This window comes from Schistocerca piceifrons, chromosome 1 (genome assembly GCF_021461385.2).
Source record: "Schistocerca piceifrons isolate TAMUIC-IGC-003096 chromosome 1, iqSchPice1.1, whole genome shotgun sequence".
NCBI lineage: Eukaryota > Metazoa > Arthropoda > Insecta > Orthoptera > Acrididae > Schistocerca > Schistocerca piceifrons.
The window spans coordinates 256,344,992-256,633,349 of NC_060138.1; the positions used below are offsets into that span (position 1 = coordinate 256,344,992).

Consider the following 288,358-nt stretch of genomic DNA (forward strand, 5'->3'; position numbering starts at 1 on the left):
AATTACGAATATTCTAAAACTAAATACAAAAACACATATGATACATTGAAAAATATGGAAATTTCCCGAGCAATAACAATTTAAAGTCCAATTTTTCGTATCTGCCATCGTTTTTTCACAAATAACGTTCTTGTGGCGTGATTTTGCTTTTCCCAGATTTTTTATACTAAACATAAATAAACAAATAAAAATACATACTTAATTACTCATCTACCTCTTTAAACTTTAGAATGTTGCCGCTCGCTAGTTTCATCTCTTTATTTATTAACAAAAACACAGTTTCTCTCAGTCGAATCCCGTATTCCGACTTCTCATTCAAAAACGGCACATATTCTGCTAAATCGGCTCTGATTGCCTCTACTAGCCGCATCCGTAAACACATTGGTCATATTAATCAGCCAAAGCATGGCCGAGATATTAGATTTTGAACTTTCATAAAGTTACAATTTCTTAGACACCAATAACTTTTAAACTATTACATATTTTTGACGCGCGTCGTGATAATTTAACTTTACATATTTTTCGGTCCTGAGCAGTCCATTCGGCATGTTGTTGCGCCCATCCGTACAGCGCTGCACGGTGTCGTGTTTGCAAAGATGGACCTCGCCATGGACGTCGGGAGTGAAGTTGCGCATCATGCAGTCTACTGCGCACAGTTTTAGTCGTAACACGACGTCCTGTGGTTGCACGAAAAGCATTATTCAACATGGTGTCGTTGCTGTCAGGATTCCTCCGAGCCGTGATCCGTAGGTACTGGTCATCCACTGCAGTAGTAGCACTATGAGACTTAACATCTGAGGTCATCAGTCCCCTAGACTAACCTAACGTCACCACACACATCCATGCCCGAGGCAGAATTCGAAGCTGCTACCGTAGCAGCAACGTGGTTCCGGACTGAAGCGCCTAGAACCGCTCGGCCACAAGGGCCGGCTCAGTAGTAGCCCTTGGGCGGCCTGAGCGAGGCATGTCATCGACAGTTCCTGTCTCTCTGTATCTCCTCCATGTCCGAACAAGATCGCTTTCGTTCACTCCGAGACGCCTGGACAGCTCCTTTGTTGAGAGCCAAAAATGGTTCAAATGGCTCTGAGCACTATGGGACTCAACTGCTGAGGTCATTAGTCCCCTAGAACTTAGAACTAGTTAAACCTAACTAACCTAAGGACATCACAAACATCCATGCCCGAGGCAGGATTCGAACCTGCGACCGTAGCGGTCTTGCGGTTCCAGACTGCAGCGCCTTTAACCGCACGACCACTGCGACCGGCCTGTTGAGAGCCCTTCCTGGCACAAAGTAACAATGCGGACGGGTTCGAACCGCGGTACTGACCGTCTAGGCATGGTTGAACTACAAACAACACTAGCCGTGTACCTCCTTCGTGGTGGAATGACTGGAGCTGATGGAACTGATCGGCTGTCGGACCGCCTCCGTCTAATAGGCGCTGCTCATGCATGGTTGTTTACATCTTTGGGCGGGTTTAGTGAAATCTCTAAACAGTCAAAGGGACTGAGTCTGTGATACAATATCCACAGTCAGCGTCTATCTTCAGGAGTTCTGGGAACCGGGATAATGCAAAACTTTTTTTGATTTGTGCATATACATAAATGATTTGGCAGACAGGGTGGGCAGCAATCTGCGGTTGTTTGCAGATGATGCTGTGTTGTACGGTAAGGTGTCGAAGTTGAGTGGCTCTAGGACGGTACAAGATGATTGACACAAAATTTCTAGTTGGTGCAATGAATGGCAGCTAGCTCTGATTGTAGAAAAATGTAATTTAATGGAGATGAGCAGAAAAACAATGCCATAACGTTTGAATACAACACTGTTACTTTGCTGCTTGACAGATTCAAGTCGTTTAAATGTCTAGGCGTGACGTTGCAAAGCGATATGAAATGGAACGAGCACGCAACGAGTGTAGTAGGAAAGGCGAATGGTCTTCGGTTTATTGGGAGAATTTTAGGAATGTGTTATTCATCTGTAAAGGAGACCGGATATAGGACACTCGTATGACCCAGTCTTGAGTACTGTTCGAGTGTATGCGATCCCTACACGGCGGAATTAGAGTAAGACATCGAACCAATTCAGAGACAGGCTGCTATGTTTAGTACGATTATGTTCGAACAACACGTAAGTACTGCAGAGAAGCTTTGGGAACTCATATGGGAGGGAAGGTGACGTTGTTTTCGAGGAAATCTATAGAGAATATTTAGAGAACCGGCATCTGCTGACTGCAGATCGATTCTACTGCCATCAACGTACATTCCACGTATGGACCACGAAGATAAGCGAAATTAGGTTTCGTACAGAGAGCAAAGGTAGTGGCTAGTATTAGTACAGGGTACCATCCGCCACTCACCGTACAGTAGCTACCAGCTTATTTATGTAGATGTAGATGAATACGTAGATGTAGATTTACTGTTGCTAAGCGGTCAAAAGATTTATTTCCTGAAATATATCGGACGAATGTGACAATAGATTGCATATACACGGAAGAAAATCACAACACCAAGGACGAGTTGTGCGACAGAAACGAAAGTTGGTTGATATGTTTCCAGATCTAAAAGATGATGTCTGTTCAAGTTTCACGCCAGTCGCATAACAGTGGCACTAGTGGCACCAACATCAGAATGCAAATCAGGTTGCGCCCCCCCCCCCCCCCCCACACCCACCCGCCGGAGGTTCGAGTCCTCCCTTGGGCATGGGTGTGTGTGTTTTTCTTAGCATAAGTTATTTTAAGTAGTATGTCGGTATAGGGACCGATGACCTCAGCAGTTTGGTCCGTTCGGAATTCACGCACATTTGAACGCAAATCAGGTTTGCTTTAAATACACGCTGTAAAGAGGCTGAGTTTTTGTTACTTTTGAGACTATACGTGGTTTGTTGATATTAATTAAGAATGTCTTTAAGGCAGCAAAGACATTATTGTCACCTCACTAAGTTTCAACGAGGTCGTCCAAGAGAACTACAAGAAGGTGGATGTTCCTTCTGCGATACTGCAGAAAGACTTGGCAGGAATGTAGCTACTGTGCATGACTGCTAGCAGCGGTGGCCACGAGAACGTGTGGTCACAAGAAGAGCTCCGTACGGTCTCATGGCAGAGAAAAGACCATCGTGTTCGGCGTATGGCTCTGTCGCATCGTACTCCTTCTGCAGCAGCAGTCTGAGCAGCAGTCGGCACCACACAAGTCAGTTGCTTCAAGGACAGCTCCGAGCCAGACGCCCTGTAGCGTGCATTCCACTCACCCCAAACCACCACCATTTGCGGCTCGAATGGTGTCAAGGGAGAGTTCATTGGATGGCAGGATGGTTACGCCAGTTATTAATGTACCATAATTTCACATTTACAATGGCTTACCTCGCACTTACATTTACCCTGTTGTGTTTTTCGATGGAAGCTGGTTCTGTCTCCGTGCCAGTGGTGGCCGTGTGTTGGTTAGGAGGAGGCTAGTTGAGGACCTGTACCAATCCTGTATGCAAGCTAAACGCAGTGGACCTACACCTGGAGTAATAGTAGTAGGTGCGATTTCGGATGACAGCAGGTCACTGTCACGGTTATCCGATATACTTTGACTGCAAATTCGCACGTCAGTCTGGTAATTCGACCTATTGTGCTCCCGTTAATGAACAGTATTTTATGTGGTGTTTTCCAACAGGATAACGCTCGCCCACATACCACTGTTGTAACCCAACGTCATGCTCTACAAAGTGTCGACATTGTGCCTTGGCCTACTCGATCACCAGATCTGTCTCAATCCAGCACATATGGGACATCTTTGGACGACAACAACAGCGACATCCACAAACAGCTTTAACCATCTCCAGAATTAGATTTTCACTCTGCAGCGGAGTGTGCGCTGATATGAAACTTCCTGGTAGATTAAAACTGTGTTACGGACCGAGACTCGAACTCAGGACCTTTGCCTTTCGCGGGCAGTGCACACAGTTTTAAACTGCCAGGAAGTTTCATATCAGCGCACACTCCAGAGTGAAAATCTCATTCTAGAAACATCCTCGAGGCTGTGGCTAAACCATGTCTCCACAATATCCTTTCTTTCAGGAGTGCTAGTTCTGCAAAGTTCGCAGGAGAGCTTCTGTAAAGTTTGGAAGGTAGGAGACGAGGTACTGGCGGAAGTAAAGCTCTGAGGACGGGGCGTGAGTCGTGCTTGGGGAGCTCAGTTGGTAGAGCACTTGCCCGCGAAAGGCAAAGGTCCCGATTTCGAGTCTCGGCCCGGCACACAGTTTTAATCTGCCAGAAAGTTTCAGTTTTAACCATACTTGTATTGACCGACCAAATCAAGCCATAGAACTCCATCCAACAAACTGACATCCGGCACCCGTACAACACAATGCATGCACGGTTGCATGCTTGCGTTCAACGTTCTGGCGGTCATATCGGTTATTAATGTACCATCATTTCACATTTACAATTGCTTATCTCGCACTTACATTACCCTGTGCTCTTGTATTACCTAGACAAATGTATTCCAATTGTATATTTCATTACTCTACACTAATTTTTTTTTTGGTGTTGCGATTTCTTTCCGTCAGTGTATTTTTGAGTCAATATGTATATGATGTATAAGATCGGGGTGCCTCACCCTAGTCGCATTTTCTCTCTCTCTCTCTCTCTCTCTCTCTCTCTCTCTCTCTCTCTCTGTGTGTGTGTGTGTGTGTGTGTGTGTGTGTGTGTGTGTTTGTGTCTGTGTGTGTGCGTGTGCGTGTGCGTATACTGAACGCTCTCTGAACAGCAACGCCCATCGATGTGCAACGCCAGTGAACAGGAGTTGTACTTCTACCTAAGATGTCATTCTCTCTTAGTAGGTAGAAGAGAAATACGTTTACAAGTCGGAGACTGTTACTGTAGCCGTAACTACAAGCGTACAGCTACATTCGCCGCGGTGTTCTGCCTAAGCGGAGTGCGCACGTAGCGCGGGGAGCCCACAGCTATTCGTGTCGGTGAACTAGCCCAAGCCCCTGTCGCACAGGCTGCAACTTCTATGATTCACAGAGGGCGTCGCCTCTGCGGAACAATCTCCGCGCGGCAACAAGTTTCTCTTTTGTTTCACTGCGAGAAGGTGCGCAATAAATCGATTCTCGTGAGTTCCGGCACGTAAATATAGATCCTCCGCGGTGGAATTAATTACCGCTTCATCTGGCGGAATGCCAGAATCCCAGCAGCACTTCGCCTATGCAATACCTGATATATGAGAAAGACACGATCGCTAATCCCTCTTTTGGTGATACTTTCACGCACGCGGAAACAATATTCTTCGATAAGGTATGTTGCTCTCTCCTTGTCTTCACCTTTCTACGCACCTGCTAGACAATTCCACATCCATCATCATTTTCTGGATGAAAAATTATGTCACGTATATTATCGTCTATTGTACGAAGGTATTTTACTCAAGAATACACACAACCTTCACGCCAAACGTTTAACACGTAAGGCAGATATGCACAAAGAAGTTACAGCATACATGCTCATGAGAAAAACTGCCATGACCATCTGCTCAACAGCCTGTTTGCACACCTTCAGAACGCAATACAATAGCAATTATGTGTGGCATGGATTTGGAAAGTCGCTAGTAGATTTCCAGTAGTATTTCTCCCTAGATTTCTACGCATAGGTCACATGATACCCGTAAACTGCGGGCCGGTGCTTTGTGGATGCGCAGCTGGCGCACTATATCATCCTAGATGGGTCCTGCAGGGTTCAGTTGTTGGATGTCCTTCGGGGGGTTGTTGTTGTTGTTATTTTGGTGGTGGTCTTCAGTCCTGAAACTGGTTTGATGCAGCTCTCCATGCTACTCTATCCTGTGCAAGCTTCTTCATCTCCCAGTACCTACTGCAACCTACATCCTTCTGAATCTGCTTAGTGTATTCATCTCTTGGTCTCCCTCTACGATTTTTACCTTCCACGCTGCCCTCCAATACTAAATTGGTAATCCCTTGATGCCTCAGAACATGTCCTACCAACCGATCCCTTCTTCTAGTCAAGTTGTGCCACAAGCTCCTCTTCTCCCCAATTCTACTCAATACCTCCTCATTAGTTATGTGATCTACCCATCTAATCTTCAGCATTCTTCTGTAGCACCCCATTTCGAAAGCTTCTATTCTCTTCTTGTCCAAACTATTTATCGTCCATGTTTCACTTCCGTACATTCCTACACTCCTTACAAATACTTCCAGAAACGACTTCCTTACACTTAAATCTATACTCGATGTTAACAAATTTCTCTTCTTAAGAAACGTTTTCCTTGCTATTGCCAGTCTACATTTTATATCCTCTCTACTTCGACAATCATCAGTTATTTTGCTCCCCAAATAGCAAAACTCCTTCACTACTGTAGATGTCTCATTTCCTAATCTAATTCCCTCAGCATCACCCGACTTAATTCGACTACATTCCATTATCCTCGTTTTGCTTTTGTTGATGTTCATCTTATATCCTCCTTTCAAGACACTGTACATTCCGATCAACTCCTCTTCCAAGTCCTTTGCTGTCTCTGACAGAATTACAATGTCATCGGCAAACCTCAAAGTTTTTATTTCTTCTCGATGGGTTTAAATATCTACTCTGAATTTTTCTTTTGTTTCCTTTACTGCTTGCTCAATATACAGATTGAATAGCAACGGGGAGAGGCTACAACCCTGTTTCACTCCCTTCCCAACCACTGCTTCCCTTTCGTGCCCCTAGACTCTTATAACTGCCATCTGGTTTCTGTACAAATTGTAAACAGCCTTTCGCTCCCTTTATTTTACGTCTGCCATCATCGGAATTTGAAAGAGAGTATTCCAGTCAACAGTGTCAAAAGCTTTCTCTAAGTCTACAAATGCTAGAAACGTGGGTTTGCCTTTCCTAAATCAATCTTCTAAGATAAGTCGTAGGGTCAGTATTGCCTCACGTGTTCCAATATTTCTACAGAATCCAACTGATCTTACCCGAGGTCGGCTTCTACCAGTTTTTCCATTCGTCTGTAAAGAATTCGCGTTTGTATTTTACAGCCGTGACTTATTAAGCTCATAGTTCGGTAATTTTCACATCTGTCAAAACCTGCTTTCTTTGGGATTGAAATTACTATATTCTTCTTGAAGTCTGAGGGCATTTCACCTGTCTCACACATCTTGCTCACCAGATGGTAGAGTTTTGTCAGGACTGGCTCTCCCAAGGGTGTCAGTAGTTCCAATGGAATGTTGTCTTGTTTCGACTTAGGTCTTCCAGTGCTCTGCCAAACTCTTCACGCAGTATCATATCTCTCATTTCATCTTCATCTACATCCCCTTCCATTTCAATAATATTGTCCTCAAGTACATCGCCCTTGTATAGACCCTCTATATACATCCTTCCACCTCGGGGGGATATCGTGCGATATTTTGTACAATTGGCGTGTTTAATCACCGAAATTCCGAGATGGTTCGAGGGCCCTACCAATAATTCTCGAAAGGTTCTCAACTGGGGAGAGCTCCGGCGACCTTGCAGGCCAAGGCAGGGTTTGGCAAACACGAAGACAAGCACTAGAAATTCTCGCCGTGTTCTGGCGAGCATGATCTTGCTAAAATACAAATCCAGGATGGCCTACCATGAAGGGCAACAAAACGGGGCGTATAATATCGACGACGTTCCTCTGTGCTCTTGATCATCATTTCATCCCCATCCGGCGCGCAGGTCGCCCAGTGTGGCGTCGAATGTAATAATACCTGCACCAAGGCGGCTGGACCTGCCCCACAAGGGGCCTCCCAGCCAATGACGCCAAACGTTCATTTCCGTTTCCATCAACAAAATGCTGGAACTGCATAAGGCGAGTGTAGACTGGTGAGTTGGAAGGGGCCAAGTTCAGTGCAAGCGCCTCAACCAGAGTGAGGACGTAGAGTTAATAACGAGTTAATAACAACGTACTTACCTATAAAGGTTTAATTCAAAAGAGTTGGCTCTCAAAAGAAATTTCAATCGTTGTGCTGTTGATATTTAGCACTGTCGGCTAATGAGTTGGCCGACCACTGCCCCAGGGAGTGTATCTGAAGGCCTAAGATCGCAGTACAGTACGTAGATGAGAGCACGGAAGTATGGTTTGTAAGAGGAAGCTATAAAATGTTTCTCGGTGGATGAAACAGTGACACACGAGCGCAGAGAAGCTGTCCCCTTTCGTTTATAAAGGCGAGCTGTTAGATCAGCGGGCAAGTGCAGCTCCCACACGCCTGGGGGCACAAGCGCGCCTCTGTCGCCGAAATATTATTAGCCGAGCGTAGCGCGGGTTGTTTATCAACAGGAGTGGCCCCGTTCCGGAAATCTGCTGAACATCGATCAAACGCGGCGGTGCAGCACTCGCGCCGGAGGTGCTTGTGTTGGCGGCGGCTGCGGTCTGGGTGGCCCGTAGTTTATTTGGCCGCACCTCTGACTCACCCGCCAGCCAGGGGCATCCTTTGTCAGCGGGGCCACCACCACCGCCGGCAAGAGCACGCGAAAACAAGCCGCCATGATTTGGCAACACTGACACACATCTGATTCCCACGTTGCGAAACGGTCGCAGGTCAAACGGCGCAGTCCGTTCCTTTGGGACAAGTCGCGCTTACGAAACAGCCAGTCGTCCTCCTGTCGATGAAAATACCAGGAGTTGGATTCCTCGGTTCAAGATTACAGCTTCTGCCTCGTATAGCAGACTTTCCGATTCGATAGCTTCGTGCTGACAGCGAGATAGCCCCTTGCCAAGGGCTTAGGCACAGAGGGTACACAAAAACTGGCCGAGAAAAAGAAAGGAAGACGATTTAAGAATTAAGTGGTAGCGGTACGCGAGCTTTCCAAACACTCGAGTTCCTGTCGTCCGCAGACTTCCTCTCGGCGTGCGACTGCTGACGCACCCTGTCGTCATAGTGTCATTTCGTCTAAGCAGAATCATAAAAGATCGATTACTGTCGAACAGACATTTAACATTAACATGATTTATGTGGTAACACTGAGCATGGTTCATACAGCTGCCCCCTACACAACTCGCTCATATTCAAGGAAGGTGTTCTTGGTTTACATGTCTACCATATTTTAGGGTGACAAATGTAGGCGAGCCGATGCCGAAGAAAATATGCTATTTATACGAAAGTCCCCGATTTCTGTCGACTGAGGACTGAAGAGAGATGTGACTGTAGAGGTTCTAATGGTTCAAATGGTTCTGAGCACTATGGGACTTAACATCTGAGGTCATCAGTCCCCTAGACTTAGAACTACTTAAACATAGCTAACCTAAGGACATCACACACATCCATGCCCAAGGCAGGATTCGAACCTGCGACCGTAGCAGCAGCACGGTTCCGGACTGAAGCGCCTAGAACCGCTCGGCCGCAATGGCCGGCTGACAGTGGAGGAAGCAAGCGAAAAAAGTGGAGGGGATATATAATTTTCTTGCACCACTACCCATTTTTTTTCTATCCAAAGTTTCAGGTGGTACGAGTTGCTGTGAAAGTTAAAAATAATTCAAGAATAAGCCCTCTGTGGCTGGTTAATAGTATCACTGGAATTGTTAATCGTTGCGCTCGTAGACAGCTACGCTGTTTTCGTAGAGGTTTGTCACTGGTCATCGGCTGCATTGTTCAAACATCATGTGTCGTAATATCAAGGCAAAAAATGCCTTTCTTATGTATAAGGTATTTTGTTGTTATTCTGGCGCGAACGAAACTCTAACACACACCAAAACATCGAAAGTTATAAGTTTCTTTCCTTATCACTGTACTAAACCCACGTATTTCCTTTATAAAATATCGCTGGAAAATTGCTTTCGCTGTCTCTGCCAGTCATACGCCTATGGACGTGTCATACGTAGGCGTGTAAAATACTAAACTGCTATTTGAAGGAGTGCATAAATACCCAAACCCAAATATGTTTGTGATTCTGTACCTATACAAAACTGTTTCGCCGTTAAATGTTGAGCTAGGTGCAGAGGATGATTGGACAATGACTGAATGCGAGGCATACATGCTCTCTGTTGTGAAGCTGTTTCAGTTAGAGTGTTTGAAACAACTCGATTTGATAATAAGTAAAATGGAAAAAAAGGTCATCATGACACCCTTTCATGTAACATCAACTTCATTCCAGGATTCACCTAAAAAAAACCTCTGTATCTTATTCCATTGCCAGATATAGCAAATATACTCGTCTAACGAAACAGGTGCTTTCAAGTTCCGGATAGAAGAGCTGATGAAGAGCTTCCCATTTGGATACTTTTCAGGTTTTTATTTTATTTGCGGTTCAGGAGGTGCTTGCACAGATGTGGAAATAGCTTTTATGTTATTTGTGATAAAGCCAGTTGTCGCAGCACCTTTTGTATGCAGTTTCAGTAAATTAAAGATGATAAAAAGCCCTTGAAGGACGAGTATGGATGAAAGCGGACTGTCAAATTTAGCTACCTTGCCTATAGAGTACAACGCATCTCCTAAACTTGATCTGATTTGCCTCGCTCAGAGCAAGGAAATGCAAGGTAAAATTACAACAAAAAAAGTCCCTACAAGGGGATATTTCTCAATTCTTAATTATAGCTCTTTTATTTTATCTCCAATTGATAATTTGTGCACTAGTAATAATTTATGACTAGCAAACAAAATCCTTTCTTTATTGTAAATCACGCTAAAACCAATGTATGTTATTAAAATTAGTTACTGGTTTCGGCTTTACAGCCATCAGCAGATCCAAAAGTGATAAAATATAAACAAGAATATTTTAATAGATTTATACAACAAGAAAAGTGGACAGTAAATGTGTGAATAAGAGTAATAAATTACCGAAAAACTGCAGCACCCAAGGAGTGGAAATTCATAGAATAAGGAAGTAAAGTTTACTGTAATAGTCGCTAGTGGTGCTAATAAAATAACAGTCACAGACAACTGAAGATATATGTAAATAAAAACATAGAAAACAGAAAAATAAAATTTGTACTGGAAGATGTAGAATGAGATGCATTTTAAAAATCTCTAAAGTATGCCATGAGCTGTATGTTTAGGAAAAGATACTAAATTTAATATCGTTAAAACCTACAGATTAGATCGTTTCTCATGTGTTTAAAAAGCCTAATAGAGGATGTAAGATAAAAGTTAAAAGAATTTAAAACGCGCTTGCAGGCTGTACATGTACAGCTGTATAACAAAGACATTACACGAAAAACGGTACATCACATCGCAGAGGCCACACAACTTTATACATGGTACAGTAGAGCGTACGACACTACACCGAAAGTAAAGAAGATTCAAAATAACCTCGAAAATAGAAGATATATATTTAAGGTGACTCGGATAAAAACGTAAGAAAGTAAAAAGAGGGGATTATAAATCGACCACTTTGAATTTCAGAGATTGTGTTTTCACTTTCAATTTCTTTTAGAAACTTCATACAGTTCGTAATTCACTTACTAAAATGATACATTTAATGTTTTGTGTGTAACACTTTCATCATAGTAATTCATTTAAAAAGTATTTTTTTATTTAAATAGCATTTTTATTACCAAACCTATGTTTAAAAATAAAATGTTCTCTAGACCTGCGTAAAAGAATACAGAAAGACGGGTAGTTAGTTGTACGATGGGTGCAGCAGTTGCAGTTCTGCCAGGGACTCAGGATCACCCCTTCACGGCACTGCATCTTGCCCAAAGGTGTGCATTTTCATCGTGGTGTAGAATGGAGCACGGAGACTATTTTGCTCCTTTCTTCCTCTGACAAATACATTTCATCACCTGCATTTAAATTTGGGAATGTTATTCTCTCTCTCTGTCTGCTCTATGAAGTGCTATGTTACTGTCGACTCTTGTCAAGTAACTATCTTTGGTTTACCGATGCCACTGTGTAAAATAGTCATCTCTAGGCCGCTTCCGTGAGTAAATGCCGACTCACATTAGACATCAACGGAATGGAACAAAATGAGACCGTCAAATTGTGCGGTATGTTCACAGTGGAAGCACCGTCAACATAAGGTCTGTCCTTCAGCCCAGCACTAAACGGTGAAATTAAGATTATCTACATCTACGTTATTACTCTGCTATTCACAATAAAGCGTCTGTCAGAGTGTTCAATGAATCACCTTCAAGCTGTCTCTCTACCCTTCCACTCTCGAACGGCACACGGGAAAAACGAGCACTTAAATTTTTCTGTGCGACCCCTGATTTCCGTTATTTTATCGTGATGATCATTTCTTCCTATGTAGGTGGGTGCCAACAGACTTTCTTCGCAATCGGAGGGGAAAACTGGTAATGGAAATTTCTTGAGAAGATACCGTAGCAAGGAAAACGCCTTTATTTTTATGATTGCCACTCCAATTGAGGTATTATGTCCGTGGCACTATCTCCCCTATTTCGCGATAATACAAAGCGAGCTGCCCCTCTTTGTACTTTTTCGGTGTCATCCGTCAGTCCCACCAGATGCGGATCCCACACCGCACAGCAATACTCCAGAATAGGGCGGACAAGCGTGGTGTAAGCAGTCTCTTTACTAGACCTGTTGCACCTTCTAAGTTTTCTGCCAATGAATTGCAGTCTTTGGTTTGCTCTACCCACAATATTATCTATGAGATGGTTCCAATTTAGGTTATTTGTAAGTGTAATCACTAAGTATTTAGTTGAATTTACAGCCTTTGGATTTGTGTGACTTACCGCATAATCGAAATTTAGCGAATTTCTTTCAGTGCCATGTGAATAACTTCACACTTTTCTTTATTCAGAGTCAGTTGCCACTTGTCGCACCATACAGACATCTTATCTAAATCATTTTTCAATTCGTTTTGGTCATCTGATGACTTTACAAGACGGTAAATGACAGACGGCTACTCAGATTGTCTCCTATTTCGTTAATATGGGTCAGGAACAAAAGAAGGCCTATAGCACTTCCTTGGGGAACGCCGGATATTACTTCTATTTCACTTGATAATTTTCCGTCTATTGCTACGAACTGTGACCTTTCTGAGAGGAAATCACGAACCCTGTCGCACAACTGAGGTGATATTCCATGGGCACGCAGTTTGGTTAGAAGACGCTTGTGAGGAACCGTGTCGAAAGCCTTCTGGAAATCTAAAAATATGGAATAAATTTAACACCCCCTGTCTATAGCACTCATTACTTCAGGAGTATAAAGAACTAGTTGTGTTTCACAAGAACGATATTTTCTGAATCCGTGTAGTGTGTCAATAAATCGTTTTCTTCGAGGTACTTCGTAATGTTCGAATACAGTATATGTTCCAAAACCCTACTGCTAATCGATGTAAGTGATATGGGCTTGTAATTCAGCGGATTACTCCTACTTCCCTTTTTGGATATTGGTGTGACGAGCAATTTTCGAGTCTTTAGGTACTGATCTTTCTGTGAGCGAACGCTTGTATATACACTCCTGGAAATTGAAATAAGAACACCGTGAATTCATTGTCCCAGGAAGGGGAAACTTTATTGACACATTCCTGGGGTCAGATACATCACATGATCACACTGACAGAACCACAGGCACATAGACACAGGCAACAGAGCATGCACAATGTCGGCACTAGTACAGTGTATATCCACCTTTCGCAGCAATGCAGGCTGCTATTCTCCCATGGAGACGATCGTAGAGATGCTGGATGTAGTCCTGTGGAACGGCTTGCCATGCCATTTCCACCTGGCGCCTCAGTTGGACCAGCGTTCGTGCTGGACGTGCAGACCGCGTGAGACGACGCTTAATCCAGTCCCAAACATGCTCAATGGGGGACAGATCCGGAGATCTTGCTGGCCAGGGTAGTTGACTTACACCTTCTAGAGCACGTTGGGTGGCACGGGATACATGCGGACGTGCATTGTCCTGTTGGAACAGCAAGTTCCCTTGCCGGTCTAGGAATGGTAGAACGATGGGTTCGATGACGGTTTGGATGTACCGTGCACTATTCAGTGTCCCCTCGACGATCACCAGTGGTGTACGGCCAGTGTAGGAGATCGCTCCCCACACCATGATGCCGGGTGTTGGCCCTGTGTGCCTCGGTCGTATGCAGTCCTGATTGTGGCGCTCACCTGCACGGCGCCAAACACGCATACGACCATCATTGGCACCAAGGCAGAAGCGACTCTCATCGCTGAAGACGACACGTCTCCATTCGTCCCTCCATTCAAGCCTGTCGCGACACCACTGGAGGCGGGCTGCACGATGTTGGGGCGTGAGCGGAAGACGGCCTAACGGGACCGTAGCCCAGCTTCATGTAGACGGTTGCGAATGGTCCTCGCCGATACCCCAGGAGCAACAGTGTCCCTAATTTGCTGGGAAGTGGCGGTGTGGTCCCCTACGGCACTGCGTAGGATCCTACGGTCTTGGCGTACATCCGTGCGTCGCTGCGGTCCGGTCCCAGGTCGACGGGCACGTGCACCTTCCGCCGACCACTGGCGACAACATCGATGTACTGTGGAGACCTCACGCCCCACGTGTTGAGCAATTCGGCGGTACGTCCACCCGGCCTCCCGCATGCCCACTATACGCCCTCGCTCAAAGTCCGTCAACTGCACATACGGTTCACGTCCACGCTGTCGCGGCATGCTACCAGTGTTAAAGACTGCGATGGAGCTCCGTATGCCACGGCAAACTGGCTGACACTGACGGATGCGGTGCACAAATGCTGCGCAGCTAGCGCCATTCGACGGCCAACACCGCGGTTCCTGGTGTGTCCGCTGTGCCGTGCGTGTGATCATTGCTGGTACAGCCCTCTCGCAGTGTCCGGAGCAGGTATGGTGGGTCTGACACACCGGTGTCAATGTGTTCTTTTTTCCATTTCCAGGAGTGTATTTGCTAAATATGGAGCTATTGCATCAGCAAACTCTGAAAGGAACCTGACTGGTATACAATCTGGACCGGAGGCCTTGCCTTTATTAAGTGATTTAAGCTGCCTTGCTTCACCGAAGATATCTACTTCTACGTTCCTCATCTTGACAGTTGTTCTTGATTGGAATTCGGGAATATTTGCTTCGTCTTCTTTGGTAAAGGACTTTCGGAAAACCGTGTTTAATAACTCTGCTTTAGTGTCACTGTCATCAGTGGCTTCACCGTTGTTATTGCGCAATGAAGGTTTTGATTGCGTCTTGCCACTCGTGTGTTTTATGTATGACCAGAATCTCTTTGGGTTTTCTGCCGGATTCCGTGATAGAGTTTCGTTGTGCAAATTATTAAAAGCATCTCACACTGAAGTACGAGCTATATTTCGAACTTCTTCAAAACTTTGCCAATGAGATACTGTTCGTTTTATAAAAAGTCGGTGTGTCGTATCAGCATAAAGGAACTAGCCAGCAGCAGTATAGTTTGTTAATGATCAAGCAAAACTAATTCTGAGTATTCTAAACACAGGTCGTATGTAAATTACACATACTGGTGAAAAACTAAAATAATAGGACAAAGACCGTAAGAATAGAGTTGGCACTACTCCTTGACACATAAGTTACCGAATTTCCGTAAATTCCAGGGAGCGGGCGATGAGTTCTGACGCCACATTCAATGACATGGCAGATGTGTTCGATCGGTTCGAGATATGGGGAGTTGGTGGGCCAGCACATCAACTGGAACTCGCCACTGTGTTCCTCGACCCATTCCATCACACTCCTGACCCTGTGTCATGGCGAATTATCTTGCTGAAAAATTCCACTGCCGTCAGGAAACATGATCATGGTTTACGGTGTCTGCAACCAGTGTACGATACAACTTGGCTGTCACTGTGCCTTTTATGAGCTGCACTGGACCCATGGATGGTTACGTGCATGTTCCCCAGAGCATAATGAGGCCCGCAGTACAGGTGTCAAGGAGCTGTTCCCCTGAAAGACGACGGATTCGCGCCTTCCCATCGGCATGATGAAAAAGGTATCGGAATTCATCAGACCATGCACCGCTCTGACACTGAACCAACGTTCAGTACCTATGGTCATATGCCCATTTCAGTCGTAATTGCCGCTGTGATGCTTTTAACTTTGTCACATGTGTGGGTCGTCAGCTACGGAAGCCCACAGTTAGTAGTGTTCGGTGGCTGTATTCAGACACACTTGTACTCTACCCTGAATTTGAGTCTGTTGTTAGTTCCGCCACAGTTCGCCGCCTGTCCTGTTTTACCAGTCTGCCCAGCCTATGACGTCTGATATCTGTAATGGGGGGTGGCCGCCAAACACCATAATGTGTGGCCGTGGTTTAACCTTGGTTCCTGCACGTGTTGAAGACACTCACCATAGCACTCCTCGAACACCCGACAAGTCGTACATCTTCGAGCCTCCGGGCCATCACTATCTGCCCTCGGTCAAACTCAACTAGACCGCGCGCCTTCCCCATTCTGCACGTAGACAATACACTCACTGATAATACATGCACCGTGCGTGTATCTGACTAGCAGTTATTCCTCGTCAGGTGACGCTGCTATCGCTTAGATGGGTTTATATCATAGTAGGGCGGTGGCCATTATGTTCTGGCTGAGCAGTGCATTTTCATTAAAAAAATATCTGTTTACGATGACACACATTGCCTGAACAAAAAAAAGTGAAGTACGTAGGAGATATGGGCGGATGTCAATTAAATTTCGCACATGTACACTCCGTCGGGGGGTATCTGAAAGATTGGAGCTGAAATACTCCGGGACAGGTAGTACCACCACTGTAGTGTGTTAGTTTTGTTTGTATTTAATGTTGTTACCAGGCATGGTTAGGTGGCGTAAACAGCATCAGATTCTGAACGATGACTGTGAAAGAGATGGAGATGCCAGGTACTCGCGTGAGACACAATTAGCAGCACTCGACAGAGTTTGATACTGGTCTGATGTTTGGTTTCTATTCAGCTGGTTGGTAGAATAGTTCACTATCCAGATCTGTGGGGCGTTCTGGCGTGACAGTCGCCCGATGTTGGACTGCATGGGAACGTGAGGGCGGACATAAAAATGGTTCAAATGAGCACTATGGGACTTAACATCGGAGGTCATCAGTCCCCTAGAACTTAGAACTACTTAAACGTAACTAACCTAAGGACATCACACACATCCATGCCCGAGGCAGGATTCGAACCTGCGACCGTAGCAGTCGTGCGGTTGCGGACTGAAGCGACTAGAACCTCTTGGCCACCGCGGCCGCCTTTTGGAGAGGCGCAGCAGTATTACGCCCGGTGTCACGGTGTGGAGAGCTATCGGCTATGACTTCAGATCACAGTTCCTGGAGACCGAGGAATGTCTGATGGCACAGTGGTACGTCACGGAAATCCTGCGTCCTCGTGTGTTACCTCTCGTGCGACAGTATTGTGGAGCCATTTTCGGTAGTACAATGCTCGTCCACACGTGGCAGGTGTGTCTATGAACTAACTGTGCGATGATGTCGGTTAAGGTATTCCTGTGGCCAGAAAGATCCCAAGAACAGTTGCTGACAGAATATGTGTGGCACCAGCTCGGGTGTCACCAGTCGAGGACCAGCTCCAACAAGTGGGGACCAGCTTGCCTCAGGAGGGGGTACAACGGCTTCGGCTTTATGACACCCTTCCCAACCGAATCAGTGCAGACGCGCGGAGTGGCCCCGCGGATAGAGGCGTCATGTCACTGACTGCGCGGCCCCTCCCGCCGGAGGTTCGAGTCCTACCTCGGTCATGGGTGTGTGTGTTGACGTCTGCAATTTGGTCCCATAAGAATTCACACACATTTGAACATTTTGAATCAGTGCAGGCACTCATGCCATAGTGGTTTCAACGTCGTACTGGTAAATGGTTCATACTGGTAAGCTCTTTGTAAACTGACTTGGTCTTGTAATCACTGAAACAGTCAGGTATCCTCTCAACCGGTGAAACTTCACTTCATATGATGCTCCCCTTCTGCGTGCTTCACTTTTCTTTTGTCAGGCAGTTTTGTGTTTTGTTCAGGTATTGCGAAACTCGGATAGTATTTTGTTTTCAGATATTCGGTCTCTCCTTTAGGAAAACACTCGAAGCAAATTATTAAGTCCTCGTTTGACCTTTTCAATATGTCATAAAAACATAGCGAACATTGAAATAAAGACTAGGAAGATACAAAATCCATTGGTATAATACGAGGGAGCGAGGCGGAAATCGGCTAACTTCCGGTGCTCGCATACGGTGTTAACGTCATAACTTCCTTGCCGAGAATCTTTGACCTCCTGTTCGTTTCGCTCTGTTCTGCTGATCGTCTGTATGAATACCGCCATTTGAAATACATCGTGGAATAACGTTCTGACGCTCCCTTTATTGAGGCCTGCTGTAAATCTACCTTAAGCGTACCAGGTGCTTGCAGCTCCTTCCCCTAGATCCGCAGCCGGCCGCAGTGACCGAGCGGTTCCAGGCGCTTCAGTCTGGAACCGCGCGACCGCCACGGTCGCAGATTCGAATCCTGCCTCGGGCATGGATGTATGTGATGTCCTTAGGTTAGTTAGGTTTAAGTAGTTCTAAGTTCTAGGGGACTGATGACCTCAGATGTTAAGTCCCATAGTGCTCAGAGCCATTTGAACCATTTGAATCTAGATCCGTGCGCAAACGTCTATGCTGTTGATCGAGGCCTGGTGGTGTTCCGAATTCGAAATCATCAACTATAACACTAATTTAGACTGCCCAGTTACGTACTTCTAATATAGTCTGTCCAATTACCTACTTCTGTTGCTTCTTTGTTTTCAAAATTTGTTCAATTTCTTCATCATGTGAATGTGTCGACCAATTGGTAGCAGTTTGCTCTTGACGATGACTGTCATTTGTTATACGGTTCAGAATCCTGTGTGTTGTACCTGAGGATACATCGTGCGAATACCAATTACCTTCAACTACATTCTGGTAAATACGCACATGATTCGTAAACTAAGTACCTCTCGCGAATCATAATTTGTTGTTCCTTTCTATTAGCGATGAACGACGGACCACGTGATCCAGTGTGTGTGTGTGTGTGTGTGTGTGTGTGTGTGTGTGTGTAATGTTGATTGTTCTGATTCACAAAGCAAAAAATATAAAGGTACCATTTTCTTCCGCTGTAAAATCGTATCGAGATTTTTGTTCCTTGGTGCTGATAAATCATATCGTTAGTGATACGAATTGAGCTTCACTCAATTATTGTACCGCATAACTATTCTCTTAATTTTGATTAGCTTTTTTGAAAGCCTTCAGTTTTCACCGACAGACTGCTGTTAATTTAGGAATAATTTTCGATACCATTTGATTCACATTGCGAACACATCACTGCCTAGTATATATGTGTATCAGAAAGTACAGTAAATTGCTATGTGTATCGCGCAGTTAAAGCCGCTCTCTATGAGTCACTTCAGTCCCAATGTCATCACCTTAACTCCACTAGACCCGAGTTCATGTAAAGCGGAAGATAGGGCTATCGTTGCAAAGCAAAGTACGTGAACAACATAAGTATTACAGGGTTACGCTGTGTGTCCTTGAATATACAAAAAACTAAACGACTAAATCAGTATACATATTTGTTGATACCGGAATGAGAAAAATATAGCTTTAAAAGCCCTTAATATATGCGTTGTAAACTATAAGAGGCAATCAAAAGTTTCCGTTCGAGGGTGTTGTTGCTGCGTATATGCAACATACCGCGAATCCGATGCGGATATATAAGCACCGACGCATAGGCAATGGGTTATTGGGGCATTCGTGTGTGCTGCAAATGTGAAAACGTGAACGATAGCAACGTTATTACCAAATGCGTCCAAACAGGACCAGCGAGGTGTTATTCTTTTCGAAGTTGCGGGTGGACAAACACCAGTAGACATCCATCGGAGAGTGAAGAATGTGTCTGGGGACGCATCTCTGTCGAAAACCACCGTTGTGGAATGGTGCTCCAAGTTTCGTTCGCCATACTGCAAATGTCATAACGCAGAAGATACGCCAGTTCAAGTGGCAGACTTTAGAGTACCCGCCTATGGACCTGATCTCCATTCATGCGTTACTGTCTTCTTCACGCAGCAGAACATGGTGTTTTCACAACACGGGTATCTTCAATCTGATGAGTTGCTGGAATGATTGTCTCAATGATCACGGCATTTTTACCTGACTGGTTATCGATTCTGGACTGTATGGCCTTCGAACGGAAGCTTTTTGATCGCCCTTTATAATTTCATCAGACCTCTGCCTTATAATTACGTCAGACCTCTAACTTGCGTGTTGTAATCAGGATAAATAGGAGCTGCCTGAAGGCCAACTAACAAAAGTCGTCTGTGGCTCTTGTCTACGAGATACGAAGGGGGTTTGTTTAGGAACTGTTCTTGCAGAATTATGCCCTATCTCCGCGAAGAGTGAGTGATATCTTACGTTCATCTGTTGAAAGCGGTTGATTGTGTTTACACCGTTCTTGTGATGAGAGGAGAAGGTGAGGTAATACTCTGTGTTGGTACACAGCGCACTTTTCTCAAATAGCACCAGGAGCGGTCATCGACCTTAATGTTACCCATCGACACACGGACCACTATCAACATCTACATCTACCGCTGAGATATTTACCGACTTGTCTGACAGTCTGATGCTACCTAAATTGAAAAAGCTCAAAGGCAAAAAAGTCCTCATACGTGACAATTTGTCTTCTCATATTACAGATGTGGTGTTGACATTATGCAAAGACAATGACATTTATTTTGTCTGTTTACCTCCGAATAGGATGCCTTTGGATGTGGCATTCTTTCGTCCACTGAGAGTTGCTTGGAGGAAAATTTAAGGACGCTACGGAGACAGTGAAGCTGGAATGAAAAGTGCAGTTTAACAAAAGCAACACTTTCCACACCTTATGAAAGAATTAATAGATGAAATATCTGTCAATGCAGCAGGAAATTTGAAATCAGGATTTCGTAAGTGTGGCATTCTTCCATGTGATGTCAGTGAGCTGCTACATCATCTTCCTGGCAGAAATGGGAAGAATGATGTAGAGAATAGTTTCAGAGAGTTTTTGACGGAGAAAAGGAGCAGTATTACATGTGGAAATACATTAAACAAGAGAAGAAAGATTAGTGCACTGGCTGGGAAAAGTGTTGCCCATAAAAGTGAGCATACAGAAACTGATGAGGCAATAAGCTACAATTCTGATGGTCTTGGGAAAGGGAGTGAACTGAGTAAAGCAACATTTAACAATGAAATGACAGACTATCCAACAATTTCGGAAGATAATAGTCAGCAATCGGTTGGAGAGTCAACTGAGTTAGTCGTATATGAGGGTGGGATTTCTGGAAGTCTATTACCCCTGAAGAAGAAATATGGGGAATTTGTGATTTTCACTTATGAAAATGAACTTTTCCCATGAAAAATAATGAAATGCAACAGTGAAGAAGTGGTGATTTCACCCATGCTAAGATCGATGCATCGAAGTGAGTCATTCTCTCACAGCACTAGAAATTGCGGAGAGCTTTGGAAATTAATCCAGAATAATAAAATTGGGTAATTTTCCGTGGACAGCGTAGATTTCAATTAAGCCTAAGTTATGTAGTGCTTGCTGAAGCCACGGCACTTTCCCATTGCGTTTGGGAATGCCAAATCTGCGGTTTAGTAGATTCACAGGCAGCCGTTTCTAGAAACACATGGGAATTCTGTAATGAATACATGTTTACTGCGGCCGGCCGGAGTGGCCGAGCTGTTCTAGGCGCTACAGTCTAGAACCGCGCGACCGCCACGGTCGCAGGTTCGAATCCTGCTCGGGCATGGCTGTGTGTGATGTCCTTAGGTTAGTTAGGTTTAAGTAGTTATAAGTTCTAGGGGACTGATGACCTCAGAAACTAAGTCCTATAGCGCTCAGAGCCATTTGAACCATGTTTACTGCAGGTTCCTGGCAAGTGCCCTCCCCACCCCCACCCCTACCCCCTCCGATTCCAAGTTTTTGAGGACGCCTCTGACTTTAACATGGTTCACCGCTTTACACGTGTCTCATAGTTTCAACACGATCCACTTCGAGCGGAATTGTCTCGCGTCAGCCAGGACACCTCGGCGAACTATGCCTCTCAGAAATCAGTCTGGTGCAAAGAGTGTCAGGAGCCGGACGCAAACAACCTGTCAAGCGATGGAATTGACGCCCGGAAGAGTGAGGAATGCGGCCACCCTCTGGAGTGTCGCATTCGCTACGTGGCCCCCGTCCCTGGCCCCTGGTGTGCGCACCTCACCGACCGCCGTCCTTTGTTTCGGCTGCAACAGCGGGCGCAACTGAAATAAACCACATTTAATTTGGAGAGCAACTAATGGCACTCGTAAAGGCGGCCACCGTCGCGAACGTAAAAACGCCTCGTTTGTTACGGTCGGCGCGACGTGGCATAAAAATACCCGTGCGCCCTGCGTAGCCGGCCCCGCGCTGCACTCTCCCGTTATAAAAATGCAGCGGTCTACTCTCGCAGCGCTCGCGAAATTCTTCGTCTGCTCAAGCAAAATACTAATGTCTAAGACATCCAGTTCCTACCGTCGTCTCGTCAAGATGGTTACTGTCGCCGCATTCAGTACTCGACTACGACAGCGACGCCCACTGGGGGTCGTCATTCACAGATACAGTGGTAATTTTAGGTGGCTGGAGTGTTGCAACATTCGGTTCTGGGTCCGTACTGTACTACTCTGTCTACAGAAAGCTGCATACCAAAGCAGGCAGAAGGGGAAATCGCCCTGCACGCTGATAATACTGCGCCGTTCAAACGCTGCTGTAATATAAGGTAACAGGGGGACTGTAGGAACTTCCCTTCACAGATTTGGTTCAGATTGACATGGCATGTAATACACGACTAGGGTTTAATATATGTAAACAGGACGACGTGACTCTCAGAGGTTTTCGAGAAAATAGAGCTCGAAAATTTTAGACAGGCTTAAATACTTCGTATGGTCGCAAATAAGGGCTATCCAGAAAGGAAGAACAGGTTTCAAACATTGCTTCCCAACTGCAAAGATGGAAACAGAACACCAACGTTCCTAAAAACAGAAAAGTTCAAATTTTTGTGCATTCGATGAGCACCATGTTTTACACGACAAATATGAAGACGGTCGCTGATTTCCTGCCACACACGAAGCAGCTGGTCTCTCGTTACCGAATTTCTCTAAGCTTGTCCGACGCTTCCTGAATGACACCATTCCCGGACATAGGATTGGAAAAGCGTAGGAGAAGATGATATTCATCGCTGGTGGCCTCCCAGGGTTGTAGGCCTCACACCTTGCGAATTTTATCTGTGGGGTGACGTAAAATCTCTCTCTCTCCGTCCGAACAGGCCACGAAGGCCCAACGGTACTGACCGGCCGCCATGTCATCCTCAGTCCACAGGCATCACTGGATGCGGATGTGGAGGGGCACGTGGTCAGCACACCGCTCTCTCGGCCGTTGTCAGTTTTTGTGACCGGAGCCGCTACTTCTCAGTCAAGTAGCTCCTCAGTTTGCCTCACAAGGGCGGAGTGCACCCCGATTGCCAACATCGCAGGACAGACCGGATGGTCACCCATCCTAGTGCTACCCCAGCCCAACAGCGCTTAACTCCGGTGATCTGACGGGAACCGGTGTTACCACGGTTACATAAAATACCGCGTTTTTATTCCACCTATGCATGCCTCTATTAAGTCTCCGACGCCGCACTGTTGTGGCTGTGAATTCGATAACGAGAGACAAGCTGCTTCGTATGCGCCAGGAAATGAGCCACCATTTTGATATTTGACGAACAACACATGGCGCTCACACTGAATGCATACAAATTTGAACTTTTCTCTTTCCAGGAACGTTGGAATTGTGTTCCTATCTTTTGTAGTTTGGAAGCAATAAATGTTTTAAATCTGTTCATTCTTTTTGAATATCCCTGAATTTAAGCAGCTCGCAGCAGAGCGAGTAAGCGCGTAGTTTCATAAGTGCGAGGCCTCAGGATCGAACCTCACTGCTGGTACTTTTTTTCATTCCCACGTAATTCTAACAAAACATTTATTATGATTGTCCAAATTATCTATATTAAATGATTCTTTTATTATGTAATTAATATTTATCGTAAAAAAAGCAGAAAAGCTTTTTTCGTAAGGAATTTGGAAATAAAAAAGGATACTCGAGAACTTCCAATCAAATCACTATAGTCATTTAATTTGTATTATTTTTATCTACATTTGTGGAGGACTACACGAGTCAGGATGGTATTGTCCGTAGAAATATGGAAAAGAATAATTATAGTGTCATACACAACGTGTGATGAGCCCCGCTGATGGAAAAAAAACACCTTGCTTTACGTTCATAAACGTTTCTCCATCATCACGCAGTTTATCGGCGTACCACACAGATCGAACCTATCACCGAATATTGATACAGACGACAGTTGGACTGAATTTTTATACAGTCTTCTCTAAAAGCTATAAGTCGATTGTGTTCGATGACGTACGGTCAATTTTGTAGTCGCTTTTTAAGGTTCTTCAGCTACCTGTAGAAATAAACGTCGCAAGCCTGCACCAGCGCAATACATTTGGGAGGAATTACGTTAACACTGCACATTGGCAGAATAATGTGAGAATGATAAAAAAAAGGGAACCGAAGGCAGATTATTCGATCCAGGGATCTCACGCCTATGGAACTAATCGCTTACTCGCTCAACTGCGGACATCTTTTGGATGCTAGAGAGCACAGGCAGTATGCAAGGGCACCTAAAATTTTCAAACTCTATTATCTCGGAAACGGTTTAGAGTTTCATCTTCGTGTTTACATATGTTAAAGTTCTAGTCGTGCCCTACGCACCCTGTCAGTACAAATCAGATCGGCTGGCGAAAGTTCGTACGCTCTACTTGTAACCCCACGAGTCAAGATTTTAATTACCCTCTTCAGAACAACACCATTCGCTTTAGAGAATGGTACATGGGGTGGAACTGGTTACCAGGCCGTCATCTGCCCTTCCATAGCTAGGGCAAGTGATGGCAGAGGAGTGGTCGGCATGTACCAGACGGTTGTACGGAATCAGCGCAGCAAGGTGGGTCAACGAGCACAAAGTAGCTGTCGTGTTTCGACGGGCCCGTGGCCACACCGCGAATGAAATTTCTTGGTGAATCAATGCGGAGTATCCCACGTGTTTATGAGGAATGTTGTAGTCACCGCACCCATGTAACATGGCGTAAGAACAGTAGTCGAAGAAAGATCCTAACCGATAGGGACTGCAGAGAAGTGTCACGCCTTGTCGACGACAACTGGTTGTAAACTCGGCGGGAATTACTACAGCCAGCGAATGCGGCTCCATCTCAACCAAGTCTCCGAGCGACACTGCGAAGCGAACTGCGTGGATGCACCTTTGGGTATTTCGCAAAACATCATTGCTCACAGCTCCACATAAATCTGTGCGTCTTCAACGGGCCAAACACCACCAAATGGTCACAGGACTGGGTACATTCATTCCTACACTGCGATAGAAAATTAAAGGCTCACTTTCTAGAAATCACGTAGTTGTCTCCCACTGCGACGCAGAAGTTTGAAATTTGCCTCATAGGTGCCTACAACCTCCCTCTGTAACGGTGCAAAAGGTGGCGCGCTGCGACGTCATCGTAGGGCACGGCGACGCTTGGAACAGCAAGGTGTCGACACATGCGAAACGGAGGGCCACAGCTCGGAAGTTGATATGAGCTGTAAGATGGGTTCATTACGTGAAATTTGCACCAGATTGCCCCACGATTCTACCAACGCCACCGTGGGCATGTAATACGATGGGAAGGTCGTCACACCCCGTCTTACCAACGTTGCAACCCTTCTTTTGAGGACTCTGCGTCGGAGGTCAGAACAGCGACGCTCAGCGCTGAAATCACGTGGTAGCTGAGGGAACATCACACCGGCGCTCAGAATCACCTCAAGAAGGCCCCACGATATGGCACAACAGGGTTCCTCTAAGGCAAGCCTCGCCCAAGGTGGGGTTTTCCTAGGTTCAGGCGCCAGAGCAACTGAGAGGTTGAATGTTTTGAAACGTCCCCTTAGAAAAATTTATGAATGACTGTGCTGATAAACCTCTTACATTGTTTGATTTTCAAACAGCTGAACAGAACTGAACGTACTCAGACATTTCGCTCTTTACCTATTCTGATCAACACTAAACTGACACACAATATTTTCAGCGCAACGCAATCTGACTTCCAAAAATCCGTACAAAAGAATGGCCCTGACTAACAATAACCTATACCTTCCATGAATCACTTACCTCACAAAAATCTTCGTTACTCGAACTACTCCAATACAGCGAGCGCCGCTACTGCCAGCTAAATAAAAGATTCTAATTACTGAAGGGAGTAACTACTGATAGGCGAAGTTATCAAATGAAAGATTTTGATAAAGAACAAACAATGTATTTACCTTAATAGTGTTCAAAAGTCATTATATATATATATATATATATATATATATATATATATATATCAGTTCATGACATCCAGTCTTACAAATTTACTGTCTCTGATGGACACACGTTCAGATCATCCGCTCTCAAAACTCCGCCATCTCTCTCCCCACATCCACCGCTGCTGGCGACTCACCTCCAACCGTGCAGCGCTACGCGCTGTTAACATGCAACTGCCCAACACTACAATAGCGAATATTACAACAATGCCAATCAGCCACGGACTGTACACAGCGCAGCCAGTGATTTTCATACAGAGCGCTACGTGGCGTTACCAATATAAAACAGCCTACTTACAGTTTGTCGAAATTCCTTGCTGCGGAACCGGGGGGGAGGGGGGGCGTCCTAGATGGAGGACCCTTTCGCCGTTCGTTTTATTCAGGCTGTTCAGGCACATGACCACCGTCCCGCCCTTTCCAAACCCCCAGCCTCCTCCCCTTCTCCCGTCATCACCATATAGGAGGGCACGAACAAGAGGGCTGAAAAAGCAGAAATGCTGCTTGCTGCTTCGGGTCATGCTCAAATTTCGTCCTATGATTATTAACGATCCATGGTGATTCTATCGTGCACGCCGGGGCAAAAGTTGCGGTTGCGTTACACTCCAAAGCGGTCAGAGAACCTTCGATGGGGTTGAGGCCCCACAATGTAGTTAGAGTTGGGTTGAAACTCCCAGCGGGCTGCAGCAGTGTCGAACGTTATCAAGAACGTTGTTCTGTTGCTCATTGCCCGGTGAACTGTCGTTTTCGACCGCGAAATGTGTGAGAATCCTCAAGGGAAGGGGTAATTTCACTGGCGCCCCTTATGGCACCCTATACTTCCTTTTCGTGTCGATTACGAGCGGTGGTGCTTCTAAAATATTTTCCTCGGCCACCCATAAGAAAACCGCGTGATTTGAACGCTGTGTGTCGCGCGACCGATCTCCATCGGAGAGGCGTCAAAAGAAGGGACGAAATGTAAGTAAGTGGGTCTTTGACGACCTTCCCTTGGTGTGACACATCCAAGCTGGCGTTGCGCAGAATTCTGGTGAAATTTGGTACCAATGCGACATCATTAGACCACATTACAGCTCACACAACCTTCTGAACTGTGGCCCCTTTTTTTAATGTGTCGGCACCCTGCAGTTTGAAGGGCCGCCGGGTCCGTGGGTTGCCACGGGTTTTCACAATTACAGAAGGAGCTTGGGCCACCTTTGAGCCAAATCAGACTTATGTGACTCATTGGGAGGCAATTACGATGTTTCGAAAAAGTGGTTCTTTAATTTGGTATTGTAGTATAGTCTCACGAACACTCGAGCACTCTATCGCACCTCGACTGATCTCTTAAATCACCCGGTCATAATACCACAGGCGTCGTCTATTAGAAACAGCGGGTGAAACGTAGCAATCAACTTGCCCGCAGCTCTACGGCATCTAAGCGTCAGTGAGTTGCTTCAGTTCCATATGGCATACCTGAAGAAACTTGTAGATCTCTTTCTCGCTAAATGAGGTGATTATGATGTTCCTGTATTGGTAGGTACCTTCAGAGACAATTGGACAAAACCATCCAGTGACGCATTACTAAGCCGGCCGTTGTGGTCGAGCGGTTCTAGACGCTTCAGTCCGCAACCGTGCTGCTGCTACTGTCGCAGGTTCGCATCCTGCCTCGGGCATGGATGTGTGTGATGTCCTTAGGTTAGGTTTAAGTAGTTCTAAGTCTAAGGAACTGATGACCTCAGATGTTAAGTCCCATAGTGCTTACAGCCATTTTTTGACACATTACTTTTAATGTCAGCAAACTCTAGACGTAACGTATTCCGAGTTATCAGCAACGTTCTCTGCTATACTGCCAACACTCATATTAGGCAACACTTAAGGCAGTAATCAATCTCCCACATCATCCAACGAAAATCAATAAAGTGTTAAAACTAAAGTAAATCTTCTCCCCACATCTTCAAAGGCTCACAGTAGACGAGAACCCCCATATCCTCTTCTCAAAAGACCCCATGTGCTCACACGACACTTTAGGAGCCGATCCTTATTTATGGACGACAGCTATACTAACACACAGGTCGTAATGAGTTACTTTTCTAATTTTAAGGAGGTGATTCCCCAAAACTCGTAATATTTGAAGAACGTCATGGTTTACCGCCATGGTACTTTTCTGGAGACTAGAAATCTACTCTGTAGGAATCAGCATGGGTTTCGAAAAAGACGATCGTGTGAAACCCAGCTCGCGCTATTCGTCCAAGAGACTCAGAGGGCCACAGACACGGGTTCCCAGCTAGATGCCGTGTTTCTTGACTTCCGCAAGGCGTTCGATACAGTTCCCCACAGTCGTTTAATGAACAAAGTAAGAGCATACGGACTATCAGACCAATTGTGTAATTGGATTGAAGAGTTCCTAGATAACAGAACGCAGCATGTCATTCTCAATGGAGAGAAGTCTTCCAAAGTAAGAGTGATTTCTGGTGTGCCGCAGGGGAGTGTCGTGGGACTGTTGCTATTCACAATATACATAAATGACCTTGTGGATGACGTTGGAAGTTCACTGAGGCTTTTTGCGGATGATGCTGTAGTATATCGAGAGGTTGTAACAATGGAAAATTGTACTGAAATGCAGGAGGATCTGCAGCGAATTGACGCATGGTGCAGGGAATGGCAATTGAATCTCAATGTAGACAAGTGTAATGTGCTGCGAATACATAGAAAGAAAGATCCCTTATCATTTAGCTACAATATAGCAGGTCAGCAACTGGAAGCAGTTAATTCCATAAATTATCTTGGAGTACGCATTAGGAGTGATTTAAAATGGAATGATCATATAAAGTTGATCGTCGGTAAAGCAGATGCCAGACTGAGATTCATTGGAAGAATCCTAAGGAAATGCAATCCGAAAACAAAGGAAGTAGGTTACAGTACGCCTGTTCGCCCACTGCTTGAATACTGCTCAGCAGTGTGGGATCCGTACCAGATAGGGTTGATAGAAGAGATAGAGAAGATCCAACGGAGAGCAGCGCGCTTCGTTACAGGATCATTTAGTAATCGCGAAAGCTTTACGGAGATGATGGATAAACTCCAGTGGAAGACTCTGCAGGAGAGACGCTCAGTAGCTCGGTACGGGCTTTTGTTGAAGTTTCGAGAACATACCTTCACCGAGGAGTCAAGCAGTATATTGCTTCCTACTACGTATATCTCGCGAAGAGACCATGAGGATAAAATCAGAGAGATTAGAGCCCATACAGAGGCATACCGACAATCCTTCTTTCCACGAAAAATACGAGACTGGAATAGAAGGGAGAACCGATAGAGGTACTCAAGGTACCCTCCGTCACACACCGTCACGTAGCTTGCGGAGTATGGATGTAATGTAGATGTAGAGCTGCTGATAAAATTTCTTTATGGAACAACCAGTTCCGATCCATGCCCATCATCAGGTTTCTAAAAATCTTTACTACATCGTCATCGGCGACTGATTTTATTGACGATGTGATATCGGTTGTCAGCTGACGAACTTTATTGGGAGCATTGTCTTCATAGTATTAGAGTAGTAGAAAAAGGTTCCTTATGATCTTCATTGAAATTGGGAGAGCTGACTCCAACAGACCGTCGCTCGCACCTACACTTCTGAGGAAGGTGGCAAAACGTCCGTTGAACACACACTTTTGATTGTCCTACGCAGTGGTCTACGTGTGTGAAAACATTGAAACTGAAGGTCCAGCCTCGACACTGACGACCTCAGTTCTGAATTCCTGTGTAATATCCGGTGCACTATGAGAGGCCTGTCTGGCACTGACTATCACACCCTGCTTAAGATCAGTTAACTTGTGACTTGCTACAATACTCTTTACGGATTTATCCTGTAACACACCTCTCAGAAATCTTGTCTCCACTCACTCCATTCGCTACATCTAGACACAACATTCGGGCGTCAATTATAGCACGTTCATGGCAAATTTTCAAACGGGGTAAGTTTACTGTCCGTTGCACTTCTATCTTCCAAGTCTTCCAATACGTTTACTTCGTTCGTGAAATTTAGCATTAGCTCTGTAGTCCTCGTATTTAGAAACTTCTGTTTTTCATTTCACTTTATTGGTTTCTGTTCTATAGGATATGTGTTAATACGTTTGGCAGTTTGCCTATTGAAGTTGCATTGAACACAGCACTTTCCTTTGGTGATAGTTAAATGGAAACATATTTTTTTTAAATAGTGGGTACTATGATCTGAATCGACCTTGGGGTTAATAGCCGAATGGTATGAGCTAGCGACAGCAGCTGTTAAGGACCAAAGCTAAGCTACAAGGGATGATGGGAAGCGCTATTAAAGTTAGGACGACTCACGTATGCTGAAATGTTTGGCAAACATTGATTCTTATTACGAGGGCGAGCTTAAAAGCAACGCCTCCGAATTTTTTATTCTGTTCTCCTTATCGGTTGGGGTATTACATGCCATGCAATTTACTCGATCGATTTTCCCGCTTCGCTGACGCCAGTTTTAAACCTCTGCCGCTAATGAGCTCTGAATCGTATTGTGAAACACGGTGATGTGTGCGTAATTTCGGTGTTGTAATCGAGTTTCTAACGGCACCTGGCGCACCTTCTCCTTCAGTTTGGCAATGACAGACCACACACGTGCGCTGCGATATCTGCAACAATCCGACGACTTGGATTCTCTGTCATCGATCATCCTCCATACTCCTTCGACTCGCCCATCACATTTCCGTCTTTTCCCAAAACTTGAGGAACATCTTCGAGGACTTCACCTTGACAGTGACGAAGCGGCGCAAGAAGAGGTGAGGTTGTGGCTCTGTCAACGAAGTTAAACATTCCAGCCACGGTATCAACAAACTGGTCTTTCGTTGGGTGAAATGTGGTCGTTACCAGATTGACTCTGTTGCGAAATAAACATGCAGACATGAAGAATAAATGTGCAGAATGTTAACAAACCTTGTTTTACTTAAAGTGCTGTAAGAGTTTTCATGTAAGAAATTCGGAGGCATTAATTTTCAGCGTGCCCTCGTAAATATGAAGTTCTCGAAACAGTCTCTCTTCCTCACTGCTTGAAGTTTGACATTTTTTACAGTAGAATTTGTAAATCGGAGGAAGGAAAACTCAGATTTAACGCCCCGTCGACGACGAAGTCGCTCGGCACAGAACACAGGCCACGATTGTGGAAAGACAGGGAATGAAATTGGCCACGCCCTTTCAAACAAACAATTCCGGTATTTGCTTTAGGCGATGTGGGGAAATCACAGACAACCTAAAATTTGTTGGCAGGACAGCAGTTTGAATCATCGACCACACGAACAGGAGTCCATTGTCTTACTACCACGCCACCTCGCTCGTTTTTTCAAATCAGTAGGAGGCCGTATGTTAACATAACACCTGTGCAAAGTGATTGAATTTCTGGTTTATGAATTAGTTGATTCACAAGTCAGTCATTCACCGAAGCCGCGTGGTTGTTCAGATGTGAAGTTTCCGTGTTAATAGTCCCCTCCACTCATCGCCGATTCTGTGGAACATTCCGAGCTGAGAGCGATTTTTCCACCCGGGCGGCAGTGTCTTCCCGTTTGATTCAGCACTGCCCAAGCGCTACCGTTCACGCGCGTGTAAGCGACGCGCGGGCGGTCGTTGTTCAGGTTTCGCGAGGAACAGTGATATACACTCGAATCGCACTAAAAAATATGAACTGTTTGCAGATGTTGGTGAAATACTTGTTTGGAAGTTTTGTGTTTCACTTGAGAAGCACCAAGAGATAGCGGGTAGGAAGCTATACTTCTTATTGAACAAACTTCTGACTCATATATACTGGATACTTCAAAGTCTTCGAGCGAAACGTCTTGTGGTGATATATCATGTCATGGAACAGCTCTTGTTACGAACAAAATGTTCACTGACGCTTCCCAGTTACGCCAGGCATCATTTAAGACTGATTATGCCCTGAGAGCGACAGTATGTAGGCACATTGCAGTGTTCATATGCAATGGGTGTTGCCTATCATACTGTCATTTTCCCATCATGAAAGGCAGTAGACTCAGCAAAATAAAAGCTCTTGATTCACTTCTATAATATATCACTCCTCTTAGAGACACTCTTTTTATAGTTATCATGTTGAATATTGGTGTATGAATCTACTGGGGTAGGTGGTACGCTGCACACATGGTTTGTAGACCCTAGACCCAAATGGTTCGGTGAAATCTCGTTATCCAGTCGCCGAGAGGCGTCACAGAATTTTTTTTCTAATGAATATTGTTTCTCTTTATGTGATCTACCACCCTAGGGCCTAGACCTTTGTCACAAAGACTTCGAAATATTCTTAATATACGATATATCTCATAAAATGTATCAAATGTTCAAATGTGTGTGAGATCGTATGGGACTTAACTGCTAGGGTCATCAGTCCCTAAGCTTACCCACTACTGAACCTAAATTATGCTAAGGACAAACACACACAACCACGCCCGAGGGAGGACTGTAACCTCCGCCGGGACCTAAAATGTATCCAGACACCTCTAACCACTAGACTGTTTTGAGAAGTGGACCTGCAATTATAAATGAAGGCGGGCAGTATTGTGTTGCCAATAGACAAGCTGTAACAGCAGACTGAGTCGGGCAAGAGAGACCAGAGATTTCGAATGTGGACTAGTCAAAAATGGTTCAAATGGCCCTGAACACTATGGGACTTAACATCTGAGGTCATCAGTCCCCTAGAACTTAGAACTACTTAAACCTAACTAACCTATGGACGACACACACATCCATGCCCGAGGCAGGGTTCGAACGTGCGACCGTAGCGGCCGCGCGGTCTCAGACTGAAGCGCCTACAACCGCTCGTCCACAGCGGCTGGCGTGGACTAGTCACTGGATGCCGAAGTCGACTGATGGTCATGTGATTGTGAAGTCGGAACGCGAAAGAATAACCACAGCTAAACTGACACCAAGCAGACCTCACGTACTGACAGACAGAGACCGTCAAACATTGTGGAGGGTAGTTGTAAAAACTCACATGAAATCAGAGAAAGAAATAATTCGTGAATTCTGAAGTACCAACAGGCCAGCTCGCACTACGACTGTGTGTTTAAAGTTAAAAAGAATGAGATAACAATGTCGAGCAGCTCCTAATAAGCCACAAAATTTTGTCGTCCATGCTGTACTATGCTTGAGGTGATGTAAAGAGCGACGCACCAGACAATGGATGATTGGAAACGAGTGATGTGGAGCGATGAACCACGCTTTACTCTGTGGAAGGGATTGAGTTTGGTGAATGCCTGAAGAATGTTGCCTTCCATAACGTGTAGTGGCAACAGCGAAGCACGGAAATGTTGATGTTTCAGCGTGACAGTGACTTTCGTGACTGGTGTGTAGTCCCCTTATAGCGCTTAAGAAAACGCTGAATGCAGGAAGATATGAACATATATTATAGCATTATATACTGTTGGCCTTAAGAGAAACAGTTCGGAGACGATGATTCATTCTTCATGACAGATTGAAACTGTGTGCCGGACCGAGACTCGAACTCGGGACCTTTGCCTTCCGCGGGCAAGTGCTCTACCATCTGATCTACCCAAGCACGACTCAGGCCACGTCCTCACAGCTTTAATTCCGCCATTACCTCGTCTCCTACCTTCCAAACTTCACAGAAGCTCTCCTGTGAAACTTGCAGAACTAGCACTCCTTGAAGAAAGGATATTGTGGAGATATGGCTTTGCTACGGCTTGGGAGATGTTTCCAGAATGAGATTTTCACTCTGCAGTCTCGGTCCGGCACACAGTTGTAATCTGCCAGGAAATTTCATATCAGCGCACACTCCGCTGCAGAGTGAAAATCTCGTTCTGATGATTGATTGTTTGTATTTGCATGATTAGTGCACCCTGTCAGCTCTGTCAGAGCAGCATCTGAAATGGACTCGCGTGCCCAGAGCCTCGAACTGAGCCAAATGGAACACCTTTGGGATGTCTTACAACGTCCACTTCGCTCCAGACCTGCGTCCAGTATTAATATCCTCCCTTGTTTCGGCTCTTGCGGACATACAAGACACCAACAGAGTTCAAGCCGTTATAAAGGCCAATGGTGGGCGCCGCTCGTATTAATATCCGCTAAGTAGTGTCCGCATACTTTTGATCAGATACCGATCACCTAAATTTTTAAAAGAACTACATTTAATACCGAAATTCCCAGCATCTAAATCATGTTGTTCGTATTCGCCCACTATCATATACCGAGTTTTTTGTGTTTATTTTTAAACCTCGTTTGTCATATGTTCCAAATATTTTCCTTAGTGATAGCTGGAATCATCACAGGCTGTGCCGTTTATCATCTGGACCTCGGGAAGAAGAAAGAAGTGCAGTTTTATAGTCTCCCACCGGTGCTACATTTACTTCCACATGTCTTTAATTATTATTCCACATAAATTTTGAACGTCAGAGGAGCCAGTGAGTGACCATGTCGAAATCCTTTTCTACTTTATCTTTGATAACACGTTGCTTACCATCACTTAGGAGGTGTCTCCAAAATATAAGACTGGAACTGCATTAAAACATCAGTATTCCACAAACTCAGATTCAGCTTGTTTACACGCCTTGTTTAGGTCAACGAATGTTAGTTCAACTGTTCGTCTTCTTTCATCACTTATTGTGTTAGTTAAATATAAAAATATTATCTGTACCTGACCGACCAGCTCTGAACTCGTTTTGGTCTTACATTTCTTTAAAATGTCTCTCAATTCTGTTTCTTAACACTGCCACTGGACACATTACAATTATGCCTCTAAATTTATAAATCCCTTTTGCTTCCTTTTCTAAACAAAGATGATATAGCTGCCTTCTTCCAATCAAGAAGCAGATTGTCTTGATTTAAGCATTCAGTACAAATATTTCCAAGGACTTCTATTAAGATACGTGACGCTGCTTTTAGCCGTTCATTGCTAATATCTCCCAGACAAGGAGATTTACTTATTTTCAGTATGTTAACACATTACCTCACTTTTATTTAGTGTCATCATTTCTACTTTGCCCACTTGGGTTTCAATTTACTCCCTCACACCCTTTACTCACAAGATCTTGGCCGTGTCGATTATTCCCTTTTCCCCTCTTTTGAAGAAACGTTCAAAGTATGACGATTGCTGGTATCAGACACAAAGCAACACTGAACTTAATCATATCCCTTAGGCTGCCTTTGTCGGAAATTCGTAACCATAAGAGGCGGTTTCTCTGAGGAACGATAAGCTGTATTTTTCCATTCACGTACCTTATCATCTATAAATAAATCATTCACCATATTAGTCGACCACAAGTTGTATCCAATGAGTTGCAACAATGGAACCTACTCTATAACTCCCCGCATAACCCACGCAATGCGACGACAGATGATTATAGGGACATGACGAATATTTGTCCACTAAGCCTCGATAGCTGCCATGCGTGCAACAGTTTTTCATTGCAGTTTATATATCAACCGAAATTGGACGAAAATTAGTATACTTACATTCGACGGTACATGGAGCAAGTCTTTCATTCTGTAAGTGGCAGATTTAAGATCTTCGTAAACCTATAACTGAAACCAGATTCATCGGAGTACAAACGTTGTCTGGCGCCCTCTTGTTTATATCCAGTCTGTGTTTTAGCGGAACTTGGTCTCGAAACAAGAGGCCGAGCTAATCCACGTGCAGTATCTCTGGTGATGTACTGCAAGACTGCTAAACACAGTAATTGTTCCGCGCTCTCCGACAAGGCAATCTGCGGGCAGAACAGTTATAACGATTGTAGGGTACCAGCTACAGCACAGCTAAGGAAACGAAAAAAAAAACATATGAGACATCATCTCCAAGTGATTACATCAAGCAGGCGTACCAGACATCTGCGATATGAAGAGACCTAATCCGTATGTCCTCAGTTCATTCAGCTCGGTACAGTACTCCAACCTAAATATGGATATGTTATTTAGCGATGATGAGCGTGTAGGAGGTGCTGGCAGAAACGTTCTTATTCCCTTTGTTTCGTTTCATCAGAGGTTAGCGCACCGTCAGACGGGGAAGAGAAGCGAAGGGGTTGTTACTTCTCGTCGACATTGAGATCATTCAAGACACAACCTAGTTCGGCTCGCTACAAAAGAACGAAGCATCTGCCTGTCCTAGCTGAAGAACCCACCGCAGCGTTCGTCGGAATGATTAACGGGGCACCGCAAAAGATAAATTAGGTTGGTGACCTTGCTCCTCTACGATAAGAGACCAGGACCTAAACCAAGACGTTCCTCACCACATTGCATAGTCTGATCGGTCCTGCCTAGAAAACTGGGATTCTACTGTGTCATCTTTCCTCAGCTAATAGTGCCAGTTACCTGTGGCAATGTTCGTCTTCGCTGTCATGTACTTGTGATTATATACTGCTGCTACAATTGCAGGTAACATTTTACAAATATGGATAACAGTTTGAACAGAGATGTTTGGATACAAAAGTAGCGTTTATTGCTGTAAATAAAATTAAATTCCACGAATCCGTAATGTATTACGAAACAGAAGTAAGAGTGAAATTATTCACAATTTTGTCGACTTGAACATTAATTTATCTCTCTAATTTTGGACAATGTCTGTAAGTCAATTATGGTACAAATTACCATAAAATGTGGTGAACAGAAACAGTTTTCAAATTTAAAAGAAAAACTTGATAATTTTATAAATAAATGTGTGAATGACAACTATGGTATTGTGGGTCTTGCGGCCAACTTTAAACTTACAGTTACTCGTAGTTTTGGGACGTAGCTAATGATTTAAAGACAAAAAACACTTTGAGTTGCAGACAGAGTTGGACGAATAAGGAAAGGTCAGAACCTGTTTTGGCTCTAGGCGAATAAGAAACAAAATTTACCTGGTTCAAAAAATGTTTTATTCAGTACAAAACTAAGAATATTGAGTGAACTGTGATTTTATTAATTCTGTTGTCCAAATTAACAATGTTATATCAATGTTATATAATGTTCATTTGAAAGATTAATACTGGGAGTCGGACTAGGACTCGAACACGCAAGCTGCCTCTGGCGATCAGTGCTTTTTACCGACTGAGCTGTATTTTTTTATATTTCTATTTCTCTTTTAAATGGTGAAATTCCCTTCTTATAAGGATTTTCTTGACTTTTAATATTTGGAAAAACTAATCTCTTCCTGTGGTACAGAAACACCGCGAGAAAAATAGATTTCCTGGAAGTGAGCACCAAATCATGGTGTCAGTTACTGTGGTACCGAAAGAAATGTAGATATGGAGTTCACGACTGATGATAAGAATAACATAGTAACTAACAAATACGGGTGTAATAGGCTTCAACACAACAACCTTTCTGGTATAACTTATCTTTTGCTGAAATAAAAAATTAAACTAACTTCTTGCAAACCTTTATTAATTGGGATACCACCATATTTCGATTAGTGTTGCGACTGCCTTTGACGATGGCGTCCTATGGGTGTCCATTCCCATGTCTCATTCCCATAGCCAGTTTGTCAGGCTATAGTGCTGTATCTACGTATCGTTTGACCTTTCGATTATGAAAACTGCCGTAACGCCAGGAGAATTTGTAGCAATTTCATCTGAGAACGAGTTAGTGTATTTTTATTCTTTATCTTTCTCGCGTTGGTGGTCTACTAGAAATACTCTAGTTGCCAGTTACCACTACCTTTTAGTGTAATTATTTGTTAGCTGTTCTGTGCTCTGTACAGTCTTACACATACATTTTTCCTCATTTGATCAGTCATCTGTTGGCTACATGATTTGTACACTGAACTCCAGTAAACAAAATTAATAATACCATCTAGCATGGCTCAGAATAAGTCTTCTACAGTAACAATGACATTCTACATGAACATTGCCTGACAAAAACTGTGAAGCACCCAGAAGAAGTATCTTCGTATCGTACACACCATCGGCGGGTATATAAATGATTTGAATTGCAATTCAATATGAGAGGTAGGGCGGCCATCGGATTCAGCATCAGAGTGAGCACTTTGAAGGACGCGGAGATGCGACATATTCGTGTGAGGCAACGTTACCAGCACCTGATTCACTGTAGGCCTCCGTTTGGCCACTGCTCGAATAGTGCAGTATTCCAATCTGTGAGACATTCGGATGTGACAATAGCCCGACATTGGACTGCATAGGAAGATGGGGTCAGGCATACACGTCGTCGAGGTTCCAGTCGATCATGTTTGACCACCACAAAAGAAAATCACGGGCAGCCCCTAAGGCGCTAGAGCGGCTGCGAGGCATCATTCAGCTGAATGGGTGTCGAAGATTCTGATAGGTACATTTCTAACGTGGTCAACAAAGGCGCGTGGCTGGCACCGTGGGTGTTACCGAACGATGTCTTAGCATGACTTCTTGCCGCCTTATTCACGCATATGTCAATGTTCCAACCCTCCGTGATCATGCTATAGGAAGACGCGGAACAGGAGGGATTAAAAAGCATAAAGAGCCTCTGCTGTTTCGGATCACGTTCAGATTTCGTCGAATGGTTTTGAACGGTCCCCATTGGTTCCACTTTGTATACAAGAGCAAAAATTGCGGTCGCACTACATTCCAAAGAGATCAGGTCAGGTTCAGGGAGTTGCTGGCCTACTATGCCCTTAGAAAGGGTAGAATCATCCGGGCTGAGGGAGGTAAGCAGTGACAAAGGCTGCCAAGAACGTCGTCCTGTTGCTTCAAATGGTTCAAATGGCTCTGAGCACTATGGGACTTAACATCTGTGGTCATCAGTCCCCTAGAACTTAGAACTACTTAAACCTAACTAACCTAAGGACATCACACACATCCATGCCCGATGCAGGATTCGAACCTGCGACCGTAGTGTCATGTTGCTCAACACAGTGCCAAATGAGTGAGAATCAACGCCCCAAGGAAAGGGATTGGTTCAGTGACGCCGTGTATGCCACCACCGAAAACCTCTTTGCGTCGATTCTTAGCGGCGGAGTGACTCTCAGCGGCGGTGTGCCTAAAACGTTTTTGCTCGACCACCCATAAGAAAACCGCGTGATTTCAACGCTAAAAAGAAGGCGTAAAATGTGGATAAGAGGGGGTGTGACGACCTTCTCATCGAATGACATGCCCACGGTGTTGTTGGGCAGAATTGTGTTGAATTTTTTTGCCGAAGTGACATCATTAACCCAGATCACAGCTCACTTGAACTTCTGAGCTGTCGCCCCTTTTTTTCGACAGTGTCGACACCTTGCAGTTTGAAGGCCGCCGAGTCCTTGGGTGACGTCGAATGGCGCCACGGTTTTGCACCATTACAGAGAAGGCTGTAGCCACCTTTGAACCAAATTTTAAATTGATGCATTGCAATGGGAAGCAATTATTGGGTTTTTGGAAAAGTGATACGTAGAACACAATTTTTAAGAAACGTCATGAATGGCGATAAAATGTGATATTTCCTTTACGATCCTCGCGTCAAATGTTAATTTGCTGAACGGGATACAAAGACATCCCCATCGATTCAAAGATTTTACATAGACAAAGCAAGGAGAAAGTGAATTTACTGAATTGAGTCTGAGCTGTGAGGACCGGCCGTGATTAGTGCGTGGATAGCTGAGTTCCCGAAAACCATGTTACCGACCTACTTTTGCCGGTTATCTCCGCAGCGTCTTCCTTGGCCCGCCTCAAAGTTGGGGTATGCCATGCCCACTCGTCACATAAGACAGAATATGTTATATTTTGTTGTATTTAATGTTTTTCTAATATTTTTGTTTAACTAACAATCATTTGCATATGTTTAAATGTTAACTTGAAAAAAACTGTTGCATTGTGTATATATATGTACTGTTAGTTTGTTCAGTAAAGATAATTACACCAACAATAAAAAAATAAAACAAAAAAAGGAAGAAGACAGAATATGTTATATTTTGTTGTATTTAATGTTTTTCAAATATTTTTGTTTAACTAACAATCATTTGTATATGTTTAAATGGTACCTTGAAGAACTGTTGCATGGTGTATATATATGTCCTGTTAGTTTGTTCAGTAAAGATTATTGAAAAAAAGTCGATAGAATATTTGTTCACGAAAACCAAAGGTCCCGAGTTCGAGTCTCGGTCCGGCACACAGTTTTAATCTGTCAGGAAGTTTCATATCGGCGCACACTCCGCTGCAAAGTGAAAATTTCATTCTGGAAATTTACAAAATGTCTACCGATTGTAGGAACGAAGTTCACTGCTAACATTAAACAGAGTGTCAAGACTGTGACGAAGAAATCTGATGTAAATTTCTTTCACTACTACGAAGAACTAGCGGGATGAAACGTCCGAAAAATGGGAAGGAAAAATGTCAGATTTTCTGTGTGACAAAGCTTCCATATCAGTCATTAAGAAGGACTGCACCAAGGATTGGGTTGCCACATTAGAGCATTCGCTCTTTTTCGGCACTTCGGCACTGTTTATGTCTTCTTGTTACCAAGCTTAAAAATCAAAACAAATGAAGAAAGTTGTACAAAATCGGATAAAGTGATGGAAAATATTATTGACAGCTTAAGCCATTTGCTCATCTAGGGTTTCTTCAGTGTTCTGCCGACCAGAGTGGCCGAGCGGTTCTAGGCGCTACAGTCTGGAACCGCGAGACCGCTACGGTCGCAGGTTCGAATCCTGCCTCGGGCATGGAAGTGTGTGATGTCCTTACGTTAGTTAGGTTTAAGTAGTTCTAAGTTCTAGGGGACTAATGATCTCAGAAGTTAAGTCCCATAGTGCTCAGAGCCATTTGAAGCATTTTCAGTGTTCTGAACAATGATACGAACGCTATCACAAACGTTTGAATTCAGGAGCATCGTACTTCGAAGAAAAGTAACCGCAAATTATGCGTCCGCAATAGACATTTTAACTTCTTATTCCTTGCTAGTCTAAGATGAAACGCCTTTTCCAGCTTCATGATATTCTTGTTATTCGTCACTCCATAGATTCTACTGGCATTCCTGATCTCTGTTTATGGTAGGAACGTTGTTGGAATATCTCCGATCCAACGTTACGTCAATGTGGTGTTTACAATTCTCTCACTACTTCCAGGACTTCTCATTTATGGAAAAGCTGTTCATTATTCTGACGTCATCCGTTCGGACACTCCAAAAACATATTACAGAAATCTCATTCGAATGACTGATCTTTTACTGAGACAGCGTAAATCTCGCTTCCATAGATCAGAACATTGCCATTATATTGTGAAATTTAGTACCGATCTCCCTGCGTGTTTCAATTTTTTAAGTGACGGTGAACTATGCCACGTATATACTGTAACTTACTACATTTTTTATTTAAATTTTCTAACAGTTGTAGATGATATCATATAAAAGATATTTGAAATATATGTGTTGAAGATTCTGAGCCTTTACAACAGTTTTAAATCTGTCTGATACCGTTTTAAGTCAAGACATTTTTTGTCGATTTCCTAATACCGTATTTCCTTCTCATATGTAAAATGACTTTGACAGTTGGAGCTTATCTTTATCTTCTTGGATGATCGTCCTGCCTTCAGAGAAGAGCAATCAATTAGTGTGGCATCGTCGCTCAGGTTCATCCCTCGGAAAATATATTTTGTTGCCACTTACTTATTATTTTATCCGAATATATGTTAAACAATTCTGATGGCAAACTTCAACACTGTTCACTCCCTGTTTGTCTCTGAAGATTATGTAAATCCTCGATTACTATTTTCCAACGTTACTGTGTTGTTGTAGAGACTTTGTGCTGCTCTCGCGAGTTTCTGAGCGTATCCAGACACTTTAAAAGTTGTTCATAGAAACTCACTATCAACCGTTTCAAAATATATTTTTAGAAATTGTGTATAATCCTTTTCCTTTAACTTTTCTATTGCCTTACATGATGCCTCTGACTTGACTTTGCTTTTTTTTTTCTTTGGCCTTATTGGAGTGTTTGTTGACGAAATAATAGTTAACGTACCTATCAATATCCCTGTATTTAAATTCTTTTATATGACTGTGTTTTCGATGAGAGGTGTTGCTTTTGTTTCAGCCGGCACGTGTGTTCGGTGCAGAAGGCGGTGCCGCAGCAAGTGAAGCACGTGGAGTCGTTTAGCAAGCCTACGCAGATCAGCTACCAGCACAAGTGCGACAACGGCAGCGGGCTCTGCAAGGCAGTGAGGTGAGTCCAGCTGCGTCCGGTCACACGGTACGTGTACCCAACCACGTACGTCTCGGAATACATAATATTCATTCATGAAAGCAGAACAGAAAACCTCAAACGTTTCACAGCATTTATTTAGATTACCAGTTTCAGGAAACTAAGTTGCCATCTTTGGATCTGTTAAGCAAAGATCTAAATTTTAAGCAGAAAAGATTCATATATAAAGGGATGTGATTAATTTTTACATAGCAAAGATGTATACGTCATACCTTACGCAACACATCTCAGTGCATCTCGACCCTGTGCACATTATATCGTTTCAAAAAGACATTTCAGAAACATGGAAACCATGGTATATCGATATGCCAAGTATAAAAAAAAAAACGTACATGAAATGCCATGCAATTTTGCCCCAACTATATATGCTCATTTTCGTACGATAACAGAATGGAGACTGAGGTTCTAAAGTCAACAGCACCTAATTCCATAGTAATCTAGATCACCCCCTTCGCTGAAGAATGTTATGCATACTCAGTATTTATTCACCTAAAAGCATCTGAACATACAGGACAGCATTTCTTTCTTTTAGTGGTGGTGGTAGTGGTGGCGGCGGCGGGAGGTGTTTGGCCTTCAGTTTTGTAACTGGTTTGGTATGGTCCATCACGACTCTCTCTGATGTGCCTGCCTCTTCGTCACAGAGCAGCACTTACTCTCAGCGTCCTCAGTTTTTTATTGGATTTATTCCGATTTCTGTCTTCCACCACAGTTTTCATCTCCTACAGCTCCCTCTAGTATGATGGAAGTTATTCCTTGGTGTGTTAACATCAACCTATCATCTCTTCTTCTTGCCAGTGTTCTCCATAGTTTCCTTTACTTGCCCATTTTGGGGACGACGTCCCCTTTCCTTATCTCTTTAGTCCACCTAACCTTAACCCCCCCTCTATAGCACCACATCTCAACAGCTTCGACTCTTTCGTTTTCCCGTTTTCCCGCAGTCGGTGCTTCGCTTCCATACAATTCTGTCCTCCAAAACTACATTCTCATAAATTTCTTACTCAAGTTAAGACATATGTTTGATATCAACAGATTTCTTTTGGAGAGAAATGCCCTTTCGCCTACGGTAACCTACTTCTCTTATCTTCTTTGCTTTGTCTGTCACGCCTAATTTTGTTTCCTAGGTAACCTTCATTTCATCTGTATCGAGGTCACCAATTTAGACGTTAAGTTTATGACTAATCTCATTTCTGCTACTCCTCATTACTTTCGTCTTTCCGCAGCTGAGTCTCATTCCATATTATTTGCTCATTAGCCTGTTCATTCCACTCGACACATCTTGTAATTCTCCTTGACTTTCACTGACGATAGCAATGTCATCAGCGAACTTTATCATTCAGTCTTTCCAACCTGAATTTTATTACCACTGCAGAACCTTTGTTTTATTTCCGTCATTGCCTCTTCGATGTCTTCGTTGGGCAGTAGGGGAGAAATACTGCAACCTTGTCTTGCGCTGTTTTTGACCAGAGAATCTCTTTCTCGATCTTCCATTCTTATTGTTCCTCCATGGTTCTTATACATATTGTATATTACCCGTCATTCCTTACAGCTAGCAGCCATTTTCTGAGAAATTCAAATATCTTTCAAAATTTTACGCTGTCGAATGCTTTTACCAGACTGATAAATCCAGTGAAAATGACTTTATTTTTTATAGCTTGCTCCCAGTAGTAATCGCAAAGTTAGAATTGCTTCTGTGGTTTCTTTACCTTTCCTAAAGCCGAATTGATTGTCATCTAGCAAACGCAGTTTTCTTTTCTGTTCTTCTGTACCTAACTCTTATCAACAACTCTGACACACGAGCTGTCAAGCTGTTCGTGCGACAGTTCTCGCGTTTTTCTTCTCTTCCTATCTTCGGGAGAGTCTCGATGACATTTTTCCGAAAGTATGATGGTATCCCTCCAGTCTCAGATTCTAGAGAGCAGTATTTAGCAACATGATAGCTAGCAAAGAAAAGGCAGAAGAAAAGGCAGGAATGACATTAAGTTCTTTTAGGTCCAGATTCACCATATATAGTGTCCAACTGCTGTTGGTGGATAATACACTCGACAAATAAATTAAGAGAAGAGGGGAGTGAATCCAGCGGTGGCAAATGGTCCACTCCTCTCAAGAAGCTCCAAATTTTATATATTTATCGTCCTCAGTCTGAGAGGCGTGTCACCATAGACAATGTCGCATGCCCCCATTTCGTGAATATTATACAGTTTGTAGCTCGTAGCTATACATCAACATAGCTTTTCGCCATGCCGCCCAAAAGTAACAGACGGAACCTTTCTTCCACCACTATGTTTGTAACTGCTTTCTCTAGACTGATTATATTCGCACTAAGGTGTGTCTGCGATTTCACCTAATGAGGCTGGTGTACACTAGTACACTAGTGCACTAGTATCCACAATTAAACCTAACTTTTACACTAGACATAAAATAACCTTCGATTGTAATTTCTACTTCCGCGACCGTAGCTGAGGTTCAAATCCTGGTGTTGGAAGAAATTTTCACCGCCAATATTCGGCCGACAAAGGCAGGAAAGATGGTGGTGTAAGGTTGCTGATCGCCTCACCTTGCGCCAGCATCCTGTATAAAACTGCAAACCTCTCCGTAGTGTCTCATGAAGTGGGGGCATGTGACACTGTTAACGGTGATCCGTCCGTTGGATGGGAACATTAGGCCCGAGGCAACCCGCTTGGTGCTGTTATAGAGGAGCAAGCTATGTGCTGGCAAAGGGTTTCACCCTCTCCCTTCTCTCATCACACTATTCCCACACCCAGTACAGTCGCCTACGATCAACAGATAACACAATTCTCATATACTGCATGAAGATGGACCATTGCCACGGAGGAAAAGAATCCTTCCAATTAACGTCTTTTTTTCAAATTTCTTCCTACTCGTTTTATGCCTAAAAATTGACAAGTAACCATAACAACTGCTCCATTCATCAACTTTCTTCTCTCATTGCATGAATCATATCGTGTTGCTACGATTCAACAAAACTTGTGATTATTTTATATTTACTTTTCCTTACTATTTTTTTAATACTACTGAAAAGACAATATGTTTGCTTCAATATCGTAGGTAAACGTTTTTAACGCTTCCCTTTATCACGTCCTTGACAGCAGTAGTTTCATAACATAGTCCATTGAACTACAAAACCCTGTTTATGATACGTTCCATTGCTCACACTTCTTATACTTGTGCGGGAAAATGTGAAGTTACAGTTGCGTTATTAATTGCCCATGTGGTTAAAGCTAATAAGTTGTACCGTAGTTAAGCCACAACTTCTAATGAACTGAAAAGCTGTTACGTCAGAGTCTCTTAATATGTTCTTCTTGTTATGATACTTTCATACAAAGAGGTACGTGTTCCTGACAACATGAAGTTTGTGTAACTAACACAAGAGCAAACACTATCACCATAGACAAATACAATGTATTTTTAAACAAAGGTTATTTTTGACGTAAAAAGGTTGTGTTTTCAATTGATACTTACCATAAGTTCATTTTAGCAGACCATACACGCGTTGTTGCACAACTGATCACTCGTTCCATGATCAGACATACGGAGGGCGTATTTCACGTCCAGACGAATTGAAATCTGTTAGCGAATACATCTTTCCAGCGGAGCTGCGAGGGATGATCTTTGATGTGCTTACTTTTCGGATTCCTTTCAGATCGGAGGTATTATTAACAACACGCTGCTTAGTTCGTTTCATGGCAACGGACAAACTACACATGCTCGATTGTTCACGTTGCCAGAGCAATATTTTGGTAAAACTTCCATTTCCTTGACTTTTTTTTCCTTTATTGGATTTCGATTCCCCCTCCCCCGCAGAAGAGGAGTAGGCCGGCAGCAGCGTAATATGCCGCTCTGCAGCCTACAGAAAATTTATAAACAAAATTAGGAGATATTAGAAAAATAAAAACAGGCGATAAAACGGTGACTGATTAAAACCGGGACAAGGCGAAAAATTGCGAAGAGAATATAAAAACAAAGGCTCAGTGATGCTGATTAAAACACATAGTAAATAGACAGGCACAATTAAAAAACACGGCGACATTCTGGTTTCTGTTCGCAACAGTTTAAAAACACACCTAACGACAGTATGTTGTCCGTTCGCAACACTGACAGGGGATGCACAACACCAAACATGTACTTAAAACAGCACTATAGAGGAGACACGGCGGCGGATGCAGGGGGGGGGGGGTACCAATGACGGGGAAACAAAAAAAGGGTGGGAGGAGAGGAAAGGAAAAAAGGGGAGCCGTTGGAGGGAGAGGAGATGGGAAAAAGGGGGACAGGGCAGATGCGAGAAGGAGTGGGGAAGACAGTGGAGGGGAAAGAAAATGGACCCAGGGTGAGAGAAGAGAGGCAAGGAGTGGGTACATGGAGAAAAAACGGAAGGGGGGGAGAGGGAGCACAAGAAAAGGACAGAGGGAGGGAGGGGGAGATGAGGATCATAGTTGATAGGAGGTATAAATGGAGGGAGACAGGGCATCATTTGGGAGGGGGAGTTGATGGAAGCCACCTTGGGAAAGGAGATGAAGAGTGTAGAGGTGGAAGGTAGGGGGGACACAACAGTGAAGGCGCAGCGGAGCAACCAGGGGATGAGGGGGATCAAGTCAGTGGGAGGATAGAGGATGCGGACATGTTTGAGGAAAAGGAACAGATGGGGGAATGGAATCAGCTCATCAGCTCATAGAGGATCCATCTGGGGAACGGGAGATGTATACAGAAGGCGAGACGGAGTGCATGGCGCTCAAGGGTCTGGAGGGACTTACAGAATTTGGGGGGTGGGGGGGTGGCGGATATCCAGGCGGGACTGGCATAACAGAGGATGGAATGGATTAAGGATTTGTAGGTGTGGAGGATGGTAGAGTGGTTCAACCCCCACGTCCGGCCAGGAGGTAAGGAGTCAGAGGTGGTTGTGGGCTTTGGATTGGACAGAGCAGAGATGAGGGATCCAGGTGACGTGATGGTCAACAGTGAGTCCAAGGTAGGTGAGGGCAGGGGAGAGGCGGACAGCACGTGTGCAGATGGTAAGGGAAAAATCAGGGGGCCGGAAGGAGCAAGTGGTATGGTCTGCAATGATTGCGTGGGTCTTTGCCATGTGGCAAAAAGGTCAAGGTGATTCTGGAGAAGGCGTTGGGACCGTTGAAGGGTAGGAGTGAGGGCGAGGAAAGTGGTGTCATTGGCATACTGCAGGAGGTGGACCAGAGGGGGAGGGGGCGAGGATTGGGGCATATCTGCCGTGTACAGGAGGTAGAGGAGAGGGGAGGGAACAGAGCCCTGAGGACACACCTGTGGAAGTGTAGAAGCTGCAGGAATCGGCCTTTTGAATGATAACGTAGGAGGGGCGGTGGGAGAGGAAGGAGGCAGTCAGACAGACATTGCTGATAGGAAGGACGTAGGTCTGAAGTTTAAACAGGAGACTGGGATACCATACATGGTCGTAGGCCTTTTCGAGGTCTAGGGAGACTAAAATGGCGGAACGACGGGCGTTAAGCTTGAGGGAGAGGAGATGAGGGAGATGGAGGAGTTAGTCATCGACAGAGAAGGAAGTCAAAAGCCACAGTGGGTGTTGGGGAGGAGGTGGTTTCGGTGGAGGTATTGATGCATGCGCCAGGTAAGGATGGATTCCAAGATTTCCTTGGCGTCAGATCAGCGTAGTCTCAATAAACGGAATGCTGAATGCGATTGAGAAGTGTCGCAAAGGCTGCATATTGTTCTACAACAATTTTTCCTCGTCTACAGGGTGAATATAATTAAAGTTAAGCTTTAAAACCACTGTAGAAATAACACCACCGGTCAGAATGACGTCAAATTGTAACGGAATACTATCGGAGATGGGGGAAAACGTATGGCAGAAGAAAAATAAATAGATACAAAATATAGCAATAGATGGCGCTGTAAGTATCATAATTTAATAGTGGTCGACTACAAATGACAAATAAATCACACAAAAATGCCTAAGGTGTATGTTTGATGTAAAACAAACTGTAATACTCAGTGTGCATGGGTGTACAGGCGTGGTACTGTTAGCTACACTATCTGTTGGCGGACGACGTGGTGGATTGGCTTACGTAATTACGTTGAAAATACCGACTAACCGTCAGCGTAGTGGCGTAGCTACCAGAGTGCTATCAGAGTCTTCCGTTGAATAGGGAATGCACTCAACCAGAAGGCTCAGTGTGGTGCAAACGTGTGAAGCGAGCAGGTAAACATGCCATAGAGACGCATTCGTGTTTCCTACAGACAACTGACCTAGTTTGATCTTCCGAGTGGCAGAATGGTCCTTTCGGAGGAATGCCACTCAAGTTGGACGTGTAGCGATAGTTGTGCAACGACAGTGGTATCAGTGGTCCTCGCAGCACAGTCACTCTCCAGGATCGTCGTGTTATAATGGCAGCATTGGCAGATCGTACCGCTAGCACAGCACTTATAAGGGGGCTTGTGAGCCCAGACGTGTCAGACTACGGGCAAGCACAGCTCTAGCTGGTCTTCCACTCGTTCCACAGCAGTGACGTGCACGGCTGGATTGATGCTGTCAGACGAACACTTGGAAGATAGAATGGCGTTCGGTGTTCTTCAGCGATTAAAAAGCAGAGTCTGCCTGCATGTAAGTGATGTCCGTTTGCGTGTAAGACCTGGTGAGCACTGTGTCGTAAAGTGCATTCGTCCAAGATACACTGGCCCCCTTCAGGCGTTATGCTCTGGGATGCCATAAGCTACAACTTTCCTTCACTTTTGATGTTTCTGGAGGGGAAGATAACCAGCGCTCGGTACGTGTAGAATGTGTTAGACACCTTCTTTTACCGTTCTAGCAACGGGAAGGTGATGTGTTGTTCCAACACGATAATATTCACCTATGTAGTGCCACTGAAACTCAACGTGCTCTGTAAGACGTGCAGCAACTTCCGTGGCCAGCACGATCTCCGAACTTGTCTCCAGCCGAGCACATGTGGGATATGTGGGATATGATGCGATAAGAAGTGACTCACGCGACTCGTCAATCAGTAACTCTTACAGAGCTACGCGGACAGCCCGATCAGGTGTGGTATAACGTATCCCCGAACAGCATTCACCATCTATACGATCGACTGGGTACCAGAGTCAGGGGCTGTATTGTCGCCCTTGGAGGCTACACCACGTACTAATATGGTGTTTTCAACGTGGGTCGATACCTGATACCTCAAAACAGCTTGAGCTGTTGATCTGTTAATGTAATCATTTCGTGTATCCCGTATGTACTGTTGCAATACTATATCTTGAGTGAACTGGAAACTTCTGGAAGGGGTTGCTAATTTCTTCTGGCGCTGTATGTGCTTAAGACGGAGACAAGCGATGTCGATATTTTTAAGCAAATCATTCTTTTGAGGAATAAATAACCGATAACTGTAGTTCAGCCTGGAAGGTAATGGACTCCCCTAAATTGCTGACTCAGAGGAAAAATATGATAACGTCAGTCTTTCCTCTCGGAAAGTATCTCGGCTAATTTGTCTCGGACACCTCGGTGGATAAAACGGTTCACCTTAAAAGAGGGAGATTAGCTGCACTCTGTAAATGGAGCTTACTTGGATCCGCAGACGCACGAACACTGTACCTGCCAGACTTCGGGGTTATAAGGACTTGGATATATAACAGTGCCAGTCGGAGAAGGAGGTTAATGGCTCTCCTACCGTGCAACTGTCGCGTATCAGGTTACATGGTAATTACACTCGCTAGGTTAGTTAAATTAGCCAGACACTTTTTGTAGCATCCCTGGCCAGCAGAATAAAAGACAATGATTTACATTACATTTTTGCAGCATTCCACTGTCACCGTTCGTCGCTCTTCAGACGGCAATTAGGCTCCTCGACGCGAAGTTTTCGAGGGAGAAAAAAGCAAGTTATGGTAATTCTTTTGACTCGCGTTTTGGTCGAAAGTCAAGTTTTTCTTGTCCGGAACGAGGTAGGCGTGCTACAAGGCGGCCTGTTCTGCGTGTGCACAAGTTCCGGGCACGCAAGCTTTTCAGTTTTATGCTAATCATTTAAGTAGTTCGTAATGACCAAGCTGAAGCGCTATCTTCTTTTGATTATTGTTATAAAGACCATTCATGAATAAATAATATACAAAAATACAAAACCTCGACTAAGTCTGTGCTTCTATGCCAGTTTCGCTACTATCCCAGCACTATTTTCAGATGGAACCGGCACATCTACCTCGCGAGCAGGATGCTAACAAGGGAACCCCACCATCGCACCCCCCTCAGATTTAGTTATAAGTTGGCACAGTGGATAGGGCTTGAAAAACTGAACACGGATCAATCGAGGAAACAGGAAGAAGTTATGTGGTACTATGAAAAAAATTAGTAAAATATACAAACTGAGTAGTCCATGCGCTAGATATGCAACATCAAGGAATATATGAACGCAGGAGCGCCGTGGTCCCGTGGTTAGCGTGAGTAGCTGCGGAATAAGAGGTCCTTGGTTCAAGTCTTCCCTCGACCGAAAATTTTACTTTCTTTATTTTCGTAAAGTTATAATCTGTCCGTTCGTTCATTGACGTCTCTGTTCACTGTAAGACGTTTAGTGTCTGTGTTTTGCGACCGCACCGCAAAACCGTGCGATTAGTAGACGAAAGGACGTGCCTCTTCAATGGGAACCGAAAACATTTGATCACAAGGCCATAGGTCAACCGATTCCTCCACAGGAAAACACGTCTGATGTATTCTATACAACACTGGTGACGGCATGTGTGTCACATGACAGGAATATGTTGTCGACCCACCTAACTTGTACACTTGGCGAATGGGTAAAAAGATTCTTCTACCTTGCCCGATTTAGATTTTCTTGTGGATGTGATAGTCACTCCCAAAGAAGTGATGAAAACATAAGAGTTTGTCACATAAACTGAAAATAAAAAATTAAAATTTTCACCCGAGGGAAGACTTGAACCTCGGACCTCTCGTTCCGTAGCTGCTCTCGCTCACCAGGAGACCACGGCGCTCCTAGACTCCGATTGTCCTTGATGTTACCTATGCACTACTCCGTTTGTATATTTTATTAATTTTTTTCATAGTTTCACACAACTTCTTCCTGTTTTCTCGATTGATCTGTGTTCAGTTTTTCAAGGCCTATCCACTGTGCCAACTTATAACTAAATCTGAGGGGGGTGCGATGGGGAGGTTCCCTTGTAAGTATCACTGAAGCAAGATGGCGGATCCTAGCAGGTTTGCACCAACACGGAGCAGCGGAGTGTCATTAGATATCTATTAGTTGTAGGGTTGAAATTATTCGAAATTTACCGTCGGACGGTTTTGCAATATGGTGAAAGTTGTTTGAATCGAATACAAGTGTACAAGTTGGTAGCTAATTTCAAACGGGGCATGAACTATGTCGAAGATTCGCCACGCCCAGGACACACTGTCCACGGATAGCAACACTGCGATTGTTAATGATTGACATTGGAAAACATGTGTATTACTGTGAACGATACCGAAGCAACGATGAACATTCGAGTCGGATCATCCCACCATATTGTTCATGACATACTGATGTTCAAGAAAGTGTGTGCGAGGTGAGTTCCGAAACATTTGACACCAGAAATGAAAGAAAGGCACATGAATGTGTGCAGGGAGACCTGAAGTTCGTCTGCTTGCCCCAGCACGCCACATTCCATGCACCTGTCACCTTCAGATTATCACATTTTTAACTCACTGAAAGAAGCTCTTAGTGTTTAAAGATTCGGTGATGATGAGGAAGTCCAAGCAGCAATGCATAAATGGTCACGTACACGCCCCCAAGAATTCCTTGCATGTGGAATTGATAAGCTTGTCCAGAATTGGCATGAATGCATAGAACTCGGAAGGGTTGGGGTAAATGGGAGGGGGGGAGTCATTACGTTGAAAAATAGATAAGTGTTGTATTTCGTTCTCATAATAGATTCTTTAAAAAAAAATCCGTTTTTTTATTCAATGGCCCTTGTATCATCGTAATTTTTTATTTTTTTCATCGAATATACCCACGTTATTTCCTGCATTCCCTCCCACATTTGCCTTCAGTGGTCTTTCTTAATTGTGCTGTCCAGAATTTGAACTTGCTTTTATTTTGTTTTACGTGGAATCTCTAGTATCCAGTAAGCTACTCTTTTATGATTTCCGACTGAAGATGTTAGAGTACCAAATCCTTAACTTTTTAAAATCTCTTTCCACTGCTGCAGACAGACTCCTGTGATATGCTTGTTTGCATAGCGATCTTCCGTAGCAGCCGTTACGATCAACTATTACTGGTTTTACCGTCTGGAGCTTACTACACTTCAAGAGTGCTTTTCACCAGACGCTTTTCACTTTTATTTACAAAATCTGTTCTGTTACCATGCCTATGCATTTTGGTATTTACATTTCAAAATCGGTGTTATACTGTTGGCGTACTGTTTACATGCGTTGTAAACAAGGGACAAAAACACCGTATGTACACTACTCAGCACTACTTAAGGACGAATAGGTAAAAGTAACATAACATATCAGCTACTCGGTAGAAATGAATAAAAGATGGGCAGAATGTTGCCAGATGTCTCTCAATCGTGCACAGAAAGTTGAAATTCACATGGCGTGAGGTTAGCGTGACTGTAGCGCCAAAAGAGGTTGGCCGTGCAGCACGAGACAATTGAAGGAACGTAAAGAACGCGTGTGTGTCAATCAGCGAGTAGTTAGGGTGTGCTGTGGTGGCGTTCTTCGTTACAATATACCGAGCGCGATGGCGCAGGGGTTACATACTGGACCCGTATTCGGGAGGATGACGGTTCAAATCCGGGGTACCATCCTGATTTAGGTTTTCCGTGATATCCCTAACTCGCGTCGGGCAAATCCCAGGCTGATTCCTTGGTTCAAATGGTTCGAATTGCTCTGAGCACTATGGGACTTAACATCGGAGGTCATCAGTCCCTAGCACTTAGAACTACTTAAACCTAACTAACCCATGGACATCACTAACATCCATGCCCGAGGCAGAATTCGAACCTGTGGCCGTACCGGTCGCGCGGTTCCGGACTGAAGCGCCTAGAACCGCTCGACCACTGCGCCCGGCTGTGATTCCTTCCCCATCCTTCCCTAATCTGATGAAACCGATGACATCGATGTTTGGTCCCCTCCCCCGAATCAACCAACTAACTATTACAATATAGCCCGGAGACAATATTAGAGTGACTTCACGTGAGAAAAAAAATCGTCGAAAAAACTTTAAGAAGAACGACATGTAACGAATGTAGCTCAGGAGTTTGGTATTGCTCCCAGCATCAGGAGCATTCCTAACTGTCAGTTTTAAGTTTATTTTTTATTTATTAGTAGAACTAACTGGCAATAAGTTCACAATATTTTCGGTGATGAAATCGCATCCGATGTGCCTGAAATACAGATTAATGTCAAAACCGAGAATCCAAATGAGTTTCTAAATCCACTCATATGGAAACGATGCCCTAAAACCACATTTTCATCTGCTACAGTTACCAGAATTGCAACTTTTGATGCAGTCCCTGTATTTAATGATGGGAAAGTAGGGAGGATGAAGGTATTAGAGAATGGCCTTTAAGATAAGAAATTTCTCTCAGGAGATCTTGAGAAAAAAAGAATACAGCGCCTCTCTGAGAAAAATGTTCGCGTATTATTTTTTGAAATTAAAATTTTTTAATTCCATTAAAAAATATATATATATATAATCCAAGGCACTTAACAGTAAATGTATTAATTTCATGTAAAGTGTAGTACAAAATTTCATTGCCACATCTTTAAAAATGAGGATTTTGCTTCTCTCTTAAATAGTGTGTGTTTTTCTTGAACGTTCTGCTTAAGCGATTTTATCGAAAAAGGTGTACCTGACAGAACTTGGACAACACTACTGGAAAACAGCCTCAGAATTTCTATTAAATACTACAATTTCTGTTATGAGTCAGAATTTTGGTTCCAAGGGCTAAAGAACTAATTTTGGTACAAAATGAATTACAAAACAGTAGGTGTGTCGCCAATATTAGATAATAGATTGCAGCAGCTATATGATCAAATTAGGTTCTCATTGGATTTAAAAGAATAGCAAATAGTGCTAATGTTTCTGAGGGTATTTTTGTTAAGTATTTACAATTAAAAGAAAATACGTGTTTTTCTCACCACTCAGGCATTTTCTTGCAGTTGTAACGACGGAAGGAAAATAGCCTCTGGAACTGCAAAAGCAACTATGGACAATGTGGCCACACATATGAAGCATATTATGCTAATTTTGAACATTTCTACAAAAAAAGATGCAAATAACTCGAAAACCAAGCACCCTAATATCACGTCAGAAAATCTGGTGAAATTTTAGTTCCTAGTTCACGCGTAATACTGATATTAGTGATAAGTTAAATGTAATTTTTATTCGTTACGAAGTTTACTCGCAACCAACAGGAGACACTGTTAGATTCACTGATAGAAACACGTCAAAATTCGCATTTTTATCATCTCAAAGGAATCAGTGTGCAAACACGAATCATGTAAAGTGATTATATGCATAGTTTCCATCGTAATATGCATAGTACGTATAATATTGTGGATTTTTGCAACGGCAGATCGAGGATATGAAAGGGCAGCGGACCATTTGTCCTAGGTCAACTGGCTGTGCGAGATCAGTGAATCAAGACACACGATGATGAGCGGCGTCTCAGCAGCCGGGCGACATGTCCAGGGTCTTTTGTAGGTGCTTGGGAACTTGTTTTCAACAGTCGCGTTGTCGTTGTTGTGGTCTTCAGTCCTGAGACTGGTTTGATGCAGCTCTCCATCCTACTCTATCCTGTGCAAGCTTCTTCATCTCCCAGTACCTACTGCAACCTACATCCTTCTGAATCTGCTTAGTGTATTCATCTCTTGGTCTCCCTCTGCGATTTTTACCCTCCACGCTGCCCTCTAATACTAAATTGGTCATCCCTTGATGCCTCAGAACATGTCCTACCAACCGATCCCTTCTTCTGGTCAAGTTGTGCCACAAACTTCTCTTCTCCCCAATCCTATTCAATACTTCCTCATTAGTTATGTGATCTACCCATCTAATCTTCAGCATTCTTCTGTAGCACCACATTTCGAAAGCTTCTATTCTCTTCTTGTCCAAACTATTTATCGTCCATGTTTCACTTCCATACATGGCTACACTCCATACAAATACTTTCAGAAATGACTTCCTGACACTTAAATCTATACTCGATGTTAACAATTTCTCTTCTTCAGAAACGCTTTCCTTGCCATTGCCAGTCTACATTTTATATCCTCTCTACTTCGACCATCATCGGTTATTTTGCTCCCCAAATAGCAAAACTCCTTTACTACTTTAAGTGTCTCATTTCCTAATCTAATTCCCTCAGCATCACCCGACTTAATTCGACTACATTCCATTACTCTCGTTTTGCTTTTGTTAATGTTCATCTTATATCCTCCTTTCAAGACACTGTCCATTCCATTCAACTGCTCTTCCAAGTCCTTTGCTGTCTCTGACAGAATTACAATGTCATCGGCGAACCTCAAAGTTTTTATTTCTTCTCCATGGATTTTAATACCTACTCCGAATTTTTCTTTTGTTTGCTTTACTGCTTGCTCAATATACAGATTGAATAACATCGGGGAGAGGCTACAACCCTGTCTTACTCCCTTCTCAACCACTGCTTCCCTTTCATGTCCCTCGACTCTTATAACTGCCATCTGGTTTCTGTACAAATTGTGGACTCTAACTGTGAACAATAGAGTGGTGTTAAAGTATTGTAAAATTTATGTGTAGGTTCACGGACCTTCAATAGTTACCCACTAACAGTTTCTTGAACTTAAACTTTGTTCGAAAACGTCGTGTGCAAGATTTTATGCATTCGTGATCGATCTCGTGACCCCTCTGTCTCTGCCTTACAGTATTGTACGAATGTTCAACAAACATATTAATTACTAAAAAATATCCCAATTATGTCATGGAGAGTTATTCATTGCTCCAACCAATTTAGTCACGTTATAGTAAGTTCACAGAATAGTAACATGATAATGTGACAGCTATATGGCCACCCCTATACACTTACCAACCCCACAAACCTCAGTAATCGGTTACACACTTAACGTAACCTTTTCACACGAAAATGCTGTGTAAGAAAAGCTATGTCGCAATAGCTAAAGTTTGTTTGTTTTTCTGTATTAGTCTTCATCTTTGATTACCCCAATCCCGTTCCCATAAACTTTTTTTTATTCTACTAGACCGTATGTGTACGTTATGAGATATATTGGTGTCTATGAACCTTTCAGTAGGCTGACTGAATAGTTGATTTCGAGCTTGACAATAATGGTCAACGATTCTTTGTTATGGGTATACTGTAATCGGGTGAGTTGGTACACAGTTTCCATCTTGTTGATCCTTGACTTAGAGGTATCTTTCTCAGAGATGTTTCGTTCCATCCATTCCCCTATGCAATTAAACGTCTGTACCTGATATATTTTCCCTCACATACGAATAGTTCTCTGCGAGTTTGCTTACGTTCGTTACGAAAATTGTTTGCTCAACTGATATCTAAAGTCCCACCTCGCTGCTTCCAACTGAAGTTGATTTGTCAGTTAAGCGATTGCTTCAAGAGTATCTCCTGAAGTTAGACAGTCAGTTGTCAGCCTCTTACAGGCGAAACTGACTCATTTCTTAACACACAACGTACGCATTTTTTCGCGCCACTTTCGGGTAAACTTCTCTAGAACACAACCGAACCACAACGACCGTAAGTTCCCGCCAAATCACCGATGTTAAGCGCTGTCGGGCTGGGCTAGCACTTGGGTGGGTGACTATTCAGTCAGCCGAGCGGTACTGGCAAGCTGGGTGCACTCAACAATTGTGAGGCAAACTGAGGAGCTACTTGATTGAGAAGTAGCGGCTCCTGTCTCGTAAACTGATAGGCCGGGAGAGCGGTGTGCTGTCGGCATGCCCCTCCATATCCGCCGCATCCATTGACGCCTGTGGGCTGAGGATGACACGGCAGCCGGACAGTACCATTGAGGCTTCATGGCCTATTCGGGCGGAGTTCAGTTTAGGTTTGGCAAAGAGGGCTTTCCTCGCTAAAATTAATCTGCTAATATCAAACACAGGCCTCGATTTGAGGAAGAAATTTATGAGAGTATATGTTTGAGACACTGCGTTCATTGTAAGCGAATCATGGACCGTGGGTAAATGGGACAAGAAGAAAATCGAAGCAGTCGACAAGGATTTTGAAAATTATGTGGAGCGTGAATAGTAGAGGCAAGAAATGTACGGAAAGCTCGGACAAGGAGAAGGGACATAACGATCTTAAAACGTCACAGAATAACTTCCATTGTACCAGAGAGAGCTGTAGAGAGTGAAAACTGTAGGGCCTGACAGAGATTGGAATATATTCATGTAATAAGAGAGAACGTCGACTTCGAGTGGTAATCTGAGGTGCAGAGATTGGTACACGAGGGGCAGCTGCATCGGGCCGCACTGAACAGCCACATGCATGAAAAAAGACAAAAGGAAACGCAAATTAAATACTTGAACTCAATAACCGCTAGAGCGGGATAATCATGAGTGTCGTTCGCTAGTGAGGAAAAAATTTGTGCATTTGCACGCCAAACTGGTCAAGGGCTCTGTGTAGCAGCCCTTTTTCTGTTTTCGCTTTTTCGTCTAATAGGTGAAAGTTTGATTTTATTTTTTCCACATTGACTGTCATTGAAGGGTTTTACTTTTATTTAATATTGTCCCGGCTAAGTATCAATTTGATTACTTTTAAAAACCCAATGTTAAACGTGGGTCACTACACGTGTAGTCTTCCCAACTCTGAGAGAAAAAATCTTTAGTAGCTTTACTACCAATGTTTACAGATGACGATACTTTAACCTTTCGTTCAGTTGTTTTAGTTACGAATCGCTAGTTTGTTCTTGGCATAGATCACGTAACCTTAACGTTTATTAATCTAAGTTAAATTAATGTTCAAGACTTGTATTATGTTTCAAATTAACAACGTCAGTTTATTGACAAGAATTATTAATAAATATGTTCACTCATACGATCTCACTCAAAGAAGTTCTTTAATTAGATGTCTAAGTATGAGTACCGCTAGTATCAGAGATGTTAGATAATATCCTGTCACTTTCGGTAAATATTTAATATCCGCAAACTGTCATTAACTATAATCACTAGTCGCGTGAAGTTAAAGTTTCCCACTATCACAATTCAAAGTCCGAATCCGGTTAAAATTCTCAATTCAGTAAAGCGTTTAAATATTGACACGAATTGATATTAAAGCCAAAGAGATTACTATTCACCTTCCCGTTTATCTAATCTGATAAATGTCCAAATTAAAGTCTTGAATTGGCAATCCTCAAAAACAATCTCGTCACGACCTATTCATGATCACCGTTTAATAAAGTCCCAGTTGTTGTTCTCTAAAGCTGTACGTCCTAAATAACTTCCGAACTAGAACACACTAGAGACTGGAGTATCGTAATTACAACGTATGGCTATTTATACTTTAATAAACATTATCTTTGGTGTCCCAGACCTACGTTCTATGACTATAACATTGATTTTCGTACGTATTGGAATAATTAATATTTTAATATTTTCTACTGTTTTTCCCCCTTCCCATGTTTCTCAAATTTATAATTAAATTTTCTTTTTCTTTTCTTTTGCTTTCTATACTAGATATTTCCATCTATTTGTTTTTTATTTATTTTTAGTAATTACTACTTGTGGAGGGACTTGGGTCATTTTGTGAATTGATACTTTAAGGACATAGGAGCTAATTTGGGAGCTTTTTTTTTCAACACCGAGAGACGCTGTAGGTGTTACATCTGCTAGCCTCGCCGTCGTGCACTCGTTCTGTATAAAAGGGTTGTCACAGTTGCCGAGACTGTCTTCGCCGGTTTGCGGACGTTTCCTAGTGCTCTTCACGTTTGCCAGATACAACACTCGGACGCCTTAATGCTCTCCGCGGGTCAGGACGAGATCCCGTCGAGTTACGGTACACAGCATGTCCCACCGGTCCTGCGTTGCTCAACGGGCGCTTCTTGAAGGCAGCGCCGTTCGCGGAGAAAAAACATTAAAAAAAGGAAGGCAACCGCGGAATCGGGCGAGCTGTTTTATGTCGCCGCGCCAGATATCTGCAACACGCCTCTCCCGCTGCTTTAAAAGTCGCCGGCCAAGTCTCGCGCCTTTCGTCTCTGCGGCGCCCCGGCAGATTTCTCCAATTAGCGACGGATTATAACACTGAAACACTCTCAGAAAAGTTGCCCCTTCTATCTCTCTTTCATCGCGTGTTCATTTGCTGGCGCGCCACCAGTAATCAAACTGGTTACATTTATGTACTTCCAGATCTAAAGTCTGAAACTGTTGCATTTTCGTTTCGGTAGTTTGTACCTGTTCTGCTGAGGACCTGTTCTCACCCTTCCATATTCATCGTCAGTCGCTCTCATTTATCTTTATCCCAAAGCACTTAGTTCGAGCTCCGTCTCCACAGCTCAGTGAGCAGCCCTTCTGACTGCCACCTGCGAGAACTGGGTTTAGTCCCTGGTGTCACCAAGCATTCTTATCAACTGAAGACATATAGTTGCTAAATGAGTCCGCCATCATATTGTGGCACTTTTTTGTAAATGTCCGTCTTCATCACACTCATTTTACAGTTCACTATTACCAGTTTTGGCTACTGTCATCTTCATGTCTCTTACCAAAAAAAAAAAAAAAAAAAAAAAATACAGGCAACGTTGTAACCAACTAAGTTCAATTTGCCGAAGCAAAATATATAACAGGTCTGGTGATACATAAGAAAAACAAAAAATATTTACATGATTTACAGTCATGCATACCATAAAATATTCTGGTGGAGGTATCAGCGTCAAAATCTACACATTTACATACATAGTAAGTGCAGGAGGATGCATCCGGTATTTATACGTATAACTGAGGCCAACATAGGACACTATACTTAGAGTACATGAGTAACCAGTATCGTAAATTTAATTGTTACATTGGAGTATGCGTAGACATCAATTAAAATTATTTCACATGGCAAAACGAGCGTCTGACAATAAAACTGACATACAATATGTAGAATTACATCCATACTTGAAATCCACATAAAAGGTGTAAATAGTAATAACGGGAAGGTCCTAGCCTGGCAAAGTAAATAACACACAATTGTGTAAAAGCTAGAATAAAACGTTTAAAAATAACATCACATTTGATTTCATCCACTGTAAATGGTTCTGAAAGCCTACGACTGTGAAAACAATAGGTTTGTTTAAAAATAACTTATCTGCAACCAATCACGATTTTGTTTATTTTATTTTTCGCACAAAGCGTTTCGGGAAATGATTCCCACTTGAAAATGCGAAAGCCGATCGGGGTGGCCGTGCGGTTCTAGCCGCTACAGTATGGAACCGCGCAACCACTACGGTCGCAGGCTCGAATCCTGCCTCGTTCGTGGATGTGTGTAATGTCCTTAGGATAGTTAGGTTTAAGTAGTTCTAAGTTCTCAGGGACTGATGACCTCTGAAGTTAAGTCCCTAGTGCTCAGAGCCATTTGAACCATTTGAAAACGCGAAAAATAAAATAAAGAAAATTGTGACTGGTAGCAGATGAGTTATTTATAAACAAACCTATTAACATCACATCTGTAAATCGAAACCCTCTAGAATGACAAAACGGTTAAACCATAACCGAAAATGTAGGTAATTAACAAAACAGTGGCTGTTAGCCAGAAACTCGATAGTCGATAACACATCCGGAGCAGGATGTCAATGGTGCCGCCTCGTGGCTTCTGTGTATGAAGCTCTTGTTTCCTTGTGGCGGAGCTTTCGGTAAAAGGCCCAATAGCCTCGCCGCTGGTGGTCGGCGCACACGACCACACGCCTAGCTGCTGCAGCGCTCGATGCCGTTCAGACTACACTACTGGCCATTAAAATTGCTACACCACGAACATGACGTGCTACAGACGCGAAATTTAACCGACAGGAAGAAGATGCTGTGATATGCAAATGATTAGCTTTTCAGAGCATTCACACAAGGTTGGTGCCGGTGGCGACACCTACAACGTGCTGACATGAGGAAAGTTTCCAACCGATTTCTCATACACAAATAGCAGTTGACCGGCGTTGCCTGGTGAAAAGTTGTTGTGATGCCTCGTGTAAGAAGGAGAAATACGTACCATCACGTTTCGACTTTGATAAAGGTCGGATTGTAGCCTATCGCGATAGCGGGTTATCGTATCGCGACATTGCTGCTCGCGTTGGTCGAGATCCAATGACTGATAGCAGAATATGGAATCGGTGGTTCAGGAGGGTAATACGGAACGCCGTGCTGGATCCCAACCGCCTCGTCTTCCTAGCAGTCGAGATGACAGTCATCTTATCCGCATGGCTGTAACGGATCGTGCAGACACGTCTCGATCCCTGAGTCAACAGATGGGGGCGTTTGCAAGACAACAACCATCTGCACGAACAGTTCGACGAGGTCTGCAGCAGGATAATGCACGAACGCATGTTGCAGGTCCTGTACGGGCCTTTCTGGATACAGAAAATGTTCGACTGCTGCCCTGGCCAGCACATTCTCCACATCTCTCACCAATTGAAAACGTCTAGTCAATGGTGGCCGAGCAACTGGCCCGTCACAATACGCCAGTCACTACTCTTGATGAACTGTGGTATCGTGTTGAAGCTGCATGGGCAGCTGTACCTGTACACGCCATCCAAGCTCTGTTTGACTCAATGCCCAGACGTATCAAGGTCGTTACTACGGCCAGAGGTGGTTGTTCTGGGTACTGATTTCTCAGGATCTATGCACCCAAATTGCGTGAAAATGTAATCACATGTCAGTTCTAGCATAATATACACTCCTGGAAATTGAAATAAGAACACCGTGAATTCACTGTCCCAGGAAGGGGAAACTTTATTGACACATTCCTGGGGTCAGATACATCACATGATCACACTGACAGAACCACAGGCACATAGACACAGGCAACAGAGCATGCACAATGTCGGCACTAGTACAGTGTATATCCACATTTCGCAGCAATGCAGGCTGCTATTCTCCCATGGAGACGATCGTAGAGATGCTGGATGTAGTCCTGTGGAACGGCTTGCCATGCCATTTCCACCTGGCGCCTCAGTTGGACCAGCGTTCGTGCTGGACGTGCAGACCGCGTGAGACGACGCTTCATCCAGTCCCAAACATGCTCAATGGGGGACAGATCCGGAGATCTTGCTGGCCAGGGTAGTTGACTTACACCATCTAGAGCACGTTGGGTGGCACGGGATACATGCGGACGTGCATTGTCCTGTTGGAACAGCAAGTTCCCTTGCCGGTCTAGGAATGGTAGAACGATGGGTTCGATGGCGGTTTGGATGTACCGTGCACTATTCAGTGTCCCCTCGACGATCACCAGTGGTGTACGGCCAGTGTAGGAGATCGCTCCCCACACCATGATGCCGGGTGTTGGCCCTGTGTGCCTCGGTCGTATGCAGTCCTGATTGTGGCGCTCACCTGCACGGCGCCAAACACGCATACGACCATCATTGGCACCAAGGCAGAAGCGACTCTCATCGCTGAAGACGACACGTCTCCATTCGTCCCTCCATTCACGCCTGTCGCGACACCACTGGAGGCGGGCTGCACGATGTTGGGGCGTGAGCGGAAGACGGCCTAACGGTGTGCGGGACCGTAGCCCAGCTTCATGGAGACGGTTGCGAATGGTCCTCGCCGATACCCCAGGAGCAACAGTGTCCCTAATTTGCTGGGAAGTGGCGGTGCGGTCCCCTACGGCACTGCGTAGGATCCTACGGTCTTGGCGTGCATCCGTGCGTCGCTGCGGTCCGGTCCCAGGTCGACGGGCACGTGCACCTTCCGCCGACCACTGGCGACAACATCGATGTACTGTGGAGACCTCACGCCCCACGTGTTGAGCAATTCGGCGGTACGTCCACCCGGCCTCCCGCATGCCCACTATACGCCCTCGCTCAAAGTCCGTCAACTGCACATACGGTTCACGTCCACGCTGTCGCGGCATGCTACCAGTGTTAAAGACTGCGATGGAGCTCCGTATGCCACGGCAAACTGGCTGACACTGACGGCGGCGGTGCACAAATGCTGCGCAGCTAGCGCCATTCGACGGCCAACACCGCGGTTCCTGGTGTGTCCGCTGTGCCGTGCGTGTGATCATTGCTTGTACAGCCCTCTGGAAGTGTCCGGAGCAAGTATTGTGGGTCTGACATACCGGTGTCAATGTGTTCTTTTTTCCATTTCCAGGAGTGTATTTGGCCTATGAATACCCGTTTCTCATCCGCATTTCTTCTTGGTGTAGCAATTTTAATGGCTAGTAGTTTAGTAGGCTTCTGAATACAACAGAATAAGCATTCAGATTAAACTCATTCTGTTCATTCAACAGTAATTCCCAATGCCGTTTTCCGTTACATAAATTTCTATTCTTTCTAGTAGGTTCAGTAATTGTCCCTTTGATGCCTTGTGGAACACTTCCGTATTATCTTCTGTGTTTCCTGCCACGTGTTTCTCTTTATCGAATTGTGTACCGAAAGCACTCTTATTTTTGCTATATGCATGCTCTCTAAAACGAGTCTTGAATTCTTTCCTGTCCGACCGATATAAAACTCGTAACAGTCTTGGCAGCTGATCTTTCAGACACCAGATTCTAAATGCTTAAAGGTTCATTTCATCACGGTCCCTATACCTGTTTACACTGGCTGCTTGCCTGATCATATTTAATTCTTCCACTTCATCGTTAGGGGTGAGTGGTAGTTTTACCATCCTGTTGATCATGGTTCTCAAGAATTCCATTTATGTTTCTTAGTTTTTAATTAATAGTGAATGTTTGTTAATTACTTTTCACTTACAGTTATGGTTTAATTGTTTTGTCATGCAGGAAGATTTCGATTTATAGATGTGACATTATTTTTAAACTGATTATTTTGGCTTTTACATAATTGTGTGTTATTTACTTTGACAGGCTAGGAGCATCCCATTATTACTATTTACTATTCCACATACAGTATGTCAGTTGATATTTTATTATCAGAGGCCCATTTTATTGTGTCAGGTAATTTTAATTATTGATTACGAACACCGCATTTTAACTATTAAGTTTACGATACTGGTTACTCTTATACCATATCTATAGTGCCCTCTGCTGGCATCAGTTATTTGAAGGGCTTATTTCAATACTGGTACAAGTCCATTTTTGTTCATTCTGAAATACAGAGTCCTAAAGTTAAATGAGCGCTGAAAAATCTGCAGTTGATATACCAGAAATATTCAAGTATATACATAAAATCTGCAGTTGAGATACCAGAAATATATTTCTGGTATCTCAACTGCAGATTTTTCAGCGCTCATTTAACTTTAGGACTCTGTATCTCAGAATGAACAAAAATGGACTTGTACCACTATTGAAATAAGCCCTTCACTTGTATAACTACCAGAGGCGTCCAGACCATCACCAGCGCTTACTATGTACCTACATGTATACATTTTGACGTTGATACCTACATTAGAAAATTTTATAGAATGTATGGCTGGTATGCATAACTATTAAACATGTAATATTTTTTATTTTTCTTACGTATCATTAAGCCTGTTACAGATTTTACGGCAGCTAAATAAACTTAATTGGTTACACCACTGTATTTTTATTTTTAACTATAATAAAGATGGCAGTATCCGAAACCGATAATAGTGAAGTATAAAATTTGTGTAATCAAGACGGACATTTACGAGTACAAATAAAGTAGCAAATATTCTCCCCTTCATAATCGTGACGACGACAGAAAATCTACTGGATGAGGAAGAAGTGCTTCGTGATTCGGAAACAGACAGTTACGATTGGGAAAATAATCATGAAACGTATCTGTAGTCTAGTTGCGGCGTATTTAGAGGTTCTCGGTTGACATCGCACTGCCCTTTGCTCCGTCTCGTAGATGCGGTGATGACTTATTCACAAATAAGTGAGCGCGAAATTCAAAATCAACTCATATGCTACATTTTCTACAGGACTGAAAGAAGACATCTTTAGCAAACTACATGTCCATTGCTACTGAATAGAGCGATTTTAAATGTCAATGCATCAAGAGCACACTGTGCTACATCAATGACTGATAACGAAAATGCGATCGTACGGGGTGCCTTCAAGGATATGCAATTGGCTAGATGAGTCTTTGATTCACAGAATCCAGTTCATTATACCAGATAGCGAACCTTTCAACAGAAACGAAAGCGAAACAGAACGTCCCCCTAGGAAATGTAATACGTCCTCCGAAATTCTCAATGTACATAAAACACTTCATCAGACAACGTTAGCAGTATCATCAGATTATTCGCTGACTGTTCTGTTGTGTAGAATAAATTATCTTCCTTGGACGACCATACAGAAATGCAGGAAACGATGGGCGTGTTTGCCACTTAGTGTAGTAAATCGGAGCTCTCTTTCATTGCTCGTAACAAAGAGAAAGATTCCGAAAGCATTGGATTACAAGATTAGTGGTGTGCATCTGGAGTATGTCACAAGGTACACATTATCTGATCAAAAGTATCCATATGTATAAGGCCCTAGACATAGATTATAAAGAGGGGTAGTTATCTGCGCTAGGAAATTTCTATTAAAAATAGTCGAAGTTTTAGGTGTATTCAGCGCTCAAGAGTTATTGATTATAAAGCTATTGACAATACTGAAATCACTGCCGGGTCCAAGGGGAAGAATAAAGTGAAGTTTATTTCAATAAAACATTGAGTATGACATCTAAAACAAGAAACAAAGAAACTATGAATTATTCAATCTGTATGAAATAATGATTACTGGTTATTTTGGATAACAGAGATACCCCGCTGTCCCCAACATAGCCTCACGAATTCCTCGCAGAAACAGTGACTCGAAGCTGGTGGCAGCTATTGAAAATCATGTTCTCACAAATGTACTCCGATCCTAAGAATGGCAATCGTATGGAACCCTTCAAGTGCGGGACAAACTGACCTATCTCACCAGTGTCGCCCGCAATGCGCCTACTGTCAACGACCGTGTCCCCTCAAAATGTATCTTTTTGTTCTCTGGTCTTCGCTCTATTTTCCGACGAGCAGTTTCTTTTGAAAATTGCAGAACACTGCAACCTAATAGCGAGCTTTCCCTCCAGAATAGAGTTCCTCCAAAAACACCGCGTCGTCTTCAGACGCCCGTCAGATCGACTTAGACACGTGCGCCGTCTCTCTGTGTCCGTGACGCCACATTCAAGCACTCCAGTCATACACCTCTTAAGACTTCCGAAATGACGAAAATGACGCTAGCCTATTGCTTTGTGATCTTCGTGTTTTCGAAAGCGGCCAATGGCTGTCTCCAACGCCGCTCTGCAAAACGCGCGGAAACAGCCCCGACATACGCCCTCAGCGTCCCACACGCAGCCAGAGGTCGTAAACGCGTACAATGGTTAGCTGACTCCTGGGACACTCCTGGTCTCCCAAACAGTGTTAATCTAGGCAACATTTCCTGTTTCCCCGTTCTCAACTCCACTGCTGTATGTCTTCTCACAATGGTAAAAACATTCAGAACGATTGAGTCCTCCTCCCTGTTGCCGGGGATAGAATATTTATATAGGGCAGTTTACTATGAGTCACTGTGGTATATGCCCGTTGATAAAGCATTCATACCAATCCTCGTCGTTCTCCTTCTCTGAATTATGGAATCTATGGCAGAATAAAAATGAAATAGACATGCAAATTTGTATGTCACCTTTCATGCATCACCATTTTGTCTGAATGTCCTTGGAGGAATGGGAGCCATTTATCCCTCAAGATCCGAAATCGGAAAAGGTAGTACAGTTGGAGATTGGAGTCTGGAGAGAAGTCAACACTCTGATTCCAAAAATGTTTCATGGGGGAGTTAATGTAAGCATAGCCTCCTACGTCCATTGTACGCTGAAGTGCCAAAGAAACTAGTATAGGCATCCGTATTCAAATACAGAAATATGTAAACAGACAGAATACGGCACTGCGGTCGGCAACGTGTGTATAAGACAACAAGTGTCTGGCGCAGTTAGATCGGTTACTGCTGCTACAATGGCAGGTTGTCAGGATTTAAGTAAATTTGAACGTGGTGTTATAGTTGGCGCACGAACGATGGGACGCAGCATCACTGAGGTAGCGATGAAGTGGGGATTTTCCCGTACGATCAATTCACGAGAATACCGTGAATATCAGGGATCCTGTAAAACATCAAATCTCCGACATCGCTGCGGCCTGAAAAAGATTCTGCAAGAACGGAACCAATGACGACTGAGGAGATTCGTTCAGCGTAACTGAAGTGCAAACCTTCCGCAAATTGCTGCAGATTTCAATGCTGGGTCATCAACAAGTGTCAGCGTACCAAACATTGAACGAAAAGTCATCGATATGGGCTTTCGGAACCGAAAGCCCACTCTTGGACCCTTAATGACTGCATGACATAAAGCTTGACGCCTCGCCTGGGACCGTCAACATCGACATTGAACTGTTGATGACTGGAAACAGGTTTCCTGGTCAGACAAGTCTCGTTTCAGATTCTGTCGAGCTTATGGACGTGAACTCCATGAATCCATGGGCCCTGCACATCAGTAGAGGCCTGTTCAAGCTGGTGGGGATCTGTTACGGTGTGGGATGCGAGCAGTTGGAGTAATGTGGGTCCCCAGATGTGTCTAGATTCGACTCTGGTCGGTGACACGTACGTAAGCATCCTGTCTGATCACCTGCGTCGATTCATGCCCATTGGGCTTTCCGACGAAATGGGGCAATTCCAGCAAGACAGTGCGACACCCCACATGTCTAGAATTCCTAGACTGGCTCCAGGAACACTCTTCTGAGTTTAAACCCTTCCGCTGGCCACCAAACTCCTCAGACATGAACATTGTTGAGCATATCTGGGATGCCTTGCAACGTGCTGCTTAGCAGAGATCTCCACCCCTCGTACTCTTGACGGATTTATGGACAGCACTGCAGGATTCATTCTGTCAACTCACTCCATCACTATTTCAGACATTAATCGAGTGCATTACACATAGCGTTGCGGCAGTTCTGCGTGCTCGCGGGAGCCCTACACGATATTAGGAAGGTGTACCAGTTTCTTTGGCTCTCCAGTGTAACAGACAATAAAATTCTTCTGGGTATTTGGCTACATTATCAATATTTAAAATTCCCCCTGCATTTTGGCCAATGCTGTAAATCATCTTCCTCAGATGTGTCAGCAAAACACTCTGAGGAAGGCCATTTGCAACAGTGGCCGAAACGTTGGAGGAATTGTAAATGCTGACAATGCAGTCACATACCGAGAGGAATTTTATTGACAATGTTCCCTTGGTTTCAGTACGGTACAGTAGGCCAGGCCAAGTCAGGAATCTTATAGTCCAAAACCATTGCCTCAAAGAGTGCTCCTGGATGATAGGATGCGTCCTCATGCAGATACAAACAGAATTTGTCTTCCAACTGTTCCTGCAGTGTACGGAGCACACAATGGTGTAAAATGTGTTCATTACCCTTCCGCAATTAGTGTTTTTAAGAGCAATAGGGGATCACACCCTAACCATGAAAAACTCCTCCATATTGTAACACCACCACCTCCATACTCAATTGTTGGCACTACGCACCATGGCAGGTAATATTCTCCAGAAATTCGCCATACCCAAACCTTTCCATTCGATTGCCACAGCGCGGTTCATCATTCCAAATCACTCAGTTCCCGTCATCTACTCAATGCCGAGGCGTATCAAGGCCGTTATTCCGGCCAGAGGTGGTTGTTCTGGGTACTGATTGCTCAGGATCTATGCACCCAAATTGCGTGCAAATGTAATCACATGTCAGTTCTAGTATAATATACACTCCTGGAAATGGAAAAAAGAACACATTGACACCGGTGTGTCAGACCCACCATACTTGCTCCGGACACTGCGAGAGGGCTGTACAAGCAATGACCACACGCACGGCACAGCGGACACACCAGGAACCGCGGTGTTGGCCGTCGAATGGCGCTAGCTGCGCAGCATTTGTGCACCGCCGCCGTCAGTGTCAGCCAGTTTGCCGTGGCATACGGAGCTCCATCGCAGTCTTTAACACTGGTAGCATGCCGCGACAGCGTGGACGTGAACCGTATGTGCAGTTGACGGACTTTGAGCGAGGGCGTATAGTGGGCATGCGGGAGGCCGGGTGGACGTACCGCCGAATTGCTCAACACGTGGGGCGTGAGGTGTCCACAGTACATCGATGTTGTCGCCAGTGGTCGGCGGAAGGTGCACGTGCCCGTCGACCTGGGACCGGACCGCAGCGACGCACGGATGCACGCCAAGACTGTAGGATCCTACGCAGTGCCGTAGGGGACCGCACCGCCACTTCCCAGCAAATTAGGGACACTGTTGCTCCTGGGGTATCGGCGAGGACCATTCGCAACCGTCTCCATGAAGCTGGGCTACGGTCCCGCACACCGTTAGGCCGTCTTCCGCTCACGCCCCAACATCGTGCAGCCCGCCTCCAGTGGTGTCGCGACAGGCGTGAATGGAGGGACGAATGGAGACGTGTCGTCTTCAGCGATGAGAGTCGCTTCTGCCTTGGTGCCAATGATGGTCGTATGCGTGTTTGGCGCCGTGCAGGTGAGCGCCACAATCAGGACTGCATACGACCGAGGCACACAGGGCCAACACCCGGCATCATGGTGTGGGGAGCGATCTCCTACACTGGCCGTACACCACTGGTGATCGTCGAGGGGACACTGAATAGTGCACGGTACATCCAAACCGTCATCGAACCCATCGTTCTACCATTCCTAGACCGGCAAGGGACCTTGCAGTTCCAACAGGACAATACACGTCCGCATGTATCCCGTGCCACCCAACGTGCTCTAGAAGGTGTAAGTCAACTACCCTGGCCAGCAAGATCTCCGGATCTGTCCCCCATTGAGCATGTTTGGGACTGGATGAAGCGTCGTCTCACGCGGTCTGCACGTCCAGCACGAACGCTGGTCCAACTGAGGCGCCAGGTGGAAATGGCATGGCAAGCCGTTCCACAGGACTACATCCAGCATCTCTACGATCGTCTCCATGGGAGAATAGCAGCCTGCATTGCTGCGAAAGGTGGATATACACTGTACTAGTGCCGACATTGTGCATGCTCTGTTGCCTGTGTCTATGTGCCTGTGGTTCTGTCAGTGTGATCATGTGATGTATCTGACCCCAGGAATGTGTCAATAAAGTTTCCCCTTCCTGGGACAATGAATTCACGGTGTTCTTATTTCAATTTCCAGGAGTGTATTTGTCCAATGAATACCCGTTTATCATCTGCATTTCTTCTTGGTGTAGCAATTTTAATGGCCAGTAGTGTAGTTTTGTGAGCATGATGATGAATTGCCGCATCTTCCCTGGCCGTCAGAGATACAAGATCTCATACTATTGAGCCATTTTGGTTTACTTTAGAGAGAAGGGTGCATGATGGCTGTCTGCGACCACGGCCATCGTCGTTACCTGAATTTGACACTTTTTTGCCGAAAAATTCCGTATATATCCTTGAAAACAGTGCAGGACTGTTATTTACCCACTCCGAGACGACTACAAGTTGTTTTGAATGCAAACATTTTTTCTGCACCGTACTAGGCACGGTAGTGCATTGTTTGTGGTGTTTCCTTATTTTCGTCCACCCTCTGTATGCTTGTTCGGCTGTGCTGAAGTGCTGATCACTTGCACGTTCAGTCGCGTAACACACTTTATGCCGTTTTGACATTTGTTGGTGGCCATATCAAGTTGTTGCAGTTTTAATGGCCAGCTGTATACGTGTGCGTGTACGTGTTGCCAATGCGTGCGTGTGTGTGTGCGTGTGTGTGTGTGTGTGTGTGTGTGTGTGTGTGTGTGTGTGTGTGTATGTGTATGTGTGTGCGTCTGTGGGAGCTTCCCTGTAGAGCAGGGGTTCCCAACAAAATTTTCTCGCCGCGCGGGATTAGCCAAGCGGTCTTAGGCGCTGCAGTCATGGACTGTGCGGCTGGTCCCGGCGGAGGTTCGAGTCCTCCCTCGGGCATGGGTGTGTGTGTTCGTCTTTAGGATAATTTAGGCTAAGTAGTGTGTAAGCTTAGGGACTGATGACCTTAGCAGTTGAGTCCCATAAAATTTCACACACATTCTTTTTTTTTAATTTTCTCGAGGACCCCCTCATCGAGTATGATTGGTACCTTGTCATATCACAGTATCAAGTACCCAAAAAAAGCCAAATTAATAGTCTTTTTATACGTTTTCTATGTTTGGTACTTAGAAAAAGAACATTGATATATTCATTATTGAAAAAATATTGAGGTTAAAACTTTTTCAATTTAGCCATCATTGTTATTGTTAAATTTTGGATTATTGCTCAAAATCTTTGTCTTCAAATCTGGGTGTTTAGTATAACAAACTCCTTAAAAAATAAAAATTCAGTGGTAACTGAAAATGACAGGAAGAAGTTAAAACAGAGTATTGGTCTTTCAAGTGTACTACACTTGAGATTGCATTTAGTAGACATGTGTGAAAAATAAGAAAACGCTAATTTCATACAAGGTATTACGTACTTGAAAAAATACAGTTACAACAGAGTACATCAGTATACAGTTAGTTTTAATTTTCAGTTCTTAATGAGATGAGTTCAATCTGACCTAAAGCTCTACTCATGCAGGAAGCAGTCAAAACAAAAAATCTGTTATCATACGAAATGTACTTAATATATTTTTTTATTCTAATAGCATCTTGTGGATCCCTCTGGCATAGCTCGCGGACCCCTGGGGTCCGCGGACCACCTGTTGGGAACCATTGCTGTAGAGACAATGGCAGCAGACCGGCGACATTTCACACGCTGTCTCCTCTCAGAGCAGGACGCAAAGAGCAGTCGTAGGGCTGTCACTTTCTAACAGTACGCCACGAACAGGCCGTGGTGCCGCCTACCACGCGTGGTTCCCACATCACACGGGAGTGAAGGTGACGGATCACAGCAAGGTGAGCTGCAACCAGCGGCGACCTCCGTCGCTCGCAGCGCTTTACGAACAGAGCGTGCCGCTAATAAAACGCACCGCGTATGAGTATTCCGGACGTTCACTTGTCGTAAAGCCGCACAGCCGCGGCGCCTCACCGGATTTACGTGGTATTTAAACAGCATTCCGTTTGGGAATTTTACGACTGCTCGAGCGCAGAGACAGCCAACTGACAAGTTGCACGCGCGCTATTAACGGGACGAGGAATGCCGAACATACGGGACGCCAGGGGCAAAGAGACCACACGCGTCGCCAGCCGGTGGTCCTCGGCGCTCTCCGGAATGCAGGAGGCAGCTTTGTGAATTACGGCTCTGGCATGTAGCCTACGTCCGTAATCGTAATGAGCGCGGAAGGGGCTGGTAACACGTTTTTATTATATATATCTGGAGGGATGCGGAGGGTCGGACCAAATACAAGAATTACTTCCACAGTTTCTTCGTATTTTTCGAATTCATTCATTTCACTTTATACACTTTATTTGTGGTGGTAGTTTATGTCGCTTCAGCTCTATAAAACATTAAGAACGTAAATGAATACGTAGCTTTAAATAACACTCGTATGTGTACAGGGTTTTTCAAGAACATTCATTCTATTTCACAAGACTATATCTTCTACATGAATGAAGATAGAAACTTGCGGTGTACTTTAACTTAAGCATAAGGCCGCAAAGTTCTTACTTCCAAACAAATCATCTCACTTTAAAACAGAATACGTGTGTGAGTTGTTTTTTAATTATTTTAGGCTTCTTTTCTGCTGTCGTAGTTATACAAGTAATGTAGTCTATATATCGTCTTTTGCAAGGGTAGTGAAGTCTTATTTAGACCATACACTTCTCGCTTCATTTGAGAGCAACTTCCGTGATCACTGTAGCTATGTGGCTTCTTCTAAAAATCTGTTCCACAAGGTCGTAAATAGTTATGTCTTAAATTATTACTATTATACACCATTATATTACTATTATTACTCATGATTTTTTTTGTTTCCTATTTCATTCCTAACGTTCTACTACATATTACTATTATACACTATTATATTACTGTTATGATTTTTTTGTTTCCTATTTCATTCCTAACGTTCTACTACACATAGGTGTTCGATTTTAGTAGACCACACTTCACTGACACGAAATATACTTTCGTTTTCATATTGTGTAAATCCGCTTACACCTCGTGCACTTTTTTTTTGCTTTGGTCTCCGATTATCTGTAATTTTGTTTTTGTGGTTGTGGAAAGGTCTGCTGTTTGAATTTATATTTTTTGACTGGCATGTGTGTGTGTGTGTGTGTGTGTGTGTGTGTGTGTGTGTGTGTGTGTGTGCGTGCACACATATACACACCACTTTTTTTTAGATAATGGGTAGGGCGTGGGATGATTCGTCCTGACTTCTTTTAGTAAGTGAGTGTGTGAGTCAGACTGTGTTTTATTTAGTTTTATTTATTTGTGTGTGTATGTGTGTGTGTGTGTGTGTGTTTGTGTGTGCGAATGTACATTCGTGCATGCCTGGATGCTTACACAAGAGTGTGGTGCGTAAATGGAAGAGGGGGACGGTGTGATATGTCCTAACTTCTGTGTGAGTGTGTATAAAAGGAGATGGTGTGTCTTAAATTAAGTGCGAGTAGATTATTAGTTTGTTAAATTTGTTAAAGCTACTTTACCATGCTATTGTGGTGTGTGATCATGAGTGGGTATGTAGCCTGGTTTACGCGAAAATCTTTTTGTGGTGGCTAGTCGGGTTGTTACAGATTGGGGTGACAAAAATCATGCGATAGAAACATACACATATACAGATGGCTGTAACAACCCGCACTCAAGATACAGGGTGGCGCAGTTAAAAGTAGGTCTCCTCCCATTTGAATGCAATAATCGACTGTTAGCGTTCTTTTGTCAGTATTTCACTTTATTTCATCAGTGAAGTTAGACGTTCCTCTATGTGGTCTGCAAAATGTATTGAAATTGTGGAATCATATGTGAAAATCGGTTCGACTGACGAAAGTTGCGTAATTTTCGGGGTCAAGCATCCGGATAGAGCACTGTCACCAAAAAGAGCTATACAGACTCTTTATAAAAACTGGTGCACCTACAGATCTCTGCAAAACTTAAAACGAGAAATAATTCATTCATTTCGCGCACCAGAAATTATTGCAGACATTCACCGAAGAATTAATCAGAACCCAAAGAAGTCTATACAGAAACAGGTGCAACAGGTGCACCTCAGTAGGAGTAGTTGCCAGCGGATATTGAAAAGTCTTAATTTTTAAGCCATGTCACGTGTCTGTTGTACAGCAATTACAGGAGAATGGCAATAAGGAACCTCTAGTTTACTGCACCAGACTTTTGAATAACATCAACGATAGTTTGTTAGATGCTTTCCATTACATCATGAGTGATGGTTTCGCCTTCATGTGAATTCACAGAACACGTGGTACTGGGAAACGGAGAACCCTAACATTGTGTGTCAGCAACCACTCCATGATGAACAAATCTGTGCTTTGAGTGGAGTATCAGGAACGTGCATCATTCAAAAAAATGGCTCTGAGCATTATGGGACTTAACATCTGAGGTCATCAGTCCCCTAGAACTTAGAACTACTTAAACCTAACTAACCTAAGAACATCACACACATCCATGCCCGAGGCAGAATTCGAACCTGCGACCGTAGCAGTCGCGCGGTTCCGGACTGAAACGCCTAGAACCGCTCGGCCTGACTTCAGTCTCCGAACGCATCATGGTGTACTGCTCTGACCAGCAGGAGGGTAAGGTATTCGCTACTATGGCGCGGGGCTCCAATACATGTTTCGCAGCACCCTGTTCTTTCGAACCATATTTTTCTTTTATTGGAATAGTAGTTTTTGTGCCATAACCCGGATTCACATGTATGACTTCAGATAGAGCGATTAGTGTTCCAGTTAGTGTCGTGTGTCGATCCCCAGCTGATCACCACGTCCACCACAGACCCCATGTTAGTGAAAGCATTTGTCAAATAAAAATATTTGTGTGACATTTCGTTAGTCATTTTTGTTGTCTTGTGATGTTAAGGACGAATAAATCTATTGTCATTTAGATCACAACTTCTCTCTGAGTTCTGATCAACAGTACCTTCCCATTTTATTATTAAAGTCTAGATTTGAAACGTAAGTAGAAGGCTTTGAAATGTATTGTTTTGTATCGTACAGTAAGTAAAATTACATTATTTATTATCGTTCTCGGTGTTGCAATTTTAGTGGCTAGGAGTGTATATTGCGAATTAACACAAGAAACGCAGCGGTTGTGTACGTGTGTGTGTGTGTGTGTGTGTGTGTGTGTGTGTGTGTGTGTGTGTATGTGTATTTATGTATGCGTGCGCGTTCGTACGGAGGGAAGTAATGTGCCCCGGAGAACTCGCCAGGCTGCCACCTGTTGGCGCGCTTGCAGACTGCGGCTATACATTTTAGGAAGGTTCCACACGCATGTGGCAGCCCCCTCGCGCTGCCCATCTTCACCGCCGTAGTTAATTCCCGCGCCTCCAGCTCCCTTGATTAATAGCGCTGCCCGGGGCAGTTCCCGCGAGACCGGAGCGTGGAAACGTTGCGCGTTATTTATGCCTTGTTGACCGCCACCCGTCATAATGCTCAGACGTGCGGCTAGAGTGCGCATGTCCGCGAGTGTAAACGTTTTAGCGAGCGACACCGTGCCATCCGTCACAGCCGCTTGTGAAGACGTCCGAGGCGGGTTCCAGCCGGGAAGCTGTTAGCCTGTTGGCGCGTCTCTGCTCGCAGCGCTTGCGTGTTTGCGAGCGAGGTCCTGTAGATTTCTCTCGCCCGCCGGATTGCAGACGGTAAATCAGCGCTGACTCGCAACAGCGGGCATTCGACCACTTCTCACCGATTAGACCCCCCCCCTTTTTGTCTTTACTTCTTTCCCTGAGTGTAAAAGGAAAGATGCGTGGGTCGGTAGCGCAGAGGGTGTCGCGTCTCTCTTCGTTACGGAAGACGATCTGTTCCAGAGGCAGCAAGTATTACGGTTTTTCAGCCGCTACTGAAAGTCTTGGTTCAGCTCGTATGCAGGCCATATTATACAGGGTGTAATAAAAAGGTACGGCCAAACTTTCAGGAAACATTCCTCACACACAAAGAAAGAAAATACACTCCTGGAAATTGAAATAAGAACACCGTGAATTCATTGTCCCAGGAAGGGGAAACTTATTGACACATTCCTGGGGTCAGATACATCACATGGTCACACTGACAGAACCACAGGCACATAGACACAGGCAACAGAGCATGCACAATGTCGGCACTAGTACAGTGTATATCCACCTTTCGCAGCAATGCAGGCTGCTATTCTCCCATGGAGACGATCGTAGAGATGCTGGATGTAGTCCTGTGGAACGGCTTGCCATGCCATTTCCACCTGGCGCCTCAGTTGGACCAGCGTTCGTGCTGGACGTGCAGACCGCGTGAGACGACGCTTCATCCAGTCCCAAACATGCTCAATGGGAGACAGATCCGGAGATCTTGCTGGCCAGGGTAGTTGACTTACACCTTCTAGAGCACGTTGGGTGGCACGGGATACATGCGGACGTGCATTGTCCTGTTGGAACAGCAAGTTCCCTTGCCGGTCTAGGAATGGTAGAACGATGGGTTCGATGACGATTTGCATGCACCGTGCGGAAGACGGCCTAACGGTGTGCGGGACCGTAGCCCAGCTTCATGGAGACGGTTGCGAATGGTCCTCGCCGATACCCCAGGAGCAACAGTGTCCCTAATTTGCTGGGAAGTGGCGGTGCGGTCCCCTACGGCACTGCGTAGGATCCTACGGTCTTGGCGTGCATCCATGCGTCGCTGCGGTCCGGTCCCAGGTCGACGGGCACGTGCACCTTCCGCCGACCACTGGCGACAACATCGATGTACTGTGGAGACCTCACGCCCCACGTGTTGAGCAATTCGGCGGTACGTCCACCCGGCCTCCCGCATGCCCACTATACGCCCTCGCTCAAAGTCCGTCAACTGCACATACGGTTCACGTCCACGCTGTCGCGGCATGCTACCAGTGTTAAAGACTGCGATGGAGCTCCGTATGCCACGGCAAACTGGCTGACACTGACGGCGGCGGTGCACAAATGCTGCGCAGCTAGCGCCATTCGACGGCCAACACCGCGGTTCCTGGTGTGTCCGCTGTGCCGTGCGTGTGATCATTGCTTGTACAGCCCTCTCTCAGTGTCCGGAGCAAGTATGGTGGGTCTGACACACCGGTGTCAATGTGTTCTTTTTTCCATTTCCAGGAGTGTATGTTATGTGGACACGTGTCCGGAAACGCTTACTTTCCATGTTAGAGCTCATTTTAGTTTCGTCAGTATGTACTGTACTTCCTCGATTCACCGCCAGTTGGCCCAATTGAAGGAAGGTAATGGTGACTTCGGTGCTTGTGTTGACATGCGACTCATTGCTCTACAGTACTAGCATCAAGCACATCAGTACTTAGCATCAACAGGTTAGTGTTCATCACGAATGTGGTTTTGCAGTCAGTGCAATGATTACAAATGTGGAGTTGGCAGATGCCCATTTGATGTATGGGTTAGCACGGGGCAATAGCCGTGGCGCGGTACGTTTGCATCGAGACAGATTTCCAGAACGAAGGTGTCCCGACAGGAACACGTTCGAAGCAATTGATCGGCGTCTTAGGGAGCACGCAACATTCCAGCCTATGACTCGCAACTGGGGAAGACCTAGAACGACGAGGACACCTGCAATGGACGAGGCAATTCTTCGTGCAGTTGACGATAACCCTAATGTCAGCGTCAGAGAAGTTGCTGCTGTACAAGGTAACGTTGACCATGTCACTGTATGGGGAGTGCGACGGGAGAACCAGTTGTTTCCGTACCATGTACAGCGTGTGCAGGCACTATCAGCAGCTGATTGGCCTCCACGGGTACACTTCTGCGAATGGTTCATCCAACAAGTGTCAATCCTCATTTCAGTGCAAATGTTCTCTTTACGGATGAGGATTCATTCCAACGTGATCAAATTGTAAATTTTCACAATCAACATGTGTGGGCTGGCGAGAATCCGCACGCAATTGTGCAATCACGTCATCAACACAGATTTTCTGTGAACGTTTGGGCAGGCATTGTTGGTGATGTCTTGATTGGGCCCCATGTTCTTCCACTTACGCTCAATGGAACACTTTATCATGATTTCATACGGGATACTCTACCTGTGCTGCTAGAACATGTGCCTTTACAAGTACGACACAACATGCACGATGGAGCTCCTGCACATTTCAGTCGAAGTGTTCGTACGCTTCTCAACAACAGATTCGTTGACCGATGGATTGGTAGAGGCGGACCAGTTCTATGGCCTCCTGACCTCAACCCTATTGACTTTCATTTATGGGGGCATTTGAAAGCTCTTGTCTACGCAACCCCGGTACCAAATGTAGAGACTCTTCGTGCTCGTATTGTGGACGGCTGTGATACAATACGCCATTCCCCAGGGCTGCATCAGCGCATCAGGGATTCCATGCGACGGAGGGTGGATGCATGTACCCTCGCTAACGGAGGACATTTTGAACATTTCCTGTAACAAAGTGTTTGAAGTCACACTGGTACGTTCTGTTGCTGTGTGTTTCCATTCCATGATTAATGTGATTTGAAGAGAAGTAATAAAATGAGCTCTAACATGGAAAGTAAGCGTTTCCGGACACATGTTCACATAACATATTTTCTTTCTTTGTGTGTGAGGAATGTTTCCTGAAAGTTTGGCCGTACCTTTTTGTAACACCCTGTATACTCTTCCTGACAAAAATAGTGGAGCAACCAGAAGACGGTACCTTCGTACAACTAAACACCATCGGCGGGTATGGAAAAGATTACAGTTTCAGTTATCTCTAACGGGTAGAATGACGATCAGAGTGCATTAGTGTTGTTCGTGTTTAGTGTTGTTACTAGCCCTGGTAGGTTATATATGGGGCGTGAAACTCGTCAGACGTTGAGTGATCATAGTGAAGGACGCAGAGGTGCTTTGTACTCGTTTGAGACAGCGTTATCAGCATACGACAGAGTTTGAAAGAGGCCACATCGTCGGTTTCCATTTAGTTGTACGTGTAAATAATGCATTCGGATGTGACAGTGGCTAAGATGTTGGTCTAGTATTGCAGGGGTAGCCAAGATTTCGGCTCATGGCGATGCCCATGCCTGAGTCCGAGCACCAAAGTGCTCAGCCTCGCTCCACATTTCCCCCACGGCCACGCCGCGCCATCTGAGCGCGAAGAGGGGGAAGAGAGGAAAACAGCGAACACGCCGCATTCAAATGGCAGTACAGTCGTACTGCATATGACGTGGTTTTATATTACACATTTCTGAGAAACATATATCTCAAACAAAACAAGTTTTACTATTAATTAACTATTTTATGGAGAACTGAAGACATAATATAATTTTTATCTGTTACAAATTGTCGGCATTTGGACAGACGCAGACAGTCTCACAGAGTATCACACTCAGGTTGCCACATATTTAATTTCATAATAAAAAAAAGAGTCTTTCACATAAATATGTCAATCGACATATTGTAGTACTTTTGCAACTTCATTATGGAGACTTGGAAAATCTAACTGAGAAAAGTAATGTAGGTGTCATGGACAGTTTTAATGTAACAAGATTTGTAATTAAAACTGAATTACCTAGCAGATCAATTAGTTACATCAGTACATGCACAGGGGCACTTTTAACTGAAACGGCAAACGGACTCGCTAACAGCTCAAAAACAGATGTAAAATTGACAGAGTTCTCAAAAACTTCATAAAACTATCCTTCTAATTCTTGCAAGGCCATGATGAACTCTTCAGACTTCGCACCTTCTTTAACGCCAGTGAGCTTAGGGAATTGGATTGTTTTTGTCAGTATATGTCCCTTCAACAACGCGATTTTCTTTTTAAAAGCATCCCCATCAAATCAGAAAGATGTTGCGTGGCAGTGTCGTGCTGTGGGCAGTGTGCATTCAAGTCCAAAAGAAAAAAAATGGTTCAAATGGCTCTGAGCACTATGGGACTTAACATCTTAGGTGATCAGTCCCCTAGAACTTAGAACTACTTAAACCTAACTAACCTAAGGACATCACACACATCCATGCCCGAGGCAGGTTTCGAACCTGCGACCGTAGCAGTCCCGCGGTTCCGGACTGCAGCGCCTAGAACCGCACGGCCACCGCGGCCGGCCAAGTCCAATAAAATGAAAATTCTGTAGTATATTCTGGATTTTCTAATTTTTGTTCCTGCACCCCTATTTCGTTTATAAATTCAACAATAGCGAGATTTAAACCGAAAAATAGTTCCACGTATGTCTCTTGACTTAACCAACATACTTAGCAGTAACATACACAGATGAGCAAAAACATTATAACCACCTGCTTAATAGCTTGTTTGTTCATCTTCGGAAATACAGGACTGTTTCTGCGTATCGCGGATTTGTTGATAGTTTTATGGAGGTATGCGGCATTTGATGTCTACGTACAGATCATGTAATTTTCGTAAAGGGCCGCTGATTTGCGTACGCGGTGATGGCGCCCGATATCGACCCAGAAGGGTTCCATCGGATTTACATCAGGCGAATTTTGTAACCGAGACATCACTATAATGCTCCTCAAGCCATTGTAGCACTGTTCTGGCTCCGAGACACGGACAATTATATTGCTGAATGATGACATCGTCGTCTGGGAAGACATTAAGCATGAAGGGATGCAGGTGTCTACTACCACCACATGCAAACGGAGGAGAATGTCTCCCACGACATAATACTGCTCGCAACAGTCTGCATGCGTGGCGCGCTGCACGTTTCGAGCCGCCGTTCACCTCGATAACGGCGTTCATGGAGACGACTGTCGACCTAGCTTAACAAAAATGTAATCGCCCGAAGAGCCGACATGTTTCTAATGATCGACGGTCGAATCCCGATGGTCACGTGCCCACTGCAGTCGTAACTGACAAAGTAGTTGTGTCAACAATGAATATTTAAGGGTGGTCAAGTGCGAAGTTCCATGATCAACAATGTACGATGAACGGTGTGTTCCGAAACACTTGCATGTGCACCAGCATTATGCTCTTTCGGCAGAGATGCCACAGGTCGCCATCTAGCACACTTTACAGAGCAAACAAGTCTCCGAAACCCACGTTCTGGGAAAAGTAGTGGTCGTTCAACCATTTAGCGCCTAGTGGTAGTTTCACTGCCCTTCTACCTCTTGCTAGCCGGTGTGGCCGAGCGGTTCTAGGCGCTTCAGTCTGGAACCGCACGACCGCTACGGTCGCAGGTTCGAATCCTGCCCCGGGCATGGATGTGTGCGCTGTCCTTAGGTTAGTTAGGTTTAAGTAGTTCTAAGTTATAGGGGACTGATGACCTCAGAAGTCCCGTAGTGCTCAGAGCCATTTGAACCATTTTTCTACCTCTTTCCGTAGATGCTCACGACAGTAATACGCGAACATTCAACCAGCTTCGCAGTTTTCATCTACATCATACTCCACAAGCCACCTAATGGTGTGTGGCGGAGGGTACTTTCGGTATCACTATCTGATCCCTCCAACCCCGTTCCACTCGTGAATAATGCGTGCGAAGAATGGTTGTCGGTAAGCCTCTGTATTGGCTCTAATTTCTCGAATTTTCTAGGTACTCGTTCACGGACTCTCTGTAATAATAATCTGCCCTTGTCAAAGTCGCTTACTTCAGTGGATTTCCCCATTCGCAGCCCACGACTTCGCTAGGGAGATCCCACGTCCTTGCGTCCTTGTTTCCTCCGTTAACATACTTTCGCTATGGCGTCATGTGCCCGTAACGCCACCAAGCGGCACCCAACGTCGTGTTGGGTAGTGGTCGTAATGTTTTGGATTGTCAATGTATGAAGTCTCCATACGTTTCGTTCATTTCCATTGAAAACAGCTGCAGCTGAAAATGGAATAACACGCGCGACTTTAGAATTTTTACTATTTCTACCACCAAATTCAAGTGCTCCATACCTTATGTACAGGACAATGAATCCTGTCTGTCAATCGTAATTATTTTCTCTGTCATTGTCATCTGGAAGTTTAAATTCATTCTGCATGGTACTATACCGTCGTTTCGTAGGTAATAAGCAGTACCAGTCACTTATGCGAACTGAGAATTCTCAACCCTCTCTTCTGTCATTACCTATCATTTTAAATAATTGTGATGACAGATGGTTAGAATGCAGACAGCCACTGGATCTGTGAACGTCCTTCATACTACGAACGAATAGGAAGGATAAACTGAGTTGACACCACGATTCTGCCGAACTCAGAGAGTTGCACCGACCTCTAAGTGCCGCACCACAATGCTAAATGAAATGTGGCGTTGTTCTGGGTTCTTCTGAGAAGGACCAAACAAAACCGAATGACAGGCCGGACCTTGCTCCGCACGTGCCTCGTACACGCTGCATGCGTGAGGTTTGGCACGCCATGGCCGGCCCTGACATACTGTGTACCAAACGCATCGTAACCCCATGAAATCTTCGCCTACCAACAGAGAACAGGTTATGAACTCCCCGCAATATGCTGTATATTTCGTGCCATTGGTCGGAGACTAGCAGCAGCCAGTCTAGGAAATTTCCGTCCCATGCACAGGCAGCCGTTAATACACTACTGGCCATTAAAATTGCTACACCACGAAGATGAAGTGCTACAGACGCGAAATAAATTTAACCGACAGGAAGAAGATGCTGTGATATGCAAATGATTAGCTTCTCAGAGCATTCAAATAAGGTTGGCGCCGGTGGCGACACCTACGACGTGCTGACATGACGAAAGTTTCCAACCCATTTCTCATACACAAACAGCAGTTGACCGGCGCTGCCTGGTGAAACGTTGTGATGCCTCGTGTAAGGAGGAGAAATACGTATCATCAAGTTTCCGACTTTGATAAAGGTCGGATTGCAGCCTATCGCGATTGTGGTTTATCGTATCGCGACATTGCTGCTCGCGTTGGTCGAGATCCAATGACTGTTAGCAGAATATGGAATCGATGGGTTCAGGAGAGTAATACGGAACGCCGTGCTGCATCCCAACGGCCTCGTATCACTAGCAGTCGAGATGACAGGCATCTTATCCGTATGACTGTAACGGATCGTGCAACCACGTCTCGATCCCTTAGTCAACAGATGGGAACGTTTGCAAGACAACAACCATCTGCACGAACAGTTCGACGACGTTTGCAGCAGCCTAGACTATCAGCTCGGAGACAATGGCTGCGGTTACATTTGACTCTGCATCACATACAGGAGCACCCGCTATGGTGTACACAACGACGAACCTGGGTGCACGAATGGTAAAACGTCATTTTTCGGATGAATCCAGGTTCTGTTTACAGCATCATGATGGTCGCATCCGTGTTTGGCGTCATCGCGGTGAACGCACATTGGAAGCGTGTATTCGTCATCGTCATGCTGGCTATCACCCGGCGTGATGGTATGGGGTGCCACTGGTTACACGTCTCGGCCACCTCTTCTTCGCATTGACGTTACTTTGAACAGTGGACGTTACATTTCAGAGTATTATGACCCGTGGCTCTACCCTTCATTCGATCCCTGCGAAACCCTACATTTCTGCTGGATAATGCACGACTGCATGTTGCAGATCCTGTACGGGCCTTTCTGGATACAGAAAATGTTCGACTGCTGCCCTGGCCAGCACATTCTCTGGATCTCTCGCCAATTGAAAACATCTGGGCAATGGTGGCCGAGCAACTGGCTCCTCACAATACGCCAGTCACTATTCTTGATGAACTGTGGTATCGTGTTGAAGCTGCATGGACAGCTGTACCTGTACACGCCATCCAAGAACTGTCTGACTCAATGCCCAGGCGGATCAAGGTCGTTATTATGGCCAGAGGTGGTTGTTCTGGGTACTGATTTCTCAGGATCTATGCACCCAAAATGCGTAAAAATGTGTTCACATGTCAGTTCTAGTATAATATATTTGTCCAATGAATATCCGTTTATCATCTGCATTTCTTCTTGGTGTAGCAATTTTAATGGCCAGTAGTGTATTTGTTCTGGTATATATTTCAGCCTCAGACCACGCAAATGGTATGATTACCCGTTTCGAATTATTACCACGTTGTCATCAGATGATCTGTTTAAAGACAAAGAAAAGGAAAAGTAAAATGTTAGTAATGTTACTAAAAAATAAAACTAACATCTATACAAAAACTAAAGATAAACTAAACACCGTCCGAACAGGCCTTGGAAGGCCCTAAAGCACCGACCGGCCGCCGTGTCATCCTCAGCCCACAGGCGTCACTGGTTGCGGGTATGATGGGGCATATGGTCAGCACACTGCTCTCCCGGCCGTATGTCAGTTCACGAGACCGGAGCCGTTACTTCTCTGTCAAGTAGCTCCTCAGTTTGCCTCACAAGGGCTGAGTGCACCCCGCTTGCCAACAGCGCTCGGCAGACCGGATGGTCACCCATACAAGTGCTAGCCCAGCCCGACAGCGCTTAACGTCGGTGATCTGACGGAACCGGTGTTACCACTGCGGCAAGGCCGTTGCCTCTATACAAATTCTGATGAGCCGAAACGTTATTACCATAACCACTATGAGACTATACGTCGCCTGACGTCACTGCGAGAACGCGACTAAGTAAGGAAGGAAGCAGCGCAGAGACGAATGGGATATCATTGTAGCGACTCTCACAAACGGCAGATCGTTATGGCGCGACGTCTGAATGTGAGCATCTCGGAAAGGAAGTGGCTGCTTAGATATTGGCTTGCTGCTGTCGTGAACATCTATGCAGAATTGTTGATGGACGGCGAAACCAGCAGTAGTGACAAGGTGTTGGACGATTAGCCCTCATCACAGACCGTGGAGGCAAGCCCGCTTGTAAAAGTGGGATAGGTGGCGATTTGTGGCAGATCTAACTACAGAGTACAATGCTGCCGTAGGCACATGTGTTTCGAAGCATACCGTTCATCGCACATTGTTGAGCATCAGGCTACGCGTTTCCGTGTTAACGTCGGCGCTGGATCTTCGCAACTGGACCGTGGTTGAATGATGGGATGATAACGTTTTGTATATCAGGCCGATGGTAGTCTCCACAAACACCGTCATACAGGCTAATGGCTACTCGAAACCCGCACGTCGTTGCTGACGCAAGATAGCTAACTCAAGCTGATGCCTTAGTCATCAAATCCCACTAATCTCAACTCAGTAGTATACATCTGGGACGCTGCGAACCGCCATCTCCGCTCCCACAAATCACCGGCACTTGATCTACGGGCATTCCGTGATCTGGTGACCCGTCCGTATACATATCGTATCTCATGCCTCCAGAAAATTATCTAGGACGTGTCGTTTCTACGCCACATGGTATCGCTGCTGAAAAACAGAGGAATTTTAAAATATTGTAACATCTAGGTTACCAGCTGACAAATGCTCCTGTCAGAGCACAAAATAAAGCGAATAGCCTCCTCTTTAAAACACTCTGACAGAAAAGTGGGAAGCAACCGCCCCAAACCTTATTCCGCCATCCTCATCAAAAATTTTGGCATACAAACATAATGGCGCTCTTTTAACACAGAACATTTTAAATCGTTTCACTTAATCTCTCTTTGTAGTGAAGCCTTCACACTCAGCATCTCCTTGTAACTGCCACTGTCTATATATATGTATATATCTCTTCGCTACTGTCGCCTGTATCATGTGTGTGACCGTTGTAGCATCATTTCTACTGTTGTTTACCACGCAATCCAATTTGATAGTAGATCAGTGCAACAGAGTCACCTTTCGAAAACATTTCAGGTTACAATCACGTACAAAACGTATTGTATGCAACATTCTGCAACGTATCCATCTCGAGAAGGTAGAACTGTGGCGACCAAGGCAGCATGAGAAAAGCAATGATAAAGGAAATATTCCATCGCTCATCCGACTGTGTCATCGGCCGATGATACAGTATGTTCCAAACGATCGGATATGTTTGTAAATGGGAAAGCGCGGGACGACCAAAAGCAACTGAAAAGCATGTTGACCATCTGAGAGCATCTTACCTTAGTAATCCTAAGAAGTCTATCCGATGAGCAGGTTTTAAACTTCAGTTGGCAGAGACGACAGTGTGGAAGGCTTTAGAAAAACGTTTACACATATAAAAGTACTGGTTACAGTTGGTACATGCTTTAAAGCCAGATGACTATTTTACAACTTTGTAAGTGAAGTTTTGCAGCAAGAAGATAACTTTCTTGACCGCGTGGTGTTCACTGATGACGCAACTTTTCATTTAAGTGGGGAGACAAATACCTGTCAAGTTCGTAGTTGGAATCAGAACACCCTCACAAACTTGTGCTGTGTGAAAGATGTTCCCCAAAATTAACCGTTTTGTGCGCTGTGTCCCAGCGTAAAAGTGTACAGACCATTTCTTTTCGTTGAAGCTTATCTGGATATGTTGAAGCAATGCCACTTTCTCAAATTAGAAGGTGAACCTGAAAACTTTATTTGGCAACAACCCTCCCTCGCATCCCCACCCCACCCCACACCGCACTGACATGGTTTTGTACTAGAGCAGCTGAACGTCGACAGAACTTTTTTCCACTGGCCTCCACGTTCACCTTATCGCGATTTTTTCCTGAAGAGGTTATTGCTTCTATTACTCCAGGTATGTTAACCAAAGTGAGTAATAGTTTTTTATGTTGGATGTGCGCTTTGTAACTGAAGGAGCACATATTGAATATTTGTAGGCTTGGTTATTTACCCTCAACTTGAAATACGATTTGTTGTAAATAGTCTAACGTAAACTGTGTGTATTGTATTGTGTATCAAACAGGGGACCTAGAAACGACGGAGAGGCTTCGTCCCCGCCGTAGCCCTCAGTGGTACACAACCTCACAACAGGCTACAGCAGTCCACTCACCCCAACACCTGCCCACACTGAACCCACGGTTATTGTGCTCGACACAAATCCGACGGGCGGATTTGTGCCGGGGACCGGCACGCCTTCCCGCTCGTGAAGCAGCGCATTACACCGCGCTGGTAGCCGGGCGGGCGAAATTAAACTGTTATAACATGTCATTGAATCTGGGACATTATTTTATGGACACCTTCTACTTTTGGACTGCAAGTGTTGGATGTATACATATGTGTCATCAGAACGCGTCTGTTGAGATTGCTGTTCTTGTTGTTGTTGTTGTGGTCTTCAGTCCTGAGACTGGTTTGATGCAGCTCTCCATGCTACTCTATCCCGTGCAAGCTACTTCATCTCCCAGTACCTACTGCAACCTACATCCTTCTGTATCTGTTTGGTGTATTCATCTCTTGGTCTCCCTCTACGATTTTTACCCTCCACGCTGCCCTCTAATACCAAATTGGTGATCCCTTGATGCCTCAGAAATGTCCCACCAACCGATCCCTTCTTCTAGTCAAGTTGTGCCACAAACTTCTCTTCTCCCCAATCCTATTCAGTACTTCCTCATTAGTTATGTGATCTACCCATCTAATCTTCAGCATTCTTCTGTAGCACCACATTTCAAAAGCTTCTATTCCCTTCTTGTCCAAACTATTTATCGTCCATGTTTCACTTCCATACATGGCTACACTCCTTACAAATACTTTCAGAAACGACTTCCTGACACTGAAATCTATACTCGGTGTTAACAAATTTCTCTTCTTCAGAACCGCTTTCCTTCCCATTGCCAGTCTACATTTTATATCCTCTCTACTTCGACATTCATCAGTTATTGTGCTGCCCAAATAGCAAAACTGCTTTACTACTTTAAGTGTCTCATTTCCTAATCTAATACCCTCAGCATCACCGGACTTAATTCGACTACATTCTATTATACTCGTTTTGCTTTTGTTGATGTTCATCTTATATCCTCCTTTCAAGACACTATCCATTCCGTTCAACTGCTCTTCCAAGTCTTTGCTGTCTCTGACAGAATTACAATGCCATCGGTGAACCTCAAAGTTTTTATTTCTTCTCTATTGATTTTAATACCTACTCCGAATTTTTCCTTTGATTCCTTCACTGCTTGCTCAATATAGAGATTGAATAACATCGGGGAGAGGGTACAACCCCGTCTCACTCCCTTCCCAACCACTGCTTCCCTTTCATGTCCCTCGACTCTTATAACTGCCATCTGGTTTCTGTACAAATTGTAAATAGCTTTTCGCTCCCTGTATTTTACCCCTGCAACCTTCAGAATTTGAAAGAGGGTATTCCAGTCAACATTGTCAAAAGCTTTCTCTAAGTCTACAAATGCGAGAAACGTAGGTTTGCCTTTCCTTAATCTAGCTTCTAAGATAAGTCGTAGTGTCAGTATTGCCTCACGTGTTCCGATATTTCTACGGAATCAAAACTGATCTTCACCGAGGTCGGCTTTTACTAGTTTTTCCATTCGTCTGTCAAGAATTCGCGGTAGTATTTTGCAGCCGTGACTTATCAAACTGATAGTTCGGTAATTTTCACATCTGTCAACACCTGCTTGCTTTGGGATAGGAATTATTATATTCTTCTTGAAGTCTGAGGGTATTTCGCCTGTCTCATACATCTTGCTCACCAGATGGTAGAGTTTTGTCAGGACTGGCTCTCCCAAGGCTGTCAGTAGCTCTAATGGAATGTTTTCTACTCCCGGGGCCTTGTTTCGACTCAGGTCTTTCAGTGCTATGTCAAACTCTTCACGCAGTATCATATCTCCCATTTCATCTTCATCTACATCCTCTTCCATTTCCATAATATTGTCCTCAAGTACATAGCCCTTGTATAGACCTTCTATATACTCCTTCCACCTTTCTGCTTTCCCTTCTTTGCTTAGAACTGTTGAGATTAACGATCGTTAATTTGAGTGACGTAGGGATAACTGCCTCATACTTAAATTTAAAAAAGAATACATTTGGTGTTTTTTAATACAAAAGTCAGTTCGACCACAGTGAAATCACTATTGATTTCAGCATTAGAATATAGCATTGGGAGTTATCCTCCTTTCAGAGTCGATTTCCTTTGTCTATTAGCCACAGTCAAGAAATAACGTTAAGCTACCATGGTTTGAATGCCAGTAGGTCGTGTTACATACTGACACGAAAATTTTGTTTAGTCACCACAAATCTGGACGTTTGATATTGAGGTACGTTAGGTATTTATAAACAGGTTTTTAAAGCTGTCAGTGACGTGATCGAAGGACGTAACAGAGGAATAGCATGGCTCAAATTTGGCGACACATGGCTCTTGGTTGCGTGCTGTTGTGCAGTGGCGCTTTTTGGAACAGAGAGATGACAGAAAGGCTGTTAAGTTAAAACTCGGCAAAGAAGACGAAAAGGTCAGTTTGAGACCTCGTACTAAATCGACCTTACCAGGAAGCTTGGTAATGGCAGATTCTTCTGTCGTTTCTGCAGGAGGAGCATGCCTACGACAGTAATTGGTTTGGCAGCGTTGAAAGTCACTAAGATTATTTCAGGGTTCTTGTGTTTATAAACTCTTTTTCATACACGGCCAAAAGAATAGGTTGTATGTAGCTGTCTGCATCCGTCATGCTGCTCCAGAAAGGATAAAAGGTCACAATAACGCTGTCCAACTCTGGAAGCAGAATCGAATCTATGTGCTTTGAACGAGAGCATTTCTCTTTCGATTAAGTGTGCGGTTATCCTTCTAGAGAACTCTGGCGACCGTATTTATTTCAGCTGAAAAGCTATCAGTACAGGCATAGTAGGTCGAAGTAATAAAATGAGGTATCAGCAATAAATTCATTTCAGGTGGAGTCCAACAGAGGGATATTACCAAATTGTGCCGAACTACCGTCCCAGTTGTTTAGGAATCTTACGTTATTATTATTATCCTAACATATCTTCAACAACTTTCGATCCTCGTGTGATTTTTGATTTTTATGATAAAAATATAAAAAAACTGATTTATCTTGCTTAACCGTTTTCATCAATGCCATAGCGAAGCGATATGAAACAAAACGAGCACAAAGTCATTTATAGGGAATGGTGAACTTCCATGTATTGAAAGAATTCTGGTAAATTGTAGCGCATCTATAGAGGATACCTCTTACAGAACACTGGTGCGACCCATTATTTAGTACTGCTCGAGTCTTTTGGATATCAGGTCGGATGATTCGGAGGCTTGCTGTAAGATTTACAATGAGTAGGTTCGATCAACGCGCGAGTATTACGGAAATATTCCGTGACTCAATTGGAATCCCTGGAGAGGAGAAGACAGACTTCTCGCGGAAAAGTAATGAGAAAGTTTAGAGAATCGGCATTTGTGACAAATGCTGACCGATCCAACTCTATCAGTTGTACATCTCGCGTAAGGACCGTGAAGACAAAATACGAGAAATCGGGTCCCGTGCGGGAAGCATATACACAAGTGTTCTATCATCGCTCCATTTACGAGTGGAGCGGAAAGAAAATGACTGGTAGTGGTACAAAGTACGCACCGCTACACAGCGTACTGTGCCTTGCAGATCATGTATGTACGAAGGGCGTTTAAAAAGTCCATGCAAAAATAAAAACTACTTACGTGTTTGGGATAACCTTTTTTATTTTTCGACATCGTCTGCTTTTAGACTTAAACACTTCGTCCAACGCTGTTCTAATTTGTTGATCCCTTCTGAATAATAGGAATTGTCCAAGTCTGCAAAATAGCTATTAGTTGCTGCAATCACCTCCTCATTTGAATAAAATCTTTGTCCCACCAGCCATTTCTTCAAATTGGGGAACAAATAGTAGTCCGAGGGAGCCAAGACTGGAAAACAGGGGAGATGTGAAACGAGTTTTCAGACGGTCCAGTAACGATGAATAATATGCACCTATGATAGTTTTATCCATTTCCAGATAGTCGATGAGGTTTATCCCTTGCCAATCCCAAAAGACAGTCGCCATAAACTTTCCAGCCGAAGGAGTGGTCTTCGCCCATTTTGGTCCGATTCCGTTTTTGTTCAAGCGTGACCAATCGCGGAACCCATCTTGCGGATAGCTTTCTCATGTCCAAATGTGTATGCAAAATACAGTGTACCCATTCATTCGAGATGCCCATAGCACTAGCAGTCTCACGCACCTTAACTCTTCTGTCACACATCACCATATCATGGATTTCATCAATGATTTCTGGAGTTGTAACCTCCAGAGGGCGTCCAGAACGTTCAGCATCACTTGCGCCCATATGGCCACTCCGAACATTTTGAAACCACTTATAAACTGTTCTGATCGAAGGTGCAGAGTCGCCGTAATGTTTATCAAGCTTCTCTTTAGTCTTCTGAGGCGTTTTTCCTTCATAAAGTAATGTTTAATCACCACACGAAATTCTTCTTCGCCATTTTTTTTTACAATCACTCGCCTTCCTTGATTCACACCAATGCCAAACACAGAAAAATAGACCAATGTGGCTGAAACTTGGTGTGCATTCTTTCCAAACATGCTACTAACAAAACATGACTTTGATAGGCGCCGGTGGTGCCATCTCGGACTATGCACGGACTTTTCAAACGCCCCTCGTAGCTGTAGATGAAGAAAAGTGCTTGAAAAAAACCGGCGAAAGGGTATGGTACGTTTTACTTGAGTAAGAAGAAAACTTTGTGCAAGATGGCTGCCGCATTTTTATGAATGTTTATTGAAAGAGAATTGGAAAATGAATCTTTCGACTGCTTTAAAAACAGTCACACTATATAAATAAATGGGTGACTTAGCGACTGGATTGAAGAAGAAAAATCACCTTTCAGAATGGCAATGCACCTGCCCCGAAAGGTGCTTTAAAAATGGCAAAATTAAATTATTAGTTTATTTACCAGGTTTAACACCTTCTGGTTTTTCATAGTGTCCTCATGTTATTTATGAGAAATTTTTTGTTCTAAAAATTCCTTTTGCGGTAAGATTTACACCTGTTGCTTGCAGAAATCTTTCAACGAAAACGTTCTACACACGAAAGGAACAAAATGGTTCAAATGGCTCTGAGCACTATGGGACTTAACTGCTGTGGTCATCAGTCCCCTAGAACTTGGAACTACTTAAACCTAACTAACCTAAGGACATCACACACATCCATGCCCAAGGCAGGATTCGAACCTGCGACTGCAGCGGCCGCGCGGTTCCAGACTGTAGCGCCTAGAACCGCTCGGCCACCCCGGCCGGCACGAAAGGAACAAAAGCATACCTCACGTGGAAATATGAGGCAAAAGATCTGCAATAACACTATTGGGATTTGTAGTTGGTCAGTTGGTCAGGCGTTGCTGTTCTTAGTCTAAATTCAAATTTTGTGAAGAGAAGTGTTTCAACTGAGAGACCACCACACGTCAGTTCGCTCAAGAAATTGTTGTTTGCAGTGTGTCTCACAACAGATCGCTCGTTAGCACCAGTTATGGCCAAATGGCTCTGAGCACTATGGGACTTAACTACTGTGGTCATCAGTCCCCTAGAACTTAGAACTACTTAAACGTAACTAACCTGAGGACATCACACACATCCATGCCCGAGGCAGGATTCGAACCTGCGACCGTAGCAGTCGCGCGGTTCCGGACTGCGCGCCTAGAACCGCTAGACCACCGCTGCCGGCCAGCACCAGTTATCAAAGAAGGCGTAGTATCCATACCTCACAGTTTCTGCGTATTATTTGAGTACTGAAAGTATATTTTTCTGGAAATAACTTCTTCTGTTTGAAAATTTAAGTGTAGTTGTGAGGTATTTCCTATTCATAATAAACAACCGGCAGTTGGATTTTACAACAACGAAAGTACAAACGAAATTGTTAGCTCGTCAGAACGCTGCTGTGACAAAAGTAATGTTAAGCCTCCGCTACTGTAAATTACTTTATTTACCACGCTATATGTATCAGATGGCTAGCCTCCATCATCATGTGTAATAATGTGAGTACGTAAGTTACTCCTATAAATGGGTAACCAAAGTATGTCGTAAATGACGATGTTTCGAGCTTTTTCTTCGAGCATTTATATTCAGCTACTCAGAACTCATTTGTTAGTGGTTATCACAGAGATGCATATTGCGTGACTTAGCATTGTGCTTAGATTGGGGCCAATCTTTTTTTTTTGTGATATGAATGCCATGCTGTATTTGCAAGTGGAAGTAAGTGGAAGTTTATTATACGTATTATACTGTTACGGTGTGAAATTGTTATATTTTCTTATTTGCTCCAATTACTTCCGTGCTGGATATTTCCACTGCACTTATTTGCGCCTGACAGTTAGTGGCTTAAAGCCCCATCGTTTATGTCACAAAGACAAACGTTGATACGAACGAGTAACGTAATTCACGAGTTTGTGTAAACACATACCTCCTTCAGTCTTTCTCCAGGGACAACAGACATAACAGGAACCAGTAACAAGTGTTTTTCAAGTAATCGAGCATGACTTCATAAGTAAAATATTTCAAATACTCTTTAAATGTTCATCTCCCCACACCTGATGAAGTTAGCCTTCCAAAAACATGTAGTGCGGTGAATACATTAACCACAGTATTTCTGTTACAAGGGGGATCAAAATTAAACTTTAAAGGAAACACACGGTAAACTAAAATTACGTATTCACTCTCAGCAAACTGCAGAGCACGAAACGCTTTATGCTTAGGAGTCGCCATTATGCTTACTTGGCCTATGTGGTGTTGCAAGCGGGAAAACAATAAAGCAGTACCCGTGCGTTTCCTTATCTGAACCTGCCTGAGTTACTCTTTAATTTTGGCATTGAAGTAACAATCCACAACGCTTATAGTTGATAGTATTAAGGGTCGTGACTTTGAAATTCCTTTAAGACACCCTGTATATTGCAATCCAGGTTGATCAGCGCGCTAGACGGGAACACAGACTTAATCTTCATGTAAAATCCACACAACTCCCTTTTATAACCACTCATAACATAAAATATACTCTCGATGATCATTGCCATTACTTACTTACCTTTGAGTCTACCTATGGTGAAGACAACACGCTCAACCCTACCTTCCGACCACAACAAATGGAGCCAAAAACTAATATCACTGAAAAAGTGCTCTCTGTGCTTCCTTCTGGACGGTTCTCGTGGGCTGTGAAAATAAACAAGCATTATGCTAAGTAAAATATCGTGGTTTCCTTACGACTGCAACCACATTACTCCGGCTCGCCAAGGGTTTGCATTCTTTAGGTAACCATCTGCTCAAGGTGAAGTCTCCATCAAAGTTTCGAGTTTCATTCCAGATAAATTTCCAAAAATAAACTTTTCAATGATAATTTACTTAAGAGCACGACTCAGTTAGAATGCTTAGAAATCATATGGCTTACCTGGTGCGGGATCAGCTAATACGTGCCCTCGCCTCTCTTTACAGGACGGTGTACCAGAAGGCCTTCCGCACGGTGTACTCGACTCGCTACAGCAAACACTCCTCGTTCGCCTGCTGTCCCGGCTGGACGCAGGTGAAGCCCACCAGCTATGGATGCATGCAAGGTGAGTCTCACATTCTGCACTGAGCTATGCCTATACTTGCTTAATTTGCGTAGAGAGAAGCTATGTGAAGGCAAGCTGTTCTTAATCGTTTCTCCGGTACAGATCACAGTGAATTGATAACGCTAGTTTCTAACGAGTGTAGACGTTAGAAAAGCCATGTTATTTCATTATAATAATCATTAACACCAATGTTCAGGATTTCCAGTCATGGCAGTGGAAATGTTACCATTTTGTAAGATTCTACCCCCGGCAAATGTAACCCTTGCGCCGTTGAAGTAACATATTCAAGTTAAATGGCTGGATATACCTTATGCTTTACGCATCACAACGCTGCCAAACGTCTACTTCAGAAATATGAGGCTTTAGAATTCAGCTTCCGATGCATATTCTTTGGGGCTATGCAGTCGACTCTGACGAACGCCTTACCGATAGAAGCTGCTGAACATCCGTTGACGACAGTACCTGGCGAGAAAATGTATTTGTCATAAGATCAAGTCGACTATTTAATAGATTAACTACCCTCCTACGAGCAATAGGACACAATTTTCCGTTCAGTGGTTCCTTCTGTTATTGCCAGTAATGAACGTGTCTGCTTTGATCCGTTCGATTAATCCCATTTGGGATTCCATTCAGATAGCAGCTGAAAAAATCTAAATATTCACTATTACAGTTTAATGGATAGGAGCTTTGGCACAATTCATTCAAGTTTTAAATATTACGATAGTTTTTATTGGCTACATTGTGCTCAAGCATTTAATGATAGCTCTCAGTATTAGCAGTACAGCGTGCATTCTTTGCCGCCAAGCAGAAGTATTTGGAAGTAATTTCGAATGTCGTCATATTGTACTACGAGGACGAATCAATAAGTAAGTCGCAAACTGTGGTAGAGACACCAGTGCCGCGTGTAGCAGCTCAGGTTTATTTTACTTTTTCAAAAGGCTCCCCCGGTAAATTTAAACACTTGTCCTATCGTAACTGATGAAGAGGTAATGAACAGAAACTGGGCACAAAATAAATTTGTGACACTATTCGATTAAAAGAAGAGATCAGTGGATAGATCTCTTTCTGAGACATCAATGAATCACCAGTTTAGTATTGGAAGGACGTGTGAGGGGGGAGACGGGTGTATAAATCGTAGAGATTCCAAGAGATGAATACAGTAAGCAAATTCAGAAGGATATAGGTTGCAGCGCTTATTCAGAGATGAAGAGCCTTTGACAGGACAGAGTAGCATGGAGAGCTGCATCAAACCAATCTTCGGACTGGAGACCATAACAACAGCAGCAACATCCCGTTCGCCAAGACCTTAAAAGCCTGCAGCATGGAGTTCTTGTGACAGCGTTCGCATCCAGCGAGTGATCTCTCGAGCTGTAACAAGTTTATTTGGTTCCTTGCATTGCTGCAACCCACAAGACCTATGTGTCGTGCGGGTAGCGAAAGACTCTTAGACAGGCAAACAATGTGGCATTTAGTGGATAATCAGGATGGCCAGGATTTTCCTTGTTTGTGATTTTTGTTTGTTTGTTAAATTCCACATCCAACTCAATACAGCTTTCCATGAAACATAGTTATAATCATATACGAGGCAAATTTCACTATCAACGTTCTCTGCGGACAGTCCCTTGGCTCATAAAAATCGTGTTGTGGGGTACACACTTGCGGCAAAGCTGCCATATTGGTCAGACTGCACATCATTTAGCGTTGGCGCGGAATACTGTGTGTCGGCTACCTTCCAAACGAAATGTTTTGCCATCTTCTAGATATCCACAGGCGCTAAATATGATATACGGTACTCCGGAGTCTCCGACTTATTTACTAATTCACCATACCATAGGCTTTCCAATTTTGTCCCTGTTCTGGTTTAGATAACCTGAAGTTCTAGTTTTCACAAACTAATTATAGTATCAGACCCAAAAATATATTGCAAATACGGCAACCGTCTTACACATACGTTTCATGCAGTTAATTCTTCACGTCAAATGTAGCGCACTCTTTCTTATAACATGCTTATGACATTAGATATTTCATACATGTTTAATAACCATTCATCCACAAAAAAACTGTGCGCTTTCTGGATGTTTTCATGTGTCGATTCAGCGGTGGGATGTGTTTCATGTGGATCATTCTAAAGAGGAGAAATCAGTCACTTGTTTATCATCTGTTGAAATTTAAGATACAGACTTCTTCAGTAACATTGCAACTTTCCTTCCAAATAAAACGTCCAAACCATTTAATTTTTTCTTAACGACAAGGTTTTCAAGTTTTTTTCATTTGAAAGAAATAGACGAAAAACGACCACTTTAATATGTTACATAAATAAAACTGATCTACAGAAAATTTATTCTTTACTTACATTACTACGCTACTTGTACCAACATAGCAGAAGAAAAATTTCATTCACGTTAACGCCATGTCGCACCTGCCAGGAACTTTTTGGTTTTGAACTCGTAAACGGATCCTGTATTAGTGAGTGGTGTAAACGTAGATCGTTGGATAATAAGATATTCCAGATTGTCATTTACTTTTAGTCTAAACGTTTTGTTCATCTCATCATTCACTTAATTTACAAAAGGCTTCGCAGTAACAGCTTTCGAGACTTCTTGTATTCTTCTTTATAATCAGTAGTGATGGATTTTAGCTAAGCCTCACTTCTGTGAAGTCTGATTTACTAAAGTTGGTTACACTGATTAATTATTAGATAAAGTTGCCTGAGTGTGGCATTCGTAAGTACATCCTACAAATTATAAATATGAATGTATGTATATATGTATGTACACATGTTCCACATCGAACCCTAAACCACAGGACTGGTTTCAGTCACCCACCTAGCAAAGGGATGGGGATGGCAGTAAAAAAGCAGTATAGATATTTTAGTCATCCAGCATTTAAGGATGAGAGCAAACGTTATACATATATTAAAACCTTTACGAAACATTTTCTCGCTGACTGTCCCCCAAAATGATGAAAGGAAAAAAGTTTATCACTTACTACGTTTTTACTGTTCATGCAGTAAAACTGTCGCTTCAAGCATGATGTTTTAGTTTATTACTTCTTTACTGCTAATTGTATTCGTGCCACATTTTTTCAGGCGGTATTTAGATGTGCTGCTTAATGTACCAGAAAAATTACATCTTTGAACAACGCTTAATTCAAGAGATATGACATCATAAATACTGACATACGTGAAAAACTACTGTATCATGCAAGACGTTTAAATTAATTATTTCGTTGTTACTAACTCTATTCGCAACACTTTTCGGAAACTGTATCCACATCTGCCACTGAATGTACCTACAAAAATATATCATTGTCCGACACATAGTTCAGGAAATATGACGTCACATACAGAGATGCGTGAAAAACTGCCTCATCACGCATGAAGTCTTAATTAATTACTTCTGACAAGTAATCCCTTGAGTGCGAGGTCGCAAAAGGCCAATGGTGTTTACGACATTCGACGCCCCACATATTGTCTAATATGCAAACACGATATTCGCTGCTAGTGGAAACAGGGAGCGAGAAAAGAGATACCCAGTGGTGTGTGTGTGTGTGTGTGGGTTGAGGTTTTCGGGCGCTAAACAGCGTGGTCATCAGCGCCCAAACGCATAGAAACAGGAACACATGCGGAGAAGAGACGAAGACGGACAGCGAACAAGGAGAACGGCTAAAAGACACAGACCTGACGCAGTTACAAATCCTCACATACAGAGGCAAAACAAGAGGAGAAGAAACGCACTAAAAAGGAAAGGAAACACAAGGAAAAGAGAACAGAAATTGAAGGGAAACAAGTAGGTAATCGTGACTGGCGGACCTCTTACCTAAAACCTGGGTGAACCAGTCACCCAGCAGCACATTAAAATCCTCTCCCTAAAATCCGAGGCAACAAATTTGACAGGACACAAAACCGTAAGACCTTAACCACAGTCGTTGCGTCGTCTTGCAAAATAGAGGGCAAATCCGGTGGCAAGGAAACCACCGCCCTCTGGTCAGAGAATAAAGGACAGTCAAGTAAAATGTGGCGGACAGTTATCTGGACGCCACAAGCACTACAGATTGGTGGGTCCTCCCGCCGGAGTAAAAAACCGTGCGTTAAGGGACTGTGCCCGATGCGGAGGCGGGTGAGGAGAACCTCATCCCGCCTGCATGACTGGTTGGACGTACGCCATGGCCGCGTGGTGGCCTTGACCAAACGCAGCTTATTTTCACCGACTGCCAGCCACTCCTCTTCCCATTGACGCATAACACGAGAACGCAAAAGGGAGGTAACAGCATGGAGGGGGACGGCACATTCAACAACGTGAGGGAGGGAACATGCATCTTTGGCAGCCACATCCGCCAGTTCGTTTCCCCTAATACCCACGTGCCCCGGCACCCAGCAGAAAGAAACCTCCTTCCCCTGCCGTTGCAGGTGGAGTAGGGCATCATGGATGTTCTGGACTACCGTATCCGCTGGGTACAAGTGTTGCATGGTCTGAAGGGCACTCAGAGAGTCAGAACAGATGAGAAACTTAAGACTGGGAACACATCTCATCTGCTCCAATGCCCGCAAGATCGCAAACAATTCGGCATCAAAGATGGTAAACGCTGCAGGAAGCCGTAATTTGATGACTCGATCAGGGAAAACCACAGCACAACCTACAGAGTCCCCCTGTTTAGAGCCATCCGTAAATACTGGTACATGGTCAGGATGCTGGTTTAAAATATCGTAAAATAAGGAGGTAAAAACAAACGCAGGAGTGCAGCTCCTCTGGTACTCTGACAAGTCTAAAATGACGCTGGGCCTCTGGAGCAACCAGGGAGGCAGGCGGGTAAAACCCTGGAGTTGGGGTGCCACACGCTCCACACCAAGGGACTCAAGCAAATGCTTGGCACGAATCCCAAATGGTCTCGTTGCCCTTGGACGACTGGAAAAGAGACGTTCCATAGGCGGTCGGGCAACAGTAGGGTATGCAGGGGAGGGAGGACAGGCAAGGAATTGACACACTCGTCGCACCATGAAGAGTTTCCGCCGGATGGCGAGCGGCGGTTCCCCTGCCTCAGCACACAGGCTGGGGATGGGACTGGTACGGAAGGCACCAGTGGCCAGCCTGATACCCTCATGGTGTACTGCGTCAAGAATCTTCAGATACGAAGGCCTCGCTGACCCATACACAGTGCATCCATAGTCAAGACGCGACCGGACGAAAGCCCTATAAAACTGCAGCAGACGCGCCCGATCTGCTCCCCAGGACCGATGGCTCAAACACTTCAAAATATTCAGCGCCTTCAGGGCCCGCACCTTGAGGTCTTTAAGGTGCGGCAACCACGACAACTTGGAATCAAAAGTGAGGCCCAGGAACCTCACAGTGTCTCTAAAAGGAAGAATGGTGCCCCTCAGACGCAATTCAGGGGAGGTAAAAGCACGTCGAGAACGATTAAAATGAACACACACACATTTGTCTGCAGAAAAGGTAAAACCCGTCTTCGCAGTCCATGCCTCTAATCGCTTTATCGTAAGCTGCAGCTGCCGACTAGCAGTGACAAGACTGGAGGAAGAACAGAAAACAGCAAAATCGTCCACAAACAAGGAGCACTGCGCAGGACTCCGGATTGTGGACGTGATACTGTTAATGGCGACGGCAAAGAGGGTGACACTTAACACGCTTCCCTGAGGAACACCATTCTCCTGCACGTACAAATCAGATAGCACATTACCAACCCGATATCGAAAGAGGCGGCGGGAAAGAAAGGACCGAATGAAGATGGGGAGATGGCCACGAAAGCCCCACTGATGGAGTTGATTGAGGATAAGGCGGCGCCAAGTAGTGTCATACGCCTTATTAATGTCAAAGAATACACCTAGACAATGCTGGTTACGTAAGAAGGCCTGCTGGATGACCGCCTCAAGCAGGGTCAAGTTGTCTATAGTTGAACGACATCTCCGAAAGCCACACTGAGAGTGGCTAAGGAGCTGCCTGGTCTCGAGCAGCCAAACCAGGCGACGGTTGACCATGCGTTCCAATGTCTTCCCGACACAGCTCGTCAAAGCAATACTCCGATAACTACTGGGATGCATTCGGTCCTTTCCCGGTTTGAGGAGGGGAACCAAAATCGCCTCCCTCCACGAGTCAGGGAACGTGCCGGATGACCATATCATATTAAAACAATTCAGGAGTACTTCCTTGGATGGCAGCAACAAGTGCTGCAGCATGCTGTACAGGATTTGATCAGCACCTGGCGCAGTATCATGAGCCACAGACAGCGCCGAATCCAGTTCCCACATTGTGAAGGGGCAGTTGTAGGGTTCAGAATTTGGAGACCGGAAGTCCAAGTGATCCCTCTCGATAGCAGTGCGGTAGCGGCAGAAATCTGGATCACAGTTCATAGTGGCAGTAGATTCGGCAAAATACGTGGCCAGTGTCTGGGCAATGTCTCTCGGCGCCGTGAGTAGACTACCCTGATGCAGCAATGCTGTGACAGGTAGTTGGCTGCGTTTCCCGGAGATCCTCCTGATGGCTTCCCACACTTTTGTTGAACTAGTGGAGCGGGAGATGGAGTTCAAGAACGATTGCCATGACCGTCGTTTGCTCTCTTTAATCACTCGCCGCGCCTTGGCCCTTGCCACCCGAAAGGCCGCAAGATTGTCAGCTGAGGGACGGCACTTGAAGCGGCGCAGAGCTGCACGGCGGGCTCGGATGGCTGAGCGGCACTCAGTGGTCCACCAAGGGACAAGGCGCCTCTTGGGATGACTTGAGGACCGTGGGATCGACAATTCAGCAGCATGGGAGATCACGGCTGTAACATGGTCGACCCATTCGTGGACGCTGGCACGGTGTTCCAAAACAGCTAAATCGCTGAAAAGTGTCCAGTCAGCTCTGCAGAGGTTCCACCTGGGTGGCACTGGTAATGCTACAGTCTCATCCAGGAGGCGAATCCAAAGGGGGAAGTGGTCACTAGAATGGAGGTCAGCGGCAACCTCCCACAGAGCAGAATCCGCGAGTGCTGGAGAGCAAAAGGAAAGGTCAATAGCTGACGACGACCCAGAAGCAGTACTGAAATGAGTGGGAGCACCAGAGTTGAGGATGCACAGTTCTTCGGATGCCATGAGGCTTTCCAGAATGCGACCCCTGGGGCAAGTAGTCGTAGAGCCCCATAAGACATTATGAGCATTGAAGTCCCCCAGAAGGAGAAATGGGCGGGGGAGTTGGGTAATAAGGTCTGTGAGAGCCTCAGAGTCTATGGCGTCCTGAGGCGGTAAGTAAACGGAACAGATTGTGAGCCTCTGCCCCACAAGAAGGTCAACTGCAACTGCTTGCAAGTCCGTAACGAGAGGGAGCTCAGATGAGTGGTGCATGTCATGGACAAAAACCGCAACACCACCCTTTGCCCTTTCCCCCATCAGATCATCTTTTCGATACACGGTATAGCCCCGTAAAGAAGGAGCATCAGTGGCCCGGAAATGTGTCTCTTGGAGACATAAGCACAAGGGGCGCTCTCGTACAAGGAGTTGTAATTCGGCCACATGCGTCCTGAACCCATTCAGGTTCCACTGTAATATGGGAGCCAGTGATCAGGGTGGCTGAATTTTCACCCTGCCCCTGTGCTTTGGAGGAGAGCCCGTACTGGCCGGAGATTTATTCCTGGGGCGAGAAGATCGCCCCCGGTCGACATCAATGTCCATCAGCTCCGATGGCGACCCAAGGGAGATGTCAGATAGTACGATGGCATCATCATCGGACTGACCGTGACTAGTCTCCTCAGGTGGCAAAACCTTCACCTTTGGCGTCTTCGTCTTGGGGGGCTTAGAATGCAGAACCTTGTCAACAGTTGGAGCTTTACTCGCCTGGGCAGAAGGTGCCATATGGGGAGGTGCAGGAAGTACCCCAATGTCAGCAACCACGGCCTTGTCCGATGTTGTGGGGAGAGCTGCAGGTTGCAAAACAACCGCAGCAGCACAAGTGCACTGGCAAATGCAGGTATTAGTGCTGACACTAGCAACCTCCGTTTGTGTAGCAACAGTGGCCAACTGTACCGGTTTCTGCAGAGTGGAAGCGAAAGATGTTGTAAACACAGGAGGCTGCATGGCCTTAAAGAGCTTCTTGGCCTCACCATAGGGGATGCGCTTAGATGTTTTGATCTCCTGTATCTTCCGTTCCTCGAGATAGATGGGGCAGACCCGGCTCCAGACAGGGTGACTCCCAGAGCAATTCACGCACTTCACAGGCGATGAACAATCGGCTCCTTCATGGGCAGGCTGACCACATTTACCGCAAGTGGCTATCCCATTGCACCCCAACGTAGTATGCCCAAAGCGCTGACATTTAAAACAGCGCATTGGGTTGGGGAAATATGGCCGTACTGGCAAACGTAAGAAACCCGCTTTAACATGCTCTGGGAGTCTCGGGCGATTGAAAGTGAGAATAAACGAGTCGGATTTGACTAGGTCCCCATCGACTCGTTTCATAATATGCTGCACGTCGACAATACCTTCGTCAGCCCACTCAGATTTCAACTCGTCCTTGGGGATATCCACCAAGTCCCTACATGTCACAACACCCTTACTATAGTTCAAAGTGGAGTGGAGCTCGGTCTCGATAGCGTACTCTCCGAGACAGGTTGCTTTCCTAAGAGAAGTGACTTGACGGGAACTAGAAGTTTCAACTAACAGAGTCCCATTGCGCAGACGCTTCACAGATTTCAGTGTTCCTGCAATTCCCTCAAGACCCTTGTGGATGTAAAAGGGAGAAACTCTCTCAAAGCTACCTTCCTTCCGTTTGACAATCAAAAACACATTCTGGATATCAGCATGTGCTCTGTTACGACAGTCTGATAAATCTCTAGTAACACCAGGCGCTGGAGGACTCGCAGCACGAAGTCGCTTTTTCGATTGGGTGTGTTTTCCTACCAGTGGCCCACCCAATCCACTGGTAGGGGGAAACGTAGAGGTCGAAGGGTCCATTGTGGTCCCACGAGCAGCTAGGGAACTAAAGGTCCGCTCAGACAGAGCCCCGCGTGCCTGAGTAAGCCTTATACAACTGGGGTGCGGCAGGTGCCCCAGAGGTTGCCCGCTTGCGACTGTTCCACCCCAACAGCCATGCATCTTATAGGCGCGCAGCACACCATAAGATTGAGGGGTTTTTATAGAGGTTTACCTTCCTCGCAATCCAGGCGGTCAAGCCAAGATTACCATTCCCCGCAGCATACAACATTCCACCGCTGCGCCATGCGGTGGTCGCTGAAGCATGTCCGGGGTTTACGGTGACAGGAGACTGGCGGCGCTGACCAGTCCCCAGCTCAGGACCCCGGGGTCGCCAAGCCCGTACTCAGCAAATGAATGCTGAGCCCCTGGGGGGCCCAGTGGTGAGCACAGCATGAGACTATAATGTATAGAGCAGCTGAACTGCTTAGTCGCCGAGTAACTCGCAACAGTGCTATAATGTTAATGGTGTTGATACAAAGCAGAGCAATGGCAGCCGGCCGCTGTGGCCGAGCGGTTCTAGGCGCTTCAGTCTGGAACCGCGCGACTGCTATGGTCGCACGTTCGAATCCTGCCTCGGGCATCGATGTGTGTAATGTCCTTAGGTTAGTTAGGTTTAAGTAGTTCTAAGTTCTAGGGGACTGATGACCTCAGAAGTTAATTCCCATAGTGCTCAGAACCATTTGAACCACTGTCCACCGCGACGTTAAATGCCTCCTGATGGTGTTGCGGCAACGTGACACAGTAAGGAACATAAGCGGAAGAGAGACGAATGGATAGTCATCATAGCGAAGATCCACTGATATAAGCGGTTACGACAATGTGCACGATGTTGTGGCCCTGCGACTGGAAACGAGAAGCTGCTCGCCTGTCCCATAGTGCTCAGAGCCAAAGCAAGCATTGCATTATATCTACAACAACAGTTTCCGTAGTTAACTTATCATCAGAAAGGAACCCAAGGAATTCCACAGAATAAGAAAATTTGGCACATGAAACATTAGTCTTTCTGCAAGATAAGTCAGTGGAATGTATGGTATCGTATACGCTCGACTGTACGGACAATATACATGAGAAGTAGAAGCATGACGAAATATGCCTAACAAGTGAGAGCGATACTGAAACTGGTGTCTAGCCATGTAGTTCATCATCCTCGTCGGGCAGGGACACACAAATCCCGTCTCCAGAGAAACGTATAAAGAGACAGTCGTTCTCCAAAGAGCGGGTATTAAACGTAATTACGTGCCTGGAAGGTACTCCGCGGAACAGCTATGAACACTTGATCAGTAGAGGAGATGTGTTTCACATTAGCGAAGATGAACGAGTGGTCATAGCTCCTCAGGTATGCAATTTAGAGCCCATGTTTATTGGACATTTTTTCTTGTTTTTGTCCACACTATCACCACTGAAAGTTACCAGCCCTACACTCTACGCAACACAAGAACCGGTACATGTATTCAACTGTCAGAGGTATCAGAACGGTTCTCGTTTATAACTTTCGACTCGTTCGTTTCCGGTGCAGGGATCCTTACTTCAAATTAATACATTTATCGTTCTCCATCATCCTGGAAAGTCTGTAACATCATCACGGAATCACCCGGTGTATACGTACCTTTACAGACGCTCGCGCCTATAACTTTGACGCTCTGTAGTCTCGTTGGATGACGTTTCCGGACAGCCATTCCTATTCAAAATACTATGTACTCACTCCCCTCTACATGTCCTAGAAGTCTGTAACGGGAATTTCCGACCACCATGTACAGTGTGATGAAGTTTAAGACTGAATTACGGGACTTCCTGTCGGGCAACACCGACAGCTCCATAGAAGAGTATTTTCACAGAAGATTATTTTATAACAACAGTTACATAAGTATCGTTCATGATGTTAAACCATTTCACTGTATTGCACATAAATGTACATCTCTGTCTTCTTTCCACATTTCAGAAGCCACTCACCGTGTCATCCATGGAGTACGGCTAACCTAATGTCACTGAAATTAGGACCAAAGGGAAATACAAACATGAGCCGTAGAGAAAGATGAAATGTTTCCAGCGATGAAGGCTTCCGATTCGACAGTGAAAGCACGATTAAATTAGCTAAGGTTTCTAAAGACGTACTCAGATTCGCAAAGGTGATATTTATCCACAAGGAAGGGCGGTGAACACAAACAAGGTAGACGTCTAATTTTGACTCAGTGAAGGACTATATTCTCCGCACCACAAATTACTAAAAGTATAGCACATACACAATTAATAAACAACGCTGAAGCAATATTTATGACGTGGTGAAATTAATAAATAAATCCGAGAAATAAAATAAAAATGCGCTATTAATGTGGTTAAATGGACGCTAAGGTATTCGGTGCAATGAAGTAGCGTCTGACCTCATAAAAGTGAGCATGTACGTGCCTATTTCCTCCGCATTTAATACCTGCTGTGGTAAAGATCACTGCATGAAAAAGGGTTACTGCACAGTTCAGTCCAGCTCACAGTACCGACAAAACCGTGGTGCAGCCTAAAACTTGTTCCGAGGACACAGTTAACATCGATTAACCGAGTAAGGTTGGAGCACACGTATTGCCATGCTATATATACTATCCGATACATTGAATATCCAGAAGAGATTGGAGATCCGAAAAACGCTACATTCTGAACCACTAATCGTGCTGTGCACAAAAGTGCTTTCTGGGTCCTTGTTGATACTAACTACTATACACTGTTTCGTCTTGTTACGGAAATGTAGTAAGGAATGTTTGACAGGCGCCATTTGTGTTCATTATGTACTCTTGCGCGCTGTCATCGTAGCACGGTACTAGTATGTGTGCACTCGTTTTTCAGTGGTACATTTATGTGTGTACCTCTCGATATTTCACAATACATTTGTAGACAAATTTTACACAGTACTTACATCAGTTTCAATCAGTATACGGAACGACAGTGGGTAAAAATGTTTTGCACAGTATCTATTAAGTTCTTTAAAAAAACTCTCTAATATTTCTAAAATTCAAGAAAGGTTATTTTAAAATGCATATTTGCTTTAAAAACACATTCAAATTACATTCATTAATGCCAGTCACAGTAATGTGCCCACCGCTTATGGTCGACGTCAACGTTCAATACCCACTCACAGACGGCGGGTGGCAGCACTAGCAGTGGAGGGTATATAAACTGTTCCGGGCGACGCCGAAAACGCTGAAGTTGTCATCGTAGTGCGGAAACGGGGCGATTTGTCTGACGCCTAAAGGACATGATCATTGGTTCTCGACCCACAGGTGGAAGCATTTCCAAAAAGGCTAAGTTTTTAAATTGTTCGCATGCCACCGTGGTTAAATTATAGGCTACAATGGCAAAATCCTCCCCCCGTGAACCATGGACCTTGCCGTTGGTGGAGAGACTTGCGTGCCTCAGCGATACAGATAGCCGTACCGTAGGTGCAACCACAACGGATGGGTAACTGTTGAGAGGCCAGACAAACGCCTGGTTCCTGAAGAGGGGCAGCAGCCTTTTCAGTAGTTGCAGGGGCAACAGTCTGGATGATTGACTGATCTGGCCTTGTAACACTAACCAAAACGGCCTTCCTGTGCTGGTACTGCGAACGGCTGAAAGCAGGGGAAACTACAGCCGTAATGTTTCCCGAGGGCATGCAGCTTTACTGTATGGTTAAATGATGAGGGCGTCCTCTTGGGTAAAATATTCCGGAGGTAAAATAGTCCCCCATTCGGATCTCCGGGCGGGGACTACTGAAGAGGACGTCGTTATCAGGAGAAAGAAAACTGGCGTTCTACGGATCGGAGCGTGGAATGTCAGATACCTTAATCGGGCAGCTAGGTTAGAAAATTTAAAAAGGGAAATGGATAGGTTAAAGTTAGATATAGTGGGAATTAGTGAAGTTCGGTGGCAGGAGGAACAAGACTTTTGGTCAGGCGAATACAGGATCATAAATACAAAATCAAATAGGGGTAATGCAGGAGTTGCTTTAATAATGAATAGGAAAATAGGAGTGCGGGTAAGCTACTACAAACAGCATAATGAACGCATTATTGTGGCCAAGATAGACACGAAGCCCACGCCTACTACAGTAGTACAAGTTTATATGCCAACTAGTTCTGCAGATGACGAAGAAATTGAAGAAATGTATGATGAAGTCAAAGAAATTATTCAGATAGTGAAGGGAGACGAAAATTTAATAGTGATGGGCGACTGGAATTCGGTAGTAGGAAAAGGGAGAGAAGGAAACGTAGTAGGTGAATATGGATTGGGGCTAAGAAATGAAAGAGGAAGCCGCTTGGTAGAATTTTGCACGGAGCACAACTTAATCATAGCTAACACTTGGTTCAAGAATCATGAAAGAAGGTTGTATACATGGAAGAACCATGGAGATACTGAAAGGTTTCAGATACATTATATAATGGTAAGACAGAGCTTTAGGAACCAGGTTTTAAATTGTAACACATTTCCAGGGGCAGATGTGGACTCTGACCACAATCTATTGGTTATCAACTGTAGGTTAAAATTGAAGAAACTGCAAAAAGGTGGGAATTTAAGAAGATGGGACCTGGATAAACTGACTAAACCAGAGGTTATACAAAGTTTCAGGGAGAGCATAACGAAACAATTGACAGGAATGGGGGAAAGAAATACAGTAGAAGAGGAATGGGTAGCTTTGAGGGATGAAGTAGTGAAGGCAGCAGAGGATCCAGTAGGTAAAAAGACAAGGGCTAGTAGAACTCCTTGGGTAACAGAAGAAACGTTGAATTGATGAAAGGAGAAAATATAAAAACGCAGTAAATGAAGCAGGCAAAAAGGAATACAAACGTCTCAAAAATGAGATTGACAGGAAGTGCAAAATGGCTAAGCAGGGATGGCTGGAGGACAAATGTAAGGTTGTAGAGGCTTATCTCACTAGGGGTAAGATAGATACTGCCTACAGGAAAATTAAAGAGACCTTTGGAGAAGTCCGCAGCTCGTGGTCGTGCGGTAGCGTTCTCGCTTCCCACGCCCGGGTTCCCAGGTTCGATTCCCGGCGGAGTCAGGGATTTTCTCTGCCTCGTGATGACTGGGTGTTGTGTGATGTCCTTAGGTTAGTTAGGTTTAAGTAATTCTAAGTTCTAGGGGACTGATGACCATAGCTGTTAAGTCCCATAGTGCTCAGAGCCTTTGGAGAAAAGAGAACCACTTGTATGAATATCAAGAGCTCAGATGGAAACCCAGTTCTAAGCAAAGAAGGGAAAGCAGAAAGGTGGAAGAAGTATATAGAGAGTCTGTACAAGGGCGATGTAGTTGAGGACAATATTATCGAAATGGAAGAGGATGTAGATGAAGATTAAATGGGAGATACGATACTGCGTAAAGAGTTTGACAGAGCACTGAAAGACCTGAGTCGGAACAAGGCCCTGGGAGTAGACAACATTCCATTAGAACTACTGACGGCCTTGGGAGAGCCAGTCCTGACGAAACTCTACCATCTGGTGAGCAAGATGTATGAGACAGACGAAATACCCTCAGACTTCAAGAAGAATATAATAATTCCAATCCCAAAGAAAGCAGGTGTTGACAGATGTGAAAATTACCGAACTATCAGTTTAATAAGTCACAGCTGCAAAATACTAATACGAATTCCTTACAGACGAATGGAATAACTAGTAGAAGCCGACCTCGGGGAAGATCGGTTAGGATTCCGTAGAAATATTGGAACACGTGAGGCAATACTGACCCTACGACTTATCTTAGAAGCTAGATTAAGGAAAGGCAAACTTACGTTTCTAGCATTTGTAGACTTAGAGAAAGCGTTTGACAATGTTGACTGGAATACGCTCTTTCAAATTCTGAAGGTGGCAGGGGTAAAATACAGGGAGCGACAAGCTATTTACAATTTGTACAGAAACGAGATGGCAGTTATAAGAGTCGAGGGACATGAAAGGGAAGCAGTGGTTGGGAAGGGAGTGAGACAGGGTTGTAGCCTATCCCCGATGTTATTCAATCTTTCAATCTTTATATTGAGCAAGCAGTGAAGGAAACAAGAGAAAAATTCGGAGTAGGTATTAAAATACATGGAGAAGTAATAAAAACTTTGAGGTTTGCTGATGACATTGTAATTCTGTCAGAGACAGCAAAGGACCTGGAAGAGCAGTTGAACAGAATGGACAGCGTCTTGGAAGCAGGGTATAAGATGAACATCAACAAAAGCAAAACGAGTATAATGGAATGTAGTCGAATCAAGTCGGGTGATGCTGAGAGAATTAGATTAGGAAATGAGACACTTAAAGTAGTAAAGGAGTTTTGCTGTTTGGGGAGCAAAATAACTGATAAGGGTCGAAGTAGAGAGGATATAAAATGTAGACTGGCAATGGCAAGGAAAACGTATGTTAAGAAGAGAAATTTGTTAACATCGAGTATAGATTTAAGTGTAAGGAAGTCGTTTCTGGAAGTATTTGTAAGGAGTGTAGGAATGTACGGAAGTGAAACATGGACGATAAATAGTTTGGACAAGAAGAGAATAGAAGCTTTCGAAATGTGGTGCTACAGAAAATGCTGAAGATTAGATGGGTAGATCACGTAACTAATGAGGAGGTATTGAATAGGATTGGGGAGAAGAGGAGTTTGTGGTACAACTTGACTAGAAGAAGGGATCGGTTGGTAGGACATGTTTTGAGGCATCAAGGGATCACCAATTTAGTATTGGAGGGCAGCGTAGAAGGTAAAAATCGTAGAGAGAGACCAAGAGATAAATACACTAAGCAGATTCAAAAGGATGTAGGTTGCAGTAGGTACTGGGAGATGAAGAAGCTTGCACAGGATAGAGTAGCATGCAGAGCTGCATCAAACCAGTCTTAGGACTGAAGACCACAACAACAAACAGTGGCAAAATGGCGCCATCCAAAACCGGCACGGAGGCAACCATGGGCTATAGATGACAGGGGTGAACGACGCCTGCTGAGATGTGCAAGAGCGAAGAGACATGCAACAGCTGAGCAATTGACAGCCAGAATGAACCAGGGGGCAACCAATAGTGTCTCCTCAACGACCGTCCAGGGAAAGCTGCTGCTTATGGGCCTCCGCAGGAGGCGCCTAGTTCAGGCACCCATGCTGACTACTAAAAATGGTTCAAAAGCCTCTAAGCACTATGGAGCTTAACATCTGAGGTCATCAGTCCCCTAGACTTAGAACAACTTAAACCTAACAACATCGCACACACCCATGCCCGAGGCGGGATTCGAACTTGCGACCGTAGCAGCAGCGCGGATCCGGACTGAAGAGCCTAGAACCGCTCGGCCACAGAGGCTGACCATGCTGACTACTGTTCATCGGCAAAGAAGTCCGGAATTTGCACGCCAATACCGCAGCTGGACGCCCACTGAGTGGGGACAGGTGTCCTTTTCAGGTGAACCACGTTTTATGCTCCATCGCCATGAAACGTCTAAGAGCAAACACCCTGCAACAGTCGTCGGAAGGTTCCAGCCTGGAGGAAGGAGTGTTAGGTCTGTGGAATGTTTTCGTGGTATTCCCTGTGTTATCTCGTCATCCTGGAAGACACAATGGATCTGTCCTTGGGAACCATACCTAAATGCAGTTTCTTTTTCCTCGGCACAGTGGCATTTACCAGGAGGACAATACAACGTGTCACACAGCTCGCAGTGTACGTACATGGTTCGAAGAGCAGCAGGATGAGTTTACCGTACACCCCTGCCAACGAAACGCCCAAGATTTAAAACCAGTCGAGAATCTATGGGACCGCATCGATCGGGCTGTTCCCGCCACGGATCCTCAAACGAAAAACCTAGCGAAGCTGGTCACAGCAATGGAGTCGGTATGACTCCAAATACCTATCTGTACCTTCCAAAACCTCACTAATATAGAGATGGGGCCCCTCCACGCCCGCACCAACGTGGTGACCAAACCTAAAGTTCTACTGTCACCTGCGTCAACATGTTAGTTATCTAGTAAGTGGATCACAGGATGCTGGGCTGTGTTGTTATCCGTGCGTCTGGGTAAGACTACGCATTAAGACGGTCCATCAGGTGATAGGTAGTGGATGAAACGCGAATGAGGGTAGCAATTTGAAGAGCAGAGGAATAAAAGTGCCAAGGCTCGTGCCGTGGGAAAAAACCTCTGCGACAGTGGGATGGGTAGTAAGAGCAGTAGTGGCTTACTAGCTGCGATAGTTCATGTAAGGTTGGGTTTGTTAGTGTGGGTATCATGCATCATTATCATGGCAGGCGATGGCGATGTATCCCGGTTTGCTGCAGCCGCTGTATTCCTGGAACAATCAGGACAAGTGTGTTCCAACTGGATATCCAGTAATGGTGGCTGATTAACATCGGCTCACCTGTACCGTTGTATTTGCGTGTACTTGGCCATAGATGTTAGGTGCTTGCAAGTATGTCTTTTCTCTTCCTGCACGTCTCGCAGCAGTCCGCACAGCAAAAGTTGGTTATTCAGATTTTTGACAGGTGGTCATATTAATGTAACTGGAAATTCCACACTGGGGTGACAGAAGTCGTGGGATAGTGATATGCACATATCCAGATAGAGGTAACATCGTGTACACAATGTATAAAAGAGCAGCATATTGACGGAGCTGTCATTTGCATTCAAGTGATCCATGTGAAATGGTTTCCGACATAATTATGGTCGCACAGCGGGAATTAACAGACTTTGAACGCGGAATGGTAGTTGGAGCTAGACCCATAGGACATTCTATCCCGAAAATCGTTCGGGAATTCAATATTCCGAGATTTACAGGGTCAAGAGTATGCCGGCAATACCCCATTTCAGACACTACCTCTCTTCACGGACAACGTAGTGGCCGACGTCCTTCACTTAACGGCCGATAGCAGCGGCATTTACGTAGAGCTGTTAGTGCTAACAGACAAGCAACACTCCGTAAAGTAACCACAGAAATCAATGTGGGACGTACGAGGAACGTATCCTTTAAGACAGCGCGGCGAAATTTAATATACCTTTGCAAACAGCACGATATCTTGAAAACAATATCCAGCTGTCTACGGGTAAAACGAATGCGTTCTCTTAAAAGTGCTTGGCTTGCACGTTCCTTAATCCTATTATCGTCTGCAGCGCCTCTCCCTGACTCGTGACCGTAACGCTTGGACCCTAGACGACTGGAAAACCGTGGCATGGTCAGATGAGACCCGATTTCAGTTGGTAAGAGCTGATGGTGGGGTTCGAGTGTGGTGCAGACCCCACTGAGTCACGGACCCAAGTTGTCAACAAGGCACTGTGCAAGCTAGTGGTGGTTCCATAATGGTGCAGGCTTTGTTTACTGGGTCCTCTGGTCCAACTGAACCGATCATTGAATGGAAATGGTTACATTCGGCTACTTGCAGAACATTTTCCGCCGTTCATGGACTTCATGTTCCCAAACAACGATGTCATGTCACCGGGTCGCAATTGTTCGCAACTGGTTTGAAGAGCATTCCGGACGATTCGAGCGAATAATATGGCTATCTAGATCGCCCGACACGAACCCCATCGAAAAATTATGCGACATCGTCGAGAGGTCAGTTCATGCACAATATCCTGCACGGGCAACGCTTTCGAAATTAAGGACGGCTAAAGAGATAGCATGGCTCAGTACTTCTGTAGGGAACTTCCAGCGACTTGTTGAGTCCATGCTAAATCGTACTGCAGCACTAAGCCGGGCAAAAGGAGATCCGACACGATAGTAGGAGGTATCCTATGACCTTTCCACTCGTTGTATATGCTGTAGTTCAACCATCGTCAGTTCCTTTGCTGCCTAAGCAGTAGAGCTCATCTATTAGCTTTAGTATCTCATTTCCTAATATAATTTCCGCAGTGTCACATGTTTTAACGCAACTAAATTCCATTACGTTAGCTTAATTTTTGTTGATGTTCATCTTAAATCTCTTCTCAACACACTATCAGTTCCTTTCAACCGCTCTTCCAAGTCATTCTGTGTGTCTGACAGAATTACAGTGTCAGTATAGTATATCAGCATCAAATGTTGCACTATGAAATTATTGCACTGGTCACATCAGAATGACTCTTAACCATCGTAAAGAACTATAATCATTTATTTATAAGTATGGGCAACGGTTTGTATAATTTTTTGTATTTTACTTTTTGACTAATTATGCACTTTTAAATTAGATAATTGTTTGAAAATGAACAAATCCATTTATAACTAGTCTCCGGCAACTCAAATGAGAACGCACGTAGGACAGAGAGTTAAAGAAATCGTAAGGTTAAATAAAGTGACTGGTTCTTCTGCGAATGCAATGTTGGAATTCCACAAATGTGAACTCTGCACCTCCAGAATATGAGTGCAGACTGTTAACCAATGAGCTATCTCTCCTTTTACACTTGGAATATTGTGCGCTCTACGCTGCGTCGTAGATGGTACGTTCGGCAGTAATTACTCCTTAATGAAAGCGGGACAGCGGTTAGAAAGAGGTCATGCACCTATACTGAGTAGTAGGACGCGGGTTTCTTCATGGTTTTCTCATTGCGAAGACCAGAAATTAACAGCGATGTATTCTAGAAGCTGAAACTCGCCGCAAACAATAAAACTTTGTTGAACGAAGCATTATTGCTGTGAGATGTGAGTTACTTTCTGTATTAGGCCATGACGGCTTTTGCTGGTAGCATGAAATAGTCATATCTGTGATGGGGTAATTGAGGGTACGTCCCCTTCTCGGTAATAAAACTTTTGCAGACGCGCTTGCGTGCGTGCTGCGAAAATTACCAATTGCAGACAGCTTTCGACATAGGCAGAACTGCTGTTAGCGAAATAGTCTAGGAACGACTTCACGGCTGAGGACACAACATGTCGGCAAAGTGCTAGTGCTCCTTCATAAGCAAGAAATAAAAAAAGGGGAAGATTGGTGTTAATCACCAGAGGGAGCGTTTCAGAGGGAGCAGACCAGCGTTCAGCTTGAACGATTTATGGAACGAAAGATAAACCTGAATCTAGATGGTTGACTGGAGAATTGAACCCCTCTCTTCCCATACAGCTATAAAGCTGAGGTGTAGCACTGGGCACTTTCTGCACCATACTCCTGGCACAGACTGCATGCTATTAAGTGCTAGTTCGCAGCTACAAAAATAATATGAGGATGGCTCAAAAAATAAGGTAACAAGTCCTCTGCGAGGAAAGCTATATTGAAGAAACAAAAGAGGAACAGAAAGTTACTAATTCATTGGCACACATTAATTCTCTCAATAGACACCGTAGTTTCGTAAGCATTTGTTCCGCCTGTAAACAAAACCGTCGAAATTGACATGAAAAAAATATTTCCTGTGTTGGAGACAGTTATCAACTGCCTCTGATCGTCGGCGACGTTTCTGAGGTGGTGACCGGTCAGGTACTTCTTGAATAGACCGCTTGGTGGGGTGTCCGGACTGTGTAGATGGTCGCCGCGCGGGATTATCCGACCGGTCTTGGCGCTGCAGTCATGGACTGTGCGGCTGATCCCGGCGGAGGTTCGAGTCCTCCCTCGGGCATGGGTGTGTGTGTTCGTCTTTAGGATAATTTGGGCAAAGTAGTGTGTAAGCTTAGGGACTGATGACCTTAGCAGTTAAGTCCCACAATATTTCACACACATTTGAACATTTTTGTGTAGATGGTCATTCAACACAGTACGTCGTAAACGCCTGACCAAATCCGGCGTAATCAAGGCGGTATGCGTCGAACGTTGCCGTGCAACAACACACCACCACTCTGAAAGCAATCTCCGTCGTTTCCTCTCAGTCACCATCTGCTACAGTTCCAGCGTAGCACAGTAACGGGCAACAGTCACGGTCCCTCCATGTGTGAGGTCAACTAGTAACACACTCTGCATGTCTGTAAAAACGTCGCCTTGCCTTTCTTCGTGGAGACCATATATTTGATCTTCTTACCTGTGTGTGTGTGGAAGGGGAGGGGGGGAGGGGATTACCCCTATGACATTCCTACTTTATTCGCCTCACGTATCACATTATGCATCCACGTTTCGTCCCCAGAGACGATATGCTGCATGAATGGAACACTCTTCGCTTATACCGCATTAACTGCTGGAGAGACAAACAGCGAAAACATATCTTCCTCTAGACCAGTCACTTTCATTATATGTTATGTTCGTGTACAGCCTGCCTCACATGCAAGCGACTTGAACTAACCATTCGGTACGTCAAGTGTTGCCGCTTGAGGTGGTGGACATGCTTGGGTGCTTCTGTTAAATTCCCGCCACTGAAACCAGATCTGTTTTCTCGAAATTACGCTCGTTCCGTGAACTTCCACAAGTTGGTGATTGTAGCTGGGAAAGTTTTCACGGAAAAACCTTATCACACTTTGCACTCCAGTCACTGACCGTGTATCCGTCAATGCCTCCACCTTGAAAACTGTATTTCGAAGCGCAACGTCACTGCTGTGTCGAACTACCAGCGGCGTTTGATAGCTTTCTTCGTCTATTCTATCTGGACCTGGAATTTAATTCGCACGTGGTAATTATGCACCTCTCAGAACTCTTTTTACATTCTATCCAATCCTCGGCTGCTGTCGCCCCTATACCAACATGTAACCCCTCGATCCCGCTCCGTCCACTTCCACGCCCTCAACACGCTATCTGAAGGCAACTTCCTCAGACTATCTCTACCTAAAACAGAAGTCTGCCCAGACGTCTATCCATCCTACTAGCTGTAGCCCTAGGCTCCAATATCAGCCTCCGGACCCAACCTCACTCCTTCACGATATTCCAGCCCATCATCATCCCTCCATTCCCAGACATCGCGACACATTTATCTATATTGACCCCTACCTCTTCTTCCTTGCTACCAACATAGCATTTACTGGCAGCTGACTTCAAAGGACTGGCCAGGTTGTCTTCGACACCTTTTTAGCACCAGTCGAACCACTGCCACTTGAAGTTCATAGTGAAGCATGAAATTGAGTCACTCGTGTTGTACTGTAATACTATTACTTTGATCTTTTAATTTAAAAATTATATGTATATGTCTTGAAAGTCTCTTCGGGTTTGCTGCCGGATCCTAAAATCAACTCGACTCAATATTTCGGCGATCCAGTTGTGTCGCTGTCTTCAGGAGAACGCTACTACTGCTGCTGAGTCCGTTCTCAGCAGCAGCAGCAACCGTCTCCTGAAGATGGCGAACAGCTGGATTGCCGAAATTTTGCATCGAGCTGATTATGGGATCCGGCAGTAAACCCGAGACTTTCAAGACTTATTACGCCGGGAAGGCCTACGAAGTCAAATATATGTATACATTTTATATTTTAACATTATTTGAGTGAAGAGTAACAAGAGAGTTGCCGCCAGCTGACCACAGACTCCGTGGAGGGAGGGGAATCAGTAAACATAAAGTAAATCTTCTCACTTTACTGGTGTTAATGGTTGAGTATATTTGAGAATAAGCTATGTAGTAAATGAAATACTGACGGGAAAACAAAACATCTATTTGAAATCGGCATACGGAAGTATAGGACATTATGTACTTACCGTCAGGGCTAACACTGCGTCAGCTCTCTACTGAGACTTCGAAGGCGGAATTTTTTGAGAATAACTTTTCATTTTTCAGTGGAATGGAATGATCTGTCGAAGGTCAGTATGCAATAAATGTATGTCAAAGGTCATGTGTGAAAAATATAGAGTAATTTAATATTAAATAGGAAATGCTTCCTGATGTTATGCAAAATTGTATTTATTCGGTTTTCGGCTTCTTAGACCATCTTCATATGACAGCTAAATGCCGTAAACACAGGTACAATGACGTATAACTTACACAGATACTATTTTCACAGATGTCATGTAGGCTGTTTACAAAGCGAAGTATAACTTTTTTGTCACGCAGAAATATAAGGAACAATCCAAAAATTTCCGTTTGAGGGTGCTGTTGCGGCGTATATGCAATGTAGTGCGATTGCGATGCGGGTATATAAGCACCGACCTATAGGCAAGGGATTAGTGTGGCATTTCTGCTTTTCCGACGTGCGTGCGGTAAATGCGGAAAACTGAATTATGGTGACGTTATTACCAAACGGTTCCAAACAGGATCAACGTGCTGTTCTTCTTATGGGTCAGCCGCAACCGTTAAGTTCATTTTGAAAAATTAAGAAAACCTCAGGACAGTTGCTTAATCCACGACCTATTTCGGAACAGTTACAGTCCCATCATGTGGTGTAAATTGTTGGCAGCAGGATCTGGCCATGGATTCCCACCTAGCTTGCATTTAAGCCAATATTTTGTATCTCATTTCGAGTATCCGTTTTTTAAGAAGTATCCGGAGGAGGCCGCTAAGATGGTATGTTGGAAAAGTTACGTTGATGACATTTTTGTTCTTTATGGAGGCAGCAAGGAAGCTTCTGACAATTTACATAACAAACTTAATCGATTCCATGGGAAGATTTCTTTCTCTGTACAGCATCATATTAACGGGGCCTTGCCATCTTAGGCTTAAAGAGCTCCTTAAATGAAGGCACTGTAGAGTTTGACATCTGTAGAAAAGAGTCTACTTCTGATTTAGTTCTGAATGTGGGATCGAACCACACGTATAAATATGAAACTGCTGCCTTTTGGTCCCTCCTAAACAGGTTGAATAATGTTCCCCTCACGTTAGAGGCATATGAAAGAAAGTTCGGTGTAATCGAGTATATTGCTGCGGTTCATGGGTATCCGGGGTCTATGATTGAGAAATGAAGCATGGAAGGGATTAGATTCCATATAATGGATACGTATCAGAGAGGACTGAAATGAGTTTGATGACAGACAACATAGCTCCGGCAGTTTCCATACTAAAATCTTTGGGCTGTAGGTTAAGGAACCGCGAGATCTTCAATAAGGATCCTTTCTCCTATACCGGAGTGTATCGTATTGAATGCGATAAAAGCCAGTTCTGTAAGAGTAGATCCATTGGCCACACGGGCTGAAATTTTTTTTACGAAATTTAAAGAACATAAAGAACTGGCCAATCTCAGGTGAGCTCTGGCCATGCATTTGATTGGCAACAAGCGTCAGCTGCAGCAGGTTAGCGATAATTTAACTGTCTTATGCACTGCACTGCATTCTCTAGATACAATTAATGAACGAACGGACCTGTATCACAAAAATATTTTAGTTAATTATGACATTATCCGGGTAGCTTAAGGTGTCCATTCGACCTAACATTTTTCCTTGTTTGTTTAAATGTACAGATCCTCTCCTCTTTCACTGCTGCTATAGTTGTGTCTCCTTTCTGCTGTTACTTCCCGCTTTTCCACTTTAAGCAGTTCGCCAGTCTCATGTCTGTTTCGTACCGCGCCTGCGCTTGGGTCTTGTGCGGCTTCAGTACTGATGGCTAATATTTACTATTACGCAGTTTTCCTGTTTGTCTTCCCGGTCGCGCAGCAAGGGGAAGCGCTATTATGGATTTTTGTAGTTATTCCACGCAATATGTGTTTCCCCACCCACCCCACCTCCAGTTTTTTGCATTGTACATGTTTCATTATTTTGGAAACTTTCGGCGCCCGATCGTGAAATCTGTTTTTTTTTAATTATTTTCTGCCCCTTTTACTCTATTTATGGCAACATTCGAGTGAAGATGACCTCAGATGATTAAGGGGCTCCGGAAAGGCTCAAAATCATTTTTACTTTTTTGCGTTTTCTGAATCTGCAGACTATTACCTTTTAATAGATATATAATTTATTCAATTCCGAAGACTACAACTATTTTTAAATTTTTTTTGAAATGTGTTCTACATGGGTGTGACCCACTGTGGCGCTGTTAAACTGCTGTCAAATGGTGTTATTATTAACGTCCGTGTTCATCAGGTACATTTTAGTGATGTGAGATAAAGTATGTGTTGTGGCTAACCTGTGATGGTTCAATATATATCGCTGGTGTGATTGTCGATTGTTTCATGTTTATTTACTCTGTCATTATCTCGAAAATATTCGTAATTAATTCTGTTTCTTGAGTCTCTGTTTTGTTGAAGTATAATAATGAGTAAAAGTAAAGTTATTAGAAATCCTCTGAAGGCTTTTAAGAAAAGGAGAAATGTTGGAAAGCCAAAGGTATGTGTTATTACTGTAAACAATAAAGACGATAACCAAGTGAGTGAACCTAACCTCTCAAGTACACCTGCCCATAGCAGTCAAAGTGGGAAAGAAAATACTTCACAGAAGAAGCTTGGTTCAATGAGTGAAAACTATGAATGTTTTATGGGCGAATCGGATGTGAATGAAATATTTGATATGTCGGTTCTCAAAGGAATTTTTTCAAACTGTGTAAGATGTATTCATTGTAGTGAAGTTGGTCTGGAACTCTCCATAATAAAGCATGTAGGACTTGCTAGTGAAATACAACTGAAATGTGATAAGTGTTCATACATGACCACCTTTTGGAACAGTGTTGCAGTAACTGCAACTGAAGAAAATGGTAGCAAAATCTACAAACACAACAACGAGCGATGCTTGCTTTAGACAAGGAACGCCTTCGGACTGCAGACAGGGCTGTAAAGAGTCTAGAAATACAAGCAAGAGTAAACAGGAGGAGGAACAAGAGGAAGCTGGAGGCGGAGTTTGCAGAGGATGAAGATAATCCATCCTATGGACCTGGAATGCACTAAAAAGTTAATCCAATCTTTGTCGCTCGATTCCCAAGACTTTTATTTTCTCATACTAATTACATGTTTTCTAAGGATCTTCCAAACATATTTGTTTCAAACTTTCAGTAAATGTTACACAGTACCTTCTGCATAATTTAACACAGCCTTTTTCCAAAAAACTGTATATTTTTGAATATATAAATAAAAAATTGCAAAAAAATGTTGTAAATTTTCATTACAATTGAAAAAAAATCATCTTTAATAACTGAACTAAAATTTTGTAAAATCCCTGTGTTAAGTTGTAGCCCATATTCCAATAAATAATCTGTAAAAAGTTCAACTTCCTACCTCAAATACTTTGTGAGGAAAGATGTAATTTATAAGCGTTATTTTAACATTGCAAGTATAGGGCGTTCCGGAGCCCCTTAAGTGATGTTATTTGTCAGTAACGTCCTGTTCTCTCTCTTTTGTTCAAATGTGTGTGAAAACTTATGGGACTTAACTGCTAAGGTCATCAGTCGCTAAGCTTACACACTACTTAACCTAAATTATCCTAAGGACAAACATACACATCCATGCCCGAGGGAGGACTCGAACTTCTGCCGAGTCTCTCTCTTTTACTTTGTTTTAATTTTGAACTTTAGCCGCATAGTTCCTTGTATGACATTTAAGACTTTAGCATGCCTGCCTTTCGCGTGCAACATTAAATTTTTACTATCGCAGTTTACATCAGATAATGGAACAGTAACTGTTCCGAAACCGGTGGTTTTTGGAAACCCAGAATCTACTATGTAGGAATCAACATGGATTCCGGAAACAGCGATCGTGTGAGACCCAACTCGCTTTAGTTTATCCTGTAGTGAAGTAGAAGTGGATAGTTCCTGTGAATTATTATGGGTGGAGGTTACACGCAACAACTGAGCTAGGTTAATAATTGGCTCCTTTTACCGACCTCCCGACTCAGCAGCATTAGTGGCGGAACAACTGAGAGAAAATTTGGAATACATTTCACATAAATTTTCTCAGCATGTTATAGTCTTAGGTGGAGATTTCGATTTACCAGATATAGACTGGGACACTCAGATGTTTAGGACGGGTGGTAGGGACAGAGCATCGAGTGACATTATACTGAGTGCACTATCCGAAAATTACCTCGAGCAATTAAACAGAGAAACGACTCGTGGAGATAACATCTTGGACCTACTGATAACAAACAGACCCGAACTTTTCGACTCTGTATGTGCAGAACAGGGAATCAGTGCTCAAAAGGCCGTTGCAGCATCCCTGAATATGTAAGTTAATAGGAATATAAAAAAAGGGAGGAAGGTTTATCTGTTTAGCAAGAGTAATAGAAGGCAGATTTCAGACTACCTAACAGATCAAAACGAAAATTTCTGTTCCGACACTGACAATGCTGAGTGTTTATGGAAAAAGTTCAAGGCAGTCGTAAAACGCGTTTTAGACAGGTACGTGCCGAATAAAACTGTGAGGGACGGGAAAAACCCACCGTGGTACAACAACAAAGTAAGGAAACTACTGCGAAAGCAAAGAGAGCTTCACTCCAAGTTTAAACGCAGCCAAAACCTCTCAGACAAACAGAAGCTAAATGATGTCAAAGTTAGCGTATGGAGGGCTATGCGTGAAGCGTTCAGTGAATTCGAAAATAAAATTCTATGTACCGACTTGACAGAAAATCCTAGGAAGTTCTGGTCTTACGTTAAATCAGTAAGTGGCTCGAAACAGCATATCCACACACTCCGGGATGATGATGGCATTGAAACAGTGGATGACACGCGTAAAGCTGAAATACTAAACACCTTTTTCCAAAGCTGTTTCACAGAGGAAGACCGCACTGCAGTTCCTTCTCTAAATCCTCGCACAGACGAAAAAATGGCTGACATCGAAATAAGTGTCCAAGGAATAGAAAAGCAACTGGAATCACTCAACAGAGGAAAGTCCACTGGACCTGACGGGATACCAATTCGATTCTACACAGAGTACGCGGAAGAACTTGCCCCCCTTCTAACAGCCGTGTACTGCAAGTCTCTAGAGGAACGGAAGGTTCCAAATGATTGGAAAAGAGCACATCTAGTTCCAGTTTTCAAGAAGGGTCGTCGAGCAGATGCGCAAAACTATAGACCTATATCTCTGACGTCGATCTGTTGTAGAATTTTAGAACATGTTTTTTGCTCCAGTATCATGTCGTTTTTGGAAACCCAGAATCTACTATGTAGGAATCAACATGGATTCCGGAAACAGCGATCGTGTGAGACCCAACTCGCTTTATTTGTTCATGAGACCCAGGAAATATTCGATACAGGCACCCAGGTAGATGCTATTTTTCTTGACTTCCAGAAGGCGTTCGATACAGTTCCGCACTGTCGCCTGATAAACAAAGTAAGAGCCTACGGAATATCAGACCAGCTGTATGGCTGGATTGAAGAGTTTTTAGCAAACAGAACACAGCATGTTGTTCTCAATGGAGAGACGTCTACAGACGTTAAAGTAACCTCTGGCGTGCCACAGGGGAGTGTTATGGGACCATTGCTTTTCACAATATATATAAATGACCTAGTAGATAGTGTCGGAAGTTCCATGCGGCTTTTCGCAGATGATGCTGTAGTATACAGAGAAGTTGCAACATTAGAAAATTGTAGCGAAATGCAGGAAGATCTGCAGCGGATAGGCACTTGGTGCAGGGAGTGACAACTGACCCTTAACATAGACAAATGTAATGTATTGCGAATACTTAGAAAGAAGGATCCTTTATTGTATGATTATATGATAGCGGAACAAACACTGGTAGCAGTTACTTCTGTAAAATATCTGGGAGTATGCGTGCGGAATGATTTGAAGTGGAATGATCATATAAAATTAATTGTTGGTAAGGCGGGTACCAGGTTGAGATTCATTGGGAGAGTCCTTAGAAAATGTAGTCCATCAACAAAGGAGGTGGCTTACAAAACACTCGTTCGACCTATACTTGAGTATTGCTCATCAGTGTGGGATCGGTACCAGATCGGGTTGACGGAGGAGATAGAGAAGATCCAAAGAAGAGCGGCGCGTTTCGTCACAGGGTTATTTGGTAACCGTGATAGCGTTACGGAGATGTTTAACAAACTCAAGTGGCAGACTCTGCAAGAGAGGCGCTCTGCATCGCGGTGTAGCTTGCTCGCCAGGTTTCGAGAGGGTGCGTTTTTGGATGAGGTATCGAATAATTGCTTCCCCCTACTTATACCTCCCGAGGAGATCACGGATGTAAAATTAGAGAGATTAGAGCGCGCACGGAGGCTTTCAGACAGTCGTTCTTCCCGCGAACCATACGCGACTGGAACAGGAACCTGAGGTAATGACAGTGGCACGTAAAGTGCCCTCCGCCACACACCGTTGGGTGGCTTGCGGAGTATAAATGTAGATGAATGTAGATGTAGAAGAGATTGTGGATTAAGCAACTGTCCTCCGGTTTTCTTCATTTTTCAAAATCAACGTGCTCTTATTCTTTTCTTGGTTGCCGAGGGAAAAACAGCGATAGGCCACCATCGGAGACTAAAGAATTTGTACGGGGCAGTATGTGTGTTGGAAACCATCGTTGTGGAACTGTGGACCAAGTTCTGTGCTGGTCGCGATTCTGCACAAAACGTTGGTCGATCTGTGAGGCGAGCTTCAACTGGGAGATTCAGTTGGGAAATACTCGAGCATCCACCCTACATTCCTGATCTATCCCCATGTCAATATCACGCCTTCGGTCCCTTAAAAAAGGCCTTGAAGATCGACGATTCCTGTCGGACGAGGATGTTCTGCGGGCGGGCGGTTATGGACTTCTTCACGCTGTAGGACGCTGATTTTTACCAAACGGATATCTTCAGCCTGGTGCGTCGGTACGATGTTGCATGAATCCTCACGGCGATTTTGGCTGAGTGGCATACCGATTCTGAACTGTACGACCTTCGAACGGAAACTTTTTGATCGCCCCTTATAATTACATTGACTTAAAAAAGAAACAAAGTTCTTTTGTGGTGTTACATTTAACAACTGATGAAAAGTAATTTTGAATTTACAGTTTTAATGGATTATTTGTAACGAATACTTAATTTAAAATACGGGAAAAAGAAAATCGAGTTTTATCATTTATTAAGCTGTCACGTTTGTTGATTTCCAGTATGTATTTCGTCTTTCTACTTTTCCTTACAAAGTGTAAAACTACCCAGTCAGCTGCGCGGAATTAGCCGAGCGGTCTAGGGCGCTGCAGTCTTGGACTGTGCGGCTGGTCCCGGCGGAGGTCCTCCCTCGGGCATGGGTGTGTGTGTGTCCTTAGGATAATTTAGGTTAAGTAGTGTGTAAGCTTAGGGACTGATGACCTTAGCAGTTGGATTTCCGACACATTTGAACACAACACTACACAGTCCACATCATATGAGTGGTTTTCTGTTAAAAGATGATCGGCAAAGGTTGAATCTTTCTTTCTTTTTTTCTCCAACTCTAGCTTTTCCCATATTCAGATAATCTAAGTGCCAGCTCTGCCTTACTGAGTAATATATACTTCCCCACAGTGCTTGCAAGCTACTTTATATAAGGTTAAGGTCAGCTGTGAACACTTCTCCTATTTGTTAGTCTGTTAGTGAACCCATAATTTGACACATTAATTTTCGGCGTGTGAGGTTTATGGGGCTGCATTTTATCAGATTAAGAATAACAGATTGGCTTCATCTTACGAAGAATTTACTAAATATCGACTAATATACTTGTGTCCGTTCCACATCATGAAAAGACAAGTTCACTTTCTTGATGGTATTTGAAGGAAAAACAGAAACCAAATATATAAGGGTGTAACGGGTACAAATGTAGATATTTCAGCTGTTGACTGAGGAGGATGTGCTGAACATTACATCAATATTTTCTTCATTTGCAGCCTAATAATTATAGCTTCACTAGTAGTATGTTTTTAGGTTGATTAGTACCGTCGAGTAAATACGGCAAGAGCAAGTCACTAACGCTTATTTTCCCCTTGGTAGCAAGACAGGTGATGAAGTGTGGGTGCTTGACGCCAAACGGTTAGTCTACATTGACAGGCGTAGTCTACTTAGTGCTACAGCTGCGATCGTGCAGAAAAACATCCTGCTGTAAATTATGTGAGATGTTTGCCGGACGACTGTCAGACACAGAGAAAAAAATAGCCAACGCAGCGATGTGTATACCTATTAAGGTAACACATATAAAAATCTGCACTTATACCCATTACACTCTGTATATCATGGATAAAGGAGACGTGATGGTAACACATATAAAAATCTGCACTTATACCCATTACACTCTGTATATCATGGATAAAGGAGACGTGATGTTATGCTGGGGAATATTTACAAATGTCTGAAGTACAGTATTGTGAAGGAAAGGAATTGTACACTGATGAGCCAAAACAGTATAATCACCACCGTGTGTCTACACCTCTGGAACGGAATACATTTGCAATTGTGTGTGGCATGACATTGACAAGTCCTTGGTGACGGCGTAACTGGACACTAATGGTGTAATAAGAAACGTCATGCAACCAGGTGGTACATTTCCAAGATACGTGGTCCAATCTCGAGGATCTCGTGCCCATTGAAAGTGTACTGGATGATATCATTTCCGTACCGTGTCACGGGCCCGCAACATCATCGGGCAGTTAGTCAAGTGGTGGGATGTGATATATATTGTTTTGGTTCATCTTTGTGTGTGTGTGTGTGTGTGTGTGTGTGTGTGTGTGTGTGTGTGTGTGTGTGTGTGTGTGCGTGTGTACACTACTGGCCATTAAAGTTGCTGCACCACGAAGATCACGTGCTACGGACGCGATATTTACCCGATAGGAAGAAGATGCTGTGATATGCAAATGATTAGCTTTTCAGAACATTCACACAAGGTTGGCGCCGGTGGCGACACCTACAACGTGCTCACATGAGGAAAGTTTCCAACCCATTTCTCTTACACAAACAGCAGTTGACCGGCGTTGTCTGGTGAAACGTTGTTGTGATACCTCGTGTAAGGAGGAGAAATGCGTACCATAACGTTTCCGACTTTAATAAAGGTCGGATTTCTAGCCTATCGCGATTGCGGTTTGTCGTATCGCGACATTGCTGCTCGCGTTGGTCGAGATCCAATGAGTGTTAGTAGAATATGGAATCGGTGGTTCAGGACGGTAATACGAAACAACGTGCTGGATCCCAACGGCCTCGTATCACTAGCAGTAGAGATGACAGACATCTTATCCGGATGGCTGTAACGGATCGTCACGTCTTGATCTCTGAGTCAACAGATGGGGACGTTTGCAAGACAACAACCATCTGGACGAACAGTTCGACAACGTTTGCAACAGCATGGACTATCAGCTCAGAGACCATGGCTACGGTTACCCTTGATGCTGCATCACAGACAGGACCGCCTGCGATTGTGTACTCAACGACGAACCTGGGTGCACGAATGGGTAAACGTCATTTTTACAGATGCATCCAGGTTCTGTTTACAGCATCATGATGGTCGAAACCGTGTTTGGCGACATCGCGGTGAACGCACATTAGAAGCGTGTATTCGTCATCGCCATACTGGCGTATCACCCGGTGTGATGGTATGGGGTGCCATTGGTTTCACGTCTCGGGCACCTCTTGTTCGCATTGACGGCGCTTTGAACAGTGGACGTTACATTTCAGATGTGTTACGACCCGTGGTTCTACCCTTCATTCGATCCCTGCGAAACCCTACATTTCAGCAGGATAATGCACGACCGCCATGTTGCAGGTCCTGTACTGGCCTTTCTGGATAAAGAAAATGTTCGACTGCTGCCCTGGCCAGCACATTCTCCAGACCTCACACCAATTGAAAATGTCTGGTCAATGGTGACCGAGCAACTGGCTCTTCACAATATGCCAGTCACTACTTTTGATGAACTGTGGTATCGTGTTGAAGCTGCATGGGCAGCTGTAGCTGTACACGCCATCCAAGCACTGTTTCACTCAATGCCCAGGCGTATCAAGGCCGTTATAATGGCCAGAGGTTGTTGTTCTGGGTACTGATTTCTCAGGATCTATGCACCCAAATTGCGTGAAAATGTAATCACATGTCAGTTCTAGTATAATATATTTGTCCAGTGAATACCCGTTTATCATCTGCATTTTTATCTTGGTTTAGCAATTTTAATGGCCAGTAGTGTATTTCTATCACCGTTGGTTAACTTACAAGGCTCACATAACCTAATGGATTGATCTTCACCTCCAAATAGTTCTGAACCTGAGTCGTCTTGTCAGTGTTAATGACAGGAGTAGTGTGTATTGATAATGACTAGAAAAATTAGTGTACTATGAGTCTGCTTCCTCTGTTTGCAGCGGTGTGCGTGACTCCGTGTCTTAACAGCGGCACCTGTGTCAAGCCGGAGCGCTGCTCCTGTCCTCCAGGCTTCACTGGGCACCACTGCGAGCACTGTAAGTACGATGCACAACGCCCCCACACACTTAATGCGCTCATACCACACGACACATATCTTGAGCGTTCAACGCTCTGAGACATTCAGAAATCTGCTTGTAGTCAAGTGCGGATACAGCGTTCGTTTCTGGAGGGAAAAGGTGTGGATGACGTTACAGTTCGTTCATCTCTTTGGGTGATTTTCTAAATTATATTTCACCATCTGGATCTCTGTTTTTGTTGCAGCTCTCTAGATTTTCCCTTTTTGTTTTTGTTCAATATGTAGGCTACTTTCACTGTAGACTCTCCATCTCCACGAGTATTATCTCACACTACCTCCAAATACAAGGTGTCGCAGGAGAAATGGTCAATATTCGGGGAGTTCTTCGTCTTCGATGCTGTAAAACAACTCTCTTCTACTACAAACACTTTGCTGTCCATATTCTGGGAGGTGGCAGTATGCCCCAAAACAAGAACAAAATGTCTAGCAAACATGGGCTCTAAAGTGCATACCTTAAGAACTATGTGCACTTGTTCATCTTCGGTACCTTTTCATCTCTTCTACTGAAGAAGTGCTGATAAACCTTAAGGTATGCATTTTAGAGTCCATGTTTACTAGACAATTTTTTCTTGTTTTGGTCCACACTGCCTCCTCGTAAAATATGGAAAATAAAGAGCTTCCAATAGAAGAGGTTTCATAGTATTGAAAATCAGATGGCCATAGCTCTTAAGGTATGCATTTTGGAGCTCATGTTCACTTCACTTTTTTTGCTTCGAAGAATAGTTTCTGTTATATCCCTGATCGCTGACCAATCCTCCCGGGACACCGTTATAATTTGCTGTCAAGCGAGCCTGGGATTCAATTATTAACAACAAAATCAATGAAATAAATAAATGTTTTAAGATAACAATTAATTCTAATTTTTTGCGTCGTTTTTGCATAACTTGCAAGAAAAATCTCTCCCCACCCCTCCATAGCCAAGGTCACAAACCCACGTCTGTGCGGTTGTGACCAAATCAGAGGTAAGCCGGTTCGAATCCTTCTAGCGGATGAAGTTTCCACTGCCAATATTTCGCAAGCAAGAGGAGGAAGGTGATGGTGTAAAGTTTGTGATCATCAGTCTTTGCGCTAATATTCTGGATTAAATTCCAGACCTCCCTGCAGATTGAGGACATGTGACACTGTTGATTGTGGGGATATTAAGCTTGGCAGCCATTGTGGTGCTATTCGAGAGGACTATACTAGTCTTACCGTTCCTATTGGCGTTGTATTGTGAAACCGTCGAATGGTGTTCACATGTCAGTTGCACGTTAGTTGGATACTCCGTATCGGCGACTATTTACTATTTGCACGATATACGAGAGAGAATCGTCAGAGCACGTGCTTCGATAAGTGCCGATGTGATAAGGAATACCACTCAATCCATGATAAGAATATTGCAGCACTGCACTGATACCAATGGTCATCACTTCGAACACCTTCTATAAATGGACGTTCATGCCACCTTTGTGACCTTCGTTCGCCTTCAAAGACCTTACTGTGTAACACATCGTTGGATTCGTCTAGATAGCCGCTATCAGAAAATAAATACCAAACTATGGCATTCCCTATAAAAAACAAAGTTGACCTTCATATCTCTGAAGCGACTCCACCTAGCAACAAAAAACCAACGACATATTATGACTCCCCTTATCCCACGCAGCTTTTGTCCCAGAAACTTTTCAGCGCCTGTCGAACTTTCGGAGTTATTCTTGGTGGCAATAGTTAGTGACTCACCCTGTATACACGCATCCATTACACTCACCTACACTCTCCAAATACACATACTACACACGTCTGACAATCCGCAAGGAAGGAGACCATTGTGCGCGGAGGAGGAGCACCCTTTTCGACAGGCAGCTGAACCCACTCCGTAGGATTTTCCAGCCAACAACACCATACGAAATTTACATTTTTGCTTCCAATGAAAATAGAGTTCAGAAAAGTATTGGATGTTTCGAAAAAATGCATGCGATTTCGCAAGCCTGTATTTTCTACACGAATAAAGATAAAAATTTGGGGCGAGTTTTAACTTACGCGTCGAAATTAAAAGTCTACCTTGGCGCTAGTTATAAGTTGCTGATTCTCGTGGTTGCCGCTAGGGGTCTCCCTGAGCGCCTAGCTCGGTGCGGCTAGCTCGGTCGCTGCCTCGTTCGTTCATCACCAAATGTGTGCAAATCGAGTCAGCGATAATACAGCAACATAAAAGGTGGTACTGCGTCATTGACGTCAGAAAGACGGAGTACCACCGCACTGCAGCAATGCTTTTTAAGAGGACAGTAGACCGAATGATCAATATTCTTTAGCACCATCATTTTTCGCTAGGTAGGAGGGTGGAGAAGTGGTCCTTCTTTCTATTATTTCTTTCTACCGCAAACATATTTTTAGTATTTTAAGATATGGTCAAAATAAAAGTATAGTCAAAATACGTAATTCTTTCTATTGTGCTTTTAAATTTCTCCTTATGATTGTTTTAATCCATTTATTGGGATTCAAGTGAGAAGTAACCATTCCTTATGCGTATAATGTTCTCTAGTTTCCAGCTGCATCAAAGGCTGAAGCGCCATGAGCTTTTGACCAAGTGCTCCATGTTCACTCTCAAGTGGAATGACTGCTGAAGGCATGCTGGTGCGACCTTATCCGCTGTAGCTGCTGGGTATGAATTACTTATTCTTCGACATATCAGTATACAGGGTGGTCAGAAACAGTCTGAAAAGCTTGTAAGGAGGTTGCAGGCTTGGTTGTGCTGATAAATAACTGTTAAGAAAAGAATTCGATACCTTGCGCTGTTCCCGAGTTAATTAGCATTGAAGTTAGCCAATCAGGCCGTTGCGCATGCATGCAAATTCAAGCGGCCCGTCAGATACAATTGCGTCAGTAGTGCTCATAGCGCACATCGGGGGTTCTCAATCTTTTAGTATTCGCGACCCAATTTTCAATCGTAATTTTCATCGCCCCCCTACCCTCCTCTTGATCGCACATATATGTTGCTCTCTGTCTTACAGGAAATGCGCGAAAATTTAAGGATTACCTCAGGGGAGTGCGGAGTGCAGAAGGGAAGCAGCGTTTCCGATGTCTTTGGAAGACTTTCCTCTGGAAGCCAGGCCCTAGGGAGTCACTAACAATCACAAAACTTGTTTTTAATTTATTATTCAAATGTTAGTTATTAAATTCATTGTGCAGAATTGATACAGTCCTATTTACAAGTGATTGAATCACTGTAAAGGAAATTTTATCTCTTATTGTGTTAGAATGTATGTTGCTTTGCTTCCCTTTCAGGAAAGTAACTAGTTTTTGATCTAATTTTTTTTCTGTTTAATAAGCTCGCGCCCCTATTAATCTTATGACGCCCCCTTACTGGGCGGGGGGGGGGGGGGGGAGGGGGCGGTAGCCCCTGTCCCTCAAATGATTGAGAATCGGTGGCGTAGACGATAGCGCATGAGACTGCTCAGCCTTTACCTCGGATTCGATTCTTACTAGCGTCCATCTCCAATTTTTGTATAAATTCTCTTATTCAGTTTTAGGAAACCAAACGAAGAAACCGTTGGGCAACACCGCCTCTGGTGGTCCGCTTGAATTTGTGTGCGCAGAGGCATGATTGGCTAACTTCAGTGTTAATTAACTCGGAAACGGCGCAGACCATAGATTTTTTTTGTTAACTATTATTTCTCAGCAAAATCTACCCCGAAATATCCTTACAAGCTTTTCGGAGTGTTTCTCACCACCCTTATATTCATACGTTCACTCCACATTCGATGCGCCCGTTTCCTCCCCGCTATCGCTGGATCCCAAAGCACGATGAGCTGCAAGCCGCAACCTGTATTAACCTAGTCGCTTCAAATGACGAATGTAGTCCCATTGAGTTGCTATCTCATTTAAATCGTACGACGAGCTTAGCTCGCGAATGTGCGCTTCACTATATGAGTGCATGAAGTTTAACTTCTAGCTCATAGATGGCTTTTAAATGTATTCTAAAACGAAGCATATCCCATGTGTGTCACGTGGTAGTTGATCTTAGTAAACGACCAGCCTGGCGAATAGAGTAGTTCGTAGGAGGGATTAGAGGAGGAGGTGGTGGATATAGTGAAACTTCCTGGCAGATTAAAACTGTGTGCCCGACCGAGACTCGAACTCGAGACCCTTGCCTTTCGTGGTAGAGCACTTGCCCGCGAAAGGCAATGGTCCCGAGTTCGAGTCTCGGTCGGGCACACAGTTTTAATCTGCCAGGAAGTTTCATATCAGCGCACACTCCGCTGCAGAGTGAAAATCTCATTCCGGGTGGATATAGTGTTTAACGTCCCATAGGAAACGAGGTCATTAGAGACGGAGCGCAAGTTCGGATTAGGGAAGGATGGAGAAGGAAATCGGCGTTCCCTTTCAAAGGAATCATCCTGCATTTGACGGAAGCAATTTAGGGACATATCGGTAAACCAAATTCAGGATGGTGGACACGGGTTTGAACCGTCGTCCTCCCGAACGCGAGTTCAGTGTGCTGACTACTGCGCAACCTCGTTCGTTAGGAGGGATTAGAGAAGATTGTGAAGGTTTCTTCAGCAGTGATAATTAAGTAAGTGATTTGTCTCAGCGAGAGCCAACTCTATGATAATGAAGGCAAAAATGCTGGTTCATTTCCTTTGCGCATGCCCCCATGAAAGGCAAAAAAGTGACGAAAAAGTGTGCTACGTGCTACTCAAGAGCAAAAAGAGGCGAAAGCGATGGCCAAATAAAAAAAAAAAAAATCTTTGTTATTGCTCAAAATTCAGAAGATTGTTTCGAAGTCTACCATACCCATCGATCATACTAGCTGATATCTGTTAAAACTGATTTCATAGCAACCAGTAGGGTACTTAAATACCATGCATTCGGTTTAAGCGGGCGTTGTCAATGATTTTTACATCGATAGCTTCCTTAATTACACAGTGCCCGGCCGGCCGCGGTGGTCTAGCGGTTCTAGGCGCTCAGTCCGGAACCGCGCGACTGCTACGGTCGCAGGTTCGAATCCTGCCTCGGGCATGGATGTGTGTGATGTCCTTAGGTTAGTTAGGTTTAAGTAGTTCTAAGTTCTAGGGGACTGATGACCATAGATGTTAAGTCCCATAGTGCTCAGAGCCATACACAGTGCCACAGGCCGTTAGTGCAAGCTGCGACAGAGGTTGCGTAAAATTTGATCTGATGGCCGTTTTCTAGAGCATGCTCATCTAAAGCTGATTTTTCGGGGTTAGCACAGGCTCTTGCTCCTTCCCATAATGTTCTACAGTGCGCACTGTTTGTCCGACGTACGACTGGTCACACTCACGAGACATCTTGTAGATCAAAGGTGTTCGGAGACCTGCCGCATCTTTGACTGCTCTCAGTAATAGCCGGATTCTTGACGGAGAATTATAGATCGATTTGATTTTGCGTCTTTTCGGCAGATGCAGCATGGCTCACAGATGTCGAATTATAGCTCAATGATCACGAGGCACATCGAACGCCGTCCACTTATGTCCACATATGGTGGGCACTAGTGACGTCATCGCTGGCAGCTACAGTATATAAGGTCGTACCAACAGCCCATCAGCAGACATTCCGACCGATAACGGCGAGGGAGTACTTGGTCGAAAGCTCGTGGCATTTTGACCATTTGACGCGCCTGGAAGCCCGAGAACATTTCATTCGATGTTACAGATGCGAGACACTGCATTATTACATTTCTGATTGATAGAGACATGGAAATCTGCCAATAATGACATTAGACAGGAAGTCAATTAGCAGACTGCAGAGTCAATAGGGAACAAATGGTGGTGGCATACTTGGTGACGGTACGTGAGTACGCTCTGCTTCTTGTTTTCAGCCGTGTGCTCGCCTTCGTGCCTCAACGGTGGCTCCTGCGTCAAGCCGAACCTGTGTACCTGCCCTCCTGGCTTCACGGGCCACCGCTGTGAGACCAGTAAGTACAAGCCTACTCTGTCTTCACTGCCAACTACGTTACTGGCCGCTAAAAAGTCAGTACCATGAAGACGGCACCTGACAAATATAATACTGACATGAAGTTTACTACGTACTTCGACATGCAAATGATTAGGATTTCATTCCAACCACACAGAATAGCCAGGAGTAACGCCATCATTCTGTGTATAAGGGAAGATCATACAGCGGGTTTCTCATTAAGAAGTCGCATTTTAATGGAGACTTTTTTGTGAGAAGATCGCCTTATGCCTCACACAATTTTTTTTTTTTTCATTTATTGAATTTCAATTCCCCCCGAAGGGGGCGGGCTGGCAGCAGCTTAGTACGCCGCTCTTCGGCCGACAGATTTTGTGACAAAGATCAAGAGAACAAATAATAAAAAACAGGCGATAAAATCGGAGACTTAGAGAGTAACAAGGCGAAAAGAAATCGTGGAACTTAAAACAACAACACAGGGATGATGACGCTAATAAAAATACATACGAAGTAGACAGGGAAAACAATAGACAATTAAAAAAACACGGCGATAGTCTGGATTCTGTTCGCAAAGGAAATAAAATTCACACCGAGCGAAAGCATGGTTTCTGTTCGCAACACGAGAAAGACAAACAACACTGAATAGTCACTGGAACACTGCACTAAAAAGTTGGCCAATGTGACACCACAGTCGAGAGCAGGTGGGGGGGCCTCACACAAGGAGGAGAAACGTCTATCAGCATGTGTCGTAATTCAAGAGCGTCGGGATCGTAATCTATCTACTGCTGTTTATTGTTCCTTGACATGGTTACTCTTGGTTGTCCGGATCCCATGACCTTAATGTAAATATACAGGGTTGTCCATTGATCGTGACCGGGCCAAATATCTCACGAAATAAGCGTCAAACGAAAAAAACTACAAAGAACGAAACTTGTCTAGCCTGAAGGGGGAAACCAGATGGCGCTATGGTTGGCCCGCTAGATGGCGTTGCCATAGGTCAAACGTATATCGACTGCATTTTTTAAAATAGGAACCCCCATTTATATTACATATTCGTGTAGTATGTAAAGAAATATGAATGTTTTAGTTGGACCACTTTTTTCGCTTTGAGATAGATGGCGCTGTAATAGTCACAAATATATGGGTCACAATTTTAGAAGAACAGTTTGTAACAGGTCGGTTTTAAATTAAAATACAGAACGTAGGTACGGTTGAACATTTTATTTCGGTTTTTCCAATGTGATACATGTACCTTTGTGAACTTATCATTTCTGAGAACGCATGCTGTTACAGCGTGATTACCTGTAAATACCACATTAATGCAATAAATGCTCAAAATGATGTCCGTCAACCTCAGTGCATTTGGCAATACGTGTAACGACATTCCTCTCAACAGCGAGTGGTTCGCCTTCCGTAATAATCGCACATGCATTGACAATGCGCTGACGCTTGTTGTCAGGCGTTGCCGGTGGATCACGATAGCGAATATCCTTCAACTTTCCCCACAAAAAGAGATCCGGGGACGTCAGATCCGGTGAACGTGCGGGCCATGGTATGCTTCGACGACCAATCCACCTGTCATGAAATGTGCTATTCAGTACCGATTCAACCGCACGCGAGCTATGTGCCGGACATCCATCATGTTGGAAGTACATCGCCATTCTGTCATTCAGTGAAACATCTTGTAGTAACATCGGTAGAACATTACGTAGGAAATCGGCATACATTGCACCATTTAGATTGCCATCGATAAAATGGGGGCCAATTATTCTTCCTCCTATAATGCCGCACCATACATTAACCTGCCAAGGTCGCTGATGTTCCACTTGTCGCATCCGTCGTGGCTTTTCAGTTGCCCAATACTGCATATTATGCCGGTTTACGTTACCGCTGTTGGTGAATGACGCTTCGTCGCTAAATAGAACGCGTGCAAAAAATCTGTCATCCTCCCGTAATTTCTCTTGTGCCCAGTTGCAGAACTGTACACGACATTTAAAGTCGTCGCCATGCAATTCCTGGTGCATAGAAATATGGTACTGGTGCAATTGATGTTGATGTAGCATTCTCAACACCGACGTTTTTGAGATTCCCGATTCTCGCGCAGTTTGTCTGCTACTGATGTGCGGATTAGCCACGACAGCAGATAAAACACCTACTTGGGCATCATCATTTGTTGCAGGTCGTGGTTGACGTTTCACATGTGGCTGAGCACTTCCTGTTTCCTTAAACAACGTAACTACCCGGCGAACGGTCCGGACTCTTGGATGATGTCGTCTAGGATACCCAGCAGCATCCATAGCACACGCCTGTTGGGTATTTTGATCGCAATGGTCATACATCAACAAGATATCGACCTTTTCCGAAATTGGTAAACGGTCTATTGTAACACGGATAATGTATCACGAAGCAAATACTGTCCGCACTGGCGGAATGTTACGTGATACCACGTACTTATACGTTTGTGACTATTACAGCGCCATCTATCACAAAGCGAAAAAAGTGGTCCAACTAAAACATTCATATTTCTTTACGTAATACACGAATATGTACTAAAAATGGGGGTTCCTATTTAAAAAAAAAAAACGCAGCTGATATCCGTTTGACCTATGGCAACGCCATCTAGCGGGCCAACCAATAGCGCCATCTGGTTTCCCCCTTCAAGCTAGACGAGTTTCGTTTTTTGTAGTTTTTTTCGTTTGATGCTTATTTCGTGAGATATTTGGACCGGTCACTATCAATGGCCCACCCTGTATAATCGAAGGGTTCAGATTTCCTTCAAACCAACTATACTCCCCAATGATATTTCTTCCTATGAACACGCCATCCCCACCTATGTGTATAGCAAAGTTTTAAAATCCATCCTCTCCTAACACATCCACAAACACTTGAACCCGCATCTACCCTCCCTGTCAGCCAATATGGCTTCTGTCCCAACTTATCTAGGAGATGGAATTTGAAACCTACTCCTCCCGAAAACGCGTATCTTAACCGTGGATCATCGCACTCGGTGACAGAAATGGAAATGAAACTTGGAACGTAATCTGCACCTTCCGAATAGTACCAAAGAAATATTTATCGTAGACATCCTACGGATGGTGCATCATACTCTAGTCATCAGTTCGTATAAAATCTTAATGGCACGAATTATTTACAGCAGTATTTTCCTAAACATTCTATTGTGCTTGGTGGGGGGTGGGGGGTTGACTCAGGAAAGTCATGTTATCAAAACTGGTGTCAGAGACAGCGATTCCTGTGACATTACTCTGAATGTCTTGTCGTAAAATTTTGCTTCGAGCAGATCTTTAGAGAACCAACTCGTGAAGGTAACGTCTCAGACCTCCCAACAACAACCAGACTTGAATTTATCGAATCAGTTACGCAGAGGAAGGTATCAGTGATCGTAAGTATGTGACAGCAAGTATGACTTCGGGTTTTAAAAATTATGTTAAGAAAGGTAGAAAAATAGTTCTGCTTAACCAGAGTAACAGGCTACAACCTGCAGAGTATCTGATTTGTCAGCATCAAATAATCAGTGACTAGAACGAAGATGTGAGGCACAAACGGAAAAAAATGTAAAACCGTCGTTCAGTACGTCTTAGACAAGTATATTCCGAGCAAGAACTCAAGCGATGCGAGAGACCCACAGTAGTTTAACGGTCGTGTCAGAAAACTCCTACGTAAACAAAGAGAGCTTCATCACAAATTCAAGAAATTTCAAAACGTGGCTGACAAACAAAAGTTGAATGAAGCGAAAAAAGCAATGAGAGAAGCTTTCAAAGATTCTGAAAGTAAAATTTTGTCAACCGATTTGAGTAAAAGCCCTAGAAGGCTTCGGCCTTACGTAAAATCAGTAATCGGTTCACTCAGTGAACATACTGGCACCGAACTGGAAGATAACAGAGAGAACGCCGTAAAACTGAATTCGGTCTTCCGAAATTGTTTAAGCGCGGAAGATCGTAACACGGTCTCTCCTCTCAATTATAGCACGGAGTCGAAGTGGCAGATATTGGGGTAACCGATAGCGGAATAGAAAAAAAAAGTACAATCGCTTATTAGTGGAAAGGCATCAGGTCAAACGCTTCCCTGCGCATAGAACTCAACACTTCGTCCTTAGCGGAAATAAATGGACAGATGTGAAGGTAATTTCCGGAGTACCGCTAGGAGGTGTGTTAGGACCATTATTGTTGTAATAATGATAAATGATCAAGTAGAAGGCGTCGGAAGCTCTTTAAGGCTGTTCGCACATGATGCGGTTGTCTACGGGAAAGTAGCAACGCCAGAAGACAGTATCCGTTTGCTGTATGACCTGCATAGAACTGATGAATGGTGCAGGCTCTGGCAATTGACCCTGAATGTGAAAAGACATAACATATTGCGGATATGTAGAAAAAGAAGCCCACTGCTGTACAACTAGACTACTGAAGACAAACTGCAGAAAACATCATCTCCCCTAAAATACTAGGAGTAACTATCCAGAGTGACTTCAAGTGAAATGATCACATAAAACAAATAGTAAGGATAGCAGATGCCAGACTGAGATTCATTGGAGGAGTCATAAACAAATTTAACTCATCCACGAAGGAAGTAGCATACAAGACGCTTGTTCGACCGATCCTTGAGTACTGTGCATCATCCTGGAACAGGTAGAAGAGAGATTAAGAGTGGCGAGTTTCGTTTAACCGGCGCGAGACTGTTACAGAAATGCCTAACAAACTCCATTGGCAAACGTTACAAGAGAGGCGCTGTGCATCACAGAGAGGTTTACTGATGAAATTTCGAGACAACATTTTCAGGGAAGAGTCGGACAACATACATCTCGCGAAATGACCATGACGAAAGAATCGCGAAATTAGTGCTAATACAGAAACTTGTCGACAATCATTCTTCCCACGCGCCATTCGCGAGTAGAAGAGGGAAGGGGGGATAAGTTATTGATACCAAACGTACCCGCTCACCGCTAGGTGACTTGTGGAGTATGATGTAGATGTAGATGAATGGAAAATGGTTCAAATGGCTCTGAGCACTACGGGACTCAACTGCTGACGTCATTAGTCCCCTAGAACTTAGAACTAGTTAAACCTAACTAACCTAAGGACATCACAAACATCCATGCCCGAGGCAGGATTCGAACCTGCGACCGTAGCGGTCTTGGGGTTCCAGACTGCAGCGCCTTTAACCGCACGGCCACTTCGGCCGGCGATGAATGGAAAAACACTGGTAGGAGCCGACATAGGAGAAAGGCTCGAATTCCAAGGAAATGTAGGAACATGTGAAGCAACATTGATCCTACGTTTTAACTTAGAAGATAGATAGAAGAAAGGCAACCCTACGTTTGAAAAAGTTTTGATCAGTGCTAACTGGAATATATTCTTTAAAATTATGAAGTTATCAGGTATAAAACACAAGGAGCGGAAGGTTTTCCGCAGCTCGTACAAATATCAGACTGCAACTGTAACAATCGAAGGACATGAAATGAGCGCAGTAGTTGAGAAAGGAGTGAGACGTTGTAGATTAAGCCCGATGTTGCTCAGTCTGTGCACCGAAAAGGATGTGGAGGAAACGTGGGGGAAATCTGGAAACAGAATTAAAATTCAGGGAGAAGAAATAAAAACTTTGAGGTTTGTTGATGACCTTGTCATTCTGTCCGAAAAGGTGAAGGATGTGGATAAGCAGTTGAACGGAATGAACGGAGTTTGGTGAAGTCGTTGTAAGATGAACGTTAACTGAAGTGAAATGAAGGTAATGAAATGAAGTCGAATTAAGGGTGGTACAGAGGACATTTAATCAAGAAATTAAGCACTAAAATGAGTGTGTAACTTTTGCTCTATGGGCAGCAAAATACTCACGGCGTAGTAAACGTCATAATGATATTTTAAAAAGAAAAGGTCTAGACTAGCTGCAGTAAATTCAGTATTCTTTATGACAGCTGTTACGACTTTATTGCCATCTCAAGTAACATCTAGTTTCATTTGGCGTCCATATTACATCTATAGTAAACTGTCATTGTCTAATTCGTAACGATTAGGTGACATGTAGTAATTATAAACGTATGGAACACGTTTTGACACTTGTTTGATAGTCCGTTTAATTTAAAGCGCGATTTGACATTTATTTGACAGTTCGTTTGCTATGATGTTATCACAAATGTAAAATCGTGCTTCAAGGTAAACGAACTACCAATTAAGAGTCGAAACGTTTATAGTTACTACATGCCATGTGATCACTAAGAATTAGACAATGACACTTTACTATAGATTCAATATGGACATCAAATCAATCTAAACGTTTCTTGGGAATGGCAACAAAGCCGAAGCAGCTCTCGTGAAGATTATTGAACGTATTGCAGCTAGACTGGACCTTTCCTTGAAAAAAAGAAAAAAGAAAAAAATCTGAAGACGGTCGACGTTGAGAGGGATGTAAAATGTAGGCTGGCAGTAGCAAGAAAAGCGTTTCTGAAAAAGCGAAATTTTCTAACATTGAATATAAATTTAAATATTATGAACTGTTTTGTGCAGGTATGTGTCTGGAGATTTGCCTTATACGGAAATGAAATGTGGAGAATAAACACTTCAGACAAACTTTTGTAATGTGATGCAATAGGACTGCACTAAAGGTTAGACAGATGGTCGAATAACTAATGACGCGGTACTGAATCAAATTTGGAAGACAGAAATTTATGGCAGAACATGAGTAAAAGAAGGGATCGGTTGTTCGGACGCATCCTGAGGCATCACGGAATTCAGTTCGGCTGTTGGGAGAAAAAAGCGGTAAAAATTGTAGAGAAAGACCAAGCTTGAAAGCAGACATCAGGATCAAATGGATTTTGGTTGCTGTAGTCATTCAGAGGTGAAGGGGCTTACACAGGATAGACAAGCGTGAAGAGATAGATCAAACCAGTCTCCAGACTGGAGACTGTAACGACAACACTTATGTTAAGAATCTCTGCGCCAGCACCTCTCTTCTCCTTGTAGCCAGATTTAGGCGGAGCAACTATCTACATCTACAAGACGGTAAATGGCAGCATCATCTGCAAACAGTCTAAGACGGCTACTCAGATTGTCTCCTATGTCGTTAATATAGTTCAGTAACAATAGAGGGCCTATAACACTTCCTTGGGAACGCCGGATATTACTTCTGTTTTACTCGATGACTTTCCGTCTATTACTACGAACTGTGAACTTCCTGACAGGAAATCATGAATCCAGTCGCTCAACTGAGGCGATACTCCGTAGGCACGCAGTTTGATTAGAAGGCGCTTGTGAGGAACGGTGTCGAAGGCCTTCTGGAAATCTAAAAATATGGAATCAATTTGACATCCCCTGTCGATAGCACTTATTACTTCATGAGTATAAAGAGCAAGTTGTGTTTCAGAAGAACCATATTTTCTGAATCCGTGTTGAATATATGTCAATGAATCGTTTTCATCGAGGTACTTCATAATGTTCGAATACAGTATATGTTCTAAAACCCCACTGCAAATCGACGTTAGTGATATAGGCCTGTAATTCAGTGGATTACTCCTACTTCCCTTTTTGGGTACTGGTGTGACTTGAGCAATTTTCCAGTCTTTAGGTACTGATCTTTCTGTGAGCTAGTGGTTGTATATAATTGCTAAATATCAGCATACTCTGAGAGGAACATGACTGGTATACAATCTGGACCGGAGGCTTTGCCTTTATTGAGTACTTTAAGCTGCTTTGCTACACCGAGGATATCGACTTCTATGTTTCTCATCTTGACAGTTATTCTTGATTGGAATTCAGGAATATTTACTTCGTCTTCTTTGGACTTCCAGCAACTAATCGTGTCCACCATAGAGGCTGCTGAAGTAGTGAGTGAAAAGCGGAAACGGCTCCGCGCTACCCAGCAAGTGGAGATGATGTTTGTGGCGTAGGCTGCTGTTCTGTTCTGGGTTTTTTTTTTGTGGTTTTAGGGCGCACAACTACAGTGGTCATTAGCGCCTGTGCTGTGCCGTAGAGTAGAGTTGTGTGTGCTGCAGTAGACTCTCGGTTCGTGTTGCAGGGGACTGCGGCGGCTGCAGGAACGGCGGCACCTGTCTCAGGACTGGGCTCTGCGCGTGCCGGGACGGCTACGGCGGCGACCACTGCGAACACGGTGAGCCGTAAGCAAGCGCATTCGTGTAGTTACTTTTTTTTCTTATTACAGAAGTTTATTCGCCCAAGTCACATAAAAAGTCACAGAGATTACTCGCTTCAATGAAACTAAATCGCCATCTTCAGATCATTTGTAGAGAGAAGATTTTTACAAGGCCAGTCCATTTAGTTGACTGTTCACACTAATTGGACAAAACTGCACTGTACATAAAAATGCAATTATGGAAAATTCTAATGCCAAACCAAAATAAAACTCATACAGTTCCAAAGTAAACATACCTTACAGAGACGACATACAATAACAGAATAGTTGTAAGAACAGGGCACAATAGTTACGAATAAAATACATAAGACGTGTATAAAATGTTTTCATGTTGCATTCCTGTTAACGTCTGATGAGAAACTGTTATGAGGAAATCAACGGAATAAATCGTGTTTTGAGGCGCCACCAGATGGCAGTAGTTTCTTACATCCCCCCTTATGTCTTCTAAATACAATGTAAAGAGCTTTATATATATATATATATATATATATATATATATATATACGGTGTGAGAGTTTCGTGTAATAATGTGTCTTTATTGATCAGATGATGTGTTCGGTGTAGCTTGAGGTCTTGGCTACGGTCCAATGTATTAAGTTTGTTATCTGAGTCATGGTCTAGGTTACGATAAGTGTTACATATCGACTCATTATACAGAACTCTTGGACCAAACTCCATCTTTAAACTTAAAAAGATACAGGAATAATATTTTTGTAATAAAATTTTTTGACTTGTTATTTGGAAAAACATGTATATAATCCTTTCAATTTTATGGATATATATATATATATATATATATATATATATATATATAAAGAATGCAAAAATAAATTACACTGTATTTCGAAGACATAATCGTATGTTGTAAGAGACTGCTGCTATCTGGTGTCACCTCAAAACACGATTTATTCCATTTATTGCCTCATAACAAGTATCTCATCAGATGTCAACAAGGACAACATAAAAACATGTTAACTACGTTTTTGGAATTTTAACGTAACTACCTTTATGTACGTTACAGCTGTGTCCAGTGAATGTGAAGTGAGGACGAAATGAATTCACCCTTTAAAAATCTTCTCTCTGCACATGATCAGAAGATCACGTTTTAATTTCGCAGAAATAAAATGATGACATACTTGAGACAGGGCCAAATATATCACGAAATAAACATCAAACAAAAAACTACAAAGAACGGAACTCGTCTAGCTTGAAGGGGGAAACCAGATGGCGCTATGGTTGGCCCGCTAGATGGCGTTGCCATAGGTCAAACGGAGATCAACTGCGGTTTTTTTAATAGAATCCCCCATTTTTATTATATATTCGTGTAGTACGTAAAAAAATATGAATGTTTCAGTTGGATCACTTTTTTCGCTTTGTGACAGATGGCGCTGTAATAGTCACAAACGTATAAGTACGTGGTATCACGTAACATTTCGCCAGTGCGGACGGTATTTGCTTCCTGATTCATTACCCGTGTTAAAATGGACCGTTTACCAATTGCGGAAAAGGTCGATATGGTGTTGATGTATGGCTATTGTGATCAAAATGCCCAACGGGCGTGTGCTATGTATGCTGCTCGGTATCCTGGACTACATCATCCAAGTGTCCGGACAGTTCGCCAGATAGTTACGTTATTTAACGAAACAGGAAGTGTTCAGCCACATGTGAAACGTCAACCACGACCTGCAACAAATGATGATGCCCAAGTAGGTGTTTTAGCTGCTGTCGCGGATAATCCGCACATCAGTAGCAGACAAATTGCGCGAGAATCGGGATTCTCAAAAACGTCGGCGTTGAGAATGCTACGTCAACATCGATTGCACCCGTACCATATTTCTATGCACCAGGAATTGCATGGCGACGGCTTTGAACGTAGTGTACAGTTCTGCCACTGGGCACAAGAGAAATTAGGGGACGATGACAGATTTTTTGCACGCGTTCTATTTAGCGACGAAGCGTCATTCACCAACAGCGGTAACGTACACCGGCATAATATCCACTATTGGATAACGGAAAATCCACGATGGCTGCGACAAGTGGAACATCAGCGACCCTGGCAGGTTAATGTATGGTGCGGCATTATAGGAGGAAGAATATTTGGCCCCCATTTTATCGATGGCAATCTAAATGGTGCAATGTATGCTGATTTCCTACGTAATGTTCTACCGATGATACTACAAGATGTTTCACTGAATGACAGAATGGCGTTGTACTTCCAACGTGATGGATGTCCGGCACATAGCTCGCGTGCGGTTGAAGCGATATTGAATAGCAATTTCATGACAGGTGGATTGGTCGATGGAGCACCATGCTTTGGCTCGCACGTTCACCGGATCTGACGTCCCCAGATTTCTTTCTGTGGTGAAAGCTGAAGGATATTTGCTATCGTGGTCCACCGACAACGCCTGACACCATGCGTCAGCGCATTGTCAATGCATGTGCGATTATTACGGAAGGCGAACTATTCGCTGTTGAGAGGAATGTCGTTACACGTATTGCCAAATGCATTGAGGTTGACGGACATCATTTTGAGCATTTATTGCATTAATGTCGTATTTACAGGCAATCACGCTGTAACAGCATGCGTTCTCAGAAATGATAAGTTCACAAAGGTACATGTATCACATTGGAACAACCGAAATAAAATGTTGAAACGTACCTACGTTCTATATTTTAATGTAATAAGCCTACCTGTTACAAACTGTTCGTCTAAAATTGTGACCCATATGTTTGTGACTATTACAGCTCCATCTATCACAAAGTGAAAAAAGTGGTCCAACTAAAACATTCATACTTATTTACGTACTACACGAATATGTAATAAAAAATGGTGGTTCCTATTTAAAAAACCGCAGTTGATATCCGTTTGACCTATGGCAACGCCATCTGGCGGGCCAACCATAGCGCCATCTGGTTTCCCCCTTCTAGCTAGACAAGTTTCGTTCTTTGTAGTTTTTTCGTTTGACGCTTATTTCGTGAGATATTTAGCCCCGTCACGATCAACGGACCACACTGTATAATCGAAGGGTTCAGATTTCCTTCAAACCAACTATACTCCCCAATGATATTTCTTCCTATGAACACGCCATCCCCACCTACGTGTATAGCAAAGTAACCTAACGAGGGTTACTTTTCCGATTGCCCTCGTACCTCGTATCATTCGTTTAATCTTGACAAGATTTTCTTGCTAAGCTCTTATAGCAAGAGGAACTTCTTTTTCAGCCATGATATACAGCTGTTGTAAGATTTTTCAGTAGAATCTGTCTGGCACGAAACCAACGTTACAGTTATCCCATAGACATTAGATGATCCTGATGAGTTTCCCGGTGACAAACTATCGACGAAGTACGTTTGTTATTGTTTTACTCACATTTACAAGGAAAAAGTCGAAACGTCAATATTGTTACATTCTAGTCACCGGTGCATTTTATACTAGACTCTCCAGATTTTACAAGGAGCTACTTAAATATTGAGTTTAAATTTTTTTTTTCCTTTTTTCATTATTGTTTTGCCCGAAAAGGTACACCGTACACAATCGTGTTCGTGTCTCTTGATATCATTCTGTTTACGTAATGTGTGACGGTTCCAATACAGTGACACGAAAAATTCGCAAGACCAAAAAATAATTAATGTAGAGAAAAGCAATTTCGGGGATACATCTGTCTAGGTTACATATTTAAGTGATTAACCTTGCAAGATCACAGATATACGTGAGATAAGCCATTGTAAATGTGAAATGCTGGTACATTAGTAACCGGTGTAACCGCCAGGACGTTAAAGACAACCATGCAAACGTGCATGCATTGTGTTGTACGGATGCCGGAAGTCAGTTGTTAATGCTGGTTGTGGATGACGCTGGAATTGTAGTCCGACGATGTCCCATATCTGTTCGATTGGGTACAGATTTGATAACCGAATAGGCCAAGGCAACATGTCAATACTCTGTAGAGCATGTTGAGTTACAACAGCGGTATGGTTCAAATGGCTCTGAGCACTATGGGACTCAACTTCTGAGGTCATCAGTCCGCTAGAACTTAGAACTACTTAAACCTAACTGACCTAAGGACATCACACACATCCATGCCCGAGGCAGGATTCGAACCTGCGACGGTAGCGGTCTCGCGGTTCCAGACTGTAGCGCCTAGAACCGCACGGCCACTCCGACCGGCCAACAGCGGTATGTGGGCGAGCTTGGAAAGCACCGCCTGGGATGCTGTTCATGAATGGTTGCGCAACAGGTCGAATCACCAGACTGGCACACAAATTTGCAGTCAGGGTGCGTGGGATAATCAAGGGGGTGCTTCTGTTGTCATACGAAATCGCACCTCAGACCATAACTTCAAGTGTACGTCCTGTGTCTAGCACGCACACAGGTTGACTGCAGCCACTCCATTGGTTTCCTTCGAACACTACACCGCCATCACTGCCACCGAAGCAGAACCAGCATTCGTCAGAAAACGCAACGGACGTTCACCCTGCCCTCCAGTGAGCTCTCGCTTGACACCATTGAAGTCGCAAATGGCGGTGGTTTTGGGTAACTAGAATGCACACTACAGGGCGTATGGCTGGGAGCTGTCCTTAATTTACTGATTTTTAACACTTCTATGATGCCAGCTACTGCCAAAGTTTCTGCTGCAGATGCAGTACGATGCGTAAGAGCCATATGCCGAACTCTATAGTCTTCCCTCTTGTTAGTACCCGGCTGGTCCCGGCGGAGGTTCGTGTCCTCCCTTGGGCATGGATGTGCGTGTTTGTCCTGTTTGTCCTTAGGATAATTTAGGTCGAGTAGTGTGTAAGCTTAGGGACAGATGACCTAAGCAGTTAAGTCCCATAAGATTTGACATACATTTTTGTTAGTGCCAGGTGGCCGTCCGGAGCCGTCTTCTTGGGACCGTACATTCTCGTGACCACCGCTGACAGCAATCATGTACAGTGGCTACATTCCTGCCAAGTCTTCTTGCAGTATCGCAGAAGGAACATCCACCTTCTCGTAGCCCTATTACGCGACCTCGTTCAAATTCAGTGTGGTGTTGATAATGACGTCTTCGTCGCCTTAAAGGCATTCTTGACTACCACAATTACCACGTCCAATCTCAAAGGTAACTGACACTCACGACCTTCACAGCATGTATTTAAATCAAACCTCATTTGCGTCCTCATAGAGGCGCTAATAACGCCACTCTTATGCGACAGGCACGGAATCTCAATAGACATAATCTTTCAGTAGTAGAAACATGCGTATCAACTTTCGTTTATGTCGCGCAATTCTTTCTTTGTGTTGCAATTTCTTTCCGACAGTGTATTTCTCTAAATGGAGTGTTAATAGTTCTGTTCAGTAGCCCTGTTGACTGCAGACGAAAATCTTCTCTGTTTAGGTCAGTATCTCATGCTGAATAATTAAAGCAAATACAGACGCAAAAATCGAAAAGTGCATGTACCTGGCAATAACACATTAGTGACACGGATTGAATAAACCGTAAGCAAGCTACGAACTTGGTATCAGGCGGAAAAGAGCAGTGTGAACCAATGAACTGAAAACCATCAAGTACTCTTGACGTGTAACAAAACTGGCGAGAGAAATGAAAATAGAAAACGAATGTTTTCTGGATAAGCATGACGCAACCTCAACTTGCCGAGTCGACATAATCCGACCGAGAGTGGCCAGTGCCCCTGCGGATGTAGGCAACCACCGATATACAACGCAGAATGTCTTGCATAAACCTCAGGCGGTCAGTCGTTGATACGGAGGGAATAACAGACGTTAAATTGTCCCAAAAAAATTTTAGAGTTTTACAGTATAGACTGTTGTTGTTGTGGTCTTCAGTCCTGAGACTGGTTTGATGCAGCTCTCCATGCTACTCTATCCTGTGCAAGCTTCTTCATCTCCCAGTACCTACTGCAACCTACATCCTTCTGAATCTGCTTAGTGTATTCATCTCTTGGTCTCCCTCTACGATTTTTACCCTCCACGCTGCCCTCCAATACTAAATTGGTGATCCCTTGATGCCTCAGAACATGTCCTACCAACCGATCCCTTCTTCTGGTCAAGTTGTGCCACAAACTTCTCTTCTCCCCAATCCTATTCAATACTTCCTCATTAGTTATGTGATCTACCCATCTAATCTTCAGCATTCTTCTGTAGCACCACATTTCGAAAGCTTCTATTCTCTTCTTGTCCAAACTATTTATCGTCCATGTTTCACTTCCATACATGGCTACACTCCATACGAATACTTTCAGAAATGACTTCCTGACACTTAAATCTATACTGGATGTTAACAAATTTCTCTTCTTCAGAAACGCTTTCCTTGGCATTGCCAGCCTACATTTTATATCCTCTCTACTTCGACCATCATCAGTTATTTTGCTCCCCAAATAGCAAAACTCCTTTACTACTTTAAGTGCCTCATTTCCTAATCTAATTCCCTCAGCATCACCCGACTTAATTAGACTACATTCCATTATCCTTGTTTTGCTTTTGTTGATGTTCATCTTATATCCTCCTTTCAAGACACTGTCCATTCCATTCAACTGCTCTTCCAAGTCCTTTGCTGTCTCTGACAGAATTACAATGTCATCGGCGAACCTCAAAGTTTTTATTTCTTCTCCATGAATTTATAGACTGTACCAACGAATTAAAACAAATTGATACAACCCATCACGAATTCGGTAACAAAGGAATCATTACACATTATTTCAGGTTTCTTTACGGCATTAGAATGGAAGTTTACGAATTGTTTCTCAAAGACGAATATGACATTATAAAGCTGAATACATGTATTTACTTCAAGTAGCACCCCTTTCATCCAGACAGTACGGTTCACGTTTTATTGCGCTGTATTCTATCCTACTGTTATCCACGAGTATTCTTAAGTAGACGTCGCTGGCTTTATTTTCCAGTCACACATGGGGAACAAACCGCTTCTTTCAGCTGCCTGAATGCAGCGGCGCGGGAAGTGCTGAGACTCTTCGCAAAATCAATTTTTGACCAATGCTTTTTTTATCTTTTTAACTATAGTAAACAGGTTGTATCTTTTTAACGATAGTAAACAGTTTATAAAATATTTATCCCGTTGAATTGGTTTTACTTACAGTCATAGTTGTAAATCACAATTTCTGAGTTTATTTTGCCACTTGTAGAAAACATCGCTATCGCTCTCCCACAGTAATTAGGGAAAACTGCGTAGAATGTTTACGTACATCACTTTCGCCTCACAGAATATTTTATGGTAAACAGAAAGATACAGTCTTTTCGTCTCGCGGAGAAAAGAATCTCATATTTAATAAATACACACATCAAAAAACGTTTTGCATCACCTCGGTTCCCAGAACTCCTGAAGACAGACGTTGACTGTGTATATTGTATCACAGACATAGTCCCTTTGACTGTTCAGAGTTGTCACTAAACCCGAGCAAAGATGTGAACAACCATGCATGAGCAGCGCCTATTATACGGAAGAGGTCCGACAGCCAATCAGTTCCAGTCGTTCCACCAGGAAGGAGGTACACGGCTCATGTTGTCTGTAGTTCAACCATGGCTAGACGGTCAATACCGCAGTTCGATTGCGTCCGCATTGTTACTTTGTGCCAGAAAGTGCTCTCAACAAGTAAAGTATCCAGACGTCTCGGACTGAACCAAAGCGATGTTTTTCGGACATGGAGCAGATACAGAGAGACAGGAACTATCGATGACATGCCTCGCTCAGACCGCTAAAGGGATACTACGGCACTGGATGACCGCTAGCTACGCAATCATGTTCAATAATGCTTTTCCTGCAGCCACAGAACGACGTGTTACGACTCAAACTGTGCGCAATAGGTTGAATGATGCGCAACTGCACTCTCAACGTCCATAGCGAGGTCCATCTTTGCGGCCACGACACCATGCAGCGCGGTACAGATGGGCCCAACAATAAGCCGAATGGACCAGATGTGTGTGAAATCTTATGGGGCTTAAGTACTAAGGTCATCAGTACCTAAGCTTACACACTACGGAACCTAAATTATCCTAAGGACAAACACACACACCCATGCCCGAGGGAGGACTCGAACCTCCGCAGGGACCAGCCGCACAGTCCATGACGGCAGCGCCTTAGAACGCTCGCCTAAGCCCGCGCGGCCAGAATGGATCGCTCAGGATTGGCATCATGTTCTCTTTACCGATGAGTGTCGCATATGCCTTCAACCAGACAATCGTCGGAGATGTGTTTGGGCCGGCCGCTGTGGCCGAGCGGTTCTAGACGTTTCAGTCTGGAACCGCGCGACCGCTACGGTCGCAGGTTCGAATCCTGCCTCGGGCATGGATGTATGTGAAGTGCTTAGGTTAGTTAGGTTTAAGTAGTTCTAAGTTCTAGGGGACTGATGACCTCAGATGTTAAGTCCCATAGTGCTCAGAGCCATTTGACGATGTGTTTGGAGGCAACCCGGTCAGCATGAACGCCTTCCACATACTGTCCAGCGAGTGCAACAAGGTGCAGGTTCCCTGCTGTTTTGGGGTGGCATTATGTGGGGCCGACGTACGCCGCTGGTGGTCATGGAAAGCGCCGCAACGGCTGTACGATACGTGAATGCCATCCTCCGACCGATAGTGCAACCATATCGGCAGCATATTGGCGAGGAATTCGTCTTCATGGACGACAATTCGCGCCCCCATAGTGCCCATCTTGTGAATGACTTCCTTCCGGATAACGACATCGCTCGACTAGAGAGGCCAGCCTGTTCTCCAGACATTAACCCTATTGAACATGCCTGAGATAGATTGAAAAGGGCTGTTTATGGACGACGTGACCCACCAACCACTCTGAGGGATCTACGCCGAATCGCCGTTGAGAAGTGGGACAATCTGGACCAACAGTGCCTTGATGAACTTGTGGATAGTATGCCACGACGAATACAGGCATGCATCAATGCAAGAGGACGTGCTACTGGGTATTAGAGGTGCCGGTGTGTCCAGCTTGATCACCACCTCTGAAGGTCTCGCTGTATGGTGGTACAACATGCAGTGTGTGGTTTTCATGAGCAATCAAAAGCGTGGAAATGATGTTTATGTTGATCTCTGTTCCAATTTTCTGTACAGGTTGCGGAACTCTCGGAACTGAGGTGATGCAAAACTTTTTTTGACGTGTGTACATTGCGAGTCTATAAGTTCTTTGCTCGTACACTGGCCGCACCTTCCTAATTTGGATAAACTGAAAGTAATTTACAGATAACGTGGTTTGGGACTTAAACAAAAAAAAAACAAGCCAAGATGTGAATGTGTATGGTTCCACACTTGGTTTTTTTGAGTCATCTGTAATTGGTTTGTCACGGCCCGCCACGAGTTCCTCTCCTGAACCAACCTTTTCATTTCAGAGCAGCAATTACAACCTAATTCCTCAATTATTTGCTGGATGTATGCCAACCTCTTTCTTCCTCTACAGTTTTTACCCCCTATGGCTCTCTCTAGCACCATGGAAGTTATTCCCTACTGTCTTAACAGATATCCTGTCACCCTGTCCCTTCTCCTTGACAGCGTTTTCTATAGATTCCTTTCCTCGCCGATTCTGCGGAGAATCTCCTCATTCCTAAACGTATCAGTCCACTTAATTTGATTCGTTATATATTTTTATAATAAATAATTTTCCTTAGTAAGAGCAATAACTTAGTTAAAGCTTTCTGTTGAGTTTCACTGGTGATATATCTTTTCGCACCTCTCGTATGAGGTAGGCATCGTTGCAGAAACATAGAAATGTGGTGTAATAACACTGGAAAATAAAGTAAAGAATTTATCTAATGTCATAAACACATATAACTTAGAATAGGTAACCTAACTTAGGTTTAGCGTAAGAGTGTATAGCTAACTTACTTATACTACACTAATAAAACTTAGTTCCTCCCGAATAGGCCATGAAGGCCCAAAGGTACCGGCCGGCCGCCGTATCATTCTCAGCCCACAGGCGTCTCTAGATGCGGATAGGGAGGGGCATTTGGTTAGCACACCGCTCTCCCGGCCGCATGTCAGTTTACGAGACTGGAGCCGCTACTTCTCAAGCAAGTAGCTCCTCGATTTGTATCACAAAGGCTGAGTGCACCCCGCTTGCCTACAGTGTACGGCAGCCCGGATGGTCGCCCATCCAAGTGCTAGCCCAGCCTGACAGCGCTTAACTTGGAAACCGGTTACTACACTAATACCCGAACATATTACCATCAGAAACGTAGCTGTAATTATCTGAGACGTTAACGTAACATAGCTGAATAGTATCCCCTTTTTGTTGAGCAGAATACACGTGAAATCAGTTGAAAAGTTGTTGTAATAGGTGCATCACGACTTTCTATAGTACTTAGACAGCAGGTTGAAATACAATGCCAGAAAAGAAATTAATTTAAAAAGTTGCTGATTTTCGATATCCTTAAAAAAACAAACAGTTTTGTAGTGGATGATAGAAAAATGTGTTTACTGGTTGATCCAGTTCGGTGTTAATGTTGAATGTCGGGGACGCAACGTCGGGTGATGTACATCGTTTGTTGAAGACCCTGGCAGGATGCTGACTGTTGTTCTATACAGGAAGTGCGTAGGCTTTAAGCAACGATATGCAGCGCAGAAAATGGATAACATCGCTCTCTGCTGAAGAGCTAGGAAAAATTAAACAATTAGAACGTCCATCCGAAGACATAAAGTCGTAGATTTCTTGGTGCTCTTGTTGAATCACAGTCTGTGTTCTTCTTGTCGCTTAACAACCCTGCGCGGATCGTTGTCTGGTTAACAGTTTCCTTCCATTCTGTTCTCTCATTTACTTTCTTTCTGCTTTCTCTGATTCCACGGGCTTTGATGTTTTCATCCACGTCATCCAGCCATCGTTTACGAGGTCTTCATTTTAATCTTCTTCCTATCGGTTTTCATTGGAAGATTTTTTTTGTACGGTTTCCACTGGAAGACTTTCTTTGTAGTTCTGGTGCCCTCCATTCTTAAGAGATGCCCCAGCCAGGCTATTCTTTTATTTTTCATTAGCCTTACAATGTCAGCACTCTGTATCAGACGATCCGACTCATAATTTGTCCTTGCTCCCCAAGAACCACTATTATTTCGGATCCCTCCATAAATTTTCCTCAGTATTCTTCCGTTCAAATATTCTGAGCTGCTGTTAAACAGTGGTGGTTGGTGCTTCACATCCATACATAACTACTGGCCTAATCATAACCTTATATTTAGTCATTTTGAGCTGTCAGTTTACCATCCTAGACGTCATTAGTTTCTTAAACATATGGCAAAACCTATTACCAGTTAAAATGCGGGCTTTTATTTCACTGAACATGGAATTTACTTTCCCCTAGGTATTCAAAATCCTCTACATGCTCAAAATGAAAATCTGCTGCTGTCCACTTATTCAAGTTACTGTCCCCTGTTCTACGGAGTTTCATATACTCAATTTTTAATTCACTAATTTCGAGTCCTTTATGCTGTGCAGTTTGTTTCACTTCCACAGCTACTCTCTCCAATGACATCATAGTCTGTAGTCGATGTGATTTTAGTATGGCTGGGATTATACCCAGTACCTCACCAAGGCAAAGAATTCGGTGGCAGCTGTGTTAAATTACCTGTCATAAATAAGAGGTGCGACAATAAGATAATGAGATTGATTTTCTTTGCAAGATGTGGCAACCCTGCAGGCTTGCATAGGCTCAATATCTTTAACCTTGGTCTATAAGCTGCTTCTAGTCCAAGTGGCACATCGAAGCAACTGCCCAGTCTTGAGTTGTACTGTAATAAGTTAACACGTGTTTGTGTATCTCGTCACGGAAATGGAACCGCATAATATTGCGCAACGGTATGCCATTTCTTTTGGTGTTAAATTGGGTGAAAACGCGACGACAACTTACGGTAAGCTTCAGAAGGCTTTTGGAGAGGAGGTTATGTCAAGAGCTCGTTTTTCGTTGGCATAAAATGTTTAGTGAAGGCAGGACGAATGTTGAAGATGAAGACCGCAGTGGACGACCATCAACCTCACGAACGGACGTCAACTTGGCCAGGGTGCGTGAACTCGTATGATCTGATCGAAGATTATCCGTGAAAATGATTGCAGAAGAACTGAACATCAATCGAGAAACGGTAATTGAAGATCTTGGTATGAGAAAGATTTGTGCAAATGTGCCATCCCATACTGCTCTTTCAGTACAACAATTTTTAACCTCAAAACAAATTTCAGTACTATCACAGCCATCCTATTCACCAGATATCGCTCCGTGAGACTTTTTTCTATTTCCAAGAGTCAAAACGGCGGTCAAGGGACACCATTTTCAAACAACACAAGATGTCCAAAAAGCTGTGACGAGGGTGTTGGAGGATATTACAGAAGATGAGTTCCAGAAATGTTACCAACAATGGCAGAAGCGCTGGAAAAAGTGTGTGCAATCATAAGTGAACTACTTTGAAGGAGACAACACTAAACTTGACTAAAGCGGTAAACAACATTTTTTCACATCAGTGTCATCACTTTATTGCCACACCTAGGCCGGCCAGGGTGACCGAGCGGTTCTAGGCGCTACAGTCTGGAACCATGCGACCGCTACGGTCGCAGGTTCGAATCCTGCCTCGGGCATGGGTATGTGTTATGTCCTTAGGTTGGTTAGGTTTAAGTAGTTCTAAGTTCTAGGGGACTGATTACCTCAGAAGTTAAGTCCCATAGTGCTCAGAGCCATTTGAACCATTTTTGAGTCACACCTAGTGATTTCACCATCTGAATAACGAGGAAAATTTCTCATCCAGTTGCCAATAGAGCAAATAAGGAGACAGTGAAGGAAGTCGGCTTAGCACAACAAAAGATGGGTGTTCTTTATCGCCCCCCTTCACTCTGCAGCTAATTCAGTTACGATACAGTAGATGCGAATTGTGGTTTCCATACTGTGGAAGGCTCGAGAGTCAGAGAGTCTTACCGATTTTTTGCCCCCTGCAATTATATCTGAAAATACGCTTTATTGGTATGTATCGTCTCTCTCTCTCTGTATGTCTCTGTCTCTGTCTGTGTCTGTGTGTGTGTGTGTGTGTGTGTGTGTGTGTGTGTGTGTGTGTCTGTCTGTCTCACTGACTCTCCTCGCCGACCCTCTTCAAAATGGTTCAAATGGCTCTGAGCACTATGGGACTTAACATTTGAGATCATCAGTCCCCTAGACTTAGAACTACTTAAACCTAACTAACCTAATGACATCATACACATCCATGCCCGAGGCAGGATTCGAACCTGTGACCGTAGCAGCAGCGCGGTTCCAGACTGAAGCGCCTAGAACCGCTCTTCAGAGATTCATGTGCCATACCACGGCATTTTGTATAATGTTCGCAATGTAGTGTGCAATTCCAAAATACGTAATACTTGATTAAAGGCCTGCCCATATTTAGAAAAAAATTCGTGATCTTTCACTAGTGGAAATGATTCGGCAGTGTGAGAAATGCAAAGTTCAACAGTAATTGAAAGTCCACATTTAAATACAGATAAGAAATTTAGATCTGAAGAGGCAATGGCATATGGCACCTAACGGAATCATGCGTAGTACGGCACTGCATTGTTCGACCAACCTTGCTTAGGCACACAATTTTATACAGGGCGCTACCACGGCTCCCGTGTGTTGCAGATGTGGACGAGTGCTCTTCGAACCCTTGTGACCAGCTGTGCACCAACAGCGTCGGCAGCTTCCAGTGTGAGTGCCGCCCAGGCTTCACGCTGCTCGCCGATGGAAAGTCCTGCCGCAGCCAAGGTAACCACCAACACATCTCGTTTTCGAGTTGATCTCGAATACGAGAGAAATGTCCGCTACTTCCCCTCTTGTTTCACGACCTAACAGTAGCGAAACTGTGGAAATAAGAATACTTTTACGAATAGCTGTGGTCAAAACAGTCAGGAACAGTCAAATGAAAACGAGACAGATGGGAAAAAGTAAGTAAATTGTTTACTATTTCACAAGTAATCTTCATCTACATCTACATTTATACTCCGCAAGCCACCCAACGGTGTGTGGCGGAGGGCACTTTACGTGCCACTGTCATTACCTCCCTTTCCTGTTCCAGTCGCGTATGTTTCGCGGGAAGAACGACTGCCAGAAACCCTCCGTGCGCGCTCGAATCTCTCTCATTTCACATTCGTGATCTCCTCGGGAGGTATAAGTAGGGGGAAGCAATTATTCGATACCTCATCCAGAAACGCACCCTCTCGAAACCTGGGCAGCAAGCTACACCGCGATGCAGAGCGCCTCTCTTGCAGAGTTTGTCACTTGAGTTTGCTAAACATCTCCGTAACGCTATCACGCTTACCAAATAACCTTGTGACGAAAAGCGCCGCTCTTCTTTGGATCTTCTCTATCTCCTCCGTCAACCCGACCTGGTACGGATCACACAGTGATGAGCAATACTCAAGTATAAGTCGAACGACTGTTTTGTAAGCCACCTCCTTTGTTGATGGACTACATTTTCTAAGGACTCTCCCAATGAATCTCAACCTGGTACCCGCCTTACCAACAATTAATTTTATATGATCATTCCACTTCAGATCGTTCCTTAAGTATACTCCCAGATGTTTTACAGAAGTAACTGCTACCAGTGTTTGTTCCGCTATCATATAATCATTCAATAAAGGATCCTTCTTTCTATGTATTCGCAATACATTACATTTGTCTATGTTAAGGGTCAGTTGTCACTCCCTGCACCAAGTGCCTATCCGCTGCAGATCTTCCTGCATTTCGCTGCAATTTTCTAATGCTGCAACTTCTCTGTATACTACAGCATCATCCGCGAAAAGCTGCATGGAACTTCCGACACTATCTACTAGGTCATTTATATATATTGTAAAAAGCAATGGTCCCATAACACTCCCCTGTAGCACGCCAGAGGTTACTTTAACGTCTGTAGACGTCTCTCCATTGAGAACAACATGCTGTGTTCTGTTTGCTAAAAACTCTTCAATCCAACCACACAGCTGATCTGATATTCCGTAGGCTCTTACTTTGTTTATCAGGCGACAGTGCGGAACTGTATCGAACGCCTTCCGGAAGTCAAGGAAAATGGCATCTACCTGGGAGCCTGTATCTAATATTTTCTGGGTCTCGTGAACAAATAAAGCGAGTTGGGTCTCACACGATCGCTCTTTCCGGAATCCATGTTGATTCCTACAGAGTAGATTCTGGGTTTCCAGATATGTCATGACACGCGAGCAAAAAACATGTTCTAAAATTCTTCAACAGATCGATTTCAGAGATATGGGCCTATAGTTTTGCGCATCTGCTCGACGACCCTTCTTGAAAACTGGAACTGCTGTGCTCTTTTCCAATCATTTGGAACCTTTCGTTCCTCTAGAGACTTGCGATACACGGCTGTTAGAAGGGGGGCAAGTTCTTTCGCGTACTCTGTGTAGAATCGAATTGGTATCCCGTCAGGTCCAGTGGACTCTCCTCTGTTGAGTGATTTCAGTTGCTTTTCTGTTCCTTGGACACTTATTTCGATGTCAGCCATTTTTACGTTCGTGCGGTGATTTAGAGAAGGAACTGCAGTGCGGTCTTCCTCTGTGAAACAGCTTTGGAAAAAGGTGTTTAGTATTTCAGCTTTACGCGTGTCATCCTCTGTTTCAATGCCATCATCATCATCCCAGAGTGTCTGGATATGCTGTTTCGATCCACTTACTGATTTAACGTAAACCAGAACTTCCTAGGATTTTCTGTCTAGTCGGTACATAGAATTTTACTTTCGAATTCACTGAACGCTTCACGCATAGGCCTCCTTACGGTAACTTTGACATCGTTTAGCTACTGTTTGTCTGAGAGGTTTTGGGTGCGTTTAAACTTGTAGTGAAGCTCGTAACTGTCAATACATTTACCCCACTGTGATACAAGGTGGTCAATATCTTCACGGAAAAACGCTTGGAGTTGCCTACGGAACCGTGAATGTACCCAGGCGCGCACCTCTTCATCCGAAGCAAGTGATGCCCACAACTGACTTTCTTCAGGGCTCCAAAAATATGCAAATCGCATGGGGAGAGATCGAGACTGTATGGAGGATGTGTAAAGGTTTCCCAGCGAAATATCTGCATCGTAGTCGAAACGATCGTGGCAATATGTGGGCAGGCATTATACTACAAAACAATGATGCTGTCCGTCAATATTATTGGGCGTTTGGACTACGCTGCAGAAATTTCACTGTTAAGCCCTTACACAAACTCCATACAGTCTCGATCCCTCCCCATCCGATTTCCATATTTTTGGAGCACTGAAGAAAGACATTCGTAGCCGTAGATTTGCTTTGGACAAAGAGGTGCATGGCTGGATACATAATTATGATTCTGTTGGCACACATTTTTCGATCACGGCATTAACCGTCTTATCTCACAATGTATGAACAGTTATGGGGATTACTTTTGAAACAGTAAACAGTTTTGTATTCTATTGTATGTTAACCGGCGACCTAGAAACGACGGAAAGGCTCCGTCCCCACCGCAGCTGCAGTGGTTCAAATGGCTCTGAGCACTATGGGACTCAACTGCTGAGGTCATAAGTCCCCTAGAACTTAGAACTACTTAAACCTAACTAACCTAACGACAACACACACATCCATGCCCGAGGCAGGATTCGAACCTGCGACTGTAGCGGTCGCGCGGTTCCAGACTGTAGCGCCAGAACCGCTCGGCCACCAGCGGCCGGCGCAGCTGCAGTGGTCTCACAGCCCCACGACGACTACCGCAGTCCACCTCTCCGCCGCCGCACACCGAAGCCAGGGTTATTGTGCGGTTCGGCCCCCGGTGGACCCCTCAGGGAACGTCTCACACCAGACCAGTGTAACCCCTATGTTTGCGTCGTAGAGTAATGGTGGTGTATGCGTCCATGGAGATCTTGTTTGCGCAGCAATCGCCAACATAGTGTAACTGAGGCGAAATAAGAGGAACCAGCCTGCATTCGGCGAGGCAGATTGAAAACCAGCTAAAAACCATCCACAGACTGGCCGGTTCGCCGAACCTCGACACAAATCCGCCGGGCGGATTCGTGCCGAGGACCAGGCGCTCCCTCCCGCCCGGAAAGCCGTGCGTTAGACCGCATGGCCAACCGGGCGGGCATAAACAGTTTACTTACTTTTTTTCCATTTTTCTCGTTTTCATTTGACTTCCCGTTACACATTACGAAAAGTTGGGATTATAATTTATTCTGGAGTAACAAATATTATATATCGTTTTTTTTTTTTAATTCCGAAATACTATCTTCGCGGAGAGCAATGAACTATTTAGTCTCTTTATTACGATACCCACTTTACACAGCCGTAATAAATATTGTTTATTAAGCGCTACCAATTTCTAAGGGCTCAAAGCTTCGTCAGATACACGAAGTAACCATCGACAAACTCTGCAACCGCAAAATACATTATTTCATAATCATATATCATCATCAAATATGGCTTCAGCTTTGCTGGCAACATAATGTTGCCAGTAAAGATGGAGTCATATTTGATGATGATCCAAGTTTATGTAATAATATACTTTGCAGCTGCTTATTATGTCAGCTGTCACCTCGTGTGTCGTCCGCCTCCGGTGGCTGAGTGGTCAGTGCGACAGAATGTCAATCCTAAGGCCCGGGTTCTATTCCCGGCTGGGTCGGAGATTTTCTCCTCTCAGGGACTGGGTGTTGTGTTGTCCTAATCATCGTCATTTCACCCCCATCGACGCGCAAGTCGCCGAAGTGGCGTCAAATCGAAAGACTTGCACCCGGCGAACGGTCTACTCGACGGAAGGCCCTAGTCACACGACATTTACATTTACCTCGCGTGTCTAATGAGGCCTTGAACACTTCAAAGGAAGGAAAACTGGATTTAACGTCCCTTCTACATCGAGGTGATTAGAGACGGAGCACAAGCTCGGATTGTCTCAAGAATGGAGAAGGAAATCGGCCGTGCCTTTTAAAAGGAACCATCTTGGCATCTGCCTCGGGCGATTTAGGGAAATAACGGAAAACCTAAATCTGGAGGGCTTGAACACTTCAAAATCGATATCGGCTAATAAACAGCGTTGAAAAGGAGTTCTCAGTTTCGTCCAGCGAAATGGAAAGCATAGGATAATATTATTCTAACACTGGTATCATCACGGAATATGGTATTACACTAGGTGATTAAAAATTAAATACAGTGCCAATAATGGAAAATGGAAAATCTATACCCTTACTGTTATGAAGTAGAGAAATCATATTTCCATAGGACACTGATAAATGGCAGCAAAGACTTTTCTATCGTATTCTGCGTATGTAGAACACAGATTATGATCACTCGCTCTGGCTGTGATGCAGAGACCGGTGGAACAAACAAGCACGTCCGAAATCTATGATGGCAGAGTTCACGAAGTGAAGGCTTGCCAGAAGCAAAATCTAAAGTGTACAGACAGTCTTCGTAAGAGTGCGCAAACAGTACAAGGAGCATCCCGAATTGAAAACCATAAACACAAGCAAGGACAATCACTCTGATATCAATGGTATGTATCGAACGCCTCAGCAAATAGCGAGAACTGCTGGACACGTGCGCGTATTTACAGACAATCTCGCGTCAGTGGATGCTTCCACATGATGTGCTGGCAGCTGCAGTAGTACCCTCTGCGGGAGCAAGCTGCAACCGTGGTATGAAGCCCAAATATCTTTGAGTCTTCCTCTATATCAACAATGGGTCTGGCGGAGAATCCGAATCACTGTCACATACGAGAAAGAAATCATTCAAGGTGCCTTGCTGTGAAGCACTTAGTTGTTGTTGTCTCAGCGCTTCAATTCTGATTGTTTCCAGAATGAATTTTCATTATTCTGTGGAGTCTCCATTGATTTTGATACTTTCTGACAGATTAAAACAGTGTGCCGGGCCGGGACTCGAAGCTGAGACCTGTGCCTTAGCGAGCACTGCACGAGTGATCTATCAACTGAGCTATCCACGCACGACTCACGTCGCCCCATCACAGCTTTAGTTTCTCCAGTACCTCTCATTTACTTTCCAAACTTCACAGAGATACTGGCGGAACTAAACCTGTGAGGGCGAATCGAGAGTCATGCTTGGATACCTCAGTCAATTAGCGGAAAAAAGCTCAATAGAGTACTTGCCCGCGAATGCCTAAGTTCCCATGTTGGAGTCCCGGTCCAGCACACAGTTTTTATCTGCCAGAACGTTCCACAACTGTATTTGACTGACCGAATCTTTCATTCTGCAACAGAGAGCGTACTGTTTCGAAATTTCCCATCATTTTAAAACTATGTGCTGGACTGCGACCTTACCTTCTAGGGGCAGTGCTCTTACTAGAGTGCTACAGCGGCGTGGCCTAACCGCGTGGCGCGCACGCCCTGTGGGGTACGAGTGAGAGAGTGAATGCGCTTGGCGAACGTTGACGGAAGTTGCCTAAGATTGACGATGCTAATGACAGCCAAGTGAGCGCATATCCGCCGGCCACGCGGCTGGCCCAACCGTATGAGAGCTTGTTCTTATCCACGCGGATTTCATGCAACTGCTCTCACTTGCACATTGGTTGCGAGTTTGCAGTGTGTACATGCGCTTGGCCTAGCACCAAATTCGGAAGAAATTTATGAAATGAAAAATAACGAATACAGATGTGTCCTCGGAGTCTTTCGCTGCGGCATACATGAATAAAACGTTCTCGGTTTTCAAGCCGCGTCAATTCGAATAAAATCCTCGAGCTTTCGATGAACATCACCCAAATAGGCATGATGACGTCATCAGCAGCCAATCAGATAGCCCCAATGTGGCGTGCGTGCGTAAGTCGACCCGGACAGCTAGTGGAGCTATTGCCCTTGGCAGCACCGGTGACGTCAAGTGGCGCCAGGGACAGGCGCAACGTTTGAAACTGCCGCTCCCGCGTCGCGCATCTGTCTTTGCTTTCTTTCGATGTCCAGCGCCCGCCCCCATGCCCTGCTGAGTATGTAGCCCTGGTCTCTTTTGACATTGTTGTTGTTTAAACGAATCTCGGCCGCTTCCTTTATAACGGAGTCCCAATATGTAGATGTATGATCCAACACTTTTTGCCCGCATCTCGTGGTCGTGCGGTAGCGTTCTCGCTTCCCACGCCCGGGTTTACGGGTTCGATTCCCGGCGGGGTCAGGGATTTTCTCTGCCTCGTGATGGCTGGGTGTTGTGTGCTGTCCTTAGGTTAGTTAGGTTTAAGTAGTTCTAAGTTCTAGGGGACTGATGACCATAGATTTTAAGTCCCATAGTGCTCAGAGCCATTTGAACCAATTTTTTTTTTTTTTTTGAACCAACACTTTTGTATTTTCGAAGTGTATTTTATGTCCGTTTTCTAGGCAATGCTCCGCTATGGCCAACTTGTCAAGCTCCCTTTTTTTAATATGGCGCTTGTGCTCAGTACAACGTTCCGCAACCGTGCAAATTGTTTGTCCGATATACATGCTGCCACATTCACAGGGTACACCATACACGCCGGACACTCGAAGAGCAATGTCGTCCTTAACAGGGCGCAACATATCTCGTATCTTGTGGGCGGGCCGGAACACTGGTCTTAGCCCATGTATCTGCAGCAGACGTCCTAACTTGCTGCTAGTTGCTCCACAATATGGCAGTAACGCAATCCGTTTGGCCTCTTCTACTGATTCACCAGATGTCTTTCGTCGGTGGCCCTTGAAAGCGTTTGCGATGTCTCTTTTGCTGTATCCATTTTCCGCGAAAACACGTTTTAAGTTCTGCAATTCAGACGGAAGGTGGTCGTCGTCAGAGATAATCTTGGCTCTATGAACCAACGTGTTCAGGACCGCTTTCTTGTGTACAGGGTGGTGGAAACTATTGGCGTTCGAGTACCGATCAGCGTGTGTTGGTTTCCGGCACACTGAATGACCAAGTTGGCCTCCTGCCTTCCGCTCAACCAAAACATCCAAGAATGGTAGCTTGCCGTGCTTCTCCATCTCTATAGTAAATTTAATGTTGGGATGGACACCATTCATGTGACCGACGAACTCCTGTAGTGTATCTTCACCATGAGGCCATATCAGGAAGGTGTCATCAACATATCGTAGAAAGCAAGACGGCCCTTATGTCGCAGTTTGCAGTGCCTGCTCCTCGAAGTGATCCATGAAGAAATTTGCGACTGCTGGAGACAGTGGTGATCCCATGGCTCTGACGTCCGCCATCTCATAATATTCATCGCAGTACAAAAGTACGTTGTCGTTCCATCTGGAATCATTAAGTTGTTCCATCACGTCTTAACGACAACGTGGTTTCCAGAGTATAGATGTAAATGTACATGTACATGTGGAATAGACTCAAGACCTGCCCTAACAGCTTACTTTCTGACAGTCTCTTTCACCTACTTTCCAAACTTCACAGAGGCTCACCTGCATCTGAACTAGCACCCCTGGAAGACGCGTTGCCCGTTAGCACTCGTTTCAGGATATTCGTCTGCCACCAGTAATTTAGGATGAATCTTCGATGGTGTCAAGTTCCTGTGCTGCGAATCATCAGGCAAATGGCTGAATGACATTAAGCTAAATATCCTGAAATGAGTGCCAACAAGCAGTACATCAAGAACCGGTCACGAAAGCCTCAACTGTTTTCTACTCATAGAAGAAATTATATTGCAGAGAAATCGCTAAGCCTCAGCCTAGGAGTTGTTTTCAGAATGAAGGGAGGATAAAGTTTAATACACCATTGATAAAGAAGTCAATAGAGGCAGCGCACAAACTTGGATTGGGCAGGTAATAGGCAATGTCCTTTTTAAGAGAACCATCCCAGCATTTAGCTCGACTAATTAAGAAAACCACAGAAAATCTACATCTGCATGGCCAGATCGAGATTTGAGCCGCTGTCCCCTCGAATATGAGTCCAATGTCTCATTACTACACCACCTCACTAAGTTTTCCGAATAAATGGTGCAATATTTGACTTCCTGTATAAGTGGAAAAATGGCTGAAACTCACACTTTGGGTTGTTTTCAGAAAAAAATTTAACTGTGTTGGACTTACTGAATCACTGAAGTCTTATTCCAGCATGACATTTTGTGATGTAAACACTGTAGGCGTTCCAGAATGGTGTCTACGAGCTCAGTTAGTCCAGTGAACTGAGTTTCAATAAGGTCATATTGTGTGTCTGTCCAACACAACAGACCTGATAAGCTAACCAGACAAAGTGTTACTTTCCTCTTTAAAAGAGCAGACTGGTCACTTTGGGGCACTGTAGGTGGTGTAGAGGTAATACCAGGTGATCATCTGGTCATCGAACACTGACATAATTCATATTAGTGACAAGGTGTGTATGTGTGTCAGTCAGCTGTACGGAATCAGTGCAATAAGAAGAATGGAATTTAGATGTGACGAAATGGCAGAAAGGAACTGTAATGTTTGGACATGCCGAAGGACACAGGTGCCAGATCTATTGGTGCATCCTGTCCAATGTGTCATTGTGGACTGTGCAAAGTACCAACAAGGAATAATATACTATTTGCAACCATGTAACATGGAGTAAGAACAGTGGATATAAAAAGATTCTGACAGGGACCAGAGATAAGTCTCACGCCTCATCAGTGACAATCAGTTTGAAGGCTTGACAGGAATTACTGCCGCCAGCTAATGCAGGCACATCTCAACCAGTTTCTGAGAGAACGCTGAGAATGACACTAAATGCAATTGACATTAGGGGTCAAACACCCTCGTAAATGACCATTGATAACAGTAGGAAATAAAGCTGCAAATCTTCAGTGGGCAAAACAACACAGAAATTGGGCAGTAGCTGACTTGTAAGCATGGAGTGTGGTCCAACCAGTCCTGACTTTGGTTCTTTTCCAAAGTAAGGTGTCAATCAGCAGTCCAGTCAGGTGTTTAAACTGCAGTGTGTAAAGAGCTATTTCAGGCCAGAGTTGGTTGTGTGATGTTTACACAATGTTTCTTTGGACTATGATTTGGCCCTACTCATTCAGGTGACGATTAATATGTACCAAGAACTTTATGTCAACATTCTTGGTGACCGCGTGTTGCCGTTTCTTCCACATATTGATGAGTATGCCATGGACATTTCCCTTCAAAGTTCCTAGTTTGATGAACACCCTTTCATACCTCAACTGACCCACCAAATTGCCAGTTTCAATCCCATAGAAAATGTCTGTGACTATTTGGAACAGAGGATGAGATGTAACAATCAACATTCCTGCTTAAACTGCGGTGTTCCTGGATCTAATCCCCAATGAATGGCTTCAACTGGATATGGCATACCAGATAAACCTTGTGGATTCTCTTCCTCGCCAAACTGAGGCCATTATCAAGGCCAAAGACAATGTTACATGGTATTAGCATGATGTCTGTTGGGAGAGACTACTGCAATTTTTGTCTGATATGCTCCTCTTAGGTATGTGTCAATGCTGTTTCCTTCGGTAAAAGGAAGTTACACAGATTCGTCATTCTAGTTCCAAACAGCAGCAGGATATAGATTCGTGTGGATAGCCACTTCTAAAGATCATTACTTGTTTGACTGAATACTCTCACTGTGAAGTGCATTGCAGAATACGTTTCACTTCTCACACATGGCTTGAGTTGAACACATTCCATTCAAGAGACAGGACATTTTATTAGACCTGCATGCCTAAGCACACATTCTGTACTGTTATGAGAAATCGTTTCATGCATTTTGTAACAACTATTTTTGTAATATTGTCTTCTTCCAGTTACTGATAACATTCGGCAGTTGTGTAACATTTCTTCCTGATGAGAAGTACCATGGGTAAGTTATGGATTACTTAAAAATGGTAATAATGCTTTCAAGCCTGAACCATTAAATTTTGTTATATTTCGTTTAAAGAGGGAAGCAAAATTTAACCTATCAGTATTAGTCCATAGTGGTCCCTTTACTTGTAAATATATATTTAGCATTAGATGCATAGGCACTCACTTTTGAAAATCTCGGGGTATGCTCATCATGTCACACTTTGAAACGCACATTTACCCCCTATATAATTATAGTGGATGTAAATGCTACAAAAGTAACTTAAATTATATGATCACTTGCCTAGATAGGGAGAGACTGGAACATGCTCTTCCTGACAGTTGTTTTGCTGATGAATTCGTTGAATTGAGGTTGGCAACTAGAATAAAATAATAACTGGATCATTTTAGCGACCTCCCGATTCAGATGATACAATAGCTGAAAGGTTCAAAGAAAACTTCAGTTTAATTTCAAACATATATCCAACACATACAATTATAGCTGGTGGTGACTTTAATTAACCCTCGATACGTTGGCAAAAACGTATGTTTAAATCCGAAGGTTTGCATAAAATATCGCCCGAAATTGTGCTAAACGCATTTTCTGAAAATTATTTCGAGCAGTAACGGTTGCGAAAACACACTTGATCTCTTAGCAACAAACAATCTTGAGCTAATAACGAATATCAAAACGGATACAGGGATTAGTGAACACAGGGTTGTCGTAGCGAGACTGAATATTGTAAACCCCAAATTCTCCAAAGATATACCTGCTCAAAAAAAGCAGATAAAATATCGCTTGGCGCCTTCCTGGGAGACAATCTCCACTCCTTCCAAATTAACAATGTAAGTGTAGACCAGTTGTGGCTTGAATTCAAAGAAATAATATCGACAGCAATTGAGAGATTTTTACCAAGTAAATTAACAAACGACGGAGCTGATCCCCCGTGTTACACAAAACTGGTCAGAACACTGTTGCAGAAAAAACGAAAAGCATGCCGAATTTATACGAACGCAAAATCTCCAAGATCGGCGATCTTTTACAGAAGCTCGAAATTTAGTGCGGACATCAGTGCGAAATGCTTATAATAGTTTCACACCGAAACTTTGTCTCGAAACCTGTCAGAAAATTCAAGGAGTTTCTGGTAGTACGTAAAGTATACTACCGGAAATGCTATGACAACAATGCTGCAAAAGCAGAGCTACTAAACACAGCCTTTCGAAATTCCTTCATCAGATAAGAAAAAATAAATATTCCAGAATTCGAATCGAGAACAGCTGCCAACATAAGTAACTTAGACGTAGATATCTTCGGAGTAGTGAAGCAACTCAAATCACTTACCAAAAGCAAGTCTTTCGGTCCACACCGTATACCAGCTAGATTTCTTACATAGCGTGCTGACGCAGTAGCCCCATACTTAACAATCATATACAACTGCTCGCTCGATGAAAGATCGGTATCCAAAGACTGGAAAGTTGCACAGGTCACACCAATATTCAAGAAAGGTGGTAGGAGTAATCCATTAAATTACAGACCCATATCATTAACGTCGATATGCAACATATGTGTGTCTGAACATAAGAATTACCTCGAAGAAAACGGTCTATTGACCTGCAATAAACACGGATTTAGAAAACATTATTCTTGTGAAACTCTTGATACACACCAAGTGTTGAGTGCTATTGACAAAGGATTTCAAATTGATTCCATATATCTAGATTTCCGGAAGGCTTTTGACACTGTACCACACGAGCGGCTTGTAGCAAAATTGCGTGTTTATGGAATATCGTCTCGGTTCTGTGAATGGAATCGTTATTTCCTGTCAGAGAGGTCACAGTTCGTAGTAACTGACGGAAACTCATCGAGTAAAACAGACGTAATTTCTGGGGTTCCACAAGGTAGTGTTATAGGCCCTCTGCTGTTCCGTATCTATATAACTGATTTAGGAGACAATCTGAGCAGCAATCTTAGGTTGTTTGCACATGATGCTGCCGTTTATCGTGTAGTAAACTCATTTGCTAGATCAAAACAAATTGCAAAACGATTTAGAAAAGATATCTGAATGGTGCGAAAATTGGCAATTGACCCCAAATAGTGAAAAGTGTGAGACCATCCACATGAGTGCTAAAAGGAAACCGTTAAACTTCGGTTACATGAAAAATCAGTCAAATCTAAGGGCCGTAAATTCAACTCAATACCAAGCAATTACAATTACAAACAATTTAAACTGGAAAAAACGCATAGAAACTGCTGTCAGGAGGCAAACCAGAGACCACTTTTTATTGGCAGAACACTTAGAAAATGTAACAGATTTACCAAAGAGACTGCCTACACTACGCTTGTTCGTCCTCTTTTGGAGTACCGCTGCATGGTCTGTGATCCTTACCAAATAGGATTAACGAAGAACATCGAGAAAGTTCAAAGGAGAGCAGCACATTTTGTACTGTCGCGAAATAGGGGATTTGGGGAGGACACCATTAAAACAAAGGCGTATTTCGTTGCGGCAGAATCTTCTCATGAAATTTCAATTACCAACATTCTCCTCCGAATGCGAAAATATTTTGTTGGCGCCGAACTACATAGGAGAAACGATCGTCATAATAAAATAAGGGTAATTGGAGCTCGCACGGAAAGATATAGGTGTTTATTTTTTCCGCGCGCTGTTCGAGATAGGAATAACAGAGAATTATTGTGAAGGTGATTCGATGAACGCTTTGACAGACACTTAAGTGTGACTTGCAGAGTATCCATGTAGATGTAGATGCAGATTCAGCTCCCTTGCGAGATCAGAATCGATGTTCAATAATGCTACATGAATTAACGCGTCATGGGTCATGGTTCATGGTGGCTCTGGTGTAAGTTTTCAGTCTTTGAAGTGCAGAAAACGAACGTTCTGCAGTACATGTGTCGTTAAAGGAAGTCGCAATAATTGTAAGTATTCTGGTATCGTGTTATACAGACTTATATTCTATAAGCACTTGTCGTCCTCTGTCCTAATCAAGTACTGCGCTACGTTTTCAAAGCTATCTAATTTAACATTAAGCTGATTTACCTCATCCAGCAAAATATCGCGATGAAGAGTCAATCTTATTCAGTCGAGATAGTCCCCGTAAAAAGGACTAATGTAACTACTGTCTTCTTTACCTACTAAAAACTGTTCTATTTTGACAAGGTGACATTGTTTTGGGTGGAAATCTCCTTTTAAAGCCGCCTACTGTTTGATGCATTACCTGAAAAATAAAATTCGAAACTTTTCTTGAAATTATGATGAATTATGTTTCTCACTACTTCCTAATTTTGAAGGCATTTTCTAGGGCATGAAAACAGTAGAGGGACTTAATTGCAATGCATCACATTTTTCTTTGATGGGTTCCCAAAGCGATATAAATATATCTGTATTTCTAGCTCCTTCTATTGAAGATAAAACAGCATCTACAGAATTTCGAGCAAGGTGGAAATTCAATGAAGCTTTTTGAAGTACTGCATAATGTATTTCTACTCTTTGAAATACAAAAATTAGCATGTTGGTATGAAACAGGGTTTCAAATTTTTGAAGACTTTTAGAAATCCTTTATCTTTTGCATCAGCATCGTTTCTTTCATCTTGCATATCATTAAGAAATTGCAAAAGAACTTCATAATTATTATCTATGCACAACGGAGACACAACACCAAGTGATCTCCATCGGTAGTACAGGCATCACTGCACAACTTGCATGCACCACCTCCTTGAGCACCTCGACCAACTTCATAGCCATGAGTATCTGAAATCAGCTGTTTAAGATTTCCGAATTTTCCTAGCGTCTTGGGTGAACCACGGATAAATCAAATCAAATCTTAGAGAATTGACGGAATATCTCTTAATACTGGAATGGTATTAAATGAGTCCTGAACAGCTAAATTTAGGGAATGTGCGAAGCGGTGAACGTAAATAGTCTTGGGTTCAGTTTCTTTTATCCGTGACTGTAATCCTCGCAGACAACAGCTAACGTTTGTTGCGCCATCATAGCATTGCCAACGACAATTGTTATTACCAGACACATAATATCTTAATAATATATCCTTCACAGATTTAAACAGGGTATTTGAATCAATAAATGGGAGCTCACAAAAACCATAAAACAACTCACGAACAACAAAATTTTGATCAACAGTACGAAAACAGACATCTGCTCTCTGATATATCGGATGTCTCGTCCGACATTAATGTATACAAATCATGTTCTTTTCTTTGTTGAATCAAAATTCTCTGAAAAGAAATTCTTATCAATGTTGTAATTTCAATAATCATGTCTTGATACACTGGAACGTAATTTCAGAAGATTGACAAAATTAGAAGACTCGTCAACATGATCACGTAAGGCCAATCCTTGGCAAACTAAGAACATCATTGAAGTAAAAATTTTCCTTAAACAAATTGTAGCCGCCTGCATTTCTTTTGTTTTACATGGGTTAATTACGCTTTTTCCATAGAATTATTTGTACTAACTGAACACATATGCAAATTACAGATTTAAGTCGTTTTAGGGTAACGGACCAGTTCTTAAAGCTGTACTTAACGAATGCATTATACTAATCCTTTTTCACAGTAACAGTTTTTGGAGGCACTCTCTTGTTTTCACCACGTACACCTACACAACAAAAATAAACTCTGTCATCTTTTTCGTCATGCTCAATCCATGTATATAATTTTATCCTATGTTTTTTTTTTTTTTTTAAACTCCCTGCGGTTGTCGCTTTCAGTGCCGGTATAATTTTTCGTGGAATTTCAGAGATTTCAATGTCAGGCTGCCGAAGATCGATCACTTTTTACTGCTACACGCTGTGGATTCGATATCACCATCACGATTATCAGTCGAAGTCCTATTGTATTTCACCATATACTTATCCATTTTAACGATTTTGTCACGCAAGATATGAAGACAATAGAATTCCAAGCACTGGTGACGCATGTCAAACAGAACTTAAACTAACGTCTAGCGGTCTACACGTTCTGGGTTCTGACTATTAATATCTCGTTGTTCGTTCAATTATCGAAGTCTGGAAATTCAAATTCAGCCTAAGTTACACTATATCAAACATGATTTCACTAGAAAAAATTTCTCGCTGGCTGTTGCCTTTCGTGATCGTTGCAGAGCTACCAAGTAAGGCACAAAGAACTTCGCCATTGTCATTACTATGTCTGATTGGAATACTCTCTTTCAAATTCTGAAGGTGGCAGGGGTAAAATACAGGGAGCGAAAGGCTATTTACAATTTGTACAGAAAGCAGATGGCAGTTATAAGAGTCAAGGGGTATGAAAGGGAAACAGTGGCTGGGAAGAGAGTGAGACAAGGTTGTTATTCAATCTGTATATTGAGCAAGCAAAAAAGCAAACAAAAGAAAAGTTAGGAGTAGGTATTAAAATCCTTGGAGAAGAAATAAAAACTTTGAGGTTCGCCGATGACATTGTAATTCTGTCAGAGACAGCAAAGGACTTGGAAGAGCAGCTGAATGGAATGGACAGTGTCTTGAAAGGAGGGTATAAGGTGAACATCAACAAATGCAAACCGAGGATAATGGAATGTAGTCAAATTAAGTCGGGTGATGCTGAGGGAACTAGATTAGAAAATGAGACAATGTAGTAAATGAGATTTGCTATTTGGGGAGCAAAATAACTGATGATGGTCGATTCCCAGCGGGGTTAGGGATTTTCCCTGCCTCGTGATGACTGGGTGTTATGTGACGTCCTTAGGTTAGTTAGGTTTAAGTAGTTCTAAGTTCTAGGGGACTGATGACCATAGATGTTAAGTCCCATAGTGCTCAGAGCCATTTGAACCATTTTTTTGATGATGGTCCAAGTAAAGAGGGTATAAAATGTAGACTGGCAATGGCAAGGAAAGCGTTTCTGAAGAAGAAAAATTTGTTAACATTGAGTATAGATTTAAATGTCAGGAAGTCGTTTCTGAAAGTATTTGTATGGAGTGTAGCCATGTATGGAAGTGAAACGTGGACGATAAATAGTTTAGGCGAGAAGAGAATAGAAACTTTCGAAATGTGGAGCTACAGAAAAATGCTGAAGATTAGATGGGTATATCACATAACTAATGAGGAGGTATTGAATAGAATTGGGGAGAAGACGAGCTTGTGGCACAACTTGACTAGAAGAAGGGATCGGTTGGTAGGACATGTTCTGAGACATCGAGGGATCACCAGACTAGAAGAAGGGATCGGTTGGTAGGACATGTTCTGAGACATCGAGGGATCACCAGTTTAGTATTGGAGGGCAGCGTGGAGGGAAAAAATCGTAGAGGGAGACCAAGAGATGAATACACTAAGCAGATTTAGAAGGATGTAGGCTACAGTAGGTACTGGGAGATGAAGAAGCTTGCACAGGATAGAGTAGCATGGAGAGCTGCATGCAACCAGTCTCAGGACTTAAGACCACAACAACAACAACATGTCCATTTACTATATGCTTCAGCCAGGAACGGTGAGGCACTCTTTGCAGCAGATATGTGGGCTCTTTGGTAAAGATTACTTTAAAACAAGCAGCTAATTAAATTCGATTAGATGTCCTTTGTGTGAAATGCTGGAATAGCCTATACTTAAGACTTGTACACATATGAACTTTCCAGGGAACATCACAGCAACAGAAGCGAGAGACCTGATGGACTTTGAATTTATTTCTGAGAGGCTGGAAGAAAGAGTAACAGCCATTGAAAAAGTAAGTGGAAGCATGAATTCAAAATAGATGTTATAAGAACCATACACATTATTTAATTTATATTCCTGTGTCATAGTTTACAAAAAAGAGAGAAACTGGTAAGTCCTAGAGCTATTTAGAATCTTGACTGACACTTTCACAAATAAATGAAGTGTTGATTGATACTAAATCATCTCTTAAATCAAATGAGTACCAAATGAATCCTTGTCTTCCATTAGAAATAGTATCATCTGGGACACTCAATCACGTCATGAACCAGTTGTTTTTTTAATGCTGTAATTTTTGCAGTCTACCCAAACGTTACTACTGAAATGGGTAGTACCTAACTTACACAAGTGCTGCTAACATCTGTAATTCACAATTTGAAGTAACAGACATCAATGTTGTAATACTAATATCCCAACAAGTTGCAAAGGTGGGTCTGTTCACGTGGATGGCAGTCCTGACATACACTGCTGAAGAGAAAAAGTACACCATTTTAGAGGTTTCCATTTCACACAAGTTTTATTGTTGCAACAATACATATGAAGCACATGAAATGATTACATTTACAGATCAACAGTGCAAGCGGTTCTGAAGCACAAGGTAGTGACCCATGCTGAACCATCCATGTTAGCACATGTTGTGTAGCCTCCATGGGGTGGCAATGCAGATGCTTATTCTGACATCCAGACAATTGTACAGATGGTTAATACTGTCCCAGGATGTGCCATTCCACCCCTGCTCGACATGTTCACATAGTTCTGTAAGAGTTGTTGGTTGACAAGTCTCACAAGTCACTTCTTGTCCCATCATGTCCCACACATTCTTGATTGAAGAGAAGTCTGGAAATTGCTGCACATCTTGCAGAGTGCATTGAGTTTCACAGGCAGTGTGTGGGGAAGCATTATTGTGTTGGAACAACACATCACATTCCTGTTGCAAGAAGGACAAAAGAACAGGTCTAACAGCATTCTGCACATACCAGGTATGGCTAGTGTCCCCCCCATAAACACCAAAGGGGACCAAGAGTTGTAGCTTATCACATCCTAGACCATAAGGCCTAGTGTGGGGCCAATGTGTCTATAATGATTGCACCCTATGACACAGCACTCACCAGATCTATGTTGTATGCACAAACAACCATCACTTGTGTGCAGGCAGAATCGGCTTTCATCACTGAAGACCACGGCACACCATTCCATGTTCCAAGTGATCCACCATTCCATGTTCCAAGTGATCCTCTGATGGTACCAATCAACCTGTGCATGTCGATGCTTTGGAGGGCTAGAGATGTGGGTGCCTGTAGATACACTAGGTATGACTGGTTCGCAACAGTCTGTGTTGACACATGTGGGCTCACAGGTCCTCTTATCTGTGCTGTGGTAGCTGTAGGACCTGCCACTGCTGCCTTTACAATATGATGATAACGGCAGCTGTCTGTGCTCCTTGGACGGCCAGAACCTTATTGACAGGTGTGAGAATGTTCACGTGACCACTGATAGCATCATCACTGCACAACTGACACAGCACATCCAACTTTTGTAGCAGTTCTCCAAAAGGACATCCCACCACTTGGAAGGCCACAATTTGATGCCTGTCAAACTCAGTCGTTGGCTGTAGGAAGCACAAGTGCATCTCTGCGTTCACATCACACTGAGCCTTCTCGCTATGATCATTCCATGTTAAAGAGTAGACACTGGCGGTGTTACTATACTATCTATTGACAGACTATGTTGAAATCATTATCAGTACATCTACTATCTACCAGGTAACATATGCCATCATCAGATCCACATCAATGTCGTCTTCTCAGGTGTATTTTTTTTTCGGCAGTGTATGTCATGCTGAAGGTAACATCTTTTATGATGACAGACCATGTCATTTTCTGCTTCAGTTTCTTCTAGTCAGTCAATGTTTCGACCCCTTGACTGGAACCTTCTTGAAGATTCTGTGTATTGGCAGTTAGCTGAACACTGTCAAAGACCAGCATCATGTGCTCTAACAAAATGGAATTTTCCTGCACTTATGCTGAGGAAATGGGTGTATAGAATAAAATTCATCTAGCTATAGTGGTGGGCCATCATCATTGATTTTTTTGCTCCACAAAACAATGTGTTTAATGTCCTCTACTGTTCACTGTTAGTGTGTTATGCGCAGGAGTGATTGGGGTTCTTTTGGATGTTAATTCAGAAATTGGTCAGTTTGATCAGAGTTGATGTACTACAGCACATGCTACATCACAGCAAAGTTTGCTGTAGTTAAGAGCTGGATCACACCTCTGTGCTCCCAATACATTATGACTGCCAGTTGCAATTACTCTGCTAGCCTTAAAAATTGCAACAGCATGAAGTCAGCATGGAAAAGACACAAAATTTTCATATTTTGATATGATTAACATTTCAGCACAATGGAACAATGTAGGTAGGCAGCATGGAAAAAGACACAAAATTGGCATGAAGGCTACTACATATTTTGATATGATTAACTTTTCAGCACAACTGCACAAAGTAGGTAAGAATAAGGTCATCTACATTCTGTATCTAAGAGGTTTCTCATTGAGAAAATCATTTGAATGTTGGTTGTTTGTGAGGATCTCATGTTATGCCTTGCATAAGGAGGAGGAATTCTACAATATGATTGTGGCTTATCAAGACTGTGGTGGTGGTGTTGATGCTTGTGTTGGTTAGGGTTCCACAACTGCCATGCAAATATGGAATCAATGGGTTGAGCGGCCCTGCTCAATTCCACAAGGGCTCTCGGTGGTCCCGCAGAACTAGCATCATAGGGGACAGAGGTACTACCCTAAGTAACCGAAAGTATCATTGCAAAAATCAGAAAACTATGCTTACATCATAGTGTCCTCCATGACCTTCAAAGTAGTCACCTTAAGCATGTACATAATGACCCCAGTGTTGTTCCCATTTTTGGAAGCACTTCATGGAGGCCACGAGGTGAAGGATGTTCAGGGCCTGTTGCAATTCCACTTGGATGTCTTCAATCGAGTCAAAATGTCACCTATATGTGCGCTTTTCTTGTTCAGGCACGAGTAGAAGTTGCATGGGGCTAAGATATGGCTAATTGGGAGGGTGGGGAACTGTTGCCGTGTTGTTTCTGGCCAAAAAATTCCATCACAGTGAGCAAGATGTGCTTGGGTGTGTTGTCATGGTGCACTAACTAGTCATTCTTTTTCCACAACTCTGCCCATTTGCTTCAAACATTTTCCCTCAGTTGCCTCGACACCTCACAGCAAAACTGCCCTTTGACAGTCTGATAATGTGCAACAAAGTCCTTACACACTATTTCCTGAATGTAGAAAAAATTGATTAGTATTAACTTTACGTTGCTACAAATTTTTTGAGCTTTTTTCAGCCTTGGAGGAGATGGCATTTTCACTGCGATGACTGCTGCTCATTTCAGGGTCATAACCACAGTGGTGAATACCACTTGTTATGACTCTGGGTTAGAATTTTGGACATTCTCTAACTTTTTGTTGCAGCTCAGAGCATGTCTGAATAGTGAGGTTTCGCTAATCGATGCTGAGAAGGTGTGGGACAAACATCTCATCTTCATTTCATAGTCTAGAATTCATTCATATGTAGGCTTGACAGCCCAAGTGAATTGTCTGCTATCGGTCTCTGTGAATCATGTCACGCACTGTCACAATCGTTTCCAGTGTTGTGCATGTTGACAGTTGACCGGAACATTTGTCATCTTCCGCAGATTCTCAGCCTTTCTTGAAGTCAACAAACCACTCACACGTTCTCTCTTGACTCAGTGCACTCTCAACACATGCCTCTGTGAGCGTGTGGTGGGTTTCAGCTGTAATTTTTTTCAGCTTGAAACAGAATTTGATGCAAATCCATTGCTCCTTCGTGTTATCTATTTCACATTTCGCAGAACCACTGAAGCACTTCCTGACATGTACAACTACAACACACAACTGCATGCACCAAAGATGACACAATGTTGTGCTGCAGTAGCTAAGATGTGTACCTCGAGGCTTCTTGCTGCAAAATGTAATACTGTACTGGTTTGACCATTACAATGAAATTCTCGGATATTTTGGGCAGCACCTCATATTGTTTGCTCAGCAATGTACGTCCATACAGCAATGTCATGTACCTTGAGTCAAGAATTGAGCTTTTTCGCAGCAAGCCAGTGGGATGATGTCTGAAGCACTATGAACTGTCAGCACAATGGCCACTGTTGCGGCTTACTTTGATGAGACAGCAAAGAGAGGCATGCTGACTGTGGTGCACTCCTACAGCCGCATCGTAATGGATGTATCCACGAGTGGTGGCTCCAAGGAGTGTGAGCGTTGTCAGTTTGCATTCATTGTCATTATTAAAGCCCAGCACCTGGTGTGATGATACAGGATGTCATTGGATATAGCGTACCATCACTTGTGGCTCACAAAGCCAGTAAATGAGACAGGCATTACATTTCTGGCATGTTAAGGCTGGGAGCTATGCCTAATCTTTGAGGTCTCCATCTCAGTATCCTTCAACAAGATAATGCAAGGCTGCATGTTGGCCATGGTGTCCTGAACTACCTTGGCTCAGTGGATATTCGACTGTCACCCAGGCCAGCATGTTCTCTAGATCTCTCAGCTACTGAAAACATTTGGTCATGAGTTGCTGAGTGATTAGCATGACACCACTTGTCAGCCATTACAACTGATGAACACTGGCACAGAGTTGACATAACATGGGGTGACATACCCATTTCTGCCATCCAAGCTCAGTTTTATTCATTGCCCAGCCGGGTTACACCCTCAATACTCTAAACCACCTAAAAAAAATTATCGTGTGTTCTTTCTACTATACTGCATATGCACAATAAGCAAAATTTCATTACTTCCTATCCTTCTGGTCATTGCAATTTTAATGACCAGCCATGTATAATGCAAACTAGATGTAGGTATGGAAATGAGTCACTTCTAGTTAACATTACAAAGTACATTCCAAATGCTATGTAAGATAATCATCCATTTTTGACACTTCATTACCTTGTTATTACACTCCATGTTGTACTGCACATTATGAGAGATAGTCATTGCACAACACTCCATCCATGGACATTCTAAATTATAAGTGTCTCCAAAAATAGATGACACAATGATAAATTATTTATTTGCCAAAGTTTTGAAGTTCCTATGCTATGGATTATTATAATACCTTAATAATAATTACTAATATTGAAATGAAGCTGAACTCCACCTGAACAGGCCTTGAAGGCCCAATGATACCGACCGACCGCCATATCATCTTCAGCCCACAGGCATCACTGGATGCAGATATGGAGGGGCATGTGGTCAGCACACCGCTCTCCCAGTCATATGTCAGTTTACGAGACTGGAGCCACTACTTCTCGATTAAGTAGCTCCTCAGTTTGCCTCACAAGAGCTGAGTGCACCCCGCTTGCCAACAGCACTCGGCAGACCAGATGGTCACCCATCCAAGTCCTAGCCCAGCCCGACAGCACTTACCTTCGGTGATCTGACACTGTGGCAAGGCCATTGGCTATTATTAATATTATCAAAATTATTATCATTATTAGACACACAAACAAACACAAACATACACACAAAATTCAAGCTTTCGCAACAAACTGTTGCCTCATCAGGAAAGAGGGAAGGAGAGGGGAAGACGAAAGGAAGTGGGTTTTAAGGGAGAGGGTAAGGAGTCATTCCAATCCCGGGAGCGGAAAGACTTACCTTAGGGGGAAAAAAGGACAGGTATACACTGGCACACATGCACATATCCATCCACACATACAGACACAAGCAGACATATTTAAAGACATATTTAAAGACAAAGAGTTTTTCCCCCTAAGGTAAGTCTTTCCGCTCCCGGGATTGGAATGACTCCTTACCCTCTCCCTTAAAACCCACTTCCTTTCGTCTTCCCCTCTCCTTCCCTCTTTTCTGATGAGGCAACTGTTTGTTGCGAAAGCTTGAATTTTGTGTGTATGTTTGTGTTTGTTTGTGTGTCTATCGACCTGCCAGCGCTTTCGTTCGGTAAGTCACCTCATCTTTGTTTTTATAAAAAAATTTTCCCACGTGGAATGTTTCCTTCTATTATATTATTATCATTATTTTTATTTTGTTAACAACTATTGTCACATCATACTCATATAGCCATAAACTGATTTTAAAATGCTACAAATGGCAATAGTGTGTGTAACTGAAATAAATTTTACTGATGAATATAAATAACAAGGTAAGATAGTTGCATTATGAAACATTATGTGGTTAAACTTGCAAATTTGTTAATCACATTGAAAATTTTATGCTTGTGATTTATATTAACATCAAGTAATTAAACTCATCTGTCCAGTTGCATATAATAAAATTTGGAATTTATTTTAGCCTTAAAAATCTTTACTACAAGATTTTGAACTCTATTGAAGAAACAGCACTAATTATCAATAAATGTTTGTATTTTGTCTATTTTCAGAAAATGGCACTGCAGGAAATACAAACAGAACACATTTCTTATGTTTCACTCTCAGAAATGAACAACAAGATGGTTTCCATCATGGAAAGTGTTACAGAGTTGCAGAATCAGCTAGAAAGCATTGTAAGTTATGCTACATTTCTTGGTTGGCCTAAACATACATTTAAGGCAAAGAAATCACTTTTACACCACTATGTATGATATTTATCTGTAAAGTAGGAGTATCTTTTTAAAAACTGTCATTCTTCTTAAATGTAGTATTTAAATTGTTCATTATACTTGCATCAACAACAAAATCTACAAATTCTCCTAGTTGAGCCCTCAAAGAGCACTGATACAGTAATTATAGCTTCTTTTTTATCAACACGTAACCCTTCTTTATGTGTGGTTCTGTGTGGTATGGCATAACAGCATTACTCTTTAGAGCAGCTTCTATATCCAAAATGGTATATTAATAAATATAAAAAGGGAAATACATTAATGGAAAAAAATTCCACCACCAAGAAGTAGCTGTGTGAGATAAACAAAAGTTACTAGGTATGTTTCTATGTCTGAAAGATGACGTCTATTCACATTTTGGGCTAGTCTCATAAGAGGGGTGCTTGTAGTGCCACTATGAGCATTCAAATTGGGTTTGCTTTAAATATGTGCCGTAATGGTCGTGAACATTAGTTATCTTTGAGATTTGACACAATGGATTGATGTTAGTCAACAACGCCTTTAAGGTGATGAAGACGCCATTATCAATTACTCATTGAGTTTGAACAAGGTTGTATAGTAGGCCTGCGAGAAGCTGGATGTTCCATCCACAATATTGCAGGAAGACTTGAAACAGCGGAGTGAAAACCTCATTCTGGAAACATCCTCCAGGCTGTGGCTAAGCCATGTCTCCGCAATATCCTTTCTTTCAGGAGTGCTACTTCTGCAAGGTTCGCAGGAGAGCTTCTGTGAAGTTTGGAAGGTAGGAGATGAGGTACTGGCGGAAGTAAAGCTGTGAGGACGGGGCATGAGTCGTGCTTGGTAGAGCACTTGCCCGCGAAAGGCAAAGGTCCCGAGTTTGAGTCTCGGTCCGGCACACAGTTTTAATCTGCCTGGAAACTTGTTGCCTGGTCGGCCAAATTTTGTTTCAAACTGAGTTGAGCAGATGGACGTGTACAGGTATGGAGACAATCGATCTTGGGTGTCAGCAGAGGACTCTTCAGTCTGGTGAAGGATCGGTAATGATGTGGGGTGTGTGCAGTTGGAGTGATATGGGATCCCTGGTATATCTAGATTGGACTCTGACAGATGACACCTATGTAAGCATCCTGTCTGATCACCTGTATCCATTCATGTCCATTGTGCATTGTCCATTGTGCATTGGGTAATTCCAGCAGGGCAATGCGACACCCCACATGTCCAGAATTACTACAGAGTTGCTCCAGGAACACTCTTCTGAGTTTAAATATTTCCGCTGGCCACCAGACTCCCCAGACATGAACATTATTGAGCATATCTGGGATGCCTTGCAACATGCTGTTCAGAAGAGATCTCCACCCTGTCATACTCTTACAGATTTATGGACAGCCCTGCAAGATTTGTGGTGTCAATTCCCTCCATCACTACTTCAGATATTAGTTGAGTCGATGCCATGTCGTGTTGGAGCACTTCTGCGTACTCACAGGGGCCCTACACTATTATGACAGGTGTACCAATTTCTTTGGCTCTTCAGTGTACAGATATGAAAGATTAACTTTTATATGAATTTTCTTGCTTGTTGGCATTTGTGAATTTATAGTATCATACAGGCCATCAGGCATTTTATAATAAAGTATTAAGTCATAATTTTATGTTTACTTCTTCCTGTTATTTGCTACAGAAATTGGTGCAAAGTGAAGCAGGCAGACTCATGCGCACACTGCAGAACTACAGGACTGAAATTGAAAGGATAAATCCACTCTGTAGCCAAGTGTCAAGTCTACAACATCGAATACAAACTTGTAAGTAATGTTTTGCAGTTTTTGTGTTTGCTAGAATTTGTAACATATGATAAAGGGACAAACCAACTAAGAAAGACAACACACTGAATAATAAATCACATGATATCTGTGGTCAAGATCACTGATAATAGTCTTAATCATTAAAATGTTGAAGAATTTCATGCATTTTAACTTATAAGAGAATGAAGAGGGAGAGCACAGGAACAGAAGTGTAAGCAGAGCACTCACAAATCTCCATCAATAAATACACTAAGTTCAAAACACTTGAGAATGCTGCCTAACCCCCCTCCCCTCCCTTCCCCCAATTCCACCAGTCCCAGTTCATTTTCATGCTTCTGTTAGTTTTACTGTAGTTGTTTTGTTAAATGTATTCACTATTTTTTAAATAATTCTTTAGCTATGAATCACCATATAGAAGAGATGCGGATAGGCACAACAAAAAGACTGTCAAATAAGTAAGCTTTCAGAATTAGACAACAGACTTACACACACTCGAGCAAATGCAACTCAACCCACACACGACCACAGTCTCTGGCTGCCAACGCCAGAGTGTGAGCAGCCACGTGTGGTGGGAGAAGCAATCTTGGTGGTGGGGGTAAGAAGGAGACTGGGGCTCATGTCTGTTTGAGTTGAATTTGTGTGTGTGTGTGTGTGTGTGTGTGTGTGTGTGTGTGTGTGTGTGTATGTGTGTGGTGTGGGGGGAGAGGAGGTGTCTGATTCTGATGAAGGCCTTTTTGGCTGAAAGCTTACTAGTTTGACAGTCCTATCTGCAACTCAGCATCTCTGCTATACAGTGACTAGAAGCTGTACTTTTCATAATGCTGTAACTATTCCATCCTGGATTTTCCATTGCTTGGTTCAGTTATGAATCCAGTTAGATCTTACAGAGTCGCATTACAGTACACACTGAATCATTTTAGGGTTATGTTACACACTAATTCATAATGCTTGAAAATAATTGATTGAAATAAACCATTTCTTTTATTATTTATACACTATTTTTCTTAGTGATCTGTTTCGTGCCATGCTATCTCTGGGCACCAAATGAAAGGTTGTATCATAAACAGCAAACAGTTAAACATATGTCTGAAGTAAATATATCAGTGGTTGTTACATAAAGGTGAGAAGATCACTAAATAAAGGAAAATAGTCGCAAAACAAGGAAAAATATTTATGAAATGAGGAAAATTGTTGCCAAACAGGGAGAAAGAAGATTTTTCAACTATGAAGGTGGGTCAGCATAGAATACAAATAGATTGTTAAACACTGGGAAAAGATCACCAAACAAAGAAAAAAGACCGCTGGTCACAGTAAAAGTACTGCCAAGCACAAAAAAGGAGACGAAAAAGCTTTTGCCATTGTTTCCAGTGTTATACTAGGTAGTGGCACCACTGCTACACAGTCTATTGCCAAGAGGAGGTATCAACAACCTCCTGACTGAGGCAGAGGTCTTACAAGATCAAGATGATGGACATGCTGCAGTCACCCCTTTGGTATTCGATATTTGCCATGCGTGGGGTATGCATGGTGTCCTACTTTACCTTGCTGACAGCTAATTCAAGCTCATGTTCACAACATGCAGTCTGTTTTCACTTTTGACCAAGCAATACATTCCATTATTAATTTTGTAGCTGATTATATCTGAGTGAGACATGCCATGGAAATAATTGAAAACAATGTCCTGAAATGTTTGTGGGACGGCCACACATAGGAGATACCGCACTCTAATTGAGCAGCAGCTCTGGAGATCATCACCTGCTCTAATGTACATCCTGTAGCAGCATCTTGTAGTAATTCTTTTATTTGTGGGTCTTGCTGTTGTGTTGCAGTGAGCTCTTCTTGACTGATGCTAACTGTTACTGCATTTATATGTGAGAGAAAATCAGCCACAGTAGTGTCTGTGTCCTTAAGACATCCATCATAACAGGTCCTGTTGTAAGCTGACCACTTATGCTGCAATTCTGTGAGCTTTTGGGAGAAAATCCATAATGGTTGTTGCTGACCTGTGGTAATATGCTGTGGGACTACACCTATAGCAGTTCTGCTAGCATCAGTGGTAACTGATAAGGTCACTGAAGATACAGGATGTGCCAGTGTATGGGCTTGGTCTAAACTGTCTTTCATTCAGTCAGGCACATGTTGCATTTTACTGGTCCATGATAGTGCTTGTTTGCCATGAGCATTTTTCCTGCCATTGTGTCAGTTAATGGCACTTGGTATTTCTACAGCCTGAGATATGTGTAGACAGTAGAAACTGATCATACCATGGAAGTACCTAAATTCATGGAAGTTTCTTGGCCTAAGCATCCACTGGATAGTCTTTACATTGCTGTGTGGATCTAATCACATTCTTTGTCATGTAGTTGCCTAGAAAGATTACTTCTTATTTATGGAAGTGACATTTTTCCTCATTTACGACTACTCCCAATCATTCCAAGGATTTGCAAATTAGGTGAAGCTGCTCTTCATGCTCTTGGGGGAATGTCGAAAATACTACAATGTCATCCAGATAAGAGAAACAAAATGGGAATTTATAGAGGACTATGAAATATTGACAAGTCTGAGTGAAATTTTTAATACACAGGGCTGAAAAAGCAACTCTTACAGTCCAAAAGGCATGATCCTCACAGTTTTTGATATGTTTTCACAGGGGGGCTTGGGATTTGCAGATACGTTTTTTGGCAGTCCAAAATGCTGAAAATGGAGGCACCTGCTAATGTGTGTGCAAAATCTTGTTTATTATGTTGTGGTTAGCGATTAGGTACCGTTTGTATTTTCCATATAGACAATGCATCCCCCTCTAGGGTTCAGAATATTTTACATCGTGGTCCAAAAATTTATAATGGGTCACTGTCGGTAAACAAAACATCTCAACATCCTTTATTTTTATTCTTCTGTTTATTGGTCACGTGAATCTAGGACTGCAGAGGTACAAAAGATGATTATTATTAGACCACGTAAGTGGTTCAACATTCAAATTTAGTTTGAAGGTTGTGCTATTTGGTGCTTATGATCTGCCCAGTACCATTTCATTCTCACTTATCATAATTCTCTCAATTTGCCTGATATTTCTACAACCCTCCTATGTGTAATTTCTGCTGTGAATTTGTGGTTTTTAAGAAGAGTATTAATTTTGTCTTTGTTCTCTACACCTGTTATTTGGAGTCCAACTGCTTTAATATCTTTCAGAATTTCTGGGATTCATTGTTCTCCATACTCCTTTGATCTGGTATTTATTATTTACATAAGTTCTGATGATTCTTCTTTCAATCTTGAGGAGCTGGTCAGTTCTTTCATTTTTAATTTGGAACCAGGTTTCATAACCACAAATGGCTTCCAGGAGAATTATGCTTTTATAGTGTTGGATCTTAATGTCTATTGACAAATATTTCTTATTATATTTTAGGCAGTTTTGAAACTGAGCATTTTTATTTTGTAGGTTTTACTTACCCATCACTTAAGTTATGCTTGATGATTTCTGCAAGATATTTCAACTGTACAACTCTGTTAACTCTTTGGTTGTTTATGAAGACTCTAACAGGGGTTTCATGGATAAGAACTCATTTTTCTCTAAGAATCCTATTTTCAACATGATTTTTTTGGAGACTGGTGATCAGAGCATGAACTTCTTTCATGTTAAGAGCTAAGAGAGTTAACTCATCCATAAATGCCAGGCAGGCAGTCTATCTTATTGTAGTTTTGTTGCTATTTTGAATTTGGTGGGTTTCCTTTTTGCCAAATCCTCATGACATAATGAAGGGCTACATTGAAAAGATAGTCCATCATTTATTTTTTTTATTGTGAAAGCTTTTGAAATTTCTTCCCTAAACTTTATCTTGGAATTTGTGTTACTTAAAGGTAGTTCATTGATTTTTATTAATTTGGTCTGAAGACTGTATGATTTGAGGGTTTTTAAAAGGGTGGATATGGATATTATTTGCCTCTGAGAATGAAATAAAGTGCTGTTTATTTCTGTGTTGTAATATTTTACATACATTTTTAGCAAAAACAAAATATTTTATTACAAATAAAATCTTAATTGGTGCTACAGTCTTGTTTTTCTAGATGTTCCATTACTGAATTGAAATAGCACTTGACCAAGTAACCCTTTGGCTGATTTGCAGTTGTTCCTGTCCATTATTATTTTTTTGGGTTTGAGTAATTCAGTATATGGTCTCCGGGTAGGATTGAGTTTGCCTTTTCGTGACAGTGCTGCATTTGTATGTTGTACATGTACATCATTCATCTGTCTTGTTTGATAGCTTTGTACATTCATTACAAGTGATCTAGGGAATGTTACTGTTTAATTTTTCTTTTACAGTAACTACATTCTTTAGTATGTAAATTAATGTAAGTTGTTGTATTTTATTTTTCCAAAATAGCTGTCTGCACAATGATGTTTGGTAGACCCCTTCCATTAACCTTATAATTTTTTTCTGTGGTAATCTAAATAATTTCAAATTTGCTCCATACTTCCACAGAATACTAAATCATATTTAAATATGAAGTAAACATTAACATATTTGGCTCAGCTTTCTGTTTATTTAGTCTGCATGTGTGACCCACTTCATGTGTGATTGTATTCATTACTAAGAAATTTTTTGCTCTGTTTCCAATTGTTTGTCAATTTATTTCAATATAAGAATCATCTGCTGTCCTATTCTTGGTGAAGAATATGTCCACTGCAAGAATTTTTTCACAGATTTGTAATCAAACTGTTTGCATCAAAGTACTCTACTACATTCTTTGTGGCAGTCATAATGTGTTTTCAAAGGTATTTTTTATACTCACCATAATTAAGATGCTGGTGTCAGTTGAAAATTGGTATAGCTTTCTGTTACTGTTGTTAACAATCAAATCATTAACATATAATACAGACAGTATCAGACCCAATATGGAACCTTGGGGAAACCTATGTCAGATTACTAATAAACGTGACTGATAGGTACTGACTATTGTATCTCTATGAGCTTTTACTTTTATGGAGGCATGATACAATCCAGTTACATGCTGATCACCGAGTACCCCAAATTTATTCTCAGTCTTACCAAGTAATTTATTATGACTGATAGTATCGAAGGCTTTTGATAAGTCTAGAAACATGGTTGAGGTATGTTTCTGTCTATCTAGTATCCATGTATCACACAGAAAGAAAAGATCAGTTTGTTTTTTTCCCCCCGGAAACAACGTTGTGATGTTACTAGTATTTTTAATAAATCAGAGAGTCTTTTACAAAAAAGTTTTTCAAGAATTTTTGAAAGTATAGACAGTAGAGGAACATGCATACAGTTTGACATGTTTTTTTTCATTTCTGTTTTTGTGAAGTCGTTTCACTTTAACAATTTTTAAGTATGTTGCAAAGTTAATAGTTGAGAAAGACAGATTTACAAGATAAGTCAGCGGTCCAGAAAGTACATTTGGACTTTCTACAACAAAGTCTCATGTATTATTTACACTGCATGACAAAGAAAGTGAGGCAACCAGAAGACGTGGTGGGTGTCAATGTAACTTTTTACACGGACTCACCATTGGTGGGTACATACATGATTTGTATTGCAATCCTCTGTGGCAGGTGGGACAGCCACCAGAGTGCATTACTGTTGTTCATGTTTAATGTTGTTACCAAGCCTGTGTAATTTTTCCTCCTTATCTTTTCTACGTAATTCTGTAGCTCTTAATTCGTTCGAGCAATCAATCATTCATGATAGGAAACACAGTCATAGCTCAGTCACTCAAAATGATTCTGAAATTTTACTTGTTAGAATGAAATCAGGCGATGATTCTTCTTCTCTGCAAGCTCGTGCTTTGCGGCAGTCTGCTAATCTGTACAAATAAAATGCCTCGTAATTTTGGGAGCGTTGTATAATCAGTCGGGAAACCTCATATCAAGTGGATATTTGGCTTTGATGAAGTTTAACCTTCCGAAGAAGTAATGGAGCTCTTGGATTATTAAATGCAGGTTCGTATCCAGTCTTTCGGAAGTTCCCTTCTGATTAACAACTACGCAATATATCGATAAATATCATTAATTCTCATATTTCCAATACACACCTTTTATTTGAAGGAGCAATCTATATATATTTCCTCTTTAATCGTACAGTTTCGTCTCAGTTATCTTCTGTCATAAATCTCAATAATCAGATTACAGTTCTTCCAAACCAAGCTCAGGCTAATCGGCATGAAGACAATCTCGGAAGCTCCCTTTCTTTTTTTTTTTCTAACAACCACCATAGAGAGTGCTACAAAGAATACTTATGCGCTCATGGCATAGCAATTGTATGAGCTACTTTTCGCATGGATTCCGCGAGTATGAAGATAGAAAATTAGTAAACGGCATTCAAGGGTAGAATTGTATCTGAATAATTCATCGAATATAAAGAGATATTACAATTGCCCCTCGCAGCGAGCAAAGTTAATGATAACACACTTTGCGAGCTAACAGAAAAAAATTTGTTGGGTTGTTTATTCAAAAGAGGAATATTTTGAATTCGTAGAATTTTACTATAGAGAGTATGGGTAACATGTTAAGACAATAAGTTACAAGAATACCTAAGCTGTAGCTTTTACATGTACCGGGGTATACCCGCATCCCGAGTACATAACCAGGGAAGATGTAGATTGGTGTAATTACGAAAAAGGTCTACCCATTTGGGAACTGGCCTTCACAGGGAAACCCTGGAAAACCCGGAAGAATAGACCCCAGCTCAGGTATTAAAGAAGATAGGAAAGCCTAAATCCAGTAATTTTTAAATATATAGAAGCTCTATAGATTAGATCGAAGGAAAAGTGCCTCATAGCCAAAAAAAATTTTACAATATTGCTCAAAAAAAATTTTCAAAATTCTTCTTTCGACGATGTAGCCGGCGATCTCGTTGTGAAGTCGATGGAACAGGAACACTGGGTACGGACACCGGGTAGGCGACGTACAGCGTTTGGTGGACGCGGCATGGAGGACAGGCGATGGCTTATGGTACAGGATAGAAGCTGGTAACGTGCCGTAGAAACAGGAAGATGATCTCAGGAACAGATGGTCAGGTACGTGAACATGAAACAGGTTTAAAGTGGAATAAGAAAAGGTTCTGACTGAATAAATCCCTGGAAGAGAGTGGATTAAGGCAACGAAGCCCATATTTCATCGTTGAACTCAAAATCGGAGTGGATCCCTACATTCTTCCATCTGTACTAGACTGGAACATCTATCAGTCCTGACAATCGCGATTTTTTTTTTTTTTTTTTTTTTTTTTTTAGTCCTCAATACCAAAGTTGTTTTGCATTACAACTGCTGATTGTCCAAAACATTGCATTTAAATTTCGTTGTAGCTCATATCGAATGTATTCCTCTCAAAAAAATTTTTAATCTAATCTTCGTTTTGTTATAGTGCAGGTGGAAGTAGAGCATTGAATCTGTCCGAGGTTTGCTTTCAATTACGAAATTATGGATAAAATTTAAGTTTACACCTGATGAAAAATTTTAAAAACAGGCATATGACACTGACTCCACAAAAGGAACAATTTGAAAAATTTTTATTATTCTTATAATTAATTGATTTATAGATCCACTTGCAAATAAATATCATTAATGATGACGTATGTTCATTTAACAAATCATCCACTCGTAGAATCTTCTTCATCCTCTCATGAACATTTATGGAAATATATTTCAACAATTATGTCCATAATATGAAACACACAAACTGCTATTCTTAAAATGTTAATTAAAATTCTTAAATTAATTCTCCTGGTAAAGAAGGCATAATGAAAAATCTAAAAATTATAATAATTTTCTCTCGCGCAACCAGAGAGTTTCTTCAATTGTTTGCAACAGTGACATTATCGACTGTTGCTTCATTTCACAGTTCATTTGGTATCTTGCGCGAACAGCGCACATCATACACACAGCGTATTTACCTACATATCCCACACTGTTCAAGTTTCACATGCAATTCTCACATAAGTGCCGTGTCTTGAGGAAATGTAGATGCACTTTCATTTTATATCACTGTGGCTTCTGCTCGTAGTCCACACTTACAAACACTAGTAATTAACAAATTCTTCTACCTATCTTAAAATTTTTGTGCTAAACTATCACAGGAGTAATCTCACTGTCTCTTAACCTATCACAGGAGTAATCTCACTGTCTCTTAACCTATCACAGGAGTAATCTCACTGTCTCTTAACCTGTCACAGGAGCAATCTCACTGTCTCTTAACCTATCACAGGAGTAATCTCACTGTCTCTTAACCTGTCACAGGAGCAATCTCACTGTCTCTTAACCTCTAGACAACATAAACTTCTTGATATTTATATACACATTCGACACATAGTCAAATTCCACTCTAAATTCTTCTCCATATTTGGTATCACAGATCTACGATCCTTCAAAAAATTTCTTAATATCATTATGCGGGAATAATCCCTTTATTCTTTTCGATTCGGGATATGCCAACAAGTATGATCCAGGATTTGGCATATTTACAATAACATATGGTCCGGTATAAATAAGATTCCATTTCTTTATGTTCTTCATCAGTTTCGAGGAATGGAAGTGTCGCCTCAGTAAAACCTTTTCTCCAAGATGAAACGTCTGAATCCGGTGAATCCGTTTATCATATGTCAATTTCCGTTGTATTGCCTTTTTAGTTAAATTGACAAGTGCGAGTCGAATCTTTTCCTCCCATTTTAAATTCTGGTCTTCATACTTTGGCGGATGGTTTATCCAGAAGTTCTTTTCAATCTGACTAAATATAAGCTCTGTTGGAGTAAAGTTAGTTGAGGTATGTGTCAGATTATTAAATATTTCTTCAAATGCTGACAAATAATCAGCCCATGATGTTTCTTTACTGTGACAGTATGTACGCATAAATCGGTTTAATTCTCAAAAAACTCGTTCTATTGGACTACCTTGTGGATGGTAACATGATGTCAAAATTTGTTGAATACCAAGTTGTGTTAGTGTTTGCTTCCATTTAAATCCAGTAAAAATTCTGGCATTATCTGTAATTATGGATTTCGGTAAACCTACATGCGGAAGATAGTCACGCACCAATCTCACTACAACAGCTCTGGCAGTAGCACACTTTAATGGATATAGTTTTACATATTTTGTAAACACGTCAAAGAATCCAACACTGAATTTTACTCCTCCTCTTGATCGTGGGAGAGGGCCGCAGATATCACACGAAATTAACGCCCTTGGCTCTCGTGGAATAATTGAATGCAGAACATGCTTACTACCTCTATTATCCGGTTTTGCCTTTTGACAGAGTAAACAGTTTTGTATTGTTTGGTGCACTTTTCTCCGAATATTCGGAAAATAACAGTATGCTCCTATTTTATTGGCACATTTAATTACACCAAAATGTCCCCATGATAAGTGGGTAAACCAAATTAATTTTTCCTCATATTCCTTCGGGATACATACACACCACCGTGGATTGTTGTCCTTCCCACGCCTGAAGAATAATACTCCATTTACTAATTTATAATGATCTAAACTAGCCCTTGAATTTTGTTGTTCCTTTAGCTGAATTATCTTCTTCCATCGAGGGTCTTTTCATTGTAAATTTCCCATATCTCTACAAAGATGTACATAATAAGTCTTGTAGATATTGTCCTGCAACAGTAATACTGGAAAATCCGAAGTATTTACTGATTCTATTTCCGGCGTTAAACCTTCTGGGGATCTTGACAGCGCATCCGCAATAATATTTTCTTTGCCAGACACATGAATAATTTTAAATTGGTACTGTTGTAGTGTCATTGTCCAACGTGACAGTCTAGGCTGTAATAATTTACATGTTTGCAAAGAGGTTAGTGATTGATGGTCACAATACACAATCGTTTTCGAACCATATAAATAATAGTTAAACTTCTTGAATGCCCAGATAACTGCAAGTGCTTCAAGTTCTGTGGTCGTATAGGCTCTTTCACAGGGCGATAACACTCGACTAGCAATTGCTATCGGACAGAATGTTGGTACCTCTTTTATTTTCCTTATTTGGAAGAGACAAGCACCTAATCCAACATCCGATGAATCCGTGGACAGACAGAACTCACAATTCATATCAGGGTGATATAATAAGGATGCGTTAATGAGTTGGTCTTTAATGTCTCGAAAAGCTAGTTCACATTCTTCAGTCCATTGCCATGGCACATCCTTCCGTAGAAGCCGGTTTAATGCCTCAGAATTCATGGCTTGAGTCTTTATGAAACGACGGAAGAATGATGCCATACCTATAAATCCCTTCAGCTGTCTTTTATTCCGTGGTGATGGAAAATTGCGAATTGCACTTATCTTCTTCTCGGTAGGCAGGATACCTTTTGCATCTATCATATGTCCTAAGAACTTGATTTGTGGTAAAGCAAAATGAGACTTTTGTAAGTTTACTGTAATTCCGGTTTTCTTGAAAACAGCAAAAATCCTTTCCAAAATATGCAAATGCTCTTCCCATGTTTTCGTGGCTATTAATGAGTCGTCAACAAACACAGTTATACGACTATGCAATTCTGGTCCAAGAACATAATCCAACGCTGAAATAAATATTCCGGCACTAATATTAAGTCCGAACGGGACAACTCTAAATTGGTAACTTCTCCCAGCATAGATAAATGCGGTATATTTCCTAGATTCTTCATCCATTTGGACCTGCCAGTACGAACTTCTCAAATCAACACTAGTTAAGTACGAAACATCCTGGAAATTTTGAATTAATTCATCTATATTTTCCGGATGAGTTCTTACAGGTACTATTATTTTATTAATCTCTCTCGCATCCAGAACTAATCTAACGTTACCTCCAGGTTTTGGGACAACTACGAGCGGAGAACAATATGGACTAGTTGATGGCTCAATCAAGTTCCATTCTAACATTCTATTTATCTCCCTTTGAACAGATTGTTTTAAACGCCAGGGGATCGGATAGTGCGTGTAACAGTAAGTCTGATGTGGCTTCACTTGTAGGTGACAAATATACCCTTTAATAATTCCTGGTTTCTCATCAGAAATCTCTTCATATGCCTCTAACAAACAATGAAGCTGCTGCCTTTGTTCTCCGGGAAGCTGATTTGATTCACTAGCTTTTATCATTGTTGTTTGGTTAAAGTCCTCCTGTTGCATCAAATCCTTTGAAAGCTCCTTGCAACGACCGTTTGTAGTGTCAATTAATTGAATTATGGCACCGCGACAATATTTCTCATGCACCGTTTCCTTTCTATTTAAATCCAGTGCTATCTCTTCTCCATTTAATCTAAATTTAACTATTTCTTCCAAAAAATCAATCTGACAATCGTACTCCTGCATACTCCCAATACCAAGAATACAGTCCACTAATAACTTCTCCACTACAAGGAACGTCCATTTTATCGCTACATTTCCCATTTTCATCTCTAATTGTGTTTGTATTTTGACATTAGGAGAGAGTGCTCCAACAACTCCGATGATTTTGCAGTTCTGTACTGGCAAAATTGGTACCTTCTTCTTCCTAATAATTCTCCAAAAAAGAGCGCCTGAGATGGCACTGGCGGAAGCGGCGGTGTCTAATATCACATTCGTTGGAACTTCCTCTATTTCAACAAATACTTCCGATACCGGAACACTCGATCTGTCATTATGACACGTTATTAAATCCTTTGTTAACTCTTCAGTCAACAGCTCACCATCATTATATCTTAACAAGTGTAATTTTACTGTTTCGCCCCTAACAGATCCCCTGACCGCTCCTCCGGGGCACGATGCGGTCACGTTTAGTTTGACTGATTGTTGGTCCGATTGGTATTTGTCTCTTCAGCTACTTCAGTGATTATCGGTTGTTGTGGTGAATTCTGACTGTATTGCCTTGCTTGTTTCGTGTAATTATTGTTGTTGTTTTGCTGGTGTCGGTAGAACTGTCCTGTATTGCCATGCATTGGATCATATCGATTAAAATTCCTGCTGTTCCTAAAATAGCCCCTCGCTGCACCATTACTAAAGTTTCCATTATGGTAATAATTATTGTTTGCATTTTGTCCATTTCTAAGTCTCCTCGGAGAGTGTAGTTGGTTATGATTATTGTTACTGCTACCATTACTGCCATTCCCATTCGAGTTGCAGCTCGGATTCGCTTCTGTTACTCTTCTTTGATATGAAATTTCTCTTGCCCTTTTATTGTCCTCCTCAATTATATCAATACGATCAAGCGTAGTCATGAATGAGTCTATATCCTTATCATTTATATATAACAGCTGATTCCTTATACTGGTGGGTAGTCTGGACTTGAGTATTCTAAGTATATCCGGCAAAGGAATCGGTACATCCCAATACAAAGATTTATTAATGTATTTCTCAAAATATCTCTTTAGAGATCCTCTAGAAAATGAGAAAGGCTCAGGATATAATACTTCCTGCCTAAGTCTTTCTTGTACTCCAGCAGACCAATATTTTGCTAGAAAAGCCTGCTCAAATTCTTTGTAACATTTACAAGAAGATGTTTGTTCGGATGCCCACAATGTTCCTGTTCCTTGTATATATCCAGATACAAAACTAATCTTTTGCCATTCTGTCCAAGATCGTGGAAATAGACCACTGAAACTTCGAATAAAGACTACAGGATGAACATTCTTTTTGTCAGGGTTAAAGATTTGAAATTGTCTCTGTTTAATCATCTTCTCCTCAACGCTACTACGATTCCAAAAATCATCCTGTTCGTACTTTTCCTTGTGGCTATCCGTTATATCGAATCTAACTTGTGACGTTCCAGTTCTGTCTACATCGGATCTTGACGTGGACGGAATGTCACGCGCAGATTGAGGATGTTGTTTCCTACTTCTCGCTGTTTGTAAATCCTCCTGCGAGAGATTTAGTGATCTTTCGATATTTTCTTTCCAACGCGAGAATTCTTCGCCAAGTTGTTCTCGAACTCCCTTTAACCCTTTGTTAAAAAAATTATCCTCGGAACTCTCTGAAATTGACTGTAAAGCTACTTTCACAGTTTCTTCTATGGTTTCCGAAGGAGAATTTTGCCGCTCTAATGTCATTTCTGAAAACTTTCCCGCAAGTACATTCATTCTATGTTCCACTGTCTCCTGTTTTTCCTTCACTTCGTCAAATTGCTTCTTTAGATTATCTTGGGATTCTATAATTTCTGGTATCATAGCTACGGAACACTGTATGTCCTCTTGAGCTTGTATTACTTGAGGAAACAGTTCTACTTGTTTTTGTATCGTGTCGATTTTGACGGATACATATTCGGTTAGTTCCGCTTTTAATTTACTATTGTTTTCTTGGCATTGTTGGCGGACCTGCTCAATTCGAGCAATAAGATTCTGTTCGGTCCTTTCTGCCTGTTCCTTTTTTCCTGTGTCTGGGTATTTAATCTCTGATCTAATTCGGTAAAGGTTGCTCTTAACTGATTTTGTAATTCTGTTTGATTTTCGGCTAGTTGATTTTGGAGTTCATTTTGTATAACGGATAAGTCTCGTTTTACCTCTGCTTGGCCTTCGGCTAATAGAGACAGCTGTTACATAATAACAACTAATGTGTCAACAACAGTCTGATCAGTTGTTGTATGAATGTTTTCTGAACCAGCGGGATTATTTATATTGCTACCGCTAGCCACAACAGTCTCAGAATTTCTATCCGTGGCCTCTGCTCCTGCGCAAATAGCTGAAGGCTGTTGCACGTCTCGTTGCTGATTCAATGACATTTTAAATGCCGCTCTAGTCAATACCATTAAATAACTGTCAATATCAGGTTCCAGTCACTAAATACAGTTTCAAATTTACTGTCGTAGACACACTTAACTTCCAAATTACTTCACAGATAGTATAAAGTTCAATGTTCAGATACGAAAACCACACAATACACAGTTCTACAATCTAACTACTATCTGGAAAAAAGTTCTCTCTAAATTGATTTCAAACTATTTTAACTACAGGATAAAAAAAATTAGATTTCTCTGGCCTTGTTCTGTAATTTCGGTGTTGTCCAATAGTTGACATCGTTTCTTGGTATCAGCCATCTTTTACTATGGGCACCGAATCTCTCTTCAGGTTAGTTACCTCTCGTTCTTGTTGGTTTTCATGAAACAAAAAATACATATATTATATAACAATCCAAGAGAGTCCTGTCACACTCGCCACTGTAATTTTTCCTCCTATCTTTTCTATTCTATTCTGTAGCTCTTAATTCGTTCGAGCAATCAATCATTCATGATAGGAAACACAGTCATAGCTCAGTCACTCAAAATGATTCTGAAATTTTACTTGTTAGAATGAAATCAGGCGATGATTCTTCTTCTCTGCAAGCTCGTGCTTTGCGGCAGTCTGCTAATCTGCACAAATAAAATGCCTCGTAATTTTGGGAGCGTTGTATAATCAGTCGGGAAACCTCATATCAAGCGGATATTTGGCTTTGATGAAGTTTAACCTTCCGAAGAAGTAATGGAGCTCTTGGATTATTAAATGCAGGTTCGTATCCAGTCTTTCGGAAGTTCCCTTCTGATTAACCACTACGCAATATATCGATAAATATCATTAATTCTCATATTTCCAATACACACCTTTTATTTGAAGGAGCAATCTATATATATTTCCTCTTTAATCGTACAGTTTCGTCTCAGTTATCTTCTGTCATAAATCTCAATAATCAGATTACAGTTCTTCCAAACCAAGCTCAGGCTAATCGGCACGAAGACAATCTCGGAAGCTCCCTTTCTTTTTTTTTCTCTAACAACCACCAGAGACAGTACTACAAAGAATACTTATGCGCTCATGGCATAGCAATTGTATGAGCTACTTTTCGCATGGATTCCGCGAGTATGAAGATAGAAAATTAGTAAACGGCATTCAAGGGTAGAATTGTATCTGAATAATTCATCGAATATAAAGAGATATTACACCTGTTAGGATGTATAAGATGTTAAGTGAACACTACAAAGAACACAGAGATGCTGTGTACTTGTGTGAGACAGCACTGTCAGCTCCTGGCTGAGTTTGAAAGGGGCCGCACTGTGTACCTCTATTTGGCTCGCTGCTCAAATTGTGCAATATCCAGAGTTGTGGGGCCTTTGGTTGTGACAGTGACTCAATGTTGAACTGCATAGGAGCATGAGAACAGGCAGACTCGTAATCGAAGTTGAGGTCAATCACAAGGGGAAATAGCCACATCATCCACATCATAAACCCTTCCCATCTGCATCTGCCATTAAAGAACAATTAATGAACTCCCTGTAACATTCAGTATCACACCACACCATTCACTGAACACTAGCAGCAGATGGACTTGAAATTACTGTTCCATGTGTTGGCTGCCATTAACGCCACAACACAAACAGATGTGATTGCAATAGTGCTGTGACCAGGAAGTATTGGCTGCTGGTGAATGACATTGTATTTCGTTTAGCAATGAATTGTGGTTCTGCACTATCGCAGATGATAATCACCAGAAAGTATGGTGGGGACCTGGCAGAGGTCCCATTCTTCCAATATTTTGGAGGGGCGCAGTGGTATTTTCCCTGCAGTCATGGTGTGGGTAGCCATTCAGTATGACTTCAGATTATGGATGGTAGTGATAGAGAGAACTCTGACAGCACAACAGTATGTCACGATCATCCTGCGACCTCATATGCTGCCCCTCATGTGACAGTATAGTGGTACCATTTTTCAACAGGACAATGCTTGTCCCCACGTGGCATGTGTCTCTATGAACTGTCTGCAAGTGATGTTAAGGTAATCCCATGGCCAGAAATATCCCTAGATCCATCCCAAATAGAACATGTGAGAGACCAGGTCAGACATCAGTTCTGTCCTAGTGCCAGTGTCCTAGATATCATAGACCAGTTACTACAGTTGTGGGCCAACTTGTCTCAGGAGAGGATGCAATGGCTCTATGACACCTTTCCCAACAGAATGAAGGCATGCATGTAGGCCTGAGGGAGTGCATCATCATGCTGGTAAGTGGGCTCATACTGCCCTGTTCTTTGTAAATTTTTTATAATCACTGCAATAACCATCTCAAACCCTGATGTTTCATTGTGTTTACTTTTTCCCTCTCTGGGTGCTACAATTTTTTTTCTTTGTCAGGCAGGTACATTCAGCACAAAGTAAAAGAGTACCATATTAGCCATTCACCCTACTTTGGCAGAATATATGGACTCATGCATGTATATTCTGCTTTAGACAGATGGTGTGCTTATATTTCACACATCTTGGGAACATCATCTATTTTTTTTTCCTTCTTTGAACACTTCACCCATCTCATCTCATACAGCATCAATAACGTTTTTGTCACATATTCTCTATGAAATTGTATCCTTGTTTCCGAAGACTGCCCAGTGGTTCAAGTCTTCAAGATTAATATTTCACTGCAGAAAATCACTTGTAGACTAGATGTGACTGCTGTTGAAACCTGTTGACCACATTCTTCTTCTGTTGCACTGTCTTGCAATGGAACTCGGGTTATCCAAGAATTCTTGGAGCACATGCCAGCGAACTGTAGTGATGACATGTTTGGAAGCTTGAAACACCTCAGACTTGTACTTTTGCCTATACAAAGGTATTTCAGTTTAAACCTCCCCAATATATTTGTGGCAAACATAGAGAGAGAAGGAGAGGAGGGGGGGGGGTAGTTCTATATTTCTTCTTTTTCTTCTTCTTCTCCTTCTGCTTTTCATTTTGGCCATCTGAGGACTATGTTGATTCACATTGGCTTCATTTCTTGGCCCATATTCTTTCATTCTCATACTTTGCTACCTCCTCCACTCTTCTGTCCACAATGATTTTGTGAAAGTTTTAATTCTATTTAAAAATTACCCTGTTGTCTATTTATGGTTCTCATATTCTCATTTCTTCCAGATCCCGGTGTACCTCTTGCATCCAGGGTACTTTAGTTCTCTTGTTCACCAGAAACTGTCATTATTTGCTGTGTTAACCTACCCTGGTCCAATTTGAAACCCATCTTATTTCCTGAATTTTTCACATCAAGAGTTCTGGTTAGGTATAGTCACTAATAAAGTGTTGTTTCATCACAGTTATATACTTTTGCATCATTTAAATTTTCATCTACCATTACTTTGTCTAGAATTTCAGGAAATTGTGAAGTAGACTCGGCAATGGAAGCTCTTGGTTCACCTTCATTGTCTATTTGGCTAATTCCATGGTGACACCACCACCTTGGAAACCATCTGTCGAAAGCAATACAGTGTTTGTGTCCTCTAAATCAAAGTGAAATTCCATAGCTCAGGCTTTAGTAATTGGCCTGCAAAGTGGCACTGTTTCACTTTGGTTTAATACAAACCACCCATCAAGATATTCCTTAAGTTTGCTGTCTTTTCCTAGTTTCATCCTTTCTCTATCCATTCCTACATAACTTTCAACTTACAAATTTATCTGTTTATTTCAATTGTGTCTTCTACAAATCCTATTATTGTACCCACTCTCACATGCTAAACTTGCTTTTTGTATCATCATTTTTAACTCAGTCAATAATCTTTAGTTTGTCAATCACAGAATAAGATTTTTTTGTTTTGTTTCTGTAATGTCATAACAAGCACACTAAAATCTAGACTGTGACTGAATAATGCATAATCCTCATTATGACTGTCTCACTAACATTACTGGCAAGCACTGTTATGCAGTCACTTTGCTGACTGCATCAAACTGATAACCACGAGACGTTATTTAGGTTTCTGTCTAACGACACTCAGATATAATGACAGGAAGAGAAACTTAGTGTTGAAGTTAGTTACCCCCATACCTTTTTTTTTTTTTTTTTTGGAGCAGGGGAGGGCGGAGGGCGGGGTGTAGCTTTCAGGGGCAAATGATACTACATAATCACTACAAGCGAACTGTAATAAGACTTTTACAAAACATTGTATCTCAATCTGCTACATATCAGGCTTTTTTCTGCAGCTTTTCTTCAGATACTATACATAAACAGACTAAAGCAGCCTAGTAGTTATTCCCTTAATTCTCAGTTTTAGTAGCTTAGGACTAGTCATAATATATTTTTAGTATACTTTACAGATGTAGCCTATAGTGGCTGCCTCTGCATGTGAGCACCTAACATGACTCATTCCACATTCCTGAAAACTCATCATCATCATGGCAAAAATCAAACAATGGAAAATCCAGGATGGAATGTAACAATATGAGAGAAGGAAAGTTGCTACTCACCATATAGCGGAGATGCTTAATCGCAACAGGCACAATAAAAAGATTCACACAATCGTAGCTATCGGCCATTAAGGCCTTTGTCAGCAGTAGACACACACTCACTCACGTAAGCGCAACGTGCACACACGTCTGCAGTCTCAGAGAGCTGAAACTACACTGCGAGCAGCAGCACCAGTGCATGATGGGAGTGGTGAGTGGGTGGGGGTAAGGAGGAGGCTGGGGCGGGGAGAGGGAGGGATAGTACGGTCAGAGTGGCCGACAGTGAAGTGTTGCAGTTTAGACAGAGGGTAGGAGAGAAGGTGCGGAGAGGGGGGGGGGGGGGGGGAGGGGGGTAAGTAGCGGAAATGAGAACAATAAAAATGTTGTTGTTGTGGTCTTTAGTCCTGAGACTGGTTTGATGCAGCTCTCCATGCACATACAGTAAAGCTGCATGCCCTCGGGAAAAATCACTGCTGTAGTTTCCCTTTGCTTTCAGCCATTTGCAGTACCAGCACAGCAAGGCTGTTTTGGTTAGTGTTACAAGGCCAGATCAGTCATCATCCAGACTATTGCCCCTGCAACTACTGAAAGGCTGCTGCCCCTCTTCAGGAACCACACGTTTGTCTGGCCTCTCAACAGATACCCCTCCGTTGTGGTTGCACCTACAGTACATCTATCTGTATTGCTGAGGCATGCAAGCCTCTGCACCAACAGCAAGGTCCATCATGGTTCATTACGGTGGGGGGGGGGGGGGGGGGTAAAAGACTGGGTGTGGGTGTGACGGTGAAATGATGGCTGTGTAGTGCTGGAATGGGAACAGGGAGGGGACAGGATGGGTGAGGACAGTGACTAACAAAGGTTGTGGCCAGGAGAGTTACGAGAATGTAGGATGTGTTTCTACTACTGACAAAGGCCTTAATGGCCAAAAGCTATGATTGTGTGAATCTTTTTATTATGCCTGTCGTGACTCTTCATCACGATGGAATTTACAGAACATGATGTGTGAATGAATGTATGAATTCTACTGATGATAAGAGACCCACTGATTAAGGAATGATAAAGAATATCATCAGGTTAAAATCACACTAGCACTTTCATCACCATATAAAATATCTTTAGAGATTGGCACAGAAAAGCATTCTCATCCTGATGCTGGGCAAGTCCATCCCTCTGTTCCAAAGGTGTGGCCACCTCCTTGGACTGGTACCCACCAAGATGAGTACTTCAAATGTTCTCTTTTTATTTCTGTAGTATATATCATGGCAAGGAAGTCTTTGTGCACTGTGGCTCCACGAAAAGTTCTTCATTATTAGTCATGAGTGATTATATGCAATTCTGTTGCAATTTTCATCACAACACACACAACAGTACACGAAATTCTCATTAAACACTTTTCTTGTTGGGCTGCAAGAACCACTAGCTATTCCAGTTGCACAATAATAACATTACAAGAATATTTCTTCGAATATGTAACACATTGTATCCAGCTCAAATTTCCAGTATGTCGTGCATTAATTCATCCTCTGAGTAATAACACTTCAGTGTCAGTACCTCATATAGCTTTCTTTTAAATGAAGCTAAACTAATCTGCATCAACTTTTTCCCTTTGATTTTGTTACAAATAATCATTCCCGTGTATTTTGGTTCCTGGGCACACAGTCTGAGATGGTAGGTGGGGAGCATAAAATTTTCTTTATTTCTAGTATCATGTGAATGGACAAATTCGTTTCTCTCGACTAATTCATGTCTGGTGTACAAAAATATAATAATCTCATACATGTATAAGGATGACAGAGTTAATGTTTTAAGTTTTCTAAATAATAATCGACATGGTTCTTTGTGATTCGCAGTGCACGTATTTTGAATGATTTTTTTCTGTATTTTTAGTATCACACTATGTTTGTCAAGTTACCCAAAAAAAAACAATACCATACCTAATAATGGATTCAAAGTAGCTTGTATATGCTACTTTTCATGTGTCCATGTCAGTTGCCATTGGTAATATTTGCACTGCAAATGCAAAGCTGCTCAGTTTGTTTGCGGGTATTCAAGGGGTGCCTGCCAGCTCAAATTTTTATCTACATTTAAACCTAAGAATTTGACTGAGTCTACTTCTTCTATATTTTGGTTGTTATGTACATATCTTAATCTGCTCACATTTTGACTGTTTGGTTTTGAACTGCATCATGTGAGTCTTAGATACATTTAGATTCAATCCATTTAGCTGAAACCAAGTTTCTAATGCACTGATCGCAGCTTTGGGGATTTTTTTCCAAATCCTGATCTTCAACTAAGATAGAAGTATCATCTGTGAACAGAACTGGTGGGGAGCTGATATTTAACGGTAAGTCATTAACACAGAAGAGAAATAGGACTGGGCCTAATATGGAGCCTTGTGGAACACCCTGAGTGTTCCCCCCCTCCCCTCCAGTCAGAAAAATAATATGCACCATTTGAAGAAATGATGATAACTCTTTGCTTCTGTTTGATAAGTAGGATTTAAGCCAGTGTAGGGCACTGCTAGTAATTCTATACTTTTCAAGTTTTGAAACAAGCAGTGCGTGGTTTACAGAATCAAACGCCTTTGTAAGGTCGCAGAAAATTACTGCCACCTTATTTCTGTTGTCTAATGATACACTTATTTTCTCAGTGAAACTGTTCACTGAATCTATGGTGTTTTTCCCCTGCTGAAAAGCAAATTGATTGTTTAGGATAACAGAATATTTTGCAATGAAGTTTTGGATTTGTGCAACAGCACGTTTTTCAAATATTTCAGATATGACTGGGAGAATTGAGATAGGATGATAATTTCCCATAATCTCTCTTGGTCCCTTCTTGAAGAGTGGTTTGACTTCAGAATATTTCAGCACCTCTGAGAAACAGCCCTGTTCAAAATATTGATTTATTATTGAGCTAGTGGGTTTGCAATTTTATTGTGTACCACTTTAATAACTTTGGTAGGTATTCCATCCCAACCGGCAGATTTCCCCCCCCCCACCCCCCCCCCCCCCCCCCCCCTCCCCTGCTGTTAGAATTGCATTTTCTACATCCTCCACAGAAACTTAAGAATTTTTTAAAGTTTCAGGGTTTTCACCTAGGCCAAAGGGATTTACTTTGTTGTGATAATCTGCTACATCTACATCAGACTTTGCTACGTTTATAAAGAATTCATTAAAGTACTCTGGTATTTGAGTTTGACTTAACAATAGTATTTCCTTCAATGTCAATTTTTGAAATTTCTTGGTTACAGGCTTTCACACCTAAATCAGATACAATGACTGACCACACAGCCTTGTCTTATTTTTATGATTTAAGATTAGCCTGTTATTTGCCAGTCGTTTTGGTGCCTTGACAGCTCTTTTAAATATGGTTTTATTGAGTCTAACATATTTAATGAAATCAATATCTTTATGATATTTTAGTTCTCTGTGCAGTTGCCTTTTCCTAATGCTGGAAATTTTTATGCCCTGGGTAATCCACTCTAATTTATTTGTTATTTTATTTCTGCAGAGTCTAGGTGGAACTGTTTCATTAAAGACACCCAGAAAACTATTTAGGAATTTCTCAAAGTTTTCATCACTTGAGTTACAACTATCAAAAGGCCATGTTTTCTCTTTCAGCTTCTCACTAAATGTTAGCAAGTTTTCCTGCTCATATGGGGTCGCATACGTGAAATGTTCCTGTCTCTCTGTGGCAGCTCAATGAACAATGCACAGTGATCTGAAATACCTAGATCTAGACAAAATGTATACACATCTTCACATACATAATTAGAAAATTGTCAATGCAGGTTGCTGACTGCCCATTGTATCTGGTATATTTAAAGAAATTAAATTTGAAGCCATATTTCTTTACTAAGTCAGTGAATCTTCAGCATAGCTACTATCACATGTGATATCAATATTAAAATCAGCAGCTTTTACATTTTTTTCTATTTTTCTCTACAAAGGTCTTCTAGCATAATTTGAAGCTGTTGACATCCCTGGAATTCTGTATATTGAGATTATTATAACATTAGCTAGTGAGTCCACTATTTCTACACAACAGCTCTCAAACTTGTTTCTTCTGCGAAAGCTAATTGCTAATCTGAAGTTCCCTATTTTGTTTAAAATTTTAATAGTGTCCTACCAGTGCTCATTTAAACAAACAACTCTCATATTTGCATATTCTGACAGAATATCTTCCAATTTGTCTATTTTGGAGCTTCAATTGTTTGAAGCATCAGTGTTTAAATGATTTACATTCCAGTGGATAACATACCTACTCTGACTATTAGTTAGTGGCTTTAGCACATTTCTTGTCAGTAATGGTTTGGTTTTGTCTTTCTTAATGCTAGACAAGTTTTTTCACTGCCATCACTACTTGCCAGTTTCCCTTATTTTTATGACCTGGCAAGTATCTATGAACATCTTACTGAATATTTTTGAGCCCAACCTATTCAGATGTAGACCATCTTTGGCAAGACACTTTGTACTTAGAAATTTGTTGGGATCCATGAAAACTACTCCTAGTTTATTTCACTGTTCTTTAATATTGCTGTTTATTCTCTGCACATAGCTGTCACTCATCGATTTCCTGTACACAATGCCGCTTATTATTATTATTCTGTAATTCGAGTAGAGTCTTCTGACTGTTTGGATGAGGTTCCTTGTATGGCTTACAATTTCTTCCTCACTGTTGTTTCAAAGCAAATTTGTTCCCACATAGATAAAACCACCTTTTACATTTAGGTAATTTTCATAAACAGGTTTTCAGGGCACTGACACATAATTTCCACATTTTCTTTATTTTACTTTGTCAGTGTTGTAGCAATCAATGTTGTCCAGTTGTCTTCTACACAACAATTTTACACCTTCTTTTGTTTTGTGAGATCTCATTCTGGCATCAGGTTCAAATGGCTCTGAGCACTATGGGACTTAACATCTGAGGTCATCAGTCCCCTAGAACTTAGAACTACTTAAACCTAACTAACCTAAGGACATAACACACATCCATGCCCAAGGCAGGATTCAAACCTGCGACCATAGCGGTCGCGCGGTTCCAGACTGAAGCACCTCTGGCAGCAGGTGGTTGGGCTTGTTTACGGTAGTCTTTCTTTTTCAGTTCTCTAGTGAGAAACTATTGGCCTTGAATATCTATTTGTCAAATTGTTGGATGTACTGACAGTCATTTGCTGACTCACTGGCTGTAGCTTACAGGCTATGTCAGATACTCATTGGAGCAACAGCTTCAACTGTCGAACCGCACCTTCCCTGCCACGTGGTGGCATTCACAATGCACCCCTACCACTATCACTATCGTTGTCCCATCCTCTACCAAACCTCTTCACAGATATAGGCTGTGAGTGCGTGGCACAAATGAGCCTGCCCTCTGCAGCCAGGTGCACACCCCACCATTTCCCACTGTTGCATCCATGCAGCATGCAGACTGTGCTAAATGATTTTTGCTGCTTCACCTGTTTATTCTTTTACTGAGATCAACATGACTTTACAGCAAAAAGAAAGATACACATTTCAGTAATTCTTTTTTGTATGATACAATTCACAACATGGAATGACACACAGTTCAAAGTCGTATTGTCTGCAACAATAATGTGATTCCTTTTTCAATGGTGATCAGTGTGAAGCTGTAAGATACAAAGCAAGAAACACAAAACACACCCTTCACAGTATTATTACACTGGGTCACTTGGCACACCGAAAGTGGCTCCATCTGGTAACAAAAAACAAGAATCTTCTCCATAAAAGGGAAAGGCAATTGCAACAAGTCTGCCTTTCCACCACACTCATAAATTACTATTAATTTGTATTCATATTACACACAAATCTGTTGTCCTTTTCAGGCAACTGTCGGAGTGCTTACGGCTACAAATATCACCTAACATAGCATACCTGCAGAGCTGAAGCATGACTGTTGAAGGAAGACTTCTATCAAGAGGAAGTTCACTGCCATTTTGTTCAGGGTTGTTATTGCAACTCTCAACAGTGATTTTTTTTATATGTATATATAATAAATTTTAAGAATGAGATGAAAGCACACAGACATTAAATAATCAATTGTTTGTATAATTATTCAAATATTTTGATAGATTTACAAGATTGTGCATGTATGCAACAAACTTTTTAGCTTCTTTTTGACAAGAATATACTGAAAATGGTTTATTGTGTATCACAGAAGCAGTTGTCAGATAAAATATTTATTTAGTGAAGACTGAAACATATAGATTATGGTGCCATTGTTCTAGTAGTTGTCTTATATAGGATAGAAACTTTGAGACTGTGCCTATATAAACCGCCTGTTGCCTGAAATCAAATGTAGTAATTGTGGGCATGAGCTTCATAAATCCATTGCAGTTGGAGGAGGGGGAAAAAGCTTAATTTATTGAACGCAAAGTTGAATCAGTTAAAAGAATAAAATGTGCCTTTGCAAATAAACTATTCTGCATTACTGAATCAGTGTATGTTTCTACAAGCAATCTGAAACAGAACGATAAGAAAGTTATTTGTCATCTCTTGTGATAAGAACTTAATTAAATCTTTCTACAACTTGAGCTGTTTTGTGAAAATGTTTTAAGGTATATTTTAGGATAAATGGAACCATGTAAGTGAAATTTGACTATGTGTAAATAAAGGCAGTATCAAATAACATTGGAATATTTTTATCAACTTTTGTAGCTTCTGAATTATGAAAATAAATGGACACCAAGATCTTCCCATACAAAATATTCACTTCAGGATGTCTGATAATGCTCTATTGAGATTGGTAAGCTACAATGAGTCTGTAAAGGCAGAGCCATGGTGTAATATTCCCAGTCATATGGTTTCCTTTTGCAATTAGCTTCAATGTAATACAGAATAATCTCAAATGCTGTCAGTCATCACCACAATCATTTTATTAAACAATAATTGTTCTTTATATGGTATTATATCAGCAAATGATCTGTTAGCTTACACATTCCTTTTATCAATATCAGCTTATATCCCCTTCAAACCTGTGAAACTGAATAAAGTGATATTTCAAAGGAGGAGGAAAAAAAGACCTTATTTAGCTCATTCCAGTTGTACCCAGATCATAAAGAAATGTGTATTTCACTATTGCATTAGTAACAGGACTTGCACTACATGTTTTTTATCTGCATGAAATTCTACAAGGGAAATTAAGAAAGTGTTGTAATACAAACCCAGTTGTTCTTAAGCAAACATTTATGTACATTTTTAGAAAGCTGAATGCTAGTGCCCAATTTGCTTGTTATTTTAAACAATACTGTATTACTAAAATATTTATTCCAGATGTGCATAAAAGCATTACAATCCTCAATAGCAAAAATGTCTTTGGTATCCACACCGTTAAAATATCTAGACTCACAAACACAGTCAGCATTTTGTAACTGTTCTGTTATTAAGATACGCAGCAGTCCATAGCTGTCTCTGTTTAGCTGTTTGTGTTTAAGATTTTTCAGAGTTGCAAATTTCACAGTACACAGAATTCACAACTACAACAGTGCTACTGCATACAGTAGTATTAAGTTTCTATAAGGCTGGCAGTGACAAGATTCAAGCCACTGGTGGTATTAAGGAGCTATATGTGCAAACACGAGAAAGAAATAATTATGCTCCATTGTTGGAGGGGACAACAAAAAATCAGTAACAAATGAAAGTCTCAAAAGTACCAAGCTGTTTATTCAAACATGCAGTGTGCCTCTGTTCAGACGAAAAGGGAAAAGATTTCGCTAATAGTGAGAGGAAAGGTTAGCAGGCAGTACATTTTCTGCTACAGGATGTTCTCAGACTAGGTCAATAAGACCTTGCATTTGGATATATCCTTACTGTATACATTCCTGAAGTATGGCTTCTGTGAGAGAATATTATTTTCAAACATATTTGTAGAAGCTTATTTCATCATACCACATCAAAGATTTCCCAACACCTCAACTATGTCGATATTTCTACAGATAAATCTCACTTCTGAGAAGAGACAATAATCCAGAGAAAAATAAAGCTATGAGAAGTGATGCCATGTGGAGTAGGGACACTACATGACATCACTTCTCATAGATTTATTTTTTTGAGGCAGTAACTGTCAAACGGACCACAGTGTTGTCTTCTTGAAGGGCATACTAATGAACATACCAACAGTCTGACTGAACTTATCAAATTCAAATAAGCATTCTAACATACTCTTTTACTCACAATGCAACATCATGGCCTTGAACAATGAAACAGTTATCAAAGACCATTATGACACCTGGGCATTTTATGACACAAAGACTGTTAGGTTGTGGAGTCCAATATCTATCCATTCTTAACTCTTCACCACTTTGCATATTTTGAAGAAGGGGTCAAGTGTAATCAGCAAATGTTCCTACCAAAATTTCTCCATTATGGTTGATTATGCATATTTGGATCACAAAGCTAATTTAATAATACTCATTCATTACACTGAAACACAAAATAAATGACACTTCGTACTTAGCTGTTAGTGGTCACAGAAATGTTCAGGACAACAACTCAAACAACTGGCAGTAGCAAGACTCAATCACAGTGATGAAAATTATTAGTAGGAGAGGCTGAAAATAGGCACCTAGGTGAGTGGTATCACAGTCCACCTAGGTAGAAGTTAATAGTAGTAGGCAGATGGCATTATACTTCAACCTCAAACAAGCCCAGTCACAGCACAATAAGACTAAAGAATAATTGGTGCTATGCTGAGGCACAGTCAATGTTCAATCCACCATGAGATATACACATTCACAGGCAAACAGAAATGAGACTAGCCCGGCAGCCACTTGGTCTTAACAGCCAGCTGGCAGCCAAGTATGCTGTGTGGTTCCACCATTTGCAGGAATTCTGCTAGAGAAGATATTGTGCAGCGTATCGATGCTATGCCATCATGCACTGGTATGTCCAGTGGGATTAGAAGAATAAACTGGCCTTGTCATCATTCACTCACCCTTTTTGGTTTCATGCGAGTGAATGGGTGAATAATAACATGCTCTGTTTCTGTAAAGCTTCTTTCAAGATCTTGAAGTGCTTTTGTTACTAAGCAAGAAATCTATTTTACATTTCGATCAATTAGGTGAAAGTTATATTCCTGATATTGGTCTACACTCAACATTACCTATCAAAACCAAACGTGCAATAATATGCTCAAGTTGTGTATCTAATGATATCACATCATCACTATCAACCTTTCCAATTGGTCCTGGTTCTTGTTAAGTTACAAATGTGTCCAATAGCAAAATATACTTGACACATAGTATGTACCTAATGTCAATTCCCAAAATTTTACATATGCCAACAACTGCAGCGCAACTACAACATAATTCCTCTGCGTGAACAATTTACACCGATGACAAGATATTCCAATACAAAGACGTTACAAATAAATGAGAATGGTAAGCTATGATACAACAAGATTCAATAAGGTAACTTTTGTTAAGAGTTGCTGGAACAGCTACTCCAATCTACGGCCCGCAATAAAATGTGTGTGAAACTATTATACATCTAGAGTAGTAAAACTACAGAAGAACATTCTCATTTATGTCAGTACTTAAATCAGAAATATCACGACCAAGACACAGGTTATTTAATTTTGTTTGTTTGTTGATGGCAGTTGTTGTGGTGGTATTCAGTCCGAAGACTGGTTTGATGCTGCTCGTCATGCTACCCTGTGCAAGTCTCTTCATTTGTGCATACCTGCTGCAATGTACATACATTTGAACCTGCTTCCTGCAATCAATAATTGCCCCCTCCCTCCCTCTATAACTGTTACCCCCCATATTCCTCTCAATTATCAACTTCTTAATTCTTTGATGTCCCAGGAAGTGTCCCATCAACTGATCCTTTCTTTTACTTAAGTCGTATCATAAATTTCTTTTGTATCCTTATTTGATTCAGCACCACCTCATTTGTAATTATTTAATTCAGCACCTCCTCACTAGTTCTCTGATCTAGCTATCTAATATTCATCTTTCTTCTATATTTCAAAAGCTGCTATTCTCTTATTGTCTGAATTGTTTATAGACCATTTTCTCCTCCAAACAAGGCTACATTCAACATTAACACCTTTGGAAGAGTCTTCCTGACATTTAAATTTATATTTGACTAGCAGTCTGTCCCAGCTAAGTAACTACTGCCAGACGATTTGTCTGGTGTGGCAGTAAATTTGTTTATGGGCCACTGAATAGAATTATGCATAAAATTCTGAGAACAATGTTAGGTAACTGAATATCATTGGTTTGAGTCACAAATGTTATCTGTTCCATATACAGGATGAGTCACCTAACGTTACCGCTGGATATATTTCATAAACCACATCAAATACTGATGAACCGATTCCACAGACCGAACGTGAGGAGAGAGGCTAGTGTAATTGGTTAATACAAATCATAAAAAAATACACGGAAGTATGTTTTTTAACACAAACCTACGTTTTTTAAAATGGAACCCCGTTAGTTTTGTTAGCACATCTGAACATATAAACAAATACGTAATCAGTGCCATTTGTTGCATAGTAAAATGTTAATTACATCCGGAGATATTGTAACCTGAAGTTGACGCTTGAAACCTCCGACGTTCAGTTGCGTGTTGTAACAAACACGGGCCACGGTCGGCGAGCAGCATCTGCAGGGACATGTTTACGATGACGACCGTGTTTACGAGTGTGTCTGTAGTGCACTGTTGTGGTTTGGTCTAGCTGTCGCAGTGTCCGCATGTAGCACTTGCCGCTATTGTTATTCTGCATTCATCTCCGCACGCAGACCAACTGTAGTACACCGTGTTCCCAGACGTCTGTGATAGTGTAGTGTTGTAGGAACTGTGACCATAGTGTATTCGAACTCTGAAAAGGCGGAGATGATACTCAAAAATGTCCCACTGGAAACTCGTTGTCGTATGTGGTATCAGAATGATGGTGCACCTGCACATTCCGCAATTAACACTAGGCTGACCCTTGACAGGATGTTCGACGGGTGTTTCATAGGACGTGGAGGACACATAAATTGGCCAGCCCGTTCTCCTGATCTTACACCTCTGGACTTCTTTCTGTGGGGTATGTTAAAGGAGAATGTGTACCGTGATGTGCCTACAACCCCAGAGGATATGAAACAACGTATTGTGGCAGCCTGTGGCGACATTACACCAGATGTACTGCGGCGTGTACGACATTCATTACGTCAGAGATTGCAATTGTGTGCAGCAAATGATGGCCACCACATTGAACATCTATTGGCCTGACATGTCGAGACACACTCTATTCCACTCCGTAATTGAAAACGTGTGTACGTGTACCTCACCCCTCATGGTAATGTACATGTACGTCAGTGAAAAAGACCAATAAAAAGGTGTTAGCATGTGGACATAACATGCTGTTCCAGTCTCTTCTGTACCTAAGGTCCATCACCGTTCCCTTTGGATCCCTACGTAATTTGGTGCTCTCCGATACACACGATCGAACAGCGGAGGAGTGGTACTCAAGTGTCAACTTTAGGTTACAATATCTCCGGATGTAATTAACATTTTACAATGCAACAAATGGCACTGATTACGTATTTGTTTATATGTTCAGATGTGCTAACAAAACTAACGGGGTTCCATTTAAAAAAAACGTAGGTTTGTGTTAAAAAACATACTTCCGTGCATTTTTTTATGGCTTGTATTAACCAATTACACTAGCCCGTCTCCTCACGTTCCCGGTCTGTGGAATCTGTTCGTCAGTATTTGATGTGGTTTACGAAATATATCCAGCGGTAATGTTAGCTGACTCACCCCGTATAATTTGTGTTTGGAGTGATCTCTGTTTTCAGTGATGGGAGCACATCATGATTAAATTATATGTGTACAAACAATGGAAATACTCTGTGTGAATTGAATTGTGTGTGTGTGTGTGTGTGTGTGTGTGTGTGTGTGTGTGTGTGTGTGTGTGAGTGTGTGTGAGAGAGAGAGAGAGAGAGAGAGAGAGAGAGAGATTGGATAGGTCTTTGAATATGTAGCACATCATGTATCTGAAGTTGAATCATGTCCAAAGGCCTCAAATAAAGAAAATGAAACAGCAAGGAATACACCTAATGTTAACCTGTAGTGTGGGACAGGCAGTTAGGTAGTTAATTAGTTACATGCTCCATAGATCATTTGTACTATTCTTTGATTGAAATTATGTGGAATGAGGCACTTTGCAGGATATGTATGAACGATTAGTATTAATGTAAATGAACACATTAGTGTTTTTAGTCCTGCTCATGCAATTAAACTTAAACTTTTTTAGTGGCTGCCAGTGTTTACGTAGAAACTCTTCAATGGAATAGACAGAATTGCCCAGGAGAAATGATGTTAAGTTAGATTTAAAACCTGCTTTGCCGTCAGACATTTTGTGGTACTGGGTAAATAATCAAAATTATTTGTTGGTGCAACAGAGCTCCTTTCTGAGCCACCGACAGCTTTAATCATGGGTAATAAAGGTAACTTTTCTGCTCTAGTATTGTAGGTATGGACATCATTGTTCTTCTCAATTGTGATGGAATACATATGATTAATATAATTTGTGGATGCTGTGACCACACACTTAAAACCTCTAGCTCTTTGAAGAGGCACCCACATGACATCTGTGCTTGCTTTTGAGCAATCAACACTTCAAGTTGTGAGTTACCCCAGAAAATTATTCCACAAGACATTACTGAGGAAAAACATGAAAATTATGTCAGGAGATTAATTCATTTGTTTCCATTATCAGCAATTGTATGAATATCAAATGTAGGTGGACTTAACTGTTTGAGAAGCTCAGTAATATGCTTCTTCTAATTAAGTTTTCATCAATATGCACACCCAAAAATTTTGAGCATTGTACCATGTTTACTGACTCCTGCTTATATGCTACAGCATTCATTGGTATGACTGTTGTACAGTACTGAATCTAGTGTGTTTTTTCAAAATTTAGGGGAAATCCATTTTCTGAGAACCACATTGTAAAATATCATTTATGGTCACTTCTGTTGCTTTCTCTTTGATGGGATTTATTATAACACTAGTACTGTCTGCAAAAAGTACCAATTCTGCTTGTTGAATGTTAAGTGGAAGGTCATTCACATATACAAGGAATAGGAGTGGACCCAAAATTGAACTGTGGGACTCCCTTTGTGATTTTTCTCTAGTTCCTAAAATTTTCTGCCCTTCCAACATTGTTTGAATTATTTGGCACAGCTTTTTCTATTCTGTTTGTTAAGTATTATGCAAACCAGCTTGAGTTTTTATACGACAGTAGCATGATCTACACAAACACCTTGGAAATATCACAAAAATTACCAACTGGTGATATTTTATTATTTAGGCTTGTACTGTTTGATGAATGAATGTGTAAATAGCATTTTGAGTCAAGCAACTCTTCTGGAATCCAAACTGTGAGATGCTAAGCAAATTGTTTCAATGTAAGTGTGAGACTACTCTTGATTGTATTACTTTTTTAAACATTTTGGAAAAATATGTCATTAAGGAAATTGGACAATAATTGTTTAAGTCTGTCTTGTCACCTTTCTTAATTAAATATGTCATTAAGGGCATTATGTATTAAGTTTGAACAACTTTTCAGAGTTCTGTTTGAAATTCCATCAACACTATAGCACTTTTTTCATATAATTCTATAAATTTAAGTGGACATTGGTGCTACCTCTAATTGCTTACAGTTTTGTAGAATGACATTTAAAATATTTTATCTTGCTTCTTCAACTGAACCAATTGGACATATGAATTTAAATTTGGTCAGGAGAGCTTAGATGATCTGCACGTGGTCGGCAAAGATGTGTCACTACTCCAAAAATAACTGCAAAAGCGCACAACATGGTAATGGAGGATCGCCGATTGAAAGTGCCTGAAATTGCTCACACTTGCCAGATGTCATCTGAAAGGGTATATCACATTTTAACTGAAGAATCAGAAATGAAAAAATTATCTGCAACTCTTGACACTGGTTCGAAAACACATGAGAATGGACATAGCAGAACAATGTTAGGACCATTTTAGGAGAAACGAACAAGATTTTTTGCACCAATTTGTGACCACAGATAAAGCTTGGGTGCACTACTATACCCCAAAGACAAAACAACAGTCAAAGCAGTGGAAACTTGCTGATTCTCCACCACAAAAGAAAGCAAAGACAATTCCTTCAGCGGAAAAGGTCATGGCACCAGTGTTTTGGGATGCGAAGGCGATTCTGTTTGTATATTATCTCCCCACTGGGCAAACAATTACTGGAGAATACTATGTTAACCTCCTGGGCAAACTGCAACAAAAGATACGCGAAAAAAGGCCAGGTTTAGCAAGGAAGAAAGTCATCTTCCATCCAGACAATGAGCACCCGCACACATGTGCTGTCATCAGCAAAATTACATGAATTAAGGTATGAATCATCGTCACACCCACGTTATTCACCTCATATGGCTCTGTCAGACTGCAATCTCTTCCCAAAACTGAAAATTTTTCTTGATGGATGAAGATTCACTTCAAACGAAGAATTGATAGCCAGAGTTGACAACTATTTTGCAGGTCTTGAGGAAACTCATTTTCGACATGGGATCATGGCACTGGAACCATCGTTGGACCAAGTGCATTAATCTACAAGGAGACTACATTGCAAAATAAAATAAAAAGTTTCGGTGATGTAAGCACTTTTTCTATTCAGTATTTTTTTGAAGTATGCAAGTAATGTCTGACCTTAGACTTACTTTGGCTTTATATAAATCTCTCTCCCTCTTACATGAGATTTTAATTTCCTTAGTTAGCCACAGTTTACTTGTTTTTTAATGGATTTTATTTATAACTTTTTGGGGAAGCAACTTTCAAATATTGAGACAAATTTATTACAGAATAAATTGAATTTGACATAAGCATCTCTTTCTATATAATTATACCTCATCCAATATCACCTCTTTTAACTTATTATTAAAACATTGTATCCTGTTCTTATTAATAAGCTTCACTGCTTTGTATGACCCTGCCTCAGGGCTGTAAGGTGCCATGTTGCTTATTTCCAGCAATTGTGCACCAAGGTCAGATAGTCCATTCACAAGTGGAACACATTCATTGTTTCAGCCTGAGCACTGTCTATAAAAATGTTACCAATCAGTGTTGTACTATCTTGCTGCACCTGAGTGGGAAACTGACAACTGAAATTAGATTCAAACACCTAAATAATGATTCTAGTTCATTTTTCTTGTCCATATCTTAAGAACTCTTCACTGAAATCTCAACAAAATTACCAACCGTTTCTTCTTGTCTGACAAGTAGCTCAATAATGGATATGGATTTCTCACAAATAACTGTGTTTCCTAGAGGGGATCTGCAGACTGTTAGAATTATCACACAAGTTTCTGAACAGGGTATAGATGTGGACAAGAAAAAAATATCCCTGATGTCCCAGTTAAAAATACACTTTTTTCATGTTAACTGACAGTACACTTTCCCTTGGAGCTGTAAACATTATCAATCCTTTGAATGGTAATGATTTCACAAAACTATCAGCACTTTAGAAAAAAAACCAATGTGTTTAGAAAGATCTATGATGCACAGCAACATGTACACTGCAATTTTTCTATTACAAAAGTATAAATATGAATTCCACCGAAAACACCATATTAGTTTCCAAAGCACTGAAATTGAGATTGTGATGCACTTTTGTAAGCCAATCTTAGATCATGTGACGAGGTCTCATCAGCAGATATTCAGAGCGTAAGACATGTAATGTAATCAGCCAACAGCAACATCAATGTTAAGTAGCACGAACACACAAATAGGAAAAGTTAATGGTTTAAATTAATATACATATAGTGTAGCTACAAGCAGAGCTAAGCTTTCCTGTTAACATTGGTACTTTTTTATGTGTGTTATCTTTTAAGGTACATCAAACACAAAGTAAAATTTTAAATAATTACATATGGAGCTGGTCTCGTGAGCCTGAATTTCTTCAAACTGTTTAGTTTCGAATGAGAGGCACATGCTATGTTATTTAAAAAATTCATTCCACATTCTTACATGTAACATAATTTCTCTTGCATAAAAGGAAATTTACTTTGAAAGTAATGCTTCTCAAACCACAATTTGCAATATTTTCTTGCAATGTGTTAGAAACAGGTTTGTCTGAACAGTTGCTAGAGTGTGCCAGAAAACGGGCATTACTGTGGACGCTTGTGCTTGGTGCTTGCACTGCTTATACACCTTTCCTCACATTCCTGTTTCGAATTTCATACATAGTGGGACATCATGCACTGCAGCATGTTGTTCAGAGAGGACATATGGAGTTATTGTACTTAGGTCAGCTGTTTTATCATATCCTATTCTAGATAAAGAATTAATTTTAAAACTAATCTCTAAAACTCAAAGTACCCTAATATTTTGCTATGTGGTGACTTAAACATAGATTTTTTTTAATTGTTCTCTGCAATACTGTTATCTAGCATTTCCAATCATGTTTACATCCACATAGTACTGAAGAAAACTAGATTGAATGAATACAAATTTCTTGACTTTTTCAAATGGTATAAAAAATCAACAATGTTATCGGTGGAGCCAAGAAACTGTACAACTGGTGGTTTATACTCTACTTCAGGAGTAAATATAAAGCCTTGAGTGGAGTTACAATGATAAAATATGGTGTGCTGTCAGTCTATAATTTACTGAAGAATGGCATTCTATAAATTTAATATGCAAACAACACAAATTAAGAAATAACGTCAAGCATAGATGAGGTACCAGACAAGTGTTGAAACATGTCTTGTGATTGAAAAACATTGTGTTTCACAGAAAGCAGATTTATAAAATTCTGCTAAAGCTGTCGACATGTTTGAAAATAAAACATTTTATTCAATACTACGGACCAAATCCACTGTTGCCATTTTTTGGAATGCACTCAGCCTCGTGATGCCAACTGAGGAGCTACTCGACCGAATAGTAGCGGCTTCGGTCAACAATACCATCATAACGACCGGGAGAGCGGTGTGCTGACCTCACGCCCCTCCTATTCACATCCTCCACTGAGGATGACACGGCGGTCAGATGGTCCCAGTAGGCCACTCGTGGCCTGAAGACGGAGTACTTTTTTTTACAGACCAAATCTGCCTGCTTTGTCTTTTTCATGTGAACATTTACTTTTACTACACATATAACATTAGCAGATCTTGCATTACTTCAACAGAATACTCCAAGAGCATCAGAATTTCGTAAATCATACTAAAAATCATAGTTCGTCTCATAGTGCACATTCGTATGTCTAGATCCACAGTGAAGTGGGCCCCTACCTGGTATTAAGCTTTTCGATATGGTTTTCATAATGCCAATTTTCTTGGAGTACCAGTAATGTATTATCTCACGTTTGGTTCTTTATAATGGCATTATGCCATGAGTGCCTGAAGATGAAAACGTGCAATAGAAATTCAGCGAAAAATTGAAACTAGCCAACAGTGTGGAATGAAATGATTTGTTTCCAATAAATTGGCTGCCTCTAAAGGAGAGATAAATAAAAAAAAAACAAATTTATTTAGCAAAACAACAAAAATAACTTCATTGTTCTGCAAGAAAATTAATGCTCGATTCTGAATAATGTGGAAATAAAGTAAACTCAGAAAACTGAAACTAATAACATATTTCAGTCTTCAACAACTATGCGAATGTAATTTAATTCACTTGATAGCTCCCAGCCATACAAATCAGTTTTGTTTTCATCTGACATGAGAGCTGTAAATGAAAAGGAAACAGCAAAATCTCAAAACATAAACATAGGTCACATGGAGACTACCCCTCCACAGCAACTCAAGGTGCATTTATACCTGTGCACCTTGTGGCTGGTCCCTGTGCGGATGTAGCTTGCCCTGCACGAAGAAGAAGCACCCAGTGTGAACACAGGTGTGAATGGAATCACTTGCATGCATATGTTGAGGATGAGGCATGCACCTACATGAGCACCTAGACTTGCATGTGGGGGAAGCAAAGTCACAAGGTGACAACGTGCAAGTCGCACAGGTGTAAATGCAATTTCACACTGCTTTGTGCAGGTATGAATCTGACAGCTAGGGTGCACTAGAAAATTTTGTTCCTGCTAGCATCTGGCTGCTTGCTGGTACTGCTTATACAGCTAATAGCGACACTTCAGGTAGCCAGGAGCAGGAGAAGGCACTGCTCGTTAACTCCTTCAGGTCCGCACATGTGTTTGGGCCTGTTGGCAACTGATCAGATGAAACCAATGTAAACAGTTGTGATGTCACGCTCATCAAAGAAACTTCATTGTTAAGAAGTATTCCACAGTTTTCATCCTAAAGCCATTGACAAATTCTGCTGTTGGCAGGTGCTTGTGTGTGCACTGTGTTTAGTTGTAAATGGCACATTTTCTTTGCAGCTTCAGTTTCATTTTGATGTTTTTCTCTCATTTATGTTTTATTGCTGCAGTATTATCATGTATTAGTGGGCTAAAGTAAAATTCTTTGTTTGACTATCAGGTCTTATCAGTCAAAATTACAAAAATTTAACTGAAAAATACAAAAATGAAAAATTCCTGGATTTCTACAAAATTCCCAGGTTCTTCCCAGTTTTCTCCTAGATGAAAAAATTCCTGTTTTTTTCCTGGATTTCCCAGTTGTCCCAGGGCATATACATTTTGCTGAAATAACAACTCTCAAGCACTAGCTTCTAAGTTCTGATCAACATTATAAGTCTCCTGGACTTTGTGTCCAACTTCTAAATATATTTCAAAATCCTCCCTTTTGTATTTTAACTCTATACAAAAAGGATGCTACTCTATAACCCCTGATATTTAACTTCTCCAACCCTGTGGTTACGTAGTATTGATGGAGACACAAAACATCACTTCAGAATTTACCACATCATCTAGGTATATAAGGAACACATCCATCTTGTTTTTCAACCCTATAATATTCTGATGAAACAAATTAATTTTATTTATTTATTGGAAAATGTTACAGAAATGTGTGTGTGTGTGTGTGTGTGTGTGTGTGTGTGTTCCTAAGGGACCAAACTGCAGAGTTCATCGATCCCTAGACTTACACACTACTCACACTACTTAAACTAACTTACGCTAAGAACAACACATGCACCCATGCCTGAACGAGGACTCGAACCTCCAGCAGGAGAGACCGCGCAATCCGTAAGATGGCACCTCAAACCGCGCGGCCTGTTACGGATATTATGGTTCTGTTATGCTCTAATTTCTTTCAATACTGTCCGTCTGTCTGACTCTAACCTAAAAAATGTGTTCTTCTGAATCCAATAATCACAAGGATTTTGTCTTTTGTGCTTGTGGTCCCTCTTACACTTCCTGTAAGATGCTCAGCTAGTCTTTCCTTCTTCTATTCAGGTGCAGGCCACGGGTTGTGTATCCTCATCTCCCAATTGCAGCAAAAGGCACAGCACAGGAGAGACTTTGTTCACTCGAAAGAAATCTGCTCAGCTCTTTAACACAATTAATCATAGAAAGCATTGCAATATATCCAAAAGAAAGTATAGCACACTGCAACTGCTTGTGTTTATGAGACAGCGTTTGGAGTCAAGATTATTCCTCCTGTAAATCTTACTGCTACTCAGTGATTCATTGTTCAGGCTCATTGCTGCAATTGTAGACTCTTTGTGGCTGACTTATTCACCCTACCATGCAAAGAATGATGTCTGCATCTATGTTTGATTCAAGGGAAGCAGAAAGCTGAAAATTGAGTCATCTGCTTCGCTGCTGGAAAAAGTGACCTTATGTAAAAAAAAAAAAAAAAAAAAAAAAAAAAAAAAATCAAAGTACCTTGAAGTAATTTTTCAGAAAATGGTGTACCTTAGCACAAAAAATTAAAAACCACAGTTGTGGATTCACATTTTTTCACCATCCAATTGTTCTCAAACGGTTGCTTATGATCCTTCAAAGTTAAGTAACTCTGTCCGTTGTTCAAAGAATGTACAGTGAATAGTGAGTGAGAAATGTGATCATGATAGGAGAAACTGACAGTCTGAAATTGTCATCTTTTCTTCAAAATGTGTCCTCAAATGACCAGTAGAAGTATTTCCTAGTCACCTGCAAGGAGTTCCTGAATGCCACTCAGTTCTCAGTTTTTGGTTGCCAACAAGATCATGGCCACGTCTGTCTCCTTCTTTAAGAAGCTTATGAACTCACCGACATTTATGAGCAATGCTGCTACTTTCTCATTGGTGCACTTTAGGTTATTGAGTACTGTGCACAAAATGTAGCTTAATTTTAAAGGGACCAAACAAATAATATCTGAATATGTTAAATCACATCCACACTAACTGCGTTCCACATATTCCTTCTGCTGTTGGTACATTAAAGGAAGCACAACACTGGCACGCACGCAGTTTGGCTGTGGCTACATCGCACTGCACAGAGCTGTGGATTCAAGGATTTCTGCCATTCACTGCTAGATGGCAATGGCCTCACTTTTACAGTGATGGTTGACAAATTCATCATAGTTAGCCAATTTGTTCGAAATATTTACAAATTATATACACTAAACTTCCTCAATAATCAGTCTACCTATTAGTAAAAACTGTATCAAAATCCCTAAAGTAGTTTCTGACTTGAATCCAAATACACAGAAAGAAGGGAGCATGGGGCTTGAATCCAAATACACAGAAAGAAGGGAGCATGGGGCTTTTCCTCCTGTTCATCTTATAAATTCTTCTCAAGGTGCTATCCACTCTATTCAACAGCTCTTCCAAGTCCTTGGGCATTAGACAGATTGACAATGTCACCGTCACACCTCAAACTCCATTTTCTTCTCCCTGAACTTTAATTCCTTTTCCACATTTTTCATCTGTTTCTTTCACAGAAATGCGGACAATAATTAAGCAAGCATATGCAGGCAAGGCACTTTCAAGAAGTTGTGTTTATGACTGGAACAAAAAGTTTCGTGAAGACATAGATAGATTCAGTGCAAGTTGATCCCAGGGCTGGTTGCCCGTCTACAGCACATGCTGGTCCAAATGTGGAGCATATAAGGCAGTTATCGCAAGAAGACCAACACATAACTGTGCATGCGATATCAGAAGAACTTAATTTGAATCATGATGTATCTCATAATATTTTACGCGAGGATTTACAGAAAAGGAAACTTCATGAAAAAATTTTCCCTCGCACACTAACTGATGAACAGAAAGAGGACAGATGGAAGAATTTCTGCTGAACTACTGGACAGAGCTAGACATGATCCCATACTTCTGTCAAAGACTACTGCTGGGGATGAAAGCTGATGTTACCAGTATGACTCACACAAAGCATCAAAAGTGCTAAATGCTGGAGTCCTGGATCACCAGCCTCAGAAAATGTCAAAAGACAACCTTTGAGAACAAAGACAATATTGATTGCATTCTTTGGTATTAATGTTCCTCAACATCAAACAGTGAAACAAACTCTTTACATCGAAGTCTTGAAATGTTTGTGACAAGCAATTCAACATCGCTAACCTGATCTGTGGCATTCTCAGGACTGGTTCTTCCTGCATGATAATGCAAGACCTCATACTGCTTTATCTGTTACTGAGTATCTGGCCTGACATTCTGTTATTGCCCTCCTGCATCCACCATATTCACCCAACCATATTCCCCAAGCGAAAAGGTGACTGCAAGTAAAGCTTCATCAAGATATCATAAACATCCAACGGGCTGTCACAAATGAGCTTACAAGCATAAAAAAAACAGATTGAAAATTTCCCTATTTCTTCCAAGACCTCCAGAAACATTGGCAACTGCAATTTTCTATTTAAAAAAAAAATTGTCCCGGAACTTTACTAATAAAGACTGTATATAAACACAGATTAAACAGTACACTATTTTACTGCCTTTTGGGGTGCTATCAGGCTTATAGAGACACAAAAAGACAACTACTTCAGAAGGGTTAGAATGTAATCCAAACCAAGGAATAACTGCAACAGTGTATGCTATTGTTAAACTTCCTGATGATGAGTCACACCTGTATAACCCACAAAACCCATGGTGGTTGGGTTTGAGTCCAATTCAGACCATGACTTCTGACCTGCTAGGATGTTTCAAAGTAGATAGTGGAAATTCAAAACAGGATTCAGAGTTATGAACAGATAAAAAGCTTCTGAGTCCAGAGTGGTCACAGAGCAATGAGTGATATAATTAATACAGTATGAAATAGGAAGCAAAAAATAAAAGACAGTTTAAGATCATCACATAAATGGTCACTGCATTTCCGTGTTCTTCTATAAGAAATGTGTAATAATTGTACTACTGATTCATTCAGAGATGTTGCAAGTATGGTAGACTGGAAATGCAAATAACCAGCCAAGCTCATGGCTGCATAGACAATTTCACAAATTGCAGATTGTAGTCCCTGACTTCCAGCAAATTATATTTTCAAACATGCCTGACCTGTCTCAACTAGAAGTGTCACTTATAAGGGAACAGTAACAACAGGTAACATGTGCACTTCTTTGGTTGCTACATATGCCAAACTGCTTCTCCAAGTAAATAATCGTTATAACATGCTGCAGCATTCCATTTCTGTTCACAAGCCCAGAACATAGAGAAGGAAGTCCTGGATGGACTGAACTTCTCTTTTGAAAACAGGGTATTACGGAATGCTTAACAATATATGACAACTCTACAATTACAAATGTTTTAAATCATTAACTTAAATGTATTCCAACATATTTAAATAAAAAATATACAATGGTATTTTTACAAAATACAATGTATCAACTTATGTCTTAGATCCACAGAGCTCATATGTTGCCAAGAAACACTTAACTGCCACATTTAGAACTGTATCACAACTAGATATTTAATGTTAATTTGTCTTCTTCCTTTTCTTAGCAGCCTTCTTCTTTTGTTTCTTTGTTATTTTGTTTTTGCTTGCAATTGCTTTTATCTTTCTACTACTCATCCACACAGGATAGTTACCATATTGGTCCCTGAGAGTTTTCTTATTGTACACTCGTTTCTTATCATGATCCATTTCCTCTTCTGGGGGTGTACTGTATGTAGAAGTACTGGGGTGTTCCGCTTGCAATGATTTAGGATCTGCCACTGTAAAAGGAGACATTATTACTAATTACTGCACACTCATTAAAGCTTTTCCTTCTTACGTTATACTTTGATACAGAGCATGAAACTGTGGATATGAAGGGTGAATGACTCATAATAAACAAAGTGAGAACAACAACAAACTGAGATTTTGCATTTCATGATGGCTTAATTATGGTATATATGACAGAATCAGAGCAACCTTAGTTGTCTGCATCTCCTGAAACAAGATGAGTAACAATGACAAAACGTAAATGTGCACGGGAGTGGAAAGAACAAATGTACAAAATATTGCCTAACTTAATCCATGAAACAATTCATAATTTCCCCCCCCCCCCCCCCCCACTCCCCACCCCCTTCAAGAAGGTACCGTGCATTATTGGTGCCAGTTCAGTCCTCAGCCAAGATGTGTCCTGTGGCATCATCCTAACAGATCTACAGAGCATTCACATGCACAACACTTTATCAATAATGGACAAATGACTTGCAAAACTATGAATTAAATTCTTCTGGGTATGTGACCACCATGTCAAGGTATAAAATTCTCCGATGTTTCAGCCACTGTTGCAAATGACCTTTCTTAGGGTGATTTGCTTGCTACTGAATGAGAAAACGTAAGTTCTTATACACTAATGGAAGACGTTGTTTTCGTGATCTGATACAGCACTGAGGATGAGGAGGAGGGATCTTGCACATCTTTTATTCGTGTTTCTTTTGTTTCATGTTACTGGAGAAAATAAGACTTCACTGATTGGCGTTTGCTTTATTTACTGCTATTGGTGCTGGCAGCCAAGATGCTGGAAGCCTGTACCTGTCTCCTCTATTCATGCCAGTGGGTTGTGTGGCTATTGTTATCACCCCCCTAATATTCCTCCTCGTGGTAAGTGGCTGTTTCACTAGTACACAGGCATCTCAAAATACTGTCTGTTTGCCACACTCACTCAGTTTTTCTACCACCGCTGACTTGGCGTGTTGTCTTAGGCGGATGTGTCTCATGTTCAGATACGCATGTGCTGATAGGTTGTGCCATCTCACTTACATATACGAGTCCTCACTCGAAACTGATTTTGAAGACACCAGCAATATGTAGCTTGTTGACTGTAGCTTTTGATGAGCCAAGAACATCTCGTATTTTGCTGTTGCTTCACAAAAATGGCTTGATACCTGCATGGTAGAGAAGTTTGGCCACACATTCAGTGAGCCCTGGTAAGTGTGCTAACAGGGCAAGCATAGTGCTTCCTTCTGCTCTTCACTATTGCCTTCATCCTCTGTCCCCATAATTTTGTCTCTCATCTTCATCCCATAACCATTGGCTCCAAAGATGGATCTAAAGTTCTGCAGTTCCACCCTAAGATGTACTTCTTCACTGATGCCATGGACCCTCTTTGTTAAAGTGTGCAAAGTAGATTTCTTCTGTGTAGGACAGTGGGAGGAGACATGCAGGTACCTGTACATGCGGCAGGATGGGGGGGAGGTGTCTCAATTCTTTGTAGTCCTGTTTACCATTAGGCTTCTGGTGAACTTCCACACAGAGGAAAGGCAGCACCACATGCTTTTCTATCTGCACAGTAAACTTGACTTTGCTGTGCTGCTAATTGAGTTATTTGTGAAAGTTCTGTAGCTGTGCTTCTCCATGTGGCCAGATAATGAAGGTATTATCCATGTACTGGAATCAGCTTTCTGGTTGTAATGGGGTGAACTAAAGGAGCTGTTTTTTCAAGTGCCTCCATTAAAATGTACACTGCAATAGACAAGAGAGAGGAACTCATAGCTATAAGTTCCTCTCTCTCTCGCCTACTGCAGCAACACTGCATCTGCCTTTTCATAGAACAATAACAATAAATAAAGGAAATACAAATGAAGGGTGTCTAACACCCCTCCTCCTCATTCTCAATATGCTAACATACCATGAAAAAAGCTTCTTCCATTAGTAGATAACAACAAAAGTTCTCTCATTTGGCAGTAGGCAAAACACACTGAGTAAGGCCATTTGCAACAGTGGCTGAAACATCGGAGAACTTTAACAGCAGTATTTACATTAGCAGAATAATAATTACAGCTACTAAAAATCATATGTTTTTAGGTTGATTAGTACCTCCAATTATTCTGGCAAGAGCAAGCCATTAATATTTATTTTCCCCAGGGCAGCAGGTCAAGTACTGAAGTGCCAATGCATGCACACTCAATGGTTAGCCTACACTGACAGGCACAGTTCACTTAGTGATGCAGTTACGACCATACAGTCAACATCACATCATAAAGTTTGTAACGTGTTTGTGAGAACACTGTTTGATGCAGGGAAAAAAGACACCAACACACTGATGTGTGTACATATTAAGGTACAATGTATAAAAATATCTGCACTTATACCCATTACACCCCTTATATTGACAATGCAGTCAATTTTATGGATAGTGACTATGGTGACACAAGCCTACACATATACTTGTGAAACTTTCCACAAAACACACACACACACACACACACACACACACACACAAAGATATTCAGCTTACAATTTTCTTTCAACACATTATTAAGGGACCCGGTTATTAACTACACTCTTCAGTTCACCTTTACACCAAACAGAATTTTGAAACTCTGTGCCACATCGTTCTATTAGATGGCAAGTGAGGTGGTGAAAAGACAGCTGCCCTCACATTAAAATAGAAAATAACATTGATATATGGCACACTGACATTTTGCAGTCCACAAGTATCGTAATTTGGATGGTCTTCCCATCACAGGATAAATCCCTGTCTCACTGAGCAATGTTCAATTTGAATACAGATAATCCCCACTGCAGACATTTTTTGAGTGCATCATTTGCTAGTTAAGTCCTTCAAATTTCCATGCTTCCTGGAAGCTAACAGAATGTTTCTTTTGTTTCCTTTTTCGAAAACTTGTAACATTTGGGGGAAATTTCATAGAATACAAGTGAGCAGCTAAGTGATTTCTGTCTGCAACTGCGAGTCATTCTCTCTAATAAATACTGATCTATGCCACAGCCTCCTTACATTGCACTAGTCCCTCTGTTGGTGGTGGTGGTGGTGGTGGTGGTGGTGATGGTGATGATGATGATGATGATGATGATGATGATGATGATGATATGATGACGATGATGATGATGTGGGGGGGGGGGGGGGGGCACTCAACTGCGCAATCATCAGTGACCATACAAATCCCCAATTCTTACACAGTCTTCTTTTTTTTCACAGTTCAGTCTAGCCACTGTCACGAATGATGATGATGAAGATGAAATGATGAGAAAAACACAAACACCCAGTCCCTGGGCAGAGAAAATCCCCAACCAGCCGGGAATTGAACCTGGGACCCTGTGATCCACAGGCGGCAACGCTAGCCACTAGACCACGAGCTGCTGACTCCCTCTATCGGTGGCAGCTATTTTCTACCCTTTTTGCTACCCACCCTCCTCTCCCCCCTCTTTTCTCCTTACTTTGTCTTAATCTTGAGTTCAATCTTCTACAGTTTCAAGTATTCTATGTTTAAAAGGCTTCAGTTACCTTAGATATTTTGCTGTTTCTGCTCACTACTATTCCTGTGTTTAGAGAGTATTCCAGTTTTTCTCATATCTCACTAAATAGTTTCAATTTACATTAAGAAATTCATCAAAATTGTAAAAGAGGTCAAAAATGAATTGTCAGGGCAAATCACTATTAACATGAAATATTAAAATTTCAAGTGAATGGAAAAGAAAACAAATTCTTTATAATGATTCCTTAGATATTTCTAGAATGAATAATTAAGGTGACCAGAACTTACAAGTGAGACTCAATCGCTCTACATTCACCAACATGGAATCTACGATTAGGATTAACAGTACTGGGGAAAAAATAAACAGACAGAATATCACATAAACACATTCATTTTTGCACCATAGAATTTTATCCTGCAGACAGCTTCATTGGTATAGAGTTGGAATGTAGCATGCTGCTACAAGAGCTTATTTTCACACAGCTCACATTTGGATGCAAGCAGAACAAATTATGCATACATCCATCAAGGTTTCCAGGCACAGCGTGGAACGATACATCCACCGGCAGCAGATTTAAGGGCTGCCACAGACTACCATGACTCATGTGTTACAAACAGCTGATGTTCACAGCAATCTCCCCAATGGACCTACTGACGATATCCCTGCTCTTTGTGGTTTTCTCCTGGACTGTGATCTTACAGGACTGTGATCTTACATACCATTACATCTGGTTAGCACAGAGATTTACTTCTCTGTCCAATGTGGTACTGTTTTAGGTCACTATTTAACCCACAGTTGTGATTTCAGTGAACAAATCCATGGCCTACAGGCACAATGAGAATGTGTTTCATATTCAAGCCTTTCCAGCCGAACCTGCAAATTGGTCTGCACTGACAAGTGAGTTATTCAACAAACTTCCAGAGCACTGTATTGGCCCACCTTCACAAGTTCTTTGTTGTGTATATTTATTACTTTATGTCACTTATTTGTAAATAATCTGTGTCTCATAAAATCTGTGGTGTTGAAGAAAAGCAGGCTTACAATCAAAGGTTAATATAGCAAGTCTGAAGTTATGCATGAAAATCAGTTATAATATGACTAAAACAAAGTGTAATCAAAACACCAACAAGAAAACTAAATATAGATTAACAATGAATTAGAGAACCAGCTGACTAGTTTTTGTACATAGGACAACTGAAAACAATGACTACACGGACAGCAAAATAAACTAATGGAAGAGTAAATATGACCTTTAATGCTCTTCAAAAACTGAACAGTTTTCAGAAATAAGCTCCCAATGCGCTTCACAAGGAAACTTTAAAATCAGTGTTTGGTTTGCCTCTGTAGCCAAGATGTCAGCATGTCTTACTACCTCGTGTGGGGGACTATGTTTAAATTCCCAGTACTATCAGTGATTTTCCTGTGAGAAAGGGACCGGAAAGTGGTGCACTCATCCCTATGGAATCGACAGAGGAGTTACCTGAATGAGAAGCAGTTACCCCAATGTCAGGCAAGCTGAAAATGGATGGGAGAGCAGTGCACTGACCCCATGTCCCCCCCATGCCCAATAAAAATGATACTACAAGACAGACGATGACACAAAAGCTGATCAACTCTCATATCCCTTTGGACCTAATCACAGAGATATTCCCATTGTAAAAAAAAAAAAAAAAAAATCTGTGTGTATTAACAGTTTTTACTTGTGGCACTAAGACACTGACTTTCAATGGGAAAGAGAGAGAGAGAGAGAGAGAGAGAGAGAGAGAAAGAAGGAAACTGGTGACAGCTCAGGAGAGACTGGAAACAAAGAAATGAATCAGCGAGCAAACTGCAGTGGAAGAAATGATTAACATTGTAATGAAAATAAAAAGTAGGTGGTGGGGGGGGGGGCAGGATATACAGACAGGCCAGACGAATGGACAGCTGAGGACAGCTGACAGAGCAAGAAAAGTCTATGCTGGATTACAATGAATAAGGAACACCAAGGCAATTATCTAAAAGGTAGATAGCTGGCATCAGGAAAATGCAAATGCAATATGGATGTGGATACTTGAAGACCCTAATGCATGGAGAACTCCGGATTATAGACCTTTATCCAACAAAGTATGTCAAATGACTAATGATAATTGTATTTTTGCATTATGAATAACTCTGACACAATCAATTGAAACACTGTTTCAGGGTGTGTACGTGGCCGAGAAAAAAAAAATTCCCGAATTTCCCGGTTAAAAACACACTGTCTCCCAGATGAAAACACACTTTTTCCATGTTAAGTAACAGTATAATTTTCCTCATAACTTATCAATCCTTTCAGTGGTTGTGATTTTATACACCGGCGTAGAATTTCCAGGCACTTTAGAAGACGAAACTCAGGGGAAAAACACGTTTTAGAAAGATGTCTGAAGTGCAGCAACATGCACACTGCATATTTTTGTATTACAAAAGTATAAATTCCAATTCCACCAAACGGTGCATGTTACTTTCCGAAGGACTGAAATAGAGATTGCGATGCGCTTTTGTAAGCCAGTCGTAGCACATGACAAACAATCTCGCCAGCCGATGACAGCAGATATTCAGAGCATAGAACACGTGATATAGTCAGCCAAGAGCAACATCACTTTTAAGTAGCACTAACACACAAATAGGATAAGGTAATGGTTTAAATTAATATACATAGTGTTGCTACAAGAAAAGAAAGGCTTTTACATATAATATTGGTCTCTAAGATCAATAAGCTGCAAGAGAAGCTAAGCTTTCACATATAATGTTTTTTTTTTTTTTCGTGTGTTACACTTTAAGATATATCACACAAAGTTCTAGTAAAATTTTTAACAACAACATAAATGTCTGATCTTCCGGGCTCGAAAATATTGTAAATAGTCATCCTCAAAGATTTGGTTTTTGAATGAGAGTCAAATGCTCTGTGATTTAAGAAATTCATCGGACATTGTCCACAGAGTCCTTCTTGTGTAAAAGGAAATTTACTTTGAAAGTAACGCTTTTCAAAGAACCATTCCGAATATTTTCCCGCGACCTGTTAAAAATAGATTCGCTTCAGCAGTTGCCAGAGAATAACAGGTGTCGCCGTGCTTGCGCAGCTACGATGACGCAGGAAGCCCGTACGTTCGTACGTGTAAAACATTAAAAGATCTTACATTATGGCATAAAAGAAACAAGACATTAGAGGATACTCCAAGAGCATTGGAATTTTCTTGGAGTACCAGTACTGTATTATCTAATTTTTGGCTCTTTATGAAAGCATAATGCCATATGTGCTAGAAGATGAAAACATGAGCTTGAAATACAGTTAACAGTTGAAACTAGCGAATAGTGTGGAATTGAACACTTCATTTCAAATAAATTGACTGCCTCAGCAGAAAAGATTAACAAAAGTCAAATTTCTTTGAGAAATCGTCAAAAATAACTTCATTGTTCTGCAAGGCACTCAACGCTTGACTGTCAAGAAGGTGGAAACAAAATAAAATCTGAAACTAACAACATATTTTAGCCTTCCGTAATTATGTGAATGTATTTTAATTCACTTGATAGCTCCCGGCCAAGACATCTGTTCTGTTTTCATTTGACGTGAGAGCAATAAATGAAGAGGAAACAGCAAAATCACTTAACGTAAACACAGGTCATGTGGAGACTACCACCTCCCCACTACAACTCAGATTGCTCTGTACATCAGGTCCGGATCTACGGTATTTCCAAACCGGGGCAATACTAGATAGTGGCGCTACCCCTACCTCAAACGTTTGAGGTTGGACACCAAAAAAAAAAAAAAATCGACTTTTATAAAATATCTTCATTTTGTAGTGCACATCTTTCTAAAGATTCTGATACGTAAAACATATATGTTCGAGGGAATGTAAGACATGTTATTTGGTCTTAAGTGTGCCAAAGTGCAGTGCCACGCATCTTCACACAGCACTCTTCTGTCGCACGTCTCTAAATTTCCCTCTGTGGAATTCAAATATGTAATATTTTGTAATGGGTGCCATCACACTATATTCAGGACAGCGGAAATTAAAATGCCCTGAGGTGTCTCTCCTGTTCCCAGTCGGCCGGTTTGACATCCTGCCCCTCTTTAAAAAAATCTCGCAATTAATACTGGATGTGATTGTTTGTAACCGGCAGAACAAGTACTCTTCACAAAATTTGCAGTCTTTACTGCCTATTAGCTAATAACTTGCTGTTTTGTGTGACTTAAAATTAAATATAGGATACATAAAATGAGTAAAGACAAGTGACAAGCAAGACAGTACACATTTCTTCAATCCTTAATTTCTCTCTAACCTTGCTGCAGCTTTACATGATGTCCTTTCCTTTTTGTGAAAGGATCTATTGTCTCACCAAACTTCATCAAACGTTTTGCCACTTGAAAAAATGAAATGTTGTTGCCTAATACTAAAAAAGCTGTTAATACAAATTGAACCCAAAACCAGATGGAATATAATTCACGAAGTACCAATATCAAATGCCTATTAGGCCAACTACAAGCAAAAAGTTTTATGTTAGGAAATAGTTTCACATTTCATTCACACTCTCTAGCTTCTGAAGCATTAGATCGAAAAGTAGTAGTACAAAATTTTTATATAAACTTGGAATCGTCATATTCTTCCATAATTTGTGTTTGAGTCCCATTTCTTCTCCTTCCTTGTTAGAACAAGGAATCTTGTTATCACTAATTCTGTAACTATTCCTGCCAGTGTCAAAACTTATTCTCTGGTTAACTTCACTAACCCTGCCACAATCAATCACCGGTTTACTTAACTTTACTTAACTCGCATTTATTCTCCGGTTAGGCGTTATTACGTGTTCGTATAATGCGTTTTCCGCACTACTCCCAGAATAGAACTTTAGCGGCTGCTAGCCAGGGACTGTATAACTGGCCCTTAGTAGTGTGGCAGTCTGGCCAAAAATTTTCTGTCAAAATTTCATTTTCTTGGATACACGGAGGAGACAATACACAATATTTGTTGCCTGTTATTCCTTTTATTTGTTTATTTCCACTCTGGTAGTCTGAATCTCTGGAATTCCCTAGCAATTATAACAACACTAATCATTTGCAAACCCAATGAACCACATAAACGGCGAATGGCATTCACCCGTTCAGCTTTATTCTGCTCAGCTTGTATAGACCCATCTCCTTTGGCCTGCAGGAAAGTTTACTTCTAGATGCGACAATGATTCCCCTGGCAGAGACATCATGTACACTATGCACGCATTCAAAGATACCCCTGTTTGCCCCCGCCCCCTAGTTCTGGGCCTGTTGCGCATACGTGAATCTGGGAGCTTAGGTGCACCAGTAAAATTTTTCCGGATAGCATCTGTCTGCTTGCTGCTATTGCTTATACTGCTAACTGCCACACTTCTGTAGCCAGAAGTGGGAGAAGGTACTACTGAAACGTGACTCAAGTGCACATGCGCATAAGCTCGCTCGCAACCGCTCAAACGAATCTAATGTAAACAGTTGTGATGTCACGCTCATCGGAGGCAATTTGTTGTCATGCATGGTCTTCCTAAAGCCTTTGACACATTTTACTGCTGGTAAACGCTTGTATGAGCAATGTGTTTTGTTGTTTGCAACTTAAGATTTATTTTCTCTCGCTCGTTTTTTATTGCTGCAGTATTATTCTGCAGTAGCGAGATACAGTAATATTCTTTGTTAGAATATTGGTTCTTACCAGTCGAAGTTACAAAAATTTAACTGAAAACTAAAACAATGAAAAATTCCCGGAATTCTAAAAAGTCCTAGGTTTTTCCCGGTTTTCTCCCGGATGAAAAAATTCCCTGGTTTTTTCCGGATCTCCCGGTTGTCCCAGGTCGTATACACCCTGTGTTTACTGACAAGAGGAAATGAAAAATGAATGTCTTTTTGTTGAACCACCAGTAAACATATTTAATGTAAATATTTTATAAATCTAAGAATCAACTAGCACAGAAAATCCATAGAAGAAATTCCGGTACTACAAAAAAACCAACATCACCACAGTACAATAAGTCCAAATGTCAACTAGCTCAACAAGTGATGAAGAGACTGAAGAAATGCATGATGATATAAAAGAAATTATTCAGATAGTTGAAGGAAACGGAAATTTAATTGTACTGGGGACTGGAATTTGATAGTAGGGGAAGGAAGAGAAGGAAAAATTGTATGTGAGTATGGACTGAGGGAAAGGAATGAAAGAGAAAGTTACCTGGTAAAATTTTGCACAGAGCATAATTTAATCATCGCTAAAACTTAGTTTAAGAATTATGAAAGAAGGTTGTATAGGTGGAAGAGACCTGGAGACACCAGAAGGTTTCAGACTGATGATATAATGGTAAATTGTAAGACATTTCAAGAAGCAGATGTAGATTCTGACGTAATTTATGGTTATGGACAGTAGATTAAAACTAAAGAAACTACAGTAAGGCAGGATATTAAGGATGTAAAATGTGGGTAAGTTGAATGAACCAGAGACTGTTGAGAGTTTCAGAGGGAGCATTAAGTAACAATTGGCCAGAATAGGGAAAGGAATGCAGCAGAAGAGAAATGGGTAGCTTTGAGAGAGGAGATAGTGAAGGCAGCAGAGGATCAAATAGGGAGAGATAGATTCAGTCTACAGGAAAATTAATGAGGCTTTTGGAGAAAAGAGAAGCAACAGTATTAATATCAAGAGGTCAGATGGAAAGTCAGTCCTAACCATGGAAGGAGTATATAAGGGTCTATACAACGGAGATGACATTGAAGGCAATATTATAGAAATGGAAGAGGAGTTGCCAACATTTTAACCTCTACTTTTAACTGTACTTGCTAGTGCACTTAAAATTTTTCTCTTCAAAACTTAAATGCACTAACACAGTGCAGAAGAAGATTCTCCAACAACAGTCAATTGGAACTGGACCCATAACCTGTTACACTTAATGTGTTTCAAGTTACCTTGTAGCTTGCAGATCAACCAGTTTTCACTTAGTCATAGTCTAACATACACAGCCACGACACTCAATGCTGTGGAAGTTGTTACTGTCTATCAGCTGGAGTGATACTAGTGCTCCTAGTAGAGAGGAAGATTAAGATTAATATTTGTTTTTAATTATTTTTGTACTTAATTTATGAAATTGTTGCTATATAATATATCCCATGCACTAGTACATTATCAAGAGACAGGAAAGACCACAAAATAAATGTAAAAAAAGGGCTGAGTCTCATTCATTCAATGACATCAGCAACAATATTTTTGTGTATATTTGCAGCTTATTTCGCATGAAAGCAAGAAAATATGCACGATAAGCATATATTTATGTTGTTACTTGTTCTTAGAATGAAAGTTTCACACTCTGCAGTGGACTGTGCACTGATACAAAACTTCCTGGAGGATTAAAACTGTGTGCCAGAGCTAGACTCTACCCCGGGTTGTTTGACTTTCGGTGGCTAGTGCTCTACCCACTGAGATACCAAAGCACAACTTACAATCCACCATCACAGCTTTACTTCTGCCAGTACCTCATTTCTTACCTTCCAAACTTCACAGAAGTTCTCCTGCACAAATTCTCCCCCAAGTTCCGGAACCTAGAGAAAGTCCTAACCGTTCTGAGTCAGCATATCCAGACTGACATAGAGGTAGAGATGGTTGTTACACAACGATTCCAATCCCTGGCAACAGATTTCTAAGACACAGGGATATAGAAGTTGGTCCCACAGTATGACAAATGGCTGAATTCCAGTGATGAATTGTTTGAAGGTACCTTAACACCTCCTGCATCTGTCCCAATAAACCTTTTAAGAAAATTATGTTTTGCTTGAGTCACGCCCCAGGGAAACTTGTTTTACAGATGTACCTCGTATGAATCATTAACACTGCCATTGGGTAAAATAGTCTACAGCATCTAGTAATGAACACACTTTAAATATCTGCATTCACACAATACTGAAAGACAACTGACACAAATGTGAGAGTTCTTTAGGAAACAGAAAAACCTCCATAAATCCTAAGGAAATAAATAATTACAAAACTGTAATGTGTTTGCTATGTTTCACATAGTAGCGAAGCGATCAATAGTGTGTACATCTCACTATACTAGAATGCAACTTATTTTCTATACATAATCTTACCTGTTACAATTTCTGAAATGTTTTCCATGTTGGCATCTGAGCTTCCATCATTAAGGCCTAAAATATTCTTAAGTCTGGCTAGCTCCTTCTGACCATACCGTTCTCTCTTAACAGCTCTCATTTTCCTCTTCCATTTACTACGCAAACTTTTCGCCATCTTCAGTTCTGAAAATTAGCAAAGCATCAAATACAAGGAATTACAAAAGCTGAGCTATTGTTACTGATGTTGCTAATATAGGCCTAAAATTACTGTTTTCCAAATGTGGTTTATGAGCCAGCCATGGAAGTACCACAGTAACTGGTATTGATATAGTCTGATAATCATCAAAAATTAAAGTTGCAAAATACTGAACCCATTATCTTTGCATGTACAAAGCTTTGTTGAAGATAATATTTACACAAAGCACCTGAAGAAAAGAAAGAAAAAAATAAAGAGAAAGAAAGAAAGAAAGAAAGATAGATAGATAGATAGATAGATAGATAGATAGATAGATAGATAGATAGAAAGAAAAATCAAACCTGAGGTGCACTGGAAATGGGGAAGACCATATCTTCCAATTACCATCACTTTGGCCCAACAATGTGAGCCATTAAGACAAAGTCTCAGTAATGTTGTAGGCTACAGTATAAGAGAAGGCAGAGATGAAAACTATTAGCATGGTGGGGCTGGCAAAGGCTGACCCTCTTAAACCAAGTTGATAAACTGAGTCCACTACATGATGGCTAGAGAATGGATTCCAAGTGAGGTGCTCTTTGATTACGCAATCATACTTCTAATTTCGAGGAAAAGCATTATTGTTCTCCCAATTCCTATTGGTAATATCTTCAGTGAAAACTACTCTAGTGGTGTGTTAAAGACACTTGTACATTTTCACCTAGATGAACTGTGACCAGTGGCTCATTAAAAAAATGGCTGAAGAAGAAGAAGAAGTAGTAGTAGTACAACATCTCTGTAGGACATTACCTGGCCCATAAAAGGATTAACAGAAATCGTAAAGCTCCTTTTGTAAGTATTATGATGTAAACTCATGTCTGCTTATTTGAGTGTCCTCCTACAGAAAAAAAGGACGTCGATCTCCATCGCTCACAATGTAGTGAGTTTCAGATTGATCATATTGCAATCAAAACAACAACACAAGAAATATAATGAGTGTCAAAATCCATAAAAACTTGTATACTGACACAAACCAATATGGAATTTCTCAGAAATTAAAGTAAAATACCAGGTGAACAGTCACTAAAGAAAAGCTAGAAAGAAACCAAGTGCTGACACCAAACATCTCAAAGAAAACAAAAACAACTACCAATTAAAGAGGAAGATGTGAATTTGGGGATAAATCAAAGACTAATTAATAAAGGTAGCTCAAAATCTAGACCAGGAAAGGAGATAAACTATAAATGGTGGAACAAAACTGTGATGATGATATCGCTGAGTGACACAGAGCCTAGAAGGTGGGGTATTCCAACAAAACTAAGAAAGAATGAATAACTTTATTCAACTAACAACAGTTGCAAATATCATCAGAGCAGAAAAAAGAAGCTGGATGCAAACCGACGGTAAAACCTGAAAAAACACTTCGAGAAAAGTAATACTAGGGAATTTTATTAAAATTTATTGTGAAGAATATCTACAATACTAGTCTCCAATCTCTGTTTTACTGGAAAGGTCAGCCACTATAATTAAAAAGACTAACATTTTTTGTCAGCTAGTACCCTTCTAAACTGCACAGAACCACAAAGAAACTAAAATTCCAGAAACTGCAAGGAGTTATCACAGAGGAAAAACTATCAACTCATGGAAATAAAAAGTTAGGAAAGTTTGTACAATAACTGACATGTGGAAAATTAGAGATGACAAGGTAACAAGGAATCTGCATCATTTGACTAGAGATGTATTGGACAAAGAACTAACCCTAGAGAGAAACAGTACTGAACCAAACAACACCATTTAGGGATTCCACTGCCGCCTGTTTCTTGCACAGAACTTTCTAAGGTCTCACTGAACACAGAACCAAGTGAATAAATAGGCTAAAAAAAATGAAGGTTTAAGAAAAGTTATTTTGCTTGTAACACATCTTTTGTGGCAAGTACAATGAGAGGTAGAGCCACTACAGAATAAAGCAATATAGTTGTGTTGGTTGATTTAAAAGAATAAAAAGGGTGTAACGTGACAAAAGGAAAATGCTCCTCAAAATTTGGAAGACTCTGGAAAGACAAGATCTCTTAAACTACACATGAAAAGTAATTACTTCACATGAAAAGAAATTACTTCCAAAGCTAAATTCAATGTTAGAATATGGCAATGCTCTGTCGCTAATCTAATTTAAACTCCTCACAGTAAAAAATAACAAGAATATAGAAGACGCTGATAAACAGAGAAAATATAGCACGTGTCTACGTTCAAAAATTTTTTAATATAGCCGTTATTTGTCTAGATCATGAGTTTATAAAATTATATTACCAATTTTGATCGTGCTTGTAATTGCCCTTGAGTATTATGATATTTTATGATCTATAAAGCTGACCAAAAAGATATGACGAAATTTTTTTAAGTATTTCATTTCATGGTACTTGCACGTTGATTTGACCACTGGGCCGACTCTTAAGTAAAACAACACTTTTTCTTCTTCACTGTAATCTTCAATTAAAGTAATATCTTTAGGATACTCTCCATACACACTTTTATGACATGCTTCATTATTAACAACACCAACAGAACACAGACACCATTTTTCAACTGCACACTTCAAGATCTTCTAGCCTTTAAGTGTGAGTAGACAACTGTTGGTATAAGAGGGAAAACAACAATCAGACTTGTATAGGCTTGAAGATGCAATTGTTAGCCTGTTGAAACAATTACAACAGCATTGTTATGACAAATAATCATTAGCTTGTGTAATGTGGTGTGTTACATTATGCAATTGGTATACTTTATTTGATTAGCCTTCCAGATATTGCAGATGTTAAAAAACGTATTTTTGACTCGTGTTTGTAATCTTTTTTCCATAACTTCCAATTGAATCTCAAAGTTGAAATTTATACTGCAGTTTGATATCAAAAGTCTATTAACTGTGAAATTTTCAGATTTTTATCTGGTCCCCCCACAAAGATATTGCAGGCCACAAAATGGAAAAATTAAAAAAAAACCATTTCTTAAAATAGTGTATTTTTTTAAGTGTAAGCTGCTCACCATTGATACTCTATAAAAAGGTCAGCAGAAAAAATATTAAAGCTGATAAATTAATCTTTCTTTGGAAAACTACTGCTCAAAATTTGAGTTTTTTAATTTGTGTCTGATAACTTTGAACTATTAAAAATATATTAAAGAATACACTCAGCTAAGTGATAATGACGTTAATTTGTAGCCCAGAGTTTGTTGAACTAAATGCATTTTATCTGAAAGGCTTAGGACAATCCACTACTGAATAATTGTAAAAAATGTAGATGCTTGCAAATACAAAAAAACGCATGCAGCCTGCAACAAATATGGCCACCATTTCAAAATAATAAACAATAACATTTTTAAAAAAATATTTTTGTGACCACTAAACATTGGGGAATTCACCCAGCGAATATAAAATTTTTCTGAGATGGTCAAGCAACCAATGCTGGACCACTTGGTATGGATTGACCCAGCTAATACTACTTAAAAACCAAGTGGCACACATTCTATGAAGACTGATCCAATTTGTATTGTACACCTCTCTTTGGTAACATTAAGGTGTGACACAACATGGAATGCCTTAGCTTCCTGCACAAAGAAATTGCTTGAATGAGTCTTAGTACATAATTAAAAATTGAATCTACATTTCACCTTCATGTGAGTATGGGGAATACTGGCATGCAACATAATGAAGTCTATGCCCAGAAACTTATACAGTGCAGGAGTCTGTTAGAGTGGTATGCAAACAAAAAGAAAACAATGAAGCACAATGCACATTAGTAACAGGATGCATACAAAGTTATCTGTGCACTTAGAACAAATTAAAAATACAAGAAAGTATAGCCTAATGTGTGTGTGTGTGTGTGTGTGTGTGTGTGTGTATGCGCACACACACACTACACATTACCCGTTTTTGGCTTTGCTCGCATATGCGTTCGACACACATACTGTATACACCCCCCCCCCCACCCACCCCCCTCTGTGTCTGCCTCACCCTCCCACCTCTGTCTGTCCAGTTTCTCATTCTCACTCTCTGTCTCTCCATGTGCTCCTGCCATCTCTCTTTGTCCATCTCCTCTGCTCACTCTCTCCAACCCTATCTTCCTTCCCCCACTCCTGTTCATATCCTCCGCCTCCTCCTCCTCTATCTGTCCACCTCCTCCTCTCCCCTCTTCCTTTTTCATCTGCCCACTACCGCTCCACATCTTCCAGTTGCCTTCTGATCTCCCCCTTCCCCCTCGCTCTGTCCATCTCATCTCACCCTTACTGACACTCTCTCTGTCCACCTCCTCCTCTCCTCTCTCCCTTTCTAACCCCTCCTCACCATCTGTCCCTCTCCTACCCTACCCCCCCTCCCCCGCTCTCTCACTCTCACTCACTCACTCTCTCTCTCTCTCTCTCTGTCCATTTTCTCCTCCCCCTCTCTCTCTATCCTTCTCCCCCTCACTGTCTCTCTGTCCCTCCACTGCTCACCTGTGCTCATTCCCACGTGTAGCCCATGCGAAACATGTTGATAAGGCAGGCTAAAACTAGTCCCACACTACATGCCTGTCTTGCAGGGCTGCCTACATATCAGGGGCTTAAAAAAGTTTTGCCCATATCCACTGCTTTGGGAGATAGCAGGATCTAACCCCCACTGTAGTGATATCGTGAAGTGCACTATTTGTGTGCTATATTTGGTTGAAATCAATCAATGGCTTTGGGAGGAGATGCTGGAGAAAAACACACACACACACACACACACACACACACACACACACACACACACACACTTGTATTCCAGAAACCATTTTACGGTGTGTGGTGGAGAGTACCTTTGCATACCACTAAAACTAGTCCTCACAAATGGTATGCATGTGAAAAATGATTCTTTGGATCTTCTCTATAATGTGTCCTAGATTGAAAAGCAATATGGAGATATCTGTTGAATGATGATTGTATACACTACCTCCCAGGTAGACTACACTTCCCGAGAATTCTTCCAAAGACTTTTAGTCAAGCATCTTTGTCTCTCATGATTAGTTTTATGTGACCATTCCCCTTCAAATCGCTACCCATATATACTCGCACATATTTAATGGAAGTTACTGCTTCCAGTGTTTGTTCAGCAGTTGTGTAATCATATAATAATGTGTCTTTCTGCCTATTTATTTTATATCTGTTTATGTTGAGAGTCATCTGCCAATCCTTGCGCCAAGTGTCAATCTTCTTTAAGTCTTCCTGCATTATGCTACAATTTTCTAGCATAACTGCTTCGTATACAACAGCAGCATCCACAAACAGCTTCATGAAGCTTTAAACACTATTTGCTGGGTCATTTATACAACACAGTAAATACTAATGGTTCTATGACACTTTCTTGGGGTATGCCTAAACATACTTTTATGTCCAAGGATTTCTATCAGTCAAGAATGAAATACTGTGTTCTACTTGCTAGGAACTTTTCAACCCAATTAAAAATCTGGTCAGCTGTTCTGTAGACTCCAAAACTATACTGAAGGCATTCTTGAAGAGAAGGAACAAGGCACCAACCTAGGCACCCCTATTTACTGCCTTCTGTGTTTCATGGACAAAAAGAGGGTGCTGGTTTTCGCAGGATCGATGTTTGTGGTATCTGCTCTCCAGAAAGGTCATAATACATAAACATAAAGGTGTTCTAAAATTGTACAACATACATCAGCAATATACACTGTAGTTTTGTGCAACTGTTCAGTGACGGTTTTTGAAAAAGGGATTAGGCTGCACATTCTTACAATCAGTAGCAATGCATCATTAATCCAGTGACTTAAAGTAGACTGCTGTTAGAAGAGGAGAAACTTCTTTCGCAGACTATATATAAAACTGTATAGGTATCCTATCAGGTCCAGCCTCTTTTGTTTGTTGAACAATTTTAGTTGATTCTGTATCCCACAGGCACATATTCAGATATATGTCATTTTCCTATTTATGCAACGACTGATAGAAGTAACTGCAGTACAATCTTTCTCAGTGAAACGGTTCAACAAAAAGAATTGACTGTATTTTAGTCTTCTCTATGTTAGCCTTCATTTTGATGTAATTATGGCCACTTGGAATCTTTAACTCTGGACACATGGCTTTGATCTATTTCCTGATTTAACATATAACCAAAACATTTTAGGATTTTCTCCAGAAATCTGTAAATACAATTTTATTTTCAAATTCTTTGAATGTTTCACACATGGCTCTCTTAAGCTAATTTTGGCTTCACTCTATTTTTGTGTGTCTATGAGGTTTTGGCTAAATCTAAACAGTGAAGCTCTACTTGCTTTTGGAGCAACTTTCTAACACTGTTGTCGAACCACAGTGTGTCTTTCCCACCTTTCACAATGTCACTCAGCACATATCATTCTTAACAAGGAAAGCTATGGGATCTCAAGACAAGAATTTTCATGAGACTCTGAGAGGTAAACAGGCACGCAAAGAAAATAATATGTGCAGAACATGGCATTTCACAATCACTCGCAACCCTCGGGTGAGGGCATACAAAGTATGTTAATGGTACGACAAAGGATGTGAAAAATGGACATCAACAAGGGCAATAGCAATAACTTTATGTGCATACACATTCCATATTCGTGGATTCTTCTATAATAAAGGCACATCAACTGAAAGAGTGATACCATAGATCCAAATAATTAGTCTTTGTACTTATTACACGTGTCCATGGCACACAATGCATAGAAACTGAACATTAGTAGTACATACTCTTTCCTGCATGCGTTACATTGTCCTGAGCATTCCTTGCACAGTACATCCAAATCTTAATGTGACAATCCCTATCAGAATCATGGGAAGAATGGCATATCAGGCAATACATAAACCATCAGCCACAGACACTCCCTACATCAATGAACAAATAAAAATACGCCATAAAAACCCTATACAACCTATGTTACTCCATGGCATGGTAATGTGGTGGGAGAAGGCAAAGCTGTAAGTAAAGTGGCTGTGTACAACAGGAGCAGATCACACCAACACTCAGCTCACAGTCAGGAGTGTTGCACATGTCAACTGCAAGAAAGTAGACATCTGACACATTGCAAAACAGCATAGGCATATCCTGTGCCAAGTATCCAAGTTTGCATGCAGATTGATGGCACAATTCCCATCACAAAGTATATTCTCCTCCATGTGGTGTGCAAATGTTTTATATTTGTGAAAGGAGTATACATCTAGAGGCTGAAGTACTTTGTAGTTTTTGGTGGTATGATCATTGCCTGAACTGTATGTTCCTGCTGCCAAAGGCTTTGGTGGCAAACACTTGTCAGTTTGACCTGACCATGAATTGAGCAACAAAATGGCAGGACCCATTACCTCCAGTCACTGACAGTGTCTGGTTTGCTTTGAGTTTGTACTCAAATCAACTTTGGTTGGTATTGAGCACCACATTAGCACCAATGTCATTGGCTGTAATATAGTCCATCACCTTTTGCACAAACTACAACTCTCTCACTCTTATGGTAGTGTGCACAGTAATATCCTACACATTTAATAAACCATGTGATCTTGCTTGATGTTATTTTATAACGGCAATTGAAGTGATGAAGGAAACAGGCTCTGGCATTAAAATTAGGGATGCCTAGAATGATAGCTGCTTGTTTCACTCATATCTTTAAATGCCAATAGTGAATTGAGAGTCCCATGTGACATGCCTCCTGGAATTTGGTATACACATACTTGTGAATTCTTACGATCTTGTTTTGCACAGTACCGGCACATTCAAGAGCGGTAACAATTTGTTTCACCTTCTCCGGTGTTGTATTGTGTTTGCATGCAGTTGCTGCTACAGATTTGTGTTTAGCCTTCACAGTGTCATAACAATCCTCTGCATAGTTCTTGGTGTGAATTGTTTGTGTATGCTTGTATGTCATACTCGGGGGGGGTGAAGGGGTGGTGGTGGGGAGTGATAGTTCGTAGGAACTGGAACTGGTTGCCATGTTTTGCACTGGCGACTGTGGGGCATCACAGTCAGACAATATCCCTGTCTCTCGTCACTTGCACGATCATCACTTTCACACCGTAATGTCTGTCCTTCCCACATGATAGCACCACCTTCAACATGTTGCCCCTACAGGTTCGACAACTGCCATGCAACATGCCTGTCACTGTACGTTGGAGCTGTGTCATATGGTGGCTACCTCTACATCATTAGTATTTGTACTGCTGCATGGATATTATATACCATTCTGGTAATCTCACACCACCACTGTGAATGGGTGAATATGCCTGTGACCTGACTCGCTATTCACTACTAACCCCTTCAATGAGTAAACATCACTACCGTGACACATGTGCCATCTGCCATCATCGATGCAAGTGCCGTTTCACATGACCTTGCAGAACATCAGATATATTGTCTGTTTGTCCACCTAGGGTTGCAACTATTTCCGGTGAGTGGTAGCGTTTGTTGTTTTGTACTAACATTTTCCCAGATGGATACATGTCATTCAGCAAACATGTTTAACAGTAGTCTTCAGCCTTTGAAGCTCCAACTCTCATTTACAATGCTCATACCATGTTTATTGCAAAGTCTACTACTGCACATATTGTGAGCGGGCATCTCCCGTGCATACCCCAGTATGGGGGTTGTAAGAAATTGCACCAAACAACCTGTCACATGTGTTATTAACAGTGACATGCAGGTAAAAAATAAGTGCTTACCCTTACTGTTCATGAAAGTCTAGCCCAACATCATGTATCACATGACCCTGTTGCTATTTCAACTTTGAGAGCTGAACTCAAAATGGCATACTTGACAATGGCCGCTTTGATGACTATTAGCATGGTAAGGTGTGGCCCCATCTCTATTGCCATTATTATATTTCTAATCCTTCTTAGACAGGGTATTTTCAGAATACAAGGTTAGATACGGACTTTCGCCTACCACTGTATTGTGAGAGAACCACCACACATTACATGACCTCATCCAAAGTTGTGAGCAATTGCAAAATGCCAATTTTGCACATATTGTTTTCTTTGCATATCTGTTCACTTATCAAGGTCTCATGCAAATTCTCATTGCGAGATCCCGTAGCTCCCTTGTATGCTGTATCGCTGTACAACTCTCCTCTCATGACTGAGCACATTGGTGTAGCAGTTGAGACAACAGACTTTAGCTCCCATGCAGTAATTCATTACCAAAAATGTATAATTATTTCTCTAAATCACTTTAAGCAAATAAAGATGGATCATTCCTGCAATATCTTATTTCACTCACTGGCCCTTTTCAACAGAGCCACTGCCCGACCTCAATTGATCTTGTTATTACAAACACAAGTCCCTTCCAGCACAATCACTTCCAGAACTGGATGATACAGTACCAGTACGTTTATTTCACTGCTTTATGTGGTCACTAATACATGGCACAAAAAATGCAACACTCTCAAAGATTGTATTGGTGCCAGCAGGGTGCAATACAAGAGGCTGTAGTGTTGGCAATGCGTTTGTCGCAGATGTAGGCCATCAGGTTGATTTTGGGAGGCCTGTCTGTGTACCGTTTGTTTCAACCTGTCTGGAGTTTAGAGGTGAACAGAGTTGCAACTTTCATTCTATGGAACTGTCATGCCCTATCAATGAGTATGTACAGTTGAACAGTTTCAGCCATTTGAAAGGGTTCGCATTGTGGGTCTGCATGAAACTTGATGGATGTATATGGTGGCTTGCAGCAGGTGGCCTACACATAGTATGTCTCTGGAGGACTCAGAGATTAGATGACTGCTCAGAACGTATTTGCTAAATGATATTGTGTAATGAGAATGGTACTGTATAAACAACTAGTTCAGGTCCGCTTGTTGAAACAGTTATTAATATGGTGGTATTAGTTTGAAACAATACTGGTGGCCAATACTGGTGGCAGTGGGTTCAAGTAGATGGTTTATGCAAATGTCTAGTACCGAGCTGTTTCTGGTGTAAGAGCCAACATTGTATTATATTTCTGTGAACTGACAAAATAATGCTGGATTCTAATTGACCTGTTAATGATGAAGCAGTGGTCAGGACACAAACAGACATTTATAAAAAAGGGAAGCTATGTTCCCCTCAAATTATGTACTACTCAGTGAGCATTAATATCTATAGCTATAGACTCTTTTCTACAGCGTGAAATTGTTAATTAGTTACTGACTTGTACTGGTATCAGCTGCTATGTTTATGTCAAACTCTCAAGTCAGTATGAGAGAGGCATTTCTGATTATTTGCTAAAGGAAACACCATTGAAATTTACTGTGGGATAAAGTTTTGGCTGCTTTATTAAATTGTGAAGTTTATTAATTTAATTGTGAGGTAGCTGGTTCCTTTCTAAGGTTTGTTTCAGAACTAAAGTAATTATTGTTTCAAGATTTCAATGTTTTCTACCATTCCAGTAATCTTCAAACACTTTAAACAGAAATTTTTGTGGAGGTCATCAGCGACCGAAGTTTTATGCAAATTTGGTCTTCAATAAATGTTTTAAAAGACACAAATTTAATCCAGACTCACTCAATCACTCCACTCTTTCTCGCTGTGGTCCAGCTAATTGTAACAAGATGTGCATCAAGACGGTGCATTTTGCGAGCAATGGTGGCTGACAGACCATCATCCAGATGAAATCCAGACATATGTCGCACCTACTGTGTCATCAGGGACTATCGGGAACCATTTGCTTGCAGCAGGATTAAGATAACGTGTGCCTCTGGCCAGGCTATTGCTGACACTGTGACACTGCCAAGCATGGCTACTCTGATATTGTGTAGGAGTTGACTGGAGAATGGAAAGGTGCTCTGCTGTCTTCAGTAAAGAGAGTTCATTCAGTTGGCACGCAAGCGATGGACATACAAATGTATGGCGTAGAGGGAGCACATCCCCGGCTTCGTGATGTGTGAATTACAATTTGTGGTCACATTTGGTGTTTCTACAGGGTAAAATAACCAGTGCCCAACAGATTGCAGACTGTTATCTCCAAGCTACTGCCATTTCTTCAACAAGAAGGTGATGTACATTTTTTCTGTATAACGGAAATACGGAAGCGTCCGATCCCACCCGTCTGCTTTGACCCATGACATCACAAATATGGCGGAAACAAAAACAAACACACACACTTTCCACAAGAAGCCTAATGACACTAACGGGACAAGCGCGGGAAATGGGGTGTTTTGGGTGGGGGGCAAACTAAATATAAACAAATTTAGACGCCTTGCGTAGCTACAACGTGTAAGTGAAGACAGCCATGCATGAATACCGGAAATACAGAAGCGTCCGATCTTACCAGTCAGCTTTGACCCATGACGTCACAAATATGGCGGAAACGACCATAAACGACAATTCCAATATGGCGGATATAAAAACATCGCATACATATCATAAACACTGAAATACACAGGTTTCACAAAAAGCCTAATGACTCTAACGGGACAAGCGTGGGAAATTGGGGGTTTTTGGGTGGGGAGAAACTAAATATACACAAATGTAGCCACCGACCGCCATACAAAACCACGCAAAACGACGAAAAAAAATCAACATCACGAAACTGACCAAATACCAAAAAACACATTCTTATCCAGAATCAGACACTTCCCTTGACCTACATAGATCTACAGTAACTCCCGATCCCATAAATTAGGATCGAACACTTCCCTTGACCTATATAGCTCAACAGAACCTCCCGATCACATCCCCCGATACAAAACTCAAAAAACACTTCCCTTAAACCTACATACATCTACAACAGCTCCCGATCCCATAAATTAGGATCGAACACTTCCCTTGACCTATATAGCTCAACAGAATCTCCCGATCCCATCCACCAATACAAAAATAAAAAAAAAAAAAACACAATCACACAAAACCGTTAACTCACTAATACAAATTCCGCTTCAAAACCACGAACACAGCACTCACCACTGAGCAACAGCAAACTGACCCCAACAAACCAAACAAACGTAAACCATGAACACACCACCAGAGGTCACGACAAACACCCCCACGACATCTACAAACACGCCACAATCACAAACCAAACTCCGCGCCGTAATGACGTCACAAACCACAACACGCTTACGTCACGGGTCAAAGCCGACGAGTAAGATCGGAGGTTTCTGTTGACCCTGTATAACAATATATGTTCTCATAGGGCTGTCATGAGGCTACACAATCTTTGTGCTGTACAACAACTACCCAGGCCAGCAAGATCATCAGGTCTCTTGCCAACTGAAACACATACGTTCTCCAGGGACCCCAACAACCACCGCCAAATTAGAACAAAGGTCACAAAATGCTTGGGGCAATCTATTGCAGGATGTCATTCAGCAACTTTATAATCATTTGCATGCAAGAACATAAGCCTGAGTTGCTGCCAAAGGAGGCATCCTTTACTGTATATTAATGTGACAGTTTGTGCACCCTTTACTTTGACATAAGTTAGTCACTTGGTCTGAATTTATCATCATACACTCCTACAATGGTAAACCACCAGTCACCTCACTTGTTGATAAAATGGCCTTGTCCATCAGGGTGTAGCAATTTTTCCCCTGGCAGTGTAATAATGACAGTTCACTTCATTCATCCTGCTTACATAAAGTTGAAGCAATATTGAAGGAAATAATAAGGTTTGATTACGACTGAGTTTTGGTTCATTGCCACAATTGAAAGAAAGAAGTGGAACAGCTCAGTACAATCTAATTTACTGTTGCAATTTTAACCAAGAGGCAAATACTAAATATAAGTGGTGGGAGGGCCTTTACTGTTATGCTGCACATGGTAATCGGTCAATGAATTTCTATATGCCTTTAAAAAAAAAAAAAAAGGATAGGGCTGATTGTTCCGAGGACTGTCCTTATTTTGGGATTCTATGGCATTTCATCTTCAGGTTGAAGAATGATATATTTGATGGTTATAGTTAACTAACATTCCTCTGTGGAAGCTTACGTTCTCCTATAGAATACCTCTATAGCATATTTCTGACATTGCTTAGATGGAGATATTTACCTGTATTTAATTTCAGTATTGCTGCTTCAAACATCAGCAGGATGTAAAAAGAGAAATCTTTCCTTGAGTCTCCAAGGCTTTACCAATTTTGGCTTTAAATGAGTTTAAACTCAAATTTATCTGTTTAACATCTCACATCAACAAGTCTCAAATATCAATAACAATGTACATTCTCAAAAAAAGGACCTTCCACTACCGCACTCTGACACACCACTTACTTCCAAGCTATATGCAAAGAAACAGATTGCTGTTATTTTTAGAGTTATGAAAATGTTAATCATCTTGTGGTATTGCATTTCTTCTTGTTATGTCCGTGCTTGCTACAAAAATGGGAAGAGGAATTCCGTCTTATGCAAGACACTTTTTCTGTTTTGGAGGCAGAGTTTTCACCACCAATAGTTTCCAATAGTATCATATCATGTAAGTTAAAAAAAAAAAAACACTGAAGATTGCACAAAATGTGCTGAAACATGTCTGGGTGAAACAAAACAGAAAAAAAGGTGTCTTGCATAAGGCAGAATTCCTCTTCCCATTGTGAAAATGTGCCTCAGAAATAACAATTGTTATTTGTCAAATACATGTAACTGATAAAGGTTTGGGAAATGACGCAGAATTCTTCCTTTAGGTGAACCATCTGTGTTTGTAAATTGCCATGCTACATTAGCAAGCAACTAATGTGAAAATTCTGTATCTGATATTGAATTATTCTGAAGTTAGCTCATAATGAAATACACTCAACCAACGAAAATTAACAAGAAAAAGGAAGAAAATTTCAACGAATTTTCTAAAAGTGGCATGAAATCAAAAGATTTGCATCCAACAGTGAGTCTTCCTTTGAAAACATAACCCAGCTTTTGTTTTCTCTACATGTAGAAAGATGCTATTCCATATGATAATTATATACTGCAGTTGCATTTCCTTTAAGCGTAACTGTTTCTCTTACACGCACACAACTGACAGTTTTTAATTTGTGTCTAACATCTTGAGCACTGTAAATTAAAAGCAGAAGACAATCGCATGGGCAAATGATACTCTGAAAGTTACTTCACAATTTCTTGTGCCCAGAAGAAGCTATAAATATATCAAATACACATCTACAATTACACAACAGCCATAAGGTTTTAAATATGTGTTTGTTTATATTCTTAGTCTGTAGCATACTCCAATACATAAAAAAATTCCATTCTTTTCCCTTCCAAAGTCAATCTACAAGAATTTATCTTTTTAATACCTACAATGTTGTGCGTTTATTTTCTGACAAAAGCAGGTCATATGCAGCAGCTCTTGTTAGTTCATTATGTATATTTTGATAAGACTTCAAAGCAGTGCAAAGATTGACAACTTGTTTTAAATGTTCATAAATATAAAACTGTGCACTCCACAAAAAAGCACATAGAATTCTATGACTATAACATCAATTAGTCTTGTTGGAATTAGTCAACTCAAACAAACACCTGGATGTAACACTTTGTAGGGAAATGAAACATTATGGTAGCATAGGCTGTCGTGGGTAAAGCCGGTGGTAGACTTTGGTTTGCTTGCTGAATACTGGGGAAGTGCAAACAGTCTTCAAAGGAGATTGCTTACGAATCACTCATGTGACCCATCCTAGAATGCTGCTCAAGTGTGCGAGACCCATGTCCAAATAGCACTGTCTGGATATTGAACATACACAGAGAAGGCCAGCACAAATGGTCACAGGTCTGTTTGATCCATGGGAGAGTGTTACAGAGACAATGAAGGAACCGAACTGAGAAACTCTTGAAGATAGACATAAAATTCCGAGAAAGGCTGTTAAAATTTCAGGAACCGCCCTTAAATGATGATTCTACGAAAATACTACAATCCCGTTAGAATCAGTCACACAGGAATCGCGAGGATACGATTAAAATAACTACTGCATGCACAGAGGCACTCAAACAATCATTCTTCCCATGCTCCATAAGTGAACGGAACGGGTAGAAACCCTAATAAGTGGAACAGTGGGACGTACCGATTGCCATGCACCTCACGGTGGTTTGCAGAGTATAGATGTAGATGGTATGATTTTAGTTATGTGCTCCAACACAATAATGATTCACAAATGCTAAAATAAATTATTCCAGCAACTTGTGCACGATTTGCTTTGAGTCACTCAAAAGGATATGGCTACAAAGAAAGTATCAACACCTGTGATTTAAAATGGTATCATTAGTCATACTGATCTCTGCAAATGATGGACTACGTAGGCCTACTTCAACATTTGTCAGTGTCATATTACAACAACAAACAGTTTGTCAACCAACAACTCTGTATAATCAAGTACCACGATTCCTTTATTTCACTTAGCACACTTGTAAACTGAATACATAGACCCATTGGGAAACTGAAGCTCCAGCAGGCCTGTTACCACCTGCGAAGTACTTGACAGCTGCCAATCAAATACTTGTTTTAAAACTGATACAGATCCGTTTGCACAGGGACCTCAAGTATGGCATTTAATACTATTTACGTAACCAATTAATGAATATCACTACCTTTATGCTCATGTTCAGAAGTTTCATGATAACCTACGACACTAAATAAACGAGCTACTTACAAATGCTGTAGTCCTAAGGGAAATCGTTAGCTTTTTTTTTTATACCACGTGAATGTATCTAACATAACCTCAACCGCAGGCGAACTGGCGAAACATAAACAAATACACATTTCCGATGGCAAAGCTTCTCTAGTACTATCTTTGGCAAATCGTTCCGAGCACATTTCTCCATTGCATCTCCCTTTGCATGAAGAGAACACACTACGTTTATCTAATAATTTTAGAGGAGCACAAAGAAAGTCATTGCCTAAGTAATCGCTTAAAATGACTTTTTGAGATAAATGTAAATATTACAATCTACATTATTCTAATATAAGACACTATTTTTCCAAGAAAACTATTATTGAGTGTTCATACCTGTAGTGCAATGTGGAAGAGACATTGTTGTAATTATAAATATACCCTGGACGATAAAAATCAATGGTCCATGGATAGAAAGCGAGTTTTGGCAGAAGGGGTAAATGAGTCGTCATTTTCTCGTTGCTGGTATCTTTGGTGTACGCGTTGCCTTTGGGAAGACGTAAGATAAGCTGTATTGTGCAATCCGAGTTATTTACATTAGTCTAGAATGATGTTTCAATACAAAGAAGAACATCCTTTTGAGAAAAGGAAAGAAGAAGGCGAGAAAATTAGACGAAAGTATCCCGATAGAGTTCCCGTCATTGTGGAGAAAGCTCCGAAATCAAGGCTTGCTGATCTGGACAAGAAGAAATATCTTGTTCCATCAGATTTGACAGTGGGCCAGTTCTACTTTCTCATAAGGAAGAGGATCCATCTGAGGCCAGAGGACGCCTTGTTCTTCTTCGTCAACAACGTAATTCCACCAACTAGTGCAACTATGGGTTCCCTGTATCAAGAGCACCACGAAGAGGATTTCTTTCTGTATATTTCGTACAGCGACGAAAATGTGTATGGTTGTTGAATCATTTTGATTTGGTTGTCATTTCACTTAAATTGCAACGCAAATATTAGACAATCATTTTGTTTCAGAATGTGTATATATTCTTCAGAATAAGTTCTTGTATTAGCCATAAAGTCGGTGGTGCATATATTACAAAGTTAATGATAAATGTTTTTGCATATTGAAGACACTTTGCTTTCAAGGGAATGTTCTCAAACACTGTGCACACGTCATTGCAATATTTGAATTCTTGTTCGTTTGGCAAACACATAATGCTATTGGTATCAAATAAAAATGAAGCTTGCTCTGCTCAGTATTTCAGAAATTACGCTGCATAAACCATGTGTCAACTTTTATCATCAGCTGTTCATATTGTAGTTGAGTTTGTTCTATTACACAAGTTACAAATGTGTATTCTGTAACGTTAGCAAATTGTTGTAGACTCCTGCATGTTTGGAGCGTTCCTTGTCGTAAATAAAAAGATGATTATCATCAACCAATTGCAGTAATTTTTGGAACACATTGTGGCATTTGAGCAATTCGTAGTATAAATTACACAAATATGAAGCATTTGTTTCACTGGCTAAGCTAGTTCTGTTCTTTGTCTTGTACTGAACCAAGTTTGATCTGTAATATTATGTAATTATGTATTATTTTGTTTTGTTTTTGTTTGATATGTAGGATTAAAGTGTTATAATACAAGCTGTAAATCTGAGTTTGCTCTGCTGTACCAGATTCCTTCTTTTCCATTTGTCTGATGGTCTGCATCAGAACTATGTAGATGAGACATTTTGCTCTGTTCTCCGAAATTAGTCAGTGTGTTCTATTGCAGAGGATGAAAACTAGATCCACAAATCACTAGATTTTGCAGTATGAAAGGTAACACCATAAATGTGATTGCTAAGCTTTTACAATATAAAGAATGAAATGCATGTAAGTCTGCACTTGCCTCACTAGAGAAAAATTAAATGGACTGGGGAATTGACTGTAATGCAGGCCTAAATATAATGTGAAGATTGTACTTGCCATTCCTTAGGTGATGTGTAATAATGTGGTAATGAATGCACATGCAGAATTCAGTGCGATTTACGTCTGCTTCAGTATCATATTTTCTCCACACAGCATTCACCTACGCTAACAGTATTCAGTTACATTGATAATTACCTATTGATGTGTACTTGGCGAACAATTAATTTAATGCCATGTAAGAAGCATGAAAGCTATTTGAAGAAAGTGCTGCTTCCTTGGTTATCCTTAGTTGCCGTAAATGTTGCAATTTGTGTTTATTTCTTGCTTTACATATGATGTTAACTTGATCAGTAACTGGTTAAATTGTGACGTTGCTTCTTCTAAAATCTTTGTTGTGGCGACAGACTGATTTGTATCACAGGACAAGGTGTAGGTTTTGGTTGAAAGGTAATAATTCAGTTGTTGGTTGGTGCAGCTGTGTGTGAACTGTTTATCTCTGTCCTTCATTGAAAAGCACCTGTAATGATAGAAACTAAAATTGCAAGATAAACTGCAAAAACAGGTAATGAAAAGTCTGCAGCGAATAAAATATAAGGGTGGGGGATCAGCTATCTAACTTTTACCGAATATGTTAGTATTAGAACACAAAACTCTATTCTGCATCCAGGATGGGAGCTAAAGCTACATGGAAAGTATTTTTATGGCTTTCACTATGACTATGAAATTTACAGTTCACCTGAAACTGAATTTTATTATTAGGAATAAATAAAATAAAGGAGTGAGTAAGTATAAGATGTCAAAAGACCAATGAAGAGTGATTTATGATGTATTTGGTTATCTATGTCACTTGCTGTTCTTACTCCTCACTTTCAGTGAATGATTTACCAACCAAACACAATCCATGGTTACTTTTAATGTGTTATGGTCTTTACTAGGTTTGAATGTCATGTGAGTAACAGATCCCTACCATGTACTAGAGTAACAATTCGGGACAAGGAAACAAGTGAAAAATACTGTGCCTTTCAAATTCTGGCTCACTGACTGTATTGATGTACATTAATGGTCAACAAGTAGGAGGAAACAATCAAATACATCTAGTAACTGAAATTCTAGACAGACAGTTATTAGCAATCAATTGGCTTTTCTGGGTAACATTTTATGAATTGAGTTACATGTAGAAATAAAAGGGCCGAAAATGATAAGACAAAGCACTAAATTTCACAGCCTAAATAAATCACACACACAAGAATATCATTATATGACCATTCCACAAACACTTGGACACAATGAAAAAGGAATAAGCATCTTTCATGTTGTAGAGTAACAGATATAGTTGAAATGACTGAAGCAGCAGGCCCTAATGAAATCAGTTTTATGCAGAATACTCTGTGAGATTCACCCCTTTCTTGGAGTGCATTTATCACAAAACTCTTACACAGCACCATGTGATTGGGCAAAAGTGCAGATTACTCCTACACGGAAAAGGAACAAAAGAACGTGCAAAATTCTAGATTAATGACCAGGGTCATTGAGCATACTATTTGAGTTTTATTGTCAGAAAAACTTCTTTTCGTAATGCAATGCAATACACATTTTAGGAAGCAGCAGTTGTGTGAAACAAGATTCTCATTTTACACACAGTATCCTGGAAACCATAGATATAGATGATCCTTTAACCATAGAATTCCAGAAACCATTCTACTTTGTACCACACTGCAGATATAACAAAAGATTGAGCATAGAGAACTGGTAATGTTATAAGTAACTGGTCTGAAGACAAGTTACAGAAATACTGTACGTACAGAATTGTCCTGGATGGTGAATGTTCATCAGCGATAAAGGTAATGTCACGAATGCTTCAGAACAGTTGGATTGCCAAATAGGGTGAGCATCAGTCCCAACTGTTTGCTGTTGTACATGACAAAGTGTCATAGAGATATTCAGGATGACTTGGACAAAATTTCCACTTGGTACGATGAATGGCTGTATATTTATTACAGTGAATAAACATAGTTAATTTGTATAGGTATGATAACATTCATGTAATTTTTAATGCAGTATTAATGGTAAGTTGCTTGACTTATTTACACTGATTGAATATCTAGGCATAACTGCAAAACAATAGGAAGTAGTGATACGGCTTCCTCAGTTATATTAAATTCCCATTGTTTACCTCTTTTATTGTTAGTTAAATATTGACAACGTTGCATTAATATTTGTCTTAGAACAGCATTTATATAAGCACCATAAGAACAGAGCCTTATTTATAATTAACATGAATCTTCATTACTCAACTCCAGATAATTTGAAGGCATGGTCAGAACAGTATGTTTTTTTTTCTTTTCAAACAATGGAAACTCCAGGTTGGAATATTAATGATCTATCAAAGAGAACTATTACTACTCACAGTGAGGATGACACACTGAGTTGCCGATGGACACAATGAAAATGCTGTTACACATTTAGCTTTCAGCCAAAGTCTTCTTCTGCAAGAAGATGCACACACATTCATACAAGCAAGCACACCTCATGAACACACCTCTAGCAGCTCAGACCTGAATGCCATTCTGGCCGAGCTGCTGGAGATGATGGTTATGGCTGTGTGAGCTCTGCTTGCTTGTATGAATGTTTGTGGCATATATATATATATATATATATATAAAAAAAACAAAGATGTAGTGACTTACCAAATGAAAGTGCTGGCAGGTCGACAGACACACAAACAAACAAACATACACACAAAATTCAAGCTTTCGCAACAGACTGTTGCCTCATCAGGAAAGAGGGAAGGAGAGGGAAAGACAAAAGGATGTGGGTTTTAAGGGAGAGGGTAAGGAGTCATTCCAATCCCGGGAGCGGAAAGACTTACCTTAGGGGGAAAAAAGGACGGGTATACACTCGCACACACACACATATCCATCCACATATATATATATATATATATATATATATATATATATATATATATATATATATATATATATATATTACTCCTGGAAATGGAAAAAAGAACACATTGACACCGGTGTGTCAGACCCACCATACTTGCTCCGGACACTGCGAGAGGGCTGTACAAGCAATGATCACACGCACGGCACAGCGGACACACCAGGAACCGCGGTGTTGGCCGTCGAATGGCGCTAGCTGCGCAGCATTTGTGCACCGCCGCCGTCAGTGACAGCCAGTTTGCCGTGCCATACGGAGCTCCATCGCAGTCTTTAACACTGGTAGCATGCTGCGACAGCGTGGACGTGAACCGTATGTGCAGTTGACGGACTTTGAGCGAGGGCGTATAGTGGGCATGCGGGAGGCCGGGTGGACGTACCGCTGAATTGCTCAACACGTGGGGCGTGAGGTCTCCACAGTACATCGATGTTGTCGCCAGTGGTCGGCGGAAGGGCACGTGCCCGTCGACCTGGGACCGGACCGCAGCGACACACGGATGCACGCCAAGACCGTAGGATCCTACGCAGTGCCGTAGGGGACCGCACCGCCACTTCCCAGCAAATTAGGGACACTGTTGCTCCTGGGGTATCGGCGAGGACCATTCGCAACCGTCTCCATGAAGCTGGGCTACGGTCCCGCACACCGTTAGGCCGTCTTCCGCTCACACCCCAACATCGTGCAGCCCGCCTCCAGTGGTGTCGCGACAGGCGTGAATGGAGGGACGAATGGAGACGTGTCGTCTTCAGTGATGAGAGTCGCTTCTGCCTTGGTGCCAATGATGGTCGTATGCGTGTTTGGCGCCGTGCAGGTGAGCGCCACAATCAGGACTGCATACGACCGAGGCACACAGGGCCAACACCCGGCATCATTGTGTGGGGAGCGATCTCCTACACTGGCCGTACACCACTGGTGATCGTCGAGGGGACACTGAATAGTGCACGGTACATCCAAACCGTCAGCGAACCCATCGCTCTACCATTCCTAGACCGGCAAGGGAACTTGCTGTTCCAACAGGACAATGCACGTCCGCATGTATCCCGTGCCACCCAACGTGCTCTAGAAGGTGTAAGTCAACTACCCTGGCCAGCAAGATCTCCGGATCTGTCCCCCATTGAGCATGTTTGGGACTGGATGAAGCGTCGTCTCACACGGTCTGCACGTCCAGCACGAACGCTGGTCCAACTGATTCGCCAGGTGGAAATGGCATGGCAAGCTGTTCCACAGGACTACATCCAGCATCTCTACGATCGTCTCCATGGGAGAATAGCAGCCTGCATTGCTGCGAAAGGTGGATATACACTGTACTAGTGCCGACATTGTGCATGCTCTGTTGCTGTGTCTATGTGCCTGTGGTTCTGTCAGTGTGATCATGTGATGTATCTGACCCCAGGAATGTGTCAATGAAGTTTCCCCTTCCTATATATATATATATATATATATATATATATATATATATATATATATATATATATATATATATATATATATATATATATATATATATATATCCACCAGGCCTCAATCTCCGCTAATTTCAAGTTGCCGCCACTCATACCTCACCTGTCATTCAACATCATCTTTGCCTCTGCACTTCTGCCTCGACTGACATCTCTGCTCAAACTCTTTGTCTTTAAATATGTCTGCTTGTGTCTGTATATGTGTGGATGGATATGTGTGTGTGTGCGCGAGTGTATACCCATCCTTTTTTCCCCCTAAGGTAAGTCTTTCCACTCCCGGGATTGGAATGACTCCTTACCCTCTCCCTTAAAACCCACATCCTTTCGTCTTTCCCTCTCCTTCCCTCTTTCCTCATGAGGCAACAGTTTGTTGCGAAAGCTTGAATTTTGTGTGTGTGTTTGTGTTCCACGTGGGGAAAAATATATATATATGTATATATCTAAAAACAAAGATGATGCGACCCACCAAACGAAAGCGCTGGCACGTCGATAGACACACAAACAAACACAAACATACACACTTACCATATATATATATAATAGAGGGAAACATTCCACGTAGGAAAAAATATATCTAAAAACAAAGATGTAGTGACTTATCAAATGAAAGTGCTGGCAGGACAGACACAAGCAGACATATTTAAATACCAGTCTTTAAATATGTCTGCTTGTGTCTGTATATGTGTGGATGGATATGTGTGTGTGTGCGCGAGTGTATACCCGTCCTTTTTTCCCCCTAAGGTAAGTCTTTCCACTCCCGGGATTGGAATGACTCCTTACCCTCTCCCTTAAAACCCACATCCTTTCGTCTTTCCCTCTCCCATCCTCTTTCCTGATGAGGCAACAGTTTGTTGTGAAAGCTTGAATTTTGTGTGTATGTTTGTGTGTCTGTCGACCTGCCAGCACTTTCATTTGGTAAGTCACATCATCTTTGTTTTATATATAGAAGGAAACATTCCACGTGGGGAAAAATATATATATCTCTCTCTAAACACAAAGATGATGCGACCCACCAAACGAAAGCGCTGGCACGTCGATAGACACACAAACAAACACAAACATACAAACAAAATTCCAGCCCCCGCAACCAAAGGCCGCCCCGCCAGGAAAGAGGGAAGGAGAGGGAAAGATGAAAGGATTCGGGTTCCAAGGGAGAGGGCAAGGAGCCACCCCAATCCCGGAGCGGAAAGACCCACCTTAGGGGGAAAAAAGGACGGGTATACACTCGCACACACACACACACACACATATCCATCCACACATATACAGACACAAGCCGACATATACAGAGGCAAAGAGTTTGGGCAGAGATGTCAGTCGAGGCGGAAGTGCAGAGGCAAAGATGTTGCTGAATGACAGGTGAGGTATGAGTGGTGGCAACTTGAAATTAGCGGAGATTGAGGCCTGGTGGATAACGGGAAGAGAGGATATATTGAAGAGCATCTTCGGAGTTTGGATAGGTTGGTGTTAGTGGGAAGTATCCAGATAACCCGGATGGTGTAACACTGTGCCAAGTTGTGCTGGCCGTGCACCAAGGCATGTTTAGCCACAGGGTGATCCTCATTACCAACAAACACTTGTCTGCCTGTGTCCATTCATGCGAATGGACAGTTTGTTGCTGGTCATTCCCACATAGAATGCATCACAGTGTAGGCAGGTCAGTTGGTAGATCACGTGGGTGCTTTCACACATGGCTCTGCCTTTGATCGTGTACACCTTCCAGGTTACAGGACTGGAGTAGGTGGTGGTGGGAGGGTGCATGGGACAGGTTACCATGAAAACCTAGTTTGCAAACAGCTCTCTCGTGCCTTATTCAAACCTGTTCCTCATCGAACATCCTCATGAACCCCCTGCAAAGGAGCACCTTCCCCCCTTCATTATCCAGTATAACCCTGCACTGGAACAACATAACTATATCCTTTGTCAGTGCTTTAACTGCTAATTACTGTATCCAGGAATGAGGAACACCCTTAGCTACAATTCTTTCTACCCCTCCCAGAATGACACATTGTCACCCACCCAAAACATGAAACATCCTAATTCATCCTTGAGCCACTTCAGCTCCTAGCCCCTCTCCACAGGGATCATAGTGGCTATGGCTCATAGTATGACAACTCAGGGACGGCAGTCATTACAACAGGCGGGATCTGTTACACAGGCTTGATATGGTTCTCATCTGTCATGGTCCGGCATGTGTCTGACCTTCTCTGGGTGGAGCGCAGACCTATGTAGCCACCTGTGGATGGGTACAACGTGGTACCATGTGAGCACATGACTGTGCTGTAACTGGCGAGTCACGGAGTGGCAAATCTGGCACCCCCGAATATTGTGGCTGCTGCTGGGGGCTTGACTGTACACAGTGCCCTGCTTCGTCTGTTTACCAACAATCTCGTAGGTAAAGCAGGGGCTGTACATGGCCTGCTAAACACAGACAGAAGTATCAAACAATGGAAAATCCAGGATGGAATGTAACAATATTATGAAAAGGAAAGTTGCCACTCACCATATAGTAAAGGCACTGAGTTGCAGGTAGGCGCAATAAAAAGACTGTTCACATAAAGCTATCGGCCTGTAAGGCATTCAACAAAAATAGACAACAGACACACACCCACGCAAACACAACTCGCACAGATGACTGCAGTCTAAGGCAACCGTAGCCACTGTGGCTACAGTTGCCTTGGACTGCAGTCATGTGTGTGTGTGTGTGTGTGTGTGTGTGTGTTTGACGTAGGCCCTACAGGCTGAAACCTTTATTGGGAACAGTCTTTTTGTTGTGTCTATCTGCAACTCAGCATCTCCACTATATGGTGTGTGGAAATTTTCCTTTTCATAATATTGTTACAGATGGGAGTGTGATGGTCAAATTACACAGGAGGCAGCACTGCATACACTACATATACAGAGGAATTTTAAAAAAATTAAATACCATCCTTTACTTAAATCATTAAGTATTATTTTAAAAAAAAACCTGAATGAGAAAAATGTGTAGTGAGGTAGAAGACTAGCAAAAGTAGCACATACAGAATACACTTTAAAATTAAATAACTACAGTGAACTGATAATAACATAGTTAAGGACATGATAGGTAGCATTCTTTTGTAATCTGAAAAACTGACGGACTGGTAGAAGGAATATACTTACGACTTGTATGACAAAAGAGTTATTACCGTTGTTTCAGAACACAAAACTACTGGAGGAGTGGAAAATGAATTCATAGTCCTTGAATTAACAGATCATAATTCAACAAAGAGACAGGGACAGATAATTAGTAATTAAAAATTGTAGAAATACATGAAAGAACAACTGTACAGAGTTTATGTCCATGCTATTTCTGTAAAATGTAGTCTATACACACAACCAAAGGAGGTTTATTCCCAAGAAGAATTATATGCAGGATGCTACTCAGAAACAATGCAAACTACCTTAAGTCAGTAATCCCAAGCAAAGTCCATTTCACTCCATATCAAAGTTTCCACATCAAAGTTATGCCTATGACAGATAGAGTCACAATATAAACAGCTTAGCCAGAGTGATAGCACATTTGCCATGCACTCTACAGATCACATCACGACCAACTCAGACCAAATTGGGTTGGCTTATATGCTGGGTTTTGGTGTGCTCCTATCAGAGAACACCCCTGGGTAGTGGTGACACAGTAGTGAACAGTGATGATGTGCAAAGTTTTCAGTTTCTATAGTGACATTGGGTAGTGTCACTACAGCACCCCCCTCCTGACACCCACTCCTGTCCACCAAGCATGGTCTGCTGGGCAAGAACTCATGGGTAGTGTGTGGTCCAGGGGAGCCATCAGTGGGAAAGGTGGTGGTTAAAAGTTCACAATGTTCATGAGCATAACTGTGGAAGGCCAAGGCTCAATGGAAGATGCGCGAGTCATCGTGGTACCAGAAGGTTCACGGGGGCAGAAAGTAAGTGGCTGCTGAGCAGCATGATGGAGGCAAAGTTGATTTTGATTACACCAGAAGTCTAAGGGCAGAGGCCACCGCATACATCTTGGATCTGTGGCAGACAGAAATCATCCCATAGTTCCACGTGGGTGGTGCGCAAACTGATAGGTCCACACTGGTTGCCTATTCAGAAGGGACAGGCCTCAGTGATGTGTGCTGATGGTGAACGTAGGATATTCAAGAAAATGCGGTAAGGGTGCCCCTGCAGCCACTCTGCCAGGTTGCAGCCCTTAATTAAAGTAGCTTGTAAGTTGCCAGAAAACTGTAGAGGACATTAGGTGAACTGTTGTGAAAAATTTCTTTGAAGATCTGGGTTTTGAAGGTAAAGATAAAGTATTCCACAATACTCTTGGAGGTCACATGAAAAAGAATGATGTGAAGATGTTGTAGCCTGTTAAGGGCACAAAATCATTTGAAGTCATAGGATGTAAACACTCCAAAGGACAATGTGCAGTAGGTGGAGCACTCCCACCAAAGAGAAGGGGGAATGTGGATGCAGTAGTGGTCCTCATCCAAGATCCATAACATAACCCCTTGGGTAAGACGTAGTCGATGCCACTTTGGCCAGTAGGGACAAAATTCACTCTCAGGAAGTGTGTCCAGTCACCTGTTTGTACAGAGTGAGGTGGCATAATGTCAAGGTTTAGCATATGGCAACTGAGAGGTTAAGTGACGTTAAGGGAAATGCTGAAACTGCCAAGTCCAGTTCTGAATCAAGCTGGAAACACATCAGTTCATTTTGATGGTGGGCTGGGTCAGATCCCATGTGGAATAGGACACTGCATCTGCATTCTCATGTAACATTGTTGCTCAATAGTGGATAGAATAATGAAAATTAGATAAGTAGAATGGCTGGAGGCAATGGGCGATCTACTCTGGTAAGCGAAGCAACATGTGATGATCTATGACAAGATGAAATTTCCCTTCATAAAGGAATACTTGCATCAAACCAGTCTTTGGACTGAAGACCACAACAACAAAGGAATACTTGACATTTTTGAACTGCATAAATGATAGTGAGGGTCCCTACTCTATTTGAGCATTGTATTGCTCAGATGCAGATAGGTGTTAGAAGCATATGTGATGGGGCACTCAGTACTGTCTGAGTATTTATAGGACAGGACTGGACGAGTACCACAGATGGCCCTATCAGTTTTTACTACCAGAGACAGACCAGGGGTGTATGTTGTCAAACATGGTGCCTGCTTAAGGCAGTCTTTTGAAGCTTGGAAAGCTTGTTGGCAGCAAGGGAACCATTCCAAATGTGCACCTTCGCATCATTGCTGGTTCAGTGGGTAGGAGAGTTCTGTTAGGTTTACAATGAATCAACCATTATAGTTGATCTTACGCAAAAGAACTTCAAAGTTTCTTTTCGTTTTTGTTTTTTTTTTTTCATTTTTTAAAAATATTTTATTGGTAGGTGCAACATAATTCCTCACTGGTTCCAGTCCATTTGCTGAAAGTTTAAACCCTAAATATGCCAAGGAAGGTTGCACAAAAGAACAACTGTGTAGTTTTCATTTAAGTCCTTTTGCTGCCCACCTCTAGAACAAACACTCAAGGTTGAACCTCTGACCAAAATATTGCCAACATATGTAACAGTTGGAAATACTTTTTAGTGCATGACCCATAAAATGCTGAAATGTGGCAGGGGCTGACGTGATTCTGAAAGGTAACCAATTATAAAGGTAAACAGCAAGTGGGAAATGGCGCTCTAGTTAAGATTGTGATGCTGGGTGCAAGGGAATTTGAAAAAATGCCTCTGTGAGGTCAATTTTACAGGATAAAGTACCTACTTTTGTAAAAAATTGATCTGGGGTCAGGAGAGGACAAGTTGCCATTTCCGTTTGTGTGTTTATTGTTACTTTAAAATCGCCACAAAGCCTCAAGGTGCCATTGGGTTTGTGTACTGTTATCAGGGGAGTGGGCCACTGACTATGGGGAATAGACATTAACACATCCTCATGAGTGAGTCTAATCAGCTCTGTTTTGGGGGAATCCCTTAGAGCAAAGTGCAACAGTTAGCTTTGAAAACACATAGAGCAGCTGTTGATTTAAGAGTGATTTGTGCTCCAAAATCAATTGCCTTTCCTAATCCAGCTGAGAAGATCTGAGCATATCTTAAAGGCAGTGCAAAGATCTTCACATTGCATGGCATGCACTGTTTCATGAACTGAAAATCCAAAGGCATGTACAGACTCTATCCCAAAAACTTTGTCCACTTTGGCGTCAACTACAATTAAAAAATTTACTAGATAAGTGACTTGATTGTAAGTTGGTAAAACTGGAAACTTTTCAAGCAAATATGATGACATTAAAAGATGCAAAGATTTGTCTTGGCTTCCTGAGAAGGTGGTGACCTAAACTTAAGTAATTATATGGGTGTAAGAATGATACAGAAGCACTGGTGTCCTATGTCCCACAAATTACATCACACGGTTTTTGCTAATGAATGTATTTAAGTACATTTTCTGGGCTGAATTCAGAGAAATCTGCACTTGAGTACAATGATCACTTGCTTGCTTCACTTTCACAGAGTGGGGCATATCAGTTAGGGGAACTGCTAAAACAGACCTCCTACAAGTGATCTTTTTACCAAATCAGTGACATGTTTCACACCATTGGGAGCGTGCATTGCATGTTTGGCAAAAGAAACAATAGTTGTGCTGCTACTGATGTGACCAGACACTGGTAGTGTAGTTGTTTATGGAATCATCTGGACCGCTGGAGATGATATGACACTTTGCATGACCAGTGCTGCAGAAATGTCTCTGCAATGTCTTCTTCTGTCATAACAAACTTTGCGCTGAGTGAGCAGTTTTGTGGGTTTGGGCCATTCACATTACTTCCGTCAGAGAATGATCCAATTTCCTCAATACATGTTTCTCAATTCCAGGTTGAGAATAAGCAGCACTATAACTTCAATTATTAATATCCACGTAGTTCTACCCACACAAACATTTGAAAATTGCAATTTCTCTTGTTGTTGTTTTGGTCTTCAGTCCTGAGACTGGTTTCATGCAGCTCTCCATGCTACTCTATTCTGTGCAAGCTTCTTCATCTCCCAGTACCTACTGCAACCTACATCCTTCTGAATCTGATTAGTGTATTCATCTCTTGGTCTCCCTCTACGATTTTTACCCTCCATGCTGCCCTCCAATACTAAATTGGTCATCCCTTGATACCTCAGAACATGTCCTACCAACCGATCCCTTCTTTTTGTCAGGTTGTGCCACAAACTCCTCTTCTCCCCAATTCTATTCAATACCTCCTCATTAGTTATGTGAGCTACCCATCTAATCTTCAGCATTCTTCTGTAGCACCTCATTTTGAAAGCTTCAATTCTCTTCTTGTCTAAACTATTTATCGTCCACGTTTCACTTCCATACATTCCTACACTCCATACAAATACTTTCAGAAACGACTTCCTGACATTTAAATCTGCACTCGATGTTAACAAATGTTTCTTCTTCAGAAACGCTTTCCTTGCCATTGCCATTCTACACTTTATATCCTCTCTACTTTGAGCATCATCAGTTATTTTGCTCCCCAAATAGCAAAACTCCTTTACTACTTTAAGTGTCTCATTTCCTAATCTAATTCCCTCGGCATCACCTGACTTAATTCGACTACATTCCATTATCCTCATTTTGCTTTTGTTGATATTCATCTTATACCCCCCTTTCAAGACACTGTCCATTCCGTTCAGCTGCTCTTCCAAGTCCTTTGCTGTCTCTGACAGAATTACAATGTCATCGGCGAACCTCAACGTTTTTATTTCTTCTCCATGGATTTTAATACCTACTCTGAATTTTTCTTTTGTTTCCTTCAGTGCTTGCTCAATTATACAGATTGAATAAAATTGGGGAGAGGCTACAACCCTGTCTTACTCCCTCCCCAACCACTGCATCCCTTTCATGAACCTCGACTCTTATAAATGCCATCTGGTTTCTGTACAAATTGTAAATAGCCTTTTGCTCCCTGTATTTTACCCCTGCCACCTTCAGAATTTGAAAGAGAATAAGTCTATCTTCTAAGTCTATCTTCTAAGATAAGTCGTAGGGCCCCCCATGAACCATGGAACTTGCCGTTGTGGGGAGGCTTGCATGCCTCAGTGATACAGATAGCCGTACCGTACGTGCAACCACAACGGAGGGGTATCTGTTGAGAGGCCAGACAAACATGTGGTTCCTGAAGAGGTGCAGCAGCCTTTTCAGTAGTACAAGGGGCAACAGTATGGATGATTGACTGATCTGACCTCGTAACATTAACCAAAACGGCCTTGCTGTGCTGGTACTGCGAACGGCTGAAAGCAAGGGGAAACTACAGCCGTAATTTTTCCCAAGGACATGCAGCTCTACTGTATGTTTAAATGATGATGGCGTCCTCTTGGGTAAAATATTCCGGAGGTAAAATAGTACCCCATTCGGATCTCCGGGCGGGGACTACTCAAGAGGACGTCGTTATCAGGAGAAAGAAAACTGGCATTCTACGGATCGGAGTGTGGAATGTCAGATCACTTAATCGGGCAGGTAGGTTAGAAAATTTAAAAAGGGAAATGGATAGGTTAAAGTTAGATATAGTGGGAATTAGTGAAGTTCGGTGGCAGGAGGAACAAGACTTTTGGTCAGGTGATTACAGGGTTATAAATACAAAATCAAATAGGGGTAATGCAGGAGTAGGTTTAATAATGAATAAAAAAATAGGAGTGCGGGTTAGCTACTACAAACAGCATAGTGAACGCATTATTGTGGCCAAGATAGACACAAAGCCCATGCCTACTACAGTAGTACAAGTTTATATGCCATCTAGCTCTGCAGATGATGAAGAAATAGATGAAATGTATGACGAGATAAAAGAAATTATTCAGGTAGTGAAGGGAGACGAAAATTTAATAGTCATGGGTGACTGGAATTCGTCAGCAGGAAAAGGGAGACAAGGAAACATAGTAGGTGAATATGGATTGGGGGGAAGAAATGAAAGAGGAAGCCGTCTGTTAGAATTTTGCACAGAGCATAACTTAATCATAGCTAACACTTGGTTCAAGAATCATAAAAGAAGGTTGTATACCTGGAAGAATCCTGGAGATACTAAAAGGTATCAGATAGATTATATAATGGTAAGACAGAAATTTAGGAACCAGGTTTTAAATTATAAGACATTTCCAGGGGCAGATGTGGATTCTGATCACAATCTATTGGTTATGAACTGCAGATTGAAACTGAAGAAACTGCAAAAAGGTGGGAATTTAAGGAGATGGGACCTGGATAAACTGAAAGAACCAGAGGTTGTAAAGAGTTTCAGGGTGAGCATAGGGGAACAATTGACAGGAATGGGGGAAAGAAATACAGTAGAAGAGGAATGGGTAGCTCTGAGGGATGAAGTAGTGAAGGCAGCAGACGATCAAGTAGGTAAAAGACGAGGGCTAGTAGAAATCCTTGGGTAAATGAAGAAATATTGAATTTAATTGATGAAAGGAGAAAATATAAAAATGCAGTAAATGAAGCAGGCAAAAAGGAATACAAACGTCTCAAAAATGAGATCGACAGGAAGTGCAAAATGGCTAAGCAGGGATGGCTAGAGGACAAATGTAAGGATGTAGAGGCTTATCTCACTAGGGGTAAGATAGATACTGCCTACAGGAAAATTAAAGAGACCTTTGGAGAGAAGAGAACCACTTGTATGAATATCAAGAGCTCAGATGGAAACCCAGTTCTAAGCAAAGAAGGGAAGGCAGAAAGGTGGAAGGAGTATGTAGAGGGTTTATACAAGGGCAATGTACTTGAGGACAATATTATGGAAATGGAAGAGGATGTAGACGAAGACGAAATGGGAGATACCATACTGCGTGAAGAGTTTGACAGAGCACTGAAAGACCTGAGTCGAAACAAGTCCCCGGGAGTAGACAACATTCCATTAGAACTACTGATGGCCTTGGGAGAGCCAGTTATGACAAAACTCTACCATCTGGTGAGCAAGATGTATGAAACAGGCGAAATACCCTCAGACTTCAAGAAGAATATAATAATTCCAATCCCAAAGAAATCAGGTGTTGACAGATGTGAAAATTACCGAACTATCAGCTTAATAAGTCACAGCTGCAAAATACTAACACGAATTCTTTACAGACGAATGGAAAAACTAGTAGAAGCCAACCTCGGGGAAGATCAGTTTGGATTCCGTAGAAACACTGGAACACGTGAGGCAATACTGACCTTACGACTTATCTTAGAAGAAAGATTAAGGAAAGGCAAACCTACGTTTCTAGCATTTGTAGACTTAGAGAAAGCTTTTGACAATGTTGACTGGAATACTCTCTTTCAAATTCTAAAGGTGGCAGGGGTAAAATACAGGGAGCGAAAGGCTATTTACAATTTGTACAGAAACCAGATGGCAGTTATAAGAGTCGAGGGACATGAAAGGGAAGCAGTGGTTGGGAAGGGAGTAAGACAGGGTTGTAGCCTCTCCCCGATGTTATTCAATCTGTATATTGAGCAAGCAGTAAAGGAAACAAAAGAAAAATTCAGAGTAGGTATTAAAATTCATGGAGAAGAAGTAAAAGCTTTGAGGTTCGCCGATGACATTGTAATTCTGTCAGAGACAGCAAAGGACTTGGAAGAGCAGTTGAATGGAATGGACAGTGTCTTGAAAGGAGGATATAAGATGAACATCAACAAAAGCAAAACAAGGATAATGGAATGTAGTCTCATTAAGTCGGGTGATGCTGAGGGAATTAGATTAGGAAATGAGGCACTTAAAGTAGTAAAGGAGTTTTGCTATTTGGGGAGCAAAATAACTGATGATGGTCGAAGTAGAGAGGATATAAAATGTAGGCTGGCAATGGCAAGGAAAGCGTTTCTGAAGAAGAGAAATTTGTTAACATCCAGTATTGATTTAAGTGTCAGGAAGTCATTTCTGAAAGTATTCGTATGGAGTGTAGCCATGTATGGAAGTGAAACATGGACGATAAATAGTTTGGACAAGAAGAGAATAGAAGCTTTCGAAATGTGGTGCTACAGAAGAATGCTGAAGATTAGATGGGTAGATCACATAACTAATGAGGAAGTATTGAATAGGATTGGGGAGAAGAGAAGTTTGTGGCACAACTTGTCCAGAAGAAGGGATCGGTTGGTAGGACATGTTCTGAGGCATCAAGGGATCACCAATTTAGTATTGGAGGGCAGCGTGGAGGGTAAAAATCGTAGAGGGAGACCAAGAGATGAATACACTAAGCAGATTCAGAAGGATGTAGGTTGCAGTAGGTACTGGGAGATGAAAAAGCTTGCACAGGATAGAGTAGCATGGAGAGCTGCATCAAACCAGTCTCAGGACTGAAGACCACAACAACAACAACCAATAGATTGTGGTCAGAGTCCACATCTGCCCCTGGAAATGTCTTACAATTTAAAACCTGGTTCCTAAATCTCTGTCTTACTACTATATAATCTATCTGATACCTTCTAGTATCTCCAGGCTTCTTCCATGTATAAAACCTTCTTTCATGATTCTTGGACCAAGTGTTAGCTATGATTAAGTTATGCTCTGTGCAAAATTCTACCAGGCGGCTTCCTCTTTCATTTCTTACCCCCAATCCATATTCACCTACTATGTTTCCTTCTCTCCCTTTTCCTACTATCGAATTCCAGTCACCCATGATTATTAAATTTTCGTCTCCCTTAACTATCTGAATAATTTCTTTTATCTCATCATACATACAATTTCTTCGTCCTTTGCAGAGCTAGTTGGCATATAAACTTGCACTACTGTAGTAGGTGTGGGCTTCGTGTCTATCTTGGCCACCATAATGTGTTCACTATGCTGTTTGTAGTAGCTTACCCGCACTCCTATTTTTTTATTCATTATTAAACCTACTCCTGCATTACCCTTATTTTATTTTGTATTTATAACCCTGTATTCACCTGACCAAAAGTCTTGTTCCTCCTGCCACCGAACTCTACTAATTCCCACTATATCTAAGTTTAACCTATCCATTTTCCTTTTTAAAATTTCTAACCTACCTGCCCGATTAAGGGATCTGACATTCCAAGCTCCGATCTGTAGAATGCCAGTTTTCTTTCTGCTGATAACGACGTTCTCTTGAGTAGTCCCCAACTGGAGATCTGAATGGGGGACTATTTTACCTCCGGAATATTTTACCCAAGAGGATGTCATCATTATTTAACCATACAGTAAAGCTGCATGCCCTCGGGAAAAATTAAGGCTCCAGTTTCCCCTTGCTTTCAGCTATTCACAGTACCAGCACAGCAAAGCCATTTTGGTCAGTGTTACAAGGCCAGATCAGGCAATCATCCAGACTGTTGCCCCTTGTACTACTGAAAAGGCTGCTGCCCCTCTTCAGGAACCACGCGTTTGTCTGGTCTCTCAACAGATACCCCTCCGTTGTGGTTGCACCTACGGTACGGTACGGCTATCTGTATCGCTGAGGCACGCAAGCCTCCCCAGCAACGGCAAGGTCCATGGTTCATGGGGGGGATTTCTACTTAAGCCATATAAATCAACAGCCCAGGCTGCATAAGATTGAATGAGGCCCTTTTTTCACTGGCAACATTCTAACCTGTTTGCAATGAGAGATTAACCAGTTGCATAAAAGAAATTTATTTCTTTACCAGTTAACCGCAAATAATGTGATATGCATAACCTTCTGAAGAAGGCAGTAAGTGCCCCAAACCAGAAAATAAATTAGATTTCTTTTTTGCAACTGGATGCTTATTATTTCATTATATTGTTGAAAAATGTTCTCGTAACAAAGAAAGTATTGTAGACTACTTATGTTCCACTGGATTCAGTAATGTCTCCTATTTCTGTAAAAAGCCATACTGTTGAGGGTTTTCTGACAAGAACATGGCATTTGTCTTTCTGTGTCCCCCCCCCCCCCCCCCCCCCACCGTCTGGCCCCAGAAGAGCATTCCCCTCATGACACAGTACCAACCAGAACTGGAGCAACTGAATCACTTCTCCCATCATGCACTGCACTGCTGCTCGCAGTGTGGCCTCAGCAGTCACGAATGTGTGTGTGAGTTGCATTTGTGTGTGTGTGTGTGTGTGGTGTGTTTTGCTTATTTCTGAAGAGGGCCTTGTTAGCTGAAAGCTCACTTTCTGACAGTCTTTTTGTTGTGCCTATCTGCAACTCAGCATCTTGCTACATGGTGAGTAGCAACAATCCTTTTCATAATTTTTTTTCATAATATTGTTATCAACAATAAAGTAATATCTAATAAAAATAAGTCCCTTGTGATGAAGTTTATGTTAAATTATAATATACTGGGTGGTTATTATTACAGTGCAGCTATTCTACTCAAGGAGGTCAGTGTGGAACTGTAATTATCCTACGGCAGCAAAAAGGGGTACATATGCTAATGTGTTAATGCAGAAACGATATATGCTGGGAAAAAGTTAGGTCCAATTTTCGTCATCAGGTGCAAATCTGGTGCTTTGAATGCAAGAAAGGTGTACATAAATGTTTCCATGTGAATCGGAATAGAAATGGGATGTGGGTAGAAAAAGTCAACCAACTGAGAAAGGCATAATGTTGATTGTAGTAACATTGATTTTATTATTAACCACTGCTTACATAGTTTGTTCAATATCAGCATCAGAGACATCCACAAGATGCTGCATCCATAAAATGATGTGATCAACAGTTGCTAGCAGCTCTTCCAGTGGTATTTGAGCAACATATTCCTGAATACTGGGCCTCAGATCCGGTAGAGGCCGAACATGTTCTTGACACACGTGCTCTTTTGATATCCCCAGAGTCAAAAATCACTTGGATTCAGATTAGGTGACTTTGCAGGCTGTGCTTTTGGAAAACCTCTGGAGACAACACTTTCATGGAAGGTTGCATTAAGCAGATCTCTCACTGGGTGAGCAACATGAGATGTTGCCCCATCTTGAATGAAAATAGTGGTTTCCATACAATTGCACTCTTCCAAATCAGAAGGTCACAGTACACCTGACAGGCCCTCCTTAAAAGAAAAACAGAGAGAATAAAGGTGCTTGTGAATCCACAACACAAAGTCACATACAGTGAAGTGGAATGGCTCTTTGAGCACAGCATGTGGTATAACAGTACCCCAGATTCAGCAGTTCTATGGGCTGCATCTTGCACTGTAAAATGTGCTTCGTCACTCCATAGAATGTTGCCCGGCCACATGCCATCGACTTTGATCTCTACTAGAAACTGAAGAGAAAATTCAGAACACTGCTGTGAATCATGAGATGTCAATTGCTGCACTGTCTGTCAATTGCTGCACTGTCTGGATCTTGTATGTATACTACTGTAAAATAGATGACAAAATGTTACTTAGTGTTGACCATGGGACCGACAATTCTCGTGGCACTGCATGAGCACTAGCACCACCCAGGCATGTGCTGCATGGTGACTTACAGCAACCTCGTCAATAACTTCCACCCGTATAAAAGACATTCCTTTTACAGGTGCCACACCAAGCTCAATTGTGTTTTCAAATTTCATTATCACAATTTTTAAACTAATTAATGAGATCAGGCCTCTCCTCAGATTTTCCAGTCAGTGGCTGCTGCTGTTCACATAAAACAGTTTCATTAACAGTGTATGGTCTCCCTTCTCGATAGCCATACCACTCACTCACATTACAGCATGTCAAATGACAGTGTGGATGTCATACAAATGGTGTACAGCACTAGCTAGATTGGCACGTGGTAACCAAAACTGGAGATAACTTTTTTTCCTGCAAAAAGCAGTTCCACATTACCATATCTACCAAGTTCCACTGCATTACAATGATTATAGCCCACATTGAACCTCCATAAGTAGCTGCACTTTAATTATATACACTTTAATTTATATACACTTTAATTTATATACACTTTAATTTATATACACTTTAATTATATACACTTTAATTATATACACTTTAATTATATACACCAAGCACAGTAATCATTTTACATGGAAGAAAGGTATCTAAGAATTTGAAGCCATTTTGACTATTTTTCGACCATGACTGTCTCAAGAAATATGTAAAGGTTTTTTTTTAATTACCACTACCAGTGAGTGGTAGCAGTAGTTTAAAAAACCTTTACAGAAAGGTATCTGCTACATTTGGAATCAAAAAAACATCATAGCTGCAACAAATACTAATGTTTCTGTCTTCAGACAAATAGACTATGGACTAAAATATTCGTATAGGCAATAAGGGACTGAAAGCAAGGAAGGAAGATTAAAGTTTATTGTCTTATGAACAATAAGGTCATTAGAGATGTCACACAAGCATAGACAGGATAAGGATAGTGAAAGAAACTAGCTGTATCATTTCCAAAGGAACAGTTGGGGCAATCACCTTAATCAATTCAGAGAAACCAGGGATAACTTGGATGATCAGTCTTGGATTTGGATTCAATTTCTGCATTAACTGCTGCAACGCCTAGCACAGTAACATATGATTGAGATCTGGGAAGGGGTGCACCTGCAGTCTAATGGGAAGATTTCAGGCTCTAGAAGAGACAGCAATTAAAATATTTACTAGTATTCTGCATTTTTCTTAAAGAAAATGATGTTGTAAGGGAAAATATGGAGCACAGCACAGACATTCATAATTACAAAACAGAAAATAAAGATGATTACCATATACTACAGAGTAATGAAAGAGTAGCTTCTCAAAAGAGCAACTGCTCATTTGTTCTGAATGAGATTTTCACTCTGCAGCGGAGTGTGCGCTGATATGAAACTTCCTGGCAGATTAAAACTGTGTGCCGGACCGAGACTCAAACTTGGGACCTTTGCCTTGACCGCGTAAGGCAAAGGTCCCAAGTTCGAGTCTCGGTCTGGCACACAGTTTTAATCTGCCAGGAAGTTTCATGCTCATTTCTTGTTGGAAGACATCACTATAAAAGGGCATCAACTGACATAATGGAACTAAATATTTATGAGCTTCAACATCTAATGTGCTATTTTCTGTGTACACCAAATAAGCATGTTATTTGAGCATTATAAGTCAAGCTGCCTTATCCTGACTACACTCTAGCATTATATTTCAGTCCATATTAATCGCTTTAATTAGTTATACTGCAACTTAGCTCTGATTTATTGATGATGCAAATATAATCTGCACTCAGGCAAGGGCAGTTGGTCTCCTAGTACACTGCAAGGCTAGCTGAGGCCTTAACAGGCCAAAATTACCTTCATCTGTTTGTTCATAAATGGATATCCTGCTTCTATTTCCTCAACAAATACTCAATATTCTTTGCACCTCTGATTACCAGCCATAAAGGGACACCCTCTCTCTCACTTAATAACCCTCATATTCTCCACCAGGGATTTCACCTCTTGTTGTGCCAAGAGGGAACCATAAGACCAAAGAACAATAAGGCCAAGAACAAAGTGCTCAGATTAAGAAGGGTGTAAGACAAAGATGCAGTCTTTTGCCTCTACTGTTCAATTTATACATCGAAGAAGCAATGATGGAAATGAAAAGAAAGGTTCAAGGGTGAGATTAAAATTGAAGGTGAAAGTATATCAATGGAAAGTTTCAATGATGACTTTGCTAATCTCTGTGAAAGTGAACAAGAATTACACGATCTGTTGAACATAATAAATAGTTTAATGAGTACATAATACGGATTGAGAGTAATTGAAAGAAAGACAAAAGTAATGAGAAGTAATAGAAATGAAACTTCTGAGAATCTTAACATCAGAATTGGTGATCATAAATTAGATGAAGTTAATGAATTCTGCTAGGCAGACACCAAAATAGCCCATGATGGACAATGCAAAGAGGACACGAAAAGCAGATTAGCAAAGGTGAAAAGGGCATTCCTAGCCAAGCAAAGTCTACTAATATCAAACATGCGCCTTAATTTCAGGAAGACAATTCTGAGAACGTACATTTGGAGAACAGTATTGTATGGTAGTGAAACATGGACTGTAGGAAAATTGGAACAGAGGAGAATTGAAGTATGTGAGGTGATGTGCTACATGAGAGTGTTGAAAATTATATGGTCTGATAAGATAAGGAATGAGGAGGTACTCCACAGAATAGGGAAGGCAAGGACTGTACAGAAAACACAGACAAAAAGATGGGACAGGATGATAGGACATTGATTAAGACATTATGAAATAACTTCCATGATACTAGATGGAACTGTAGAGGATAAAAACTATAGACAAAGACAGAGATTGGAGTACATCTAGCAAATGATTGAGGATGTAGATTGCAAGAGCTACTCAGAGATGAAAAGGTTGTCACAAGAGAACAATTCATGGGAGGCTGCATCAAACCAGTCAGGAGGACTGATAGCTCAAAAACAGTCATGAAATGGGACATGTCTTTTCTACCCTTGCCAGAGGCTTTCATCAAACATAAGCAATATCTTTGTCCATTGCTACATCCCTCTTGCTCTCAACACCTCATCTGTGCGTCATATCCCTGTGGAAGACTCAGGTGCAGTCCTAAACGATAGCCAACCACATACAAATCCAGCCCTGTGGCATTTCCCACCCCATCAGCAGCATGGGCAATAGTAAAAGCACCTACGTCATACACCAACTTCACTGTCACCACTGCACAACATTCCATTCCGGAATGACCATTACAAAAACTTGTCAATCTGAATGAATAGTCATTGCCAAATTGCCTACTACACCACCTACCTGTTGTGAATGCTGCAAATATAATGTGGTTTACTTCAATGGCTAATTGACAATCCATGCAAACAGAGCACCCCCTCCCCACTTCCCCCCCCCCCCCCCCCCAAAAAAAAGAGTAACCTTTTAGAACAGCAAAAGTGAAAACTCTCTGTAACATATTCGATTAATCCTTCTGACTCCTATTCCTCAATCTTTGATAATCATGGCTCTACATTTTTCTTACAGTTTTATCACCTAATTCCACACTCCTGCCCTACACTAATCTCATATCCAACATTTTTTTGCTGCCCCTCAATTCATATATACCTTTCTTTCCACATTTCTTTCTCTTACTTTGGATCCTACACCTCCCCCTGTACTTCTCTCTCAGTATTTCTCCCAGTGGTCCTCTACCCTGGCCCCCATCATGCTGAACCCTGGTTCCCATTATGCTGAGTAAGTGCTTGAAAACCTCTCTGCATGCATTTACATGTCTACAACAGCATGAACATTACTAACTCCTTCGCCACCTGTTCATCTAAGTCCCCATGCTCTTTCAGCATCCCTGGTACCCACGCCAACCATTTTCACTACCCACAGCAGTCAGGCTACTGCAGTACCAGAAGACAACAATGCATGTTTGTGACTTAATACCTGGATGGTACTAATTTTCCCAATCCATTTTCATTTTTAATTAATGAATTAATCAATCTTATGTTAGCTCTGTTCATATGTAAGTCAGTTGCTGTCAGGTTATTTATTTGTTTAGTATTTGACTGCGAGTAACTGCAAGAGGTACAGTATACGACAGATCAGTGGTAGTCATCTTGGTGCCTACTGTCCACTAGTGTGCATCCCAGCTTTCATGGTGGGCGGTTGCCTGTGGGGGTTATAAAAATATTTTAATTAGGTTTTCATAAAATTTTGATATAGAACATTTGGTAAGGAATTATTGTTGTACGCTTTGACTTGCTCTAACTTTGCTTCCGAAATTTTATGAAGTAAAGTTACTTCCCAACTTTATGAACCACCATTAGTGTGAAATCAGTGGTCACTACAAAATGTTACTACTAATAGAGATATGAAAGTGGCCAATAAGTAGAAAAGGTTGACTACTCCCGTTACAGGTGAATCGTACATATGGCAAACATTAATGATGTCATTAACAGACAAATCTCCAAGTGCCACAGCTGTCCACCAGCCTAATGCTGGTTTTTCAGGTCACTTTGAAATGCCCTGCAGGCAAATTTAGGTCTCTACCATAGTTTTCATACGTGTTTGAAGTTAATGGGCCTGTTACAGTTTGCCACACTATTTAGTCGGATTCATAAGCTACAGGGAATACAGAAGCAATTGGGTCAAGATTACATCATCTCAGCTGGTTCACTGTTCTTGCCAGAGTTTTTTAATATTATATTTATTATTAGTGATTTTGACAAAGTTTTCAGGAAGTTGATACTACCTCTTTAGTGTGAACAGTAAGTTGTCTTTTTTATGGTAACAAAAAACGTTGACCATTCCAATGTTGTATACTGGCTGTGCTGGTAGCTGACTAGACCCTATTATGTTCTGATGCAGTAAAAAATGTTGTTTTTTTTTACAAAATATGGTAAGTGAAAGTTGCTGCTCAGCACTATATATGATTTTAGGAGCATTTAGTTTTTGTAGTATGCGTGACAATGCTGCTACTCAAAATGGTCAGTGCAGGCAACGCACAGACAGGTGGCTGGTTGGTCGATTTGGGGGGGAGGGGACAAAACAGTGAGATCATTGGTCCCATCGGATTAGAGAAGGATGGGAAAGACAATTGGCTGTGCCCTTTCAAAGGAACTATCCCGGCATTTGCTTTAAGTGATTTAGGGAAATCACTGAAAACTTAAGTGAAGTTAGTCTGGTGTGGGTTTGAACCATCAACCTCCTGAATGTGTTCCAGTGTGCTAACCACTGTGACAGCTTGCTCGGTACAGACCAGTGGCGACCCGACAACAACGGAGGATCAGAACCCCGCGAGTGGAATGAACTCGCCATGCTAATCAAACCACACTAAGTGTAACATCTGAACCCTTGTAGATAGGTCCTTAACAATACTCTCAGTACGCCTCCCGTGTGGGTGGCTAACAACTGAAGACACAACAACTCTCAACACAGGCACAAGACTATGTCCATGGTGATTGAGCTCCATAGGAGCAATGGCCTGCTCTTCTTACTGCAGCTCGCAAGTAGACATCTCTGTCAGCAAGTATGTCCATATGACACAACACCTGAGTCCTCCATGGCAGGTTTCTGAACCAATTGACTGTTCTGCATATGCGAGCTCATCTGCCTTCGCTCAGGATGACTACTGGTAGGGATATTAAATCCCACCCTCCTGAAAAGGTCACAGAGAGCTGAAAATAGCCAGACTTGCACTGTGTTCTCTGGCCCAGAACTGGAGAGAGCACTGGAGAATCCAGCAGTTCAATTTATGCGAGTCCCAAGCAACACTCTGATACGCATAACAAATATGCTTGTATTTCATTTTTGAGAACTGTTGCAGTCTTTTCATGTAAGTATTTCCTTAATGCTTGGTGGGATGTATTAAATAAGTAATGGAAGTTGTAGGCCAAAATATTACATGAACCCTCAACTTTCACAAAATTATGTTCTTCCTCTAGCTCTCTCTCTGCTGAGAATTAATCATGTCACATTACTGAACCCTGCACTTGGATTAAAAATAGTAGTTACTTGCAAATCTTCACTAGTTCTGACTGTGGCCTCCTAGGATGCTACCTAACAGCATGATCTTCTTGGTCTTTTTCCTTGCCACCTTCCTCATCTTACCGTATTTACTCGAATCTAAGCCGCACCTGAAAAATGAGACTCAAAATTCAAGGGGAGAGAAAAGTCTTAGACCACACCTCAAAATCAAAACAAAGTTGGTCCATTGTAACATGAGACACAATTTAGGTCAAATGGATGAAGATACAGCTACAGTAGTTTGGTTCGAGTCGTAATCTTAACAGTTAAACTTTACCAAGTAGCCATTGCTATGCGTCAGGCACTCCATCTGTATTTATATGGGTACCCTTCCTTTTTAAGGTGCTTCGTCTGATTTGAATCAATTGCTTATTTTGCTTTGATCTGATAAGTGCCGTTCTCTTTGTTATAGGTATTTACGTCACTCTAAGCTGAAAACGCATTATTGAACTGTGTCATGCATTGTTTGTCACATTCTGATAATGAGTGTTTACGACCTGTCGCCACTTGCAGCATGGCTATCTTTTGTGCATGCGCCGCTTAAAAAAAAAAAAAAAAAAAAGAGGAATTGTCTCATAAGCGAAACAATGGCAACAGACTGCTATTTGTTGTTACTTACACTGCTGCTTTCTTTGATAATGATCAACAAGAAACAAATAATAGACTGCATATGATAGAAGATGTTCTGAATGAGAGTTTAGTGAAAATTTTTCTCTGTTTGAAAATCTTTGCAGACGCCTCTTTAGTACATTACATTCTGCACAGAAATTAGAGTCATCTTAAATTTAAAAATCTAGTCAGTTGGCATGCTTCATTTCTGACTGCATCACTATTCAGCATAAGAATAATACGAATATAAACATGACACGATATGTATATTCTGCGATTGCTATTGTCTCACTCTAGTTTCGTAGTTTATTAGGCAGACAGGATTTAAATGAGATAGCAGCAAACACAAAAGAATACATGGCACAATGTTTACATTCTTCTACCTTTTCTTTTAATTTATTTACTGACGCAGAGGTTTTGGTGCCAGTATTTATCTTTGTGCCTGCAAAGCATGCCTGTGTAGCGGCATATATATTCGATGGCAGAAGTTAGTTGTGACGGCACCTACCAACATTTTTCAGACCTTACGCTTACTTTGCACTTGATTCTAAGCCACAGGCGGTTTTTTGGATTACAAATACTGGAAAAAAAGTGCGGCTTAGATTCGAGTAAATATGGTACTTTGTAATGAACACCTTGTATTATCAAAGTGCTTTGGATTTTGTCAGGTTTTCTGTCAGATTCTTTTCTGCCACCAAAGCAATGAACCTACTGGAGCTAATATAAGTAACTAGACTTGCAGTATTCCTGAATGTTTTCAATGGCTTGAAAGATTTAACCCCAGTCCAGTCATTTGACTGACTCCAAAAATTGCTCTTCAAACTGCAGCTTGAAAATGTTTTAACACTGGAACTTCTTGGCAGATTACAATATAATAGACAAGAAATCTTAATATATAATTATTGACTAACAGAGACTTTTTGTAAGTGAAACATGAAAATACTAAAAAATAAATATATTTACACTTCTCAATGACTTATTTACATTACAGATACTTAATATTCAAAATTTTCTGGAAATATACAAAATTTATGCACATGTTACATAAAACTTATATAATTTCATCAATGGATAGTTTATCACTGTGTTTTCTCTTCACTGGTTTTCCTTTAAAGGCACTTATCTTCTTCTTTTTGCTATCCTTCCTCTTTAACTGCTTTTTAATTCTTCGTTTTGCAGCCTTCTGTGGTTCTGTCACAACCTGAGACAAACCGAATAAAATATATGTAAACTGATTGTACACCTAATTCAGAATATTAAAATGTCATACAGTGTGCATGGCTTACCTCTTGAGCTCTGATTTTTTTCCTGTCAGCTCGACGTGCAGTTAGTGACATCTGAAGCTTTGTAAAATGATGAGTGTATTCATCTGTACCCACTTTCTTCTTAATTATATCTGCTACTTCTTTAGCTAGGCGACGTAGTTCAGAATTTGAATCATCAGAACTTGTTAGCACACGGACCAGAGGGGGAAGAAGATGATGCAAGTACAACGGAAGCTTTTCTTTCCCCAGATCGACTGCCACAGCTCCAATCCATTTGAAAACAGCCTTTTGCTAGAACATTAAAGGTTTAAGATGGTATATTTTAACACGTTAACAGGTTAAAATGTCTATATTACATTTCAAACAATGGAATGTAACAATATGAGAGAAGAAAGGAAAGTTGCGACTCACCATATAGCGGACATGCTGAGCGATAGGCACAATAAAAAGATTCACACAATCATAGCTTTCGGCCATTAAGGCCTTTGTCAGCAGCACACACACACACACACACACACACACACACACACACACACACACACACACACACACGCTCATGCAAGTGCAACTTGCACACACATCTGCAGTCTCAGAGAGCTGAAACTACATTGAGTTCAGTTACATTGTTAAAAAAAGGAGCAGAAAATCACTTACCAGTGTAGTGGATTGTGGTGAATATATTATCTCATTATTTAAAATTCTTCTCATTCGCCGAATCATCCATACAAGAGATAATTTTGATTTATATTGTTCCTCATCATCTGACATCTGTTGCTCTGAACCAAATACTACGACTTCTGGAACATCTTCTTCCTCTAAATATTTTATGACCCTCGCCAAATAAACCAAATCTTTAACCACCTGTGAATGTCAGACACACCATTCAGATTATGTAATTTATGAACACAGCTTTATTCATATAGACATTTAGGGAGAAAGATTCATGATTTGTCTGAAAAATCACAATTCTAAAGGAAACTCGTTTAACCCAGAAAGGTAAGGGTAACTCAAGGAATTCCTCAAGATTTTACAAATTCTTACATAGATATACTGAATAAGTTTGTTTCTGCTTAGAGGAGTAATTGCTTGAGAGGTCACCACAATGAGCTGAGCTGGTATATTGTTCACTCAGTCATAGATGGTGCACCTCAACATTGGCACACTCTATGATTTGAAGGCCTCTACTTCTTTTGTTTCCAGTACAGGCTCAGACCACCTATCATATGTTTCTCCAGCCTATATCCCTATCCCATTCAGTCTGCAGTCTGCTTTCATACTGTATTGTAGTCAATCAGTGTTTCATAAAAATTATGAAATGCCATGAACAAATGTCTTTTGGTTAATGAAAAAAGCTTGTTATTTAAGCTGTAGAGAGTGGAATTTTGAAGAAAGAAAGGATGTTGCAAAACAGTCTGCTATTTTATCATCTACAATGTCAGATTTTAAAAAACAAAGATCGTCTTACTGGCTGTGCCTCAGGCAAAGAAAGAAAAAGATGACATCAGGATGAAATTCTCTGTCTCGAGGAGTGCTCATTGCTCACTCAAGTGGATAAATCAGTGTAGAGGACAAAACACTTCTGTGGATGATTTCATGTTGAAGGAAAAGGTCAAGTCATAGTATTAAAAAAGGTCACATCATCATGTTAAAAGTAATCTGTGAAGGGAATGTCAGCAAGGCCAATTCCCTTTATATTGAATGGAGTGATGAACTAAAACAGCTTCTGAATGGCTACAACCCATACAACATAATCAACACAGAAGAAATCAGACCTTTTTATAAGTATCTTCCTGATTGCACATTAGGAATCAAGAACAAAAAGGGTCTTGGAGGAAAACTAAGCAAGGACAGAATAGCTGTCCTTCTATCCATCCCATGGATGGTTCTCAGAAGTTGAAACCACTCATAGTAGGGACAACTGAGAAACAACACTGTTTCAAGTGAATAAAATCACTTCTCTCAACTGATCACTCAAACACAAAATCATGAATGACGACATAATTGTTTAATGAATGGCTGACCTTGGTTAATAGTGCTATGAAAAAGGGGATATGCAAAATTTTACTGTTTTTGAAGAACTGCATTGTACATAACAATCAACTACCATTAGATCATGTCAAACTGACATAAAGAATGCCATCGTTGGATAAGGGCGTAGTACAAAATTTTAAAACTCTCCACAGCAAAGAAATTCTTTCACTGGTGCTGCTTAGCACTGAAAAATGTGAGAAGGTAAATATAACAGTTTTGACTTCTATAACCATGACTGATGGAAAAATGTCAGCCCTAGCACTCTTTATAAATGCTTCAGAAAGTGCAGGTTTGTAATGCAAAGAGAAAATGTGGAACAGCCATCACAGTTGCGAGAATTAACAAATTCAGTCACATGGAAACTTCTACCTAGCTGTGGCGAGTTAACCTTTGAGGATTTCACTGATGTTGATAGTATCAGTTCCATGGCGTTCTAATTGACGCCGAAATGTTGGTCCATCAAGATGAGGACAAGAAAGACAGGGAAGAACAAGCACTAGCTCCAGTTGCATTTAGCAAGGCAAGGTCACCTGTCCATATACTACATTTCTGCAACATCAGAATGAAACAAGTGGTGACTTCTTCTCACAAGGGAAACTCTCATCACATCCTCCTCAGATTTAGTGGTAAGATGGCTCGGTGGGTAGCCCGCCAGAAACTAAACACAGATCAAGCATGAAAACAGGAAGGAGGCATACTGAACTGTGAAAAAATAAATAAATAAAATAAAACAGTGAACAGTCCAAGCTTAACAAGTGCAATAACAAGAAACAGAATGGCATTGTGGTTAAGTAGTCATTGCGTTTGACTGTAAAACGGACGAGCCATGTTCAAAACTCCCTTGTGCCATTTTTTTTTATTTTTTATTTATCTTTTTTTTACAATATTATGAGAACTGTCCATATGGTCACTGAAATTTTCTTCTTTCTGTAGTCTTGGCGCCAATGGCCTTGCTGCAGTGGTAACACCGGTTCCCGTCAGATCACCAAAGTTAAGCGCTGTCAGGTTGGGCTAGCACTTGGATGGGTAACTATCCGATCTGCCGAGCGGTGTTGGCAAGTGGGGTGCACTCGGCCCTTGTGAGGCGAACTGAGGAGAGCTACTTGATTGAAAAGTAGCGGCTCCCGTCTAGGAAACTGACATACAGTCGAGAGAGCAGTGTGCTGACCACATGCCCCTCCATATCCGCATCCAGTGATGCCTATGGGCTGAGGATGACATGGCGGCCGATTGGTACCATTGGGCCTTCATGGCCTGTTCGGGAGGAGTTTAGTTCAGTTAGTAGTCTTGACCACTCTCATACTATACATTGGTTATAGAATGTGTCATGTGCTACGAATACATTACCGTCACAAGTAAATATGATGAATAGTGAGAGCAGGTGAGATACCACACAGATGCGACAGAAATGAAAACAACAAATAAACGGGTGTAAACTATGTTACAACAAAGGAATTCAAGAGTCGAAACTTTCAAAATCGAACACACCTTCAAAAACGTTAGAAACATCTATTTTGACAGAGCACAGAAAAACTATGTGATTGGGAAACTGTTGCATTCATTTTTTGCAGCTTATGTGACAAACTATTCTGTTTTCATCATTTTCTTGGGAGTGATGATATTCACATTCATATGAACACCTAAATCGGGCACGGAGACACATCTCACTCACCAGTCATACAAACTAGGTGTGTCAATTTCTATCATACAACACACACACTGTTACTAATGCCATGTACGACATGTTTTCCGGTGGAAGATTTGGTTGACTTGTCGCCTTGTCATCAAATGTTTGCAGTTCCCATTTGAAAGCCACTTCCTTTTGCCTAATAATAGAGTAGTTGTGCAGAATAAACTGTCATTATAGGTCCCCACTTTATACCTCGCTGTTGCAAACAGATGTTACATCATGACACAGACCATAGACACAAATTTGAGCACAGCAAACAGTGGAGGGGGGAGGGGGGAGGAGGAGGGTGAGGAGAGGAATAGGTGGGAGGAAGGTTTGATCATGGCTCGCCTGCTTGGCAGTCCAACACCACTGCCACTTAACTATGATGCGTTGCTGTTGTACACTACTCTATATTGCACTTTATGTCCTTGCACCATTCACTGTTTCTATTTTGCTTCTTTTCACATTCAGTACACCTTCTTCCCATTTTCATGCTTGATGTGTGTTCAGATTTTCATGGTTTGTCCACTGGGGCCTCTTACCACTAAATCTGAGGGGGGTGCAATGGGGAGTTTCCCTTGTAGCTCACATTACCATTAAAAATTAGCTGGACAATACTAGATGGAAGTAATTCACTCAAAAGAAAGTCACTACAGTCACTGACTATTTTCCAAAATGACATGTAATGTTTTCACTGGTTTGTTTTTCTTATACTGTATGTATGTACTGTAAGTATACATGCATGTCTTATATTGCACATTATTAAAATAAGGATGAATGTCTACATGTACGTACTACAATTTACTTTCAATCAAAGTCTAGTGTACTTGAATTTTTTTCTCCACCCCTCTCGATTATTTGAACTTTCTCCCTGGTCCCTTGAGTTTCAAATTATCGAGAGTCAGCTATACATATACATTTTAGGATGCATGTACTGTTGATCAAGCACTGAATATTCATCTTCTATAAACAAGTAGTAACTTCCTGACTTTATCATAGTTTCATGTTTTAAACAAAGTAAAGTATGACTATAAGGCAATGAGTGTCCATTTTAAGTGAGGTTCATAATTGTTCCAACAGGTTATTAGAATTGGACATAAAAAATGCAATTTCAAATATATGTCTGTAAAGATTTGTCATGCAATTAAAATCATTACACATTAGTTCAGCATGATACAGAAGAGTCATGGTAACAACACCCTTCCCAAAGGTAGTGAAGAGTTAACAACTTACAGAATTATTGTTAACAACATGAAAAACTATTGCTACATTTTCACTTTTTATGTGTGTAGCTGTCTTAAAACTTCCTTTTTGTAATCAAGCATGCTATGTTTACTCACAGTTCTCAGATAATTGAAATAATCATGTCAAAGAAATTCACAAAACTTTTCAGATGTGCCTAACAATAAAACACAGTAACTTTTAAATTAACTGATGATTCTGCTAAGTGTATACCTGTTCAACAAAGTCATCTGATATTTCAACAGGTTGCAGTTGGGCAGACAGATCCAATATTAGGGATCTAAGTTTTCCAGAATTGTTCAGGAAACCACAGCCATTATAATTTCCCTCATCACTGTTAGTCTTTTTACACACATGAAAGGCCAATCTTTGTGGGTCAAGTGAACCAAAGACAAAGCCCAGGAACTGTGCTGCCCCCAGACGGACCCACTCATGCTCATGTGATAGCAGCAACTTTGCATTTTCTGAAAAGTGAAAATAGATGTATATACAACTATAGAATACAAGACAACTCATAAAACTAGAAAGAGCAATGTTATTTCAGAATATAAGTGATACCACAAAAACAAATCAGTTAAAGTAACTATCTGAAATAGATTACAAGAGCTATTAAATTCACATACACATGGACTGGCAGAATGCACAATTCCAAGCACAGGAAATAACAAAACAGGAATTAAAAACAGTAGGCCCACTACTATCTTTTGGAACAATGGATTCCTTGCTCAGGGTGAAACAGGGAAAGTAACAATGAACTAAGGAAGGGTCTGCCTTCTGCAAGTACACAAATTACTGTTTTGTTTTATTACCCAACCATGTTTCACCACAGTTGGGGCATCCTCAGTGGGCTTTTTTTATTTTCCTAAAATATATACATACAGGTTATTTTTAAGTTAACGAACATAATACATCAGATTTTGTTGTGTGTGCACTTTACCTTTTATATTTTACGTTGTGTGTGTGTCCTGCGGTTCTCAACTAAAATCAGCCACAGGACTAAATTAGTACACCACGTCATCTATAAACACGAGGACTGTTAGAAAATCATCTGAATTGAATTTTTTTTATTAATTATCCAACCTTTAAAATGTATGTTCTGGCAAAACTCTTGGCATATACCTGTTTTTGGCTTTACTATTGTAGTACTTTGCTACTACTTAGCTGTAACAAGTTTGTTTTTATGTACCAAGTGGGCTTTTGTATAGGCTAGCTGAGATGAACCTGTGGACACTGATAAAAGTTCTGTGTGGCTTGGGTATGGCGAACTACACAAAATGTTCAATTTTCTAACATCTCTCCTGTTTGCAGATGACAAGGCGTACTAATTTAGAACTGTGGCTGGTTTTGGTTGGCAGCAATAGGACACAAACAGTGTAAAATGCAAGGTAAAGTACAAATACAATTTAAATGATAATGAAATCTGATGTATCATATTCCTTAATCTAAAAATAACCTGCATGTACGTATTTCAGGAAAATAATAAAAAACCCACTGAGGAAGCCACAACTGTGGTGAAACAAGGTTGGTTGATAAAACAAAACAATTTGTGCACTTGCAAAAAGGTGGAATCATCTTTAGTTCATTATTATTTTTCTTCAAACACAGGAACTGAGCTCTAAACTCCAATGTGACAGAGAGAAAGTAGTCTGGTGAAATGAGAGATAGATAGCGGCACATCACTCGGAACTCAAGTTATGAGGGACCCCATGAGGTATAAAGTAAAAATGTGCACAAAGTTAAGTGGAAGTACGAGGTCAAAGACAGTACATTATAAGTACAATAGAAGCTTGAGTTCAGAAATACGAGAAACAGTTATAGTAAGACATGAAGATGGATAGAGAAGAAAAGAAAATTACAGGTGGAAAGAACAATATAAATAATGTATAGCAAATAGGGTGTAACTGGGGGAGGTGGTAGGAACTTACAGGACGAAAACATAGAAGGAAAGAGGGTGGAGGACTAACGTAAGTTGATTTATTGTAGGTGTCAGGATGAAAGTGTATGTGGGGGAACAGGTTACCATTTTCAGAATTCTAGACACTGACTGTCTGGGAGATGATCCAAATGACTCATGGGACTTAACAAGCACTCATCTTTCTTGAAATGAGAATTAAGTGGGACTATAGCATGATTTCCTCAGTAAACCACAACTCATTAACAAGGGTGTCCCCTCAATATAACTCCATTTCAGTTCTTAAAAGAAAGATATAATTCTGCAACAAATTAAAGTACCTGCAAAACCTTCAACTTCATACTTCCAATTGTTGCTCTTTAGGAAAGATGGACAATGTTCACATATCTTTAGGAGGGTCTGAAGTACTTGAAAAAGCAGGTGATCATTCCTTATTTGCTTCTGTTCCTTCTTAGTTTCACTATTAGCATCCGATGCTGCAGGAACAACGCGAACAAATCTACCTGGTCGATTATCTTCAAAACCTCTACCAAACTGCTGTAACAGAACTGGCAGCACTACTTGAAAACGGGTTTCAAATTCTTGCTTTTCAGCTTGAACAAATAAGCCACAAAGCTGTGCAGCCAGCTGTCGATGTTTCACCTGAAATAGAAATATGCACTGTACATAACTGAAGTAATTTACAACTCAAGATACAAAAAGACTCATAGATCACACAAAAACTAGAATTTCATTAAGTCATGTAGCAGGCTGGTGGTGAATTGTCACCATACTCTGGAGCAGCCTCATGCCTGTGTGTTTTGATGCTTACAAAAGTCAAGGTAATCTCTGTTGAAGATACATTTGGAAACTGTTGCTTAGTTGACAAGTGGAGCAAAGGATGCAATGTGTGTAGCTCTGCTTGCAAAGTGACCAGTGATGTGAAAGATCCTACCCTTTAACACTAAATGCACATTGCTCTGAGTAAATGTAGCTTGAAACTACTGTTCACGTGTTGGGGACGGCCACACAGTCTCACTTAAGTCCTCATAAAGATATTAATCAAAATAACATTCAAATTTATGGACTGAGATGGTTGTCAAAATTATTTAGTAGAAATTGCAGACATACATTTTAACATAAAACTTAACTTTTTCAATTTTCACTGCTGTTATGGAGAATAACAGGGACTAATACAAAAAGTATAGCATCACTAAATCTCTTGCAAATATTCCATAAAGAATAACTAAAATACAAAGTGCAAACAGGGTATCTAATAAAAATTTAAGCCCAATGTCACTTAAGCAAACACAGCTAAGCATCATCTACGGAGACCACCAAAATGAGCCAGAGTCCCAAACCCTATCGCTTGTGAAAATTTAAGTCTCTATAACTCATATGTGGAATTTTTGAAGTTTCTGAATCTGTACTAACTGAAAATTGATTACCTTTGAATCGTAGATGTGGTTGACTCGATGTACAAAGTAACATAGGTTCTGTGCCCAGTAACTGCCCAAGACAAATAGCTACATCATGCCCACTGTAGCCCCTTGCATCCACAATAGTTGTTATCAACAGTCGAAGCTGATTTACTTACACCTTAGAAACACAAAGTCTTAATTTTAACCCAAAAGTCTGACCTGAAATTTGCTCATACCATCAATTGTGCTTTCTGGCAGTGATCAAAATGATGTTAACTGACAAAGAATACCGCACTATTTTAGATCAAATTAATTAATCAAGCAACAAAATTCCTCATCATGTGGGCAAATTAGGCATATAAATGTTATAACTTGCTCAAGTGTAATGCAAGAATCCAAAATGTCTCTGCACTGAATGCTACATAGTGGTATAGGAATTTCTCTACACTGCATTATTTAAATTCATCATTATCAGCCACTTGACATCCACTATGGGATAAAGATCTTCTCTGACTTTTCCACACATCCACACTGCTGCTAAATGTTTGGCCCATCTACCATCCATTTAGCTGGCAACATATCCCAACAGCTTCTGTTTCATTTTCTCTACAATTCAGTCTGATTCATGATTCATACGTTAGTTCTCCTGTCTATCCCAATAATTCCCACCACTTACAGAGCTGCCCTTAGTTTCATTTCCTTTCTTTTAATTTATTTTCCTGGCCATTCACTTATTTAGAATGCAAAAACTCATTACCTGGTTAGTTGACTTTAATGTTAAGTTGTAATAATTTACTTGAGTGTTAACTGAACATTCTTAATTTTATTGTAATCAGTTTGCTGTGCTACTTTTGAACTTGCTCCATTAAGATCATAATTTGGACGTTGAAGTTCATCTGCACCATAGGAAAAGTGTATGGTGTCAACGTAAGTGGTTCGGATAGTTTCCATTAACATGTATCATTCTTCTTTTCCTGTTTAATGAGTCAAAAACTTCCTCAGTGGCTGCTGGGATAGTTTAGGTGAAACACAATCTCCATGACTGACTTCATTTTCAGCACTGAAATTCTCACTATCCTGATGAAATATAAGGAAAGCTGCTGTATTAGCCTTTGTGCTCCTGAGTATACTAAAAACTGTTGACATGATGCCTTGTTCGTCAAGGGTTGTCTAGTACAGATTTTGTTGACACCAAATCATAAGCTTTGATAAAATACATGAATTCAAGGCAAAACATTGTAAAAGTTAGTTAAAATGATTTGCACATAAAATTATACATGTGTCCAACTACTGTGTAAAGAAACAGTAATGTGCCATATTCACGTGCTGTCTAATGCCATCACTCATCTTTTGCTCACATGTCACAATGTGTCATGAGATGCACATGGTCACAATTAATCAATTACTGCAGTTTAGCAGTTTTCAGAATTTACTTAATCAGTGTGTAGATATTCTATATGTAAGATGTCTTTTGAGGGCTCTCCTGTAGGGCTGCTGAATGACACATTGTTCTGAGACTGGCATGTTGAGAAGAAAAGTTATATCAATATTACTGAATTTCAATTAATCGAGTGTTCTGGCACTTGTAGTATCAGTGCAATCAATATTTCCAATTAAATTATCTATTTTCTGAGCCTTAAAACAGTGAATCTGTTTTTATTGTGACACGTGTAGGGGTAAAACTTCAGCACACATGCAGAACCAATTAAATGCCATTGCTATACATTACATTCAGATCTACAATACTGAAATGTAGACAGAGTGTACATCTACAACTACAAAAGTTCAGACTTAACATATGTACACTGAAAATTATATTTTAAGAAAAATATGCAAAATGAAAGATGTTACTTAATCACATAAGGTGGTGGAACTAATGACAGAAGTATGTTTGAAAAACATAGTCATGGCATTACTTACATGAAGATTACTGGCAGCACACTGAAACGTAAATGTGTGTGATATGATATAGAGCAGGACATGCAAATAAACTTAAGTTGTACTCTTAGGTCCTAACCTGACTACTAAAGTGAACAGATTTTTTATGAACTAATAGCCCAACAAATGCCATTTAGTTCATTATTTTCCACACACTATCTGTGATGATCTGAAACTAGTTTGTACATCATCTGGAATAGGTTCAATCACAGCTTTTGTATACTGTTGCCAACTTTCCTTCCACCTTCCTCCTGGACTAATACTGAAGTTTGGCCTATTTAGGTGATATATCCTATACTTATTTACTTTCTAGTTCCCCAAGCCTCTGTTCGATTACTACCATTGTATGAGACCCCTTAATCATTAGTTAGTTAATCACTGGAAAATCCTCCGACCACATTGTGTTACAAACTGGTCTGATATTCACTTGTTTGTTCCCTTGACAACAGCTCCTGTCATTAATGCCTGGCCCTTACTAACTGCTGGGTGTTCTTACACCATCACCTCATCCCTCCACAGGTACTA

At 41.8% G+C, this 288,358-nt stretch overlaps 4 protein-coding genes across 4 annotated transcripts in view; 2 read left to right on the top strand and 2 right to left on the bottom strand.

Moving 5' to 3' along the window:
- Positions 1 to 41,122: 41,122 nt before the first annotated feature.
- Positions 41,123 to 205,453, top strand: LOC124709021 (epidermal growth factor-like protein 8). The gene is made up of 11 exons (XM_047240700.1): positions 41,123 to 41,205; positions 42,244 to 42,372; positions 94,702 to 94,820; positions 127,681 to 127,776; positions 133,630 to 133,725; positions 141,744 to 141,836; positions 155,481 to 155,603; positions 172,175 to 172,263; positions 178,704 to 178,826; positions 180,562 to 180,682; positions 204,651 to 205,453. The coding sequence occupies exons 1-11, from the start codon at positions 41,123 to 41,125 to the stop codon at positions 204,692 to 204,694; spliced, it is 1,116 nt and encodes a 371-aa protein (XP_047096656.1). The 3' UTR covers positions 204,695 to 205,453.
- A 15,525-nt stretch (positions 205,454 to 220,978) lies between these two features.
- On the bottom strand, positions 220,979 to 249,323 carry LOC124784477 (protein LLP homolog). Its single transcript, XM_047254103.1, has 3 exons — positions 249,164 to 249,323; positions 233,442 to 233,606; positions 220,979 to 221,847 (listed from the first exon to the last, which is right to left on the bottom strand). Exons 2-3 carry the CDS (start codon positions 233,596 to 233,598, stop codon positions 221,609 to 221,611), a joined length of 396 nt encoding a protein of 131 aa, XP_047110059.1. The 5' UTR covers positions 233,599 to 233,606; positions 249,164 to 249,323; the 3' UTR covers positions 220,979 to 221,608.
- A 315-nt stretch (positions 249,324 to 249,638) lies between these two features.
- On the top strand, positions 249,639 to 250,774 carry LOC124784493 (gamma-aminobutyric acid receptor-associated protein-like). The gene has a single exon (XM_047254104.1). It carries the CDS (start codon positions 249,732 to 249,734, stop codon positions 250,083 to 250,085), a length of 354 nt encoding a protein of 117 aa, XP_047110060.1. The 5' UTR covers positions 249,639 to 249,731; the 3' UTR covers positions 250,086 to 250,774.
- Positions 250,775 to 277,341: 26,567 nt separating this feature from the next.
- Positions 277,342 to 288,358, bottom strand: part of LOC124709358 (small subunit processome component 20 homolog) — a 186,548-nt gene continuing 175,531 nt past the window's right edge. The window contains 5 exon segments of the mRNA XM_047240836.1: positions 277,342 to 277,574; positions 277,660 to 277,929; positions 278,293 to 278,499; positions 282,797 to 283,047; positions 284,816 to 285,137. Coding sequence (XP_047096792.1) covers positions 277,425 to 277,574; positions 277,660 to 277,929; positions 278,293 to 278,499; positions 282,797 to 283,047; positions 284,816 to 285,137 — 1,200 coding nt within the window. The 3' untranslated portion in view covers positions 277,342 to 277,424.

Coding starts and splice junctions, on each gene's coding strand:
- LOC124784477 (XM_047254103.1), bottom strand. CDS start 233,598: ATGGCGAAAAGTTTGCGTAGTAAATGGAAGAGGAAAATGAGAGCTGTT. Junction 221,848..233,441: donor CATTTCAGAAATTGTAACAG/GTAAGATTATGT, acceptor CTCCTTTTACAG/TGGCAGATCCTAAATCATTG.
- LOC124709021 (XM_047240700.1), top strand. CDS start 41,123: ATGAAACGCCTTTTCCAGCTTCATGATATTCTTGTTATTCGTCACTCC. Junction 141,837..155,480: donor CGGCGACCACTGCGAACACG/GTGAGCCGTAAG, acceptor CGTGTGTTGCAG/ATGTGGACGAGTGCTCTTCG. Junction 180,683..204,650: donor ACAACATCGAATACAAACTT/GTAAGTAATGTT, acceptor TGTCCTTTTCAG/GCAACTGTCGGAGTGCTTAC.
- LOC124784493 (XM_047254104.1), top strand. CDS start 249,732: ATGATGTTTCAATACAAAGAAGAACATCCTTTTGAGAAAAGGAAAGAA.